This window comes from Gavia stellata, chromosome 5, assembly GCF_030936135.1.
Source record: "Gavia stellata isolate bGavSte3 chromosome 5, bGavSte3.hap2, whole genome shotgun sequence".
Classification (NCBI taxonomy): Eukaryota; Metazoa; Chordata; class Aves; order Gaviiformes; family Gaviidae; genus Gavia; species Gavia stellata.
This window is the reverse complement of record NC_082598.1, coordinates 57,157,669-57,446,026: the sequence shown is the minus strand read 5'-3', so window position 1 is coordinate 57,446,026 and position 288,358 is coordinate 57,157,669. Positions and strand designations below refer to the sequence as shown.

Genomic DNA, 288,358 nt, shown 5'->3' with positions numbered 1-288,358 from the left:
TCTTACTAAAACAAGACAAAGTTTTTCTGCAGTTTCATATTATTATTAAGGGAAAAAAGGCATGAAGATTGACTGTAAAAATCCTCTCACAAAGGGGATACTGTTGTGGTATACAAGGAATAATCAGGGGGAAAAAATTGTCATTAACAAAGTCATCACAAGAACTCTGGATTCTTGTAGGATATATTACTCCTTTTTACAAGTTCTTCCATGCCCATCTCCTTTCTTAGAGTAAGAAGAGTTCTGTTACTTTCTGGTACTAAAGGGAGGGGGGGAAGAAAAAAAAAAAAAAAAAGAAAAGAGGAGATCCGCAGGAGAGTGCCAAGATCTGGTGAAGTTCATCTAGTACAGGAAGTTTAGAAGGTCAGAGTTCATAGGGACAAATGGTCCCTCTCCTACAGAAAGCACTGTTTCTAGAGAGGGAAATCAACTGACTGCTCCATCAGTTATTCAGGATGACAGATCAAATCTTCCTTCATTTCCTTCCTCTTTCCATTACACTTTGTGTACCTTCTGATATATTGCTATTCTACGTAATAACAGGTGTCCTACCTTACGGTAAACTTGCTAAGGAAGAGCCCAAGGAAAACATCTGACAAACCTGAAGACATAACATTTTTTGGTACCTTTGGGGGGGAATCTTAGGGGAAAACACTTTCAATCTGTGCCTCCCACCTCTCACTTGAGTGGAAAGACTCAAGGAGAAAAGACTTAAAGACAGGCTTCTCCAGGGAGCTGGAATACTGCACCTGCAGCGAGTGCAGAGAGAATGCTTTATGTCAGTGCAGTTATTAAGATCTTTGCAAGCATTCTTATAACCACAGTCCTGGTAGGATTTTCATTGTTTTTATCTGTTGGGGTTTTTTTCCCTGCTTTCCCTTTGCCCTTTATCCTTGAGACTGAATGGGCCATGGGTGCAGTAAAATAATTGGCTTGGTAGTCACTGGATTTAAAGATAGGCTATTAATAGATAATGGGGAGGAGGCTTGGACTAAATACCATACAGCAGGTACTGAAGAGGCGTGTGTTGTTACGGACACAAAGAAGGGGAGGCTCCTTTGAAAAGCATTCCATACTAATAATTTCTCTTACAGTTAAGGAAATGTTACAATCCTGCAAGTTAACCTCTAAACCTAACCAGCAATCATTTATTCCTCTAGTTTCTTTGTCTGACCTTTCAGAAACCCAACTGTATCATATGAACAGTGATGATGCACACTGTCAGAGCCAGGAGCAAGGAATAGTCCCCAGGGTCACTATTATTCTATTCACATGCTATTTAGTAAACTGGTCTCTTGGGGGGAAAAAAAAGAAAAATAATCTTACAATGTCACAGCATTTTCTTGGAAATTTTGTAACATTTTGTTTTCTGAGGTTTTGCGTTAACCATCAACAAAGGCAAATACAGCAAAGTTAGCAAGTAAACACATAAATAGTAAATTTGACCATTATTCCTAGGTTCTGTCTTATGACTGGGTCAGTCTTCAGTCGTTACTTTTGCAGTACATTTTTAAAACACCTCTTCCTGTTAATGTTTCTGACTTCCTTTAAGTAATCCCAGTTAGCTCTTCTTTGTGGAAAACTAATTTATCTTAGGCAAGTCAACATGATCCTCCATTTTCCTCAAGTCTTCAAAGCTTTCCCCCCTCCAAGTCAGATAGAACTACCAGGCCTCCAGATCTGATTTCAGCAAATCGTGGGTTGAATATTTTCTGAACAGGGACTTTAACAGGTTGAACACAGCTGAGGAAAGGAAGTTCTATAGACTAATATTTCAGCTAATGCCTTCTTCATAAGGCATTCAGCCAAAACATTCATGTGCAGAATTTCCTTCCTAGTTATAGTGAGATTTACCCTTGAGTGTTTGTAGTGATAGATATAGCTTTCAAGAGACCAGCTCTCACTAACAGTCTCAAAGGTAGGCAACAAGAACTACAATCAATACATAACCCGCACCACGAACATCTGTACCCGGTGTCTTTGCAGTTTTCATCATTTTGTTTGACTGCTCATCTTTCCAAATCATTTTTTCAGGAACCAGCCACCTTCTGCTAGAGAATTCCCTCTCTTCTGTTCCTTGTGAAGACCTCAGCTACAGATGGCAATGACAACATTTCAGTTCACCTGGGATTTTGATAGTGATTGTTCCCTGTTTTATCAAGCTTGAGGAAAACTTATTTAAGGCTATATTTCATCATCTTTTGGTGTTTATTTTGGGAATAATGACCAAAAAAAAAAAAAAGGTGTGTTTCAGCTCAGCTGACATTTATGACACAGAACAGTTTTCACTTCAAAAAAAGAAGGCACTTAAGCCTTACCTCACCATACATGACTTAAACAAATAACTTCTAAAAAGTGTGTTCTGGTTTTGGATGAAACATCTGAATTTTAAGAGTTAAGGTCCAGTTTGAGTCTTGCACCAAGTTTACACTGATGCAGTTCTACTGATTTTGGAATTATTACTGGAATTATTATATAAGAGATCAGTGTCAGAACATGCAGAGAATTCCTTTTCTTCAGGAATATGGACAAATATCTAGACATTTTTTCTTTCATACAATTAAAGTCCACGTTAATAAACTAATTCCTTATTTTAAAAGTACTTCGCCTAGATTAGACCACAGATGGTGTCTCTGTCTTAAACAGAGTATGCGTTTTGTAAGCAAAACATCTAATAGTGTGGGTAAGGCAGGATTATATTGGAGACGCTGTTAATTTAAGTGTCGAATGCTTTTAAGAGTTGAAAGTGTTCACTCGTAACTGTTATGAATTCAGCATATGTTATAAATTACATGCATATAATGTAAAAAACAGATGAATTCTGTGTAACGTCTTTTTTTCAATTAAGAGATTAATTGGCCAGCATGTTAAAAAAAGTCAAGATTAGGATAGGTGAGGCTGCTCTCTGGTTAAAAACAAAAAAATGATTTAAAGGAATCAACCAAAGAGTTCCTTGATAAAATCAATAACTGTATTGGGAGAGGTGGGGATGTGTATTGTTCAATGCTTCAAAGACATTTATAAATTACACTTGCACTGTGTGGTTTGTTTTTTTTTTTTTACAAATGCATAAGCATTGACATTCTTGATGGTCTATAGTAGCTGAAAATCTCATGTTCAGATGGAAAGCCACAATATTTCCTTCATGGAAGGGCTGGATAGCAACTGGGTATTTTGCCTTAAGACTTTTTACTATCTTGATATCTTAACACTTTTTACTATCCCATGTGGACTCTAAAGCATTCAAAAGCCCATATAAAAGGGCAATGAATTTGTAAGGTCTCCATTCTGCACCCATTTCTTACTCAAAAAAACCAAACCCCAACTAGTTAAGAATATCAGCTGTATCAATTTTAAATATTTTTAGTTCCCGGGGGGGAAAAAAAAAAAAAAAAAAAATCAAAAAACCTCCATGCACACACAAAAAAAAAATCCCACCCAAGTTTATAACAGAGAACCCTCCAACTGACCCAAGCAGCTTCTCTGCAGCTACCAGGGTTTGGCAAAGACTGTTCAGGAATGATGTTTCCTGGCAAAAGAAAAACCGGGCAAGAAGAACTGAACAATGGTGAGTAGTCCTTTATGATTCAGACTGAGATAAATTGAACTACAAGTCTGGAACACCAAATAACAAGGAGCTGTAAATAAAGGTCATAAACATTTCACATCAAGATATACACAAAGGAGCTGTAAAGCATCACCATGTATGCACTCTATTCAAGCATACATCGAATGAGCACTAAGTCTTGTCAAAGTGCTTTCCAAGGTGTTAAAAATAATAAACAAATAAAAAAATTATAGACCAATCAGCCAAAACGAGCAAGTAGGATAAAGACTCTTCATCTAGTGACAAAACAAAATCCAAGGTATCTCCCTCTTCATTCTCCTAACCCTCCAGACGTCAAAGCAGCTTGTTCATCTTTTCTGGCTATTTTCAAGTGTTCATGGATTACTGTTTTCCCCCAGATCTTGAAGTATAAATAAAATCACAAAAAAGACTTCCCCTTGTGTTATTGTTGAGTTTAGGGAAACAAGGAAGTGCTGAAATATTCACACTATGGCTTGGTCTCTTAAGATTTAGAACTCCACAAAGCACCTAAAACTATTACCACCTCCTGTGGTCTGAATGTCCCTACGAACGCACACTTCAACAACCATTAGCAATGAAACATCTTCTGGGAGTTGAGATTAGGCCTGAGAGTCTTGCTAAATGCTTTATAAGGATTTGACCTTGAAAAGAGCCAAGCGACCTTTCCTACAGAGGAGATCACAACAAAAATAAATCATCAGGGAGAAAGGAAATGCCATCAAAACAATACTTGGTGTAATAAGGTTAATGCTCACCTTATGATGTTTACAGGAGAGAAAACAAACTGAAGTGAACTTCTCTACAGGTCTAAAACAAGCAGCAAAACCTAAAACCAAAGCCCAGGTCTTCCAATTCTCACTCCCTTATCCAAACTACTAGGTCTCAGTTACTTTAATTAGCTGCATCAAGGAAAGGTCAGAAGTACAGACTGCTTTTCAATTTAATATACACTAAAAAAGAGCTGAAGCAAATGTCAGCCTTAGCACAAACAGCATAATCAGTTGATGAATGAACTGAGGTTTTTGGACCCATATTTAATTGACCAGACCAAAAATCTCTTTCAATGGGCTTTGAATGAAATCCTTAGGGAGAAATCTTGGTTCTGCTGAAGTGAGTAGGAGCTTTGAGTTCCTTAAGAAGCGAAGCAAACAATCCAGAGTTTACCACAGAAAATATTCAGGGCTTCTCACCTCCAAGCTCAACTTTCACATTTAAATTCTACTGAGGATAACTACAGTAGACTGCCAATTTCAATCTGCAAAAAAGCAAGCAGAGCCAGCCAGACTCCTTCTGTGCAATCTACTGGAGACAGTATCACAAACCTTCTGTGCCTCACTTCACATCTTCTGAAGTGGCAGACCACCACATCTGACTCACAGGCACAGCACGGGAATCACTCCAGTCACATTGATGGAGGTGCTCAGACTGCTATGGTAAGGACCACAAAAGAAACCTTATAAACAGTGAGGAGAAAAAAACCTCCACGCTTCATGTAAACAGGAGACACTATCCTGCTCCCAGAGAAGCCAATGATAAAACACTCGCTGACGTCAATGGGAGCACATTCAAGCCTCAACTTAGGTTAAATTTGAGGAGAAGTGTTCAAGCAGTAGTTGTCTTCTTTTTTACCCTCTCAATAAAAGTGAACAACTCCATCCTCACTAAATCATTCTCATGTTTGTCAGCTTCCTGCCTCTCCCTGCGTGGTGGGATCCAAGCAGCCAAGCTGTTTATAGATACACACAGACTTGTGCATGATTTTAATTTTACTCTACTCTAGAGAAGAGTAAGTCTTGCCAGGGGTGGTTTCTGACGCTACAGGATTCACTCATTTTCTTCATTCCCCTCATATTTGCAAAAGCAGTGGTAACACATTCAAACTGTAAGCCTCCTGTGGGTGTGGCAGGAGATATAGTTCATAAATATTTGTGAGATCTCCTATAAGCACTCCTTACAGTTTTAAGGACTTGATTCAAAGACACTAAGATACCCACAGATACAGGAAGCGATCTTGTCAGATCCTCAAAAAGCATTAAAGGATGTGGCTACATAATCCCGCACTGATTTCAGAAGCAATTAGGCACATAACCTCCTTGGGTAGAATTACAGAACTCTAAGTCCTGATAGCATCTCTTTGCATCAATACCTATTAATCGCACTGAAAATGTGGATTGAGGATCTTTGCTCCCATTGACTTCTGCTGAAGCACAGGTGGGCTCTTAAAAGTTTGTATCAGTGGTGCCTAATGGCCCAAAAGGGATGATTTGGAACGGATTGATGCTACTGAGATACTGACACTGATACCAGAGTTAAGCGTGAGTGCTCACCTTTAACGTTCAATTTCAGTTCAACAGTCACAGCTTCAGAAATTTGTTTCCCAAATGCCTCAGTCCCCAGAGATTTCCAACCACTCAGCAAGGTTCCACTGAGCATCTTATTTCCTTTGCTTTATGAGTCTCTCCAATAGGCAAGAGTTGAGGCAAAGCCTGAACATCTAGGAGAAAGTCAGAGGGATATCGTAAATATGCTTGCGTTTGTTTCAGTATGTGGTGTTTGCTGCTTGTTGAGTGAGTGAAAGTCTCGAGGACTACAGTAACTGGAAAATGAACAAAGGAAGCATACAGGGAACAAGGGAACTATGAGCATATTGACCAAATATCCCTTCTTTTTTCTCACACATATGCAGGTTTGAGAATAATCAAAGAAAGAGATAGGTTTTACGCATTAAAGGGAATTGAGTCTCTCTACCCAGTTTGTCTTTGTTGTAGAGTCATCTTTCAGATCAGGGCGACGCGGCTCTTTCAGAAGTTGCTTATTGAAAATTTCAGTATTGTTTGAGCTTAATATTGAGACTAAGTTGTCCAAAATATATGACTTCCTGAATAGCTGCACATAGTTCTTTGACAGCATTTTTTCCTCACAGAGATGTTACAGGGGTGGGCACTTCCCCCCCTTCCCAAATATTTCCTTTTTTGTGATCTGAACTTCAGAGAAAGATCCAGGAGAGTAGCTGTGCATCAGTCAGGCCCCACACTGGCTCTCCTCAGGGGTGGGGAGCAGGCACTCCAAAGCCATCCTGCATGGCAAGTGGGGTCTGTCCTAATTACTAACAGGCTGATATAGCAGTCACCAAGCTATGTGGGGATCTGAAGATGATTAAGTCTCCCCTGACATCACTCCAGAAGACAGTTACTCACCCTCCTCCAGCTTTCCCCTTCTTTTATAGGTGAAGAAAGGCCACAGCTAACATCACTGCTTCTGCAGTAAGGCCAAAAACTAGAGGAGAAAGTGATGGCTAACCGCACAACTTCATGGTATAAACTTTGTTCATGAATATAAAGCATTCCTAAAGTACAATTAACAGCCGCTGCTCCTGAAACTGCCAACATCTGATGATTTATCATTTAGTTTACTTACCACCATTTCAAAGCCTTATCTTCAAGAAAACAGGGCAGATGAGCACATTGTCTGTTGTCTCAGTTTAGTACTTAGCTTTGGATGCTTTTAGCTTATTCTCTATTAAAATAAAATGTGCCATGTAAAACAACACTGAATTCAGTTTACATTTTGGGTGAGCTGGCTTGGTTTGCCGAGGTTCCCTGTACAGACAATACTGCAGAAAGAGAGCAAGCTGGAAGCCTCCAAACATTGCAGTCTTCTCAGATATATTAGTTCAGCTTTGTTCATAGTTCAGCGAAATGAACGGGTCTGATTATGGGTAGACGACCAGCGAGACATCTAGGAGAAGACACCTGTCCAGCAGAAAAAAAACTAGCGGAAGTTGACCATGGAGAAGGCTTTGGCACACTGAATAAATTCTGTACAGTCACATCAAAGAATATTCGCAGGCAACCCAAAGGAAGTCAGCAGAAACTCCAGTAACTTAAAGAGTGGGAGACCACAATATAAATTGTTGGCATTTACGGAAATTGCAAACATAAATCAAATACAGAAAATAGCACTTTTAAAAAGAATTTTATTTATTTATTAATAAACCATACTTCCATAATCTAGACCATATACAGGCACAGACAGAAACCTATCAATTTTCACCTTCTCATTCAGGACTATTTATGATGTCAAATTAAAAGAACATGAAATTAAGATAAGTGTCTAGCAAGTGGAGCATTTTCTTTAAAGAAATAAATACCAATAGGTAAGTCTTAATAAAAATAGTTAAGCAGAAGGCAATGCAGAGAGGTTTGTCAGAGGTCCATAACATTGTCAGTGAATTGCTGGTTCTCAAACTTTACTGAACATTTTCCAGCAATGTACTTAGCATGTGACCTTTCTGTGGCTCCACAGTTTCCCCAACTGTTTTCATAGCTCATAAAATGTTTAGGAAGTGTTTATAAAAACTGCTTGAGGAAACCGTGCCACAAAGAACTTGAGCTTCACGTCTCAGCAGTCCAGCTTTGATTTAGTTCTCTTCGATGGGATTTCATTTTGCAAATGCCCCACTAACATCTGCATCCAGGTTCTCTCGGGATAGCACTAAGACATAGTCCAGTTTTATGTATATTACTTGGCCAAGTTCCTCCAGCATGTGATGGTTGACTTGCCTCCCTCATGAAATCACACATGCAAGCGTTCCCCACACATACACTTACTGATGGCCACTTTCAGTGATGTGACTGTGTTGGGAAGAAATATTATGTCATAAACACCATCGCAACATCTGCAATGGATCCTTTTGGAACCCGACAGATGAACCGCCAAACCCAGAGAGCACTCTCACATCAGAAGTCCACGACTGACGGTGCTTGACCTACTGCCCTGCAAGCTCACCCTGGCTTTTTTATGCATGCTCAAGCAGCCTCTTTGGAAACACACAGCCAGAGAAGTGTCACAGACAAGCTCTCAGTATATAGCTCTCTGGAGAACATTTGGAGAGTGCAACAATGAAACATGATCATGCAAGAACAATGATGTTTAAAACTAACATTTTACTATGCCTAATTAGCTAAAACCAACATTCACAGCATTCTGGTGGAACTCCAGTCTTCAGCCACAGACTCATGACTTCCTGAGTCGCGGATATTAATTGCCAATTATCAGTAGCTTGTGCATATGCTCAGGATAAGGAGCCTCGGCCCCACAGAGAGACCCTCATTGATTTCCTATACAGCAGCTTTCAAGTTAAACATCACCAAAACATTCTACCAAATAAAATAAGAAGTTGTTCAGTAATAATGTATTTTACCCATAAATTAAGACAACAATCCTGCTGGTAAACAATAAATGCTCTAGTACACACATTTTAAATACAGCCATCTTTAACCTCTTGTAAGTACAAAGGGAACGTCACCTTGCAAAACTGACAGCCCTGTCCACTTGGCTAAAGAGTCATATGCTGCACCAAGATCTTCTTACAAGAGTTAGTTAAACAAAAGGCACTTAAAACCTCTTCATGTACCTACCTCTATGCACCTAAACTAGTTACGAAGACAGCTCATGAAAAAACACCAATACTATGCAATAAAGTGCCACCAATAACTATGGCAAAGATTTTATTCTATTTTACTGGTAGATATTCAATACCCTTCTTAACAAAGTAAGAGAAACACTATTTGTAATAAAAATAAATTACGGCATACACATAAAACCTTTAGCACATACGTTTGACAATAGAACTTTTCCAGTTCAAGGCTGTTTTATGACACTAAAAAAAAATAATGTTATTCAATCCCAGGAATCACCTATGTGATTTTTGAGTGTCTAGTCAAGCGTGCACATTCTCACCCCTGTTAATTAATTATCCTCTCCTAAGCAGTAAATAAGAAGCAGTCATTACCCTTGAGGAAAAAGCATGACATACATATCAGGTGTTAGACATAAAAAACAGCTTCAACTGGTTACTTGGTTCCCAGGCTTAGCTCGGGAATTCAAATGAAGCAGTCAGTGGAAAACAGCTACCCCGTTCCTACCTCTGAGGACCGCAGGACTCTCTAGGAGTTGCCAGACAACATAACAGCGCATCTTTCTTTAGACTTCAAGTTACCATTAAGCTTGAGCTGTTTGGGTTTTGACTCCATCTAGACAGCTGTGGGAGGGACAGGGGAAAAGTGAGTGCCCCTTCTACATAGTCTTGACATCATTTCAGAGTCATAAACAAACCGCGCTTATGACATTGAGAAGAAATTATAGCATGCCCTGTGAATCTTTTTTTAAAGTCAGTTCCAATAAAGTTTTCAGAAACCCATTATTGGCTAACTTTTATCAACAAAGACCTCTGTAGTGCACACACACCACATTCCATCACCTGCTTTACTTAATTTTTCTTCCCCACTGAAAAAAGAAAGCCTGCAATAATGCTCTCACTCCCCTCCACCTTAACCGGATGACCCAATCCAAGTATTTTTTAAAATCTTGATGGCAAAACAGAAAAACAAAAGGCACAAGCACTGCAGATCTGAGAAATAAGGTGAAATGAAAGAGGTCTGAATTGTGGCAAAGTGTGACTTTTATTACGTATGATGGTTTGTAACTTCTTTCTCTGAGCAATTAGCCACATACTGTGCTACAGGTGGTTACAGTCTATATATTTAAGTACATCCCACAAATAACTTATTTAACTTCACAGCTATGGCTTTTGTACTTGAGTGGCCAGCACACCCTGTAACAGCTGCAACACTCAAGTTATAGGTTCGAAAAATCCATTTTTGTGTGTGCTTTGCTGCTGATAAGGTTAACCATAAAAGCATAATTGAGAAGGCTTATTTTGCAAGCATCGAGGAAAACAAAAAATACCATTATACAACGATGAAAGCAGGCTTCAAGATATTATCAAAGCCCTGCTTATGGAAACCATGGAACGAAAATAAGAGCTGACACATTAGTATGTAAAAATATACATAGCTCATGTTCTCCGTGCCTAAAATCCCTACTTCACAGCAACCCAGTCTCAAGAGCCTTATTTCCTAATGGGAAAAAAACAGGCAAGAATCACATCTGCCTTGTTCAATGGGATAGACTGGAAAGACCCAGTATTTTCCAATAATTGAAGGCCTCAGGCACAATTTCTCTGGAGCAAAAGTCAACCTAGAAACTTAAAAAAACCCAAAAAACCACACAAAACAACAAACCACAAAACACCCCCACCCCCCCCAATGTCCCATAACTTCAAACAGGTATGGACAAAACCATTCAGCAGACTCCTGTGTTTATAGTAACAATACAAAACAGCACAAGCAATGTTTCCCAATAAGAAGGAGGACAGTCTCATTTGAGGTGATTACCCAGTCTGCTCAAGATCCATTACATAGCCATTTCCTTTGCTGCCCTCCTGTTTCCAGAGGATAGTATAGTCAAGACGTGCGCACACTCATGCTCTGAAAGTCTGTGCTCACCACTTGCCTTGAAAATGAATGCATTTTCTGCTATTTAAAACTCACATAATTAGATCGTAGGTGAAAACAATATAATACTAGTATTAAAGAGGACACTTATCAAAGTTGCATAGCCTAATTCCTCATTTCTTAATTAAGAAAACATCTATTGATGTCACTACTGTTCTCCCCCTATTATCCACCTCTGTGCTTGCAACCGCAGGGGTAGACTGAACATTACCAATTCTACATCACCATCACATCACTGTTTATTCATTGTACTAAGAACTATAAAGCTATAATAAGATAGAAATAAATATCACCTTCAAGAACCTTCCATTCAAACGTATGCTTGCTTGCAGTTGTTTATCTAGATACTTGAAATCTATCTTTGTGCTTCCTCAGAAGACACATAGCTTCATCAAAATATAAGCCAACCTAAAACTGCTGGAAGGGAGAAGATACATGAAGTCCGTGATTTAAATTTACTCTGCTCAAGGCAGGTAATTCCCTCTTTGCTGAGTTAAGCTGCAGTCCTTCAATCATCATCGTTAAGCAGGAATGAAAAAGGCAGTTAGCAAGAAACATTGCTAGATCTGGAGAGCAATTCACAAGAGGAAATGCTCTGGGAAGGCTCTTTGCTATTAGACATGACACTTTATGGTCATAGTGAGATCTTCTTCACACTGCTCAGAAACTTCCTCACCACACTAGGACAGATTGCTGATATTGACTTTTTTTTTTCTTGTATGAGAGAACTCAGGTCTATTTAAGAAATTCCCCCTTTAGTTAGCTTCACAACACATTTGCTTTATTACTGTGCAGTTAATGCTGTAGACATACACTCACACATCTATAAAATTAATTCACTGTCATGCTGTAGCTACACTAATGAGCTGTAGCTGAATAGCTTAGATGGAAGAGTATTTATTTAAGCAAATCAAGTATGCAGATTATAAGTAAAAAGCTTCTAAATGGATCTTTTTACAGGGGGTTAAAATAGTATAGTTAAACAAAGATGGGAGAATGAACACTTGGGCATAACCGAGGCTGTCCAGGGTACCACTCACCAACCAACATTTCTGCAGAGCCTGCAGGATGACCATGAACTCTGCTCACAGGAGCACATCCAGTCCCGCAGCCCTTCCACTCCACACTAGCGGGGGACCTGCATTGCCCAGAAGCAACTCCTCTAAAGCACGTACAATTTCCTCCACCTAATAGAACTGGCAAGCAGAGCTGTCCAAGTTACTTGCTTGTGATGTGCCCAATCCACGACAGTGGATCCTTGGCAGTAATTGCAAGAAAGGCATTTTGTGTCTTAACAAGACCAAAACACCTTCCTACCTCCTGAGCTGACAAAAGGACTGATATGCAATTGTGCGGCACTCAAAGAATTTTTTTTTTTAAACATGCCATTTCTCAGCTATGATGCATTTCTGTCATTAACTCGGGAATTGTCTTACAATTTTCTATCCCATAAAAGTATGACATTTTCAATTGATGTAGAACAGGGTTACGTCTTTAACTGGATGGCAGCCCACTACTTAAAAGGCACCTTGCTTGGTTGATGCAGTTATGTTTCTGCCAGCCTTGGAGCACAGGCAGCCTGGTCTCATGTGGTTTTACTTGTGCGTTTGTTTCCCCCTTTATTGCAGATTCCACACCTGAATATGTAATCTTCACTGGTATTGTGCGTGCTTGGCCAGAACTAAAAAATTTTATGCTCCAGCCTTGTATTTCCCAACACATAGATGAATATGAAGGATTTACACACACGGAGTACTTCTGACCTCCTGCTGCGAGTGGTATTTCAGAAAGACGTCCTTTTTTGGCAGGAGTGGGGGAGAAGGGAAAGAGGGAATTCCCACCTTTTTGCAATGGGTCTAGGACCTCAGTAATTTAAGGTAAGGTGATCAAATGACCAACAGAAGTGTCCCATATCTCATACTTTTGCAAGGCTAGATCATTTTATCTCACTCTTCGTGCTACAGCTTCCATACTTTTCATTGTATAATATCATCATGAAAGGATATCCAATTTTTAAAAAATGACCATGTTTGTTTCCTAGGCTTAGAAAGCACTTATCTAGCGTTTAAGAAAAACAACTTGAGATGTCAGTGAAACTAGACGTGCTATGCATACTATCAAATCTAATACAGCATCTAGCATCTCATTGTCTCTTTTCACCAGAACACATTTTTGCCCAAATAATTATTGACAGCTTTATATTTATTAAAAAAATAATTATAAGACAAGTCCAGATCCTGTTCACGATTACAATAGTATCAAAACAGATCAAACCTAACTTCAGTAAGTACTCAGTAATTAGACTAACAAAAGCAAAATGCCACTCAAATATTCTCTTTCTACATTCCTCTGAGTTACTAACACATCTGATCTTTTGATTACACCATCATATAATCAAAGAAACATCATGAAAACAATTTCAGTATTGTTAGCCCTAATTAATTTACATTATCAGTTATTTCATTTCTGAGGGACTGTAGGCCAAGATAAAACTCTACTTACACTTATTTGTATCCCTATCATTCTATGTAGCAACTCTAAAAGCAAAACTTCACAGGATTTTATGACCTGACTGTATGTTACACATAGAAAACTTAAGTCATCTTTTATGAGTCCTCTGCCTGTAGAGGAGAAATGCTGAGCGGTACTGGCTTACCATTGCTGGAGCAAAAGTCATTAACTCAAACCAAAAGCCAAAAAAAGCCAGGACAAACTACAAGAGCTTTGAGAGAAGCTTCTCCCCAGTACAAAGAAGCGTTTTCTGATAAAATCTTCCTTTGTCCCAAATAATAGAACAATGCTACGCCCACAACGATTTACAGCACAAGCTTCAGTGTGAATACGGACAAGAAGTCCCAGTCCTGCAGTTACTAGTAAGCCTTCAAAAACATGATCCCACAGAGGAAGCTTGTTCAGGTACAGCCAGAAATTTGAGTGGTACACAACAGCCAACGCTTTGAACACCTGATCTCAGCATATTTGTGCATTCCAAACGTAGCAAGTTATTGCTTCCTGGCTGATCGCTAATACATCTGTATGTTTGCATTATGTCTGGGGGCAGTTATAGGTCTCCAGCAGCATTTTAATTCACCTGAATTCTATCAAGAAATTTACCATGCAAGACACCCCCAGGAAATTACAGAGGGCGGAAATAAAACCCCAAGCAAACCAAAACAAAAAACCCACAAGTGCACCCCAGCCTCCTACTGTCAATGCAGCATTAAGGTTACATTAGATTAGATCACACTCAGGAAGGCTGAAACCTGCACAGTGATGATGATTTGGTCACCTTACAGAGTTTTCTATAAGAGTAAAAGCCCCTTCAAGAATTAGAAGCCGTGGAAAGCTGAGACAGTGAAGCAGTCACATTTTTTTCCACAACTAGAGTTTGGCTGTTGTTCCAAACGGCCCAGTTTGTTATTTTCTAGGATCAGATATACAATATGGCATCAATACACTCAACTACTGCTCCACTACTCCTGAATATTAGAGTCCTACTGGCCCAAAGGTACCTGTAGATTACAGTCAGGAGACCCTCATTTGCTAGGGAGAATTGTTCTTCTGCATTAACATGTGCTCGCAGTGCCTATACTTTACTGACTCAAGCACATGTGCCTCATGAAAGGAAGAGAATAAATAATTACCAGGGATTTATGTATTAAAGGCTGATTAGATTATTCTTTTATTTTAATAACTCTAACAAAAATTTTAAAAACCTACTACAAGAGATAAGAAACCCATTTATTTCCAAAGAAGTGACAGTCCACCAAATGTCTAAAGACAAAAAGCTATGCAAAAAAGGGCTGTCACATCTGTCAGTGTTGATATTCAGGTACTGCTTATTGCCTTGTGACAACTATCTTGGGAGTCAAAAACTGCTCATACTTCATGCGAGCCAATAGGAGGTTTTAAGTTGAAGGAAAATGGAAACCAGACATTCCTGAGCTCTTCTGGAAGACCATGGATATATCTTCACCTCTATCTCCACCCTGAGCTCACTTGCAACATGCCAAACACATGGCCACATCAGACATTTTACACGTCAAGCCTGTCTCTGCCGTTACAGCTTCACCTGCAAGGGAGTAGGCGAGGACCAACTGGATGTCCACAAACTGAACCCAGCCTTCTCACCTAAAGACGTGCTAATTCCCATGTGGATGCAAGACTTGTCAGGGAAGCAGGGAGGCAATACAGAACCGATGTTTGGGTTTTCTTCCGGGTTCCTCCTCCCATCCCCAACAGAAACTTGGTGGTTGGAGTAAGGAATTAATTTGGGGCTTTAGCACAAAGATAACTATCTTGTTTATTGACCAAAGTGCAGGATGTTTTCTTCATGCACTCAGAACTGTTTGGTTGCAGTGACATGTACAGGAGTACACAGTAGTTAAATAAACGTGACTTGCCTGATGAGAAACAGTGCTCTCATTGAGGAGAGACAGCAGTGTTTCTAGATACACAATTTCTTTACATGTTTTAGAGCCAGGACAATCTAAAAGTCACATACTCGTGCGGAAAATGGCATGTTTGTTATTGGGGAGGGGTTTCAGGTCCTTAAACTCAATTCAGAATTGCTTCTACTTAGAAAAAAGATTAAGTGAGGAAAAACCCAACAGCACAGTTTCAAATTATTGAAGAGGGCGCTACAAACATTAAGAAAAAGACTAAAATTCATTCTAGGAATCTAACAATTCATCTGAGAAGATTGCAGTATTTTGAATTTGGCAAGGTTTACCAATTCCAGAAACTAATGATTTATAAAAAAAAAAAAACAACCAAAACACCAAAAAACACCAAACCACACAGAGCTCTAAATGGTAATGAAATTATCATAATTTCCCTAAGGAATTTCAGCTAACTTTTTTTTTTCAGGATCATGTTGAGCACACAACACTTCTGAATAGCTTCCAGTTATCGAAAGCCAGCCTTTAAAATAAGCAATTTTTAGCCCTTTCCTTTGCACATGGAGTACAAAACCAGAAAACCTAACCTGTGACTCCCATTCCTTTTCTATCCTGCTCACCTCTCCTCTAGTCCTTACCCTTCCTGAGGTCTTTCGTTATACTGTTTTATTCCTTAAAGAATCAAAGTAAAAACCAAGTGGGGTGGGTAACTGGACAGTTTACTGGGTAAGATCTTTTGTTTTAAGTTACACAGTCTGGTTTCATGCCCACCCAAGGGTCTGAAGTAATGGAAACCCGGTGGTCTAACCTAAGTCCCATGGCAGAGATGTGCTGTATCACCAAAGCAAAATACGTGATCCCACAGAATCTGAAACATATCTGCTGCCTCTTTGCAGAGAAATGAAAGTTGACATGAATGGAAATTAAATTATCTCCTTCCCCCAGAGGCGGTCATCTTCCCAGGTCAGAGGTATGCAAAGAAAAAATGAAAGAGTTCACGTTTCATGGCTTGCACCATAGCTGTGACTAGACAGACAATATCGCCTATTTTTTTCTCCCGCCCCCCTGCCTTCCTGAGATTTTCCAAACGTTCCTCATAATAGAACTATCAGAATACAGTAGGGAAAAAAATAGGCAGATTTAAGCAAAGCATTAGTTGTGGAAATGTGCTGAAATTGAAAATTGTGTGGTTTTGTATAAAGGAAGAGAATACTGTCACATAACCTCAATGAAACATATGGTTTGCATTGATTCTCAAAAACCATAAATAAACACTAGGAAAATCATTATGAAATTTTTAAGAGATTGTTGGTGGGAACTGGAAGAGAAAAGACATGGCAAAAGAAAACAGACTGTCAGATTTGCAATTGCAAGCTAGCTGAGAATAGATACTTTTAAAAACAAGCTTATGTTTCACAAATATTTACAGTAGATGAAAAGCCTAAAGGCATTTAAGAAAAAAAGCAGGAAGACAGCACAGTTACATCATTAAGGCCACCATGAAAATTTCTGGACTTTAATGAATTAGCAAGCCCCGCATAGGCCCCTTTCAGTGATTTAATCAGAATTCAAGTTTAGTATTAACACAGATGAGTTCTACCACACGTGTAATATGTTAACATACATACAAACCTACAAATGTAACACACAAACATTTTAATGCTTGGGATATTTACAGAAGTTGATTTTTTTTTTTTTTCTAATGCTGTAAACAAGTTATCTTCCAGATGACCAGTAATTTGTCTTGAAAATTTATCCTGTTTCATAAGCATTCAGAAGCAGGAAAAATTCCATGACATTCCCTGTTACTTCTTTAAGTTGCACTTCTTCAGTTCACTAAAATTGCAGAATTAAACATGTTGGCCTAAGACACTATGAATATGAATCCCTTAATTAATAGAATCATAGAATCACTGATGTTGGAAAGGACCTTTAAGATCATCGAGTCCAACAGTAATTAATATTGGTTTGTTTTCACACTAGCCAAGGAATAAGTACACAGTGAAAAAAAAAAAAAGATCTGCTGAGTAGTAGTAACTCATGAAGGGACAGTAACACAATCACTTTTGATTGTCTATACATACCCTTCAGCCCTCAACTAGCTTGCACTATAATGAAATGTTTTTATCCATAGAGATGTGAACAGATTCATTAAATCATGTTTGTTTTGCTGACTTGACCAAGGCGGGTTATCCATATAAAATAAGACACCGATAAGGCATCAGTATAGGGTAATTGAATTTCTCGTCTTTCACAACATTTAAGAAACAGCCCTATATTTAACCCATTCAGCTGTATTTCGTATAGATGCAGCACTGAGATCCATCTCCTTTCCTTTTTGTTGCTTTAAATCTTGCCACCAATCTTAAAAATACAGGAGTCTCAGAGGGTTTTATAGTAACCCTCACTGATGTTGCTAGGACTGCCACTGAGTGGGACTGGCAACCCAGTCTCTAGCTCCGTTCTGCATGTTCATGCTTCTGTCCTATTATTTAGGAGAGAAGTTTTGTGTATCCTTATCCAAGATCATTTCCACTGTACGTCCTGAAACTCTGTTACCGGTTAGCCCAACACTTGACTGCAATATGTAAGCACATTTTTGTAGGAGTTGAGTATTAAAGACTTCGAAGTCAACAGGAAAACAAAAATGTGAATATGGTAAAAGAAACACTTCCCAGGAAAAAGACACAACAAGTTTTTTTTAAAAGCTTCTTTCCCTGCATCCCTTATGAAGTGTTTTTGATAGAAGCAGTCAAACAGAATTTGATTTTACTTTTCCTTTTCTGAAGGAGTGTTGGGGTGAGAAGATGGACGTGCTGCCCTTAACACTGAGCTCTGTTGCATGACAACCTGCAGTAGGTTTATGATTGTATATGCAAACAGAGCCTGTCTAACCACATCTGCCTTGTCTTTGGGGTCTTCTACGGAAAGAAGCTGATGACAGCTCAGACAAACACATGACATTTCACTACGGACAAATCCCTTTGCGGTACACATTTCTGCCATTATAAAACTAGCAGTAACAATAATGCTCAACCCAACTGGAGCATTCCTAGGGAAAATAAATAAGTAAACCTGCTCCTCCCTCCCTCCCCAAACAACCCCAAAACATGTCCAGGGAGTACCTAGATCCTCCACCGCTGCAGCAGTATGGCTGTTGGTCATCATGATAGGTAGAGCTTATCCATCTTATCCTGAATTTACTCTCTGGCATGGGATTGTTGATCCCGTGAGACTGGTTTTATGTTCAAAGCATTCTCAAAGCTTTGTTTCCTTTGTGGCACATTCTGTATCCATCAACATCAAGCCACAAGCTCCATTTTTTCCTTGTTAATTATGCCTATGCTGCTCTGCTCTGGCTTTGTTCATTGCAGAGCTTTGATAAATGAGCTTTCTGCCCTCATCATTCTGAGGACACAGAGAGAAGTCCCATCCAGTTCCAAATTAAATGATGAAAATAAGGAAATGGTTTGGTTTACATATTAGAAATTGATGAAGTGTGCAGGGGGGAGTTAAAAAAAAAGAGAAATTCCAGAATTGACCAGACTGGACCAGCAGCTCTGACTTCCTGGAGCCACTGGGTCAGCCAGCTCTGGATACATTTCCAACTATAAAACAACTTTTCACTTGATTTTTGCACCAGTGCAGCTTTCCAGTTTGAAAAACAACAAAGCTCCTCTTATTTGGGTAACTTTTCTTGTGAGTGCACCTTGTTTCCTCTGTTTAGTAACTGCACAATCACTGCCTTAGTGCCAAAAGACCACTAGGAGATGACCTGGCTTTGTGACCAAGTGACCCGTTCACATTTAAAATTAACTTTCTGCTCAGTACTGTGCTTAATGTTACAGCTAGTCTATATCAACTCACTTCTACCTCTATGGAGCTCAAGAGAAAAAAGCAGGCTACAGCTTAGTTTTGCATGAATGGTACAGTGCCTTCTCCCACCAACCCCAGTGAAGGAGTAATACCAAAGGGGACGGGCAGGGAGGTAGAGAAAAAAAAAACAAAACAACAGTCCTAAAAGCACAAGCCCATGGCTGCTCAGTTATAAACTAATGACAAGGTCTTTGTAAGGGTGTCAGCACATGCTTCTCATGGAAGAAGAAAACTGCATACTGTACTGGTACTAATTAGTCAAATTACTGTGGCCTGCACAGATCGATTAGAGGACAGGAAAGCAACAATACCATAAAGAAAAGTGATTTCAAATTGCTTTGCATAATCAGCTAAGATTTCTGTCTTAAACAGGTTTAACATGATGACAAAACACGTTTAAACAGCAGTAGTCACCTGGCCACTCTTCATACCCCGTCCTCTGTCAGGGAGGCAGCAGTTACCACCAAAACTCCAGGCTCAAAGGTCAGTTGTAGGACAGCTCACTTCAAGACAGTACCAAAAAGCCTGTTCCAGCTCTCTGCCCATCAGAAGTGGCATTTGTGAAGCAGTGGTTTTCTGTGCTCTCCGCCCAGGGCATACTCGGAACAGGGAACATTACATGCTGCAATAGTCACGTCCAGAGTGCAGTAGCCCAATACCATGGCTAAGAGGGAGCACATTTCTTTCACTTATGATGTTAATTCCCTCTTTTTGTCTGTCTTCTATCAAACAAAATATCCTTCACTTTTTAGTAATAAATGACACTGAAATGTATCCAATGGTACCTAGAGGGATAACCAGCTGTATTTAAATTCGCTTAATTTCTTTGTTCTCATGAAAACTTGCAAGTTTCAGGCATGGTATGAATAAGAAAACAAAACACTTGATTCAGAACCAGAATCTCAGTGTTCTCATGATCTGGCTCCTTTGCCCTTCTCTTGTTTCTCCGTTTGCATCTGATTTTTCTGAAGCTCCCAACAGCAGGATGGCACAGCTTTTTTTTCTTTCCTAACTGCAAGACATCATTGTACTGGGTGAAACAAATGCAGTTTTCCTCTGTACTCTTAAGTTGCCAAGCACTTTTACCGGCTGGCTTCGGACTTGGATATCCATTGCAAACAAGGCAGCAATATCTTAAAAGTCTGAAATAGATATGTTAGAAATAAACCTCATTGGACAAATTCTGCACTGAATTAAATATTGTGCAATGTCCCAAATAACTAAATAACTAAGAGGAAGATGAAGATTTCTGAGGTGACCAAAACTGCTACATCTACAAGCATCACTCCTGCCTGACCAGGTCATACAGCCCCTTCTGTGAATGGAACAATTCAGATTGTAGGGGCTATAGCCACTCTCTGCCCCTTCAGCACACACATCAGTGTCCTCTGCATACGTGGACTTCTTCTCTGACCTTATGCTTCACACGCCTGATGTATGTTTCTCCTGTTCTCATGAAAAGCCCTTCTCACTCTACATTTCAGTCACTTGGACTAGCCATCATTTTGGGATACTCTTATTTCACATTCACCGGTCAAGTTTTACTAACCAAACGCTTCTTTTCATGTTGGTGCCACTTGGCTGCTCTCAGAACTTCTCTTGAGCCACCATGAATGGGATACCTGAATGTCTAACTTTATGGAGAATTAGCTAAGTTAGTTAAATTTTAAAAAACCAACAAAACAGGCAGTAACAGACCAAGCTGATAAACATGGCATCAGCTCAGCAATTACCCAGTTGCATAGCATATCATAGTCCATTTTGTCCCATCAGTTTTCTTCATTAGCTTATTAGATGCACCTACTAGATGCCTATATCAGCTACCTATGTATTTGCACGCACATGGAAAGGATCTTATTTTTTCGGTGCTAAGTTCTCTTACTGGTAGGAAGGAAGTGGGGAAGCAAAGCTGAATAGCCCTACCAAGTCATTACCTGCACTACTGTTAAATTCTTCAAATTCTCTATTTTTAGAGGCAGTGGATAACTTTGATTAAAGTCTTACACTTATTTTTAAAGGCAAATAAATATGCTGATTTTTCAAATACTTATTTGGATCTATGACATTTCACTTGAGTTTTGACTTTACTGTATTGGAGACAACTTAACAGTTGAGCAGTCCCTTACAGAAACCATATTCTTATATCTCCATAGTATAAAATCAGCTAACCAGTCAGTACACCTAACCCCAGAAACATGGGAAGCCACATGAAAAGTCAGGGTATTCAGGTGTCTTTCCTGGTGTCTATGTCTTCTTTTCATACAGTTACCTCAGGAAAAGCCCTGAATTCACCCTATGCTTAAGAAAGAAAAGAGAGTGGAAAAAGTTGAAGGGAGGGCTTTTCCAAAATAAAAATAGAGTTTGCAAAGTGTGGTGACTTGTGTAACATGCATTCTGTTTCAGTGACATGCAAGCCAGGCACATCTGATATTCAGCTGGGTTTGGGTTTTTTTTTTCCCCCCTCACACAAGATAGTAGGCTTATATCAAACACTGTCTCGCCATAGCAGAAAGGGAGGTGTGCCATGTGAGCTTCATTTCACCAATGTGAATAAACATGTCACTAAAAGCTTTCTTAAGAAACATAGTCATCTTGGAATAAAAAAACCCCGTATTTTGAAAGAGACCCCACAACAGAAGTCATGGAATCTTTGGCCTTTGCGTAACATGGAACATTTTCTGGGATAACCATCATGGTGCAACAGTCCTCAGGACTGCCTGGTTGTTGGCCTTCAAGTAACAACACACATGGGTTTCAGATACTCCACGTTTGGCAGCTGGAATAAGGCACCTTGAAATATCAAGGAAACTGAAGTCCAGATACAGTGACTAGCTATTAGTTTTTGTGGTGGCAGCGGGCCAAATTGTGTTCATTTTACTCACAGGAGCCATCCAGCTGAGGTCAATGTAATGACTCACATGAGCAGAGTGCACAGGACTTGGCACAACGTGTTGCAGAAGTGCAGATGTGGAAACTGCTCTACAGCGAGAGACAAACGACGAGATTCGCAAGGCAAGAAAGGATTTGAAGTTGTTTCTGCTGACCTGTTCATGCACTGAGACCCAACCAGACAATCATAACTCCCTAACGGTAGAGTTTATTGCTAGTATGTTATTTATGGTTTCAATAACCTCTGTCTCAAGAAGAACTCACCAGTTCAACAGGACCCACTGACATTTTTCTGAGCGCCTACTGCAAGCTAGATCCAAATACTAGGCCTTGAAGAGAGAATGTAATTACAGATTCACATTTCCCACAAGAGCACCTTAAGATATTAGCATTTCCCTACACCAAAAGTACAGGAAAATAATTTTCCCAAGACATAATGTGGAATCTCAGCAGTTTTGTTACTCAAGACTAACCTTCCAATGCTATTCCTGGTACATTCCCCCCCATACTAGAAATTAGATCTTAGATTTTTTTTTTTTTTTTTAAGTTTTATTTATTTATTTTAAGAAGCCAAATTGTGGATGCATTGAGCAGCTGTAGTAGTTTCCAGTACATTTTTCTCAAATTCATGAATCTGTTCACTTTGAGTAGATACTCTCGGACGGCTCACTTCACCTGTAGTATGAAGGACCTGGAATAACTAACTGTGTGTGAAAAAAATCTAAACAACTGCCATCTTATATGAATTTGCATTCCGTTTGGAATAACTCAGACAGCAGGTTGGAAACTCTACCAATTTTCACTCGTGGAGTGTTCCTGTGATTCTTCTCTCTCCGAGGTCACATTTGTCTCTCCCCAAAAAGACCAGGAGTTCCATCCTGCAATTCCAGATGGATCACTAGATACAAAGGTCACCTGCACTATAGCTTGCTACATCTGCTACCCCCACAAGCATACACTCTGCTTAAGTACTGTTTCCAGATTCTTCCTTGACTGTGGTTTTTTCCAGAACATCCCTTCAAGGGGAACTTCCAACCATGGAAAAGGAAAATGTTACAAGCTACTGCTGACTGCACTATCAGTCCAGCAGAGAGAACAAAAGAGAGAGAGAGGAGAAAAAGGGAAAGAGAGGAAGAGAATTTGGCAGAGGTCCATTCCCAATTTCTACACCATCCAAACTCTGGATATAAAATATGGAAAAGGAGCACAGCAGTAGATCTGGGGAGACTGCATAGGGCATTTTTGGTATGAGGGGAAAGCCTGTTAACTAAACAAGACGACTCAGCTGTAAATTAGGTCAACCACATCTCATCCACATATTCTGACTGACCACAGAAGTGATATTTTATTCCACTTGGGGTTGCTGTTAAATTTCATCCATACAGACATAATATTGTCCTTGCTTTAGCAGGGGTGTGGTTATCAGCATCAGGATAAACAAAACAGAAATATTTTGGGAAATGTGTTAGAATTTCCTTACAACTAGACCAACTCAGTGCAAGATCTGGGCTTTCTTCACAGTATTTAAGTTCTAGACCATTTTGGGAAAGAGATTGGTTGCATTGCTGACTTTGCACGCGCAGCCCTGATTTCATTAGTTTGGCCATTAGTTCTTTACAGTCATAGCAGCAACATTAGCTGGCTTATACCATTATGCACACCACAGTGATGGGTTTGATATCTGAGGCACTGACACTTAAATGTTTCACTGTAAACCAGTAAACTAAGCAGAAGCAATAATCTTTTCAGCAATCCAAGATACACATACGATATGAATACGTGCTTTTGAGTATGTCTCCATTCTCATTTCCCCTTGCTCCCCATTTCCCCTTTCAACTCTCTCCCAGCTTCAGCAGGATCAGAACTGGGTTCCCAGCCTTCCTGCTTGACGCTTCAAACAGGTCAGTTCTTAGTCTGTCCCTATACGTGGAGCATCTACAATCAGCTTATACACAACTCTCTCGTATGTACACGCACACATATCATCATCTCGCTCTCTTGCCCGAAAAATTAGTGGTGTTACAGGTGGAGACGAACCTCTCTGGAGACTGCAGCTAGTATGCCAAACCCAGCTCATCCTGCCCAGGCTCTCAGGGGACAGTTTGTCACTGTATAAAGGCTGTTTGTCATCTCAAGTGAAATGCCCCAGAGTTTCCCATTAGCACCACGCAGTACTAGTAATTCTTTCACATGCTATGCTACAATGGTGCAGCCTTTCCATCCCCAACCCACTGGGGCTGCAGTTGTAGGTGGCACAGGCCACCTGCTTCGACATACAGCAAGGGGCTACTTTGTGTGCTAATTGAAGTTAAAAGGAGACAAGAGTTCATGCATTAAGCATGGCTAGAAGCATTTCTACTTGACCATTTTGAATGTGGATCACAGGTTTCCCACCTTAACAATACGTTCAGGTATATAAAATCAGAAGGGAAAATGGTTACGGCATGTTCCTGAAAAAAGGATAATGAATAAAATACTCCTCATCCACCAAATAAATACCTATGCATGTACACACGCTTTTATTTTAAATAGATATTAATCTAAATTAATTTTAAATAGCTATTTTAAACAGCAGAGCACAGACTCCCCCCTGCCCATACACACGCATGGAGAAATTCAGCATCTCAACCAAGAAAGAGCTAGTAGATATTGCTTGAATTTGGCTGCATTACACGTACCTGAGAAAATTCTTTGTGTCTATGCAGCATTATCGAGACCGGGCTATCATCTTTTCCCATTAATTTATGTTACTTGGTATGGAAGTTAACTACTGCAAACTATTTGCAGAATGCATTTGCATTACCTGGGTAACTCTGGGTAAACCTAGTAAGTCCTTGAATTTAAGGGGACTTCTCAAATGCATGTTGAACGAGTTCTGCACATGCCAAGTTAGTCAGAGCTTTGCATCAGTGGGTGTAAGCTGACTACAGGGTAATAGAATATAACACTAGCATCAGACATCTTGCTTGTTTGATGGTTCAGCTCTTTTTTCGCAGCTGTAAAATAACTAAAGCATATCCTACTAGATTTGTTACAGGCCTCCCACTTGCCATGTGAAGTCTGAGGAAGAGCCTTGAGCTAATCCCAAAGAGCACTCTCATAACCTAGCCCTAAGCAAAACTTACACTGATTCTTCACACTGCAATCAATCCTTGTTTAGTTTTGTAGTCTAAGTACAACAGCATCTGCCTTCCGTCAGCTACAGAAAGCCATATGTGACACTGGGCACTGGAAAGCAGACAAGTTTTGTGTTTTTGTAAGAAGTTACACCAAGTACTTCAGGACATCACAACTAAAGAGACAGGTTTGCTTAATGTTAATCAGGGGTGGGTCTGCATTCAGTTACACCAGAAGTTTCAAGACTTGATTTAAACCAGTCACTACAACACTGTCTCTTAACGACTGACTCAACTCCTGCAGCAACAGCGCTTCTATTCAAGTGCTAATGACAAGAAAGTATATTTTGAACGCACACAAGAATCTACCAAGAGTGACTTATGTTTTTACTATTCTGTTTTAGCTTCTCTGTGAACCCTAGCTTTCCTAGATCTTTCCCTTTGTGCATCTATGAAAGAAGGAGACAGCAAACACTTCTGTTACAACGGCAACATTATTAGCCATTCAACCACATCTGCAGAGCTGGCAAAGAGTTTATAAAGAAATAAAGCATTTTGGAAAGTCTGCAGGGCCAAAGTCCTGCCAGTGACCATGCTAACATTTAACAGCATGAGTGCTCTCCTGTCAGCACTCCGGTGATCCTGCTTAGCATTGCTGTTGCCTCCATTTCTCCAGGAAAGTGCAGTTTCGGTAAGACACCTTGTCAGCTTTTGCAAGCTAGTTCAAAAGTAGTTTAGGGAGAGCGTTTCCAGCTAAGTTCAGCATGATCAAGTCAACTCTGCTTCTTGGCATAATTAGCTCACTCAGACAACCCTTCCACCCTCATGCAGCTTTAGCTACATCGTTTCCAATACCCATGCAACTCTATATGGGCACAATACCTCCTTACATGACACTGCCCTTCCTAGTGCAGCCATACCTGTAACACTTTTTTTTCTGATCTAAAAATGTGACTATGCTTGCTATTTTTTATTTGCATGTAAAAATGCATCATTGCTTCTTCCACTAACTGTTCTAGCAGCTTGGAAAGTTCTTCTCTCCCCCGCCCGGGGCATCTACATCCTCTAAGGCAATTTACAAGAACAAATGCTTGTAAATGTGGCCTTTCATATTTATTGTGCTGTCCTAATTATCACAAATATTCTTCCCAATATTTCAGACACCCTGTATACCTTGCCTAACAGCTACATGCTGTTGCTGACATCAGCATAAATTAAGTCTTTCTTGGTGGAAAATGATGCTATTTAGAAATAGAAGGCAACAATAACAAATTCAAGGAAAAAAATGCAAAAATTCTCCATGACCTTCCTGACAAACTGCTGTAATGGTCCGAAAACTGCAGATGTTTTTCCACTAAGATTTTACAATGTTTATTTTGAAATGATTTTTTTTTTAAATCATGTTGTTTTCCTGTTGTAATTTCTGTAAAGCAGATGTGACATCTTGGGCTTAAGGGCTTTAAGCTGATTTTGATGGCTCAGTCTTGATGCTATTCATGCAGCACAGAAAGGCCTCTTGCAGTGGAAAAGGATCCGCTCTGTAAAGAACAAAGGATCACCTGGGAGGAAAGGGGTTGTCCTCACTGTGTCAGTGACAGGACTTGGCCCTTGGATTTAGGAAAGGGGTCCATCTACTGCCTAGTCCCACGTGGCTAATTCTCAGCAACTGGAAGAACACAAGGGGCTGTATCAAATGGCCTCACACATCTCTATTTCAAGCAGCCTAAGGCCACTTATATGCACACACTAGTGTTACAGCAAAATTGGGTCTGCGAATGCCAGTAGCATGGATTCCATCCTTGAAAGCATTTAAGAGCTAATTCTTTCTCCTAAAATTAAAAAGTCTGCAGAAGACTTATGAACTGGACCAGCTAGATTAACCTCTTACATAGCCAAATTACAGTCAATGCAGAACTAAAGCTTTTCCCCCTCAGAACAACAGGACAAGAAAAGCTGTTGTCCAAATATCCAGCTGGTGAGAGTGATCAATGATCTTAAATGCCTTGTCTGCCTGCCAGTTAAGCTGGAAATGGTTTCAGTGAGGTGCTGAACAAACTCTTGTATTTTTTTTTTTTTCCATTCTGCATTCCCAGGTTTCACCGATGCCTACAAAACAGGCATGTCACACAAAACACCAGGTGGGTCTTATGCAGTGCTATAAGAATAATAAAATAGCTGATTTTTCTCCCTTCCTCATGGCCCTGCTCCCCTCCTCTTCCTCAAGGCCCTCTCACAGACCTCCCACCCTTCAGAGTAGCTCTCCCTGGACAGGGAATTCTACTTGTGGCTGCTGTTCAAAACCTTTTGTGATGGGTATGGGTGTTATTCTAGAGTTAGCCACAGAGGTTCTAGCTAGTACGTAAAAAGTTTAACAACATTTATCCGCATCTTCCCGCCATCTCACTGGCCTCATCCATGGCCCTTCAGATTGCACAACAGCACCACACAAACCCACCCCCAATGACACCCTTACTTACGTCAAGAGCATTCAATAGCTACATACTGTTGACTTGCTCAGGTGCTGGGAAATTTCTCATTTATCTGCAATCAAGTGAGGAAACCTCCCCGTTTTCTCAGGAACTTGAATCCCTGGACAAATGATGATCAAATATTTTTCTCCTGATTTCCAATAGCATCAGACCTTTTTGGGAAAATTCACCTTCCACCTTAATGATTCCCTGCAAGCCTACACATCCACAGAAAGTTTGTGTTCAGAAGTCCCAAGGAGGGAAAACAATGCTGTATGCTATGCATTCATGTATTCACATTACTATGCTGCTAGAAGATCGACAGAAAAACCAAGGTAAATACTTCAGAGCTCAGGAGTAAATACTGCGAGACCTTTTAAGGGAAGGACAACAACCATTTAGTGCCAGTCAGATACTCATAAAGTGAAATACATTTAAAAACACTCATTAATCATTCCCAGCATGCTGGGAATCTCAAAACAGACGTTCATTGTAGGACAGATCATGTGGTTCAGATGTCTCTCGAACAGTTGTCTGCCTTGGCCTCGTAAGGGACAAGGTGTTGTTTTATAGCATTACCTCAGAGAACTTGGGAAAGCAGAGCTAACATTACCACAGATTAAACACAGTTCCAGAAACAGAGCAACATACCTTATGTAGGCAAAATGAAACACAAATAATGATGGTTATCTGTCTATAGGCCCTCACGCACTCATCACTACAGCATCTTATCACAACTAAGATAATGAATAGTGCAGAAACATTAAGAATGGGGATTTCAGAGCTGCCTGGATGATTTAGATACCCATTAATTTTCAAATATGTTTGACAGGTCAAATGCTGCCCATAAATTCCTAGTAATGGATCAAGAGCCATATAGCTAAAACCTATAGCAAACTGTTGTCATAAGTAGACAGTAGGAACTGAAATGGTAAGCTAACCTAGGGTGGCAGGCAATGAACGCTTATTTGATTTTTTCAGTATAAAACTAGTGTTCAGTCTTTTACTCCTCTCATTACACATGCTCTTAAGGAAGCCGCACAATGTGGAACAGTGAGACCATGCCTTCTGCGGTGGACATGGCTAAACACTACTCATCAAGTCCACTCTTAAACAAAATAATCTTACTTGTGTTCAGCTACTTTAACTTAAATCTTTATGTCAGTATTTTATTTCTTTTGCACCTCAAATCAAACAGAGAGAAGCCAGCAAACAATGTAGTCCCACAAGGCATAAATAAGGCAGCTCTATAATCAAACTGAGCCCTCCACCTCCCTGAAGATTGTTCTTTCCAAGCTGTTCAAATATTGAATAACTCCAGAATATAATTACCCCTTGTATTCGATCATGTGCCAAAGTTAAACTAACCAAGCATTGTAATATAATATAGTTCCTTGAACCAGCTAAACTTTCACATTGTTTATCTCTCTGCCATATGTAAAAGGACCACCCAAACAGACTATCAGGTAAAGGTTAATGTCCCTGCTCAGTGAAATGGAAGATGCTAGAGAAGATGCTATAGATGACACAGCAGTACGGTGGTTTAGTGACACACAAAAGAGTTGGGACATTTCTGCTTTATTCCTGATTTTAGCCTCTGACAGCTGTAAGAAAAGCAGTCACATAACTTGTTTGGCCATGACTCAGTACTTTCTTTGTAAACTGGAGGCAACTCCATTAAAATGTATCTGTTGTCTAAAGATTTTCTGAGACAGAAAAGCAGTGCAACCCTTTATTAAAATAAAACTAGATTTTACTTTCAGAAACCAGACTTTTTTCCTCAGTGTCGAACATGACAAAAGGAGAATACTCTAATTCCAAATAATCACAGAAACTTCATTTGTCCAGAATATAACATTACGGTTTATATTTAAAAAGGAAAACATTCCATTCACTAAATCTGACACTGGTAAATATCCTTCTATTTTACATCACTGAATAAAGTTTCAAATCAAGAGATGTTATTTGAACCTGGGAATACCACCTGCTATTAAAGATTTTTTCCTTTCCAGATAAACATCCAACTTTGAGACATGTAAAAGTAAGAAAACATTAAATAATCTGTTGAAACAAAAAAAAAAGGTCCATTCATAGATACCTTTTTGGAAAGTGTTTTAAGACCATGTGGGGAACAGCTGATGAATTTAACAGGATATTTTTTTAATATGGGTCATATTAAGGACTAAGGGTCTCTTAAAAAAAAAAATTGTCGGCACCCACTAAGCTTAGAATATGGTATTTCCTGACTGTTTCAGTTCAGGTCAGTATCATAGTCCAATTTTCCTGCATTTTCCACTCTGAAGTCTTTCCCCAGCCATTGTCTGGAATACAAGGTAAGACAAAGCATGAAATGGGTTTTCCATATGGAGTGAAAAAGACACCACCACCATTCAGTTTAAGTGAGGGGAGAGATGTTATCATTTACTGTCGAGAGACAAGGGTGAACCAGAATCTCCCAACTTCTGACCCTGGTGCTATAGCAACACCATCTTGAGCCAGGTCACTCACGTCATGATCCTCAAAAGGTGGCTAAGTACCAAACTTACACTGGAGTTAAGGGTTCACATCTCAATCCAGATAAGCACTTTATAGTATTATGTGGTTTGCCTGACCAGGATTTTAACTTACCTGCTTTAGTTTTAGTCTGTGAAACTTGGACAGAAACATGTAACAAGAGGGCAAAAGAAACTCCTACAAGATTGGGAATAGGATTTCCCAAAAATCTCTTTTGGGTGTCTTAACTGAGGTTCCTAAATACTTTCTATGCTACTCCAGCCTTAGTTTCTTTTTAAGCTGATGGAGATGGAGCTTCAAAAGTGTGGCTCTAACATATCATTGGCTTCTTTTCTGGCTATTCACACTATGGCACTGAAAAATATAATTATGAGGCTTTTTAGAGATACTTGAACTATTAAAAGTAGGACAGAGGACCAAACGTTAAACCAAAATGACATGTGAACCAGCAGCAAAAATCACCTGTAGAGGATGGGGGTGATTGAGTCTCTGCACGTGGCTCAAAGAAGAACAGTACACTTGGTACTTCTGTGCTGTACATGTCAGCAGATCATGCGTTTGAAAAGCCTGTAAAGTGGTATGACAAAATTGAGAGAGAAAGGAGGAGAATTCACGTACAGGTGCGTACACTCAAATGGCTTTATCACATCAGTACTACCAGGTAAGCCTCAAAAAGATCCTACAAATTCTTATGATTTCAGCCTTCTAGAGCAAAGAGTAAGATGAAAAATAAGATACATTTGTCAGAACAAGCCTCAACCTATCTACAAGCCTGAATACATCCACAGTGGAGAAGACATATTACTACAATAAGGAGCCATCCCACTAGGACAGCTGATGAAGGACTTTAACCGGACTGAGTTAAAGACAGGGAGGGATTATCCTACACTTTGCGGGCTTTTAAGTCGCTTAAAGCACTTTATAAATTCCTCTGGCACCAGGAGCTACATAAGGAAAACATAAGTTGCTCTATATGAACATAAGGTTTTTTTAAAGCTTTCAAGGAAAGCTCAAACTCAGTGCTTATAATACGTTTTCAATAAAAGAAGAGATAAAAAGAGGAAAAGAGATTTTTGTATGCAACAGCCCATACAACAATCCTCTCTAACAGCTCATTTCAAGCCAGCTGCACCCTCTGAAAGGATTTACTATACTTACACAGACTATTTTTCACATGCCACGTAACCAAGTTGCAGGTGATCGGATTGTCAGTTGGTGCAATTTCACATCAATGCATTAAAACAACTCCAACAAATCAAAAAAGCAACCAACCAAAAATAATAAAAAGATCCATGCTCATCTTTGCCCACTTACTTAGTGGTACTCAAATCGAGCATACGCAACAAAGAACCTCAGTTTTTGATTCTACTTTCTATACAGCCCCCTCAGCTGACTGCACAACCTTGAACACCACATGCCATCAGAGAGCTGACATATGCATTTCTGAAGAGGAGAGTTTGTAAAAAAATTACCAAATAAAAATAAACTAGTTCGGGTTTCTGCAGGACAGTTCTAATCTGACATTCAGTTTGTCTGCTTTTTGTCATACAAAAAAACCTCAGCTGCCACCACTGACTGCATCTAACAAAGAGAGGCTGCATTTTGCTTTGTTTAAACACAGTTACACCAAACTGCTTTAAGCCATTGTAGAACTTAATGGCATTTATTCTTTCTGTGCCTCTTGGAAACACATTAACGCCATAATTAGGGCTGGCAAATCGCTTGCTACTCATTAGCTAAGAGAAACAGAAGCAAATGTGAATTGTATTTAAATTGACTGCTTGTTGTCTATTGAAGGTAAGCCAGCTATTCTCACCAGTGGGAGACAATCAAAGTCTACAGACTTAAATAAATATGCATAGACATGTTTATTTATGAACAAACGCATGGACCTCAAAACAAAGATACCTCGGAGAACATCGCTGACAGACGCCACATACCTTTCTAACCCTGAAAGAATCAAATGCTGTGGCCACAATGCTATTTTTAATTCTTAAAAATCCATCTTCAACATTGACCCCAATTAGTATGCGTCTGTATAGATGTGATTAAGAAAGAAGATTGGTATCCATCAGAGTGAAAGCCTAAAAGATTCTTAAGCAAAAATTGAAGGTGACCCAAGACAATATGGCTCTTCGAAACAATGGGAAGTGTATATAACCAGCAGTAACTAAGTAGCAGTGCTGGACACATCAGTCAATTGCTTTAATATAAACATATTCTACTTAAAGTGTTACTTCATTTCTACTTGGAAAAGAGCTATTTGTGGTACAAAGAACTTTTAGACAACATGCGATTAAATTAATCAACTACTAAACTGGAACATCCTCACTAAGAACACAGAAAAAAATTAAGATGCAAGTAGGTCACCCTTCACTCCTTTTATAAATTTCTCCAGCTGTCATCCAAACAGCACACAATCAGGGGTGCTCCGTTTCAGAAAAATAGACTCCAAGAGAGAGGACATTCTAGCATTTAGGAAACTGGCCAAGACTTGCAAACATGGGTTTGATTTCTTGCTCTTGCAAGGGTTTCCAGTGTATCTTGGCTTACATTATCAAAGGGATTCAAAAAATCTAAAAATCAAACTTGGTAAGAAATTTAGCATCAAATTTTCGTCAAAGAATAGTTGCTTAACTTGGAAGCATCGAAGCCCATCTGCATGTATGCTTTCTACCTTCCAGCTAATGACATAAGAAACTCTCTGTTTTGGAGGACAACAATAGCATCTTAGCCTTACCATTGATGAACAACTCTCTTCTAGTGAGGTCCCCAAGGGACACCCTCAGGGAGCCTGGGTAGCAGACTCCAGCTGCCAACTTCCATTACCCGCTCCAAATGGTGCTCAAGTTCCTGCTCTACTTCCGTATGTTGGGGATAGGACATGCAGAGAATAGACTTGCTGTAGATGTGTAACGAAACCAAACTGTATCTATGTTTAGGTTACAGTTGTCACACAGCCCTACAGTGTCTGTCCCTAACTTTCGCACTATTGTCTTTGAGAAAGCAGAAATGGTCCAGGTGAGATGCTTAGGCACGGCAGTAATAGGGCCATGCTACACTGACAGAAAAATATCCCCATTTGGGACTGTACATAGGCATGAAAAGGAATGGAGTGGTGGGTCTTGCGCAGCAAGTGTTTAAAAACTTCTCTAGGTCATGGTCCAAGGGGAGAACAAGCCCTAGGGACTGCAGCATTTTCTAGCAAAGGAAAATCAGTCAGTTGTATAAAAATGTCCTGACAGTTTGGCACACCTGTACTTACAATCTTTAGTGAATAACACCACCACACAGTAAAATGTGTTTTCTATTGTGTTACACGAGGCCAATACTTAGATTAATTTTACTTGACATTTTCCACTCCATATCATTACTTTTTTTCATCAAAACAGGAAAAAAAAAGTAATAAGATAGATTCCCCTGAGAAACACTTTTCCAGTGTGAAGAATTTGTATCAGGGATTCTGGCCAACGTACAAATTTAGTATAAAACAATAAAACAATCAAATGCAATTTTACCTGTGGCTTTTTACCCTCCCCCCACACTCAGTCTGCTGAAGGTAGTCCTGGTTTTCCATTTTCTTCTGCTCTGTCCTATTTGGGGTACTACTGTGACCCACTGTGTTATGAAAACAAATGAGCTCCTGGTTTGTTTGGTTTTCCTTTATCTGCCCTTCAGCTTTTATGGGGTTTTAACCGCAGCTCACATTAACAGAGAAAATAAATCCCTATTCACTACCATATTCCAGTTTTACAGTTGAAGCACAAAATGAGTAAAGAAGAAGCTGAAGAACTATAATGAAAAATAGATTCTTATCTTCATCTTTTACCTCTTATTTTAGGAGTCCCTAATTTTATTGTAGTGTCTCCCCTGCTTCACTGCCAGATGGACTGTTGGAGCCTTTGTAGGACAACCAGTAGCCAACAGATTTTTCTTTAAAGGAAATGGCCCTTTCTAATCTTGCCCTGCTACCTGACAACCATGCAAGGAAGAACCGATTTGCTGGATTATTTTGAAGGTCCTAACATTGACGTGCAATAGTAGCCAGGGACTCTAACAAGCTAGCAACAGAAGTGCTGATTAGAAACTGGCATTATTTTCTGAATTGCTAAAAGTTCAGTGCAACTGGCTTTCTTATTTAGTTGGTTACTGATGATCACAAATACCATTTCATGGAAAAAGATACTGATTTTTTTTTTTCTCTGACTTAGGCTAAATCTGGACATACTTTGTATGCCTCAAATCTGACCCATATGCCTGGACTCCTTTTGATGCAAAGGAGGGAGGAGTGATGGTACCATACCCCATTCTACCCCAAATGGACTTAAAATCAGCCAACTACACACTACGGCATGGTAGTTTGAAGGCACTCCAAAGACCTGCATTTTAGATGAACATTTAGCACTGTAGAAGGATAATTTCATCAAGGAATAAACTGTGCAGCTATAACCAGACACGTCCAGGAGTGGCTATAGATGCTACAGGTACCATTCTTCCTCAGCTGTTCATCCAGAGAGGAGAAAAAAACGTAGGTAAAAGCCAATAAAATGATCGACTCAGTGCTTTGACACTTCAAGTGAAGTGCTGCCAGCAGTTCCTCACTTACACATTTAGTTCCCACTGTTTTTAACCTATTAAGTTTTGTTCCTTGAGACAAGTTGGTTTAATTTTTCCTAATAAAATGGTGACACATCCTTGTGCAAAATACCTGTATTACATCACGAAATAACATTTATTTATAATAAATTATTATTATAATTTATTTAGAATAATAATATTTAGAATAGGTTTTGAGAAAAGGACTTACAGTTATTACAGGAATTGGAAACTGCCTCACTTTAACATACACTAGAATTTTGTGCATCTCCCTCTCAGTTCAGTATTAGTCACAAATGAAGACAGAATATCAGACTAAAGAGATCCAAGGTCTATTTCTAAGTCAGGTGGCCATTTCTAAGCGCTTCCGTGTGACAACTTTTGACAGGGGAAAAAGGCATTTGGTCGTAGTTTTGTACATACACAAATCATTAAGATTTTTACTTACACTTTATACATACTAATCAGCCACAAACAGTGCCTCACAAGCCATGATCAAGAACAGAATACTCACACTTAAAAAAAAGCTTCTCCTTTGAGCTATCAGCAACTCAAGGACATACCAGGAAGTGGTTATTTAAAGAGTTTTCTGATCTTCACCAAGTAGTTTGCTGCTAAATGAAAAAGAATGTACAAGCACAAAAGCAGCAGTGCTTTGTGTTACGGTTGCTGCGGAAAAACAGACTTTCCCATTCCTTCCTTTTCAGTCAAGCATTGTCTACATTACGTGCAGTCCAGGAACATCTCTGGCACTGGCATTTTAATGATCCTTTCCCACAAATTATTCCCTTACCTGATCAACCTTATTGTTGTAACACAATTGCGCTAATCTAATTTCACTTCTAATTTGGGGCAATTTTTCCACCTCCCAAGAGCACTCATCACTTTGCAGCACTACTTGAAACTCAGCCCCAACAATACAAAGAGGGTTCCCAAAATAGTCCATGAACTGTTGCAAGTTAATGCCAGAATGAAATCAGGTATTTGCCTGTGCTCTTCCAGCTCCTCTATCTGATCTCTGCTGAGAACCACCCAAAAGCTGTATTTTTGCTTACTATACTTCATATAATGCCTAGCTGTAGAGAGATGGGCTTGATGTATGCATCTGTGTTAATCTTACCTCTGAATTCACAGAGGACCAGATTATGAGTGTTCATTCATTTGAATGCTACTTTTTTGAATTGCTTACCAACAGATTAGCTCACAGGAGTGAATGCTACATAACATGAGAAAGTAAACACACACTGTGATGAAGATGAATAAAATAAAATCCAATGGTTTAAAGCACAGTATCCACAGTTGCACAGAAAACATCTAAAAAGACCTGTTCTTTTTTGGAAAGAGATGCTGGATCAGACTCTGCTGTTATGACTGTAGGCATGTCAGCTCTTACACCAGCAGGTAGCTAGCACAGGAGAATCCTTTCAGCTGTGGACCCCCACAGGGAGCAAAAAGAAGTTATTCCCTTTTAACTGAATTATATCAGAAGGTTTTTTTTGTTTGGTTTGTTTTTTAAGCTGTGAAGATGTTCTGAAGCAAAGGACTTGGGAAGCAATCAGAATTAGTTATGCATTAATTCACATTTTACTCAGTTTAAAGTCTATGTTTCAAAGAAGTTTACATGAACAAAGCTTTAGTAGGGTACATTTTCACAGCATTACTAGAATTTGGCAATACTGAACAATGAATAAGTAAAATGCAAGCAAAGAAATGTCTGATGAGGAAACTGTGATTTATCATCAGTAGGTATGACGCTAATCACAACTTTTTAAACAACTCATACAACCACAAAAGGGATTCAGAAAACGTGAATTTTTGAAAGATGCAACATCTGGTATAATTTTTTGAAGCCACAAGGTCCCCCCAACGTCTAGAATAACATGTAGGACAAATAAAGCCAGAAGTATAAAAGCTGGGGTGAAGAAATGAGTTCAGCTATTCAAAAGTCTTTATTATTAGATGTTAAGTTTGGACAACTTTCATTTCTTCAAATCAAAACTTTCGGAAATCTTGCTAAAGATACATTTTGGTAAAATGGCAATACTCTATCCACCACATCATTACATTACTAAATGAAAATAAGCTACATAATGTCAAGTTCAAGCTAACTGCTTTACCAAAATTTTGCAAAGCTACCTTTTAAAACTAATGAGGAATTCCTTTTAAGGTCTTCACTTGAACTCTTGCTGCCTTTTTATTTCTCAAGATTTAAGAAAGGGGGACTGGGGGTGGAAGATGCAGGTAAAACTAATAGTGATACAGTAATACATTTTCTCCTAGCTAGGAAGGCTGCACGGTGAATCTTGCAGAAATAGAGGAATATTGGCAAAAGTCCTTCCTGTCCCCTGAGAGAGTCATCTGGATTACATCCTCTCTAGCAGTGGGATTAAACCACTTACAAAGAAAGAGATCTCTTTTCATTAGGTTTTGTTATTATTTAAAAACAACTTAAAAACTAGCTCCGTTAAAAAAGAGGAACATTTGTGTGGGTTTCTCAAGACTCTGACTGAACTTCCCAAGATCTTCAGAAAGAGTAACTAGTTTGGTTTGTGTTTTCAACGTGTTGAAAGAGTCCTACTTATCCATGGGTCTGATCATGACATTCCTGTGGGATGAAATCAGAATAGGGTGACAGCACTGATAATTTTGCAAGTACGAGGACAGGAATAGGAGGCCTAACATGTACAGACAGAAATCTCTGGTCTCCCAAAAAGTTCTTCAGTCAAATGCACTGAAAAAGGGTCTTAGCTGTAAATCAATATTTCCCCAGCACAAGAATTTTGAAGAAAGATGCTAAACCAAGTAAGTAAATCACTACATTGTAGATTTCTTCAACACTGACCCATTAACAATATCAAGGGAAAGGTTTTTTTCCACCTCTGCAACTCCAACTGAAAAGCGATGATTTAGGCTACAGTTTAAGCACACCTTTGAGTAGGCTTTGGGATGTCTATAACCATGGAAGACAGAAGTTTATTGCTCCTGGTCTGGTCTTAATGTTGGCTTTCACAAGGCCTGTGGGAGATCCTCTGACAGCAAGCAGGTTTGAAAGCAGCTGTGATTACAGTCACTCTGAGGCTGCCAAATATTGCATATGGGGTTAGACAATGCCCCATTCAAATTTTCAGCATGTTTCCTGCCACCAGAGGTTTTACATTTTGATAAAGAAATAAGACAGGATTAAGACATCAGACAATATGAGCATGGCAGGAGGGGGGATGTCAAGAAAAAAACCAACCCAAGGTTGTTTCATCAGCAGCATGGTATAAACCGAGGGCATATATACTGAACAGCCATATGAAACGATACAAGACGCTTCAGATACACAAAATGTCCAGTTACGGTGATGGCTGGGAACCTAATAGTTATACAGGGATTCAAATTTGCAGAGTATTTTAACTCTGAGTGTTACAGCAGACTGTCCAGAGAGGTTCAAATACCCATGCTATCCAAACTGACTTTTCACATCTCTCCCTCCTCTGGTAGATACGTCACTGCACACCTCCTCTACCAGCATCATTCACAGATACTAGTGCTCTGAAAGAAGTATACCACCTCATACCAAGACCATCCACTCACCCACCTCTCCAGATCTGACACACATCACTTACAGTGTAGCCATCAGGGCACTCTAAAATCAGCTCAGCCCTTTGCTCTCCACAGAGGCATTTATAAACTACATTTGGCACAGTTCTCCGAGTACAGGCAAACCATCTTCCCCACTGCTCTAGACCGTATCCTGACATATGATTAATTCATAACACAATCGTCTGTTTCATTAATCTCTTCTGTCATTATTTTACAGTCATCACATATCTGCATGTCAGATAATTCAACACTTTTTTATGAGTTCCTTGTGGACTTTTCTCCAAAATTATTTCCTCTCATTTGAGCACATTCCATTTGCTTATATTGAGTGGGTCAGTGAAATATTTTACATCAGTGTCAATGAGTTAACAGAGGATGTTCAAATGGAAGGGTAGTTGTTTTGATTTGCTGCTTATTTATCGAGACTGCATTTTGTTTGTCAAAGGATGTTGAGTCAGTTTGGAAATCCTGAAGTAGTATGGCACATGCAAAATGTTAGAAGAACAACAAATCATCCCCCGTTTAGTATTATTTTTAGTTTACCTTGAAGTTTTAGGAAGGAATTTATGGTAATTTATGAGAAATTAGTTGCAAGAATGAACACTATCAAGGCAAGGAATGAATCCAGAGATTCTATACTGAAAATTAGGTTGCTGGGCCCAGTTTTAGATGTACTCTAAGTCCATGTCAGATCCATTAAACCCTTTACTTTGTTCTCAGGTGTCAGTTACCCTGCAGCCTCTACTATCAAGACAATACTATTTTAAGTCTTATAGAGGTAAGGACAACAGCAGAAAGGAGGGAGGAAGACATGCCTCCCTCAGATCCAGCAAAGGCTGCTTTGGATGACAAGTTCTCTTGTTAAAAGTTTGTGGTGACATGTATAATCACAATTTTTTCAATGAACTTGTGAAGTACACAGGAAAGAAATTCTGCATTCCCCATAGATGTCAAGCTTGCCTGCTTGACAAAGTAACCTAGCAGAAGGGGAATAAGAGCTTATAATGCCACAGAATCACCTCATCTCCTTCATGAAAAAACCCCTCAGCACTGTTTGCTCATCATACACAATTCACTAAACCTAATGGAGCTTAAGGACTTTGTGCAGGTGAAGAATTAGTTATGATGGGTTTTGGAAGCAAGTAAAAGGAAGCAGCGTTCTGACGTTTTGTTGGAATAGTACAGCTACTATTCTCCACCAAAACAGAGCTCACTTCTTGTATTTGTCACAGTGCGCAAAGCTGGATTTTCAATTGGCAAGTCAGTAGTCTTAAACTATGTGTTTAGTGCATTCCTAATGACTTTTAAATAAGCAGAACACCTACGTTCAGGGAACAAGGCCTCCTTCCTTTGAGAAAAGGAGAAATTCCTCTTTTGCCAAGGCCTAGGTGGAGGCTCTACTCTGTCTGCCCACTCTCACGTATTAGGCTTCAGCCTTTGTACAGCTGACTACATTTTTACCTTAATGCTATTCTACGCTACCTTTGCTACAAATTTAGAAGCATGCATAAAACGGATAAGACTACTTAACTCGGAGAGAAAGCTCTTTGCTCATCACTGCATCTCTCACTATCTCCCCCATTATCAATATAATATACTGGATCATAATGAATTAGACTACCTTGGAGTAAGGTGACTAGTGGCTACATTCAAGGTGTTACATATACTTGCGTCAAATTATCATACGTCGTTTCTTAAACAATGAATATAGTGTGTGACCAGCTAATCAAAAAAGCATTTATAATAATGCAAATACACTTTAAATAAAAATAAAATACAATACCAAAGCTAAAGTGTAACCATGCTACCTAAACATGTCTTTAATATAGTCTTCATCTGGAACAACAATGAACATGGATAGTCTTTCATTTTTTACTATTTGTTTGGCAAAATCCTTCATTCTTTTACCTTAGCCATGAATGCTTTTGACAACAGATACTTGGCTGAGAAGCTGGAAATCAAACTGTAAGTACTGCTGTAAGAGGTAACAGACAGCATCTTAATCTTTCAACGAAAGAGGATTCCAGCTTTACAATGCAATAGTGGACCTGCCTCTCATATCACATCTCATCCTTTGTGCTGGTCACTGTATTATACTGTTTCAGGACCGCGCATTCCCTCCTGAAGCCAAATTGTCTACAGATAAAACAGAACTATAGCCTGTAAAGTAAAACCAGGGGAGATCTCGGTCCTTTGTCTTTCAGTGTAACAGAAACATCCACTTAAGTCATCAGGACAGACCTTACTTTTCCTTTACGGTTAAAAGGTTGCACTCTACTTGGTGGTTAGGTTGCAAACGCCCATTTGAGCATGCACACATGTAGGAAAGTGAAAAAGAGGCTAGAGGAATCCCAGATCAGATTTCTAATGTTGCCAAATAAAGCTGTATTTTATACTGGTCAACTTCACATGAAAGCAGAAAGAACAAAACAGTCATCCACATTACGTGCCAAATAAAAATTCTGTTAGTCAAATTACTGCCTTTCTTCTAGTTCCACTTTCAAAGCTGTTACCAGAATTCATCCTGTTGCACAAAAGTGAATGAGCAGATTTTGTGACAATCGCCACTGATATACAGTCAAGAAGCTGCTTCTTGCCATCTTGGGAATGTCAGTTCTCTAGTGTTTGCAAGCATTTTCTAAGAAGTAGTTAAAACACTAACATTTTTGTCACTGAAGCAATCAGATCTAAGTACAGATTAAAAGCAAAGTCTCCATGATGTGCCAGGATTGCTATTAAAACAGCTGAATTTTAGAAGCCCTGAACACGCAAAGATCTGCTGAACTCAGGGGCAGAAACAGTGACGCCTTTGTCTCTGCTTCCCCCTTCAGGCAAGCTCCGAAGAAATCTTTCTAAGCACCTTTCATGACTACCCCAGGTTCACCAGTGACAGCAGTCTCTGATGCACAAATGTCCGCAGTCATCCCGAGATCAGGTGGCTATGTAATAAACTCAAAGTTCATTACTACTGCCCGCTGATGTTTAACTTTGTTAGCAAAACACTGGTTGAGGCACCCATCACAGCAACATATGCCTGAAAGAAGCTCTTGAAGTAGTAGTAAAGCACTTGTTTAACATTCATTTCACAGCAATCTTCACTTTTCCACATAGCAAGATACAGCAAGAAAAGTAGCCAGCTGTAATGTAATAATTAGGGTGTCTAACAATCTCTGTTCATGGCATGTTTGTCTAACGAGTTCTCCAGTTAGTCTTAGATCTAATTACAAGTTGCATACAGAGGTTTGTAGATGAATGCAATAAATCTCCCAAGTCTGACAATAAGTAAAACATTTTATTTTGGAAGGTGCAAGAACACCCAGGCAAGTATGCACACTATACAGAAAAGTAACATAACCTTTATTCTTTGCTATAATCTGAGAATGAAAGTGCTCTAATTCTTTTTAGATATCACAGGGACTTAATACCTTCTTCAGAAATAAAAAACAAGTCAATTCATAACTATGGAGCCATAATCAGCACTTTTGTAACAACTTTGCTTGAACTTTGCAGTTACTCCTGACATCCTTACTTCACTTTTCTCTTGATATAAAATGCATACTTCTGTTTCAGGCTGTCATGCTGTGTTGGCTCTGCGAGTCCTGTATATATTGTATACTGCCAGCTATGAAGTCATGCTAAGATTGTGAAATACATCAAAGCAAGGACATTTAAAGTTTCTTCAGGCATTCTCATCTCATTTCCTCTTTCTCTGCCTCAGCTGCAGTTTATGTTGCACTAAATTCAGGCATGAGCCTGAGATTCTGGTAATCCATCAAAAGAATAAGATGCAGACTTTAAAGACATTTTTCAGAAGTACTGTTAGTGGGTGAACCTCAAAGGCATTGCTGAAAAGACCCAGTATATTCGCTAAACCTCAAGTCTTTGTGACAGTCTTTTTGGAATCAGCTGGCATCTTGCTTTTTCTTCTCCAAAGTAATATGAAATATTTCATGTTTTTGGAAATTAAAATGCAGTTTTAGTAGTGGTTTTGTTTGATTGGGGTTTTTTTTAACCTTAGATGAAACTCCAAGTGGCTACATCTGCCTTGATTAACATTACTTGTGACACACATTTCTTGTGAGACTTGGATATGAGTAGATATGCCAATGCAGTTAAGAGTAATTTTCAGAATTGGTAAAACCTCTTCAGCTTTTTTCACCTACAGGTCATACACTGCTAAAGCAGATCTTTCGGTCATACCACTGAACAGCCCAAGCAAGAGCTGTGGTTAAAGCTGTCCGCCCAACACTGTTAAATTCTGTATTATTTTTTTAAACCTGTCTTGTTATCAGCATAAAGAAAAAGTATTATTCCCAATCATGATGATAATTATTTTTAATAGTTAACATTTAAGATTACATTAAGTTGTTTTCAACTGCATTATAAATTGCATTGATTTTCCTAACTAATCAGCTTGTCATAGCATCAGAGGAAGATGAGAGGTCCCAGAGATCTGGTATTTACAGTGGAGTTCATCTATGTGCTCCTACTTGATCAGTTTGCTGAAATAGCTTTGTTCATTGTCTCTATTTGTACAGTAACTCTTCCTCACAGGCTGCTATCCTTTTCTTCTAGAAGCTACTCAATAGCAGCTTGGATACTTCAAAATCTGTTGCATTTCCTTTCTTTCTAATGGAGTGGATCTATTCCATGAACACACAAATCCATCAAGAAGGCACACCTGCAGCTAGGACACAGTCTATGAAAACTAACAGGGTTGATCAGCACTGAAGCTTTGACTATTCTGCTTTTGATCTCACTATTGTCACAAGCAAGGTTTTGTTCAGCTCACATGCAATGACATGAATAGCTTGCTAGTGGCAATGGCCAAGAATTTAGTGGAAGCTCAGGAATTATTCCTGTCATATAGCAACACAACTCTCCTCTAGCTTTTAGATAGATCAAGCAGCAACCGTTCCACTGCAGCAACCGTTCCACTGCACGCTGCTATACAAGACAATGATACTGGGAGACCTCATCCATTTGTTCTTCTGAGGTTTTCAAATGAAAGAGACATTAAAATACAAGCCATATCTGTACTTGCTGTGGGCTAGCAAACTGATTCCTATTTCAACCTAGCTAAACGACCACTAGCTATATGGGATGCTGCTTTCTACCACCTGCAACTTCCCTGATCAGCTTGCTCCACTAAAAGTTGGCTCATTGGCTGATACTGCTTTCACTCATTGGTGAACCAACAAACACCAGTTAAAGGCATCTCATTTACTTAACAGAACAATTAAAATGAAACTGAAGAGCATCTTTGATTCTGATGAAAATCCAATTAATTGTGTTCCTTATGAAGCCATCATTGTATACCAGAGCTACCAGAAAAAGTTTACAGACATGTTTCCCCCAGAAGGCACTGGCAGACAGCCCAATGTATCCACGCTAAAAACATACTCTCACAACACTCTTCCATTACTTTAAAAATATATATGCAGTTACCTAAGATATTTCAGATTAGCAGTCATACTGGTAAGACAATTTTATACTGCATCTGGCATAGTTTAAATGATCATTTTACATTTAAAATTCAGTGACTTAAAAGAAAGAGCACAACAGTGGCCAGCCTTTTATTGACCTAATTGCTTGTCAAATTTAAGAACGACAAGCCTCTTTTTCTTGCAATTATATTACATTTTCCAGGAATTCAGCTTTCAGGAACTGGATGCATGTAAGTTACTGGGGGTGGAGTTCAGCTGGTTTAATGATTCCACTAATAAAATACAAAGGGAAGAACTGTGTATGGGTTTTGGGATTCCCCCCCAAATTGCTATTAAACAAGTGTAATTTGTGGTCTTTATAAAGAGATGAAGTTGATAGAACCGTTACCCACACTCCCATTCAGATAGGCTAACACTTCTGCTGATGCATTTTTGTCTGAGGGGACTTTCCAAGAAATCATCAAGGCAAAATGCAAGTACAGTTAATATTTCATTTTTCTCAGTATTATTTTGTCTTCTCTGTCTTTCTGTTCCCCAAGGAACAAGACAGTCAGAAGTGTCTCCAAGGCTCTGTACACAGCTCCAAGATACCCTCATGCATTATGGCCAACACCAAGCTCTCTTCAAGGTTCACTGTTGGTCTCTACAACCCACTTAACTGGAATATTCTTGTTGCTATCTTCTGGGTGGTCAAAATGGACAATATTCTGTTCAAAAATATTAATCTACCACATATTAATAACCAAAGCGCTCTGGAGCCAGCCTAGCCAGCAGCAAATCACAGTCCCCCTCCTATGACTCTTGTTCATGGCAATATCAGCTCTATAACACTCGGTCTCACATTGCACTCAGGAGGCTGTCGCAGCCCTACTCCCCTTCCCAGCTATATGGACCCCCGCTCTTTAGTGAATCCAGGATTTACAACAATCCTAGCTCTCCATCGTTCAGCAACTGACTACATTGGTTCTCTGCAGCAAGAGGGGACAGATCTTTTGTTTGTTTTCCAAGAGTAACATTGTTTCTCGCCCATTCTTAGGGCATTTCTCAACATGTCCTAAAGCAATTTATCATATTATGCATTGATTGCTTTCCTAATTTCCTATAAAAAGCCAACATACAGTTTAATTATGTAACACAAACAAAGGCATGGGCATTTCAGAAGAGTATTGAGGGTGTGTGTTTGGTGTTTTTTTTTTTTTTACTTTCTTCTTCTTTCCCCCCACCAATTTTTAGTAAGATAACTAGACAGATTTCTTATGAATTCTCCTGCATATATTTAGAAATTAAAAAATTTAACAGAATTTGTTACTCTAAAAGACAGAAGAGCATAAGGAAAATGCTATTGTGCAGTCCACTGGAACGCAAAAGAGCCTTTGCAGAGTTGGGACAAACGTTTGAACTCCAGCTTTTCTGAACACTAAAGTCATGTTAACTTTTCCCATTATTTTTTCCCCTCTCTAAACACCTATGTGTCTATTTGGATGACTATACAACAACTTAAAAACAATGTAAAACAATGTCAAATGGAGAACAAAGCCAATCCAGTTAACATCAGATTTTGACATGTTTTTCTAGCATTCTTTAAGCCAATTTAGAAAGCCACTGAAGTTGTTTGAACTATTCACGGAGCAGGGAACTGCATGAACCAAGCATTAGCAGATAGCTCACAGACAACTGTCCCTGATTTGAGCTACTCTATTCCTGTATACCTAAGCTAGTAACAGCAGCAACAATTTCCAACAAGTACCCCACCATACAGAGCACTTAGCACAAAAAAGTGCAAGAAGAAATACATTCTCTAGCATTTTACAAATGCTGTAAGTCATCCTAAATCCCAATTGATAAATAATGTCAATAAACAATAACTGACACAATTCAGTGTGTCATAACACAAATTTTTACTTTGTAAGGGACAAAGGCAGCCAAAGCTATAATCTAGCAGCACATCCTTTGCAGAGATTCAGAAGGAATGTGTTCTCTACTGATAAAGGTATCCTTCAGCTTGTATCCTAACTATGAAGTATCTGTATAGTTGTCTCGTTCATAAAGAGTCAGAATACATTTTTGGTTTTACTATGAAGAAGCCTTCAATACAAGCAAAATCGCCTTCTATTGATATGTGTTTAACCATGGAGCTAAACCGTCCCTTCTTCCACAAGTGCCAGCAGTAGGATTGTTTGATGTGTCTCACCAAGTCAAAAGCACCTAGACAAAAACTTGGGATTGGAGGGGAAAAGAAGAGAGGAAGAACAGTTTTTGGAAGTTAGTACTAGATCCATATACAGAGAGGACTGACAGTCAAGAATTACCTTTGATAAATACACTTTAATAAATACTTGAGAACCAGGAAATTACAGGGCCTATGATTTTATCATACCTGTGTCTTCTCTGAAGCCTTGAAAGGAGCCAATTTTGTGATGCTTTTTACTTTTCTATCGAAAAAGTCCTTAAGGGTGTCAGTTTTGCATATGCATCATGTCTATTGCCAGAGATTATTTCTATTTGTTTTAAACAGCAGGTGGAATTACCCTGAAACCAATTAAAGAACTGAAGGAGACGCTGCTTCAGTGGCACAAACTGAAGACTAAAGCTCATAAGCTGTCCTCAACGCTACAAAACAAGGGAAGTGCCTAACAGAAAAGAAAGCATTTTTGCAACTTTGATTCTCATTTCAAAGGAATTGAATGTGATCAAGCACCAATTCACAGGCAGAAGGTTCCTGTAAACAACTGTGAGCCCCCTACCACCTCAATTGTAAGACCACTTGCTTGCAGTCACAGTCTAAAATCTAAATGAAGAATGTAGAATATACCCAAGGGGGGGAGGGAAAAAAAAACCTGTAACAAAGCAAGCCTGAACATAAGAAGTTTGAAATCTCAGAAATTCTTACATACAAAACCAAATGGTATCATAGTCTACTTGAAATTGATAAATACTTCTACAAACTGAAGTCCCAAGAATATGCCAAAACATAAATATTTTGATGATTTTTTTTGGGAAGAATACATAGATCACTCACTGCTACAGGTTTAGAAAATGGCTTCACCACTTGTAGGCTGACAGTCCAAAACTTGTACTGAGAGAAAGACCAGCCCCAGGCATGCACAAATAGTGAACTTACTTCCAAAAACAGAGTGAAAATGTAGAGTTATTAAAAAGGAAAAAACCCAAGTGACAAAACCCAAACAACTTTAAGTTCCACATTTCATTAAATTAATAGCGCTGGACAATTAGCTTACACCTGTACCTCAGCATCAAGAGCTAGTCAAGCAATACATACTAGAATTTGCACTAAAGATATCCCTGAAAGAGACAGGACCAGAAAATAGCAGGTTTTGTACCCTGTAGCAACACAAAGTGTGAAGTTAATGGTATATAGTATAGTATTCTCTATATATATAGAATAGTTCATAGTATATAGTATAGCATTATATATGTAAGTATATAGAATAACTAGTATTTCACTATTAGCCTGTGTTCTGAGTCTAGGTTTGTATTCAGATTAATCAAGCTCTTATTTATTTACTACTCAGTACAAGCATGTCTCCTTTCACGATCAGTTTTGGTGAGTCATGCTGTATTCAAATGAAAACTTGAACTGTGTTAGTTAAGATACAGAGAAACCCATAACGATGAGTCTCAGGAAAATTACAGTAAAATAGAAACATAAAACCAAATGGTAGGGTAAAAAGCTTCTAAACAAGTCCAAACACCTCACTGTGTGATATTACTTTAGCAGGGTTACTCCTGATCAAGAAGAGCTTTACATGGAAAACTTCTGAGAAAAATGTTGTTACTACTGAAAATAGCACTGGAGACACCAGCAAACTGTATCTTGCACCTAAGCATTGCACTTCTCTAGTGGCCTTTTTTTTTTAAGGCTTCAGAGCACTCCCCAACATTATCTGGATTTTCTTCATGTTTTCTCAGGTCTAGACTATACAGCCATTGCTTCTGACCCAAAAAAGCAATCCTTTCGGTGGTGGAACATGGCAACTTTCTAACCAGTATGCAGCAGCAATCCGATACAGCCAATTACAATAGGAAAAAGATAGACTATTAATGCAAATCACAGATCAGCTGGGGGAATGAGAGCAGGACTTTTGTCTCTCAAGCAACCTAGTTCTCCTCTTACAAGGAAATTGCTGTACAGGGCCTAGAGTGGGCACTGAGTGAGTGGCTAGCGGCTCCACTGCAAAGACTCTGGGGTCCCAGTGGACAGGAGGTTAAACATTAGTGACCCACATGACCTGGCAACAACGAAGGCTATGCAGCTGTAGCAACCAGAGCATCACCAGTTTTTCTAGGGAAATGATTATGCTTCCTTAATTAAGGAACTTTAGACTGGCTCCAAATTCAGCGTTGGGCAACCTCCTAAGGTCCCTTCCAACCTGACTGATTTTTATTAGTGTCACCAGATTGCGAGGATCACAATGATAATTACAGAGACCACTTCTAGCAGTGCAGCATCTCCCAAAATAAAAAGCATCTGCTTCTGCAACCTACTGCACCTCAGGAGGTTCCACGTCCAAGATCCAGTCTCACTTGGCCCTACCTTGCTTCGAGATCAGACAGTATCTCCATATTATCAGCAGGTATGTTTCTAAAGAATAGCACCTATCACACTAGCCAAGTCAGTCGGTCTTAACAAAATCCATGCCAGCATATTTGAAAGATTACATGTATGATTCACTCCTTTAATGCAATTACTATGATGTTTTTATTGGAAAACTCTTGCATTCCTCAGATTCTCAGCACTATTCCTTGCAAAGAGACCTACAAGCAGGAACATTGTTTCTTTTGTTTCACATCACCAAAATGAGTACAATCAACCGAGGGAGATTTCAAGATGTTTATCAAGAGTCAAGCCAGAGCTATACAAGTTGTCTGGTAAAAAGCAATGGTCACTATGTTTATCATACATTTCGTGGAAGAAAAAAAAAAGAAAAATAATTTACCCCTCCTTTAGTATTGCTTTCTCAAAAATCTACCAGCTGAACAGAGGAGAAAGTTACACACTATATCAGACTATCGCATTGCCCAAACATACACGTTCAGCTAAAACATTCTATTCAACCACCATTCACCACCAACTCGGTTATATGCGATACAGCTGTATCCATGCCAGAGTTGCTACAGAAACGGTAATATCTCCACCCCCGGCAGGGGCAGGGGGAGAGTGGAATGGGGAGGAAAAATGACACTCAAATATTTAATAGCAGTTCAAAAATTTGTTGAGTGTGATTAGTACATTCCAGGTAATAGATTAAAATGACTTCATACTTCAGGCATCTCAGAATGTTTAAAGGATTACAATAGGTAAGTATTACTTTAAGGAAGCACCACATGGGATCACTTATTATGAAGTCAGACCTCAAATTAAACACATGGAAAAGAGAAATGCTTTGGTAATTTACTCTACGCCTACCTCTAAAATTCCCTGTTTCATCTTCTGTGCTGCCTGCTCGGTTCTGTGTCAAATTGTCTCCTAATGTACTCATAAGTCCCGCCTGTCTCTTGTTACTGCACAGGCATGTGCCAGGCAGCAAGCCAGCTGGAGGCATACATCTTGATGGCTAACCGATACCAGCTGATTCTCTGCCTCCTATAGTTAGTGTGATCCACTGAGGCAGCAGAACCAGGCTTCACATCCATACTCTAATCACGAGCACACCTGCCTTACACCACTGTCAGGCACTGGTCTTCAAGCTGGTGCAATTTCAGCTGGAATAAAGACCCTTTCAATAGTTGGACTAATTCACTCCAACCTAAAGTTTTCCATACAAACTTCTCCTTTTCTTTTAAATGTGGAGAAATTCTTTCTTCCTTCTGAGAAGGAGCAAAAAAATAAAACTACTTATGGGGCTGACCTTTTTGCATAAATTAAAAAAACTGAATATAGGAGTTAAAAAATACAGTACTTAAATCATTTGCCATTCATATGTGGTATTTTAAGATTGGCATGAACAGACAAGGAGGAATTCTTTGACAAGCACTAACTTACACACCCACCCCTGTACAAATTTCCTTTTTGTTTTTGAGCTCCTTCACCTCCATCTCCCCAGATGCCCACCACAGACTAAGACCAATATAAACTACAATGACAGACATTAACTACTTTCCTCTAAACAACTCAACCACAGCATCACCAGCTTTCTTTTCCCTACACATCAGCAGACACAAAACGCACTGCAGAGCTGCATATACTTGTGACCACAAAGCCCTCTCCACTCAGTACCTCCAGGACTGTATTCATCTCTGGGTTACTAAAACTCAAGGCAAGGCATTAAACTATATTGGGAAGGTTACCTGCAGTCCACATACCAAAATGCATGTATGACTTAAAGCCACACAGCACGTACAACCTACCTCAGAGAGTTGTAGGGCCTGAGGAATAAATCACTATTCCTCATGCAAACCTAAATCTGTCTCTCTGCCAGGTCTCAGTTCAATATATGGCAGCCAGGCTCTCAGATAGACTAGCTTTTCCAGAAAGCATCAACCTCTCTGCTTCTTGTGCCTTTCTTCTCCAGCTTTCCCCTAGAAGGCTGACCACATATACATTGGCTGCGGATCCAAATGACTTGCCTCTCTCCATAGCAGCCCAACTGAAAACTGAATTAACAATTGCTTCCCCAGAAAGCTCACAAGTTAGGACAAATCTCTAGAGACTAAAGCTATTTGGTAGCAATCAGAGAGTGGATGAGTTTCTTGGACATGCACAGAAACAGCTTCATTGAAATGCTCCCAAACCTAGATGAAAACTAGCTTTGCTAATCAGATTTAGAGCCTCAGACACTCCTGAAAAAGGCAGCAAGCCCTCTGAATCCCAACTCATTCAACAGAGAAGCAAAAGAGCACAGACACATTGAAATAAACAGGGACAAATGCCTCCTCCACAGGCAACAAGTACCAGGAAATACTGAGATAGCTATGGGGATACAGAGCTACCCAGATCCTTCTGTGCACCTATAAGCAGGGAACAAGATTTCATCCACATATCCTCCTCTTAACCTGTCAAGCACCACCTTTTCTCCACCATTCCAATCCATCTCCTCTTTTTCCCCAGCCTACATTTGAAGACTCCTTCTTTCTGTACCTTAATAATTAACTCGCACACCTCAACAAACACTTCACTTCAGCAGTCACTCACCTCCATTGCTCAATGCAGAAAACCAGAGGCTGCTGCTCATCAGAGGTCAGCTTCTCTTTTAGCTTTGAAGTGTAAAAGAACTAAAATAACTAACTGTAAATCAACAACTACTACACTTCTTTAGAGAAAAAAAATCCCACACAGAGCAGTCCTATGCTCACTCACACACATCCTCAAATAAGGCAGCAAAGCCTTCCCATGGCATGCCAGTGGCTCACAGGTGCACCCCCTTTGGATACCACCACCTGTGTAGCACAGGTGGTAGGAATCAAAGCCTAAATCACCACTCAGCCACATTTTTGCTGGTTCAAAAAGATAACAGCATCATATCAACAATGCTTTACAGCTGTAATGTTTCTGTGCATGTCTCAAAACAAACCACATATTTTCTTTCTACTGTTTCATTTGCAAGAGTATTAACAAAACCATTTATTTTAAAAGTGAAGAGAGGGGGGCTTTCCTCCCAGGGTTCTAAAAGTCTCCAACCTTCCCTTGAATCTTCTTGGTGCATGATCTAAAGAAAAAAATTGCAAGGCGGCTATAGTTTTCCTTGTGGGAATCCGGTTCCCTTCTCTGCCAAATCTTCTTTTCTTTGTCTCTCCACTGTTTGGTCTTCAGGATTAGCCCAAGAGAGTAAAGCTAATTAGCCCTCTTCTTCCTGCACTCTAATTCCTATCCAACGTACTCAGTCTCAGACACTTCCCTTATACTTTTCCATGCTTTCTGACGTGGAAAACTATGGTAACGTAAGAATTTGATATTTCCTTAAAATGTGTGTTTTGTTAGCATTGACGCTTTTAACAACATGGTGAAGATACCACATCAGCTATAATTAATATTCATTTCCGCTCTACGATGAGTGTGAAAACACTGACAAAGCAGCAGCACTAGAGAAGGCAGTGAGTGCCACGGAGCAGCACGTGCCCATTTCTCTGCAGTTCTCATCACATTAGAGAGGCTGGGCACTTCTTGCCTACAAGTACACAGGTGTGTACACTGTGTTAGGGCTTGATGGATTTTTCGCTGGAAATTGTCTCCTGGAGTGACTGAGAAGGGGCATCTTTAAGATGTTTGGGAACAGCCAGTGTTTTACAACTCTGAAAGAAATCAACACAGTCTATCAGGAGTCAGCAGAGAGATTTCCATTGGCAATCAGGAATGCCATTAAAAACATTTTGAAAAGCATGAGTAGAATCCCATTTTCATTACCTCAGTAATCCTGGAAGGAGGAGAAGCCAAGAAACTTGTATGTTTAAGATTTCAGTTACATAATTTCCTTCATGTTTCACAAGAGACAATTCTGCTTGCTTTTTTCCATGTAGTATGAGAGCCAAAGTTTTCCCATGCATTTCATTCCAAGTTTCTTCTCTATTTTATACCTTCATTAGTATATGACCTTTGTGGTTATATGTGGTTGTACACTACGGTCCATTGCACTGTACTATGTATTCTCACTTTTAAGACTACCATATGAAAAAAGGTCATGGATCTGTTTTAAAAGAAATTGTAGAGTGAGCTGCAGATACAGACACGCGATACGCAGTTTGAATAGCAGGCATCCTATGCGTTGTTAGCAAAACTTATCTTCAGTAGCAGTTCTGCTCCTTCAAACAAAAAACTGAGTTTCTGAAGTTACCTCTTACCACCTACTTCTCTTCTCTTACTATCTATATGCTTATCTCATTAATATAGAGGTTATATGGTTGTACACGTGTTCTGCTGTTTCTACTTTAAAAAAAAAAATAAATTTTGGATATGTGACATAGTAGGAAACATGGTAGAAAGTACCTGTGGTTAGGCTGAAAACCAGCAGTGTTTGGACTGGCTTCATTTTTATGCAGAGCACGGTGGAAAGGCACTCAGGAAAGTGCCTCAGGAGCTGAAGCCTCTCAAGGCCTCTCTTCTCCAAAGACTCTTGTAGTGTTACTCCTTATATAAAAGGAATAGGTCTATATCTGAAATACAGCCACCTACAGAGGGAACAAGGGCAACAGCTAGAATACAGCAATTCCTGATAAGAAAACATTGGCAGAACAAACCCTTCTGTATTAGTGGTTTGTACATGTTAAAGTTCAGCAAAATAGATTTCATGCAGACATCTTTCAATTGTACTTGATAAATTGTTACATAGACCTTGACTAGCATTCACAATTATTTTGTCCTTCAACTTCTTTGATATTGACTCACACCTTTCTGCTTTACCTTGTTTTCTCTACTGTTTTCAGTACCAATGCCCAACAGAGCTCAGGGTCTCTTTGTTTCTCCTGTGTATCCTTTTGTTCCACACGTCAAGGATCACCACAAACTACATCAGTGTCCTTTAACAAGTAACCTGTTGCTCACCATCTTGTGGTTTGAAATTCTGAAAGTGAGAGATGACTGTTGTCATGCCTGTACCACTTCCTTTCCGAACTTGCCTCACTCTTGAGGAATCCTTTTATTCTGGGAGCAGAAACAGGAACTTGTTCAATTACAAGAAATTTCTCCACCATCAAATTAAATGTAAGTCTTCTACCACCACCAATACAAGTATTTACATTCTTTTAAAAACCACTGCTACACTGAGGTATGTCCACCCCATTAGTGGCTTCCAGTTGTCCCTGAATTATGGTTTGACCTAATGTATTTACTTGACTTTTTTTTTTTTTTTTAAAGCACTGCACCAGAACAGGATGTCCTACAAGAACTGGCAGTGAAACCTGCGATCATTAAAAATCCAGTGCTACATTTTGCAACATTTTTAATGAATCACTGGATAAATATTTGGCCTGAGCATGATTTCTGCAAGCTTGAATTGACTTTTCTCACCCTATTTTCTTGTTCCTTGATGCTTTGATCTTCTGTAAGAGGAAGAATGGACCATAAAAACACTTAGACAGATATTCTGGCTTCACAGAACATGTTTTTTCCATTTTGACAGTTTTAGTAAGGTTTCTGATTTCTTGAAGAACTGTAAAAAGAGAAACTGTGATTTCCCAAAAAAGAAAAAAGAAAAACAAAAGAAAGATATCCAAAAGAGTTATAAAAGAGATTTGAGGGTATTCCAGTTAAAGTTCACCATAACAAGTATCTCAAGATATATGTTATGAAATAGACATAGGCTCTATAAAGAATAGCTGTAATTGTACACTGAAAATGAAGGCTTTTTATACTGTCATAAAATTACAGCTAAAAAGATCTACAATGAATGCAGAAAGGTTTGCTGAGGGTGGAGAGGGAAAATATGAAATATATGAAACAGATATTAAATAAGATAAACCCAGAAATTAATCTTAAAGTTAGAAAAATGGAAAGACAGCTCAAACTGAGAGGAAAAGCACTGTGCTGCTTACAAATCCTACAACTGTGAGTTTAGTTTTCTACTAATACCAAATACCATTTATTCTTATTTTTCTCTGTAGAGTGCCAAAATTGTCACTAGTTTTTATTGTTGACTAAGCTATCAAAGACTATATAGAAGCATAGAATCATTTAGGTTGGAGAAGACCTTTAAGATCATCAAGTCCAACCATAAACCTAACACTGCCAAGTCCACCACTAAACCATATCCCTAAGCACCTCATCCACGTGTCTTTTAAATACCTCCAGGGATGGTGACTCCACCACCTCCCTGGGCAGCCTGTTCCAATGTCTGACAACCCTTTCAGTGAAGAAGTTTTTCCTAATATCCAGCCTAAACCTCCCCTGGCACAACTTGAGGCCATTTCCTCTCGTCCTATCACTTGTCACTTGGGAGAAGAGACCAGCACCCACCTCGCTACAACCTCCTTTCAGGTAACTGTAAAGAGCGATAAGGTCTCCCCTCAGCATCCTCTTCTCCAGACTGAACAACCCCAGTTCCTTCAGCCGCTCCTCATCAGACTTGTGCTCCAGACCCCTCACCAGCTTCGTCGCCCTTCTCTGGACACACTCCAGTACCTCAATGTCTTTCTTGTAGCGAGGGGCCCAAAACTGAACACAGTATTCAAGAAGCCGTATCACAACTAAACTATCCGCTGTGCGCTAGGAAGAAAACAACTACGATGATAAAAATAAATGTCTATCATACGTATGAGAAATGTACATATACTTTTTAAAAAAACCAAACTTCCCTACAGATATTCCAAGTTTTCTGATTGCCAAGGTAATAGCTTTGATGAGGACCAGCAAGGCAGTGAAGAAAATGTGGTTTAAGGTTTCTTCAGTTATTTCTTTTCTTACTGAGACACATTAAAAGGCACATTTCTAAACCAACGTCTTACAAACTGCTCACACATTCGTACACTTTTCTGTAATGTAATTTGATATAGCCAAACGATCATTATAGTCTCAGAAAAAGTTAATACCCAACACTTGCATGCAGTTTTAGTTTTCAGTTTCACAGCTTAACTTTGTCAAGAGGTTTTCAGTTTCTTGATTAAATAGTTTGGCCTCCAAGTTATGTCTGAGGGTCTTGCTTTTAATACATGCCTTTGCAAAAGAATCTTTAGAGAGAAGAATCAGACACACACAGTGACCCAAGGTTTTTAAAAAAGCAGCAACTTTTCTCTTGATACCTACACATAACTAAAAGATCGTACATCTTAAAAGCTGTACAGGTACAACCCCAAAACTAAAACCATCAGGATAAGTGTTCATATCTAGCAACTGCTGATCCCCTGTCCTGGCAGGTAAGAATCCATGGATTTCATGGAACTGTCTGTCAAGCATACCCAGCAAGGCCAGCGCCTTTACCCATTGCATATCCAACACGAATTTTCTGTGATATGAACCATTTCCTCTGGACCTCAAGGTGCAACATCTAAAGTTGTTCCAACAAAGACCAAATGATCATTTGCAGCAAGGAGTAACTCAACCTCATAAATTGCATTAGTCTTAATGAGATATGAGGTAGGGTTTGGAGGGGTCAGTAGAAGATGGAAGCAACTTAAAATTGCAGTGAGACAAACATCAGTATTCATCAACACACAGAGGTCTCATGACATGAACAGCAGTGCTTGATTTTGTTTAATGTTGACTGCAACTCTCAGATAAATAAAGTAGGAACATAAAGCTGTGAAATTTATCTATCTTGTCTGCTACTCTCAGTTAGAGAATACCAACACTCCTTGTTCTTTTGTAGAAAGAATGTATGACCTAAGAGGAATGAGTACCAGGGGGAAAAAAAGGCACTTAAAGATAGTGTCTTTTTATCAGTGACAAAATATTTGTCTCCCCTTTCTTGAGAAGTTTAGAAAAGTGCTGTTTTTTATCCTTTCAATAAATATTTTTCTCTCTCTCCATTCAGACTATTAAAAATGATAAGAGGAATATAATACAACTTTAAATGAGAGTTTATAGATCACATGCTTTATGACAGCTGCTTTTATTTCACTTTAGATTAACAAAGCCTTTATGTAGAGACTTTGGAGCTGACCTTACAAAGCAGCAATACCATTAGCCCTGAAGCACATGTTTCCCATTTAATGTTTCTGAGGTAACGTTCTTTGTGAAAGTGAGAGAAATGAGAACGCAAACTTGCAGGAAAAATAAAAGTCTGAGCGTCCTCCTTTTGAACAGAATTAAAGTCAGTTTGGACACTTGAAAATATGAAGTGAGAGGCCATGGCCTTACAAAGAGTTTCTCAATGTGATCCCAAGAGTTCCAATGTTCAGCTTTCCTTTAGTATGCCATAGCTCATTGTCATTTCCTCTCAAGAGGCTGAACATATTTTGCCATCTCAATTTGAAGTGAAAGGTCTCGCTTACATCAATGTTATTTCAGTTTTAACCAGCATTACTCAAACGATTTATAAGCATACCCAAGCAAAAGAGCACTGTTGTAGTTACAGCGAATGAACCCAACAGAGTTATTCTGGGGTACGGCAGAAAGGAATTTGATCTGCCATATTTGCAAGAGCCATGAGTTACTATTATGCATGAAAATGGAACTGATCTTAATGACATTTTACCATTGTCATGTTCTAGTGGCTCAATGCAAGAAGAGGAATGTACTTGCTTTTTTCTCTATAAGCTTAGCAGTGTCTACACACAAGTCCTCCATCCTGCTTTTGTTCATTACCTCCATGCATTAAAGCCTGTTCAGTATTCTTCAGCTACTGTCACAGTTACAATCTTATGCTTAAAACTCTTTCTACACTCTTATCAGTTGGTGAATCTGAATAGCTGCAGACTAGAGTTTACAAAGGTTCAAGGTGAACTCAAAAGAGACTGACAAACACAGCAAAGAGCTGGACAACGGCACATTTTGGTAGCCAGTGGATGCTTTGTATATATGGGACCTCGCCAAAGAAAAGAAAAATTGAATGCACAAGAAAAGGACAAAAACTGTATGATTTGGAGAGGAAGTTGACAGATTCAGTGCCAAAATTCCTGTCTATGCCAGTGGAAGTTGGATCAAGGTTCCTGTAAACATATGGCCTTTCACTCAAAGCAAGTCTCCCCTTTGAAACACACTTCTGCAAAGCCTTCCAACAGTAACGATGCAGGATTTGCTGGAGCTGCAGCCAGGTTCCAAAGCCCAGAGATCACCCGTGAACTGTTATCTGGGATCAGCTTAGAATGAAGACAAGGGACTTTCTTTTCTATTTTCTTATTTTTTTTAAAAAGAAAGCAGACAAAGAGTTTGTTTGTTACATCCACGTTTAAGCACTTAAATTCATAATTCTAATTCAAAACTGCAACATTTGTCCCTTCCTACTGACTCAAATAAGAATTCTTGGATGCTGAGCACTTCTGGAAATTTGAGATGTTATTTAGGGGGCAAGGCAACAAAGGAGCAGACTACTTGGAGCATCCCTCTGTGACACTCTTGTACTAAGCCTCAGAAGTTCCAGCTGCTTTTCGTCTTGGGACCAATGTTAATTTTCAGAAAGACTCACCAGCAGCTGCACAGTACCTTTTCCTAATCTTGCAGATAGTCTGAATTTACATTCCTGATATCAGATCCAAATAGACACAGAGGTTTTCTAAGGCTCCCAAAAAAGAAGCATGTTTATTTTAAACTTACACTAAGCAAAGCTGTACAGTCTTACTATTTGTTTCACCAAGTCCATTTCCTCACACTTACATATACTTGAGATTCAGGTTAGACTCCTCCAACCAATAAACCAGCCAACAAACAAACCAGAGTCCTTCTCCTACATCACCCAGTCTAATAATGTCTTTCAGTTCATAACTTCTGCCTTACTTTGTGGTGCCTTTTCCTCACTAGTGCAACACATGGTCCTGTTCTTCTGGGCCTGCAGACATACAGCACTCCCTCATGTAAAAGGACGACATATGCTTGCACTCTTGCCTTTCAGTTTGGGCACGATTTTTTTCCCCTTTCTTTTTTGCTTGTTTTGGGGTGTGGTGTTTTTGGTGGGTTTTTTTTTTTTAGTTTTTTTTTTTTTATACTGTGTAAACCCAGTATTGGGGAAGAAGGAATAACAAAATCATGCTCATATGACATTTTTGCCAACAGATAGCTGGTATTCCTTGGCAATATTCCATGTAAGAAATTACCCTCTGCCTGTACAACCCTCAGTTTCCTCTGACATATTTAACTTCTTACTCTAAACTGTTGGCTTGCTGTGTTTCACTGTTGACATAGCTGCAGTGAAACAACTCCAATGTCTAAATTTGTGTTTCAGTAAAGTTAGGTACGTTCAGATCCACGAAATCTGGAAGGTTAAACACTAGGAATAAAAGTCACTCATGTGCAAGGGCAGACTTAAGTACCCAATATGTCTTATTCAAATTACACTCTGAATTACCACATCATCCTTGTACCAAGGTCCAAAAAGGCCATTTTCAGCACATTACAGTCCAACACACAATTTTTCTACCCACTTTTTGTCCATGATTAAATACAAACTGTGGGCAAATCCCCTCTTCCCTTTCTTTTTCTTCCCTTTGTTTTCTTTAATAGCTGGTCTTGTTATCATTAAATGGCATAAAACAGGCCAATATTTAGATTTCTGCTCAGTTTTCTGTATTTGAATTGTTCATTTTGACTTCATTCTCTTTGATGTCTAGAAAGTAATCTTTCTTCATGCTGTTTGTATTCAAAGGCAAAAAAAAAATCTGTGATTCTTTTGGTGTGCTATGAATAAGCATGGACATGTTGGGACAGGAAATGCATACATGCCACTACAATTAAAAAAGACTAATTTGTTAGCAATTCCGTAATACACCCCAAATGCAGAAATTCTAAACAGTGTGAAGTCATCTGCATAACTCATCTTCTCTTTTCAGCTGCCAGGGTCCACAAGCTGAGTCTTCCATAACAGTGATTATCATGGAGAGTGAGCACGCCAAATTTTGTGGACTCATTGAACAATGCAGCACTAGGCAGCACAATATAACACATTTCATACAACCACTGAATCTCCCATCTATTAAAGCAGACTCTTTTTTTGTTATCTCCTTCCATATTATGATTTCTCATGCTTTCTTAGCATGCTCTGGTAGATGTCTGCCTTTCCTGACACATCCAGTTGCAAAGCCTGTCAGCTCGACGTGCTGCCTGCAGAACTCTGGTGCTAATGGTAGGTTAAGACTTGCAGCTTTAAGAAGCTACTTCTTACCATTTTTGAGAAAGTGCCTCTTTTATTTACTCCTACAGTGAAGTTATGTGTTCAAAGGATGGCAACATGGCAAAAACACTGCGCTTAGAGCTCTTACAGAATGACTCAATTCTTTATCACGCTCCCCCAGCCTCCAGTGAACTCTCTCACATCCTACCAGAAGACATCCTATTTTATATCCAAACAGCTTAAGTGATGGTATCAAAGATGTACCAAAACCACTATGCACAGACACATCTTCATTAAAAGCAAGATTTCTCCTCTACCATCTGTTTCAGGCTGCCTCTCTATAGCAACTTATTTAACATCCATTTCGCAGGGCTTCACTATGGGCCTTCAGAGCCCCTCAGGAAGCACCAAAACTCAGCTAACTATTGAATTTTGTCACTAGTTTGTCTTTTCTAAGGAAACTGATAATTTAGCCACTGAATCCTAATTGTATACATGCTAAAGAGAAAGTACTTTCTTGAATCAGGATTTATCCTTTTGCTAGAACAAGAATTCTCAAAAACAGTTTAAAGTCCCAAACTTGCCAGAAAGTAACACCCAAAAGATGATCACGGGAAAGAATTTAAGATGCAGCTCTCTGACAGATGTTAAAACCAACACATCTTCTGCACAAATGCAGTAAATTTATATATAATCATCCAGTTATTCAAATCTGAAACAGGAAAAACAAAAACATGTTTTCTCTTTATACCACGATTATAAATTAAGACTTGAAAATTGGGTCTTGTGAGGTAACAGAAATGCTGACAGCCGAAAGTTTTTGTTCCTGCATTAGTTTGCATCTTTTTTTTTTTTTTTTTAAACAAATCCATTCTCTCATTTGAGACAAATACCATTTATAAAGAAAGAGTTGTGGGCGTAGACTGAAAAAAATTAGTACTCTTGTTTGTCCTTATGGCCCATCGATGATTCTCTGCTGAATCTAGAAAAAGGTTTTGCAAAATCTTAGCTAATGACAATGGGCAAGCACTGTCTGAGCTATAGGGAAGCTAGTGTAAAAACATAAACTTACTGCATAAGTTCATTTTTTCCCTGATTCAAAACTAAACTTCACTTGAAGCCCTGAATTATTCCTGCTGGTTCACTTAACTGGGAGACAGAAAACATCATTAACTTAGTGGGAGTCACCATTTGGTCTCTGCTATACAGCTGTTCCCTGTACACCTCTGTTCTGAGAAAAGGCCTATTGAACGTTGCATGACAATAATTTATATTGAATTTCCACCAGCAGTGCTGCATTTGTATTGCACTACAGATGGAATACTCTCTTCTCTCCCACAGAAGTTCTTCACAGCATTATACCACGTTTCAAACTCGTCTCATGGTTTAGTGCATGGTATTGTAAAATACGTCAGGGATTTAACTATTTGGACAAAAAACCATAGCTGACTACATGAAGGAGAGACAATACTTTAACTTACTTAATCAGAGTCCATGAACATGATAGTGGGTTAGTGAGACCACATAATCATCAGCCTTCCCTTCTGTCACGTTATCCCCCTCCATACAGGGAGCCCAGGCTTGTATTAGAACTGGAAGCACTAGCAAGAAACAATTTTTTCCAGGATGCCAGATGTCTGATGGGGGGGGAGGAGGGGGGCGGAACCCACCCCAAAAACTTTCTTTGGGGTACAGAGGCTGCTATCAACCAAGTAACTGAATGGATGGAAGTTGTACCCAGCTCTTCCTGGCTGGAAAGATAGTCACATGGGGAAGGAAACAAACAAAGCCTAGATGGCAAGGGAAGAGGTCACCTCATCAAGACTTTGATGACCTGAAGGAGCAGAGTGCATTCATTGAATTTGCAGTGGCAAACTGGTTTGCGGACCTCAAGGGAAAAAAAAAAAAACCAAAACCAAAACACGATGTAAACTGACTTCTGAAAACTTTCTTCTGGTTCCTATTTGTTTCTTTGTGTATCATTAATACCCTTAAAATTTCCAGCCTTTAGATTTTGGTGACTTAACTAGGTAAGGTGTATGACATTAGAAGGAACTGGGTTCACATACTCTGTGTGCCATGTGGAGTGCTAGGCCTGGGGCAGTTTTATCTGAAGATACTCAGCAGAAGGCTTCCACGGTGTGCAGATGATGAAGTCTGCCCAAGCAGTGACATAACAACCGTGGAGGAACCCAGGGAAAAATGCGATTAACCTGCAACTTCTCAGCCCTCTGCTGTACCTGAAGCTCAAGTGTGACTTCCATTGCTCCTAGTTATGTCAGTGCTCACTGGAATGAGGCTTCAGGTCTGCAGTGTTTGCACACACTTTTATTTTTCTTGTCTATACCTACAAAACTTAAATTTCAGGTGAGCAAGCAGTGACGCAGCTCTATATTTTGCATCAACAACAGGCAGATTTCCAGCCACTGAATAAGGTAACAGTCCATCACACTTCAAGCCTTGAAAGATCCTAGACACATTCCACAATTCATAGAGGTACCACATTCCTGAACGCAGCACATACACAGCATTGAAGAGAGAAAGCATTCCAATCTCTTAAATCCTTTCCACTGTGAAAGGCAGGTGGGGATTTTTGCCCCTTTTGTGCTCTCATGGAGAAAGGACACCAATTTAAAAAGCTCCAACTTCACAGTATTTTGTGACAGCTGATACTGGAAAGTTACAAGCATTAAGGTTAATTACTGAGTGTGGGGCTCACAGTCCCAAACCACACACCAACTTTGTAACTGTATACTTTGCACCCTTTCCTTATACACACTATTCCAAATTTTAATAAACCATCTACAGCAATTCCACTTTCCTAAACAATTACATTACCAAAGCAAGCCACACTGGCTTATAAGAGATAATTCTGACATTGCATGTTCAATGGCTTGACATCATTAAATATATTGGAAGATGTCCTCAGATTCAGCCTGTTTGGAATGTTTTAAAAGCATCTGTTCAGGCATCTGTTCAGGCTTGATGTCCATAAGCTATCACAATTCTCAAAATCAAGAAAGTGTAGTATTTCTAATTAGCATTCCAGATTCTTAAACTTGTATTTTTAAGAAATGCTCTTTGCAACTGAGCATATTGCCTCTGAAGTGTAGGTGTACAAAGAGAAGACAGGAAAGATTAATAATCAGAATTAAATATGAAAAACATCAAGTTGTTAGTTATGGGGTATTTTAAGAGAAGTCCTCAACATGTGTTGTATCCATAGAAATACAAACACCCTGCAAAACCTAGAAAATAAAAAAATTAAGGAACTGAGTACTAAATCTGTCCTGAATATACATGGACAGCCATGTTATTGAGTAGAATGGTGTCATTTTTACACATCCTTGAGTTGAAACTTTATATGCTCTGTATTCCTGATGTTCTATGAAACATCTCGTAAGGATTAGAGTGCATAAGAGTAGCAGTGTGACCAGTCCAACCCTGTATATAAGTGCAACTTCTGTGATTATTAGTGTTACAATGGTTATACCCTTTCCAGCCATCATGGGAATATTTTTGGAAAGTATGTCTTAAGTTATTTGGGTCCCTATGGAGCATTTTACAATATGATAAAAATAAGTTTTTTGGTTTGGTTTTTTTTTTTAAATGCAATCAATGCAGTTATTGCTCTACAGAAATCTGTTCCCTCCTGCTAAATCAATCCCACTACACATCCTCAAAAGAGGTGAATGCTCTCCATACTATTTAGATAAGGAAACTGAGAAATTGTGCAGCTTCTCAGAATAAGGGAATGAGTGTTACAGAAATAGTAGCCAGATCTGCGTCTCCTGAGCTTCCAGATATGTTCTCCATTCACAGGACTTTTGCCACAGTGGCAAAATGTTTTTGTTTATTTTTTTGGGGTTTTTTTGTTTTGTTTTGTTTTTTGGAGGGTTTTTTGTTCACAAGAAGGTGAATGAGTGTGGTACCCTGACTCCTGTTGTCACAACAGTAAGATGTATGGCGCCAGTCACAGAGTTCATCCAGTTAAGTATGTGTAAGGGAAAAAAGGATTCTTCCGTAAGTCTCTATTTTCATACTTCCTGATTATTGTTTCTTTCCCAAACATATGCCTTTGAAATCAACAGTTTACGATTTTGGGGGTGTTTTGTTTTGTTTGTTTGGTTTTTAAACTATTATTTATATATGCATAGTCTTCCTTGCAAGATCACTTTTATTTCTTCAGATATTTTGCATATTTCACACGAAGCAGTGAACAGACACAAACATGTCAGCCTTGCGGCATAGTCCTATGGCCAAACCTGTGCACTAGTGATTTATGTCCAACCTTTATACTAGAGAAAACATATCCTGGCAACATGGGTGTAAACAAGACAGTTTAAACACCTCTAATCTCCTCAAGAGACAGTATAGCACAATATGGTATATTAAAAACATTCATTGCCTATTATAAAAAAATTATATGGTGCCATGGGCAAAATCATTAGTTAAACTGGAGAAGGTGGGGATTAGTAAGATAATTAAGAAACCGGTAGCCAGCGACAGCAAGTGCGACGTTTTACAATGCATCCCCCAGCATTTTGAAAAGCCATGTCACACCAAACCATAGTAACCGGAAACAAGAAGAGACTGCGCTCCTGTGGCTTGTTACAATGCTCTGTTCTCAGTGCACTGAGAAGCAGAGTGCTTGGAAGAATATAATTCCTGCCAACTGAAGAGACACAATACTTCCATAGCACAGACTTACCAGATCAGAATGTCAAAGATACCTGTTTCTAATTTGAGGTTGTCTATTATTTGCAGAGGATAAAGGAAAAGGCTATCTTGTGGATCTTGGTGATTCAGTAGGAGACTAGGAAGCGGCCGGGGGGGCGGGGGGGGAAGTCTGGCTGATGTTCTCACTGTGCTGATAGTTCTGCTCAATCTCCTTTTAAACACAAGGCAGGTCCTTGATCTGCCTTTCTGCCAGCAGTATTTGCCCTGAACCCATAACCCACTGTAAGAAATACAGTGGCAACCGGAGAAGCTGGTTCCACAATTGTACAAAACAGACATTATCTGAAAGCTGGTGCAATTGCAGCATTAGTCTGCAGCTATACCCCACCTCCTTTCCCCTTAGCAATGCCAATGTAGTAGCACATAACCTATAAAATCACCTATACTGCAAAGGGAAACACGTTCTTGTAGATTGCTGATAATTGCTTACTTTTGTTCAAAATTACTAAGGATACCAAGGATTGGATTAAGCAAAGGAAAAAAAAAAATCTGTTTTAAGGAAACATTAGTGTGTTTTATGTGTGTGTTTCTTTAGGATCAGCACAGTTTTTGTTGTGAATGCAGTCCAAAAGGAGTAGAGCATCACTAGATCTGTCCTATCTCTCTCGGCAGTGAAGTGCCTGGTGTTTCTTAGAAATTACACATTTAACAGAACTGAAGCCACACTGACTACATGGACTGCATACCTTCCTGGATTTCTCATGGTGTTTGGGAAGGCTAAGAGCCCGCCTCCGTGTGTGGCAATCCATAAAATGGCCTCACTGGGTTTTCTCTAAGTAAGAGAAATTCATCAAAGCACATCTTAAATTACTTATTATGGCATCATCTTGGGCTAAAATGAGAGCCCACATCAGGAAAGAAGCTGTAAGGGGTGGGAAGGCGTGGGAACTGAAAGATGACACATGGGAAGAGATGCCATGCGCCTCAAGAGAAACTATGCTGTTTCAGTTTACAAGATCTAGCCTGCTTGGTACACCCTAACAAGCATCGTGGAAAGCTTGTTTAGGGTGCATGCAAACCAACTGCGTGATCACAGGGACTACAATAGAACAGCAGCTGACATGGTAATGTGACTAAGATGCATTGCAACTCTAGTTAACTCTGTAGATATATACAAATGCAACGGTTATTTGCAAATTATTTTAGCCTTGGTTTTTCAAAGAAAACTAAAGCAGCTGTATACCCAAATGCCACTTACTTTCAACTAGATTAGGGCCCTTACTTCCTTAGATTCTTGACAATTCCTCATTAGATTTCCTTGGTGTGTCTATGGAAGCAGTACAAGGCTTCCTTTATCAGTTACAGGAAGCTTTTCTGCCTGCCAATCTGTAATTGGCAAAGAGAAAACCAAAACTGAGCCTTTTCAAAAATAATGTTATACAAAAACAAAGAAAACAAGAAAATAGCTTACCCACTAGCAAGGAACAGTGCTAAAAAGCATCCAAGGCAATTTTGTTGTATTCTGTACCTGTTCTTTGCAAATTCATACTCTGACAGTAGATTTTAAGATCTCACATCCAAAGCCCCATAATAAATGTCACCAACTCAACTCAAAAGCTAGTGAAAACGAAGGTCTTGATTAGAAAAAGAATCATATAAAGGCCAGTAAATAGCACTTCCAGTTTCTTAACTACTACCTTTCTATTACTGCTGTTCACATTCATTAAGGTGCTACGCTGTCTGCATTATATATGTAAAGGAAAAAGTGTTTCTTATGACAAAGGAGAGACAAACACTTTTCACATTTCCTATTTCAGGAGACTCTTGAAGACTCCTGTAATTATTCTGTATTTTCTAATGCTTTAGCTCATTTCTGCCCTGGTATTTTATTCCAGCATAGGACTGCAGAGCAAGGGGACCCCAGCTGAGTGTTACGGTACCTGTGGAGCAGGCTGATACTGCCACCTTGGGGAGGACTCCTTCCACGTACTTTGAGGAGGCTAAGCAAGTGTCATATAAATCAGTTTGATTTTTTCTCTGTCATATCCTCCCAGGAAAACAACTTCTTAAAATCCTCTGCCCGTGCTGTTGTAAGACCTTCCAGATGTGTCCCAACTTGGACTGTATTACATTCATAATAATACTGGAAAGAAATGCCTTTTCTTGTGGCAAAGTTTGCTTAGCCAAGTTTTATGAGACTGACCTACCCTTTTGCTTTGCAGTGCCTCATTTACACTACTTTTAATTTTACATCCATCTTGCCAGCATAAAAGCCCTCTTCTGTATCCAGCTGGGAAAGCTGTACTTCATATACAATGCTCCTCTGCTTCTGGGATTCTAGCTTTCTTGGTAGTCAAAACCCTCATCCATGCACAGCTTAAATTATCTCCCTGGCAGGCTACTGGCTCAGCTGGATGCGACTGCTAGGACATGTACTGCCTCAGATGCCACGAAACGCATTACTGTCCATAGGAACAGTCTGATGAAAAGTACAGAGCTAGGCTGTGACAATTTAACCAAAGTCAAGACTTCTAGGTAAATTAAAGGAAGCACCTGGATTTTATCTTCACAATGTCCATAGCTTTATGAGACTGACCTACCCTTTTGCTTTGCAAATGAGTCACCCCCATCCAGTCTTCAAGTTCGTATCAACTAGCAAATGAAGGAAACTTGCTATACACTTTATATATAAACATGCCTTGAGACACAAAGGCTGTGCACAGCGTTGGGCTGCAAGGCTTCTCACAGTGGAAACTATCAATAGTTGCCTCGGCTACACATACAATACAGGAAAAGATTTAATGTCTCACCTCTCACCAGAATAGGCAAGCTCACGAGCAGGGAGCTGTCTGAAAGCAACTAACTTGTCTATGTGCTCTTAAAAACATACAGCAACAAAATTATTACACAGCCATCTACAGCCAAGTAACACGTTCATGATGAATGATCTGAATTTATGCAAGGAGGCTGTGAAGGCACCATCAGCTCCTATCTTCTGCCAAAGCACTGGTTGTGCTTGTGGCACCTTAGCAGGAGACAACATGCTTCTAGAGGAGCTGAAGTCTCACTTCACTGCTGTGGCAGGCAGGAACAGCCCTGGTACTGCAGTAAACCAATACTTACAAGGCTCCCACATAGAGCTACATTTTGATGACAATGTCCCCAGCAGGGCTGGGCTCTGGAAAGCACCTTCCTCTTTTCCTCCCACCACAGACAGCCTACGTGCTGGATTCTTGTTCTCACTGTAACGACTTATACACCTTAATACCATTGGAGTAAACACGTACCTCCACCCGCCTGGGATTTACAGTCAGAGAGGTGGCTTATCTAAACCTTTCCTCGTGAACAGACAAGCAGGGCTCACTCCACTCTTCTGTTGTATTACTATAACCCAGTCATTAAGGCACAAATCTGTATTTATTTTCCACTAAGGCACAGGAGTTCAAATCAGTTACTTTCCCACTTGTGGGAAATTGTCTAAAAAGCAAGTGATAGGTCCTTTCTGGACAATGTTTTTATCCCTGGTTTTAATGCTACTAGAGCATGGCAAAGAATGATGCTTGCAAGAGAAATGTATCGAGCTATCGAGCCAACAGCTAATAATGCACACGACTGGCAGTGGTGCAAGCCTTCAGTTTTCTTCCCGATTCACAAATATTTTCTGTATTTTAAGCCATTTTTTGATTATTTTAATCCATCTTTGTTAGGAAAAACAGCTTTACATCTGTATATGGTTTACATTGTGCTTTGAAAATACTGCAATTATTATTCATTGCAATAAGAGGAGAAAGTGCATATGCTCTTCACATGCATATACGAACACACATTCAAGAACATGCAACACAAAGTAATCCCAGTACCTCCATGATCACTCTCACATTTATCTGCTGGTAGAACTCAAGTAACTCAAAAACATCAACTTCATGCAATCACTTTGGTGGTTGCAAAAACTGTATCTGCAGCTAAGTTGCAAAAATTCAACAGTGCCAATTATTGACCAAACATAGCCAACTGAATGAGGTTCTATCAGTAATAGATTAACCAGATTAATGTGTACGTTACAGTCTCAGCATGGTACTTTGCCACTTTTAGTTCCAAAGTTCACATATGAACTTCTTTTTACGCTGCACGTGTGGTTTATGAATGAAGTCTGAATGAAAGAGAAATTTAAGGGAAAATAAGGTAAGTGACACAATATGAAATTAATCTAAGTATTTAAGCATAGACTGCTTACAGGAAAAAAGAACAAATCCTTGATCGCGATTTAAAAAAAACAGGAGTGCATAAATGCATGTCCACCATGTCATATTATTATGCTACATAAGAATACAATGCACATCTGGACTGATGAATAACTGATGACAACCATTTCATAAGGTGTCTTTTTTAAAAGGTATTCTTAAGAAAAAAAAGGGGGGGCGGAAATTGATCATTGGAAAATCCACAAAAACCTCACTGTGAATTCAGTAAGGAAGATCATGTACAGTATTCAATGTTGCCTGTAAAAAAATTACTATGTAAATAGCTCTTGCATGTTTGGCTTTGTACTGAAGTTATTTCAAAAGATTGATTTGGGCATGGATTTAATATGTGGGAGAAAGCTTGAGCTGCACGTGCATGAATCTAAATAAATTAATCACAGGAAATCCCATTCTAAAATTATCCCATCTGTCTGTAAGTACCTAAACATAGTATCGGGGGGGGGGGGGGGGGGGGGGGGGATCAAATCTATCTGAAGTTCAGGTGTCACTGATAACTTAAAATCAACTACTTCTTTGCCAATATGGTTTTCCATCTAAAACATCTCTGAATTTAATCAGCCAGTATTCCTGTTACATGAGTAACGTGCTCCAAAACCCCTTCAGAAACTGAATTACAGAAAAGCACAAAGAGAGTAAGAGGGCTTACTTATGAACAATTATAGTAACTGGAAATGATACTTACCCATCTCCCCTCTCCATTCACAAGTCTATGCTTTTCTTTTCCACTAACTGTGCCGTAAGTCTAGAAGTTTGTACAGTATACATTTCCAAGGTCTCAATTTCGTATGGGGTTAGAACCTGCAGCATTGGCTATTTCAGCTCGTCTTTTTTTCATTAAGACATAGTTATATATTTACCTGTATCAGAAACCCCTTTTGGATTACTGTCTATTTCAGCTTCAGTAGCAGCTGATGAAAAGTGCATTCTAAGCTGTTCTCTGCTCTGAACAAGTGCTCTTTTAAAAGCTACTTCTACCCGACTATCCATTTTTTCCCCCAAAACAAGTAGAGATTTACTTCCTGAAACATGGCCACTTAATAACAGCAGCAGGTATTTGTCACCATTCTCTTCTTCCTCCCCTAGTTTTCCTGCTTTTCATAACCTACTCTACCTGCATGCCAATGCTGTTTTCCACGGTTGTTTCTCAACTCCTCCCTTCCCTCCCTTCGCTGTTGCTTCTCCTTAGCTTTATCTGCTTTGCTTGTTCCATAAACACTTCTCGCATCTGATTCTTTCCCAGCTCTTCAGTTTCTGCCAGTGTAGGAGTGCAGCCTGTTAGGTTGCTCTTGAACCTGTGACACTTTCCGCGGGGGCTTGTTATTTCTAAGCAGCAGACTGGGAAGGACAGCAAAGATCCGTCCTTGGATCAGAGAGAGGTATCTACACCGCACACACCTTAAAACATTTCAGGCTGGGATGGACACTCAAAAGACATTGAATTTTGTAGTTTCTCCTGGATTTCTTTTTTAATCTGAAACGGCTCATGTTATTTGTTCTTCACTTAGTGACAGGTTTGTGGATAAAAGCTTTGACAATGGCAGACAGCAATGAGATGACCATCAACCTTGTTGTCCTTGGAAGAACTCAGACTGGCAAAAGCGCTGCTGGGAACAGCCTGCTGGGCAGCTCAGACTTTAAGAGTCATCGCTCCCCAAGCTCTGTGACTACATGCTGCAGCCTTGGACGCAGCTGCCGCATTTCAGGGATTATACGAAAAAATGGCTGTGAGCTAGCTCTCCGTGTTCAAGTACTTGACACTCCAAGCTACCCTCACAGTGATCTGAGCAAAGACCAGGTGAGAGACACAGTGAGATCAGCCCTGGCTCACCACTTTGGGGAGGAAGGCCTGCATCTAGCTCTCTTAGTCCTGAGGGCTGACTTGCCTCTGTGTCCGGATGAAAGAGACGACACAATTCAGTTCATCCAGGTAACAAATAAATAATAGAAGTCTCTGCCCTTTTTTCAGAGTTGACTGAAAAAGTGAAATAGCGAAGTGCAGCTGAAAACTGCAACACTTCCCAAACCAGCAGTTGAGAAACACGCTATTCACAACTCCAGCACCAGACTCCACAGCTACTCTTAGCACACTGAACTTGAGAAGAGAGAGGCAAGAACTGCTCTCTTTTGTACGTGGGCACAAAGGAATTTAGGAACCAAATTTACCTATCAAAGTAAGCTTTTCTCTCAGAAATTACAGTTAATGCTTTATCATGACAGATCTAGCTTGTTGAAGAGAAATGCTATTTAAAGCAAGAAGTCAGGTTACTTGACTCTCCTGCACTCTGTATAGGACCAAAGCAAGAGCAATAGCTCCAAAATCACACAGAAAATCTGACTGACCTCTGACAAGGATGCTCACCTCTGTCCTGCACTGTCACTACTGCTGTACCTGTTCAAGAGAAAATAACTAGAAAGTTACCATAAATTTACTCTGGCTAAGGAAAATTTCCAGCATAACTAACTTGAAGCAAGTATTTTGAAGCTCCTAGGGGAATTTTTTTTTATGTAAGTAGGTAAGATATGTGGGGAGAGACACTTTTCAGTTGGAGATTTCTCATTACCATTCTCATTACATATCTTTGGAGAAAGGGAAAAAAAAAAAAGAGGCCAACAAACAGATATTGCTCAGTTTATCTATCTGATCAGATGAACCAGGTTTGTATGACTTATGAAGAAACAAAGGGTTTCAGTTGTTGCACATTACACTTTCCATCTGTCTTACACTAATGAACTTTCTAAAAATCTTTAGGACTGGAAGGGACTTCCTGGTCCATCAAGTTTTATCACATGCTGAAACTGATATTATTTAAATATATAATACATACATAGATAAAAATATACCAATATATAAATAGAAAAATAGCTTTCAAGACATGTTTGATTTGCTCTCCTTTTCCTTCTGATTACCCTCTATTGGTAGATTACTCCCCACTTTTCTGGTAGTTTGAGAGTTGTAACTTCAACACACTCTGACTCATTGTCAGTTTACATGTCTTTGTTTTCAGTGTTACCCTTTTTCCATATACAGTTCTCCATCTCTCTATATTTCATGGTATTTAAGAGAAAGCAGTATTTACTCAAAATTTTTTTATTCTAAGCCAATGAAAAATGATCATGCTTCTAGTTTGAGACTTTTTTGGATCAAGTCCATGTGGGCATTAAAAGCTTAAGAGATGCCACCATGTCTTTTCTCTTTAAACAGAGCTTTAAAACCCCTACTGGAAATGAAATAAAGCATGTTTAAAAATAATGAGAAAGCAACACTTACTTCTGTTTCATGATTACAACTGCCTCTCAGCTTATATAATGGTTGGCTTTTTAGTTATTTTCCCCTTAAAAGACCAGATGCTGTGATTTCATCAGCCACAAATAGGGTAGGACAGCTGCCTGGGTGCCAGGAAAATGAACAGTAATGGTTATACTTCAGTATGTCACTCCAAGAAAACATTAGCATGAAGACTACCTTTAGCAATCAGGCATTTTCACTATGTTCCTCTGCAAATTTGGGATGGCATATCAATGAAGATGGCACATCAGCAGAAGACTACTGGCATTTAAATATCTCTGGATTTTTTTATTTCAGTAACATAGCCTAACGAATTGAGAGAGTGGCAGATACTGACTTCAGAACTAACATTAGCATTGCCTTTGAGTCCTCAGCAAATCAAGGTACTATCCTCTCTCTCCAAAACTGTTAACCCAACACTTCCTTAGACAGCTTGTGCCAAAATTTTATATGGGTTTAGGGTTTTTTTTATCCTTAGTGTCTAAACCAGATTAATCACTATCAATACACCAGGTTTTTCTAACTCCCTGCTTATCTTGGAAGTAGAAAGATATCCTTTAAAGCAGTTTTATACACCTCGGTATTTAGGTTACAGAGTTAAGATCATTGCAAAGTGGACTTTATTACCAAAGTAGGCTTCTTGTCACACACAGGAGTTAGCAGCATTGCACTGAAGTTGTAACTTCATTTACAGATGTAAATGAAAACCCAATCTCTTATTTGTATTAAAATTTTCTTTACCCATTGACAAAAAACCAGCTTGTTTTCTCCATTCCCCTCCATCAGATGAACCACAGCAGTTAAAGACAAATTCTCTGGCCCATCACTTAGGTTGATGAATTTGATTTGTGTTTTTCCTGAATTGCTAAGAATAGTTCAGTTTCATGGGATACAGCTGGAATTGCAATTGGTGTTACATAGAAATTAATCATTATTTTTTTTCAACACAAGGTGATTTGGTAATTTTTAAAATAAAATTTCAAAGAGCTGTGAAAAGTGTAGAAATATGGATATGTGGAAACTACTGATGTAAACTAATGTGTGACATCGCTAAACAACCATTTTTCCTTATTTACATAGACTTTTTTTAACTGGAGAAATTCTATTAACATCTGTAGTAAGAGAACAGAGAACTCCTAGTACTGCACGACCACATATTTCCACTGAAAGTGGATGTCATTGTCTTGGGAAGGTGAAAAACCCCAGAAATTTCAGCAACTCAGATAGCATAAACTGGATGACTGCCAGGAAAAGAACATATAGCTGGTCTGTTAATGCATAAGTATATGAGGTGGGAGTGGGGAAAAGGAACAAGAGATAACTATTTCAGATTTGTTTTTCATTACAGGAACTTCTGGGTCCCACATGGAAGGATTTCACTGCAGTTCTACTTACTCATGCAGACAAGGCAGAAGAGGCTGGATTCAGTGAGGAAGCATACTTGCACAGTGCCTCAAGTACCCTGTCGTCACTTTTGAGCTCAGTGCAGCATAAATACATTTTCCTAGACAACCAGAAGAGCATAATTAAAGAGGAAAGAGCTATTGTCTTAAGAAAGCTCTTGAATTTTATAAGACAAAACAATTATCAAGTGCTTCTACTTAAACACAGCAAGGAGTAAAATTAGCTTTCAGGTGCTTATTTGTCTATTTTCTATGGTAGGTAACATTTAATAGAAATAAAAGACTAGAGACCATCAACTGGAAAATTCCACATCCATACCAAATGCCTTTGAACACAGAGTTGGAAATATCTCTTTAGATTACGAAACTACTTGCCTCTCATAGAGTACCTCACACTACTGCATCCAGAATGCTAGCTTCAACCACAAAATCAGAACAAATTAATGCTCTAAATCACACTCCTAATACATATGTAGTCCCAAATGAGATTTTATGCTACACCAGACTGTATATTGCAGTTTGTACAGAACACAGATCTGGAAGGAAAAAAAAAAGTAGAAAATGCACATGAGTTCAGTCTGTAAGGGAGCCTCTTTGCTGAATTCTTCAAGATTTCAGAAGTTCCTCTGAATTCCAAAGTTTGTAAAGAGCCTTCCCGTATTAAAAATATAATTTATTTCCTGTAAAAGTATTTCCTTACCTTGATTCAGGATTAGTTAGAATTAAGATTTTGAACTTCAAGAATTTTGTTTAATAAGACATTATTGGATATGTAGTTTACAAGGCAGATAAAATAGCTCCCATGTGCTTAATGCTATTCAGCACATTTAAAAGAACTAATTACTATTGCTTATTCCCAGATGCATGAAAAATTAACACAGTTTATAGGCACATACAAAACTAATTCGAAAAAGAAATCTGTTCTTGCGCCTGTTCCTTTTAATTTTGTATCATTGTCATTTTGTTTTCTCTCCCAGTTTACTGGATGAAGTTCAAAGCCTGCAAAATTCAGAGTGGCCAAGTTTTTTTTATTGCAGTGGTTAAAAAAGCACTTACTGTTTCAGTGGTTAGACAGTAACCAGTTAATTAAATATTATATGCCCAAATATCTGAAGTATCTCTAAATAGTTACTTTAAAGGTTTATTGTAAATTGATCTAAAGTAGTTATTTTTCAGATAATTAAAAGGCAGGAATTAAAAAGTAATTTGAGGCTATTATCACAGCAACCATGACTACTTGTACTACATTACTATGGAATAATTCTAATTGTAAAAACTGAAGAAGCTATTTCTGTTAAAACCAAAGCATCTTTTGTATAAAATATCATTGTGTAAAAATACTTTAAAACAAAAAAATAAATTCATTTTATACCTGTTTGGGCATTGGAAACAGATTTGATTTTTTTTTGGTAGTATTTGACTAGCTCTGGCAATCTATTTGCTATTCATTCTTACTACTATCTATCATTTGGAAGTAAATATCTAGGTGGACTGGCTAAAGAACTATTTTAGCAAAGCTTTGATCTTTTTGACATTATAACACTTTCATGTCCCACAGTTAAGCTATGTCCATTTGTGTATCTTAGGGCATAAAGGGCCATAGTTAAACATTCCCGTTACAATTGTCTGCAGACTACTGAGACAACATAGCCAAGACCAAAGTTGCAGAGGCTTCTAATGTATCTGAAAACTGCTTGGAAGAAGAGGAGAAAACATATTAAAAGGTGGCTAGAAGAATGAAGACAATTGTGGTCTTCCCTGACCAACTGCTAGCCCTGCACCTCTTGAAAAGCAGTTAGCACACGAGGAACATGGCAAAAATTTTTCCTTATTGAGATGCTCTTGCTCCATAGATCCTCTAAACCTTTTAGCTGTCCAGAAAATACGCTTGCCTGTCTACGAACATAGTTCTACTATGAACAAGCCTTGGCAATTAAGTCTTGAGCACTGAGTGGTTAATGACTATTGGCAACACTTAACCTCAAGGACAGTAAGAATGGTGAATGAGTGAATTGTGAAAATGTTGGAGGCATAACACATTCTGTACCTCTGGAAGAGGAGTCAAACAAAAAAGGTATTAGCCATGCATTTCAGAGGGGTAATATACTCATGTTTTTTATTGCGCCTGCATTACTTTCCATTTCAACATCTGAAAAAGCTCCTAATAATCATTTATTTATTTAATTCCGCTGTTTGCCATGGTCTCTGCCCTGCAGACTCCTTTCCCTTTCACTTCAAATGGAACTCCTTTGTACGTAGCAACACACTGGTCATTGGTATGAAGATCAGGTTGGATTTGCTCCCAAATCTTCTTCTTGGGATTAAGTTCCTTCTCAGGATCTCCTGTTTCAAAACAAAGAATAACCTAATAGCACACAACACAAAAGGCAGAGCAAGAGCTCTATGCATGTACACATTCGTGACAGTCCACATAGCATCACCGCACACACTTTCAAGGGGAAAAAAACCCATTACCTGCAATTCCCAAAATGAAAACTTTAATCGGAATTAGGGATTGTCTAGGAAATGTCTCCAGAACCTCTCTCAAAATGCTGATCTTTCAGGGGAAAAAAGGTTGTAAGTAACAGATCACAGATACTGTCAAAAGGAAGAAATCAAGCCATTGCTAGTTGTTGGTTTACAAAATTTACTAGATACCAAAAGGATTCCTAAGAATTAAGTAGATGTGGATCACAGAAATACACTACTCACCAAGACACAGGTTTGTCCGCAACTTAAGTTTAGGATTTAATGAATTTTTATAAGCAATTAATATTAAGTGAATTTGGCAGGACGGTGCCCTTACAGTTGAGAAATACTGAACTTAGACAACAATAGTCCAAAATTAGAATACTGACATAATTTTCAACACTGTTCTGCTACTTTTTGTACTATTTGATGACAAGCTCTGGTGCCTAAAATAACAGAAGCATTAGAGGTCAGTTTGTATTTCAGCAATTATGGCCTCAGTCCCTATAAGTCTCAGTTTCCTGTTTCTGTGTGTACACCATAAGCTACCTACACCCTAGAGGTACTGCCAGTCTAACTACATTAGCAAGTCTGACTATTTGAGGATCTCTAATGACCGCAAAATGCGGGTTTCTTCTACTAAAGTTTTGAAATGCTGTTAACAAATTACATAGCATAGTGAAGTACTTCAGAGTCGTAGTTCTCCTATTTTTGAATAGGCATGAAATGCAAAGTATAGAAACAAAACAACTAAGCTAAAAAAGCTCTCTTGCCTGCTGATATAATCTAGATAAAGCAAGACAACCAATTTGCTGCACAATTATTTTCTGTTCAAAGGTCAAGTAACTTTAATCTCTTAATTCTAATACAATACAGATTCTCTTAAAGAAAAAAAGAGATTTCATTTAAAAAGTTATTTAATCATAATGCTGCCGGGTGCTCTTGACCTCTTGTGTTGTAACACAGGTAGGACAAATAAAAAAACCCCACAAGACTTGTTTTAAATATAATTAGAGCACATTTAAATGCTGAAAGGGATCCCATGCTATTTCATTGTTGATACACTATATATATATTTTTTTTTTTTACTTTCTTGGAGTGCCATACTGGCACCATTCTGCCCAAACAATTAAAATCTTAAGTTCCGGAACAAGCAAGAATCAAAAAACAGATCCTAGTAAACAGATCCTCCATGAGATCCTCTCAGAGGATTTTCATAAAGGAAAATCAGCAGTTCTCCAAGTGAGCAGAATGTCAAGTACTCTCCTCTTCCACTACTCAGTGTCCCCAAAGGTTCAGGAAGAAAAACTATAGGGCTATTGGGATTTTAACATACATGTTTCTAGTAACCGGTTGAAATTCATTATTGCTCGATGTACTCTGGCTGGCCAACAGGTGGTTAAATGAACTATTCTCATTCCAGCCTGCCTTATTGTTTTTCTTCTTTAAATGTTTTCAACGGTTCAATCTACTCACATTCTCAATGCTTGCAAAAAGTAAGTTACTTCTGCCTGTAGACGGGTCTAACTTCTGTAGCTTCTGTATCTGTAACTGTGTAAAAGAAGCAGACCAGGCCAGATTTCTCTATTAAGTAGCCTAGCCTTGCCAGAGCAAGATTCAATAATGCAGTCAAGTTATTTCACAACCACAGCGCACTTAATATTTAAAAGAAAAATCAGTGATACCATTAATAAATTAAACATTTAGAGCTAATTGTACATTTTCACAAAAATAAAAATCCTGCTCAATGCTCAAATTCATGAACAAAGACAGACTTGGATTTAGACCAAAGTGAATGCATATGTACTAATAAAAATCATTAAACAGAATGTTAAATGATGCATTGTGCATTTCCTTCCCCATACTCAGATATAAAAAGCAAGTGAAATTTTTCAGTAAGAAAAAAACCCTGACTTTTATTGTAAAAAACACGCTTTGGATGTTAATAAGTTTCTTTGGAATCCCGCGTCAAGCTCCCTTGGGATCTGTGGTGAGCTCATATTAGATTAGCACAGGCACCGATTTTAAATACTACCAGAGCTTTAGGCTGTGCATTTTCCTATGAATTCTCTCATTGCATTCCTTCTTCCCAGAAAATATTCTTTAGAAGGGATTCTATAAATAAAATAAATTTAAACTTGTAATGGTGTAATGAGCTTCTCACTCTTTTTACATAAAAAGAACCAAATAAGAGGTCCCAAATTTTGTTAAACATATCACTCAGTTTAGCTGTTTAAATATTACTAAAGAAATTCTCATAATAAGCAAGAAGACTCTCAACTTTGTAACAGCTCAGTAACTATTGAAAGAATGTATCTCAGTGCAAGAAGGGACAAATGATGTGGTGATGTGCGGCCTTACAAAAAGTTAATACCACTTAGCCCACTGTGGATTATAACTACACAATTGAAGGAAAGCATCCGTACACCAAAGCTTTGATTAAAGAAACCTGTTAAATACAGACTAACCACTGTGCTTCAGTTTTACCACCTTTTTTTTTTTTTAAGAGATACTTATTAACTACATTGCAAGGGATAACTTAAATAAGAGATTTGTGGTTCCTGCGGCATTTTTGCATTGAAGAATTTTGTCCAAGTGTCAATTATACTGCTCTTAGAAAGAAGATTTCACAGTTAGCTGTGAAAACTCCACAAATTATTGCTGTCTTAGGGCAATTACTGTAGGAGGGTATAGTATTTACAGACATGCAATGGAATAATTTTTCTATGGCTTATAAATAGGACCTCTTCCACTGAAGGCAGATAGAAATTTGATAAAGTTCTTAAAACAAAAAAGGCCCAACAGATCTTGAAGATTCACGTATTGGAGTATCAAACGGTGTTAAAGTTCCCCTAAGGGCAATAACATCAAATAAACAAATGAAAAAGAACAGTCCTCCAGACAACAGCATTCCTTATCAAATCACTCCTCTACAACACTCAAGATGGTTCTAGGAAAACTCTCAAGTTTCTGCAGAAAAAAGTTCAATTGCTTTGAATCAAGATACCATTTGTTTACTTCTACTAAAATGAACAAGGAAAATTAGCCTGTATCTCATTAATATTTTGCATGGTGGAGAGAGAAGGCTTAAAAATAACTTGATTCCAAGCTGCTTGATAGACAGCTGTGTGCATTTTAGAGTTGCTTTATTGTTGCTGCTGCTTCTGTTGCTTCACAGGCTTTCATACTTCAAACTAAAATAAGACCCAGCTGTCCTTTCTATTCTAATTTCAAGGACTCAAACTGAATCTTTACACTTTAAAATTACTCTTTTAAAAAAAAAATATTGATCAGACTACAAATGGTTACAATTAAGCTTTGAAATTAAATGACATCTGACATAGCAAGGATACTACCCTCCTGATAACAGTATCAGTGAAGCGCCAGATTGCCTTTGAGGAGCTAAAAAGCACATGAGATTTTAACACAAAAAAGGTGAGTAGAAGATGCAGACATACAACCCCATTAAAAATTGAGAAACGGTTTTCGAGTCTCCCAATGAGTTTCCCCCCCTCAGGAATAAAAAAAAAAAGAAACCCAAACAGCTGTTTAAAAAGGAGAAAAAGGAAAAAAAAAAACCCAAACCTGAGAAAGGAATCGGGTGGGGAGGAGAGGGGAAGCAAACCCATCAAAAGTTGTTAATCACATGGACAAGAAGGTAAGTGGCAACAATCTTTGTCTCTAGCTAAAATAAATTAAAAAACCCTAAAGCAAGCCAAACCTACCAATGAATAGTATTAACATCTTAGTTTACAAAGGCAATATGCAAAAGACAAGTATGCAAGAAATTAAGTTACAGAGCAGATGTCAGAATGATTTTGTAAGTCTCCATCCATCAATGCTTCTTTTCTTGCTTTTTCCTACTCGCTTCAGGGAAGTCTTAAAATTCTTTAAAATAAGTTTTATGTGACTAGGAGATACACCACTCTACTTTGCACTATTAAGCATTAGGTATATTTTCAAAGTCAATTATTAGCTTTAATATCATAGCTACCAGTTTTTCTGAGCAGCTATTTATGAAACATTAGGAAACAGCTGCCATATTTCAGACTACAATCTATAGCCCTGGATATATATCCTTTTCAAAGGCATGGTAAAAGCCTTCATTTGGCACTTATCAGACCTCCATGTCTTTGGCTCCCTGTCAGAAGGAAACTGATACAAATGTACAAACCCTTGTATCACAGGCTGCATGTCATAACTTTAGAACTAGTACAACTTCTACACTACCTTCAGCTTATTCCATGTCCCTTAAGAATCAAAATGTCGACAGAATACCTTAACACCTGGGAATAATTTTAAAACAAATGTTTCTATAACTGATTTGCTCTAGGAAAAGCTTTTTACAACGGTAAAAAAACCTGAAGTCAAATAGTTTAATTATTTTGATAAAACTTACCTCAATAGTCATGTGCAAGAATAGATATACTGGCTAACAGAATACCACTACTACCAGCTCTCACGTTATTTTCAAATGCCAAGTATACAAAGTTACTTGAGATATTAATTTGGAGTAAGGTTATGTCTTAGACAAAAAAAACCACAAAAAAGATGCTCCACCCCTCAAAAAAGCCACATGCCCAGGCTGACTTGCACATCATTTTGCAGGGCTTATGCGCTAGAAGGGTTTACTATACAGCTTGATGCTATCTCTTGCACATCCACTTCCACAGCAACAGAAAGCAGTCTGAGTGTATTCTTGCATGGAACAGAGGTCACACATCCAACATTTAATCTACCTTTACTCATGGATATGTGATAAATACTAGAGTTATGAGTGAGTATTCCTACAATTTAGTCAATGCAATTGCTGAGGCCTTTCAGATTTCAGTACAGCTTACCAATTCTGCATCTCAACTAGCAAGCTTGGTATATTTTTAATACAGAAAACCAAAAAGAAAAAAAATGCTGCAGGACTTATTTCCTTCTTAAACACAGTATTATTTTAAAGTGTTTTCAGAGTATTAAATCACAGCAAGCTGAGCTTTCCTCCTGTTTCAAAAACACAGACAGACCATTGCTTCCTTGATCATATGCCAACCATAACATATATTTTTTTAGTGCATCGCAGTTTCAATTGTGAGAACTATAAAAATATCTATATACATATATATGCATATATATTTATGTAAACATGTTTAAGCACAGAGCTTGCCATGAGATTCATAAATAAAAACACTGCTGTACAGCTAGAAATTGTCAGAGGTGCAACCGCTTAAAAAGGTTAACATGTTTCTATGTAGAAAACAGAAAGGTACATGATCTTCTCACATGTGAAAGCCAACTTTTGAGCAACAAATTCATCCTGAAGATAAATACTTTGTTGATAAAGGCACACACATACAACTCCACCCAATATGGGAAGTACAGGGAGTTAGACCACTTAAATGATGCAGTGATCCTGACCAGAAGACCACTGTTCATCAAGAACTCAGTGATGCACGTAACAGTTGATGTGACCAGGTCTGGGCTTGTGCTGTGCTGCACAGACTCCTGGGGTGCAGGACAAACCTAGCCAGCTGATTGTAACAGAGGAGCCTGCAGGCAGCTCCCATGTCGTACCAGCAACTGAGCCACCTGCCTGCCCTCGCCTCTATGGAACAGTGCAGCATCAAGTTCTCATGTGAACTTCCTTTCTGTTTGACAGTCGAAATGAATAAGAAAATACAACAACAGCTTGAATGACCAAAAGGGGGGAATCTCTCCTACGGACAGGGACTGCACAGCATGCTGCTGGTGGATCAGAAGCCTGTTTGATGCTGCACCAACTCAGGGTTCCCATCATCTGTGCGATGTAAGATTATTTATACTATTCTCTCTTTTCAGTATCAGCTCTAATAAATAGCATTTGAAATGATACTTCAGAGTCTGAGTGCCTTTCTTACTGGGATCATAATGGACCAGCACCTCCTCATGAAAAACACTTAAAACCATGATAGAGATAACAAAATAACAGTGCTAACAAAGCCAGCAGCAAGAGAAGCTGAATCTGACCATATCCCTTTCAGCCTGTGAGAATAATGAACTGGCATTTCAGTAGAAGGGAAGCATTCACCAACACGCTACATCTGTGATGCTTATTTGAGTTCCCAATATGCAGGGTCAGAATCTAATCGTTTTCATAGATGAGTGGGAGGTGGAAGAAGTGGGAAAATGGATTAAAATAATCTTTTGAGAAAGTTTAAATTTTATTATTTTCTTATTTATATTCTGAAAAAAAAATACAGATTTTTTGATTTAATTATGGGGGAGGAAGTCCGACGTCTGTCTTTTGAGATCCAAGAAGTTGCTTCCTCCCAGACAAACAAAAAACCCCCTGGTGTTTTGAATATTATAGGTTCCTCACATAAACAGGAGATTTCCACCCCCCTCCAATTCTCTCCATCCCTTCCTCCTCAAAAAAAAAAAAAAGCCTACCTCAAGTTCTGGCACTTTCACTAGTGGGAGGAACTGGAATCAGGAACTTACTACTTCATCACACTGAGACACTGTGCAAGATGCTTTATATTTGCTTATTGTAACTTGCAAAGTGCAAATATGTTTGTCTATACATTTCAAAAGCAGAAATATTTACTGGGACTCAAAGTGGGTAATTTAATATTGAAGTACTATACAACTTTTTCAAGTTACAATTATTTCCCTGTATTTTCCAATTTATGGCAGGTGATTAAGTATTTCCAATCCTTTATTTACGTAATCTTAGCATGCTAATAATAAAAAAGTTTGAATACAACTAATTTGGAGAATTTCAACAAAAAATGCAGCCAACTTCAAAATACTGTTTTATCTGCTTCAACACTGAGGTCACCTTGGCATACCAATTTCCTTCAATTTCCCAAATACCTACTTACCAGGAAAACCTTCAAAAGTGATTCTATCCCCGGGTACTGCCCCGGGCGGGGGAGCCAGAATTTCCACTTTTTCTGGGGAGCTGGCACACATCACCATTGCTTGAGATAGTACTCCTCTCATCTTTGCAGGCTTCAAGTTACAGAGTAGTACTGCCATCCGATTCTGCATCTTGGGGGAGGAAAACAGAAGGATGTGAGTACTTAAATGCCACATGCTTTTCGGGACTAATTATTTCATTATAACAAAAGAATTACAATGAAGAGACCTTAACACGGATGAGAGGAGCGTACAGCCACAGATGCACAATTGTAATGCCTGCACACCAGTAACAAATAACATTTAAACCACTTAAGAGCTGGCCAGAGAATAATGGAGTAAATGCTGAATTGTGACACACTTATCATGGAAATAGAAAACGTGCAATTCAGAAATCCAAAAACCAGGTGATGCATTTCACCTGCATTCCATCTCCACTCATTCTAGATCACCACTTCGGTCCACTTTCAATATAGCACTATTAACCAAACAATTTCCATTTATCCTCACCACCACACCCACCACTCTACAAACTAGGCTAGCTGATACATAAAAATTTCAAACTGTGTACTGGAAGCATTCAGTTGTTTTACATAATTAGCTCACTTGAATCTTAAATTTTATCTTATTTAACCCAAATGTTCTGAATATTTTTTAATCACTGAAAATAGTTGTATATGCTCTGCACTGCAATTTGTTAGAGCAAAACTGTAAAACTAGGTTTCTTCATTTGTTGTTTTCTTTTAATAAAAATGATAATAGTAAACCAGAGAAAACATACTTTGTTAGGCTAAAGTGTGGCAGTTTCCCCTAGAAAACAAACTACGCTTTCAAACTGAATAAAAATTAAACCCAGAACATTCTTAAGAGACAGACTGAAAGTAAGGAAGCCTTAATTCCCATGCTCCTAGTGCACATACATATATATACTTATTTATAGATTTCAGTCTTTGTGCATTACAATATAAACTTTAAACAAAACTGCAGGATTAATACTTAATAAAACTCATATGATCAAGTATTCTGAATACTGCATATTTTCCGAGTACAACATTTTAAAAAGCAAAAATATAAATCTCCAAAATGAAGCAGTTAAAATGAAAAATTGAACTTGCATAAGTTTCAAGGCAGCCCATTGACTGAAAATTTCTTAAGTTATTGCTATGGACATAAATCGCCCAAAATACAAGAAATGGCTGTTAAGATGTCAGTGACTCTAAAATGCAATTTGTAGACATTATCTAGCACTGAATAACAATTAGCAAATGGATATACAGAATAAAATAAACAAGATTTCTGCCTTTGGTACTCAACTTTAGTTTTGACTAACTGGAAAGAATTCTAGACTTCAGAGCATTCATTGCTTTTTTATTACAGATTATATAATTGACAAAACCGGACTGCATTACTACAGAAATGGAGATCATCATCTTCAAACTAACAAGAAAGAAAACCAAACTAGCATCACATCATTCTTTTCTCTCCAATCACAGTGGTCCAAATGTTTATATATGTATATATTGCATAAGATTTCTGTATGAGAAGCTGGTTACTATTACAAAATTAAGAAGTATTTATCAACATTTCAAACATATCCATTATCCCATCACTTTTACTATGAAATATCTTTAAATGCTTTTGAAAAACTGCTCTAATACTAAGATATGTGCATTGATTTCACAAATAAATGGTAAGAAACCTCACAAGGCTACATAAATATTTTTATAAAACAAAATGAACAACCCACTCCAAGACGGTCAGTCAAAACCAGAACACTACTATTTCCAGGGCTTTTTTTCCCTTTTTATTATAAATGGCTCAATTTTTAAACTGTCTTCAGATAAATGACAATTCCCTAAGTATAGGGTAAAAAAAGAAACTAGACCTAAATAAATGCTTCTGAACCATGTAAAAGTTTTTTAGTTGTTTCTTTTGTGGGTTGGTTTTTTTTTTCTTTAAACCTAGTTGTGCTAATTTTTATAGAAGAGTCTTACTGCAATGTTTCCAGACAGTAAATGATAAATAAAACCCTGAAGTATGTCAGCTACAAAGACTCAGATCAGATTCTACTGATGGCCTCTCCCTCTAGCCCCATAGATCAGAGGAGCAAAAGAAACAAACTAGTTTTTCAAAAGTAACTGTAAAAATAAATTGGGGAGTTTCCTGACAGATAGATAAGATTGGGCAGAAATAAAATAATTAAAAAAAAAATAAAGAGAGAAAGAAACGTGACTCCCTTTCCCAGTACGTGAAAAGTTCTATCAGAAATACAGGATGTTACTGAAAAGCATCTGAAGGTGACACAGATAGACAGTAAGTATATGTTTCCTTCTGCGTATGTGTTATTATCCAGTAAAGCAAATTCTTGTTAAGAACAATAGGGCAAATCTCTACACTTAAAAGGACACAAACAGAAGCAAGTCTATGTCTACAGGGAACTGATAAGGCTTTGGCATCTCAGGAGGTGTTTGCTACATAAATAAGCTGAGAATAAGCAAAGGAAATTCAAATGTTATCTCCTTGAAACAGTAACAACCTCTGTTGGCCTTCCAAAGAGCCAATCCTTTTGTTTCAGAAATCCAGGATCTTTAAAACTGACAACTAGTGAGAAACTGATTTAGTTTCAGCAAAAATGGTAGTTGTTACGGCTTCTATGGTTGGATGCACAGCTACTTCACATTCAGAATAAAACAATGCATTTTCCCACCATGCTGATAGAATGAAGCATGCTTGGGGGAAGAAATAAAGCAAAGAAACTAAAACGAGGCAAAGTTAATCCTGAAGTTTACCACACAGAAAAAACCCAAGACCTTATCCTTGAAGCTCAAGTGTTAAATTGCTCTTTTTCTTAGGTAATCCTTGAACTGATTATCAACTATCCATCGCCCTATATCTCAAAATGAGATACCGTGACAGACTGCAATGGAAGTGAATATGAGTTAAAGCCAACACACTGATTGCTTTAAAACCAGAGTGAGTTGCAATGCCAACAACAACAAAAAGCCCTCCTCAATTTATTAGATGCTTGTCTGGATCTTAAGTTTGCCAGCAAACATAATTTACAAGTCACAAGCTTGGTTACATAGATATTTCTATTTTTTTTCATACCTGAAAAAAAACACAGTAGCATTTAATATAGCCTTGAAGTGTAATGCTACAAAAGCAACAGGAGAAAACTGGTTTGCTTTAAGAAAGCTGTCTTATATTACACAGAATGGGTCAATAAGTTTACAGTCATGCTGTAGTCACTGTTCTTTATGATTTATAGAAACATGTTTTCCCTGCAGACTAGACAAAGAAAATTAGAAGATCACAAATATGCATAAAGAATATAATTACCATTCTATCTAAGGAAAAGAAATATAAATTCCAGTACCATTTGCTAATTCCTGGGTGGACAACACTAACCCTTAAACAATGATGTAGAAAGAAAAAAAGATTAAGCCATCTAAGCAGGAAGTTTCTGCTATAAAAATGAGACTGTATTAGTTCATAACAGATCTAGCTGTAATGCATCCTCTCACAAAGAATGGTTGTAGAATAGCATTTCTGGAGCCTGATGGTGGCCTCTCCTCTTCTTGCTAAGTTTAAGATACATGCCCTGCATTCTTGTCCTTCACTTCTGATCACTGACATGAGGATCTCTTAGGTTAAAGTGGATATCAGGAGGTAAAAAAAAACCCATACACTTGAGAATTGTCTGAATTTCAAGAATGATTGCCTGAGACAGGTATTGCTGCTAGGAGCACACAGAGATCCATTTCAAAAACCCAAACACAGTGGCAGAAAAGTTGTCAATTTCCGCTGACATTTCAGAATGTTCTCCAATTGTCCCCAGCTGCTGCTGAAAGAGCTCAGCATTGGCATGGTCCACCTCATGCTTCTGTTCCATATCCCTGTCACTGATGACACATGTATCTTCCACACATGATAGTTGAGGGTGCAACTTCTGACTTGGCTTCACCGCCATCAGCGGTGCACAATACCATGATGTACCACATATAAAGTGGGCATGCAAGAAATTTTCACACCCATAAGTAACTTGCACTGCATACTGAAATGTTAATGAAGATACACATTGTGCTTCCTAACCAAAAGTAAAATCAGCTGATACAAATACTATAGCCTCATACACTGCTGAATTACCACATCAAGCACTGCAATCATAAATGGCTGATTTTTTTTGTGAATTATGTCTATAGTACTTGATCTGATGTATAAATTTTTATTTAAATATATGGCAGTAGTCACCCGTCAGGTCTTTACATTTTTGAACTCTTCAAAAACACATAAAGATGGAAGCTTGTCCCTACAAATTTACTGTCTAATAGACACTTGCCAAAACCAAAACCAGACACACAAACTAACCAATCCCAAAGAATGTGCAAGAATGATCCCTAATTCTCTGTTAATGAGTACTTTGGATTATTTTTTCCAGACAGAAAGCAGGTGTTACTGCTGCTGCATTCTATACACTTCACGTTCGTAAGTTGATTCAGAAAGGCTTTTAAGATGTTTTTTCTACACACTTTCTTGAGAGCAGACTGCTAATGAGCAATTTGAATTTTTGCCCACTGCAAATCTAGTAACTGGACACTATGGGGTGATCAGAGCAGAGCAGTTTTCTTATTCAGTCATTTTTTTCAGTTCAATAACTTTCTGTATCACAAAAAAAACAATCACACTTTTAATTGTCTCCTACGTTTGTAGTCTTACCATGGGGACAGGGCATGAATAGGGATTGAAAAGGCATTTGAGAAAATGTAGCTTTTCTACACTAAGATCAACTCCTTCATGACCCGTTTTGCAGTTGCTCTATACAACATTGCTTTAATTGCCAAGCTTGCATTTGAATTTAGAAGCAGCCTTCAGTCAATTCCTCCCTTCCACTAACCCTCTAGAAGAGGTGTGAAAGGAAAACGCAATCTTTAAGTCTTAAGTTGTTCCCAAGACGTACATAAACCATGTATGTCAAACACAGAATGTATCAACTGAAAAGTGTAGAGGCACACTCTATTCCAGACAAGGAAGTAAAAATATGCATTTTGTATTCCATTGTTGTTTAAGCCACTCGCTACCAGCTAAGTTAAATTTACATGCTCTTTGCTTTACTCCATGCCAAACACTTCAAGGGCCTATAAAGAGAGTTGGAAGGCAAAGGTTTCAAAAGTTTGGATGACAGCAAAAAAGTTATTATGGGTTCTCTACTACATACTAGAAAACCTAAAGGGAGAGTCACATCTGTTTGGTTTAGGAGTCCACTGTGTACCAATGGCATCACAGAGGAGTCAGAATAAGATCCCAGGATAGAAGTACCGCAAGCAGAAAGGAACTGATTTGGGGTAAGGGTACTTCTCCATTTTCTGGCAAATTTTGTTAGGTGTTACTTCTATTTGCATTTTATTTTTGTTTTCATGACTGTAAAAATCTTTCAGCAGAATGAAAACACATCATATAAACAGATGAAGATCTTAAGATACTTTAGGAAAGGAAAAGCTATCAGTAGGTAATTTAATCAATACCTGATCCAGAGGAACGTGTTTCACTAAACCGCTGACAACAGTCCTTGGGCTTGCTTCACCAACATCCACTTCTTCAACATACAGGGTGTCTGCATCCGGATGCTTTTCAGCAGTAATAATGCAGCCAACACGAAGATCCAGACGAGAAACATCTACAGGTTTTGCATCACTACTTCCAGCAGCTGGCTGCTGTTTCTTCTCCTTCTTTTCACCTATTAAAGAAAGTATATGTTCATGAAATAAACATTTAAAAAAGCATAAACAATGTATATGACTGTTGCAAGGGAAAAGCAAGCTACAACCTCAGAAGTGTAAATCCAGTGTAAAACACAAACGAAGAGTAAAGAGTTAGCACCTCTACTAGTAGTTTCCAGTGGAGAATCATCACACACGCTCCAGTTTAGATTGTTACTACAAGTAATTACCAGCTTAGGACAGAGGTATTTTCTTGCTTGTAAAGTGAAGTTATCCTGAACTTTAAGCGTAGCTAACATGTAAGTCACGTATACACTCTGCCAAAGGCCACATCAACAAGCCTAATAGTACTGTTTTATTAATTAGCAATTAGCAGTAAGTCTTGCCATGATGTTTCACCAGCAAAGGGAAACTAGACAATCACAAGTCATCAAGTTGCCAGTGCTTAACAACAGCTCCTGACTGCGGACAATGCTAAGTCACCGCAACTGCACTGTTACAGTTGCAAAGCAACCCTTCAAGATGACTTTGGCTTTCCCAAACATACTAGTGTGTGAAAATGTCCGTGGCTTATGAGGTTCCACTGGTGCAGAGTCCTTACCCCATGGCAACGCAAGGGTTTATCATCACCCATACATACTGTATAGTATAAAACAGCAGTGAAGCAACACTCCCCATACTCAGCTCCTTATTTAGATATTCCTTTTGAGATGAGCAAGTTACATCCAATTTGTATATACGACTGTCCTGTTTAGAAGACATTCAAGATTTGTTTAACAACTGTAATCTCTGGGGGATTAAGAAATGTCTAAGAACTGCTTACTTAAAATAAGCATATTCTGTTATTCTTTCATCCAAGAGAGCTTACATACTAATGTAAACTAAACTCCCTTCTTTAGGGAGCAAGAAAGGAAAAGTGGACACAGCACACGATTTGATTCATTTATCATTGCTCTAAGTACAGGGTTGAAATTAAGTAATACATTCAATAATAAAAAGGCAGTATTTTTAACATAAGCAATAGCTCTTCAAATGTATTTCAGCTCATATATGATGAATAAAAAGCTCTAGTGTTCATGACTGGGTTTTATTAATCTAATAGTAATCTAATTATATATACAATAATTGAAGAGAAACTGAAAAAATACTTAATATTTAACACCTAAGATCATTTCAAAGACCTGCCATCTTTATCCTCAGTATCATTCCTCACTGTTCTCCACTTCATGACATTTCTCTGCAATAGTCTAGAGCCAAAAAAATCAGCTTCTAGCACCCTATTTATCTCACTTTAGAGAAATGGAAGCCTGTCACCAACTACGGAAAAGAGAACACAGCATACGTACAGATGCATGGAAAACATCCGTCTCAATGCTGCAGGTTAAGGAGAGAACTGCACACCTCTGGCCAGTGTCAGAGTCAGCCCAGAATCAATATACAGAGAAGCCTCACAGATGAGGTTTGCAAGAAGTGGAACAAAGAATACAGGAATAACCAGAGAGGAAACAGATGAGATTGGTGACAGAAAGCAAAAGGATTTGAGATATTCCATAATTTTGTCCATTTCAAGACCAAACCACAGATTTTTATATATTGGTTACTTTGATTGTTAAATACTATACCTACAAAAGATGTTGAACTCCACAGAAATAGCCTGTTCAGGGCTTCTATTTAATGTTCATGCTATATTTCACCTTTTTCCAAATACAGTCACTGGAAGGAAAAAGGCAAATAGATTGCTTTCCAAATTTAAGCCACTTACACAAGATGAAGGGAAATACAATACAAGAAAGTTCTATTTTTCCTTACCAACTGAATACTTGCTCTGTAGCCACTGAATACTTTAAGAAAACAGTTAACTGCCTGATATGACATGCGGCCTCTGCTTTTATATTTAAGCTCTGTGGAACACAGATATGTCAAAGGCTGCAGTACATCAAAAAATATTAAGTAGCTTATAAGCCTGCATACAGCTCACCAGAAAAATCAGAGATAATTTGCGTACGAGAATGATTGTAAGACACGAATTTAAATTACAAGATAGACACCTGTACTTTTGTGCAAGTGTAACAGACACATCTTTTCTTCTATTAAGAGAGTTTGTTAAACAAAAGTCAACACAGACAGCTAAGAAAAAAAAGGAGGAAAGGTGTTAGGGAACCTATATACCCTTCTACATTTCCTCCGAGTTGCCAAAATCAGATTATGCTATCTGCCTACATCCTTTACCCAGTACTTCCTCTTAGCCACACAATTTCACCGGTGTTGACATAGATGTATTTGATCAATTCTGACAGAACTTTACTGCCTGTAAGAATTTTCCAGGAAAAAAAAAAAAAGCAGCATACATAGAGGATGCAGAAAACTGCAATTTAGCACTCTTTCTTTAGTATTATGTTATGCTGCTATTGCTTGCAAGGTATTTTGCTGAGCTGGTCTTTGCCTTTTGCTTGCACTGTTTCCATGGCAGGGGGGGAAAAAAAAAAAAAAAAAATCTAACAGCCTCAGAACAGAAAGCCATCCAGTCTGCCAAAAACTTCTCTAAACTTTGTGTCCTCCTCTTCCTCCCCTGCCTGCGGCCTGCCCCCACCCCCCTGCTTTTTTTCTTTCCTCCATTGTTCGTGTTTATTTTGGTTTTGCTTTTTTCTGTTGTGGGGCTTTGGGGGGCTTGCTTGTTTTTTTTGTTTGCTTGTTTAAAATAAGGGAGTTCAGTCACACTAAAAGGAATTTGGCATGTACCCCATTTAAGTAAGAATCTGTAGCTTACTTGATGGTCTTCATTAGCTTCAAGTGCTTCCAAGATTTTAAAAGCTAGCACATGACTCTTCCTACTATGGCTGTACGAACTGGTTTTTTTCTGTGCTCAAAATGATGTAAAAGCACTTGCATAAATTAAATGCCTTAACTGTCTATGACAGGTAAGAAAACTGAAGTACCTTTTTTTTCTATTTTTTCCTTCTTTTTCTTTTCTTCATCTTCACCTTTAATTTGATCTTTGGAACCAGGAGGTGATGTAAGTGCTGTAGATTGTGGAACATCATCTGAAAACGAAGCTGTAGAAATGGCTGTACCAGGAGGAACTGCGATCTGTTTTACTAAAATCAAAATCACGGAAGTTAGAAGGGGGTACCAGAACTCTGAACACTACAAGGTTTTAAGTTTCCAACATAAATGAAAAAGTAGAGAGAACTGAAAATTTTTCTTAATATACCTAAACCACAACTGCCGAGTAGTGAAGCACAGCATTACAAAATGCATTTCAGAACTCAGTCTATATATGATTATTCTGATCAGTTAAGAACAATGCCTTTGACTACACATTTTTTAAAGGGGAAAAAGTGCTAAATACAAGAAAACATATAAGCAAACACCACCTCTTTTTGTAGTTTATTTCAACATGTAGTTATCTGTATTACTAACTCCTTATTTCTCTTTTGTGGTTGTCTAGTTTCAGTCTCTAGCTATTAGCCCTTGTCATACTGGAGACTATTCCATAATTTGCTATGCATAAAATAATTTTTATATTGTAGTCAGATCATTTCTCAACTCTTTTTTCTGATTAACTAAAGAAACTGAGCCCGAATAATTACATTCTAAGAAATTACCTGCAGTCTTAAAATGATCTGTTGATTCCTCATTTCCCTTCCCTAAATTCTCCATGATACCACCACATTTATTTTTAAACTGCTGATACAGAAATTCTGGACATAATCTCACTATCAATCTTACTAGATGAAAGCTTAAGAATCACCTCCCATTCTACATTCTGCTCTTCAAGAATCTCATTAAGGGTTTTTACCAAATCATTTTACTGGGTAAGCATCATCAGTGCGCTAGACAATATAGTCTAGGCTCCCTCTCCCAAGAAAGGTTAGACCAGATAATCTTGCAAAGTCCCTTTCAACCTGGGCTGTTCTATGATTAATTACTGCTTGACAAATCCTTCTAGTGTCACTATTATACAGTTCTCCATTCTGCATACATGCCTCTTTTTACACTTCAGACATTTATTAACTTCCCTGAAGAACTGCACTGTGTTTGCTGATACCTGCTCTCTTCAACACTAAAGTGATTTGCATGAATTATGTTCTTATAAACAATCTTTTACGAACATTTGTATCTGAGATTTGTTGTACCAAGAACCACTCGCTTTGTGTTTTGATTGCTAGTTGTGGAAAGACTTCTGGTTTCTCAGATTTTTGAAAAAATACCACAAGTGATATTTTTGATGTTCTGTGTCCATCTAATTTCTGTGCTCAACTACTTAATACTGTCAAAGCTAACATACACTAATTTACTTCCAAGAAAAGATCTTAATTTAGTCATACTACCTTTTAGATAAACTAGCTAAATAAAGGAAGATGCATGTCAAGCCAAATATTAATTTCCTATTCCTTTCCCATCTTGGAAAAAAAATCATATACCTTGAGACTTCTCTCTCAAGCATAACAGAGATTCTGTGAAGTATCCTCTACCTGTCAGGAATTGCTGCAGACCAACAGACAATGGAGAAATATAAACTAATAAACTAAAGACTGAATGTGTAGTTTAACCAGTGGAACATTCAGTACGGTTGAACGCTAGCATCCAGGTACACTGGATACTCTCTCACCCAATTTACAACACTGACTCATGGGTAAAAATAGGAATAGCTGTTGAGGGCAGAAGAGGTTTTCTTTGGAAATAATTTTAAAGAAGGCATGCTGGATCTAAAACACTTCAGTTTTGTTTTTTCGCCTTTCTTTTTTAATATGAATTATATAATGATGGTGCGAGCTCAACAGAGCTACACAGAAGAGTGCAAAGAAGGAAAAACAGTGCAATGAAAGGCTGGTGTTACTAAAGCATGGAATGAAAAATTCAAAACACATTGTTTCTAGTTTTACACTACCACAGATTTTGTAATAGGTCACTGCCCACCTGTACTTTGAACTACGGCTTGATTTTCCATAGGGATTTTTCAGTCACGCTAGATTAAATACTCAGAGTATCAAGAAGTGCTAGACATGCAGCAATTTCTAAGGTATTATAAGGAGTCATTGTCATCAGTCAAATTTGGGGCTTATTATGAAAGGCACTGTACAAAAACATACAAAGAACCAGTTCCATGTCTGATTAAGATTTAGCATATGTACCTGTTCAGCTTGCAGCTTACTAAAATGCTGGAATTAAGTAACTTGTCACAGGCATGGAACCTAGGAAAATCCAGAATTTCTAAGAAATGTCATAAGAGTCACATACAGAAAGATAAAAATCAAGAAGAATTAAGATAGAGCTAGTTAGCACAAAATATGGTCAAAACTATGTTGTATGACGATAGGACTTTTTTCCCCACCTCCATTTCGAATTTCTGCCTGAATCAGCTCCTGTTTCAGCCCTTCAATCTCTTTCTTCAGTTTAGCATTTTCCACACGGAGCTTCTTCTCTTCTCGAAGAGATGCCTGCAAGACTAGAGTTGACACTATATTAAAAATGACAAGTTTCAATACTTAGCATTCATCATTGGGCAAACAGAGGTTTTGTTTTTAAAGAAAAGTGAAACATGGTGCGCCAAACACCAAAAGAGTGGAAACTTTCAAGGAGTATATCATCAGAAATATTTTGGATTTTTTTTTTTGTTGAAATAGCCATTTTTTACAATACTTCCATACTCAAGTTGCCTCTCAATCCCTTACACAGACTCACAAGAAAAAAATCCAAGAAACCTACTAGAAAAAGCTTGAACATGTTTGTAATATGGAACACCTTAATTCACTGATACTGACATGTACAAAATATCAAAGTTGAACGTATAATACTCTTGAGAGAATCCCATAGTGGTGAAAAAGCGGTAACACATTTAGGCAAATGCATAGTCTCTTATTCTTCCCGACTCCCTTTCTCCCCCCAAATGGAATCATGTCCTATAAAATTTCCATAATCTGTTTGTGTCATTAATCCTTCCTCATTCTGCCTCTATTTCAGAATAAGCAGCCTCAAAAAAACGCACAAACCACAAGACAGTGAAGCAGTGCTACCATTACAAGCTTTATCTTGGAGAATTTGAAACACACTTAAAAGGCTGACAGCACCAATGAGGTTGTCCATGTTCTCATTTTTTCCTATCAAGTTTATCATAAGATAGGTAATTCCTTACTAGCTTTCTCCTTGAGCAGAGCAACTTGTTGCTTGAGGTATTGAATAACTTGATCGGCCTCTGCACCCTTCTGCTCCAGTCTGTTCAGCACTGCATTGTTGGCTGCCATCTTTACCAAGAAACGGGCTAAAAACCTAGACAAACAACAGACAGTCTAAAATTAATGACTTCGTAATGTAATAATGCTACCGCCTCTTACCACATAAAGCAGTTCTAAAATCAGTTGCTGAATAAGAAAGTTTGCTAAGTGAACAAGCTGGGCTCCCACCTCCTAATGCAAAGCCCAAACAGAAAGCAACGTTAAACGGAATCTGATGTTTGACAGCTGCTTTCAAGTATTTTGGAAGAAAAGCTACTTTTCTTCCCAGCTGCAGAAAACATGTTCTTCCTTCATGAAACAGAAAAAATTCCACCTTCTCAGAAAGAAAGGTCTGAATAAATCGGGAAAAAAAAAAGGAAAAACAGAAGGGAAAAGGTTGGACAGGAGTACACTGTATCCTGATTTTAGCTGTAAAATTTATTAAGTGTATGCAGAATTTTTTTGAGACTAAGAAAACAGAAACATCCCATGAAAATTTCCAAACTTTTCTAATAAATTTATTCAGAATATACTGAATAATTCATACGTTGTGGTTGAGCATACATTAAGAATTTACTGTTATTTTACTTTTAAGCAGAATTCTTCAGTATTTTTACTCATCTCTGATTAATACAACTTTTATTGTAGGTTTACATCTTCAGAGTTGTTTTAGCACTGATTTTGATTGTCTTATTTTGTTTCCAGTGAAATGGAAGGTCAGGCACCCAAGTAACAAATTAAAGAAGCAGGAAACACAAAAGATCAGTAAAGGCAAGAACACAAATAAATTCTGTCTAACCTCCTTTTACTGGGTTTCTCTAATGTTCCACAAACTAGCTATACCTTGTGTACAGCCCTTATTTCTTAAAAGCTACCAAATTTGGCCTACCTCCTTCCCTGCAACATTTGTGTCTAACCATAAAACTCAAAATAGTAGCAAAAGAATGATGAAATACAGTTACAGTCACTCGTATCTGCAGCAGATAGTGCTTTTACCCTCCCACTCAGTATCTAGAAGAAAGAATCTGTACTAACAGCTGCCTCATCTGTAAATCAAGAAAACTGATTAAAGGTGGGAAGAAAAGATGCCTTGCAGATCTTCACAAGCAATGGTGACGTAATTCTTATGAATTTGCCCATCAACTGCAACAAAGCAAAGAACTGGTAAGAAAATGGCAATCCAAATGCATGCATTGGCTCCTCGGCTTTATCAGAGCCCAAAAATGCCTTTATCTGATATCAAATTTGTAGAAAACTTCCCATTTTATTGCAAGATTATTCTGACACTATGACCTAAATCTGTTCTTAACATACAAATATTCTCTGTTGGGACAAATTCTCTGTTGCAACAAAGGCCACGCTGAAGACAAAACAGGTTTAGAAATAACTGAAAGGTGAACCAGATACAATCACGCTCATGCCAGTGTCAACATATCACTGCTGCTGCACTTACAGTATCAACTTACATTTGATATCTGATCTTCTATTACAAAGAACTCAATTCTCCACAGTTATATATCTTTAAAAAAAAAAAGGGCAAAACGCAATGAAACAGGAATAGTGTAATTACAAGTTCTCAAAGTAAAATTCACAAGGCCAGAGAGAGATACAGTAGTCAGATGATGCATGGGGTATACTACTCTTGCAAAAGTGATGAATGAACCAACATCTTGCCTTCTTTGCAATCTGATACAATCAAAGTCTGGTTTACACACATTGTTTCGCTTAAAGATGCAAGAGTATTACTGCCATCACACCTTCCACTCATCCAGAACAGATTTTCCTTTTAAAAGAAAGAAACTCTCATGGAGAGAAGAGCAGTAAAATCATCTCTCCAGGACAACTAAAGTAATTTTAGTATTCAAATTAATCTCTGCTAATAAGGAAATAATTTTGTTTTCACGTGCAGTCTGAAAACAGAGGGTTTTAAAAAGGAAAACAGTGGTTCCAATAAGTTACTGATTTAGATGTCAAATGGAAATAGACATAAAACTATTATGACACAACACAGCATAATACAAAGCCTTGGGTATTACTGTCTGCATACCAATAAGATTTCTTGCAAGCTACATATTCTCTCAGGGGAACACAATACTAACAGTGTAAACTTTGCCAACAACAACAGAAATGTTACTAAAACTTCAAAGTGAATAGAACTGGTACATTTTATAGGTTTTAGCCAAGTTGGATAATGAACTGAAGATCTGGAAATGAAGTTACACGATTACAATGGGTAGACATTTTCCCACTTGTCAAATAAATTTCTGTAAACCTAGTATTATAACAATAACACAAAGGAATAGGTATTTCCGATAGTAAAATAAAGAGCCAACATGCTGAAATGAACCGCTGCACAGGCACAGAAACCCATACAGCAGAGTGATAAAACTGTATACCTAAATAGGGCACATAAAAAAAAAGTTAAGATCCGCCCTTTATTATAAATCACAACACACATTAAAAACATTAGCACTGCAACAATCAAAGGTTACAGTCAATGATTTTTCTTTGGAATTTTTTTTAACCCTTCCCCTATTTCCTTTGCCCTCTATTACCCTGACACCCCCCCACTCCACACAAAAAAAACCCTCAACCAAACAACTCCTATTGGTGATAGACAAACTAAAAATAGGAAAGAAAACCAGGAATAATATAGCTTAAAAACCAGAACTGTGTCTTATTACAGATACATTCTGACCTGTTTTGCAGGAAATGTTCCAGAGGCCAACTGAAAATAAAGTCACTTCATACAATTGTGCCTACCGAGCTGCTTTCCCTTCAAACAAGACAGAGTTCTGAAAAACAAGTAAGGAGTAGCTATATTCAGACCTTCTGAAAAGGGTAACCTCCTGAAGTTGCCTGGTTGCTCAGCTAAGGGAAGCTGTTTAATCTCAGACCTCTGAGGACTACTTTTTTACCTGCAAGACATTCAGAACTGCTCCAAAACCCACTTGCTCCACTATAATGGAACTCTATCTTCAAATGAAAGACTCAAGTCCTGCAGTTATTCATGAAGTTACATATCAACACATAAAAGTTGTTTAATTACTCATCATTCTACTTGCTGATCACAAGAGTTGCCTATCTTTTTTTAAACAGAAAGCACTGCCTCCTGCAGTCTTGTAAGTAGCTGTAGTTCCCTCACAGGAGAAAACAGGCATTATTCTACTTTGTTTCTCAAGAACATGTAAGGTAGAAGGGTCCCCTAAGTGGAGAGAACTCATAACATAGAGACTTCTCATATAGTACGAATTACCCCAAAATTTCAATGTTTTACAAATACTGGTTTATCAACATTGGCCTTGACCTTAGAATATATCCAGATCAAAAAGTGAACACACCAAGATGCCAAAACCATAAACCTTGTTGTAGCTTACTCTTCAATATTAATATTCTGTTTTTAAAGCAAGAAAAAGCAACCCCCCCCCCCAAAAATTAATGACAAGATTTAAAACTTAAACTCTAAAAATTGTTTTTGGAATCTATCCATAGTCCGAACATGGAACCAATTACTTTTCACTATTGGAAAAGCAATCATTTAACAAAAAAAAAAAACCCAACCAGAAATTGGAAGCCAATTGATTCCCAAAACCTAAAATAATTACCTCTAAGCATTCCTTTTTCCAGCTGGAGGTTTAAAAAAGCTCAGTACTTCGAAGTTCCCAGCTTTTTCTTGCGATGCTTTGTTAATGTCAACACACAAAGTAAGATTACTAACTGTACGAGATCTAACCTGCAGGCTACTTAGTAAGACTTACTGCCTACAGGTCATCATGTTTTCCATGTATGCATCAAGTACACCTGTGACAGTGATGCAGCTTTATTTCAGCATTTTCAATTCAGTAAAGTTTTATGCTGCTCTCTTAGGTGACAGGCATCTTATTCTTGTTCTCTTCCTTTCCCACAGGCCTTAATGCAACACAACCAAACGCCGTGCGCGTTTCAGTTGGTCACCCTGAGCATGTGTTGAGACAAAAAGTTGCCAAATTTTGTCTCAAATGACGTAAAACCAAGCAAAATCACCAAAACTGCCTGCTTCTCCTCTCATCCTCTCCCACATATACACCAGCTCCTCCACAACACGAGGGTAAACTTTCACAGTTCACCACACCTAGGCAGTGTTCTTCATTGCACAGTGCTTCGCTCCGATCCATCACTGCTCTTCGCTTTGTGCTAGCTATGGATGAATCAAGTATTTCTACAGCAAAGCCAATCCTACTGATCTTTAGCAAAGAGCAGATAGCAATCACAAGATGGCCCAGATAGCATAAACATATGCCTTACAAAGAATGCCATGTTTATGAATAGCTGCCAACCAAGACCTAAGAACAGGCAAGGAGCCACTACAAGAGAAAATAAAAGTCTGCAAAATTAAATGTTTGCTTTTCAATTGAGATGCTCTGTCCAAATTAAGTTTGTCATTACAAAGCAGAACCAGTGGAATTAGCTTTATTATAAAAGTTATCGACAACACAAAGGTAGTTTCTCCAACGCTAAATAAAGTTCATTAATTTAAAATATAGAAAAATATTTAATGGCAATTCCTGTTCCTCAGCTTTTGGTCTTAAGTCTCAAGCAGCTCTCAAATTAAACTTCTTTTCTTCTTCCATGAGATGTCTCAAGACACTTTATTGTTCCCAACTTTATAGCAAAGTATTCTACTTTCTGTAAAAGAAAGTATCAACAATCACTTTGTTTTTGCAAGAAGTGTGTTCAAAGACTTCTTTCTGAGCATCTTTTTTGAGTATGGTCATTTCTGGCAGACAATCTTACAAAACCCCATAAATATAACAGAACGTGCCAGCTGTTTGCCAGATTCTGCTTTCCTATGGTTTGCATTTCTACGAACTGTCAGGACACAATGAATCAGATTTAAGAATCTCACATCACACCTTTTTATTCTACGAAGTAAGGAACAGTAGTGAACAGATCAAAACAGAAGGAAAAAAAGAGTGGAACTATGTTATCTTTTGCTAAACCAAAGTATCAGTGCAACTCTGAAATTGTTGTAACTTGACCCATGTTCTCCTGTCTCAGAGAATCAGGATTCATGCTTTAAAAGTCAATTCTCTCTTACAGGTTTCTCCTAACTTCTGATAAAGTATTCTAGACCTGATGTCGTAAACATCTTTGGCTTAGATTTACAGCATCTGATATGATTTCACATTTTTGGTAGAAAAACTTTGGTTTTCAAAACTATGAAAATTTAAGCTATAAATAAAACTGAGGAAAGCTACCACCGATTAGTTTTGAGATAAAATCTTAGTTTTGACTTGATCATCTCCCTACTTCACTCTAAATAAAGCACATAAGATCAGCAGCACCTCTCCATTTGTCATTAGGGAGGCAATGGTCTATAACACTTAATTACAAAATTGCAGTGATATAATTCTATTGCTAGGACATTTTGGAAATTGGCTATATTCAGTAAGTTTCGTGCAATTACCTATCACCACCACAAAAGGTTGGGTGTTTCACTGGTTTTATACCTGTTACACACTGTAAAATGCAATCATGGCTTTTACACCCAAAAGATTCCTTCTCCAGAAATGCAATTCTAAAAGATTAAATGTTTCTAGGCTTCAAAAGACAGAGAAGAATCAGATTTACTTGCTAGAAACACAGGTTTTCCACAGTTTTATCTGTAGTAAAATATAATTCCTCAACTGCAACATGAAGCTGTTCACAAACAGGTTTCAAAAAACATGCCTTTTAAACCCATATACAAACAGGCTAAGGTATCAGTAAGCAGCAATGTAATGCTGAGAAAGAAAAGAGAAGTATCTTAGCTATTAGATACAACTTTTGCATTGCTTGAGACTACTTAATCACAATCAAAGCCCTAGTTTCCTTGTTGTAATAGAGAAGAAAGACATAGTGCACCCCATTACACTTAAATATCATTTTACCCACACTGAAAAGACAGGCACATATCAGTTAAGATTTAACTACCAGCTCATCTGTCTTTCAGAATTAAGTATATTGTTAGCTCTGCAAGGGAAGAATGTAGGTTCCCTGAATCTCACAATGTCAAAGTAAGTTTATACAACTAAAAATGGGGTCTCAGACCCTATGCAAATATGTGTAAATGATTAAAACATAGACACTCACCTAGGTCCTTCTCCGCCTACAGCAAGAGACCTACCAAAATATTTTTGGCAGAACAATGGCAAACGCTTCAAAAGCAACAGCACAATTAAGAAAAAAAAACACCAAACCAAAACCAAAAACCACCACTGTATTTTTTGTTAATATTTTGAGCACTATCAATAAATTGCAGTGTAAAAACTCAAAATCTAGAAGTTATCAAATAAATCATCATGAAACCTCATTTTTGACTCTTGGTACTAGATCAGTCATCCCCCAGCAGGTACTAGAAATGTGGCACTACAAAAGCTCAAATGAAATTTGAGCTATTGTCCTTGTATTTTGCTAAAGAAAGAATGCTCCTTTAATATGAACAAAATGGAATTACAGCCTAAAATGTAAGAGAGTATTGTGAAGTACGGCAATACAGTTTTGCAGACTTATAACTGCAAAAAGACCTAAGAATTGTATCCTCCTCATTGTCCCCAAACAAGTGATTGCTATAACTGAGGCTTTAAACAGTTAAAGAACCTGATTTGGTTTTTTTTTTTTTGAGCATTTAAATACAATTTTTTAAGTATTCATAAACTATAAACTCCTGTGTAGTCAGTATTGAAAGCAATTTGCCAAGCAGCAAATTATTAGGCAAAGTTGTACATTTCTGCCATATGTTATTTCAACTCACATCTTTTGCACTGAGAGAGCCAGAATAATTGCTTTGCAGATTTCCAAACAACTAACATGTCTAACACAGTCCATCCAAGAAGCAATGCCAGCCCTAAGGAATGATTTGCTAGCTCTGGAGACTACAGTCCAACCCTTCTGGCTGCCAGATAAATCAGGCTCAGTCCCAGCTGCAGACAGGTCTTTTAGTAGTCCTAAGAGCCTACCCCTCCCTATTTTAAAAGGGCTGTAAATAGTAAAAACACACACAACCAAACTTTTTCATATTGAAAAACACTGCAGCATGAAAGAGTTTTTTTAAAAAATGTCATGGAACATTGCACAAAAAAGGCCCATCCACTGGTACCAGTTTTGAGGCAAAACAAGTTACTCAGTAAAGATTTTTTTTTTAAACATGAAGACATGTCTATCTTGAAAAGGAATTGTGTACAAAAGTCACAAGCAAGTCACAGCGTTAATGAGACAGGCAAAAAGCAAATCTATGAGAAGCAATGTATGAAGTAAGACAGGCATATGCTAGAACAAATAAAAGTAGGAGCATGAAACTTTTTACCTGAAGAGTATTATGGCAGGCTTAATTTATGGTAGAGATCATTAGAAACTGAGTTGTCAGAAGTAAAAATTATTTTAGTATTTTGTTCAAGTTTGCATTTCAGGATTTAGTAGATGCCACAACATATTAATTAACTGCATCATATCTTAACACACTACAGCTGCAAAATTCAAAAGGTTAAGTTAAGAATACCCTAATTTCATTCACATCCTAGTTGTAAGCTTGTGCTAAATTTGTATTCAGGGAGAAGTTTCTACTAATGCTTGTCTCAGTCCAATTCTGAATTAACCTTGTACTCTTTCCTACCTCTGAGCAGACACCCCAAGGACTAAACAAAGCAGAGACATGACTACAAGGAGTTCTCTCCAGGTTAAGACAAAAGACAAGTGATTTGGGTGTGGCTTGTAACAAAATTTTTGCCTTCAGAGCTACCAAAAATTTTCAGTAACAAAGACCGCATATGAAGTTATATGTTACTTAATTTATTAATTTGAGAAGACTGCACAGTAATTCAATAGACATGGATGGCTTACAACATGGCTCAGGAAAAGCAACTTCTTTTCACTGCTTTAAGCCTCAACAGGTTACACACCCACTACGTGTGCCAGGTCCCCTGGAAGTTCAGCAGAGATTCATCTGGTAGTGCTTTATAGTGCAGTCTGAAATTTAAGTAGCAGCTCATATGCCAGAACAGTTGGACAGCCTTATGTATTTTTTCAGCAATGTGTATCTTTTGGATCCTGATGCATTAATATTTTAATAGTACTATCAGAATCTTACAGTAAACGATCACCACGTGCAGAAGGAATTCTCACATAAATCCCATGATGGAAAAGATGCAACACCCACAACATGCTACCTTGTTTCTTTGACCCTAAGCACTGGTTTCCAAACCAAAATACAACCAATTCTTTGGAACAGAAAGCTTACGTCAAAAATGAACAGTTTGGCGCTTTTTTTTTAAATATATAAAAGCTTAATTTTCCAAACCACGGTGTATCCAGTGGCTATCACTGAATATAAAAGTAGCTGCTACTCATGCCTCAAAGTATCCTCATAAAACTTCCTCGACAGGTGATGGACTTTACAATTACAGACACACACATATGCCTATAAATTCAGAAATATAAGCGGACTCAGCTGCATCTGGACAAGTCTGCAAGGTCAGCATATGCCACAGGAACTTGAAGAATGCGTACTGTGGTTCACCCTCTAGGGTTCTACTGGCAAGTGAAAGCTTTAGATTACTCTTACAACTACAGAGTAAACTACCCATAAATCAGATGGCAAAAGAATAATCAGAACTGCACTGAAATCTACCTGTTGATACCAAGTAGAACACTGTTTCTTAGGTATTTTATTGATTTTTGTAACTTTATCCAAAAAAAGTCAGCATTCACACCACCTCCTTAATTAAGAACAGGCACAGTAGTTATAAAAAGGTAAAGAAGAAAGAAGTTTTTACCCCCTCTCCCTAAGACAGGTCTCACTTGATAATAAAAATATATTTTCAAAGTATCTCTCAAAAGCCAATCTTTTTCTTTTGGGTCTGCCAGAGCAGTAAGGATAATAACCCTTGTCAAAAACCCTAGCTGCTAAAAATACATTTTAAAGATAGCTTCTCCTCAGAAACTTGAAGAGTTCAAGAAATAAAAATACATTGCTTAATGGTATTCTATGTCAGCAATAGTCTGCAAAATAATGGTATTGATCAGGTAGTTCACAGGAACATTGATCCCCCTTTTCAATTTTAATTCACATTTTATGTCTGAAACCTGCCTACTAGTTTTCTTACATAGTTCAACTGTGGTAAAAAAGAATCTTGAAATTTATTACTTTTACATTAATATTGTCTTTTCTACATGTAAAAGTAGTATCTTGTAGCACAGCTGAAGAAAAACAGGATTTAACCATTCAGTTAAAGCAGGTGCTAAGGTTAAAAATAACCACTATGTATTCATGAAAGCATTCAGCAGACATCATGCAGATGTACAGCAAAAGAATCAGTGTTCTCTAACTACAATTGCATTAACAATTGCTGGTATTTACTGAGGCAGAAACTTTAGGTATTTTTATGCGGGCCAAATAAAAGCTGAAGAAAATTAAACCTGAAAATGTGCGTGTTTGTGTGCACGTGTGTCTGCGTGTCATCAATGCAAGAATAATGGCAAACATCTCTTAATGGGGAGCAACAAAGCTTTAAGGAGAAAAGCAGTCTGTGCCAAACTTTGAGCCTGCAGTTGCAGTATCTTATTTACATAGGCAAAACCCTCCCACACACATTCAACGACCCAGTTTCACTCATCACATAAATAATTGTACTTTCTAGTGTTGAATTTACTTACATAACACAGGAGGTTGATATTTTAATGTAAATCTTCTATAAAGATACTAACTTACCCTGCACAGAGAAAATAATTTATTCAGCCATGGAGTGAAAAGTCTAAATTAACTTTTAAATCTAAAATGAGTTGACAACAACTAATCCTCAGCAGCCAGAAGCAGTTACATGTCACTTCAAAACCACGTGCCAGCAGTATCTACCTCTGCATATGCCTGGCATCAGCCTCAAAGCACAGGTCTTTCCTTTCATCAGGTACAGTGAAGAGACTTAAAATTCCTAGCAAGCATCTCATCTACTTAGAAATATCTCCCGATATAACTATTGTGACTAACTACCTTTTGGATCGATGATTTTAACTTACAGAATATTTTTTCCCTTTTGGAGATAAGAGAAAGGAACTCTGAAGAAAAAAGTTTTCAGTAGATTTACAATTCCGCAGATGAAGACTTTGCTATTCTCAGCAGGAAAACAAACCAACCAACTTCTGAAGCAACGACTGTACAGCAACTACCTGCCAATCATTTCTAAATAAAGTGCACAAAGTAACAATTCAAAGGCTACTTGAAATCAAAATGCCAGCTTTCCTTCTGCATAGATATGAACATCCACCAAAGGATTATATTATTACATAGCTATTTCAGATCTTCTACTAACGTGAAACAAAGTAAATTGTTACAGAATGATGTCCTTTGTATACAAAAACCCCACCACTTTTTCTGTACATCAAATGTTGCTTGTACTTACCAGGTTTTTTTCTTTTAAAAATGAGAATCATTTAATTCTTATTAACAGAGAACCACCGCTCAGATTTTATATGCTTATTTCACATTTTGAAAACGAAATCAGTTTGCCAAGACTGCTAAATCAAATGTAAACCCCATGCAAACAAGAGACACTTTTGACTATTGCAGTTATTCTAGCTGACACAGAGCAACAACCTTCCCAAGCCAAAGAGGGCTATCTTGAAAGGGTTATTTTTGGCCTGTGTTTTTTTCTATATTCTAAACTAGAGGAGAACATCAAGAGTTTTTCAGGTTACCTCTTGAAATCCTTTGCAAAAATCTAGATGTTACAGGACAGTGCCCCCACCTTCTTTTCCCCCTCTGTTAATTTAACATTGCATACATTCATGAATAACTTCTCACAAAAATGTTCATACACTGAAAACAACTAAGTCAGGAACTGCACTGTTACTAAATATCTGGTTTCATGAGCACTTGACAACCCAATTTCAAAGTAAGTATACTCAGTAGTCCTTTGGGCACAGCCCAGAACAGCAACATGGTTACCGAGTTAATAGTATGTTAGTCTAGGTGAACTTCTAGACCACATCTTCTATAAATACTTAAGCACTGCTTGAGCAAAAGCACAGCAATATTGTATCTTTTAATGGTACCAAAAAAGTAAGCAGTCCTGTAATGGCCTTTCAAAACCTTCTTTATAGTTGTATGTAGTGAGAAGCCTTTGAGGTTTACAGCTTTTAAAACTCCTAGGATGAAAATTATTTTCCCCTCTTTTAATACTAGATCTCATCAGAGAGAAAAAAACAACACAAAAATACTGAACAAAACCCTTCTGCACTCATCTTGGACTTTGAGAGGGCTGATGTCAGCTATTAAGACTGATGGTATCTAACAGAAAAATCCTCCAAGCAGCTTTCAGGGAGTAGACATATTTCATCTATGGATTCAAAGCTTCTTTGGTTTCCATAGTTTAAGATAAATTGAGCTACATTATAATGTTGCTGTGTTCCAAATTATATTAAAAATCCAACCATTTAAAACCAATTATTTTCAATTAGAATATCTTGGTTTAGCATCTTCAAAAAGTGCAAATTTGCAAGTAAGTTCTCAGTAAAATTTAATTATAAGCTATATGTAAAGGAACAAAAAAAAATGTGCCTAGTTCTTATCATTAGCATTATTTCATAGATGGTCATATGGATGTGAAATTACTTACCCACTGTGATGTAGCACGGTAATTCAACCCCTAAGAAAAGATTAATTTCCCTGGTGTACTATTCAGTGTCATATCCTAGTTGGCAACGGTGACTTCCTTAGTGTGTGACTGTTACCGATTACTAGAGCACTTCACACAGGTTTCAAACCTTACAGTAGGACAAGCACGAATGTGAACTTACAGCCTTCACTCCAGAGCAGCTGCTACCAAGCCAAATGTAGTGCCTCTTGCATGCCACATGCAAGCCCGTGCACTCTTGTGGGAACAGCAGTCCCTATCTGCCCTGGCCAACTGAGCTGCTGAAATGATTTGCTCACTTATCTTCAGAGTCTGAAACAAGATGCCACTACAAAGCTGTATATTAAACTGTAATTTAGAAACACTCTGGGATAGAAACCAGATCCAATAGCCATGGATCGTTTCTGAGAGAGGGTCCTGAAGTCAGAGACTAATCTTTAAACTATTAATTCATACTCAGTTGAAGTTATGTTGGGAAAGCTCCTGATGAGAAGGAAATGGAAATAAAAGTCTTCTATAATGGGTAGTTTTATGCCAAAAGATTGTACCAAATGATCTCAAGAAGAGATTTGCTAACTCCAGGCAATTTTTGATGATGTTTTATGCATTGCCAGCTGCTTTCAAATGTAAAAAGCATCTCAGAATCTGTCTGCTTTCAGATAATTAGGATATGAGAAAACACACCAGGGAAGCACTTGTGAAAAGAATTCAATTTTTCTCTAATCCAGCATAAAATCTCTGTCAGGTTTTTTCCACCATTCTGCATTATGAAGAATGGGTTCTTCTACATAAATTGTGTTTAACAGATGATGGTTATAATACAGTATACATTGCTTTTTAATATGAATGCTAGTTTAAGCTTCCCTCTCTACAGCTTTTGAAGTCAAGGAACAGTTTCTAGGCCGTTAGTTTACATAAAGTGGCACAAGAACTTAAGAATTGTATACAAAGTTGTGGAGTGTAACAAAAATTGTAAAAGCTAGGTCAGCAAAAGGTATCTCTTCTCTGGAATTTCTCTCTGAAAACTGTATGAGCAAAGAGGAATTTATCCAATTCCCATTTCGGTAAGGTATCAAAGTCATTTTCTTTAGACACAGCGAGTGTCAACAAGTGATTACAGCTGCTGTCACAGACCCCCATTGATCAATTTTCATGATTAAATGCATCAGTTTCAGGCTATCATGACTCTAGCTCATGATATAATTTAAGAAAAACCTTATCTTTAATGTCAGTAGGCAGAGATGATTCCCTCACTTACCCCTTTAAAAGTAATTCATACCTTTATTAATAACATTCACACTCCGTATGGACAACAAAGGTTTTTTGGACAAACATCCTCTCCTCATTTTCTATGGACAGAAGGGGTGACCTACCCTTACTTACCCTTAGGCCACTGACCAACTGACAAAACTGACAGAACAGAATGACGCAAAACAAACCACAAATGTGCAAGCTAACAACAACTGGAAGGTACTCTGCTCCAAGACTTCAAAGAAAAGATTATTCAGATGCTGACTTATTTTCCCAGTTACTTTTATGCCTCCATTCCTGCCCCGATCCCACGGTAGGAGACGAGACTTGTTGAGTAACAGAAGAGGAACAGAGTCAAGAACATTCAAGAGAAAGAATATACATGATGATCCAGAAACAAATTCTTCGGTGGTCACACACTACTGCTAATGCAGCTCCGTGTTAGCCTGCAAGCAGCAGCATTAGAATTATTGGAGTAGATTAATTCCTGTAGCAAAATAAATAGCATACAAAGGAACAAATGAGTGACTGGATGGTTCCTCTTTTTTTCATTTGAGTCAACCAGTTATTTAAAACATAATATTGAAAACTGAAATTGCAAACTATTTTACAAGCTAGCAATAAGAAAGTAAGAGGACGCTAAGATCTGAAACAGCCACTATCTGCCAGTCCTGAAAGGCATGCCATTTTTAAGATGGTTTCTTTAGAAGAACAACAAACACATCAACACTGGCATTTAGGAAAAATCCTATAAATGAAACAGATTTCTTTTTGTGTTAGCCAATCACCTGGTGTTAAGAGTATCACCCAAGAGCAGGCCATGACTTGCATCATAAGCAACTGTCCCCTAGAAAACTGAACAGGGATCTGGCACACTGAATTTTGTCATCAGGAATGCCAGTGGTTGCCATGCCTAAAACCACAGTTATAATTGATTACAAATTTCTAACCTTACTGAATTTATAAGCATTTGTCAGAAGCACAGAGCATGCTCAGACAAGGAACTTTTCTTATTTAAATATAAACATATATGCTTGGACAGTTTCGGAATACAGTTTACGAATATGGTGACAATCTCAAAACATTTGGAGCTGTCATGCTACCCAAGCAAACCAGCACATTTTTATTAAGCTGAAAAAGTGCTTTCCCTTGTTCTGTCTATCAAATCTGTTCAACTGACTGGAACCACAGGGGCTACATTTTCAGAAGGGAAATACCTGCTCGCGAAGTGTTTCATGCTTGTTCTGGACTTCCCCATTAGAAGACTTCATGGCTCAAAAAGCGTAAAGGCAACTAACTAATGAATTAATCAATTAACACAACACCACACCACAAACATTATACAGAAGAACAACTTCTCACCTGGGAATCTATTCCCTTGCCATGCCTCTCCCCTCCAATTGAAAAAAAAAAAAATCAGCTCAAACTTGTAATTTCTCTAGAAAAGAAGTGTGAGGGAGACAGGAGGAAATAAAGGAGAGGCAAGTCAGGAAAGGCCTGACTAGCCACATTTCATTATAAGCAAACTGTCTCAGCTGTTCAAGAGGCTTCCCAAGCAATATTCACATTGCACTCATGCATACTCAAGACCGCCCAATTGCCACAGAGATTTGCCTTTGTTCAAAAAGCAAATTTGTTCATTCTCCTTTCCTGTCTCTCAACTTTTTAAAGATACTTCAAAGAAGATCAAAAAGCTTGAAAGAAGTGTAGTTGTTTAGTCTATAGAAGAGAAGATAAATGGGAGACTTGGTCTCGTTCTTCAAATGCAAAGGAAGTTGGTATGCGAATGGGACTAAACTGTTCACCAGGTCTACTGCAGACAGGAAAAAGCAAGGAAGATTTAAGTTAGACATTTGGAAAACTTTCAAGTAAGAGTAAAGGACTGAACAGGCTGCCTATGGCGGTTGTGGAATATCCATCACCGGAAGGTTTTAAAAACAGGTTAGGCAAACATCTGTCAGAAGTGATTAAGGTATAATAGATGAGAATGAACTTCAGATCTTTTGCTCCTCTTCTGCTAAGGTCTTTTTATTATACCCAGCGTTACAAAACCAATAATATTTCCCTCTTTTATATCCCTGCATTTTATTTAACTTCAGAAAACATGTAGTAAAACCTACCCTTCTAATTGTGATATTTCCACATATTCAAGTGTGATTATTTGGGAGAACAAAACACATTAAAGATTTGATAACTGTGAAAGCAGGACAAATAAACAACCTGTGAACAGGTGGTTTATTTATTTAATTTTAAACACCAATGTATTAATTTTACACTCACTCTGAAGAAATTGACCTCTACCATCATAACACAGACAGTACTATATTTTCTTGTTCTCCAAGAGAAAAGAAAATTGGGAGAACTTTAACTGATGACTTACTGATCTGTGGTCACCCAGCCTAATCAGTAAACCATTTTTCAGTTTTTGCTTAAAGGAATTTTTTTCAAAGGAAAGTACTTTTTCCCCGAGCACAAAAAATACATATGAAAAAAATCAAAACAATGAAAGCAGTTTTGTTCAGAAGGCTGCTTTGAAAAGTAACCAAATCTTTTTGAAACCATATTAAATTATGAGTAAGGACAGCTTCCACCACACCGGGGGGGGAAAAAAGCCATCAGAGACTTTTTTCTGCCTACTGTTTAATACTAATGTAACCATGGAAAAGGTTTTTTTCCCCCTACTGTTTAATACCATTGTAACCATGGAAATGAAAACTAAACATCTATTTCCCTCTCACCCCCAGTATGACAGGAAATCTAACAAGGGAAATGTTTCTTGGTGACAGTAATAAGAACCATACAGGTAACTGTTTAGGAGGAGAATAAACAGGGGTTTCTGGGGGTCTCTGCTGGACTGACATCATAAAATTCATATCACTACAAGAAACAAGAGATACTATTCACTTTGCTCACATCTGATGTTCCTAGCAGCTGCCCTCTATGCCGAACCCTCAGTTTTATCTGCATTGTCTAGCATTTGACATTCTTTAGGTTTTAGAGAACACTTCCTTAGAAGAGACAAACGCGTATGAATTCATTCAAATGGCAGCTGTGACCTACAGCAATCAAATTATAATCAGAAAAGTTCAAAAATATTATGGTAGATAACAGATTTGTCTTCCTGCACACTTGATCAATCCTTCTTACGACAACTGCTTTATGTTATTTTTTATTCTATAGATATTTCCCCAGTATGGTTATGGGGACTTGTAAAGTAGGTGGGATTTGCAGGCACCCGAGAGATCAATTTTTCTTTTCACTCTTGGTCTAGACAGGTCTTGGATAACACTTATCTCCTATTTTACATCTCAATACATTTTTTTTCTTGCCAAATCAAGATCCACTCTGATGCCACTACTTGAGTTCTTGCCCTCCATAATGTACAAGCTACCTCTGCTACTTCTTAGGGCTTTTTCATAAATGAACACAGTAATATGACATCCATAAAATTATTTATTCTACTTTAATGTTGGGGGGGAGGGAAAAAAAAGCTGAGAAACTGGTACTTTTCTAATTTGATTTTACTGCTATTTAGTAAATTTACATAGAGCAGCAGTTTTAGAAGTGGTCTGTTGATTCCAAAACAAAACACACAAATCACTACAGCTGATTATTACCTTATGTTATCTCTTACTATAACACAAACTAGCACAGTTCTATAGTATAAAATGTGCTGTATAATATGATTACAGAAATATCTTGAGACATTTTTACAATTTTTCCAGAAACTGTTTTTAAAGCTTCATGCCAACTGAGTGTACTGGATCTCAACATATTACAGACTAATATAAAACCAAAGCTTTTTACTTTCTACTTTAGTTCTAGCTTAAGAAACAACAACACACCACCCTCAACCCCCAAAGTCACAAACAACCAGGTCTCTATGGAGTTTATGGAAGAAAAAACAAACAAAAGATTAAGAGATAATTTGGAAACATCGATTAAATTATTGTGATGACATGTCACTTAAATTAGGAATTCAGTGTGTCAAGCATATAGCATGAAATTTCAGTAATAAACATTACAGTTAAATATATATATTTCAACATTCTCTAAATTAGGACTGTGTTCTTCAAAAATGTGATTCTACCAAGGATTTTAAGCAGGCAACTTTAGAAAGAACAAGAGCAGGAAAAAGGAGGAATGTCACCAATACGCCTTGCATGAAGGAGCATTACTCACATGACACTTTATAGTTCTCTTTTCAGGGAAACATAATATTGTGAAACTTCCAGGTCAGCAGAAAGTCAAAGACTCTAGTAGACCAGAATCCCTTGACTGATTTTCAGAAACAATTTTAAGAAAATGCCATGAATTGATTTAAAGGATTTTGCAAAAGCATAAGAAGTCCTACAGGGTTGCTTGCTTCCCCCATCATGGCATACAATTAACTTTATCACTAGTCTTCTTGGATAACATATATAATTGAAATAACAATAACGTATTAAACAGACTTCAGTCAAATTTATTTAGGACAAAAGACATTACAGAGAACATCTCCTAAATCAAACGGATGAAGAAATATCCATGGGCTGTTTGGCCCTCCTTCGATAAAGAGGCCCTAGTTAGCCCGCCATTGTTAAATTCATACTAAATTAGGGTTAGAATTATGTCAAAGCAACTTCATCATACCTTTCTGCATTAAACTTCTATTTTTCAGATTGCTTTCCCACTCACATATGCTTCGTTATCAGAAGCATCAAGTCTTCAAGGCTCTAGACAATTCAAGAGTCCTATTATTTCTAACCCGATGAACTATTTTCACATTTGCACAAATGTCCTTTTTTTAGCAAATATCCTTTTTCATTTGATACCATTCTCTCCAGACTATCCACCACTTTCAGTCTGGGGAATGAGAAGTTGTTTCCTTCTCTATTTACATTTAAAGGTGTAACTGAAACAAATACACCTATAGCAATATATGGAAAATATGCACAAGCTTCATATTACAACTGGAAAAAGACATTCCAAAGCCCAGATTTGCTGAAAATAGTTTTAAGAATCATTTTGATTTAAATCACTCTGCCTTCACTATCTTGCACCTTCAGCATTCAGTGCTGTTAAAACATCAAAGCAACTCACCAATATATTTCTTAAAACTCTTTAAAGTCAAAATTACCATAACAAGACTATATTGCTAATTTGCAACAGGGTGGGGAGAATATATGATGATGATATATATTACCATGAAGCCACACTGACAAGCAAAGATCCTTGAAGCTAGCTAAAGAAAAAAACCAAAACCAAGCCAACAAAAAACCCCAAAATACCCTACTTTACTGACTATTTGGTAAGATTTGTCGAAGTTCTATCTGTTACTCCTTCCTAAGGCCTTATCCCTTTTAATAATATCCAGTATCAAAAATTCAGTTTTAGGACTTCGGTATTATTTTACAGATTTTGGCCTTACTTTCCAACAGGTCTGCCAAATAATGTATTATTATTTAAACATAACTGGAGAATAATATAGTAAGTGAACAATTAGGGCATACAAAAATGGGATACTATATTTAATTACTACTGCCTCACCTTACTACAGATTTCATATAAGTATCCTGAATTGCAAAACTATTTGTGAAAAGCAATAACTGTATTAAAAAAATAAATATCTGAGTTAAAGAAACAGAAAAAGCAGGAAACACAAGGATTACTTATTTTGCAGTAGTATTTTCTTCATTTTGCCAGCTGCTAAACCCAGCATAAAAACACTTATTCATTAGCTCAAGGTATACAATACCTCGGTAACATTGCCATATGCTGGTTAGCTACAGACTCGTAAAGTAACCTAACAAGCAACAAATCATAAACCCATCCCTGTTATCCAATCCATGCACCCCTGTACAGAATGTGCTGCATGTTAAATCTTGCAAGTATCTCTACTGAGAATGGACCAAATACTTAGTTATACTCTGTTTTTCACTCACTGAAGTCTATGCAAAAGCATAACGAACATATATACCATTTACCAAAACAGAAAAAGCATCTAGTTTTCCATTAGTAACAGCCATTCCTATGCAAAGCTCAGTAGGTACTCCATGCCTGTACTTTCCCGGCTATTAGAGCATTTTCTTCAAGAGCCCACCACTACGCCACTTCCAGACTGTCATTTCAGTCGATGAGCTGAATAAAGGAACACAACTGATTTCAAAAGAACCACTTCATGTACATGCTTTCTCCCCGCAAAGTGCGGTATCTGTATTTGCAATGCCACCCTACAACTACAGCGCACATTAAGCCCCAAGATTAAATCCCTTATATAAATTAAACAACAACGAGCATAACGCCGCTTCTTTTAACTCAAGGCGTTCATCCTACCCCTCCGCTACAGGGGAATTACCCCTCAGAGGGACGGCAGCGGCCTCCCTACGACCACCACCGTAGCACACAGCCCGCAGGAAGCCCCCGCACTGCGCCAGCGGCTCGAAGTAAACCGAACAGGGCCTTCCCGCCCGCCCGCCCGCCCCAGAGAGCTCGGCTCGGCCCACGGGGGAGCCCCGGGGCACCGGACCGCCGTGACGCAGCCCCCCGCCCCCAACCGCGAGAGACGACCGAACTAAGACACCCACGGGCGCGCTGAGAGCACACTGAGGGGGTAAAGCCGCCCCCCGTGTGAGAACTCGGCCGGGCCCCCACGGGCCCGCCAAGAGGCACTCACATGAACCGAGCCGCCACCACACACCTTCCTCCGCTGAGGGAAAAAGGACCCTCTCCTCCGGGCTGCCCAAGCGAGCGCCTGAGGTTTATAAGAAGGAGCTGAGGAAGGCCTCACTACCCCCAGTGACCACTGTTTTTACGGCCAGGGCGCTCAACACGTCTTTTTCAGAGTACTAGCAGCGTACACACACACGGCGGGGGGAAGCGTGTTAAACTTTTTTTTTTTTTTTAAGGCCTAAACAAACAGAAAGCTCAGGCATCGCGCAAGACACCCCTATACCAGGGTCCTGCCGGCGGCCGGCGGGGTGGAGTGACGCCGCGGAGCAGTGAGGGTGCAGGTGCTGCGCTCGGGGGCGGGGCGCGCAGCGGGGACGGCGGCCCTGGCGCAGGTACCCCCGGCACCAGCCCTGGCCCTCTCCCGCGAGGCCGTGCCCAGGCCGGCTCCCCCGCCGGTGGCCGTCGGGTAATAGAGGGGCTGAGGAAGCGGCCGGCCCGGCGGGTGTGGCGGGAGCGAGGCGGGGCGGGGGCGCAGGGCGAGCGCTCCCCAGCAGCGCCGTGAGGTGCGCGGGGCCGGCTGGGGGGGCAGCGCCGGTTCGCGCCTTTTTGGGCTGCGAGCGCCGGCCTGGGTGTAGTGCCTCAGGGCTGGGGGGGCTCTGGCTGGCGGGCTTACAGAGCCGTAGAGGTTACCAGGGCTGCCCGGCGTCACCAGCATTTCTAGCAGTCATTTAGCAGCCTGGTTAAAACTAATTTCTCTTTAACTAGATTTAATTCCTGAAGAGCTGCGTATAATGTGTAAATCAAATGGTAACGAACCCCATCTTTATGTGCATAGGGACAGTGATGTAGCAGAACAGGCAGCCAGGCTGTAACCAAAAGACACTGATAAACAGGTAAAAGAAAAGAAATAACAGGTTTATAAAATAGATGTGACTAAAAGTCTACCCTGATCTATCAAAATTAGGTTACACGTTTTCTTCATGCTATCCAAGCGTTGTTATTTTTTCCCGCTAGCTAAATGTTGTAGCTGCAGATATGAAACTTGAGATGTCCCTAAGTCTCACTAACTCTTGTGCGTGGCTTTCAAAGCAGCAACATCTTAATCTATGTAGTAACGTTGTAAATGTGCCAAGCAACACCAGTAACTCTTCTTACGCAAATACCTACACAGAATACGGAAGCTTTCATGTATGTGCGTCAAAATTCTGCAATTACGACTAAGATAAAACATTTTTTAATCTTTGCTGATGGCTTATATTTCACTTGAGTGAAATGGTGTTTTAATATCCCTACAAGAGTAGGGAAAGGAATTATTATTTAGCATTTTCATGAAATAACTCCTCAAATATTTGTCAGTTACCCGTGCCAAAAACACCACGATACCAAAATTTGTGTATTCATTGAAGACAAAATAATGACATTGGAGCCCTGTCAAAATCTGGTTTGCGTTTTCTGTTTATCTCAAGTAACAATATTGAAAATTTTGGCACGCTTATTTATTTTATCTATCTATTGCTGAATTGGTGTAGCTGGAATCTGAAGCAAAGTGTTTCTTTCTGCACTGAATTTATTAGTTTGGACAGAATAACAATGTTAAAAAAATATTTTTTTTAAGTATGCCGAATGTGTGTGTGGTCTGTAATTATTTGTCCATGACTCCATGGTTATTCTTTATTTATAGGTAGAATACTTCTTACTTCAATGAATGTTAGAGAAATTATAAAATTCTGTAAAAGAAGACATTTTGATGTTATGCCGCAGGGGAAAACAGTTGGTTAAACACAGTACTGCTTACATGTAGATTTTTAAGCAATCTTATGAAATCTCTGTTGTACAAGTGGTGTTTGTAGTAGATGTTTATAGTGCAGATGGAAAAGAGATTTGTGAGGTGAACTAAATTTAATCCACAGTCCCCCTACCCCCTGCAAAAATTAAGCTGATAAGTTAATATTTTTTTATTACTATTATGAAGTGAACGTGTCCCAGCTCATTGTGATCATCCTAACAAACTCCTGCTTATTTCCTGTGCTCCCTTCCCCAGGAATCTGAATTCAACTTTTCTTCAATATCTGTTATGCATTTTAATAAACTTCGTGAATAGCTGCGTGGTGGTGGACAGTGGGAGGCAAATAACACAGGTTTGGTTTTTTTGTGAAGTTTAATGGGCATGGTGGTGTTGGTTGATGATTGGACTTGATCTTACAGGTCTTTTCCAACCTTAGTGATTCTGTGAACACTGTAGCTAAAATTGCGTATTTTATTTCAGTTACTTTATCAAATTAGTAATTACTGTAGTTGCAACAGGAATGTTTTGAGACTTAAGAGCAGAAGAAAAGGTATTTGCTGACAGAATTTCTTCCTATGAAATGGCCTACTTTGTTGAAAATACTGTGATTTAATGAAAAACAGTGTAACCATAGGATGTTCACACCACCTGCTCTCCTGAAATTGTTCTCAGTTGCTTTAAAGATAATTCAGTAGCGATACTGATTATAATTATGTTTTAATTCTGAAAAGCTGCCTTCATTAAGCAAGGGACATTTACACCTGGTTACTCAGGAGGCATTTAAGTAAGTAGCCATTTCAAATTACTAACAGGTATTAGTACGTGGCTAGTTGTCTTTATTTCTGCATGTGGACACTTTAGAAACCATAGATGTATTTCACATGATGCATCACTCATTCAGGTTGGTCTGTTTGTATGCGTAATATTTGCTTCTGAGAGTCAAATGTATATGTTTTGTTTCCTTTTTTTTAAGGCAAAAGTTCTTAGTGTCTATTGACTCAATTGTCTTAGCACGGCTGCAGTGAAGAAGTTGTCAATGATGGCTAGAAAATGCTAAATTCTGAAGAAAAAATATTTGTTCTCTGAGAGCAGTAGGTATTCAGAAGAGCAAATAAGTTGCTCAGTAGATGAGGGGCTACCTTTTATTTTATTTCTCAGTGTGGGCACAGAAAAGCTATCAAATGAAACATTATCAAAATAGTGCTAATCTGAATATTAAATAGGAGTTTGTAAAGGTCTTCTGTTAGTGGTGGATTTTGTTGAGGGCGGTGGTTAGTGATTTTGTGTACTGTAAATGTTTCTAAGGGAGATTTGGATGGAGGTGGTGGGCTAGGGAAGGTCATTCACAGGTGGGATGCAAAACAGGCCACTTCTAGACTTCTGATCTTTATGCCAGACCTATTTCGCAGATGTGATAGACTGTCTCTCATATATGGAATAAAAAGTGCTTTGGAAACAACGACTCGGTAATTTCAGATGACGCTAATAACACAAGTCTTTGCTTACTCTTCCATCCTCAATGTTTTGGATTATCAGAATTGAATTTCCAGAAATCAATCCCAAAATTGAATTTGCCTTAACTGTTTCTGGTGTCAGTTGAAGATAACAAATCTTTCTTTTTCTCTTCCTCTTTTTATTTCAAACTAATAGGGAAGTTCTGCAGAACATAATTCATTCCTCCAAATCATAAAATTAATGCAGTATGTGTCTTTTCTATATAGAAAAGGTGAGTTTGAGGTGTAAAATCATATCTCTTGAACATGAGGAGGATGTGTAGCACTCTCTATGTTTATAGTTGTGCCAGACTTGGGTGTGGTTTTAAAAAAACAACAACCAAGCAAACAAAAAAAACCCAAACAAAAAACCAACGCTATTTAAAAATAGTTAGATAAGCTCTTTTTTTCAGATGAATTTTTAAAATATGTATAATGCTTCTGTTTGAATTTAGAAACGTCAGTAAGTTACTAGAGAAATTACTAGACTGAAATAATTTAGTTAAAAAACCCCTTTCACTTCAGCTGTAATATGTGTCCCTTTTTAAAGGCAGTGGAAGGATTAAGTTTTTAGTTTTGGGGTTCCTTGGTTTATTTTTTCAACTCAGTCGCTGGAATTTATGGAAGTTGAGAGTTAAGGCCAGAGATCAGAATTTAATTGTGAAAGTACCTATTGACAGAACTAGCTCTTTTTGATCATCAGAGATAATTTTTTTCATTGCTGTAGTGGATTCCACAAAATTATAAGAAGAGAACTTGTTTTAATGCATACCTTTTAAAATTCTTTATTGATTCCTTTAGGTGGCTGAAAGAAAAGGTTGTTTGCTTTTCTCGTTTCTTCCTTTTTGTCTGTGTGCTTCCTAACCAAAGGAAGTGAGTGATAAATCTGCAGTTATCTAGTTGAAAGCATTGCAGGTGGGTCTAATTGATCCTTGTAAGCCAAGTGATCTAGAGTACAAGAAAAGTTTAATCTCTTAAAATGGTTATTGAATTGATGATATTTAACAATTCTTGTTATTAAAATGCCTTTCTAAATGTCAGCTGAATGTAGATACAATGTGTTACAGAAGTATTACCTAGCATATTATTTTTCTACGGTAAAAATAAAAACGTTTCTTACCTGCGTAAATATATTGTATACTACGTATTTAACTTTTTAGAGATACAATGCATCTTGCTGTTTAGCATAATTTTATTCTTCCTCTCCTCAACTATGATCATATTAACTTTTTTTTTAATTTTAGAGCAGTTAGTAGAGGACTGTTGTGCCAAGCGAGATTATAGTTCATTCTCTAAATCAAGATTTTTTTTCTTCATGGTTAATACATATTTTCTTTCTGAAGCCGTGTAGCTCATTTCGCAGACATGATGTTTTTACAGGAATGTGGGTCTTATTACAAATACACAGTTAAAACTTTCCAATTGGAACTTGCTGCATGCCAATAAATCTTCGTGCTTGCACTGAGTCCAATTTATGTCTTTCCAATGGAATATTCTAACTGTAAATTGCATTGTTGGCATCCTAAAATCACTTCCAAAATTAAATATTCATGAGAGATGAAAGCATTGTATCTTTAAAATAAAACTTTTAATACAAAAATACTACTATAAAAACTCTAATGCTCAATTCTGTTTCAGATTTATTTTCTTCCTTTTAAGTTTGATTCCTTAATGCTACGCATTCATATTTAATATGATGATGTATATTAGAATTCAAGTGTACATATCTTATGTCTGTATTTCTTCAGGAGAAAAAAAAACTCCACAAATGAGAGCAGTGTTATATTTGCTTTGTATCTTAAATTGGACTGTGTTAGTTAAAACAGAAGGTACATTCCATAATTTCCATTTGTATGGACTTAGTAAATGTGCCTTGTATATAAGGATCTCTCTGCAACCTGTTGTGGGGTCACTCTCTCGATTAAGATTCACAAAAGAAACTAGGATTTTACTGGGAATTTTATGCTGGGAACAAGGTTATTCCCTTAGAGAAAAAATAACTTTGAGACACTAAAGTATTAAACGATCTGTTTCTACTGTGTGACTTTCTCATGAGAGAATAGCTTTTCCTGAAAGCAGCAGGTCACTGTTGGCTGAAAGAATAATTAAAAAGTAGCACTTAGCTTTGTTAGTGCTCTGCATAAGCTTATTCTACTTGTTTTTTGTTTCACGAAGCCACTAAGATGATAAAAAATTATCACATCTGCTTTGAAAGAATTATGTTGGTTTTATACTTCAAGCTTTTCATATTTTTTCTCTTATGGTCTTCAAATCCTGAGGGTTCTTCCTCCTCTTTTCCTGGAGCAACTGCATATCTGTTTCTACTCTTTAGAGCTTATAATTACTATTCTCTAGCTGACAAGAGAGTTGGATGTGCTTTCCACATCAGTGGGCTATTTCTGTTGATTGTATACACAGATGCCTCCAGACTCTGCCATAATGTCTCTGGAGTTGAAGTGAGCTGGATGGTACTCTTCTGCATAGGCTTGTTAATGAAGCTTTTTTTATTCTGTGGCCTCTTGTCCCATGTTGTGTGGAAGTGCCATCTACTTCACTGTCACAGCTTCCAGACCAGAGCTCATAAGCTTGGCCTTTTTATCTCTGTTTGTATATGTATCCTTATACAGAAGTATGTATGTGCTATGGAAGTTAATTTGTACAGGGGGTTAATACTGCTTAATGACAGCTTGTAGTGTCTGGAGTGACCATCTGGGTAATCCAGAAATGAGCTGAGCAGCGGCTTGATTCAGTTTTTGGATTTTGGAGCTTGGTTCCTCATATTAAATTCTTAGTTTGCTAGTAAAAAGAGGTCAAGCAGTTTTATTTTGAGTCCTAGCTGACTGTAGAAGTGTCTGTTACTTGTGCATGTTTTAGATTTTCATATTCTTGAATGGCATAATGCCTGGTAATGGAAAAGTGCAGAGAAAATGTTTAGTTTGCACTGATTTGAAATGCATAGTTCAGAGTAGAGAGAAAAATGGTCATGAAACTAAATGCTCCTGGAACTGAATTGCGAGCTAACTTATTTCGCTTGACTGTCCCACAAAACCATTTAATGTAGATTACTTCCTTAATTTGTTATTGAGTCAGTGTGTGAGCTAGCAGTTTACCTATGAGTAGGGAAAGAAATGGTGGTAGGACAGAAGACTGTTACTTCATAGCTTTAAATATTAGGAAAGCTATAGTATATAGATGCTGGATTATTACTAAATCTGTGGTAATCTGGATTTGTGGCCTGCTGATACAAGGTGGTATCGTAGAAGAGGATTTTTTTTTGGTGCCTTTACTTTTTTTTGAATAAATAACCTACTATATTGCAGTAGTCATCTGAAGATTGCTTGCATTAAAGCATTTATCTGCTCCTAGAAATAGTTTTATTTGATTCTTAAACCTGTGTTTAAAACTATCACTATGTTTTCATCTTTAAATGTAGTGTTTATGATGCAGCACCACTGTATTATTATTATTGTATTCATTATGCAAAAATGTCCCATTCCCCCAAAACAGAGAAAAGAAGAGTTTTAATTGCATTATTTAGTAAGCAAGTAGTAAGTTGAGTCAAGAGAATCTGTATCTTTTGCAGATAAATTTTTACTTCTCTTTTTAAGGAACACAAATTGCTCTGAAGGGCTTAAGATTGCGTGAAAAAGATGTTTCCTTTAAAAGACACTGAGATGGGTGCCTCCACCTTCTTTGCCTCAGCTCTGCCACATGATGTTTGTGGAAGTAATGGCCTTCCTCTGACACCTAACTCCATCAAAATTTTGGGGAGATTTCAAATCCTTAAAACAATCACCCATCCCAGGCTTTGCCAGTATGTTGACATTACCAGAGGTAAACATGGTGAGTATCTGTTTAATAAGGAAATTTTATGTATGGTTACAGTTATATTTTTGTGACAATATATCTGAAGGTGACTGAGCAGAATATTGCCTGTATAGCACCAGAAAATGGCTGGTTTTCAGTCTCAAAATTACTGTATGCCTTTGCTGTGACTGGCACTACTGGGGCTTTTGTTTCTTCTCTGCAGAGTCAAGGCAGGGGTTAGTTGTCTGACCTCTTTTGTTATATGTTATGCTAACTGATAAAAGCTGAGAACTTTCTTCTTTTTATACCTCACTGTAAAATTCTTGTAATCAATTGCTGTGCCATGTCTTTGTGGGGAACATTGAGATACATGTGTATTTGATGCTGAGCTTCTACACCCATGTTCTAATCTGGTGAACATTTTCATGTGGTGGTTAGGTTTCTTGTACTTGATTTGCAGCTGTTCTTCTTGTCTCAGTCATCTCGTGTCTTGGCTGCAAGCTTCCCTTATTATTTTCTTTTTATTCTACCTTTTTAAGATCTCTCCCACTAACAATTACTTTATTCCAGTACAGATTTTTTTTTTTTCAGTAACTGTATCACACTTACTGTTAGCTCAAATAAGGCTTCAGTTGTTTTTTTTCCGCTCCAGATGACCCTATTCTGTTGCAGGCTCAGCAGGAGTACAGCACTTAATTTCCACAAAAAGGCTGCAACACCTGTGACAACTTAAGTGGTTGCCACCTTTAACTTTTAAATAAACAATGTTCCCATCTAGAAGTGCATTGTATGTATTTGTTTGATTAGCTACAGGGTCTCATAAAGTAGGGCAAGTAATTTTTTCCCCTTTATAATGCAGTATGATAGGATGTTTCAGATTTTTAAGAAAATTAGGATATTGCCAATTCCAAACACTGAAGTATTCCATGGGGTGGGGGGTTCTTTGTGTGTTTTCATTTGCTCTCAAACTTGTAAATTTTTCATTTTCTGTGGTCAGAAGGTCTAGAAAGTTTATTCATTTTCATCTTGTTTTTGCTAGTACCTCTTGAAATGGAAACCGGGTTTTTCTTACAATACTGTTTGAGATGAAAACTTAAGAAATATTAGCTAACATAACATTTAGTAAGTAAAAGATGGTTAAATAGGAAAACGTGGACTTTTTGACGATGAAGAGTCAATGACGTGAAGGTGTATGAGTGTGTATAAATATGAAGGAGAAAATACCAGGAGACTGTTCTGTTCCTAGTGGTTAGAATATCAGTTAATCACTTTCAAATAATATGGCAAATTTGGTGGCAAATTTTGTTATTCTGATACTGACAACATTTTTCACTTGTCAATCCTATGCATAGTGATTTAATGTTATTTTTCTTGCAAATGTCATTTTCTACCCTTACAGAGAAATACGAAAGCAGACTAGGAAAATAATGCAAAAAAAAAAAAAAAATTATTAGAGGTATGCATACCCCCCCAAAGACTCTGAAAAGGTGAATATAAAAGTAATAGAAAAACATTGAAACTGAAATATTTTTCTTTTAAATTAATCTACTTGTAAGTCTTTGCTAGCATTGTAGAAGGCAATCCCAGAATTTTTTCTTCCAGAGAAAGCTTAAATGGTTCTTTGATTTCAAAAAGGAGAAACAAAGAGTTAAGTAATAAGCATTCCAGCTTCAGTGTGATGGCTTGTGTTCCTCAAAGTATTTTCTATCTTTATCTTACTGTAACAGTTGTCTTATAAAAATATGTTTGCAGTAGATTAGTTTGATTTGGTTTTGAATCTGAACATTTGCTACTAGCTACGAGTAGGGGAAGCAGCAAACCCTAGCTTCTTTAGGAGTTATCTCACACTCCCATGTAATATCTTACACCATCGTCTTCTCCTGCTTTATAACCGCTGTCTTCGGTGCAACAATTGTTTTGTCTTTTCCTCTGTATTCAGAGACAGCCCATCAATCTTCAGAACATGTGGGACCTTGCAAGTCCTGTAGCTGTTGTTGGGCAAGAGGTACTAGAGCCGGTAATGTGCTAGCTGGCCCATCAGGACTGAAACTCCTGTGCTCACTCTGAGACCCTTTTCTCAAAGCTGGCATTACTTTGAGTCTCTCATCAACCTAGCAAATTTGTAGATGCTTATCTTTTTTGAGACCTCTATTCTTATGTCAAATCTGACTGATATTGGCTGAGGCTTTCAACATTTATTAGGAGGTTACTGGATAGATGGATGGATTGACGGTGCTTTGCATGAGGAAACAGGAAAGATAATCTGCTGTATCTCGTAAGTGAAAGTGGTGGTGATATCCACAAGTTGTACATCTTTAACATGTAATTATGTGTAATTGTCCATACTATGTATGTCAAAATACTTTAACATCTGCCAAGTCTGTACTCCCATTGTCTCATTTGGATTCTAGTCCTCTTACACTTTTTTTTTTTTCCAATTAGAGAGATTGGTTGTGGCGGCTGAACACTGTGAAAAGAGTCTGGAAGATCTGCTACGAGAAAGAAAGCCAGTCAGGTAAGGTGTCAAACTAAACTCAAATTCACTCACCATAATTTCGCATATCATCTGTGGCAAAGTCCCGGACCTTTTTTTAACTTTTACTGGTTTATATAAATTTTACTCTGTTACTTAACCTAAAGACATTGTTTATCCGATAAACGCATGCCTGAAAGAGGGAGTACTTATTTCCATACGACTCTAAAAGCTTGAAGAGTTATGGGGAACTTGCTTACAACTGAAATGCTTTGTAACTCAAAATCCTGTCTGTCTTGTAATAGTAGTTTTGGGGTTTCTTTTTAAAAATAAAATCAGGCAGGATAAGTGTCTTCCTAAGAATTAATATGAAGATTGTATGTCTGCCAGATGATGAAATGCAATTTTCACTGGAAAGGACAGAATTTGGTCTGTGTTTTTCACATGCACAAATGTATTCATTTATTAACTAGAAAGTGGACAGGGTGTCAGATACATATGCCAGGGTGCTAATAAGTGATTTGAATTTGGGTTAATGTAGTCACTTCAGCAAGGCTTTTGTCAAAACCAAGTCCAAAGGCTGGATGTCAAGAATATTTGCTTTCATACTAGCATGTATAGAATAGTTGAGCTGTATCTTTAAAGAAGCAAACAAACAAATAAAATCCCTATCGGACTTGTTGCTATAAATGTTAACTGTAATTTTAAAGTCTATCACTATTACCTTTGGAGAAAAGAAGTGGTCTCTTGTCCTAAAGAATATGTAACACAGAAAATGTGGAGAGTGGAAGAAGAGTAACATTATTTCCATTTGGGATAGAAAGGCATTGTAGGCTAACTGGGTATTTCCAGAACACACGGATGTATAAATATAAAACACATTTAGAGAAAACCAAAGTCTCTTCATTCTAGTTTCTGAAAAGTTTATAGCAAGCATTAGATTTCATCTTTCTTGATATTCATGCAAGCACAGAGATGATTGATTACTCAGTAAAATAATCAACAGTTTTATGTGTCTTCCCAGTTAATGTTAGGCATCTCAGGTGGGCTGTGTTTGATAAGGTACTTTCCAGATAGACTTCCTGTGACTCATCCCAAATTAGATTTGTATAAAGGGAGTAATACTGGATCTGTAGCCTTTTGAGCCTTGCGACCCCTAAATAGGATGCTAACAATGTTGTCTGGCAGAGATAAATCTAAATGCAAAATGCCCTGTGCCTTTCTTTCAGCTTTTTGTGAACTTAAGCTTGTATGACAGTATGTGTTGCAGAGGACTATAGCTTGAGGAATGTTAGGCAAATATGGCTTCCATTTTTTCTTGAAATAGAGAGGAGTTTAGGTGTAAAGGGCTTTTCATCTGTGATATATATTACAGCCCTTCACACAGTTTTGCATCAGGTTTCTATTGTGCAAAGTTCCAGAAATAGAGCATCAGAAGCTCTTTGCTTTCCTGTTTAGTTCATTTCTCACACTGTTCTTTGAACGCGTGTATCTTGGTGTCAGATGAGAAACAGTCCAGACTGTCTGCTGCCTCTTGACTGTTTTTGAAAACGCATGCATGTAGCTATATTAATTTGCTTTGAATTGCTTGATACAGTATACTTATGCAGATTCTCTGACAATTTCTGTTGCAATTGAATCCTGCAGCCTTAGAATTGCAAGGGGCAAGATGTCCTTTTTTGAGAGGGGAAAAAAAATACGTAATTCTATAAACAAAACTTTCTCAAGTAACAGTTGTGGTCTGTATGCACATCCATTATGCTCTTCTATACTAGCATGTGTTTTGTGGCACCCAAAAAGTTTTTTGAGACCTTTTTAGACAGTTTGCTAAGGTATGCAACTTTGGTTTTTTTGACATGCTGAGAGATGTTACTTGGTTTGTGACAATTACCTCAGCTATTTGGGCTGTGACTCTGTTGAGAGTAGATGCATAAAGCCTGGCTTGATTTTTTCCTCTTGGCTTGAGAGAGATTTTACTGAAATAAATTATTCTACTATCTGATCTTTCTTTTAATGAGCCAATTGGGATTTCTTCAGGAAGTAACACCCAAGGCATAGGGCTAAAATATAGCCAGTATGTGTGTTCATAGCTTTAAGAGACACTAGTGATTCATCGACTGTAAATTACCGCTTTTGCAGTGGTAGCTAAAAGATAAATTCCGTTCACTTCAAATGAAGCTTCTTGCAAGACTGACATTTTCCCTCTACTGCTTTTTTTTTTTTAACGGAAACAGACATTTTTGGTTCTTCTGTGAGACCCATAAATTTCCAGAAATAACTTGGATGGACCAATTCCCAGTTATTGGTTATGGGATCTGTCTATATCAATTACCTTTGGAGGGAAATGTTTGGCTTTTTCCATGTATTCTGATTGTATTGGTCAATGATAGCATAGCTGGTTACACATCCGGAGTTGATGTGTATGCTATTGCAATTAATTTTATAAACTGTTTATGGAATGCGAGAAGCTGCTCTTCTGGTTTCTAGATTAATTTTCCTTACGCTTGCCAGTAACTTAAGTCCTTTGCACCTGTACCACAAGCTGATGTAAAATCAGCAGGAAATCTTCTATTATGTTAGTGCTGAAATTCAAGACGTTACATTATGGACTGTCTGTCTTTCCATACATACTGCAAAAACAGGCCATACAGCTGTCTGGTAGTTATTTGCAGTTAATCTTTCCTGAAGTCATGCATCAAGTGTAGCATACATTCTTTAATATATGAATTATATTTAAAAAAAAAAAAAAAGAAATGCAGCAGAGTTCTTTATTCAGTTAAACTTCACCAAGTTTTCCAATTCTAATGAATCAGTTGCACATAGGGGCTACATACTGGAAGTTAGAGCTCTAACCATTTACCTTATCTGCTCTGTCACAGTGCAGTAAGTCATTTTACTGAGCATACCAAATTTTATAGAACTTGGATTTGTGATATATTCAAGAATTCATTCATTATCTAACAATACTGTGACAGCAGTCCCCAGGAATTACAAAGATGGTTTGCCATTTTCTTCAAAGTTAACATGCTCAACTTCACGTTCAAAGGGCAGTGCAAGTAAGTGTTCGGTAATTTATGGCCAGATTATTTTCTCTTTTGAGTGATGCATATTTGGGATCCTAGAAGGAGCATGTGCTGCTGTTAGAACTCTATCAGGTAAATTTCAAGAACTTTCAAATGGATTAAATGAGTCAGCTCTTTGCAATTCTTACCGCAGGTAATCAGATGCAGAAGAGGAATTTAATACAGCTTTTTATTGTTTTCTGTGTTTTATTCAGAGGATAGCCATGTGGACATTGTAACTACAATTAATGCTTCTAAAAGTGACATTAATTCCAATTTTCTTTGCTGTGCTTCCACAGGGCATCATAATAACAGCAGGGGGGCTGTTTTGGAGTTGTGTGCCACAGGGAACTCAGGCTGCAACTATGGATAAGTTAGGGTAGGATAAGAATTTTAGGCATTGAAGTCCCATTTTTTTATCACACCAGTATCCATTTTCCTCTGTGTGAGAGATTGTAGTCTGGGTCATTGTTTCCTGTTTGTTTATTCCCGATTTGTCGTCCTTTCTGTTGTTACTCTGAATTGGAAAAAGCATGCACTTAATTTTAGGTTATAACAGTCACATTAGTGCAAAATCAGCTCTCTGAAGTATGTTCAGAAGTCAGTTAAATTTTTAAAAGGCTAGGAATTTATGTACATAGTGAAGCAAAAATAGTAAATACCTGATTTAAGCTCATAATAGTTTACTGCTGCTAAGAGCTTTGAAAATGTGTCTCGGTCTGACTGGCTTCCTCTGTGTCTTCTTGCGCATGCAAGGTTTTTTTTCGTGTGAATTAATTGAAAATAAGTCACAAAAAATTATGGTAGGTAGAAGTTTTGTACTTCAACAGTCTCACTAAGGGTAGTTTTCATGTTTGTGGCAGTCAAGATTTTACTAGATTTTCAAAGTTGCTAGTTATTTTAGCACTGTTGATACCGCAGACCAGAATGTAAGATGTGAGTTTATTTTTAAGGTTCTCCATCTTTTAAACACATTTACAACTACTCCTTTGGGATACCTTTTCCAGACAGTGTTAAAAGAGTTATTTTCTCTGCTCCTGTGCTGTTACAATAGGAGTTGTGAGGTTTTCCTTTTCTGTCACGCTTGAAGTGTGTTTCTTCTTTGAAGAAGTTGGTCTGCACTTGTATTCATAATAATAAAAATGCCAGCAAATACTGACATTCAGCAGACTTTTGGTACCTACAATATTGTTTCTGGATTGGTCTTCAATTTGTGGCTTGGGCAGTCTAAGCTTATTCCTTTCTTCAATAAAATATAGTTGTCATATGTTTTGAAAGTCATGGTTTTGAAAAATTACTAGTGAACCATCAGAGATACAAGGTATAGTTTGTTATACACGGAACATTTGATGGGAAGCAGACTGTGTCTGCAGCTGTTTACTAGTTTGGAGAAAACATGATCTGACTGATTCGGATGAGTACATTTTATTTGGCTATATTAAACAGTTGTCTGCTCGTTGATTGGATTAGATTTCTCTATGCCATCCTTGCTGTTAATGTGCTTTTGGCAAACTTGAAGTGAAACTATGTTACAGAAGAGATTATTAGACGGGGGGGAAGCAATTTCTGAGTAGCCAGGGATTCTTCAAAAATATTGTAAGACAGGTGCAAGTCATCAAAAGGCTGAAGGTTTTACATGATTTGACTTGAAGAGCTGCATATGAGCAGAACTTCAAGGGCTGAGCATATTCTGCTTTGAATCAAGTCTGTGTTGGAATTTCACATGAGAAATCCATATGTCATAATGAGGCTGCATTTAGTAAGGATAAATGATGAAGTAGTAAAATGAAGTAGCATTAATAAACAAACTTAAAATTATTTTTTTCCGAAGCATGTGTGAGAGTCTATAGTTTGGGCATTTTGTGTCTGTAGAGTTTTCCTTTAGTTTCTTGCCAATGCTTTACTTCCAAAGCTGTGCTGAAAGATTAGCCATTAGTCCAGACTCATTTATATATCGTCCAATGATGCTTTTCTTCATATAGGAGTATTTTTTATTTCTGTAAGTAATTTGAAGTCTGACTGCAAATCTTACTGTAGCATTCCTTTTAGCATAGATTGTCTCCTGTGACTGCCTTTCCCCTCACAACGAGAAAATGATTGTTTGGAATGGAAAAGGGGTATAGCTTTCATGAGGTAGTCAAGGTGAACATTATTGCTCTTGATGTCTGAGTGACCTTTTTGGGTATGGAACCAAATTCTTCATATAGTTGGCTGCAATGTTTGATGCCAGCACGAAGACATCCCAGAACATGTGTCCATGTCTCCCTTACATGTGAAGTGTAACAGTGAGTGCATGCTTGTTTCTTATCTTCCTTTCTTCCAGGAAGAAAGAAAACAGAAGAATCCTACTCTTTGAGATGATGATCATCTCTGCTTCTTGCTGTTAAAAAGTAGATATGATGGCTGCATACAACATGAAGTCTGTAGATGTGGAAAAAGTGTGTAATTGTATTTCAACCTTTTGCTCTACTATGCTTCTTCTGTAGTTGCTTGTAGACACTTCATACAGATTTCCGTGCTAAAAGCAGTATTAAAGATCTTGAGCGGAAGATGAGTTATGCTGAGTTAATTGAGAACAAAAGTAGCGGAGAGTTTTGAGTCTTCAGTATCTAGTGAAAGAGGATGTTGAGTTTCTCTCAAACAGACCAAACGCCATCCTCGGCAGGAGGGTGGCTTCATCCTGCAGAGATTATTTCTGCAAGGAATTGTGTAAGGATCAGTGTTAAAACTCCATTCTGCATAAATGAGCAAAGTACTACTAATGATCTAATGGCTGCAAAACCAAATGTCAAATTTGTACCATGCAAATCTTACTGGATTTAAGCCACGTTATTAATCTTAATGTTGATTTATGATAGTTGTGTTTAGAATAAAAATTGCCTGTCGACTTGCGAGAATACGATGTGGTTAGTATATGGTTATTCTAACTTAATACAGTGTTTGACACTTCCACCCTGCTTTTGGGAAGGAAAAGAAGGAAGAGCTAACACTCATTAAACTTGCAATACAGTGCATACTTCTAGAAAGGGATTATATTTTTAAAGTGCAAGTTCTTGCATTTGGAACTACTGAGCAATGTCTTCAGGGGAGCATTTGTCACTAATTAGGGATCAGACAGCTGGTTTATTTAGATGCATTGATATGCTTGCAAACATTTCTAACGTCATTGTGGTTTGAGATGATAATTTCTTCTGTGCATATGGATGTTCTCTCCCTGGGTTCATGCTCCTCTATTTTACAGTGCAAATAGACCCAGACTTGTGCCTTCATTCCAAGCTAGCTGCTTTCCTACCTAGAAGCTGCATTAGTCCCATACCGTCCCTGCATCAGTGTTGTGCCAGACTTGAAATTACAGATTTACAGAACATAATGTTCTGGGAAACATCATATAGCCCCTTTTTACCCACCCTGCAATTTTATGGGCACCATATCATGAGCACAGTACTATGTTAACTGAATTACTTGGCTCTTGAACCAACAGGACCTTCAGATGGACATACATGTGCAGACAGAAGGAACTTGTATTGGGACTAAATATATGCATTTGCACGTATGTTTAAAACTAGATAGATACCAGGGAATTGGAGATTGCTGTGATAGGAGTATTTAGAAGGCTGGCAGATCAGGCTAGTTTTAATGTTTAAAACTGTTAATTTCATTCATTAACAGCACACATCTTGCTAAAGGTTAACTCATGCATGTTATTAATCATCACTGTGTACACAATACTGTTAGTCTTTAACACATATTGTAAATTAGCTGTGAGTATACAATACCACGGAGCTGGTGCTGTACAGTTAATGGTGGTTCTTGGAAGTCAAGGTGATCAGGCTTGAGAGCTCTTTGAGTGAAGTAAGAACCAGCGTGGGCTGATCTTTCTTCTACTATTATCTAGTACCTGATATTTTTATTTTATCACCACTCTTCAGTCTGGAGAAGAGGAGGCTGAGGGGAGACCTTATCGCTCTCTACAACTACCTGAAAGGGGGTTGCAGAGAGGTGGGTGCTGGTCTCTTCTCCCAAGTGACAAGCGACAGAACAAGAGGAAATGGCCTCAAGTTGTGCCAGGGGAGGTTCAGGATGGATATTAGGAAAAATTTCTTTACTGAGAGAGTAGTGAAACATTGGAAGAGGCTGCCCAGGGAGGTGGTGGAGTCACCGTCACTGGAGGTGTTCAAGGAACGTGTGGACGTGGCATTATGGGGCATGGTTTAGTGGGCATGGTGGTGTTGGGTTGATGGTTGGACTTGATGATCTTGCAGGTCTTTTCCAACCGTAGTGATTCTGTGATTCTCTCCAACCTCCGCAAGAGGTGGTCTCCTGTACTCCCAGTACTGCTTGTTTTGTCTTATGTTTTGCCAGTCATCCTTTTTATGTATTTGGGAGTATGTCCTGTGTATTTACAGTCTACTGTGCTTCTCTTGTTCTTTTGTCTGGCAACTCTTGTGTGGATTTCTCCTACATGCAACTATATCCTTCTCTATTTGCACCTTTGGTGATCACACTTCTCGTATTATTTTCAAGGAAATCGAATATTAATTATATGCTGATTAATACATTTCTAATTTATAGCCACAGGCATCTGCTTTGGCTACAGTTAAGTTTATTGTTACCTCTCTAGATGGGAGTTTCCTGCCTGTTGTGATGGCGTGTACTGGGATATAGATCAAAGTGATGTACTTCTAATGCCTTTTGGAATATTAGTTGTTAGCTATGAAATTCCTAACAGCACCATTGTTTATTGGCCTAGTTGCAAAGTCCCTTTGATCACCTGCATTTGCAGACTGTTCTTCTCTTGGAACTTTCTGTCCTGTTTCACTTTTGAGTAGCATCTGTACCATTGATATAGGGATCCAGATTTTTTGAGCTAAGTACTAAAACGTACCTAGGTATGGCTTTTAACCTTAGATATTTAGATTTATTTTTTAAAAGTATGGTATATCCAAATTGTTTGTTAAAAGAACACTGTTGCAGAGGCTACTGATTTACAGGAAATGCCTGGCTTTAGAAGAGCTGTGCACTGTTGCAATTTTTGTTCATAGCTTTAAAAATTCTGTTGCACTTTTATAAAATGGGGGGGCGAAGGCAGCGGGTTAATTAGGAATTAGTGATTAATTTTCTTATGCAGAGATGCCTAAAATGCTGAGAAATTTGTAGAGAGATTGCTTTAGTGCAGTTTTACGAAGTTCTAGGTGCTTTTCCTGCTATCCAGTAACTTGTAAAAAAGAACGCATGCTCAGTTATCATTCCTACTAATATCTGTACTTACTGGAGTTAGTAGTTATATTTGTTTCTTTGAAATTACTTTCCCTTTTTTTAAGTGTAATTTATTTTTTTAGAAGTTAATTATCTTCTAGTGTGTTAGATCTGCAGCTACTCTATCAAGAAGTAGCCAACAGGCCTGCCCCGCTCCCTTTTTTCCTTTTTTTTTTTTAAATTGGCAGTGCTTCACAGAACTGCAGAAATGAATAACAAAAAATCGATCCTGTCTGGCTGCAAGGACAGCATTATTTATTGTTAGCTAGTCACGATTTCTAGAGCTGTCAGTTCAGTTCATACTGCCACATAGTTGCAATAATGTTAACTGCATTAATAACTACACTTCATTTTCAGCTTTTATTTTAAAAATTTTCATTGATCAGATTCTTAATGAGATTTTTCTGATCCACCTGCGGCACCACAGAAAGAATGAGAGAATCCATCTCCTTGTGTAATGAAGTTAGGGATCCATCACTTCTGTTGCAGTGGGAAGGAGAAAGTCAGCATGGCTAACATTAAGCAAAACTCTATTCTCATGCCATAGATACCGGCCTTCCTTAAAAATTAAGTAAAATATGCAGTTGTCCATTGTAACCTTGAATGGGAGAAAGTACCTCTATGATCTTAAAGTGTCTGCTCAATACTTGGCCCTCAGTTGCAGTAGGGCAAGAGTCTTCCACCCGGAGAGGCTAACCACATACGCTCCCTGCCTGCCGTGGAAGAAGCTGTGGACAGCTGCAACTCATAATTTTGCCCCTGCTTGTGCCCTCCTGGTGCTGCAGGTAGGAGTTCATACAGGAACTGGCTGAGGCTGACAGCTGGCTCAGTCGTGGGGACGGCCTGGAGGCTGGCTGTACTCCCTTTGGCCCACAGTGCTAGAGTGTCTTTGTGGAAACCAGGAGCATAGGTTACTACAGGACAAGATGAGGTAAAAAAGCCTTGGATGATCTGTACTAAAAAAAGGGACCTTTCTCAGGCTATTTCTTTATTAGCAAGTAACGTGATCCAGTAGGAACAGATGTGTAAAGCAAAATGTGCTATATATCTTTTAGGGGTGCTGATTCCATATTGCTCCAGTCTGCTCTGGACCAAATGCTCGTTAGCAGCTGCAGGGCAATAGGCAGGTTCTCGATCCTACCTTCTGGTTCGTCTAAAAGGAATCCAATTTGTGTGCTCTGAAACCACTCTGAATCAAGCGTGGTAGGAGTGGCTGATCAGGAGGGTATACTTTAAAAGTATGCTCTGATCCGAGCTCAGGTCTTAATGTAGAGCTCCTTAAGTTGCCTTGAACTCTCTGCTGCAAACACAAAACTGAACGTTGCTGTTCTCATTTGTTTGACTTAAATAAAGCTCCGTTTTGCATAAGCTGCAGAAAAGCTGTGAGGTGGCCCTACATAAGTAGCTTATGTATCCCCTTTGCTGATTATCAAAGTAACCTGTAAGTAAAGTCAAATCTCGCCTCTTTTCGTCTTAGTTTCTCAGAATTCCTGACAGATAGAATTAATTGTCAAAGATGGGATAATTACTGTTTCAGTGCAGAGCGAAACAAGGGAAGCTAGTTGTGGGACATAGTTCTTGCTTTACTTAATATTTGTAGAATTACAGGTAAGATGCTGAAAGTAGATGATGATAGTTGGTTCTTGTATGAGTTTGAATGTGTTTGTGTGTACTTCTTGGTGGGGGGGGGAGAATTATTTTTCCCTGTATGTCCTCAGCAATGTCTACACATTCTTTAGTTTTAAATATAGTACCTGTGAGGTTGCTCGCTTTTGTGTTCTGAGCCACTGTAGTGAGATGGTATAACTTTTATAGCCCTCATGCAAATTCTTAAAATTCTGAACGCTTGTTCTTGTGTTATTTTCTTGACCGTTTGCTACCACAGAAAACTTTTTTGTGTGTTTGAGTTTGATTGGGGTTTTTTTAACAGAATGATAATGCCCACTTTCAATGCAGACTTCCTTCTTGCCATGTGAGGATTCTTGTGTGATAGTCACAAGATCATCTTTAATCTCTGCAGGAGATTATTCCTTGGCTGCTTCTTGCACTAAATTATGTGTGCAAGAAGACCGTTCTGCTCAGAGAAGCTGAATTCTTAAAAGGGAGCTCAGTTCTTCAGCTTTTAGGTCTTTGAGGAAGAGGAGCACTCTGTTTTTTTCATGGTCTGAGTGTTTTGAGAATTCTTTTAGCTTTTTGTGTGCTGGAGAGTGATTTGGGACTTTTTTTTTAATCCCCAAAGGGAAAAAAATCTTGGATTTATTCAGGAGCAGAAGATGTGGTGTTGATAATCCCGTTGTTACTAACATGTTCTTTCTTAACCATGTTACGCAGTAATTCATAATACATGATCTCTGAATTCAGGCAGTATTTTAATGGTTGGGACCCCCTTGCTTTGGGTGCCTGAGTATGAAAGGTGGATTTCCAGGACCTCATCTGTTCTGTTCTTTTCCAGCATAGTGAAAAGTGGCACATCTGTCCAAGCTGGGAGAGGTTCAAAGATAAGGAAAACACTGGATTGTGCAGTACCTGCTTGCTCTGCGATTAATTTATGTTTGGCTTCCAGACATAACTGAAGTTTGTGCAAGTTTATGATAAAATATAAAGGCAGACGTGAATTCTTTCCTGTCTGCTATCAGTAATATTTTGTAGTCTCCAGAAGAAGTCATTCACGTTTAAAACTCACTAAAGGAAATCTAGGCATTGGGTGTTTGGGGTTTTTTATTTTTACTCTTCAGACACTTTGATCTTCAGAGGTCTGCAGACTTAATACGATGACAATGAAAAATGAGATGAGCATTGGAGACGTTTCTTTCCTATACTTAGGCTATGGCTAGCCATTTGGTGACTCTCTGTACAAAATTTCCATCAAATCCTGAGCAGACAACCTTATCTTGGTTTTATTTTCTAGTGATTTCTGAAATCTCATTTTTCTTCTGCTCTTGTAATTTTATCCAAGATGATAAACAACTGGTACAAGCCAACTTCAGCTGTTTTAAAGTGCGGCATTTACAAAAGTAATAAAACATTGGGTTTGCTTTTCTTTATGGGGAAAAAAATGTTTAGCACTGTAAAACCACTGTTACAGTCTTCTGTGTATGCTGTGCATATGCATGTTCTTATAAGCAGAGAAGCTAATATGCAAACAAATTGGCTTAAGGGCAATACTAATTTTTTTATAGAGAATGCTTAAAGCAGACTTGAAATTCTGTGGATATTCCCCAATTCATTTATTTTAATGCATACGTTTGCTGTAAACTAAGAACTATATAATATAGGAATGAAATCCCTTGCTGAAAGACTCAACCAAAAGCATTGTTTCCAAATAAAATATCTTTAACTTTTTCTTGTGAATAATGTCACTCTAAGCAAAAACTTCTTAGAAAGCTTCCTTTTAGTAATGATATCTCAAAATAATTCCTCTGCTCGCAGTTGAAGGTATTACAAGACCTTTAGTCTTGTAATGACAAGGTTGCAGACTTTTCCTAAGAGCAAAAGTAGACTACGACCCACTACCCACCAGAATGAAAACTTGAAAAATGTTGCTGTCTTGGTGTTTGTTTCTGAAGGAATGTTGCCGTGACACTGATCTTTGTAGCAGAGAATCCTCGGCCCTAGTAAAACCACAGTTATCTTTATAAAGTGGATGTAAGGTTACAGCTTCCGGTTTATGAGACTTGAGTTCTGTCTGGATAAAGACAGCGGTGGCAGGAGAAGAATCTTCTGTCATCCTGTTGAGCTAAGCCTGAATGGCATAGTGGTTCAGGGTGAAAAGAGGCTACTTCAGTATCTGATAATAACGTACCTCAAGCATATGAACATTTGTTTTATTAAGACAGTGTCTCAAACGTACAGTCTAAGGTGGCCCACTGATACTATTCTTTCATAAGTACATGGCAGTGCCTTTGATGAAGAAAATGTTTTCCTTCTGGCCTTGGTGTATACAGGGAAGCTGCAGTAAGTTAACTGTAGCACAGTAAGGCAGTTCTGGTAATATCCTCCCACTCACCCCACTTCCCTTTTTTCATGGCAAAGATGATACTAGCAAACTCTGTTCAATATTACCTCTTTTCTTAATGGGAGGAGGCACAAAAGCAGTGATGAAATTAATCAGCAGTATCCTGTCAGCAAATCTTTGAAAAACAGTAATTTTGAGTGACTAATGCAAATAGTACTGAGACTTGCTGACTTTACGGAGTTGCTGCTGACCAAGCACATGGTAGTGTCCATTTTAAGTGTAGTATTGAAAGTGTTGAGTAACTTTTGGATATTTCTTGGGTGTATTAACAACACAGGATGCGCAGTTTTGGTTAATTACTATAATTTCTGATAACTGTAGGTTTGATGAGAAATTAACGCCTGGGCACTAAACACTTTTTGTTTCTCAGTGTGGATTCAGCAATCATTACAGATATCATCTGACTATAAACAGGGAGAGTGGAAATCATATTTTTTAAAACCTTTATAGTGAATGATTGTGGTGGCTATAAAAAATTATTATGTTCTTTCCCTTAAAAGAACACTTTAAACATGCTTGAGGTCAACGTAGTGTTGCTATAATTGACATTAGGACAACACTTACACTTAAAAATTCTACTTTAAAAAAAAAACAACTTACATTACACTATGTAATTGACAATACATAATGTAAGCTTTTTTTAAGTATAATTTTTTCTTAAATCTTTAATATATTTTTGAGGGAAAAATGTGGAAGAAGTGTGTTCTGTAAATTTAGTCTAATTGAAGTCATCATTTTATGTTAGTAATAGTCTCAAAACATCTACAGTGGTAGAAAAGAATAATAGGCCAAATTATGTTCTGTTAGCAGAATGCTGGGTAGACATCTCCAGCTCAAAATAGGATTTTTGTATCAAGAGTGCATTGCCTGATAACTGGATTTGGTAGTCTAACGTGCCAGCTTCAGCCATTGGAAAAAATGTCTTCATAGCATGTGCAGACCAAGGAGAACTTCCCCTTTTGATCGTTGGTTTGAAGAGGGGTTGCAAGGATTTGACCCTTTAAAATAACTGTGCTCTCAGATATGAAGGTATTCCAGATCCATACAACCAGAAGGCTGTGGAGAAGTTGCTAATGTGTGTTAACCAAATCCTAACTTTTCTGATGTAGAAGTGATATCAAAACAAGAAGAATACTTCTTGGTCTTCATCTATGCTGTTTATGTTCCTCAGAGTTTTTTTGTAGGAAAGGGAGATAGATTTCCTCCACTTCTTCAACTTTCCTACATTACGAAAATCCTGCATCTGTTGAGTTGTGCATCAGCAAAATTTCTCAGCAGTGCGATGCTGCCATGAGCTAGGTGAAGGGTAGCTGGTTCAGGGATAATGAAAATGTTTCGTGGAGCACCTTGCTTTTGTGTGTAATACCCACTTTCCCAAGTCCGTAACCACCTTTTATACTGCCATATATGCTGAAAGGATGTGCTGTCACTAGTGAGTTACAGGGATCGCATGGACTTTGAAATACATAGTATTCTTTTTCTGTAATTTTTTACTGCAAAGTCGGTGTTGCCAACTCTTGCCATTGTAATGTAACTATCATTTTGTGGTTTTTTAAAATGCCGGGTTAGTACAGTTTGATCACTTAGATGTGATTACTTTGACAGAAAAATCTTACCTATGTCGCTGTAACCATGAGCTTTTGTAGTCCTTCCCACCCCCTCCTTGTGGTAGTAGAAATATTCTTTTTTGAAGTCAGCCTCATGAATGTGTCGACCTGGTGGCTTCTTTTTATTATTATTTATGTATTAGTCATTCTGAATCAGGCATCTACCTTTTCTAATGGTTCCCATGGTATGAAGTTATTGGCTTTGTTTTCTTAACAAAGGTTATGGTGAAAAATTCAAACCCATGATTTTGTTTTACCCTCAAGTCTCCAAATTCTAGTACGTTTTCTGTCACTTATTTTCTATTTAAACATGTAATATTATGTGTTTAAGTCTGAAAAGATTCTTAGTATGTAAGAATTGTGACAGGACAGGATTTGGGAAGCAAGCAAAGTTTGCTTGCTACAAAAGTCACTTTCAGACTTCTTATGAATTTAGGTGTCTTCAAAAAGCATAGGGTCTGAGCCAGATGCTATCCGTAGTTGCCAGCTGGCATTTCAGCATGCAAACAGCAATTGTTTTTCAAATAGATTTTTTATGTTAATGCGGAGGAAGGTAAGGAAATAGGCACTGCCTACTGTGTGACCATTCATCATGCATCTTTAAAAGTCACTTTTCTTTAAACGATTGCGTGGGTTAAGGCTCTGTTAATACCGCTACTTGTACCATTTACTGCACAGTGAATGTTTAATAGACAAATGTCAAGGCCTCTATACTTTGGAAGGCTGAAACTTAACATACCCTGTGCCTAGAAATTTAGATGTTGGCTCATTCACATACAAAGGAATGGTAGTCCTTGCCTAGAGCATGGGATTTGATGCCTGGTTTGGAACTAACTTAACAAGACACCCCCAGGCAGCTGAAGATCTGATTTCGTGCCTTTGACTGTAAAGGAAGAGTATCCTAGCTGCAGTTAATTCCCTTATTTGCTTTTTATATGTTGTCTGATTGGTTTCCTGAGTCTGCCAGATTGTGACAGACCTTGCCAGGATTGTTGATCACAAAATGTGCGGCCTTTTAAAGGTGCATGTATTTGTTCAGATGAAGTCCAAAAGAAAACAAAATAAAGATTTTTGGAGATCTGACTTCAATTGATCTTAATTCTACTCTTACCTTTTACCAGTTCACTCCTTTTGGAAAAGGAGACGAGAATGCGAGATGTGTTGTTTCCTTTAATGAAATGCTGGCAATGTGACGTATGATATATGTATATAATGCTATTGAAGTTAAGTTCTTTATTGTGTATTTTGAGGTCATTGTCTTGGTTTTCATCCCATTAGCTCTTGTTCTCTTATTGTCACCTGTGCATCTAGTTCTATTGTGTTAGTTATCTCAGAATGTATAGTCTGTGGTAAGAATGCAGAGTCTGTGATCTGGTTTAAAATGAGGGCTGCTTTACCTAATCTGTACATGTGGTGATTGAAATTTTGTTTATTTCATTGTACTTTTTGGTCCAATGAAAAGTATCGTTATTATACTCCTTACATATGAGCCAGCTGGAGCTAAGATGCAAAAAATGACTTCTGAGAAGTTAATCAGCAGCAAGATCAAAAACTGGGAATGTGGATGTGTCTTTCCCCTTCTGTGCATTAAACCAGATGGCATTAGAGGTTTCATTAAGATGGTGCTTTATAAGGTGTGTTTACTTTTCAAAAGGACTTTGTTCATTTGCTCCCCCAATTTATGGAATGAATGCTGGATGTCTTAAAGGAATTCAAGGTGCGATGTTTTAAAATTTTTGCTGTATGAGGAGCAGATACACTTAAATCATTCAGAGTGATAATGATCTGAAAAATCACCTGTCTATTGAAAAAAATCTTTGTGTGCAATCTGCTCTCTATATGAAGTTGTTCTTTATCTGTGCCTTCATCCATTGTTTTATGGACTTTTTTATCATAAATTACAACTTGAGACCTTCATAAAAATGTAACATCATTTGTGTTGCTTTTAAAGTCATGCTTGCAGCTTAGAACTTTAAGGAAGGAATGAAAGGACTTTTTGAGTTTCCTCAGATGAGCAATATGAACTTGTTGAAGATATCCTGTGTGAAATACCTCTGTGCGTGAATTAGACTTCCTGAGGACTCTCCCTATAAAATTGATTTTTTTTGTCTTGTATTCTCTGCATGTTGCATTCCCTTCCAGTTCATTTCATTCTGATAATGTGAATGCATTTCCAAGTAAATTGGCAGTGTTTACAATCTCGGTCCCTAGTGCCATTTTTTAATCAAACACATAATAAAGTGCCAAATAAACCATTCCCACCTGCATCAAACTCTTTTTGTTCTGCATAGGGTATTTTGTAATTTATTTACCCAGGAAGACCCAATTTATCTGCACATCTGGTTTTCAACCCAGTCCTGCTTTTTATCCAGTTTTCCAGCTGGTTGATTTGAGGCATAAGGAGGTCAGATGGCTTTCTTGAGGTCAGTGTAGTGATTGTCTCAGCTGGGATTATACCCAAACTTTATCCTTTGCTGTAACCACTTGGCCACACCACTCCTAAGCAGTCTATCTGCATTGTTGGCTGTAATGGAACTAACTGCAAATGTCATTTTCTTTGTTTTATAGTTTTGCTTATATTGAAATATTGTCATTTTTATGAGTTCAGAAACATTACATCTGTTCACAACCTGGTTCCGTTCCACTTTGAACAGACAGAATTTGTTGTGATGAATCTCCTTCCTGAATTCCAAATGCATGTTAGCCTCACAGGGTCTGGGGTACTGATTGATGACATTGCTGGTTTGTGTCGCTCTGGTGTGCTTCCTCAGGGCAGACCCTGTCTGACACTCCTCTTTGGAAGAGGAACCTGTGGTTTTGCTCTTGTGTATCACTGCCATAAGCTTCTTAAGACTCCTGGTTGCTGAGATTCTTTTCCTCTAGAGTTTACTTGTTTACAGCAATAATACAAAGTTAGAACAAGACACACAGATTTGATAAAGGACTTCCTTAAGCATGCGTTTCTGTGTATGTACCCATGAGTTGTAAGTCTGAGGAAAGAGAAACTCTGGAACATGGTATCACCACCATCATCTTACACCGCTTGGTCTTGCTCTGCCTTCCTGAGGAAAGTCAATGTAGTTCTAGTTACAGTTTTTGTTACCAATTTCCTCTTGCCTTGAGTTGCCACTGCATTGAAGAAGCATGACTTAACACTAATCCGTATGTACATCTCCAGTAGGTACAAAAATTACAGGGCTCTCTGCCATTAAGTAGATGATGAGGCTTGCTTTCTGGTGCCAGTCCTGTGTGTTCTGAGATTCCAGTGGGGCCTCTGTTCATCTCACTAGATGAAACACTCTTATTCAAAATAGTCGATTAAGTGTTGATTGCACAATCAGTACTCTCCAGGCACAGCTTTCTTCCTCCTACAAAATGGATTAGGTCCTCCATGTTGACTGTTACAATAGCATAAAAGCAAGTGAAATTTACAGCTCATGATAACCAGTTAAAAATACCACATGTGCATTTGTAACAACCAGAAGTATTTTTCCTCTCCCGAAGATGTTGCTGCTGCCTCCGCTTTTCTTCCAGCCCCAGTTATCTTTGCTCCTGTACTGCTGTCCAGGTACATCTATGTGTTGTGGTTAACTACACTGTAATAGCTACAGCTGCCTGGGTCAAAGTCATCAAAAGGGGAGATTGCTTTGTCTAGGAGAGGGTAGGACTGCAGACAGTAAGCAGGCAGGAAGATCTTCTTAGATACTCGATTACCCTTTCATGTTAAACTATTTTCTTGCAGCACCAAAAAAGGATGGAGAAGATTTTATTTCCATTTAATGCCACGAATGCGCTTCTGTTAAAGATGATGAATACAGTGAATTCATGTGCAGATTGGCATTAATTTTCCTTTAAACTAGAGGAAAAGAAACTTGTGTGAACTTATAACTTCCATGATACTGACATGAATGTTGAAATTTTATCTCTTCTTTTTATTGTTTCTTTTCTCATGTTGGAATTCTTTTATTCCAACAGTTTAATAGGTCAAGTCTCCTGACCCCACCCATCTCCAATTTCCAACTATATGATCTACAGTCCTCTTGTTCTTAAGTATTCAAGATGTTATCCATCAAGTAGTTTTTATTTTCCCATCAGCAATCTGTTGTATATGTAGGGACTACTGCTGCTGGCTGTCAAATGCATTTTTCCAAAATCACTTTTCCTACTCTGGAGTTAAGCAATTGCTTTCTTTGCTTGAAGCTGAAACTTAAAATTGGCTTTCTGGAAGTTAGAGCAACAGAGCAGCATGAAGAGAACCTCATGATAAAATAAACAGCAAGGAGATTTCACCAACAGAATACTCGGGGGCTGTGAATTTCTGCGTTAACTCGTGGGCAGTATTCTGTGAACATGGATGAAAGTCTTTCTTTGAATAATGAGTATCCTGTTACGAGAGCTGTTGAGGCTTGTAGGGGTTACTTTACGTTCTGACATTATCAGATGTGATGCTCAGGAGGCAAACTTTTTTTTTTTAACCCAGAAGCAATCTTGAATTAAAGAGGTTGGAAGCCAGGAAAACATGAGGGAACATTTCATATATGCTTGCTGTGTATTCCCTCTCTCCTAGGCATCTGCCTATCATCTTTTTTGGAAACAGGATACTGGTCTCAAAGAGTTTTTGGTCTGACCTAGTATGACCGTTTGTAGGGTTTGGAAGACCACTAATTTTACCAAAAATAGAAATAATCAGTTGCAGAAAGTTGTTTGTTCCTAGAGCATCCTATCTTGGAGTCCAGCTTCCTGCTTTTACAAGCAGCTGCATTAGTGTTGCCATTAAAAATCAGAAATAATAAGCTAATAAATAACCATTTGAACTGAATAATACATAGGTAATATTGTTGGGTTGTGTGTGCAAGAATTCAGAATCCCGCCTTTGTGTCATAAACTTATTAATTTCTAAATGTGTTTCCAACCTTTTTTGTTTGATCTTGTGCTCATCTTGACCTATGGCCTGGGCAGTTCTCCCTAGATGTTTGTTCCCAGGTACTGCTCTGTCATTACTGGGTAAGTACGCTCACTCTTAGCTTTCCATTCCACTATTTTAGGGGCTTATTGTCTTTACTTGGTTCCTTACAAATCCTTCTTTCCCTCTCTCTCTCTATTTGTTAATATCTGATCCTTTTGAAGAATGGTAAGACTCTCAGTATGCCAGTTTCTTCTAGTACAACTTTTCCCTTTCATCCTGGCCCAGAAGCTGTTCTCAGTCAGATGGAAGATTGTAGTGGGCCCACTAAGAAGAATCTGGGTTTGTTTTTTTTCTCCCCTCTGTCTGAATCTAAAAAATGACAGAAGTGTCCTAAGCAATCAGATTATTTCATCAGCGGGCTTGCAGCACCACAAGAGATTGAAACTCTGCTAAAACATCTGTTTCCTGACAGGTTAGGTTCATTATTCCTGAAGTAAACTTCCAGAAAACGGGTTTGTGTCCTTAACAGTAAGAATTCAACAGGCTGGAGATCAGTCTGACTGCTAAGTGGAAAAGTTAATGTTTTTTGTGAAGGCACAGTGCAGCCACCTGTGTACTATTACAGTGTGGAAATTAGTCATTTGTCTGGTATAGCTTTTGGTCTGACAAATTCTGGAGGTAATAAAACAATCCTCATTTTTGTGGGTTTTTAAGTCGTCTTCCCTTCTCTCTCCACCCACAAATGCCATGCACATGCCTCTCTTAACCATGCTGGTTTTGTATTGTTGGCTGAACTTGCTCATATCAACTTGTAGCGATTGGGGTTTTTTCTTTTTTTTTCCCTACTTACAAAATGAATTTCTGAGGGAGGAATTCAGTTATCCTTTGTGCTTCCTTTGCTATGGTTCCATACATTCAAGTTACAGACCTAAACCTGGTATTGGATTTAATCCTTATATTCTTTATTTCTAGAATAAAGAAACTCACAATGGCCCCTTTTCATGGCTACATTTCTTCTTCTCCAAACCAGGAAAAAAGCAAGCAGTGATTAGATCCAACCAGTTTGATTTTACATCGGTGTGCAATCCTTTCACTTGAAGAGAACCCCTTTTCAAAAGCCTCCCTGAGCAGGCTTCGGCTGAGTAAATTTGTTGGTATCCAGACTAAGGATTAAAATGAAGCCTACTCCTTCAAAATGTGCTGGTAGTTGTAGAGAGATCATGCCTTTTTTTCTGTCTGTGAAGTGTTCCTTTTGCAGAGGAACTCCTGTTTCTTCTCTCTTTCTCCTGTTGGTGGAGAGGAAAAGAACCTTAAAAGAAGTCTTGTTAGGAGAGCTGGGAAACTGAAGATAACTAGTGCCCCTTCAGATCTGCCAGTTGTTGACGTGCATCTCACACTTCCATACTTTTAACTTACTGCCTCCTACCAAATCTGCCTTGAGCAGTGGAATGATTTGCTTCCCAACAATTTAAAGTCACAACCATGATTATCAGCTGCTGAAATGAACAGGGTGTTTCATGCTATGCAACTGTCATTATGGCTCTCATTAGGTCAGTGGTGTAGCATGGTTGGTGTTGAACCTGCCATGCCACCATTTTGCCACCTTTTCTCCTGTGTTGTTTCTAGTGCTTTTGCTGCTGTTTTTTTCTCCCACCTCCTGTTAAAGGAAGGTGCTGAAATCTCTGCAGTTCAAGCCCCAGTGGCTAAACCACTCTTATAGATATATCTCAGTTCTACGCTAGCTAGTCTATTGAAAAACAGGCTTCCAGATAATCAAGGGAAAAGTTTCTGAATCTGCTCAGACCTCGCCACCAACATTGGGTATTGTAAACGTCCTTCTCACTTAGGACTGTGTTTTCTTTTTCTATTTATGGTGGTTTTTTAAAGGTCAACTTAACCTGAAGCCTGGAAGCGGCTTCATGAGCGTACCTTCTGCACTTGGCAGAACCCCGTTGCAATGCTTGCACAGTGTTGACAGTGGCTGTAGCAATTGTGAGAGAGCAGAGTCCCACTGAGGCAAGGGGATAGCCTTGGTAGTCATCTCCAGTGAGGCTAGGGACTGCCATTGGGCTTGGCAGAGAGATCAGAGAGCAGAGAGATCTCTTGTGCTCGATAACAGCGATGGGTGTTCTTAAATTATCATCTCATGGGTAATAACCACAAACGGTGTGTTTTACCTAATAAGTAAGACTAGATAATGTGCAACAGCACTGTGAAGAGCTTGTTATAGAGAGTTCCCTCTCTCCTGGGGAGGTGGTGTACGTGCTTCAGGTTGAGGGTGAGGTACTTGGCTGAATGCTTCTGCGCAGCAGGGTGGTTGGACTTGATGATCTTGCAGGTCTTTTCCAACCTTCGTGATTCTGTGGTGGCATCAAGAGCTTAAGCACGCTGAGAATTATGTGCAATGAAAAATACTTATCATTCACGTGTTGCTGGTTGTTGTAACGCCATGGAGGATTTACCTTAAAGAGCAAAGAATCCAAAAGCAGTATTTTCAGGCCTTTCCCCGGATTCTGTTCTCAGGAATTCCAAGAGCACAGGGAGAATAAGCGGGTGGCTGAGGCCCCCTGGTGCCACCAGAGCACACTGCACGCCTCAGCCACCACGGCCGCAAAGTGGCACTTCGTATTTACTTCTATTTTTTAATACAAAGAAACACTTTTTAGGCTAAAATACCTCATGGTGTACCTCATTGTTCACATGCAGTTGTTTACTTACTGGAAACATGAATTCTCCATCATTTATTTTTCATGTCTTGTTTTGCAAAGCTGTGCAAAAAGTGAGAGAGAGGATTCTGTTTGCAACCATTATTGTTAACATTTGCGTTGCAGGCAAAAAAACTATACAGGGAAGCTGGAGGCTTGTAAGGTAAATTTTTTTTTTTTTTAACCACAGTTATATCTGTGCCCAAGAAAGACTGGGAGGCAACACTGCACAACTTAGTGGTGTCTGATGCTGTGGTGTATTATATTACTTGGGGGTGGGAGGGATGGGGAAGAAAAAGTGCCAGTGAGGGAGGAGCGAGATAGTTGTGGAGTTTTGTTTTGGTTTTGTGGTTATTAGCCATGTGGTTTTGGTTGAATTGCTAAGACCTTAAGAATCACTTCCAAATGCTGTGATCTAAGATACAGCACTGTGGCGACATATGTTAGAATAGATTCCCTTTGTGCTTAAAATTTAACTTAAAAGTGTATATCCACAACTAATGTGAAGTAGTACAGAGCACTCCTTCTAGGAAAAAGGTTAGAGGCTAGAGAACGGCTCCATGTAAGGTACCTTAATGGTGGCCTATTATTAAAACAGCTCTTTTTAGTATTTCTGTGTTGCCCTAGTCTCAGAATTTGTTGGAAATTGTGGCTTTTGTCAAAATCTAGCTATTTAGTCTTGTGACAAAGTTTTGGCGTTTAAACAGGTATGAATAGCAGCTAATGAAGCTTTAATAAAGAAATTAATTTTGGTGTTTAATCAGCTAGTTGGCTTGTCATTCTTGCCAGTCTGTAATGCTCCCCCTCATTTTGCTGTTGCACAAATTTTTAATAAGCAAGAGAAAGTGGTGAGCCTTGTCCAGAATGCTATTGTATGTTATCCTTATCAATGAAATAAAAAAATGGGGATGTAAAGTTAGGCCTTTATAAATAGATATGCTTTGTTTTCTGGACATTTTGTAAACCAGTGTCTTCAGAGAGAAAGTTGCAAAATAGACCTGAAATGTGCTCTGAGGGGGAGTGGGTGGGAAATGAGGAGTTAAAAGGAATCTCTCTGGGTGACATTAGATCTGTGCCTTTTGTTCTTATTTTGGGTGCACTTTGGAAGCCTAATGCTGGTGGTCTCAGTACAAATTCTTGTTCACTGGTTCACAGAAACTCCTCTTTAGGGCTATCAGTTCGTAAAGTAAATGGTAACTTCTGTCAAAATACTTAGTTATGTCAAAGTGGTTTGGATGGTAAACTTCATCATTTCTTTACAAAGAAGGTAAGGTTGATGCTTCCAAGGTTGTAAAGAAAATGTGCTGAAAATGAAGTTTTCTGCCCTTTTTTGGTTTCTTGTTTTAGATGTTGAGATGACCGAAGACTATAGGTGCGATCGAGCTGTGCCTCTACACTATCTTCTAGATAAGCTCCAGTTAACATCTGAGTTTCAAAAACCTTGGTTCAGTTGAACTTTTCTATGAACATCAATAGCAGACTTAGGAAGAACAAAAAAAAAAAAGGCAGATTGGGAATTTTTTTTTCCTCGAGTAGTTGAGGTATATCTGATAGTTTCTATTGCAGAGAATATGTTATAATTTGTCACAGTTTTCTGCTGTTTTTAAGGACCAGTTCAGGGTGAAGAAACCTAGTTGTGGGATATTGAGGAGTTGTGTATGGCGCTGAATATATCCTACCATATTCAGTGTTGATCCCTTAAACTGTTCTGGAATTGTAAATGTCTCACTTCTGTTTGGAATAGCTGTGGAACACTCTACATTTTTACAAATTAAAAGGGGAAACATTTAGTATAACATGTTATTTTATCTTTTTTTTTTTTTGCAGTTCTTCAAGGATCTTATGCATAGCATATGAGGTTTTGCAAGGTTTGCAATATATGAACAAACATGGAATGGTCCACCGAGCACTCTCCCCTTGCAATATTCTTTTGGATCGAAAGGTACAGCTACAGGAATAAATCTATTGTTTTGTTTGGTTTTTGTTTTTTCCTTTAGCTGCCAACAAGTAGCATGCTATGTCATATATGGAGATTGGGCATTCACAGTCCTTCTGATGGGGGAAGTACTGCATATCAGAAAAGGTGTTGTTTTTGTTTGGGTTTTTGTTTTTTTGTTTGGTTGGGGGGGGTGTTTTGGTTTTTTTTTAACTACAGTTTTCCCCCATTTCCTAAATTTCAAATGTATTTCAGATTTTGTTTTTCTCTTTTCCCATTTTCTTCTGACCCAAACCGCTTTTTTCACCCTTTTCTTAAGAGGGTAATCTAAGTCTACTTGTCATCATTGTAATTAGTTACAAGACTTTCCCAGTTGTTTGAATAGGAAAATACTTCTTCTGGCTAATTAGCTGTTAATAATATCTCCTGTGTTTCACGGTGATCTGATACTTGACTTTTGAGATATCAACATATTTCTTTGTTCATGTTAAGTTATTAAAATTCCAGTGTCTGTCAAGTCTTTTGTCACAGACTATTGAGTTGGCGGTGTGGAATACAGGTTCTGCTCATAAAAGCTGAGAGAAATTAATAGCTGGTGTTGTACTCGGAGCAGTTGCTTCATCTGACAACTAAAGAGCTTAGCCTGTGTGCATAACCCTTCTCTCCTTCCTCTTCTTACTCAGTTTAGATAGAATAGCTAGATCCTCCCCTTGGAAGGCAGAAAGAAAAGAGGAAGAAGGAAGGAACAATATTTTTGATATACTTGTAAAAAAATGAAAATCATAATAATGATGATCTAACAAGCAAAAGTACTTTAGGATTTTAAGATACTCCTAAAATCAATAAAAGAACAAAGGGGGCGTGAGACCATAAACTTCTAAACTTTTCCCCTGCACTTTGAATAGCTTGCTGATGTAGCTTTCACTGTTGCACCATCTGCAGGCTGGCTGGTTATAATTCAATATCCAGCAGAATCAGTGCCTCAGTTTAGCTTCTATGCCTATTTTTTGTTGTTTTGGTGTTAACTTTCTGCCTCCACAGAATAAAAGCAAGCACCTGGAAAACTTGTTTGTTTGAAGTATGTGTTGATACAGTTAAGGAGAGCAAGATAGTAGTGAGTTGATGGGAAAGAGTGGAGGAGCAAAGCTGAGTAAATGGAAAAGGTGAGGGAGTTCTAGGATTCATACAGGATTTTGAACAGTTTTCAAACAGGAAAAATGTTCAATAGGGTGTTTAAGCCTTTTTTAATTTACTGAAAATACACTGTAACTTACAAAGTTCTGGTTTTCTTGTGTGTTCTAAACAGGGTGATTACTTAATGCTCTTGGAAAGTAAAAGCATTAGAAATAAGCACCTTATTAACTTGCAGTGGAGTTCTGCATAATAGATGAGACAGAAATGTAAGAGGGTAACTTTTTTAATAGGTATCTGTCTCCTGACAGCTAATGCAACTTGAAATGACTTTTTTTAGCTTAAACACAGATTCTTCCAATGTTGTATTCTGCTACTTGATCATTTATTTTTTCCTTTTCAGGGACATGTGAAGTTGGCTAAATTTGGCCTCTACCATATGACTGCTCAAGGTGTTGATGTTGATTTTCCTATAGGGTAAGGATGTAGCTACACAATACAAATATATTGGGGATGTATTTTTTCAGGAAATATATTTATGTTTTGAGGAATCATCTTCAAAAATGTGTTGTGTGCACAGGGCTCTTATAGACTGATGTTTTAATTCCTATCTGTTGCATACACCCCTTACACAGAAGCTTCTGATAATGTCACTGAAGAGGTGGTCATCTGACCAGGTGAAGTTAAGGAAAGACAGAGAATGGCAACCATGCAAGCATGTTACTGTAACTATGTGATGTCATTCCTTATTGCCTAGATTTGCCTTCAAATGCTAGTAGTTGCCTGTGACTCAGATTCTGGAGGTACAATCTAATCTCAAATTGAGGAAAAAGCACAATCAGTGCTTCGCTGTTGCACACCGCTGTAGGCCTCTTGTCTCTTTATCATTTTGTGATTTATTTTCAAGTGATCTTACACTCTAGCTAAAGTGACATGCTTTTGCAGTGTTTCCTGGCCACTTTTTGGTTTTTTGAGGTGTCATGTTATTTACAATTGAAATGCTGAGCTGATTCTTAAAGACATGCCCAAAAGAAGTAAAGATGTTTCCCTTCAAAAGGTGATTTCAGATTATTTTCTTTTAAAGTATTATTATGAATTGTTACAGAAAAAGTGATAATGTTATTTTAAAATGATCTAGCAGGAGGTAGAGTATGTTCTCAACGCCTTTTGTTACTTTTCTAACAAATTCAAAAGTTATTTGATGGGAACACTGTCAATGGAGGGGAATACTGCCACCTCCCCCAAATATGGGTCTAGGATACATTTATTTAATATACTAGTGCTGAAATTCAATATATATTTTCTTTGAGATACGTAGACATACTATTTTGAAAGCTGCTTTTATTTCCTCTCACAAAAAGACAGAGCTAGTGATTAAGATTTGTCCTTTTATGTGGTAGGCGCTATATATTTTGCAATTGGAGTGAAACTTTGCTGTGATGTGTAGATTTTGACTGAATAAAATAGAACAATCGACATTGCTATGAATTTTAGTTTCTCAGAATGCAAAATTATTTTGATTACTGTAACTGAAAGGTAGGGGTTTTTTGGACAGACAGGATATTACTTAATGTTACTGCATCTTTCTAGGTACCCATCATATCTGGCACCTGAAGTAATTGCACAGGGAATAGTCAAACCGAGTGATCATACTCAGTGTGAGAAGCCTCTGCCTTCTGGCCCTAAATCAGATCTGTGGTCTCTTGGTATAATATTATTTGAGCTTTGCATGGTATGTAAGAGGATAATTCTGACTCCTGGGGACTATTACATTAACTTGATGGCTCTTGAGTATGGGGTTAATGACACTTTGCCCATCACCCTAGTCCAAATACCAGAATATGTTAGCATTCCTACCTGGACAGTATTGGTGGTGGTTCAAGGAGCAGGATGCATATTGGCTTGGTATAAGTGTGCGTGTTAACCATGAAGGGCAGCTGCCCGTTAAGCCACAATGATGTGATTGCATGATTGAATTCTTAGCGAAGAATAGCTTCTGAACCAAGAAGTCTCTCTAGATAACTTGTTCTTTTAATTGTGCTTTTAAGCATGAAATAACCATTGCTGTCATGCTCTCATTCTCCTTGGAAAGGATAAAAAACTAATAAAGTTTCCCAGAGAGGAAGAGAAAGGAGAATCTCCCTTATCGCCAGAATTTAAAGAGCTTCTCTACAGAATTAAGGGTTTATTTGGAAAATGCTTATTTGACTCTCGAAGTTGAAATAAATTATGACAGCATAATCTTTACTATTTGTATATGTTAAACTGGACTTCTTTCATTCAAAGATAGCGACACTCTGTAGGGAGGTATGATCTAGCAAATCCCTCAGTATTGATATTTAGTCTCATTATATATCTAAATTGCAAGACAATTGCATGGTCAAGAACCTGTTTTATATAGTGATTAGATCGGGACATTGGAAATAGTCGTCTTTTGCATATTCTGCTCTTCTGTAAATTTGCATAGTGTTCATAGATCATTATTTATTCTTTTGAATACGTACATTTTCTTAAAAATGCGAGAATGATCTTTTTTTAAACACCTTTAAAGGGATTTTCAGATGACTTCAAAAGCACTGTGCAATAATACAAGCTATGATGATTGCCATGTTTAGTAATTTAATTACCTTTGTCATGCTCACATTGGAAAAAATACAATTTTTGAAAGCCTTTTACTGAATTAATAGTAAACCACCAGGTTTGCTAAGGCAGCTTGGGGCTTTGTTTTGCGGGTTTTTTTTTTCGTTTTGCATTTGTTCTCGTTAAGAGGTGTTATAAATGATAGATTTTTTTCTTTATGATGGCATGAAACTGCTTCTGCTGTAGTTGGGGTAAATAATGTTTTCTGTTGTAACAGACAGTTTTCCAAAATCTGAAATGCATGTGTAGAAGCTTATTTCACTGCCTTTGTATATAGATGGGTGCGTATGCTATCTAAATATTTTTATGTAGTAGCATTCAACTGTTGATTTGATTTTGTTATTCATTTAGGGGAGAAAATTATTCCAGAGTTTGGAAATAGCAGAAAGATTGAAATTTATAATTATGTTAGGTAAGTAGCACAAAATCAATTTTTTAAGTTTCCAAACAGTTCTATAGTTAGAGCTTTACAGACTGGTCAGCTTGTGATGCTCAGACCTAAGGCACTTTACCTTTGTCAGCTTTCACTTCCAGAATTAAATAGGCATTTGAAGCATGGTTGCTTGTCTAGGGAAGGTACAGAGGTGGGTGCCAGGAAAAATAACTTTGCGAAAGAGCTATGAGTATGTTAGAGTAAGGGCAAACTATAAAAAAACATACTCAGGAAAGGTTGCCATTTTGATGGTTATTTGTTGTCTTGTGTTGCAGAAGGTTTCTGAAATGAGTTAGGAATTGTATGACACTAAAGAAAACTGTCCCTGCACTAGCAGTGCTTGTGTACCAGATCCCAAGCAGGGAGAAGCAGGACTCAAATAGGAAGACAGAAAATAAAAAGAGGGCTGAGAAGCGTATTACTGGATCCAGGCTTTTGTTTCTGGCTTCACCTACAAACTATAAAACATTACTGTAGACATGGCATTTTTGCTTAATGTAAATGAGTCTGGAAGTGGGACTACTGTGGGTTTTAAAACTTGATTTCGTGTGGGGTTTATGTATAAACCACGGGGAGGGGAAGGGCATGAATTTGCAATTTGAAGCTTTATCAGTAAGTTAGTATTATCCAGAGGAAATAGTAATACTGTTAAAGTTAGTTACTGTCAGTAGAAACATCTTTTTCATTCAGCAGTTAGTGCTTGGGTGCTGAAATTCTGACTGTTCTGGTAGTGATTTGTTAAGAAAGCTTCCTGAAGCATTTCATTCCCCTTCAAGTTGAATGCAAGTTATTGGTAACCTTTATCCCCTGAAAAACATTCATGTCCTGACTTGGGAATTATTTTCTCAAGAACATGTTGAAAACAAGTTATAAAATACTGCTAGTGTTATCTGTAAGTAGCAACAAAATGAAAATCACTGAGCTTCTATATGCAGGTATTTTTAAGTTCTTTCAGGGATTTTATTTTATTTTTTGTAAGTGGAAAGACTGTTTTAATTTATTTGGCAGAGACTGACACTCTGGATTTACTAAGCCTGCAAAAAGATTTTCACTTTTAAATTAGATGTACTACTTAACTTTCTTAGGCTTCAATTTTCTGTCTGCAGGGGTGATAATAATAACTTTCATTTCTATTCTTGAGAATTCATTTTCAGGTGATGTGACAATGTCAATAAAAAGCCAAGGTTAAGTGCTTTTTATTGGGGTGGGGTTTTGTCTGATATCCTGTTTAATTGCTATCACTTTTTTATAGTCTTTAACTTTTTATTGTTCTGTTTTTATTTTTCAAAGGCTGTGTAGATGATATTGTAACTGTATTGGCTGAAGAACATGGTTGCCTGGATATTATTAAGGTTTGTGGAACTAGTGTGCTCTTCCGTGCCGTCTTATCCAAAACATTTTATTATTGTTGCATATTATTTCACATACATATATTTTTAACTTATTGGGTCATTTGATGTATTGCAGTGTGAGGTAGAATTTTGAAGTCTAAACACATATCTAAGAACGTTTCCAATAGCCAGTACTGGTAATAGTCATTCTTTCCTAAAATTACTGTTGATTTCAGTAAATGTTAATGCTCTTTGGATAGTTTAATAAGTTATAATTTTTCTTTAAGTGTTGGGGGCTAAGTATTTTATTTCTAGAAATTTAGTCTTCTACCTGGTCCACTTTACACATTCTGATAGTGTAGGTTTATACAGTTCAACTCCTCCCCACCCCCAAAATTATTCACTGAATTTTAGTGTGTGTATATTTTAAGACATTGTGTAAAAGGATTCTGACTATTAGCAGAAGGGAGTTCCCAGGTACTGCATTGTTTCAAGCTGGGTACAGAATATCTAAATTAAAAAATAAAAATAAAAAGCTGCATACATTACAAATTTTTTCAGTTCCCCCCCCCCAAAGCAAATGCAGGGTTGGAGGGGGTGAGAAGAATTACTTCCCTGGCATTTTGGTCTGATACAGCCAACCTCATATGTATAGGTGTGAAATTTTATTGCCCTCAAAGGAATAGCCTAAATGTTAAAAGTTAAATATGAGCTAAGTGGCTTGCTGAATTAGGGCAGTAATAAACAGACCTCCTCCATATTTTTCTTATGTTCCAGGACCTTTCTGAAAATATTGTAGCTCTGCTGAAGAAATGCCTTACATTCCAACCTTCTAAGAGGCAAGTATTCAGTCCAAACGCCTAGTAAACTCTTTGGGGATACTATGAAATTAGAAGACCTGTTGCTGAACCTTTTTTGGAATACTGACGATTTGTGCTACCTATAAGAAATTCTTGGGGTTGTTGCTTTTCAGTGTTTAAATAAAAAGAATTGGGGGGGTGACAGAAATCAAGTGTGCAAAACCTAGAGATTGAATCTGAGGTTTTTGGGGGGAAAATTACTCAGGCATTTGTAGTTCTAAGTTCACAGCTTTTACTGATTCCATGTCTGGAAGTTGGTGGTGGTTACTATAGCTCTGTTGTAGCCAGAATTAGGGCTGCTTTCTTCAAATCTCTTCTTTCAAAGTACTTTTTCATTATGTCAGTTCACCACAACGTTCTTCTGAAAACTGAAGTATGCTTTTGTTCTTTAATCAAGGCTTTGCATTTGCATTTTTTTCCATCTCTGCTTAAAGGAGTTAAAGGGGAATTAATAAAATAGTTGCTATGTACATTAAATGAAGGTGAGATCTGAACTTGGGCTTATGCATCATGAATTGAACAAAACTTAGACATTTTTGCTACTAAAATTCCTGAAATCCAATAATAATTTAAAATAACTTGCTAATATTTGTTACTGGGGACGTTTCTTGCTGAAATGTAATGTTTTTGGAAGCACTTTACTCTTAGTATTTTATTCTCTTTTCTTAATTCAAGGCCAACTCCAGAGGAATTGCTGCATGACAGTTTGTTCAGTGAAGTATCCTCAGTATATCCTCCCTTCCACAAACCTGCTGGTCTGTTCTCATCTTCTCCAAGGTGTGCTAATTTAACGCTTCCTGAAGACATAAGTCAATTATGTAAAGGTAAAAGCAGGTAGTGGGATAAATGTCATTGGAGGGGGAAGGAAAATAAAATGTTTTCGCATTTTCTTTGAACATTTTGTTGGAGAAAAACTATTAAATGTTACAATACTACCGTCTTGTACGAGCAAATACGAGCAAACATGTTTTGAGGGATGTGTGCGAGTCAAAGGAGGGCGTCCTGATTTTGTCCTTCAGCCTCAGGGAATAAGTAGTTGTCATTAGTATTCAAGTCCAGCTTGGAATATCAGTATCATCTTTTGCCTTTAGAATTTGGACATGTGCGTGTACAAGGTAGTTTTTTCAACTAAATTGTGTTGTGTGTTGGTAATTGGATTCTGCTGAATCATAGCATGAGATGATTTTTGGAAGTGTTGGAAAACTAAATCCTTGTGAAAGAAGTCATATTCTAGAATAAAAGATGACATTTCTAAGTTTAAAACTACAGTATGCTGAAAGCGTTACCACTCTTAAGTCCTCCTTAACTTTTTCTGATGAACTGAGAGATTTCTACATGTTTAGAAAATCTCATTATACAATTTTTGGAGACTAAGATTTTATACCTTGTATAAAGATAGATTACAACTACTCAGTATGAAACACTAGTTTCTTATTTTTATTCTTAGCGCTGTGTTGTGTTGGTTTTTTTAAGAGATGCAGGAAGAACAAGTCCACACTTCAGTGTATTTATCGACTTGGTTATATTTTCTGCCACCAAGGCAAACTGCAGAAATATTTGCTTTTTTCATACTTCTGCCCATCTGCTCTTTCCTTAAATCTTCCTAAAGGGCACTTGCAAAGGGAAGATCGCTTTTCCTCTAACTTCACATTAAGGTCTAGGACCTTTCAAGCATAATTTTTTTTTTTTTTTTCAACAATATGTGTTTAGAGTGGTAGGAAGAAATACAAGCTGCCTAAAAAGCTGTAATTAATTTTTACGTGGTTTCTCCTAATAGATGAAGATAGTGATTACCTAGCAGAAAGATCAATTGAAGAGGTTTATTATCTCTGGTGTTTGGCTGGAGGAGACTTGGAGAAAGAACTTGTCAACAAGGAAATCATTCGATCAAAGCCACCTGTCTGCACGCTTCCCAAGTAAGAAAGAAGGACTTTAAGGGAAAGGAGGACGGATGGAGAAAGCCAGTGATTCTGAGAGAATATTTTGGTTTGGTTTTTAGTTTCAAGACCTGTATGTGTGAAAAATATTGAAAGTAGCATTCTTGAACAACAGGAAATCATGTCACTTCACCTATTACCCAAATTAAGGCATTATTTGAATGCCTTATATCTGTTGCCTGCCTGCACTCATATTGCTTTCTGAAATATGAAGAAATATAGGTGAAGTGTGAAATACTGAACTGGAACTCCCTAAATTTGACACGCTTTCCAGTAACATTAAGTTTTAGTAAAAATGGCTCACTGTGCTTCAACAGCGTATTTGTAAACTGTAATTTAATTTAATAATTTCTGTAGCAAATTCTCACATTCTGAATTCCCTTTTGCAGAGCAGCAGTGCTGAATGGTCAACCCAATTATTCAGCAGATCCACTGATTACTTTTTTAAATGCTTAGTTTTATGACTTACAATTCTGTAACAGCATTTTAGTCATTACTACTTTTATCTTACTGCTGCACCCACTGCAATTTTATGTAGTATATTCAAGTTTTAATCCTACAATCTGATCTTAATAAGCATTATAATGTGTCCATATAGATCAATTTGCTCATTCTGGGTTTTAAAAACACATGAAGTCAGTGTACAGCCAAGATGCAATATCTTGGGGGGGGAAAAAAAAGGTGGAGCTGGATTTTAAGTGATATTTTGGTGGCAAAATTTTGCCTATTTCTGTACCCATAGGTGAATGCATGTGCTTTTGAATTATGAGGGGAAAACATTTTTCAGCATACTATCTATCTTGAAGATGAGGTGTTAATTTCAAAAATGCAATCTAACTCCATCTTTTAAGTGATACTGAGAATGTTAGCTTAATTTCTGGAAATCAATTTCATGTTGTCTGCTTTAAAAATATCACCAAACAGACAATTTGTGTATACTCTTTCTTGGATGCATTTGTACCCTTAGATGGACTGCAACAGAAAAGGTCTGGGTCAGACTTCTGCTTGGTTTTTGTCGTGGTGGGAAATGGCTTTCATGTGACAATATTTTTTGCTTTTTACAATAAATGGCAGTCCTGGGCTGTGCCACATCAAGGAATAAAAGGGAATATTAATCCCATATCTCATTACTCTTCCTTTCTGTGCAAACCAAAGTTACAGAAAAACTGAAATGTGCCTTTTTACAGCAAAAACTGTTTGAATAATTTAAGGTGATTGTATGTTCCCTCGATAGCAGGTTTCACGCCATGCAGAGTCAATACAGTATACTTCTAAGAGCTAGTATTTTGTTTTAAAGAGGAAACTGATAGATGTAAGAATTTTCTATTTTTTTCTAATTTAAGTCTTGTTATAAAATGACCTGATTTTTTTTTTTTTTCCTCCTCCCTTTTGAAGCTTTTTATTGGAAGATGGTGAGAGCTTTGGGCAAGGACGAGATAGAAGTTCCCTCCTAGATGACACAACTGTGACTTTGTCTCTGTGCCAACTCCGAAACGTGAGAAAAATATTGTGCACTTGTTCTTATGTCTTCACTGCAGAAACATTTGTTTAAAGGGAATATGGAACAGCAGCTCCTACTGCTGTTCCTACAAATGACAGTGTTATTGATTCCAAGAGAACGCTTCTTGGTGGCCGAGTCAGGTTCTGATTTATGCTATTAAATCACTTCGTCTGCAAAAGCTTACTAAATTTATCTTCTGTTCCTCCATCCCTCTTTTGTGTCCCTTCCTTTCCTTATTTCTGTTACCTGCTTTGTTCTGGTGTAGCCCAAATAGTTCTGTAGTGCCTGATATTCTCCACGATTGCTAAATTAATTGGACAGTGAGTGTCTTCTTTCATTCTTTAAGTCCTGTCTGGAGGTGGCTCACAATATTCAAAGGAAAGATCAACTCAATTCAGTTGTAGCTCATTAAAGTCTTAAAGCTGGATGCCAACTTTCCAGTAGTTAATTAAAAATCTTTGGAATATATAGCTATGAAACAACTAGTTCAAAAGATCACTTAAAGCATTTTGCCAAAATGCAGTAATGCAGTTTTCTTCCATTTTCGATGGAAAAATCAACAAGTGATAACTCATAATTTTGCCTGATACAATGATCAGTTACAAATTTACTTCATATATCACTGAAATGTTTTAATTGTTCGCACGTCTTTGTACATGTAGAGCTTTATTGCTGTAGAATTAAAAATTCATGCTGCACTGTTTGCAGCTTGCTTTTTATAGTAGTGAATGCAATTCTTTCAAAGTCTTTATAAAAAACGTTTCCATATGATTACAGGGGTTAATACAGAAAGGAAGTCTTGATCTCTGCCACCATTACTTTAATTTTGTGGGCAATATGGCAAATACTATGTAAACATATTTCTTCAGTAGAACTTTGCATTATTTCACACAAATGCATGAAAACAGACCAAAGAATGTTTTATTTTGTTTGCTTGGTTGATGGGATTTGGGGAGTGGTGGGGAGGTTAAGAATATGCAACAACTATTTTAAAGGTAATACGCACTGCAGCTCCTATTGTTGTTCCTACAAAAGGGCAGCTTTTAAGGCTTTTTTTTTTTTTAACTTTTTAATCTGTAATTTTGGATATTGCTACCTACTTCTATAAATACAGCAACAGATAAGTATATACTGAAGTTTCATTTTTAGGAAAGATACAAGCTTGAATCTTGCAGTGTTAGTTGAAATAAATTTTTGAACTTATGCAATTCTTCAAACACCTTTCATAGAGCAGAGCATGATGCTTATAATCAAAAGAGAATCAGTACTGAATGAACTGAGAATGAACTGTTCTGTCAGTCCCAGGAGGAACAGGCTGTGTGCCGTATGCCTTTAAGTTAGAGATTGAACTGCAAAACAGAGCACTGCAGGGAGGATGGTATTAAACATTAATCACAATGCACCAAAGATGTCTGAAAACTTCAGGCAAAAGTCCAGGCATGCTTGTCTGTCACCTTTCCAGAGAGTGTCTGTATTTCTGTGTAGCTTTCAGATGGTGCCACTATAAAAGGAACTCAAATTTGCATAACTCTTGAAGTGATTAAAAACATAAAACAAAGTTCTGCAGTTGCTTTGCAGCTACTTGGATTGGAAGTCCATGTAGAAAAACAAGGGAAAGAAAAAGATCTATGTAATACTATTGATTTGTTAATCCATGGCCCATAGAAGCTATCTTTTGCGTGGAAATAGGTTTATCAATGAAATGAGTGTTATCTTCAGGCAGAAGAACTTCCATCAACTCAAAAAGCCTGCATTAGCAAAAGTTTTTAGCGTTAAAGGCTGTATGTTTCTTTGCTGATGGAGGATTGAGCTGATGCTTAGGTCTCAAGGCAAGCTGCTAAATTTGGCAAATGAATTGCTAATTAATAGTTTTCCACTAAATATTTCCACTTGAATTCTGAGCAGCATTCTGATAATGAATTATTTTCATTCTTCATTTCAGAGACTGAAAGATGTTGGTGGGGAAGCATTTTATCCATTGCTTGAAGATGAGTAAGTGTGTGTGTAAGTTTGTACATATATAAGGGACTGAATTTTGAGTTACTAGTTTTATTTCAGTGGTACACTGCACAGCTGGACACAACTGTCTTCCAAAAGCAAACCTAACATGTCCTTGTTTGGCTCTTAAAGTCAACGGGAGCTGATAAGCACTCTGCACTGGGGGACTTTGGGCCCTGACACCAAACTGAGGGTCCTAGCCTGTTTCTCTGTTCTGAAATGAATGAACTGTTCGTGCTGGATATTCAAAATTATTCATTTATACTTGTTTCTGATTCAGAAATGCATCACAGAATATTAATTTTTTTCACAGTGATTTGTATTTCTTGCTGTTCACTACTACTGTCCTAACTCTTTTTCCAGGCAGTCAACTTTACCTCATTCAAACAGTAGTAATGAGCTGTCTGCAGCTGCTAGTCTTCCTCTGATCATTCGGGAGAGGGACACAGAATACCAGCTAAATAGAATTGTCCTGTTTGACAGGCTGTTGAAGGTATGGAATCTTTCTGATGCTGGATAATTGGATTTGGTCTGTTAATTAGAGGATTTTAAAGGACTGAATAATTGAAAAAGGAAGCAGAGATACAAGAGACCACAGTGGGAAAGGGGGAAGAAAACCCTACAGAAGCGTAAGAAGGTTGAAAATAAAAATATGAGAAATAGGTCTTTTCAGTAGTGATGAATATAAAAGTGGATTTTCATGTATGCACATGAAAATGGAGCTGCTGCAAATACCTGTTATTTACTGAAGAAATGGTTTGTTTCATAACAGACTAAGCTATTATAGGTATAGATGTTCCTGTAACCTTTCTGCATTTCCAAGCAGTAAGGTACTTGAAAACAATACCAGTCTTTACTGTATCAGTGCCATGTTAGAAATACGGGGTTTATACTGAGGGGGGGAAATACCAGTCCCTAATTTACATATATGCAGAGAGATGGGTTCTTGCTTAAGAACGAGAGAGAGCTGATGCGCATCAAGTGCAGTACTTAGGAAGGTATAATCTAGAAATGTTTAATAAAACAACGTTGGAGACATAGTATGAAAAGAAACATAATGAAGAAAAAACTTATAATAAAAATTTATTTCGTGTTAGTAAATTTATATAACCAGTATATACCAAAGCACAGGAATACATTTATGAGGAGTGGGTGTTTTTACCATCGAACAGTAGTCTTTCCTATAGGCTTTCCAGTTAGGAATGAAATTTACTTGTAAAACTTGCATTCACTGTTCAGGCTGACAGCATTTGTCCTTTGGGGGAAAGTCCGTCCCAGGATTGGGGTTTGAATTGTTTCAGTTACATGGTATAATTTTTTGCTGTTAATCTCTTCTCTTTGAAGGCCTACCCATATAAGAAAAATCAAATTTGGAAAGAAGCCCGGGTTGACATCCCTCCTCTTCTGAGAGGCATAACCTGGGCAGCCCTGTTGGGTGTTGAGGTAAGGGTAATGGGAGGGCATTTGAAGAAGTTCCAGTACTGACTGGGGTGGGAAGGGGATAGGAATGGGATTGACAGGGAAGCTGGAATGGATTTGAGTATTTGGCAGATAGAATTACTGAAATTTCAAACAAAATGAGTCATGAAATTGTGTGAGCAAAGACAGTGTTCAGAGAAACTTGCTTCTTGTCTCTAATATTATCTGATTTCAAAGAATGTATGTAAACTTGACTGCCTTTAATTTTGATTGTGGGATGGAAAAATACTACCCATACAGCCAAATTTTGCTAGATTGTTTAAATACAATTGGTAGTTAACAGGTTTTTCTTGTTTTGATTTTCAATATTTTTGACAAATGCAGTTAGAATCCTTCTCCAGTCAGCAATAGTTGGGCAAAACAGGGTAAAACATATCAAATGTATTTTTCTCACCTACCAATCGATGTACTTCCTCCAAAGACTGGAGAATAAGTAAATTAAATTTAACCCTTTCGGACAAAGGACTAGAAAGGAACGTCTCAGAAATGAGGACTCCTCACAAAGATTGCTTGACTACCCAGCTGTTGCCTCTACCCTGCTTGCAATCTGCAGTAGTGCAGCAGAGAGGTTCCTATAGATAACAGATCTTTAGCTTAGGACGTGATCTGCTGAGTGCTGTATAATAGAACCAAAAAAAACGCTGTAAAGGTAAAGAACAACTGCTGGGCAGGGTTGTAGCCTGGGTCTTGGGAGATGAGTTGGTTCTCGCGCTTCATCAGCTTACCATCTGTACAATGCAGGTGGTGTTCCCCTGTCCCATAACATTAAGATGTCTTGGAATTCATGCAAGGACAGGCTACTTAAGAATAGTGTATGCTGGTAATATCAATATTAATTAACAGGCAGCTGGATTCAATGCCTTTATAGAGATGATGCTGAAAGCCACTTGCTTGTGGCTGAGGTAAGTACTGAACTTAAATTGAGAGCATCTCTTAACTTGATAATGGCAAGCTCTATCAAGTACATAGCTTTCTGCATAAACAACTAAAAATCACTGAAGATCATACTGTATGTCCTGAATTATAACAGAATAAAGATAGTTTTCGTAAAATTCAGCTGTCAGAATTTTCTGTACTTTGGGAAATTTTTATAGGAACAAAAAAGTTCCTAACTAAAGCACCTAACAAAAATAGTCAGCTTCTGTGTATCAGTGTGTACATTGTAATATGCATTTATGTTAGTACGGGCTTTCTAAATTCAAATATGCTTCTTCCACATTTAGGGTGCCATACAAGCAAAATATGATGCCATTGATAAAGACACACCAATTCCTACAGACAGACAAGTAAGACTTCCAGTGTTATCAAATATTGTCGCTTCAAGTAGTGCGAATATCTTTTTCACCAGTCGCAGTCATTTGCCCATTACAGCAGATATGGCTGATAATACTAAAAGGGTTCTCCCTCTTCCCTAACCTTATTCAGGCTGTAGCAAGAATCTTGGCAAAATAGGGTCAGAAAAAACTATAGCTGTAATCTGCTTTCTGCCTTTTTCAAGGATTAGAACCCTTTTAAATATGTGAATCTGGAAAAAGAAAAAAATCTCTATTTTTAGTCTTTGACAGGGCTGTTAAGAGTCCCCTGTCCCCTTGCAGTTTTGGTTTCAAGAGTGATGGAGGAAGCAGATTGTGTTTATGATGGTGGTCTGACCTACATTCTTTGGCTGACTTCCACCTTTAGTGTTGCAAGATTGCTGTAGTACTACCCCACTTATCCTGATTTCTCTTTATATTATATGCTCGGTTGTGGTGCAGATTGAAGTTGATATTCCTCGTTGCCATCAGTATGATGAATTGTTGTCATCACCAGAGGGTCATGCAAAGTTCAGACGTGTATTGAAGGCCTGGGTTGTTTCCCATCCTGATTTGGTGTACTGGCAAGGTGAGTTTGACTAGTTGGCAAGGGCAGATAATTAACTGGAAAGCTATGGCTGACTTAAAAATACCTCCCCCTCTTGCCCCCACAATGTAAGCTTTTTTTGAGTGCTTTCCTTTCTGTGTCTTTTGAAGAATGAATCTGTGGGTTATTGCAAATTTAGATCCTAATAATTTATATTTAATTTGTAATGCAAAATTGCCCCACTCTTTCTTATATACTCTCCTTAAGTTTCAGTCACTTTATTTCAAAAAAAAAAAAAAAAAGTCTGTTGCTTACTGTTCAGTTCTAAGGTAAAACTGTAGAAGTTACTGAGTGAGTTCTTGGGATGGTAAATTGCATTTCTTGAAAGCCTTGGCACAATAATCAATTCAGCATTATAGTTCAACGATTTGAAATCCTCCCTATTTTCATGCATTGATTTCACAGTTGTTCTCAGCATTACATGTGAAGCCTGACATAGCAGAATTATAATCAGTATCAAGTGTGCAAATTTTCATGATAAGTTAATGAATTTACCTTGTGCATTACAATAAATGAGGTCTTTATGCTGTTTCTTCATGGCTGTTCTCTCTCTAGGTCTTGACTCTCTCTGTGCACCATTTCTGTACTTGAATTTTAACAATGAAGGTGAGTACCTTTTTCTGCTGGGGGTGAAGGGGAAGCACAGCCTGTCATCTGTATCTAGTTGTAGACGATGTGTGTGCACCCACTTAGAGATGGAAACTTTCTGTAGCTGCAAATGAATTTTAAAGCTCTTGTTGCCACAGGTCAAAAGAAATGATTGTTTTTTTTAAAAGTGTATGTGGTCTACTGCTGTTCAAGCAGGGGTTCAAACCCTGTCTTTATTGCCAAGTGCAATAATGGATATATAATAAAAAGCACAAATAACCTTGATTATAGAAAAGCAAGAAATGCTTCTCTAGTACTTGTCTTTTTCAGTGAAGCTGTCGTTCAGCCTTGTTTAATGTGAATGCATTATTTGTTAACCTGTTAACCTGTCAGACTAGCTTTATTCAGAAAAGCTGATGATGGTTTTAAATGCCTAAAAGCTTATCAGACCAGCTTTGGATATGTGGCCTTTATCTTCTTAGAATGTGATTTGTTCAGAATAGGTCTAGTCCAATCTTCTGTTCTCTTGCACCTGGCTTTCTTTATGTAAGTTGTGTATGTGGGAAAACTAGTTTCTTAGAACAATGACTCCTTTTATGCCTACTGTGCATACTAATTTAAATATTTCAATAGATTTTTCTTGCTCTTGGACGTGTTCCTATACAGTTTGATAGAACCTGGTTTCCTTCCCATGGAAGCAAAATATAATAGTAGTGAATTACGTAAAATTTTGTGTTCTGGTTTACAAACTTAATTGTACACATTTGGCTCAGATACTGAAAAAGCGGTTTCAAGGCTAGAAAAGTTGTAACACAGAATTCATTTATAATATGATCCTATGTCATATTTGCTATGAATTTGATGTTTTCTTAGAAAATTCCAAAATTATATTTCTTGTCTTTGGACAATTTACAACAAATGTGTACTTCTTTTTTGTATCTGTGGTCTAGCACCATGGCTAAGAATCGCTAAGAATTGTGTTACAATAGATTGTCTCTCGGTCAAGTTCCCAGGAATTAATCAAGGGGATAAACACTTAAGTTTCTACCCTCTAATCTCTATTTGGTATGTATGTGATGAGCCGTTGAGAAATTTAAGATGTTTTTGTCCATCTTTTTGAGAGTATTTTTAATTATATTCCACTCTGTGTTTTTTCTTCTGAATTCTATCGTCTTTAGTCTCTGACCTGAAGTAAGAGATGAGGTGCGAGTCTGACGGGGCATAAACTGGGTTTAAGTTCTATAGGAGAAAACCCAGAAGACTGCAACAATGCAGTTGTCTGAAACTATGTCTTCTAAAATTTTATTCATCCAGGGATGTTCACTTTTTGATACAAACATCACCATGACTTTCCAAACATCACCTCGTTGCTTTATCACTGAGAAGTATGGAAATAAGCTGGGAGCAGGTCAGGTCCAGCCAGCTTCATATTGATTAGTCAGTGACAGAAGGAGACTTTTTTAGGAGCTTTTAAAATTCTTTAATGAGGAATGTGCCCATTTTATGTGTTTTACAGTAATTTTTATACATAGATTAATTTAAGTATTTATGCTTATTATCTGCTTAATAATGAACTTTTTTAGGTGTACTTATGTTTCTGCCTCTGTAGTTGCATCCATTTTTCTAATTCTTTCAGCTCTGGCATATGCCTGCATGTCTGCTTTTATCCCCAAGTATTTGTATAACTTCTTTCTGAAGGATAATTCTCATGTTATTCAAGGTAAGTAAGTCACTTTATTTTTTTTTAGTTCTAAGAGAAGTAGAATTATTTCTGGATATAGAAATACACTTTTTTCAAGTGGTTGTAAAATTGGAACACAATTAGAATCACATTGTAGGAATACCCACCTATTTCTTTCAAAAGCTTTATTTTAAATAAGAGCAACAGTTGTGCGAGAAAAATAGGAACAAAATAAGTGGGTAAAGATTCAGGCAGGAGAAAAAACCCAACCGCACACAAAAACCCAAACCCAAAAATACAAGGTAAGAGTCAGTTGATCATGCAACGTGGTAAAATGAGGAAATAGTCTTTCTAGTGTTAGATTGTAAAGGCCTACCCTTCAGGTGATCAAAATCATACTGTTACAGGAGCTATTTTGACAGTGAGGGAAAATAAAGAGGAACAGTACAAACTAGGGACTCCTCAGAAAATGGAAGTTACGGTATTCATAGAGTAGGGATTCGAAGGGAATTTCTTACTGAACAGGAGATAATGTCATTCCATACAGGACAGGAGTTGGAGAACCCTGAGGAATAATGTTCCATAGTTCAGTCTTCAACAACTGTATAGGTAACTCAGGGAAATTAAAACAATAGCTGGGAGGTAAAAGTCTGTTCTACTTGAAAATTAATTGTAAATTTCATGGAAACATGAAGAAGGAATTGTTTAGACCTAGAAAGCCCTTTTGGTGCAGTCTGTGTTGGAAAGATAATTTGTCTTGCAGACAGTTTTTGAAAACCAAAAGAAGCTGTTTGAAAAGCCATCAGTAGTTTAAAAAAAACAGGTGGTAACGAATGCTTTTAATTGCAAGCAGTTGTGAGTGTTTATTGAATACTGGGTTTCAGCATGGCTTGCTGTCGTTGTATTTCTTTTAAAGAAATTCTTTTGTATATAACTTGTGAAACTCCTCAACTTAGAAATGGTGTCTATCATTTTTTGTCTTCAAAAAATGAAAGGAAATTAAGAACTGATCAATAAAAAAAAATTAGAAAAGCAGTTACGTATTGAATGATAGGGAGAGAGCTAACGTAAGGAGAGAACACAGTGGTTAGGACACTTTACATATGAAAGACAATGGGTAAGAGGTGTTATGAACTGAATATGTAAAATAACAGTTTGGAAAAACGATTCAGAGAACTTGTTTGCATCCTTTTTGTCTGTAAAGAAAGAGTGCTTGCTTGCTGGAAAAAAAGGGGCAGTAAAGATCTAAAGATGAAAAAAGTAGTATATTATACTAGATGCTCCTGTGGAGGCAACTGATTTAGACTTAAAGATTAATAGCTTGGTAAAGACTTTTCTCAAGGGGGTATGCTTTTCCATAAAATAATACTTTTGCTCTCTAGAGTTCCTGATGTTACTTCTAAGGGGCTTTACAAAAATATGTATCAGCCAAAGTTAGAAACAGAGGTTAATAGGATTCTGTGGACCAAAGTAGTGTAGGCGTTCCTGAGTTCCTGTGCAACATCTGGCATCATCAAGGACTCGGGGAGACTGAGCCTTTCAGGATTTTTCAGGATTCTGACTTAATCCTTTCTAGGGTCATGTGTCAAACAGCAATGTGTAAATACAGTTTTAAAGGAAAATTCTGTCTAACTTCCCTGCTTTACTGGGTTGAAAGGAAGTGTTAAGAATGTGTCATTTAACTGTCTGCTGCAATTTTAGCTTCTTAGCTTCTTTGTGTTTTCCATGTAGGGGTGGACAAGAGGAATCTTTCAAACTGCAGAGTTCAACATACCTCATTTCTGAGCTTGTCCTATACAATGGAGACAGGTGTTTTTTCCTAAGTTTATCAGATGTATTTCCTTCCATGAAATAGGAAGCAAGAGCAGTTAAAGCAGTTTGGGTATGGAATGCCCAATTATGTAAGACTAATAAAATCTAATAAAATTCCAACCAACAGCAATTGGCTGGATCTAAGCAATACATTTTGTGAAGATTTGTGTGTTTTCAATAGACCCTTAATTAACCATGTAATCCCACACAATAATTATATTTCATGAGACTGGCTAGTCAAATAAAGATGGTATTTATCATCCTGTAGTATATCTGTAGAGAACCATCATGGGCAGAAATATTAATTTTTAAAATAAATGTGCTTCAGGGAAGCTAATTGTGCAATTGTTTTCATCAGCATACGGAGGAATGTGTAGGATTACTGGTTTGCTATACCTGACTTGTGATTACTGGCTGTTTCGTGAAATAAAACTGATGTAAGATGCACCTTAGAGATGCACTTTTTCTAAATTATTATCATGTAGTGTGGTAGGAATTTAAGGCATGATTCAGTTACGTCCCGAACTTATATGGATGTGAATAAGAGTAACTTTGGCTTGAAACTGAGAAAACGTGAGATATGTGAGTAGCTCCGAAGCAATCTGGCCTTGGTGACACAGAACTGAGCATGGGTCTGTTTACCCACTTAACCCTGCAGCTGAGTCCTGCCAGGGCATCTGTGGCATAACAGAGATGCAGTATCCGAGGGGAGAGGCTGGCACTCCTAAGATGCCAGAAACCTCCTAAGAGGTTTAGTGTGTTGTGGCTTTGTCTTTGCAAGCTTGAAGCAAAAGTTGTGAAATTCTGAAGTAGGCTCAAGAGGTCTTAATTTTTATTGCAACTTACCTTGGAGAATTAGGCATCCTTTCAAATATAATTTGCAGTAGGACTGTGGCTTGTTTCCCTTGTGTTCTTATAGTGAGAGAGCATGTTTATCAGTCCTCCTGAGGCAGAATCAGCTTTTAAAATTTCTAGTCCAAATAGAATTATTTTACAGAGTGGTCATTCTTAACTTGCTGGCTTAACCTGAGAGGAGCTAACCTGAGTGTAGATAATCAAGATTTAAGTAAGGTAGGAGTTTATAAACAACTGTTTAGACCCACTTCTATTCTTAAATAGCGGTGTCTATGCGTGGAATTATCCCAGCAGAGCCACATCTGTGCTGCTTAGCAGTGGAATTGGAATTTAGTTTTGCCACTTCAGGGAGGAAGACAAACTGAGTAATAGGGAGTTATTTGCTCTTCCCAAGAGAGACAGTAGTAGGCATCTAGTCCTTACAATAGACTTTAAAGTATGCAGTGGCAGCTCTGGATGGCTAGTTTGTGGATCTGTGTGGACTTGGTGTTTGGGGGCAGTAGTCTGTGGAGCATTGAGATGTCAGCATGTTCTGATCTGGGAGACATTTCTCTGTCTCTCTTCCTCCCCTTAACTAGCTGTCTAGGCCCTAATTGCTCTCTTCTTGGGAGCATGGAGGAAAAGGAATTGCCATCTGTTACAAAATTGCAATGTTACTGCCTCTTCATCTTCCTTCTAACAAAGCATATTACAGTGTGGACAAAATTCTGAGGGGGACAAAACAAAGAGAGAGAAGTCTGTCAGTGTCTGTGTTCTCCTGTCTGCTTCTTTTCCGATTAAAAGCAAGTTTTATTTGGACAACTTAATGAAATTGTACCCGTCAGCCTAATGTGCCATGCTGAAGATGTAATAAATTTTTATCTTTTACAAGTATTTATAAGTATTTTTCCTTATCTGTTCCAAAAAATACAAATTAAGATGTTACTGATCATAGAAACGGTAACCTTAAAGCCCAGTTGCCTTAAAACCTCAGCTTCCAGATTACAAAATTTAACTTTGTAGAAAAGAAACCACACAATATAATTTAAAGACTATAAACTTTGTGTATCTCTAAAACAGTTTGGATCTTAAAAATCCTTGGAACAGTCTTGTCCTAATTTGCTTCCATCAGTATCTTTGGCTTATACTGAAAAGTCTTTAACATGGCATGTCAAACACACACCACAGCCCAAGTATGAACCAAGTAAACCATTGTTGAAAATCCAAATTGAGAAGTACTAAGGAAGAGAAATTAAACGTTTCGTCCTCTGTATTGAATGTAATAGTGACAAGGAGGACAGTAGTGGTGTTCACTAGAGGTTTTATTGTAGGTTTTAAAAAAAATGAAAAAAATTAGTGTTCTTCCTTTTCTACAGCTCTATTGTGATCTAGCAGCATGTGGTGGCTTGTGTTTTTGACAATGATCTTGAATTTGCTTGTCATTTCAGAATACCTGACGGTGTTTTCCCAGATGATTGCATTCCATGATCCAGAGCTGAGTAACCACCTTAATGAAATTGGTTTTATTCCGGATGTAAGTGCTAAGGGTTTTTATAAGCATTGTTCAAAGGAAGTAAAAAAAAAAACCAGAAACTGAGGGCAACTAGGATGAGATGCCTTTCCAGACTGTTTCAGTAGCAATTTGACATAAGTGAAACTTTCATATTAATGGACCTTTCTGAGTACGCTGATAAAATGGTGAAGTTTTGATTGTTGTTTTACATACTGCAGTCATTCCCGTTCTGTTGGTGTGGTAAATACAACAAAAATACAACTAGTCCATTATTATAACTCACAGATTCATCTTTAAAGATGTATATATAATTTTATTTTTAAAGTGTGGATTAATATATAAAAACTAATGTGGCCATAAATGACTAATAGCAACATTTTTGCAAACTAATTAAATGCCGTTGATTAACACAAAAGACACATCAATTTGCAAGTAATACAAAAAATATGTGCAAGTGATGGTTAATCTGTAGATATGAGACCTTGGAAAATGCTTAGCAGTAATTTGTTGGAGTCTGTCAGAAACATTGGACAAGTGCATAACTTGTGTCTAAGTTTTATGCTTTCATTGGAAGAAGACTGTAAGATGGAGGAAAATGAAAACTGAGAACACAGCCAAAATGTAGTAGACACGGAGGGCTATGTTGGAAAACGCAAAACAAGGCTGCCTTTAGAGCCTCCCTTTTAGCTATCACTGTAAATAGTGAAGATTTCCTCCTTCATTTAGAGAGGTGGGTATAGTCCAGAAAGCCAAGATAATACTCTATAAAAATGTTTGTCTTCCTACTATAGCATTATCAAAGTTTATGGCTGATGTTTCTGAAAAGTAGATTTAGGCAAGGCTATAGAGAGAACATTGTTAATTGATACGGTCTATATCATGATATATTTGACATTTAGAAATTTGGTAATAACAGGTTGGTTGTAAGAACAGATGATGACTGAGAGGTCAAAATGGAAGAAGGAAACTGAAGTCAGGAGATGTTGATGTAGAAATACAAATTTCATAAATAAGAAATTTATATGCATTTTTTTCTATAAGCAATATAAAGCTTATTTTATCAGAAAAGCCTTATGCTTATTAGGAAATGCTTTAAGTTGAAGCAGCGAGGCCAAGTCTCTGAAAGTCATTTATTGTACACAATTCCTGGGTGGAATTTGTGTGTCGTTGGGACTGGCATTATCACTGTTTACAAAGTGATACTCATTATCACTGTTTACAAAGACTGCAACGGAAAAGCAAATATATGCTTTCATTTGTAGAGGTGTTTTTAATGTAGTAATGTTGTTTAGGAATGACACAAATTTAAAAGATACTGTGGCATTAAAATGAGCAGAAGAGAAAGCCAATGTATTGCATTACGAACAGAGGTGTTTGTGAAGGCCACACGTATTGCTGATGACGCACATCTGAAGAGGGCTGGTGGGAGGAAGATGAAGGGAAGGTGGGGAGAAAGGAGAACATTAATCTGTAGAAAGCCTAAATATTTGGGGGGTGAAGGCCATGGGTAACAGCAACATTTAAGTTCCTGAGGAAGAATAAATTTTGCAGCATCGCTATGTAAATGCATTTGATACTTATTTGTTAAAAGCTGTGGATGACCACGGCAATCCTCTGTGTATTTTGTCCAGGATGCTAGTTGCGCTGAAGAGGTAGAGGTGTGATTTCCCTGACCATCTTACAGGTCCCCATTTCTGCTAATAACCTTCATGAGAGCTCCGTAGCAACCCATCTTGGGTGTTAGCTGATCTTTCAGCAGCTGCTAGTGTCTGTTTATACAGTTGTAACTCTCCACTGAGAACTTTCAAGGTGCAAGTCAGATGGAATAGTTTAAAATCACCTGTTTTGTTATATTTTAGGTTTTGTGTTGTGCTAGTTGTTGGACAGCACACAGTCAAATGTGAGCCTTGTCTCTAAGTGTTAGTCTAGAGATGATTAGGTGATGTAGTAAATAATGACAAAACAGAGGTTTATTTTTAAAAAAAACCCTTGCATTGAATACAAATGATAGTTCTAAAATTAACACTAACCTCTGAAGAGAGGTGGTCCTTTCTAAATCATCTTTTTTTTTTCTTTATGTAAATAAAAGTTGTTCTGCCTTTTAGAATAGTGAGAGAGGTGATTTTTGAACCTGTAACAAGACAGTACAGGATCCATCAAGGTGAAGGATATGCACTGTAGTAATGAGATCTGAACCAGAGCTTCGTGCTAATTAATCCTATCAAAGTAAACACTGATTAATCTTTCATCATTGAAACGCAGGCTTCACTGCAGGAAAGATAGTGTTTCCTGGCACACTTCCCAATTGCTTCGCATCACGTAGCCCTCAGAATATTGAACACTGCTGAAGCTTGAATAGTTGTGAATATTGTTAGCTGATGTGGTGTCTGGATTAAGTACATTGCTGTGGCTATGTGATTTACATGTAAATAGAGGGATATATATGGTGAATCTTACAGTTTTTTGCTTACGCTCCCAAAGTTTATAATCTCCCGCACCCTATATAATGCTTTATAACACGTTCTATATTTTACTGAACAATTCTGACATCAGCAGCAGACCATCTAGAGCCGAAGAAAAACAAGGAAGTGTGCTACATTACTAAAAGGGTAACTATAGCTGTAAATTATTGTAAAGAGCTTTCCTTTGCAAATTATGGAAGCTGGAAACAGTTGTCAGCTGGCTATTAACAGAGATGACAAAGTCTGGCTGCAGTTACTTCATATCATAGTGCTGGAGCTGCTGTCATGGGTAGATAGCTTAGCTTGGTTTTGGTGATACGCAGGAGGTGATAGTAATAGGGCCTCATTTAACTGCGAATTAAAAATCCTGCAATTGAAGTACTTTATCTCTGTTTGTTTTGTTACATGACTACCTAGTGGTGAATCTGGGGGAGAGGTTTCTTGCAGGTATTTTTGTCTTGTGAGGAAAGTGATCATTATTCAAATTTTGTTTGTGTAGGTGCATATAGGTGGGTAGACTCTAATATTAAAAATTGGACTCAATCTGCATTCTCTTTGCATCCCCAGCCATCAAAACATTTTTGTACCTTTCTGTAGCATTTGAATATATGATTAATTGTCTAGGCACCATATAGGCTTGAAGCTAAGTATGTGTGTATGTATTTCAAAGACAGAACATGAAGGTGCAAGGCCAAGGTTTTATAGAATAGACTGTTTCAGTTGGAAGGGGCCTACAATGATCATCTAGTCCAACTGCCTGACCAATTCAGGGCTGACCAAGTTAAAGCACGTTGTTAAGGACATTGTCCAAATGTCTCTTAACCACTGACAGGCTTGGGGCATCAACCACCTCCCTAGGAAGCCTGTTCCAGTGTCTGACCACCCTCTCGGTAAAGAAATGCTTCCTAATGTCCAGTCTGAGCCTTCCCTGGTGCAGCTTTGAACCATTCCCACACGTCCTATCACTGGATACCAGGGAGAAGAGATCAGCACCTCCCTCTCCATGTCCCCTCCTCAGGAAGCTGTAGAGAGCAAAAAAAATTTTTTCTTAACAAATGAAAGTTAAAACAAAAAGCAGCAGTTGGGAGGCAGCCTTGTTAGGACAACTCAGCAAAATAAAATTCCGGTTTATTTTTGGACAACATTGTTTCACACATACATCAAACAGGCCAAAAAAAAAAAAAAAACCAAAACAAAAAAAACCCAAAACAACAAACCAAAAAAACCCCAGCAACTTCTTAGACAGAAAAAACTGAAACAGAACAAAAACCCATTTATCTTTGGCTTTGCCACCTCAAACCACGATATGTGGTACAACTGCATTACCTACACAAAAAAACTACTGGAATGCTCAGAATAAGATTGTAATTTTTTTTTTTTTTTGCATTTTTGTCTGTCTTTTTTTAAATTTTTTTACAAGGTTTTGTTTTATTCTCCTTTGAGATAATGGTTTGGGCCTGGTCACATCACAAGTAAAGTCAGAGATAAGTAACAAGAGAGATATACATTTCAAAGCCCCCCCTTTTGGTCAATCAGAGATCACTTTAAAATGGCAGACCTCCTACCAATGTGTACAAAACATAAAATGTAAATAAACACAAACAAATTGTCCTTTAAAGTACTTTTAAGAAGGGGGGGGGGGGGGGGGTCCCAAGGGTGAAGAGGATTCCTTTTAGCTGAGGATCATTGTCTCATTCTTTGACCACCTTTCTGTGTAGCTATGTCAAACAGTCTTTTAGTTTAGTAAGCTTGGAAAGAAAGACTGGATTACTTAACAGATCTTCAATATCTGGGATTGTTGCTGGACAATTCAATAAGAAAAGATATGATACCTTTTCTGCATCCTTTCTGTTGTCACTTAAGCTAGTGCCTGCCTAAAGTATGTAGAAAGCAGGGTAGCATGGCAGACAAACTGTCTTACAACTGTCCACTGCAGGGTTTTTAGCATATTCTCCCAAAGCAAATGAGCTACTCATTGTTGGAGGCAGAATAAATACTTGCCCATGTTGCTGTTGATTGTGGTAGTTCCTGTGTTCCTGTGTGACTTCAGCTTTGAGAAGGAAAGGCTCCAACATTAAAAAGTCTTGAACACTGAAAATAGTGTGAAAAAGATGTGCTGTAGCATTTTTTTGTTGTTGTTATCCATCTATAAATTATTTTTATAATGGTGAGTACATGACAGTTTACCAGTTTAAAATAACACACTGCATTGAATGACAGATGGTCAGGAGAGGATTCTTCTATAAAAGATTGCAGGAATAATGATTACTCCTAGTGTGTTTGTTATCTTTAAAACTGTAGGTATTTAACCTTGATCTCAGCTCTGTAATTCTGTGAAGTGTGGAGAGTGAGCTTAGAGATTTTTGAATTTTCTTAGAGGTTTTTGGTAAACTTAAGTATTACATATGTGCATAACAAACAAGAACTTGTGAAGAATGTTGGCATTTTTGATGTTTTGAAAACTCAGACCTTCAAGTTTAAATAATTCATGTTCATTATCCTGCAACCAGGTGCATAGCTTCACTGTAGCTGCCTTATGATGTTCCTAAGGTGCACCTGGATCATACAGGACAGCCACTTGATTCTTAAAGACTTGTCTCAGGGCAAGAAGCTTGTGTATGCCTTTTAATACTCCCTGCCATCCTCACTAACAAGCATTAACACTCATTTTCACCTTGCTATCCCTTCTAAAATAACTTTAGAATCAAAATCCCCTGAGCCTAAGTATCTTTAAAGCTATTGTCTTTACAACTGACATCTCAATCTTCTGTAGACACAGGTGTGTAAAGCTCGCATCTTCTGGAGGAACAGTCAAATGAAACAATCCAGACAGTAATAACAGGCAATAATAAAATGCTTGTGGAAAAGGCTTTCTTCAAGATCTGAGCCGATGTCTTTAAAAGCTTTGAATGTGTAATGGGAGATGCACTCTTCTCAAAACATGCCCATCTAACTATGGGTAAATAAACATCTTCACCCTGTTGAAAAACAATGAATGGCACCTCCAAGCTCAGGTACTGAGTAGAATTTGTCATAGCAGAGCAGTATTGGAGAGGAAGCTTCAGCTAGGGGTAATGGAAAGACAGACAATGAAACTATGTCTAAGGACAAGAGATTTAAATTTTAACTAAAAAAAAAATTGTGGTTTGATTCAGACTGTTTGAACAGGAACTGATGTTAGGGGACTACTGTCTTCATATATAAGAAATGTCCAAGTCCTTACTTAAAAGCACCAAAGAGCTTATATTTTACTAGTAAAGCAAAATGATAATTATGGCATTGCTGATCTCAAACTCACTCTAAAAAATGAAGTATTGGTTTTACAGGCTCTTATTTTAATGTGACTTATTCCCAGGCTATTCCAGCAGTTCAAATGCTACTTTGATTAAACATTAGGTATGCTTCCCAGCTACAGAGAATTAAGTGTGAATAAAAAACACAACCCCATTATATTTCGGGGCTCAGTAGTAAAGGGTTGAAAATCTCTTTACCAGCAGCAGCCTGTTAGTAGAGAAGCATGGCACAATGCTGTTCCAGCCCGTGATTGCTAGAGGGCAGTATTTACTAATAATATGTTAAAAGGCCAGTCATTTAACTATAAGAACTTGGTAGCCTATTTATTTGAGGACTTCAAGTCAGTACAGTTCTTTTTTTTTTGCCTGTGTTTTTCAATTTGACTTGCATGGTGGAATAATACCACCAGTGTTGTGGCTTTTCTTTGTCTGCTTATTAATAGTAATCATAACCTCTTCAGGTTTACTGAGACCTCCTTGTCTTAGGACATTGTATTTATGAAAATTGGAGAGAAAAATCCCTTCAATAGAAACTTACCTGATACCTTCTACTTAAATAGTTTGACCTACTTTTCGTGTCACTATTGATAGGTTTGGTGATAATTGTTTAGAGCGAAGTGGTGCTTTGCCTTGTGGTTACCTTTTAATAATCTGTTTAATGTTTCAAATTTTGTGTATTTTCTTGTATATTTCTATGTAGATGCATACAAGATAGAGGTGTTTGTGTGTGAAATTAGGAAAAAGTGTGGATCTGCTTTGGTAAAACATCTTAGTCAAATATATGAAAAGGAGGAAATAATTGCTTTTAAATACCAAGGAAGTAATGTAGTTCAAAATGATGTCCACATAATACGTACTCCGAGCAAAGAGGAGCCTCAGGCTATTGGGAATGCTTGTTTTCCTACTGCATAGAAAGCAAGATATTGCATACAGGCAAGCAGGTAAACAGGTATTAGCTGATCACAACCACTATTTCAGGAAACAGGGTGTGTTATTATTCAGTAGAGAGATATCTATTGAAGGCTCGACAAAGATACACTGGGGGAAATACTGTGAATGTATTATAAGACAAAAACAGTGATAGAAATGGATTTGTTTGGATTTTTGAGCCCTTAAAATCAATTGATAGGTTGGAGGCCAAGCTTTATAAAAGCCTCCTGAATATTGAAATTGTTGAACAGTCTGGTCATCACAGCTTTTTTAGTTTTATGGCTAATATGGTTCAGATACTGTCAGATGCTCAGGTGAAGATGTAGGAATAAAATTTAGAGAGCGCTATGCTAAAGAGCTTTTCAGCAAATGTGTGCATCATTTAATCAGTGCCATAACCCAGTTACAAGTTTATGGAATAAGTAGTAATTTATTAACGTAATATCGATTATGCTTTCTGCTTGTCATTTGCTTGCTTCCAGGGAAAGCTTAATAGGAGGACTAATTTGCACTTTTTATGAGCTAAAAAGTAATATAATAAGCTTTATGTCTAACTGTAAATCTTCAGAAGTGGAAAACAGAGCACATGAGCTGTGTGACTGAGTAAAATTTAACAATGGTCGTTTTGCTCTTGCATTCCTAATTTGTGGGGACTTTCTGTGCAGTTCAATGTTTCAAGACAATAGATCCTGTTGCCTTCAACACGCTAAATACTTCAGTGGAAATTAAGAAACTCTTAAGGCGTCATAAATGCTTAGCTCTTCTAATGCATACTGAATTTTCTCTATATGATGTCACAAGCGTGAAAGTTTGCAGAAACTAACGGTTTTCTGTAGCTATTGCAGCAGCCCAAGTTCTTAGACAGTCTCATAGTAGTGTGAATGCTGAAGCAGCCTTGAATTCTTCAGATGATGCCTACCTTTAAAGGTCACAGTAGAACAACATAAATGCTTAAGGTGTTAGTAACTGACACTATGCTTTTCAGAACGAAACCATTCTTACTGCCTTTCACTGACAAGTATACGTTTTCATAAATACCTACATAGGAGTAAAAGATAGATACGGTTAATTTTGCTGTTGGAAATGGTGATTTTTCACTTAAATGATTTATATAGAACCAGTTTTTTTTCTGTAGTGAAAAAAATATATTGAATCAAGTTGTTTTATGCTTGTTCAGGCATCCTTTGCTAATTTTCACTTAGCGGTATATATATGTAAGGTGAGAACCGTGATGGTTTAATAGAGCAGGTTTTTGAGTTCTTTAAGACTTCGGGGGTTATTTTTTGCAAATGTAAGCCTAGTGAGGGTGGTGGTTGCTTTTGTTGTTTTCAATACAGTATCGCAAACTAGTGATTTGAAGGAGATGACAATGGGGGCCTGGGGGAGGAAAAAGCTTCTCTGAAGGGCTAAAAGTAGTGTGATAGTGGTTCTGCCACTGCAGTTCTTTCCCATTTTAAATACATTCATGCCAAGCTAGGCAATTTTTAATGCAGTAAACAATTGTAACAAACAAATTAAGCTCTTAATAAAACTTTTTTTTGTACTCTTCCCTCCCCCATCACCTTTTGCAGCTTTATGCTATTCCTTGGTTTCTTACAATGTTTACACGTGAGTATGCATTCTTTTTCTCTGATTAAATGTTCTTGTATTTCTTAAGCGTAATTTTTCTCACTTTTTTCAGCTAAAGCCTTCATAATTGGTGTGATGTGTCTGTCGTTTAGTAGGTCGCTTGTAATTTGCAAGGATGCGTTGTGATTTGAGTCTCAACAGCGCCCGTCACATACTTTCTGCCCTGATTTGACAATCGTTACCATTATCTTACTTTTTTCAAGTATTATATTAAATTTGATACTGGATTATTTTATGCATGCGGTATTTAGGGAGTGTGCAAAGGAAAATGTTGTCTGCTAGAAAAAGATATAATAGTTAAAAAAAAAAAAACAAACAAAACCAAACCTCACCACCTTCCCCTGCCCTCACACAGATAATCTAAGAAAGAGTGTAACTTTGTTTATGAAGGCCAGCAAAACAAGCTTTTTTTTTAATCACACTTTGACACATTGTTATGCTACTAGCACTAGTTTACTATGGTATTTGCGCATGTATGTTAGGAACAAAAAGAGCTTTATAATTTGGTAAGCTTTTAATGAAAGAGGACAAAGTTAATAAAGCAAGTCTAGAAAGCAATTCAAAATCTTCTTTTCTTGAAGATCTTTGTGATTTTTTTCATTTCGTGTCAACATTGGCAGACTTTAATTTTAAAAAAAAAGTGTCAGGATGAAAAGAGCTGATGGATTATTTCTCTGGTGAAGTAGCAAAGAATTTAATGTGAGCTTCTTGATTGCAATTTCTAAAGATATTGACTGTAAAACGCAGTGGTTCTTGCAGTTGTCCATTCTTCTAAAACTTCCATGAGAATCACCACCTTTGGAAAACCAAGGAGATGGTTTCTTTGGCAATGAATTGCAATAAAATGTTAGAATTATTTAGTTGAAGGGTAGCTTATTTTAGGAGAGCCACCTCCAGCTTTATATGTAAAATGTTGCTATATTTAACAGGCATAATTGCACCATACCAGAAGAAAAATAAATTGCCTAATTTTGTGTGTGTTTGAAATCAGAAACATGCAGGTTTTCAAAGTGTTTAATAATGAAAGAAGACAGTGATGATTTCCAGAATAATCAAACTGCATATGAATACAAACCTGTTTCTAAACAGGTTGAGTCCTTTTTGGCTCCCAAATGAAAAAAGAAATAACCCTAAGACGGGAGAGGAAGAAAAAAGTATATAGGCAACTCCTTACGAGTGTGTGTGTGTGTATGTTTTTATGAACTTGTATGCTTATAGCTTTTTTTTTGTGCTTGTTCATCATGCAGATGTCTTTCCTTTGCACAAAATTTTTCACTTGTGGGATACGTTACTGCTTGGAAATTCCTCCTTCCCGTTCTGTATTGGAGTTGCAATACTTCAACAACTGAGGGATCGTCTTCTAGCTAATGGATTCAATGAATGCATTCTCCTTTTTTCAGACTTGCCAGGTACAGAAAAAACCTATTTCTTCCCTCTTTCTCTGTCTTACCCAGTGTGTTGCTGAAGAAAGTATGTGTTTGCATGTGAATATATACTACAAGTCTTACATGTGTTTTGAAACCATGGTACATTTAGGCAAGCTCACTGTCAGAGTGTGTAGGTCTTAACTACAGCTTGATAAAGTTGGTAGAAGTCTTTTTGCTGTCATCAGCAAGAATTGGGTGAGCTTGTTATTATTTCCAGGTGAAGGTTGGAGTACTTTCTTGTGAAATTTAGAATGATTTTAAATAATTCATAAGCAACTGTGCGTAGACATGCCACATATAGAAATAATCCAGTTGATAGGGAATTCGTAGTGAAAAAACTTAGTGCTGTTCTGAACAGTGCTTTTCCACTTTGATGCTGGTACTAGCCTGTTTTCCTTTCAAAAATAATTAAACTTCTGCTGTGGAAGCAATTAATGTGAAAGAATTAGGGAAAGATGTAAAGAAGCCATTGGAATTGCTCTGTGTTCTATCCGTTTCCATTTGAAATGTGAAGCTTTCAAAAGAACCCTCAAAATCAGATCACAGGCTGCACAATTGTGCAGAAGTTCTGTCATCTTCTTCAGTGGGAGGTTGTTGACCTATCCATACAAGCAAATAAAATTGCAGCTAACCATGAGCAAGTTTCTAGTGAGACAGTAGAATGCATTTGAACTGAGTAAGCCCTGTTAACTGAAAGATGTGTTTCCATTTGTGATGGGCTAATATTTACATAACACCTGAATTGGAAGGCTACTGCACCCAGAAGATACTTATATTCTTGTATTAATTTGCTCTCTCCAACCCGGGATCTTACTGTTGCAAATCCTGATTTAGGATCCTGCCAACTATGCCAATTTGTTGCAAATGAGTAGTTTAGGCCCCTTAAAGAATCACTGTCAAGAGTATTGGCAAAAGTGATTTTAATAGAAATTTATAAAAATGCGACTTAACAGAGTTCAATGGCAAGGTTCACTCTTACTAAAACATACAAAAGAAAATCAAATTAGAATCTAATTGGAATGATTTACACAGAGAGAGAGTACGGAGAAACAAAAGAGTTAAAGAATAGGGAAGACCCTCCCATTGAGTCACGAGGTTCAGAATGGACTCTCTTACTTTCTAAACTTCTCAAAGAGGAGTTTAGGCAAGGCTGAATCCAGACTTAGTCCCAGACTTGGTCAGCGGTCCATGTCTAAAGGAAAAGAGATAGTAGAAAGAATAAAGAAATCCTCCCGTTGAGTCATGAGGTTCGGAATAGACCCCCCTTGCTTTCTAAACTCCTTCTCAGGGAGGAGTCTAGGTGTGGCTAGGTCTAATCCTAGTCCCAGACTTGGTCAACGGGTTTTATCGAAAGGATTGTGTGTATTTAGCAGCAATTTGAGGTTCATTCACAGTTTGAGGTAAATCATAAGATTTTAACAGCTCTTAATCATGGATTAGTTTAAGATTTACAAAGCAAGCTAATCACAAAAATAGCTAGATTACATACTGATTTACACGCACACATGCACAGACATATAGATATATACAAAGGTATCTGTTAAAAATTCCCCTCGAGTTCTGTGAAAATACTCACTTTAAATGCCTCGGCATTTCTCCATGGGCCAGCGTTGAGTCTTGAGGAGGAGAGGGTTTTAGCCCAGGTCCCATCAATGGCTCGGCGCAGTCCTCCAAAATTTCACAAACTGGAGAGTTTGCAAAACTCTGAGAGGCATCCCAGTCAGAGGGAGATGCTGGTTGCAGCCCACTGCGGTCCAGGAGAGCTCAAAGGGTCTCACTTGGGACCACTGTTTATAGATTCGCGAGATGATTGGCTTTAGTCATTAGTAAAATGATGGAATTTCAGTAACAATGGTGTCGTTCCACTTGGGCTACGATCCAGGTAAGGAATGTCCCAGGGCTGTCAGGGGAATGACTGATTATTCCATTATTCTCGTGCTCATTACCTGCCTTCGTCAGGTACCAGGAGTGCCTGGTATAGTCAGTGGTGTTCCCTGACTTAGCCATGCAAGAGTTGCTGGTATGGTTGAGGGACGCTTAACCACCCAACTGGTTACGCGAAGGCTAGGGCCTAACTGGAATTTCTGAGATTGTAGAGCAGTCCAGGGGAGAGGGCGGGGAAGGAATGTACCACCACACTTACTAACATAATATAGGTCTTGGTTAAGAGGTGACACTTTTAATTGTGTGGGCTTTCTTAAGTTAACTTTAACTTTTGGCTAATTCCTGGGCTAATTATAGATTTAGTGGGCTCTGTTTGAACACCATGTGTGCAATTCCATAATTCGTAATTCATTTAAAAAGCAGTCATTCTTTTTCAGAAGAACTGAATGAGAGAATCAAGTTTGGAAGAGCATTTAAGCTTAAAAGCTCTTGTTAAGTGTGACAGTCTCCACAACTGCAGAGTTTACAGAGGTTAGCAGTAGTCTAGGATATGACAGCAAGCAGGCTGAGGCTAAGTTCATAGTTGCATGAATCAGTCTCTCAGAAGTTCAGTGAGTTCTCACAGGTGAAGCTCTGTGATTTCTCTAATTATTGTCACAAATTCTGTCTCTCACTGTATATTCTTGAACATGTGTCCAGATTTCAGAATTTTGCTTTTCTGCTACCTTTCAGTTTAATATGTACTATGCAATTGCTACTGTATTTTTCAATTTATAAGAAATTTAATTAAGCCATTTCTTATGGTGTGGGTTTTTTCATTTTCAGTCTATATGCTTAGTCATTTCAAATGCCCTTATTAAATTTAACTGGATATCTTTAGATGGTCTGAAAGGTAAGTGCTAAACTAGAAGATTGCCTCTCTCCCCCTTCCGTCCTCCCCAATCTATTAGCTGTATGTCTTAGTTAAATATAGATTCATTAATATTTAACTTTATTTTCTTGCCTAAGGTCATATCTCCCTATTTTTTTCCTTGAGTGGTTCTAAATTACATATTCCAATTTATCTTGAACCAGCTGATTTACTGACAGTTGAAATACTTTATGCTGAGGTCATGTGTAAGAACACATTAGTTTCATAATACATATCTGTTTATATAATAAAACTAAATCACTAAAATTTGTATTGTTATAATGTACATTCTTTCTGCTGTTTATGACAACTTTGCTGATAATCTGATAGGAAACGTTTTGGTAGAATGGTGTTTCTGAAAAGATTTTTTTTTTTGACATTGGTAATGTCTGCAATATTTTCGATATGAATAGTGGCACAATATTAATATTGTGAGATTAATCCAAAGCATATCATAAACTGACTGCTAAGGGAAAAAAGAATGAGGATGGAAGACGATCCTAGTGTGACTTAAAAGTTAAATTTTATTCGTTTAGCTGAGACTTCTGTAATCAGTAACTTCTTTGAACATTTAATTATCATAGCCTTGTGCCTTCTCTTTATTACCTGAGTCTTATTTCTGATTAAGAAGTATTGACTGCTTATGTTTTTTGTCACCTCTGTCTTCCAAACAGGACTTCTGTTATTTTCGTTAAAATAAATTGTGTGCCATGCCTGAGAATTTTCTGAAAGTAATTTATAAACAACCTTCACCTGAAACTGGGTCACCCCAAGGAAGAGATTATGTTGTTCAGAACATCTGCAATAATTTCAATCTGAAATCAATTGTTGCTCAACAGCCTGAAACTCCTGTGGTTGTTTAAGCTTTCTGTGCACTGAAATGGCTTATCTCAGGCTGCCAGTGAAAGCAACTGGCTTTCCAGACTGATAAAGCTATTTTACTGCAATCTTGCAACTTTGTGGAACGCTTTTTAAAGATGCCTTGTTTTTACAGTAGCTATTTCTAAAAATGTCTATTTAAAGTTTAAAAAAAAACCCAAAATGAACGCTGCTTTATTTCCAGTTCACTGCATATAATACAGTTTCAATTACTGTTCAAAGAAGTTAATGAAGTGAGGAAAAAGGAGAGGCACAGTGCCATTATTGATTACTTGATTCTGAAAACCCTTTCCAATACTTGTCTCAAAGCTTTGGCCATATTTTATCTATAAACCCAATACAATTGGGCATTACTTGCTATTTTGGGGAGCTCTGTTGGAAATTTTAATTTGTTTTTATATAGTTTTAACAATCTTCTAGCCTATTAGGAAATCTATTTGAAGTATTTGACAAAATAATTAATTAATTAGGAATACTGAAAAAGCCCTTTGCTGTAGCACGAAGTGTCCTAGTTCATTCCTCGTGGGGCTTTGTAAAGGGGATATATAAGCAACTGCTAAAACTTAAATGGAATTAGATTGTTTAGGAAATTACTACCTCAAGGCGGGCTTTTTTACTTTTGTTCTTTCTCATTTTTTTCCTTGTGTTTAAGGAGCTCCATTAAGTGTAAACTTTATTAAAACAATATAAATATCAGAGAAGATTTAGGAGGAACTATTTGAGACAGACAAACAAAATGAACCCTGGAGTCATTGCTAACTCTTGATGTGTAGTTTTGAGATTTAATAAATTTCATCCTGTTCAGGTGATGCAGAGAGAGCAAACACATTATGCATTACCTCTGTTTTTCCTTTATCTAAGTCTGACATGAAGCAGAAAAATGTGGCAGGAAAATGAGGATGGTGAGGGTGGCACTACTATGATATGATTCCTGAGGTACCAGGACTCAGCTTTCAGACGAGTACTTAGTTGTACTAAGCCAGTTGGATATATGTGCATCTTATGTATCAACAAATTTACAACCCAGAAGGCTCTTTCACACATTGAGGGCCAACTGTGTAAGTAACTTTACTGTAAAACTTGCAGTTTTGCTTATGGCTTAATCTTTAGCATCTTGGTGTGAAGTTTGTGTGATAATGTACATTACGCAACTCAAAAATTATGTTTATTGTAGCTTGACTTGATTACTAAGTTCATTACCCACTGTACAAGTAGTACAAAGTCACCAGCACCTTTTTCTTAGGAAACAAACCCGGGAAGGAGGCATCCAAATGTGTCCAGCTCTTTGCAAACAGTTGAAGGATGCCGTAGGCCAATTCATTCCCACCAGGAATGGGTGCAGTATAGGGCCTGTCAACAGATCTTCCTCCAGAGATCCATGCTGATCTCATCACTGACATACAGAGATTAATTATGGCCTTGAGGATGCCCTATGGGATAGGGCAACTGATGAAAAGATGGGGATGGATGCTGTTAGAGAATAGGAAAACACTAAGCCTAGACATGAGATAAAACATACTTTCAAATAAGCCTTTTAGGTTACTTCACACGATAAGCTCATCTTCTATAATTTTGGAGCAGGAGAAGGGTTCGTTCTTTTAATGCTGTGCACCTTAGGAAGGTGTCTTTTTGTTGACTCCAGGCTAGTCAGTGCTTCCAAAGGAAGAACCTCGGCCTCAGATGGGAAGTCCAGAAAGACTAGCTGTGGAAAAGCAATCCAGTGCAATGAGGAGCTACAGTAAAATAGCTGAAGTGGAAAACGTAGAGGATTCTACTTTGCGAAGCACAGGCGTGTAGTTTTAAGATGAAATGTGTAGTCAAAAATCTAGCTATCATCAAGCCACAAAAATAAACGATTCTCCAATGAACAAAGTTTCTCTAATGTGGGAAAAACAGTTATATCTGTTGCCATTGTAGTGATGTGGCTGAATCCCATGATGGTGAAAGCCATGTAAATGCTTAGAAGGATTACATCCAGCTCAGAAATGGACTAAAGATTAAAAAATAGTGGAAATTCTACAGTAAGATTGTATGGTGCAGTTCCAAATTATGTGCTTCTGCCAACAGCAGCAGTTAGACACACTTCAGAGAACTCTGCTTTAGGTACATATCCGACCCTAGGTAGCTACCACTTTAGTTTCTGTTGGGTTTCTTCCTGAAAATCCTTTGTCTGCCCACATCTGTGATTCATACCCTTTTATTGTGCCAGAATTTCTGGTGGTTCAGCATTTACTTAATTAGGATTTGGTAGGAGGAAGAAATGGCAGTTGGCCACCAAGCCCACGCTGAGTTCGTAGGTGTTTGGTGCCGGTTCCCAGTTGTTTCACCACTTCTCCAGTGAATATGTAAACTCTGAGATCAAAACATCAACTTTGAAGAGACTGAAAGAGATACAGTGGGGTCTTCCATATGCCAGTGAGCAGTAGAAAAACAAAGGTAATACAGTGTTTTGATTAGGGTTTGACTTTTCACTATACAGTTTTGAAAATGTCCTATTGCTTAGATTAAGGCTCTGAGGAATAAACGTCATAATAGCTCTTTTAAAAGGAAACTTTCTTCATAACTACAATTATGAGATTTTGACATTTGCCTTTGTTGTAGCTTGCCCAAGTTCAAAAGTGTTGTCCCTCATGGAAGATGACACTGCAAGGTGATTTATCATGGAGTTAGTGAAACTAGGCTGCTTTTTGAAATTACAGTGTAGCTTACGAAAAACAGCAATTTGGTCACTGTCACATGATGCGCGTGATAATGGCACCATAACTATGACATCAAAAAATGGATTGGAAATATCAAAAGACATCAGAATTAAAAAGGAAGTCGCATTTCTAGTTTTCTTTTCTTGAAAGATGCAGGTCAGGCTGATATTTATGGAAACATCTTTTTCTGAACGTATTCCTTATCTTTGCTGTGTTAGATGACTTTTTGTAGATGCAGGTGTATGTCATAATGCAATTCTTGAAGATTATTGTTGCTTTCCCTTCCCTGTTTGTTGCTTTCCCTTCCCTGTTTGTTGCTTTCCCTTCCCTGTTTGTTGCTTTCCCTTCCCTGTTTGTTGCTTTCCCTTCCCTGTTTGTTGCTTTCCCTTCCCTGTTTGTTGCTTTCCCTTCTTAATGGCTTACAGCTAGCTGTAGGTTGGGAGCTGGCTTTGGTACAGAAGCAGAGCAATTTGTTAGGGCACACCTGCTCACCAAGGCTGTTTGGTAGCGTCAAACTCTGTAAGATTGATGTCATTTTACCTACAGCTGTGAATTCTTTAATTATTCATGTTTTCCACTTGTAGTGACATGAACAAAATGCAGTTCTGTTTATAGATTCTGCCCTCTTGAGACTAAGGAGAAATGCTGTGGTGGGTGACACACTAGGGAAAAAAATACCAAAATCCTTTCTTTTATTCATATTGGTGTTCTAGTCTGTAGTTGTCACTGTCAGAAGAAAATCAAATATATATCCTTTAGCAAAGACCTGTCTGTCTCAAGAGATGGTATTTCATGAAAAGGGTGAAAAGTGAGTTCATCGGTAGAACTTTCCTAGTGCAGGTCTTAAAATCAGTCTGATGCACAGCTTATGCCTCCTGTTTCTTGATAGAACCTGTATGTACTCTTCAGAGCAAAGGGGGACTTCAGAGAGTAGAATAATCCACCTGTTAGTCATGTAGGATTTTGTACATCTTTACACTGGAATAAAATCAAAGTACAAGAAGGTAGACTGTCAAACATACTAGCATTTCTAGGCATGGAAAGACAAAATGCAAGCCACTCTTATCTGAGCTTTCTCCTGGATGTGACGAATTAATATTTTTTTCTCTTTACAAAGGTGTCTTGAAAATATTTCCCTCTCTTTCTTTTTTTTTTTTTTTTGATTAATTAAAATTATGAGCATAACAACTGATCCAGTGCTTAGAAAGCAAGAGTGTGCACTAGATTTTTTTTTTTCCTTTTACAATTACGGAAAATGTTGCTGACAGAGCGAAGTACGTAATAGGGTATCTGCCTATATCTTTGTTACACTGAATGTGTTTGTTTGCCTGTACAGGTATAAATGGTCTTCTCAATAATCTTTCAACTGTTGAATTGTTAATTGAGGAGGATTTTAAAATGAGCTGCACAAATATTGCAGTGTTAAAATTCCTTGGTTAAAATGTGTATTAGCAGCACATCTCTGTATGACTCTAGATATATTTTGGGGGGGTGTATATCCAGTGTTGTTAATAGAGATAAACATAACTACTTAAATACAGAATTGGAAGGGCAGTATAGGCTGAGGGCTAGAAGAATCCTTCTGCCAAAATAAGGACTGAGAAACAAGGTCTGTTTAAGTGAATTCTCAGTGCTCTCATACTTTGGGATAGCTGTCAGTTCCCTTTGGTTTACTTGCCCATTCAAAGAACTTCAACTCTTGCCTTTATAAATCAGCGTGAGGCATTTGATTCTGTCTATCCAAACTCATTTGCTCTTAATATACTAAGAGCTGGAGTTTAGTAGAAATCAACAGAAAGACCAAAACTAAACACGGAGAACTAGAGCAAGGTTTGTACCTAAAGCTAAGACTTTGTTGATATTGCAAGCTCGGAATAAATTTCAGGACTGCGTTGTTAGCATTGAAGGGCAAAGCTTGTTCAGGAAGGACAGGTATCCCAACTGAGAAAAGCTCGCATTGTATGTCAAGAATGTTGTCTGTATTCTGAAAATGGTGATAAATGGGCTAAGTACCCATCAGGGGTGTGTCAGGTGAAACCTCTGTCACTGTAAAAATTTAAAAAGTCTAGACGAGCATCTGTAGGGGATAGGCTAGTCACATACTATTTGGCCTTAGAGCAAAGCAAGGAGCTAGGCAATCTCTTGCTGGTTCTTCAATCCTTATGCTTTAAAAAAAAAAAAAAACCACCACAAAAACCTAAAACCCTCCACTTTTTTCTTTTTTTTTTTTTTTTCCCCCCCTCACCAGCATAGCATAGTTCAAAGGAAACAAATTCAGCAATCGTGTAAGCTGGTGAAAGTATAAACCACAAACTTGCCTGCTGGGAATGTAACCCTGAAATGACATAAACTTAAAAATGTCTTAAAGGAGGTCTTTTGGTTTTGGGGGGTTTTTTGTTGTAAAAATACGATATTTAAGAATGTACTTCTTAAATACTTTCATGTGTAAATTCCAAATGGGGGGTGTTAGAAAGCTTTCTCACAGAATAGGGGAACTTTCTTCCTTGATTTCTGAGTAGGTTAATTATGCAGCAAACTTAAATGATTTAGAAATGTATATCAGGTTGGCCTGATGTTAGATACTTAAAGCTACTAGTCTTGCACTGTGAAACACTAACATAGGCTTGACTAATGATAAATGCTGAAAGTTTTGCATCTCAGTAAGTTATCTACTTTAGTGCCAAACGGCAAGGGCATTTTTTTTAGAAATGAAAGCAGTTTTAAGCATGGGTACATAAGCAAGATAATTATTATCCTTCCTGTTTACAGCTGCTGTATTTGTGGGGAAATTAATAACATTTCAGTATTGAATAATATGTTTCTTGCTTTGTGGTAGTTTGTGGGTGTTACATGGTTCACAATACTTTTTAGGAAGATGTAGATATCTTTTCTATATTAATCTTTACCCAAAGTTTTCCCCTTACTGGTCTAGGAAGGAATGGATCAAATTACAGGCTTTGATCTTTTTCTCATGGCAACAGGTACTCCTTTTCAAGGTTACTTGAATTTTTGTCTTTTTTCAAAACAGAAATTCTAAGTTACTTCATATTATTTCCTTAAAAATATCCTGAAGGCTAGTAAGAGGAGAGGTATCCTAATACAAAGGTCTTCTACTTACGGCTCTTTAGAGATTGATCAGTTTTATAAGCATTTGGTCTGGTCAGAGTTTCTGATTGTCGAGTTTTTTTACAAGTTTGTACCTGTTATGTCTGGGAAACAGCTGAAGTGACCCGTAGTTACCACCCAGATAGAAACTTAAACAGCATGTTCTTTACTAATGCATACTGAGTTTCAGTATTTCCATATTACTACTGTGAAACACAGATTTAGGATAAAGGAGGTAAGTTTCACTTACTTAACTTTGCTAAATGCCTGAGTCAGTTTTATAAAGATTTTAACCATACAACATAGAAAAGCCAAAAAAATGTTTTTCCTTCAGAAATTGAATATTGTTGGATGTTGTGTTGGTGGCACAAGTTCCTCATCTCCATGTATTTCTAACAAGTTTCTCCTCTAAGCTGATCCCTGCAGTTTTGTAAACCTGTGCTTTTATGCATCCTCTGTAGATGGTTATCATCTAGCTATGAAATAACGTTCATTCTTCTGCTGATCTGCTTTATTTCCCCTTATTCTTGTGTGTATCTCGGTTTTTGCATAGTAGCCTCCATCTGACTATTTTCATTATATAGTGTGAATTCCTGTCCTTCTGTCATTGGCCAGTAGCCTACTCTGATGTTAGGGCCAGTCCAGACATCTTAAAACAGTTGGTTAGTTTGCAGAAATGTCTGCTGTTAAATAGCCCTGGCAAACCTCATAAAACTGTTCAAAACACACTTCATTGTTGGCGCTTAGCCGACATTACAGTCTTTGTGTAATCTATTTCGGTCGTCTTTCTCAGTAAGACACAATCTGTGGCATTTGGTGGTTCACTTACAGTAAACCTTTATTCTTTGTACAGTCATTCATCACTCTGTGTCTTCCCTGCTTACCTTTATCAGTGCAGGACAACATCACGTTTCCATACTGGAAGGCATTCTTTATGAAACCTTTTCACCAAAATGCTGAGTTAGAGCAATTTTTACAACCATGAGTAAGAAAAGGATTCACGTTTGTCTTTTATGCAGTATCATGTCTCGGGGAATAACTCACAGTGTTTACTGCTGCTTCTCTCTGTTGCTCACTACTTTGAAGTGTTGCGTGAACTGGTCCAGATGGCTCCATAACTGCAGGTACTATTATAGTTCTACTTTCCATCACTCTTCTCTTGGCTTCTCTTGTTTATACACAGGCTGCAAACATACCTACTCTTGGTCTCAGCAGAAGTGTCGGTATCTCACATATATATGTCATTTCTACCTGAATTATTATCTTCACAACACCCTACAGAACTCTTTATCTTGATACATTCTGAATTTCTCAGTCCTCAAACATCTCCTTTACGGATGAAGGCAAGAGACCAACAAATTCTTTTTCTGCTCTTTGGACATTGCATGTGATTTCATTACATAAAACCAAAAGTCCTTCTTTTCCCAGTTTTCTGAACACTGCTTTCACCAAACAAGGGCCTGGACCATTTCATTTTTGATACACTAACTGCTGCTTGCGGGCGTTCAGGCTCAAGGATAATTTAAATTGTTGTCTTTCGTTTCCAACACCAGGATAACTGTCGCATGTACACTGAAAACAGCAATATCGTCCAGAGGTAGTAAAGTTGACTGTGGAGAACTGTCTAAAGAACCTCTTTTATTCCAAGATGTACTGAAAAGAATTGTAGAGTAATGTGCTCTCAGACAAGGTAGCCTGTCAATGCAGCATTGCAATTATTGATCCTTATTAGAGCTGTGCAACATGCAATCTGTCTGAAGACATAGCACTATAGTTTGTTCCTTTGCTTCTGCATGCAGCCATTCTTCTAGCTGAGTGCAACTTCCGAACACCTGCTGTATTACATAAAAAATATGATGATTTCTTGATTGACAGCACTTGTCTTCCCAGCAGCTCTCAAAAGATGCACACTTTGCATCCATGTAGAAAGAAGAACAAAGACTTCTATCGTATTAGCTGAAGAGTTTTAAAATAAATTGCTGCTATTTATGTTGCCTTTGAAATTTTGTCCCAAGATGCACTGAAAGGGATGCTGATGTGTGTAAGAGCAAATTACTATCCACAAAACAACGGAAGTAACACAACTGTCCTGTAATGTATGACATAAATTATATAAAAAGAATAATTTTGTATTGACCTTTTCATTTATAGTAACCTTCTAGCAGTAATAGACACATAGATGTTGGATAGAAATGTCACTTCCCTTCCTAGATTTGTCTTTTTGAATATCTAGGCTTAGTGTATCTTTTTGTATGTCGTCAGAAAATAAAAGGTTTATGGCCTTTCACCTCTGTTTCTTCTGAGAGCAGGAATCATGAGATCAAACTGACTGACCTATTCAGCTTCCCAGATTTTATAGCACCAGAGGTTTTCTGGCCTATTTATTGTGGCTGTGTGGTGAAAGCTGATGTTGCTGGGCAGGGTAGTAATAAAGTATTTGTGATGGAGAGGTCAAACCAAGCCCGTAATTCTGGGCTGTTCCCAAAATGCAGAAGTGGTTTATTTTGGCCAAATTTCTTAACTGGTGTCTTGTTACCCAAGGACAGGGCTCTGGAATTGATTACTGGCACACAAAGACTTGGTGTGTGTACATTTTCATTAAGAAAGAACCATTCGTGTTATGTTTTTCTCTACTACTTGCTTTCACTTGCTGTGAACAGCATATGCACATCCGGTTTTGCTGTAAAAATAAAAAATTCTATGTGCTTTTGTCACAGGTGTATTGCCTTTAAACTGATGCTTTCTTTTTAACATCTGTTTCAAGTGGTCTACTTCTCTCCTGTTTCTATAACAATAAACACTAAATATATGTTGTTTAAAAAGCGGCTCTATCAGGCTGACCCATCCTTTTCAGTTGAGGCTGTTGTCAGAGGGAGGCAGCAGCTTGGTAGGGAGTGATAATTTAACATGAACAGAGCAAAAGGAGTAACATCTTAGCGCAACCAGGAAGTTTAGTTCAGAAAAGGAGCAAAACATTTCAATAGGCTTAATGTTAGGACGGGGCCAGGGCAAAACCAGGATATTACTGTTAGTTCACTTTTTGTTTACTTCCCCACCCCTGCCTTTTTCAATTCCCATATTATTTGCATATTTAGAAATCTCAGGAAAAGTCTTTTGATGCCAAGTAATGGAGTAATTACCTGGTGCCAAAAAATTGTTTCCTATAAGGCTTGATTGCTGCTTGACTGTGAAATACTTGAGGTAGGTTGAGCCAGAACTCCTAAAGCCAATGTTTTAAAATGAAACTTGTGATTTTTAGTTCCTAGGTAATTGGGTGCCAACTTCGGCTTTTTGAAATGCAGGTGCTCTGCACTTTTTGAAAACCAGATTGCTTGAAGATGTACTAAATTTTGAAGTAAGAACTTTTTTTAATAGTATTTATATTATGTTTAAAGTTAGGCTTAAATTTTTTCAGTGCACACTTCACAGTTAATGACACCATCTTATGTCAGCACGTTTTGGTTACAGATTTTCCAGCAAAATAACTTGTATGAATAAAACCAGAAGGCACGTGCTTATTAAAGTACAAAATACCCCAGTGTTGGGACCTTGGAGAGCACGGAAATGTTATATGTACATCTCCATGCGTAAGCAGGCCCTCCCTGTCCTTTCTAAATGTTTCTGTTTGCTTCTTGCTGGTGCCTTGAGATTTATGCAGAGCCTGCTCTCAGAAGGATGTTCTTCTAAGTTGTTTGCACATGTCAGGTAGCCTGGCATCCTGGCGAGGTACTCTCTGTTTGCTTGTTCATAGTCCTGCTGAAGAATCTAGGCACTGACTTGATATATTTACACTTCTGACATACCAACAGTAAAGTTTACACATTTTTAAAAACATACTGTTTTCTGCCTTGTAGCACAGTTACTTGGAAGCAGGAAGAGTACAGCAGGATTAATACTGTGTGAATGTAAAGTCTTGGTCCGATAACAAAAGATGGACATTTAATTGGAGACTGACTCATTTGTCATGTATTTGAAAGGGCATGGGAAGAAATCAGAACTGAAGTAGCACAGCAGACCCTTACTTATTAGCCAAAGGGAGGAGAAAAGATGTTATCCAGCAAGGCTGCAAAAGATTGCATTGCATTTTAGTTACTGACGGGAAGTGATTTTTCTTAAACCGAGATTTCAAACAAAGGGTGAAGATGGGTTTGAAGGTTACTCAAGTGTGAAGCCTGTTCATGCAATGTGACTAATAAACATTCTGTAAATATTTATACCAGTTTAATGTAGTCTTAAACTCCAGTATCCTGAAACTGATTGTTTTTAAAAAAAAGAATGCAAGTAAAATCTTTCACTACCAATAGTCTTGTCTCCCTTGTGTGTGATAAATGTTGACCATTCCCATATATATGCATACATGTGCCTACGTGCATACATTATTATTATTTGTGGAAACTACAATCTCCTTGTTATATTTTTATTTTGCATTACTTAGAAGCAGATCAATTGATCAGCAGACTGTAAATTGGTGTTAGGTTTTTGATGGCCTCCCTCCCAAACCATTTAAAATTCCCTCTTGTTCCACAGAATTTCATTTTCAGCCATGGCCACTGTCCTCCTGAAATGCTTCTTAGAAGAAATGAGAAATCAAACAGCCAAGAATCACAGAACAAGAGACTCCTACATTTTTAACTTACACCCTGATGTGTGAGAACTGGTTATCATTTTTAGGGAAACCCGTTGCTGCATTTTCCAATTCTCTAAAGGGATTCTTTTTGGAAGTACAGAGCTTGTTTCTAAGAAAAATATTTTGATAGTCTGTCTCAATGCTTAACTCTGTCAATCTCAATTTCTGCTTTCAGCTTTTTTGTACCTTTCTACTGCACATAGCATTCCTATTCAATCCCCCAGCTCTCTGTTTTCAATTTCAGATATTTGTAGACTATTATGCCCTCTCACAACCGAATGTTTCTCATGCTGTTATTGTTGTTCAGATATTTTTTAATTTTTTTTTTACTGGCTAAATTCTGCTTTCATCTCGCTTATTACAAAAGTACTACTAAAGTTTACTTAGCTAAGAATCTCAGGAGACAGGGCTATAACTCACGGTTATAGCAGTCTCTTTTACAGAAAAAACAAAAACCATAAACGTACTACAGTCTTGAACTGAAATTCTCAACTTTTTTTAAATAACATGAGTCTTCAGAAATGTTGAGGAAGTGCGACTGTAATGGCCATGCTTCAGAGTGTATTCTGAGCTCTAGGAATAATAGCCAGTGAAAAGCATCTGCTGTCTTTACCTGGATTTAGAAATTGTGTAAAATTCTCCGGTTGCATGGATTTTCCTTGGAAATGATACTAAACAACATTACAGTATATTCAAAAGGAAAAATCTAATACGTTTTCATCACAGAATGAAAAATTGTTGGTTACTGTTGATACACAACATTGTCCTTTCATCTCTGGCAAGTGTTATCCCAAGTAGCTAGGGAACCTGGTATGGTTAACAAAAATTGTGATTTACTTTCACATCCGCAAAAAGGTTTTGGAGCTAGAATAAAAATTTGGTAAATGACAGCTTTAGTCCCAGATTTTTCGGAATTTCAGAAGCAAGATAGCACCTAAGCATATTGTCTTCAATGGAATTAAAGCATATGGTGCAGGTTGTATTCTACCTGAATAAAGACAGCTTTTTGAATGGGAGATTAATAGATCAGATCATTCATTCAGATTTTAAACAAAGTAAATAATCTCAACCAACTGGAATATTCTGCCCCAAGCGTCAGTTTGAGCTTCTTTCGCTCGCCACCCTGGTAATGAGTGAGGTTTCTGGAGTAACTCCCTGATTGATGGCAAGGCATCAAATCTATTGATGGCAAGGCATCAAATCTGTTGGAGATAAATAGATAAAGCTTGGCTACAGTGCCTCTATTGTCTTCATAGAAGCTGATGCTTCAGTCTTCTAAATTGTGAGTGCTGTAATGAATCTTCCAAGATGCTTGGGACAAACACAAGAAAGAAGTGCGAATATACCCGTTGTTTGTCTAATGCACTACACTAGGTTTGTCATAAAATGCAAGCTAGGATAATTTTTCTCTTCATGAGACTGCAGGCAGGAGATGCAAAACTAACCAGCCTTTTTATAGTGATAGAAAAGTAAATGGGTTTTATGTTATATCTTGTTAGAAGATAGATACATGCGGGATGCTTAGTGTTGCAAAAATTGTATCTGTAATAGGTTTACTTTTTTTTTCTTTTGCATATGTTTTTCATTATACTTTGGTAATTTTTATTTGACCACAGCTTATTTTAGGATGCTTCCCATTTGATGGGTATCTACTTTTCTCCCAAGTTGAGTAATATTTTGTCACACATGGCACTTCACACCTTCAGCCAGAAGGTTTCACTGTGTATGTCTGGTTGGGTTTTGGACTGTATTGGGGGGGGGGGGGGGGAGGGGCGGGGAAGCTCTGAAACAAATCCACTGTGTTTGCTATCAAGCATTAATTAGTGTTGAGAACTCCTGTTTTCCACCAAACAGATAAGATGTAGCTTTGTCAAAATGGCAGGCCACACACAGTTCGACAACTGAAAGCTTTCAGTCTGGCTTGTAGTGGTATTTAATGGACAAATAAGACACTCGGTTAATCCAAAAATCCTGATGTCCATACACTGCATGAAATGTACTTTTCATGTACTTACATTTAAGGGTCAATAGTCTGACTTGCAAAGACAGTTAATGAAGATGCTTTACAATGACTAGGCTTTGATTATATTCCTGTCTTTGCATTGGTTAAAGTTCTGTTACACTTCTCTTAAACAGATTTCCATACATAACTAGGCATAAAATTAATGCTTAAAATGTGTTCGCTAGTTTTTCATAAAAAATTTATAAGTGGGGTTTTTTAATGGGAAGATGGTTTTGAAAACTATGTGCCCTTTAAGGGGATGAGAGAGAGACAGAGGTATAGATGGATATATGTATATTTAGCAGTGTCATAGTTAGGTTAATTGGCTTTACTGGTTTTTCATGCTTGCATTTCTTGTTTTTTCTTTAAATCCCTGATCAGAGATTGATATTGAGCGTTGTGTTCGTGAGTCAATCAACTTGTTTCGCTGGACCCCGAAGAGTGCTACATACAGGCAATATGCACAGCCTCCACGGCAAGCCAGTGAGAGCAATGGCACAAGAAGTTCAACGTCCTGCTTTTCAGCAGACTATCAGGAAGCACCTCGAAGTGACCTAGTAAGTGACCTGGGAATTGGAGGGGGGAGGATTGGTCAGATTGCGTGTTTCTCCTGCCCCAGGTAGGTTTTTTTTCTCTTTAAAATTTGGACAGGAAGAAAATACCCACCAAACCTCTGTTACTGGCATTTATGTTGTCACTTCCAAAGCACAGGGGTTTGACACATTCATCAGATGTTCTGATTTGCTTGTCAGCTAGTGCATTGTATTAAAGCCTATGCCATATTATTAATTTTGATGAACAATCCAATGCAGTAAATGAGAATTAAAAGGTTGTTGGGTTTTGTGTTTTTTTAACTTCACTGCTTTGAACTTCAGCTTCTTTGATGTACATGCCAATAAATTTATTTCTTCTTGTGCCATATTTCTGCCTCTCCCAACTCCTGCTCCTTCGGTTCGGTGGTGTTTGTTACCACAACAGACCAATGTCCAGGACTCACCTGCAGAACTACAAACAGGCTTTATCTTAGGAGAAAAACAGTAAAAATAACAGTTTGCTAGTGAGAAATAGGTAACTGGAAAGTGATGCAGACAGCCAGGGCTGCTTTTTCCATTTTGGCGTGTCAAGTTAAAGGTATGGTCAAGTTATTTTGAGAGGTAGTATGTGAGTTATGCCTATGTTTGTCTTGGCAAAGAATAACTAGTGGCTAACAGTGTATCTGCATTAAATAGATACTCAGTTTAACGAAAATATTTTTCCCTTCTCGCTCCAGTAAAACCTGATGATGGTTTCTCTTGTCAAATACACCATCTGAAGAATGGCGATTTGAAAAGATTCCTTTCCTTCCTCTCAGCAGTATAAATCTAGTCAGTCTCTTAAAAATTAAACAGTTGGTTTTTTTTTCCTTCCACATTCTCCTACAATCAGTATTCATTCATGAGTACATTACAATAATAGGGGAAGGTTATATAGACCTGCCATATCTAGGTTTTAGTCTTTCCATCTGTTTTTCCAAACCACTAAGAAACAAAGAAGTGTGTTGTCACTCAAGTATATCTTACTTTTTAAGTAGTCCTTAAACCTGAATCTGACATTCAGTCATTTTCTTGTTTTTTACTTTAGTTTTGGTTTTTTTTCTGTTGCTGTATTTTCTGGAAGTGTTACCCACAAATCCAGGACTCCAAGTGCTAGACATGCAAATGCAGAACAAAAGGAAACTCCAAAGAGCTAACAGGATTTAAGAAATAATAGGTGGATGTAGAAAGACAATTGGGAAGAAAAATGAAATGACAGGAGAATACTGGTGGCTGTCATACAGGAATTGTAGCCAACACAACTGCTGCTGTGCTGTTCTAGAGAGATGTAGAGAGACTTTCTGAAGGAGCTAAGGACTGGACCTTCATAGAATAATTCAGATAGGACCTTAGGAAGTCATCTGGTACAAATTCCTGCAGAAAACAGGCCCAACACTGAATTCAGATGGGGTTGCCCTGGGCTTTGTTCCGTCAGGTCATGAAGAATTCCAAGGAAAGAGATTATGCAGTGTCTCTTGGCAGCCTGGTTCGATGCCTGACAGTGCTGATAGTGAAAATGGTTTTTGTATATGTGCTAGCTTTTCTTACTGTTATGATGACAAAAGAATAAAAAGACAAGTCCCCTCAGTCCTGAGGATGTGCTTGTGCCTTTCTGTGTCCAAGCAAGAGTGAAGGGACTTGGAAGATAGTAAGGATGGAGATGGGAGAAAACAGCAATTGTCTACTGAATTGGTAAATAGAACAAAGATTTATATTTCTAGCAGAGATAAAAATCCTTTATTTTGGGTCAAGCAAAGTTTCTTTCAGTGTTACTCTATTTCCTGATAGATTTTTTGGGTGTTTTTTTACTTCTTTATTTTCATACCAGGAGTTGTGTTTGTTTATAATGCCAGTAACTAGGCTCATCCATTCCCACAATTTCCAAGAAATTAAGCTAATGTTTTTCATGTGTTATAGGGAAGAAAAATAAATACTGTAACTTTTATTGCCTTCTCTTATTCTACTTCTTTCTACTTAACAGCAAAGCACTTTTCATTTACTGCTGTGTAACTGATGGTTTAACTTCTTTTGAAGCTCAGGTGCATTGGATCTTTTGGGTACTGCTGTAGGGTTTTTTTTTTTTAGCTCATCATATGGAGCAGCACTCTGTGATTTATACATAAATATGTGAACATATTCAGGCTTTTTCTGTAGCAAAGAGGAAACTCATCTCATGGACACCTGAATGACAAGGAAGCAGATTCATATGTTAAGTTATAGTCTACAAATGTGTTCGTGCTCATGTGCTGTATTTTTGTGTGTCAGATTTTGAGACATATATACAAGCCAAATATGCTATGGTTCTGTCAGGAGCCGTAGTTCAGACTTCAAAAATCCTGTGTAACGTGAGCCACTAATGAGCTACCTCTCTGTGACCAGTTCTGCACTTCTGGCTATTTGTCTTTATAAGATGACACTTCTCAGGGGTTTGAGCAACATCGCTAAAAAAAAATTTGAAATTATTAGTGAAACACACTGTTTACACCCAAAGGTGTTCGGGGTTTTTTTTGTTAAGCTTAATCCTAGAACTACCTACCTCTTTCTTCAGACATGTCCTCTACTGGTGTTTGCTGCCATGGGGAAACTTTTTTCTGCTTGAAAGCAGTGGAATCTGAGTTCAATCTTCAGTATACATGGTAGCCTTTAATGGATTTTCTAAAATATCGTTGTGTCCTTGCTGGTCAGTCTAGCTCTCAAAAAAATTACTTTGCTGTTTCCCCACCTGTTTAGTTGGTCGTTATTTGGGTAAGTGCTTTGCACTACATTTGTATCTCCAATTATATATTTTTGGGTCACCTCTGTATTTGAGGGTGAGTAGGGCAGGAAACAATTCCTTTGTAAACAAAGCTTCGGGTTTGCTTCTGAACGTAATTTATGACTTCTTGAAACCTTAAGTGTATAGTGTATTTAATTCTAAACACCAGCTGTCTCCTACTTCTGTATTTGTATTTTCATTCTAAGCTGCTTCAGTTTGTTTCTTAAGTGCTTTTTATTGGTTACTCAAATATTTGTGTATATCTTAATGTTACAGTGCTTTGGTTAATAACAACATGAGAAGTATTTACCCCGGGTGAGCACTTTTGTCCCTAAATCAGCAACTGAAACAAAACTGTTTTGACTCTCTTTATCACTAGCGTTTCTTAGTTTGCATTTTCGTGGCATCTATTTGCAACTTCATAAATAGATTTGGGTGCTCTCTTTCCTCCTGGACTTGTGTGTTGCTTAATCTTTTACTCTTTCAGCCAGTAAGCATATTTTTACTGAGATAAAATCTCAAGGAGGAAATAGTTTCAGAGAGAGTGAATGTACATCTTAAGTGGTTTTGCATGTTTATTTTGAGAAAGATAAAATGTCAAAAATAAGAAAGGAAAAACCCTCTAAATTAATTACTGAATTTTAGTAGCAGTCTACTCAAATCTGTGTCTGTAATTTTTTCTTGACCAGTACACTGAAGATTTTGTTTCATACTCTTTCTGAAACTTAACTTTCATCTCCTGGAAACTCCAAAAGTGTTTTCGTGAATGTCCAGGGGTCACAGAGACAAATAACACTTGTCATGTAACAATTTTGTGCTATGCTTGTATCTCCCTTATTATGGTGGATGTATGCTCCCTCCAGCTACTGTGTACTTCTAAATAAAAGCAAGAGAATGATGCATTTTTGTTATCTTTGTGAATGTCTGCTCAGGTGTGGCAGGTGGACTCCCAGAAATCCCAAGGCTGATACAATTATGCTTTCATCTTGATCTTTTACCACCCATACTCGTTTCAAGGGTGGGAGTTCCTGATGAGTGTTGGGGAGTGAAAGCATTGAACTGGAGAAAAGTCGACCAGATTATTATTGATCCTTTGATATATTTGGATATATTTGTCCATGTGAAATGTATTGGCTAGCTTTATATTAAGCCCTTGAATAACTGGTGTGTAAAATCCATCTATTCTTCTAAAAGAAGCATGATGAGTAGTGTATACCAACATTTTGGTTTCAGTGTACAAGCTAGGAAATGTCCAAGTGCAATGGTGCGATGTCCATGCCGTTCGTAACAGCTGTTGTATATATTCTGCTTCAAGGGTCTTCTGACTGCCTTGACCCATTTCAGGTTTGTTTTGTGTTCTGTTTTTGTAGGGAACTTGGTTTTGTTTTCTTCTTTCATTGTTCTACTACTTCACAGAAAGCTGTTCCTCAAATTTGTCTTTCGTTCACATGGTGTAAAGCATTAACTGATCAAGATCTGAGTTAATGTTTCTAATTTATTTTGCATGTGCCTTTGATGCTTCTGTTTTTCTGACTGTAGCTGCCAACAGCTTGAGTGAGAAGTTGGGTTTATTTGTAATATTTGAGATGAGTTGGTTAAAATACACTTTTTATGTCGCTCTCCTGTGAGTGAATAAACAATTGTTTAATTAGGCATGTCGTAAGCTCATCACGTTCTGGCAAACATTTTTAGGAATTGTTGAAAGCTTCAAAACTTTCTTTGTGTACTCGTTAGCTTTTCAAAGTTTTTTTGATACTCAGAAGCCAGGTAGCCAGCAACCAAAAAGTGGGGACTGTAAGGAAAACTCTGCTTCCAGTGCTTTGGTTCTGCAGATTAAATTAGCTGAAGGAAGCCTATTTTAGCACTTTCTTTACTCTGCTTGGTTTTAAAAATATGGATGTATTTTATTATGTTTTAGGACTTTTTCTGATAGATGTTAAGACATTAAATGAATTACCAGAATAGATAAAACAAGGAATGTATTGGCTTAGGAAATAATTGATGTTAAAAGTTAATTTAAGAGTCTCTAATGAATGTTGTGGTTGTTTTTTAAGTTGTAATATAAGTAGCAATTATTTTAATTTAATATAGACTCATTGGAACAAATGTGCTGTGTTTTTTCTTAGTTGAGGCAGAATTAAAGGAATATGTTTATAGTAATCTAAATATTATTTAGATGAGACTTTAATAGTTTGTTAGACAGTCACTTAGATCGTATTTAAGGATTGTAAACACATTTTGTACAGACTTGGTTTCCGAGTCTCCCTGGGATGTTTGCCTGCTGTGAATGTAAACGGGGCAGTTAGGGCAGCCAGAGCACTCTCTGCTGCAGCCTTAGGCTCAGGGTCTGGATTCACTGATTGTCCGTCTAGTCCTTCCTCACAAACCTTTGCGATTATACCCGCTTTGAAGTTGAAAGCTGGGTGTATTTGACCTTTTTGACCTCCCACAATTGGGATTCCGTGACTGATTAACAAATGTGCTGGGGGTAGGGGGTAATTATACATGTAAAATTTAATTTAAAAAAAAAAAAGTCTAACCCCTTATCTCTGCATCTTGTGGTAATGTTCTTTTTATTTTTTTTTTCTGATTTGGAAATTGTTTTAAAATCAGATTTTGGGTTTGATAGCCTTTGATCAATTAAATATTAGGAGTTTCATTTTTCTCATTTTTTTCAGTGTTGCCATATTACTGGGGAAAAGGAATTTACTTTAAAAAATCATAAGCAGTAGCCACTGTATGGCAGGATAAGCAATATGGCAGCTATCATCACCACCATTTAAGGTGTAGAAGTTATTGACAAATGAGCTGTTTACAAGATAAAGAAAGGATCGGACCCATAATAAAGTAGTAAACACAACAGAACAGTGCATTCAAGTTTGCTACAGCTGTTAAATAGTTCGGATTTGAGCCAACTCAGTGTTTCCCTTCTATGCCCAATCTTAGCCCCTGTGGAGTGTATCCTGTGAGAAGACACTGTCTGAAATGCCTATGGTAGCACTGGTAACATAGTCTGAGGTCAGTCCTTGCCAAAGTAAGTTATTGGAATATTGAAATGAACAATGGATGAAAACCGGAATTTCCAAAGTCTCCCTGGCCAGTGTTACCTCTGCCCAGCCATACTCGATACTCAGCTGTAGCTGGCAATCCGAATCTGAGCTCTGCAAAGTGGCACTGTGTTTTTGACCTGTGCTTTTTCCATCTGCATTGACTGATGCCAGTTTTCCTCACTGATTATTGGTGGGTGATCTCTGTGATACGTGGGGTGGTACAGTTCCGTTCTTGAAAACTTCCCAACACCTCTTTTTTGGTTTTTTATGCACATCCAATGCATGGAGAATGTTAGGAAATAGTTACACGCCTCAGTGTTGTAGTAATTTCACTGGTAATTATTTATTGGGTTGCTGACAATATGATGTAAAGTTAACATTTTGTGAGGGATGCTTTAGAATTTTTCCCTGAGAAATATGCAAGATCAGCTCGCGAGCTTCTAAGGAGAGCACAATTTCAGGCTGTAGTGGTCCTGAGTTGCAAGCTGGCTGGCTGAAAACACAGTTAATTTGTTTGTTTTCACATGTTTTAGCACTAACTCTGGCCCTCTTTGAGAGGGAGGACTATAGTGGAAATAAGTCTTTTTGGCAACCAATATAAATACTTGGTGTGGTTTCCTGGGTGACAGTTTTATTTCATACTTGTTAAATAATCCATATTTTATTAAAAAAAAAAGTATAGCAGCCTGCATCTAAAAAAAGTAAAATGAAAAAGCAATGCAGTGTGTATTGTAATTTACTTTAGGAGAGAAGTGACACTCAGAATAACCCACTGAGTGTGCTAAAAATATGCTTTAGGACCAGCGTGGATCTAAAAAGCTTAATGTTTTATTCAGCTTCTGATAAGCACAATTAGATTGTGCAGAGAGAAATGGTCCACTTAGTATTACTTTTTTTTATGTGTGTGCTTGTAGCATTAGAAGGCAATGGAGTTTGGGGGAAATTTTTGAAGTTAGGTTTTGGAGGAGAAATAAACTCAAGGATCTTAGTAGTTTATCTCACACACAAATATGCTCAGGTGCACAGACACAGCTACGCCCTGCCACTCACAGCAATTCTAATTCCGGCATGCACTAACTCCTGTGTATGCCGTATATTGCTGCTGTGAAAGTTATGTCTTGGAGCACAGTACTGTGTAACAGTGCTATTGAGAAAATGTAATAAAAATGAATTTTCATGACATGGGGAGGGGGTGTATTATGTTGGAGATATTTATTTCTATCAAAGGCCTAAGGTATTTTTCCCTTTAATTCCCCAGTCCTCTGTCCTAGCCTTTTCTTTTTCTCTATATAGGTCTCTACAGGAGCCCGCCTTAGCTCCCATCGCATCCCCCTCTCAATGCACCTCAGGCCAGGCTAAGTGCTGGGCGTTTTCTCAATTGAATTAGGATGCAGTGTTGTTATGATCTAACTTTATTAGGAAGTGCAGTGAGAGGATGAAAACGACTTTCCTGAATGCAGCTCTCTTGCTTGGTGCTGTTGCTGCGTTCTTGCAGTTGGTAGCCTAGTACAAATTGGCTGGTGGCCTATGTGATCATGTCAACATCATCTTAATCTACTAGTAAAATTGTTACAGCTATGAATATATATTTTCTCATCTACCATTGTTACCAGTGGAAGATCTGATTTTCAAATACGTGTGACGCCATAACTAGCAGAAAGAGTGCATACCGATTGCGAAGTTGAACCTGCAGCAAAACGTAATCGTGGAGCCCATCCTGCAAACGTGAACAAACACATTTTTAGGTTGATGGGCATAAATGTTTCTGTTGATGCTGAAATGATGACTTATATCTCACCAAAGCTTGGGCCCAGGTTTCTAAAATGAGCAGAGCAGTACAGAAATCCAAGGAGATTGATGTGAAAAGCACTTACAGGATAACTATTTGGCTAACCATATTTTCAAACTTTTTGACAGTTACTCAGATTCAGCACTCGTCTTAATATTTACCAGTTAAGGTAGAGCCTTAATGGTATATTTTGCTCTTTGGCAGGCTTCACAGTGGTAGACAACTGAAAATGTCCCAGAGCTGTGCTGCTGTTGTTAATGCCAGTCAGAAAACAGGAATCATGGATAAATAGCAACTACAGTTGAATTCTGAAAAGAGATGGATTGTCTAAATCCAAGGTCTCTGACACCAAGTGATATACATGATCACATTGTGAAGGAAAGGAAATTCCTTTTCCAGTTGCAGTTTGCATTGAGATATTAAATCCCTGTTGGTTTTGTTTTAAAAGAGGGTGAGGGAATCTCTGACAGTTCGTATTCTTAAGATTCTGTAATATTTTTTTCTCAAAGCAAAGTAATACAATTTCTTGTCAAGGAGAGAGTATCTATCAAGAAGAAAAAAGAGGCACCGATGGAAAGTGGGGAAGGCTGGCAAGATCATTCTTGCTGCTTCTTCTAGTTTTATTTTATGTTAAGGCATCTTGTGGGTATTTTCAAGCACGACTGGATTATGGCTCAGCTTTTATTTTTAACTGGTTCCCTGCAGTGGTGAGAAGTGTTTACCTGTTTTATCATATCAGAGGCGATAACCAATGCGAGTTTGCAGCATGCCTGCCTAGCTGAGTGCAGGGAATAACTTGTCTTTCTGCTTTGCTAACTCAGCTTATTCACTCAATTATGTTATTCCAAGGAGAAAGAGAGAGAGTTTTTGTTAATAACGAGCTACTTCGGCAAGTAGAGCTCACTTGCATTTTGTAGACTGCCTACAATGATGTATGAAGACATTTGGAGGATGTGTATGAATGACAATTGGCTAAAAGTTGCTGATTGTGCACTTCTTAAGGTGTGGGTTCTGGAGCAGGGAGCTCTCGGGGGGGAGTCAGGGCGGTGGAGGAAGAGTACAGCTTGCAAAAATGTCCTTGCAAAATGAAATGTAGCAAACTTAAGAAATAGGAGGTAGGGGGAAATAGCATCGAGAAGGTAGGCACCAATATCTTGACTGGGAAATACGAGAAGCAGAATATGATGGCAAGGGAGGACTGAACCTGAAGTGTAAGAATGAGTTTGCTAGAGAGGTTGTGTAGAGAACAGTGGCTCTCAAGTGTTTGAAAAATTTTAGAAAACAGTTCCTAAAATCTGGAAGTTTGGCTGCTCCTCCTTTGGAAGTAGTCCTGACTGAACATTAAAAAACATTGAAGCCTTTTTGTGTGACCCTTTGCTAATAAAGGTCATAAAAAATGGGGGGGGGGGGGGGGGGGGCCATTATGGAGTGTGTCAAGACATGTGTTCCTTTTTATTTATTTATGATCATTAGGATACTTTCCTGCCTGTATAGGCCTCTTTCTGTCGGTAACCATGGATTTAAGCATCATTCTTTCTCAGTTGGTACCAGGAGTTAAGTACTTCTTGCTTATCAGGCCATCAGAATTCAACGGAGCAATATTTGTTTAAAAACAAACAAACAAAAACACCCCAACAAAAATAAACGTGCAAAGGACAATGTTCCTAGGGGATTAAGTACTGCCTTCATCTACTCCAATTATGAATGATAGAAACAAAAAGATTTGCATGGAAAGTACTAAGTGCAAACACACTGATAATGATTAGTTTCAGTCATAAAATTCTTTTAGATGATGCAGCTAAAATCCCGTGTTCTTATTTGGTCTTGTTTTCAGATAATTTCCTGTCATGAAAACTGCTTTTTTGATAAAAACACAGTAGCAGTGGCTTTGCCTACAGATTTGTCCTGAGGTGTCCTGGTCTTCTTGCTATTCTTCTTCTTTTCTACCAGTTGTTTTCATCTGACTGCTGTATTTTAATTGGTATAAAATAGTGCTACTCTGTACAAATATATTTATCCCAAAGCTTATATGATGGCACCATGACATTGAGTACTATATTTAAGTGGAATTCACTGTAAAAAATACATTAGCTTTCTTCCATTACGGTTATTTAAAGTAAAAACAAGCACAAACAGCAATGTCTTTGCTACAAACTAGTGTGACCCTTGATTGGGAGTTGCATCTGTTTGTGGTTACTGTGTGGATCTGCTTTGTCTTTTTCTCTGTTTGATTGATTCTTCAGAAATCTTTTAAAACCATTATCTTCTAAGCTGATTTTAAAATGTTTTTGTCGTCTTATTCCTAGATACGCATGCATACATTGATTTCAGAAACAAAACATTATGTTCCAAAAATATGGAATGGCATCTTCCATGAAGCATGCTTCTTTATGAAGGACTTGGATACTTTGAGTAGATTATTTTACTTGAACCCCAGATTTTAATTATACTGACTTTCAGACTGAACCTCCTTCTGCATTAAATTTGCTGCAATAAGTTTTGCCAACTTCAAAGACAAAAGGGGCGAAACCCTGCTTCTACTCAGATAAAGCTATCCTTTCCGTGGATAAGAAGTTGCTTTGTAGCTTTTGTGTTTATCAGATGGGACTGTTAATTTCAGGTTCAGCAGAACTAAAGATACTTGCTTATTTTCTCAAAAAAAAAATTATATCTTCATTTAATAGCCAGGATTAAATGCCTGTAAGAGATCACAGGCTAATGGAAAAATAGATAGGAGCTATGATTGTGCCAGCCTTGTGTTCTGGAGTGCTTTAATCTTTCTGAAGCTTGATTTCTAATTTGAGAATGCTTAAGCAGCTTTAATTCCTAATACTAAAAAAAAAAAAAAATTCTTAATGCCTATTTCTTCTTATTAAAAGCAGTAAATGCATATGGCTTAGCAATTCCCAGGCCTATTTGAAAATTAATGGGGTGAAAAGAATAAGTACTTTGAAAGTAAAGAATTTAGGGTGTTGCCAGAGAAACTTCTGGGAGGCAAGTAGACCTCAGACTTCAGCTTAAGTACTCTTTTTCCTATTGCCAGCCTGCTGATTAAGCAGTCTTCCCTGATGAACAACTTCTTATAGCTGACTAGTCTAAAGAAAGATTCATGCTTGAAGTTAGCATATGCTAAAATAAGTCTCTTTTCTTTGCAGGAAAAGAGGTGAAGTAACTTAAGTAGTAAGCTCAGTATCTTAGCGTGTATAGACTTGTGTGTACCTGTGTGTGTGAAAATGTGTGTGTATCTTTCTGATAAATCTTAACCTTTTCTAAGTAATGACAGGTAGTTCATCTGTGTATATGAACACAGTTCTCTATTTCAGTGCTGTAGTCAGTATACAATTTCTTAACACTACCTCTAAAACCTTGAGTATGTTGACTAAACTGTTGGAGCGCTACACAAGTGTGTAACTGGACTTTTAACTATCCTTGGCACTGTGCTTAAAGTAGAGCTTTTGCCTTTTTTAAGAAAGAGTAAGGGGTTCTTTTTAGAAATTATGTACCATGTCTGCATTGGAAAAGAGTAAATGGATCACATCAGAAAGATAACTGAAGGGAAGAAACAAGCATCTTATTTGTGCTATGCTATTTGGACATAAGCTTTTCACAGTGGTTATCCTGGCTATTTTTTTTTTAATTGCCCTGTTTGTACCCTCCATAGAGTAGTAAGTATTACTAGCATGGACATTCTGGTTTGTGGGATAATCCTTACACTCCCTTCATGGTTTAAAACAAATGGAAAATTGCAGATGGCAAATTGAACAAGATAATGTAAGCAGCCGTCCTTGAGATGTGAGTACCTGCAACTTAATTTTGCTGGAATCAAAATCTCAGATGGATGCTACTACCTGTTCACAACTTGTTAAATATTAGTAAATAATTACTAAGAGACTATCAGTGCCATAAACTTTTTCTGAGAGCAGCTAACCTTACTCAAAGGATTTGGTTTAAAGTGGGCCCTCTCCCTTCCTTCACCTACTGTTCCTTCTGGTTCATCACAGCTGGAAACCAATGCCTGCAATGACACAACAAAGCCTAAAAAGGGAATTGAAGCCAACAGTTAGGAGAAATGTTAAGCCTCCTGTCTAAAATGTCAGCCTGCATCTTGTGCATCTCCTCTTAGTGGGCCAGGCTGAGGCAAAGAGAGTAGTCACTGAGGAGAGTAGTCACTGAGGTGGTAGACAACAGCTGGAACACTGCTGTGGAGAGGAGTAGGACGGGTGTTAAAGGTTCAGAAGAATCTGCAAAATTTGGGTGCTCGGGGGCCATGACAGCCTCAAGAGCTGTCTGAACTCAAGTCATCAAGGATGGTGATGTGAAGAGGAGGTGTGAGGACGACTGGGTAGAAGGATTGACAGCTTAGTGTTAGCTGTGTTTAGCTTGTGCTGAATGACAGTTCATTAGGAAATTCCTGTGAGAAAACATCTGACATGAAATATAGTTGTTACCAGAGACAGCAGATAAAGTCAAATCTTACAAATGTAAGTAGGAAAGATGATCTTACAAGTGCATGCACATATTTCACTTCGCAATTTAAAGAAAATAAATTAGTCTGATAAACCAGTTGTTTTAAGTGATGACAGAATTGATTCAGCACTTCTGTTTCCCACAAGTCTGTTGAGGAGCTTTAGGCTGCAGCTTTGTTCAAAGCCTATATGGAGATGTTGTATCACTAAGTATACCATTTAGGCTGATCTGGACATACTAGGGCAAAGCAAAGCAAAGATGGTTGTAAAATTCACAGTTGAATGTGTTTCTCCTTATTTTCAACACAGTTAAAGGAAAAAAAATGCTTGTCCTGGTTATTAAAACCTATTCACAGGACAGATAGTGTCTACCTGTGGAGCACTTCTTGTGGCTTTATACTTATAGATAAGGAGAAAATGTTTTTCTATCAGTATAGGTGAATTTTGACAGGTATGTTTTGTGCTGTAGACTTCATGCTTTCATCTTAAACTTTTATTCTTTCCTGAGGCATTCATCCCATCTGCTGAATTAGACAAGAACTGTATAAATAAAAGTATGAAGTGGTTGTGTAAGTAGAGTCGATCATAATGTAAATGTTTCTCCAAAAGACTTAATTCAGGTCATCTCAACCAGCTTCATTGGCATAGTCCACATTTATAATGCCTGACTTTGCTACCTGAGTGTTGATTGTTACCTGTAATCGTCTGACCGTGCTTCAAGGATTAAAGTCTTTTTGTAGCGGACTTGCTTCCCTTCCCTCCTCGGTGTCGCTCCACAAACATTCTCCTGAGGGAGAAGCTGTTGCTTAAGTAGGGTGAAGTGATGTCTGACAGCTTTAGTCATCAGGCAAATTAACCTGTCTCAGCCAAATGTGTATTTATGTAATCACTACTCTTTCTACGTTACTACCTTTCTTAAATATTGCAAACTTGTGTCAGCTGTGAATCCCCTAGACATGGACTGCTGAATTCATTTGGCAAGTCTGAAGTTTGTGAGTAGAGTTTGATTTCATTCTTCCTCCTCCTTCTCCTCCTTGCCTTTGATGCAGTTCATTTCCTTGGACCCCTCTTGGGGAAATCCAGCTACTCAACTGGAAGGTGGCTTTACACAGCAACTGGGAGTTGGCTGTGTTCTGTGTCACACTGTAATTTTTATAGAAACAGGTCTCCCTTGAGTATTGGCTATTCTGTTGAAACAATAATATGTTGTCCAGAAAACCAAGCATTTTTCTGATTATAAAGCATCGTGACCTCTATTATTCTGAACTTGGGAGGAAATTATGTGCTAAGACTAGCAATTTGTAAGTTCTTTTGTTTTGAATACTATCATATACAATGGAAAAGGCAGTTTGGTGAGCTAATACATTCTCTGAAGTACAGTTGCCAATTTTGTTTGTAATTTTAAGTGCTTTTTGATAACCTGCTTTACAGAGAAGGTATTCCTAACTGCAGAGGGACTGTCTAAGAAGTCTTTTTTCTGGGACATAACTCAGGAAAATATGTGTATGCCTCTCTGTTCTCTCTAGCATTTTCTTTAAACTTGGAGTAGTCCTCAGATTAAATGAGAAAATAGTATGTTTAGAAACTGAAACAGAAGCTAGAGCTAAGAACAGTCAGTTGGGCTAATACTAATTAGTAATGCCTCCATTTCCTTCAGTGTGTTACTCCTGTTCTCATGAATTTTTTTCATGGGTTATAAGCACATAGTGTCTTGAATCAGTGTGATCACTTCAATCTAAAACAAGATGACAGAAATTGAATATTTTTTCAAAGCAGAAAATTTGCTACTGTGATACTCTTAGAAAGACCTGTATTTTGACTGCACTGTATAGACTTGTTCTCAAAGGCAGTACACGATAATGTTCAATTTGTGCTTTCTTTTTATTTTTCCACTTTCTGTAGTCCATCTCTGTATGCCTGCGCTCTTGTTCTGAACAACAGCAGAGTGCGCAAGTAAATCTTCGTGATGAAATGGTTGGCTATTTCATTAATATAGGTCATCTTCCTCAAGAGTAAGACATCAAAACAGTCTGAAGATCTTTCAGAAGATGCTCCCTGTAACGAATCCGAGTTATTCTGTTTGTTCCTGTCTCCTGACAAGCCAGAATAACTCACTAGAAACAGCTGTGGACTTAGCTATAAACAACTTCTGCCTCTATTTGACCTCCTGCTCACAAAGAGCACAATGGTTACACAAGACAAACTAGTTCTGTTGTAAGATGACCAATCTCCGTAAGTGTGTCTTTGATGTACATAACTCTTGGAGTAGGTTGAGTTCCATAATGTGAGGGGAGTTCTGCCTGTGTAACCAACCTGTTAACTCTGTATCTGCTGGATTAAAGCATGATGAAAACAAGCCGGTTTAAAATTTACCTGTGATTTCTCAGATTGAGGCAATGGCAGCAACAGAAAAAAAATGTTCTTGCTGCAGGAGACTATAAGTGTAACTTACTAACTCCTTAACACCATGGTGCATGCTAATGTATTTTTAATTACATAGTGTATGGAAGTTTTAAATAAGCACTTTCAACATTTAATTGAAGTGATATGAGGACGTTTTAGTGCAGATACAGTTCTGGAAGTTCCACCAGAGTAGCTGAGAGATTAAGGAAAAAAGTCTCATGTTTGCATATGTAATAGTAGGAAAAGTGACTGTAGCAGTCCTTTAACTTTTAGATCTTCAAATAGGTTTTGCAAACCTCGTGTTCCCAAGGTCAAAAGCGTAGGGCACGCTGCAGATTTTTTTACCTATTGCTTGTAAAGAATCCTAGTTTGACCCTCTTGAGCAAGCTGGAGGTTTCCCTCATGCTTTATTTTGAGTGAGTCAAGCTAATTCTTTTTGGGTGAAATTGTAGTTGTAATGGCACTTAAAAGTTTCAGCAGTGCGAAACAATCTCTGAAGGAAGGTGGAGACATGGCTTCAAACATTTCACAGCTCTTTTATGATGACCATATTTTATTTTTCCTGCTGCAGTTCAGAGATTTGTATGTGTTGGTAATTAGTGAAAATACAGGATTTCTGCATTCTCTGTTATTCACAAAAGTAAGGAGCGTGAATTTTTTTTTTTTTTTGCTTAATTCAGATATGCATGAGCTTTTAAGAATGTAAAGTGAAGAAATGCTAGCGCTTAGGAATATTTCTGAGATAGTTCACAATAAAGGCTCTCTTATAAAAACTATTGAAGTACTATCAAAAAAGTTGCTTGAGTACTACCAGGTGTGTGGTGTAGTGTCGTCATCTGTCCTGTCCCCCGAGTCCCCATCCCCCAAAACTAAGGAACAAATTTTCTGGGTTATAATACAGGACTATTTCTCACATTTCTGCTGTCCTGATTTGTGCCTAGTCTTTGGGCTGGGGTAATACCTGGTGTTTAGATAGCTCTGTCTTACAAAGGTGTCCCTGCAGTTTCTGTGCCATGTCTCCAATTGCTACCCTTCTTTCCAGCTCCAAGCATGAGCCCTTTCAGCTCCTCTGTTCAGAGAGTGTTTTCTAGCCAATTTGCTGAATTTCTGATGCTGAGAAACGTTCTGAGTTTTGTGAGCCCCTCAGCCACAGTGAATAATTCATTAACAAATCACAAGCTAAAATAGTTTGCACAGATTGTCAAACAATTTTATTTTTTAACAATGTCAACAGAAATAGGGCTATAATAGGCAGATAGGCATTTGGCACTGCTCTGGAGCTTTTTGGTATGGATCATTTAACGTAGACTAGCTCAGTGTTACAAGGAAAAGATCTGTTTCCATCCAACTGGGTTGTTACACTTAGAGGTTGTCAAATAAGCAGAAGTTTCAAAGAACACCATGTCTTTAATTCTATCACCTCTAATATTAATTTTCTTCTTTTCAAGTCTAGGGATTCCATCAAGTTGGATGACCTGAAGGCAGAGGTGTCACCACGAATTTCAGCGGAAGATCTGATTGATTTGTGTGAGTTGACAGGACCTAGTCATTCCAAAACACCTGTAAAGAAAACAAAGTCTAGCAAGCCAAAGCTGCTGGTGGTGGACATTCGTAATGGCGAAGAGTATCCTTCAAATCTGAGTGCCAGCCTTGCCAAATCATGCTTGTCTTCATTGTCTGCAGGCAGTGAGATGTTAGAATGGTAAATAATGGAAAGGGATGTGGTAGAGGTACAGTGGAAGGACTGAAGGCAGATCTTTCTGTCATGGAGAGGCCTGGTTTGCAGAGAAGAGGACCAATGTATTTTTGCCTTCCCATTTTAAGCTGTGAGTAGTGAAACCACTTTGCACCAGTAGCACGAGTGCTTTAATGCTACTTTGTTTTATGACATGTGTTGTCAGCAGACCTTCCCCCTTTAATATGACCAATATTTTGGAAGGGTGTGAGGCTTTCCGATTAAGTGGAAGGGAGATTAAGAAGAGTTGATAGCTCATGAGCTTTGCCAATCCCTCAGTGGAAAATCAGTTCCTATTGAGTGCTTTCTTGCTACTGTCGGGTAATGAAGCCATATGGTTGCCCTAACTTATGTCCTCTAGTTAGCTTATAATCAGAAAAGTCTTAAAGGTATCTTGAAACTATATTTTTATCAGGGTTGCCACCCTGTCTATACCTTACTCGTTTGTTCTTTTTCAAATACATAGTTCTTTGCACGTGGAGTATTTTGTTTATGGTTTTTCTGAAGTAGTGTAGTTACGGGGCTGGGTTTGTTTGGGTTTTGGAAGGGGGAGTCCTTCTGTCGTGGTTTAAGCCCAGCTGGCAACTAAGCACCACACAGCCGCTCACTCACTCCCCCCAGGTGGGGTGGGGGAGAGAACCAGAAGAGTAAAAGTGAGAAAACTCGTGAGCTGAGATAAAAACAGTTTAATAGGTAGAGCAAAAGAACACTGCGCGGAGAAGCAAAGCGAAAGAAGGAATTAATTCACCACTTCCCGTCGGCAGGCAGGTGTTCAGCTATCTGCAGGGAAGCAGGGCTCTATCACGCGTAGCGGTTGCTCGGGAAGACAAACGCCATTACTCCGAATGTCCCCACCTTCCTTCTTCCTCCCCCAGCTTTATATACTGAGCATGATGTCATATGGTATGGAATATCCCTTTGGTCAGTTGGGGTCAGCTGTCCCGGCTGTGTTCCCTCCCAACTTCCCGTGCACCCCCAGCCCACTCACTGGCGGGGTGGGGTGAGGAGCAGAAAAGGCCTTGGTGCTGTGTGAGCCCTGCTCAGCAGTAACTAAAACATTCCTGCTTTATCAACATTGTTTCCAGCCCAAATCCAAAACACAGCCCCATACAATCCAAAACACAGCCCCATACTAGCTGCTATGAAGAAAGTTAACCCCATCCCAGCCAAAACCAGCACACCCTCTTAAACATGTGCTTTGCCAGGAACGCACAACTTCATCAACATCCATCTAAAAGTGGAATAATTACAAGATTTTATTAGAGGTAACTCTTAACGGTATACCGAGTATTTGGGAATATACTTGTTACTGGTTTGTATAATTTTTTTAAGTATTGCTCCTTTTATAATAGCAAAGGTGATGTAGATAGTTGGTTTTGCACTAGATGTACTCTTAGCTTGTTGTGTCAGAAGCTATAATTCTTAATGGGCAAACAATACTCAATAGAAAAATAACAAAAGAATCATGAGTTTTAGTCAACCTTTTACTTTGAGAAAGGAGGATCATTCCTTTTTTGTATGTCTGGCTTGTTCTTAAAGATCTCCAACGACAGAGATTCAACAGGCTCCCAATATCTTTACCATGAGAAAAGATCTTCCCGTGTCTAACAAATGCTACTAACATTCTGCGTGCATATTAGAAAAGTGTAAATTCTAGGCAATGAAGTGAATGGGGGGTCAATGCCAATTGGGCTAAAATATGAAGTAAAAAATAAATAAATAATGTTCCAACTTTTCATCTAGTTTGTTAAAATACCACTTTAAAGAATTGTGTATGCAGAAATCACTGCCACTAACATTTTTCTCTATTAAATATTTAGCAATATTTATGACAAAATATGGTGAAGTAGAAAAATATTTGGACTATGTAGAGGTAAATTTATTATTTACATAGTAAACAGAATAGTATAATTGGACTATTCTAAATTAAAACTGTTATTTTCAAGGAATTACAATTTTATTGTATGCCAAACTTGAACCTGTAATATGATCTGCTGTGTAGATAAAACAGAACGGTCAAAGGAACACAAAAAAGTAATTTTACTTTTGCTTGCATGTATTAATTTCATGCCATCAGTTAAGGATTCCAATTAAGTAGAGATTCACATGTCTGAGTAGTTTGACTCTTTCTTTTCTAGACTTCTTTACTCCTAGAATCTAGATTGTTGAAAATGTGGTCCTCTTTATTCAGAAAACAGTAAAAATGCAGACTGTTTTCTGAGAGATAATTTCTTCATCAAGAGGTAATACTTTTTAGACTCCAGTTTAAAAGAGAAGTCCCTGGAATTAAAAACTATAAAAGCTTTGATACTACCGTGTTAAATAATGTTTCTCTTTCTACATGCATCATTCTGTTATTTATTATTTAAGATACTCCCTAGAAATCATCAAGGAGAATGCAGAAGGAGAGCAAGTAATGTAAAATGCCTAGACTACAGTGATTGCACTGAAAGGCTGTCATCTGTGTACAGTAATGGGTTTATTTATATTATAATCAGGATCAAAGGCAAGGTGTTTGCTTAAATGTTTCTGTAGCTTTCCTAATAGTTTGATAATAGGTTCTACTCTACTGTTGTACTAATCCTGTTCTACTCTAGCAGAGTGGATTCAAAGTTCAATTATTTTAAAATTACTTGACTGCTCTGAAGTGGTTTTATGAGGCTGTCTTTCATATTACAAACTTTTAATCAGACTTCCCATTTATGTTTCTTGAATGAGGAGGCATGCTGGAGAGAGAAAATCTCCATAGCTTGAACAGTGCACTGTAATCCCTGCTGCTGCTGTTTTGGTCTGGCTAGAATGTATGGTAGACTGAAATGTCCTGCCCTTTAAATAATGGGTGGACTTAAATCCTAATACCCATCCGGTATTAGGACGTAGGGAATATCACTTTTAAAAAGGCAGCCTGGTAGGTAGTAAAATTACCCCTTGAGTGAGTTGATTTGTATGTCAGTTGTAGAAGAAAACTTATGGTGTATAGAAAGGTATTAAACTGTCAACAGTTCTGAATATACATGGGAAACCATAGGAATACTGTGTTCAGTGTCCTGTTCGTTCTCGCAATAAGGAAACAGTCGTTGTCACAAAATTTCAACACACTGTACGATAGGATCAGGCAGTCTGTATGTTACTGTGGCGCGCGTTTTAAAATGTGACAGACCACTGTGAGGTGTTTCCAAAATATGATCATTTCTTATGTTTTGTTGTTAGTCTTCCTCATCGTCTATGCCTGTCATGCTAAACTTCACTCTCGCTTTGTTTTCAGTGCGATTTGAAAAAAGCATGAGAGGACTTTCAACTGGTATCAAACATGCTTCATATTTCATACTTAGGATGCACTTGAAAGCTAAGGCATTGTTTTGTAATGAAGCTCATGTTGCAAGGCCAAGAGCTACTAGCCCTCTTTCCCAGCAGACAGCTTTGTGACAGAAGGCTTTCTGATGGAAAGGTAATATACTCAAAGCAGTGTCTCTGTTGGCCAGCAATTCGGCTAAGGCTCATTTCATTAAGCATGTTAGCAGAAATACTGGCAGCTTTCCATTCCTGTTACGAACGTTATAGCTGCGTACTTACGGCCTCTGTTGTAGCACAAAATCTTGGCCTTTCTGTTAATTGTCTTCGTACTGGAATGCTCAAGATGGTCACTTAAGATTAGAGAGAATGTGAATGATAGCAAATACAGTTTGTATCTGTCTAGTTTGGTACTAATGTTGATACCAAACGTATTTCTTTTTTTAAAAAATTAGGTCAAGTTTCTCTGAGCAGTTAAACATACTCAGTGGCATAAGTGTGAGCAACTAAATCTGTCCAAAGCCATTTTCTGTCTAAATGAAGATCGTTTCAGAACTTTTACTCTGGTTAGTAGCAATGAGAGTGATGTGGTTACAAATGGGGTTGGGGAGAGCAGGTTGGCACAGATTAGTGAGGGAGGGGTGTCGTAATTTTCCCCTTCAAAATAGAAATAAACTGACAACATTAATGAATGGTACGTGATCGTCTTTTGTTCTTTCAAATGCTTTTACGTAGCCATGTTTTTCCCACACTATAACAATGATGATCATAAAGCTAAAACTTACATAAATCGTGAGAAATGAATGCTAATATTAACCAAAGTCAGTTAAATCTTACCTCCAGTTAAGGCAGCTCCTTTCTTAAAAAGGATTCTGGGATTTAATTATAAATTAAACTAGCTTTCTGCAAGTACAGTAATAAAGAGTGACTAATCTGGATATTTGACATTGTGTATATTTTTGCAGAACTTCTCTGTTTCCCATCTCTTCAAAGCTGTTCTTGTTTACTGTTGGGGAAGGGGAGTGTTCCAGGCATGTGTGTACAGTCTATAAAAGTAATTCAGAGGTTTGTCAAGGTTATGGACCATTTTCAAATTCATAAAAAAGCTAGGTAGTAGTTTTCCAACTTAATTTTTATTGAAGAGACTTTCACATTCAATATTTGTTCATAAAATCTCATTGAATGATCATCCTTTGAAAGTGAAGCGCAACTAACTATATCTCAGAGTTGCTGGCACTCGTACGTTCTTTGCTTTTCAATACCCAATACACATTCACTGTTGGTGGGACTGCAGATAATACACGTGATGCTCGTTGTCTCGGAATCTGAGTGCATGTACATTAGGATTTCAGTTTGGATCAAAATTGTAGGGGGCTTGTGGGGGTTGGCAGGAAGTTTAAGGAAATTTTCCAATAATCCCTAATAAGTTTTGGTTCTCATTGTCAGTACTTCATTCCTTTTGCATAAAACTCCTCTGGAAGAGGTGCTTCAGCTGCTTATTGGTATTTGGCTCCTGTTATCAGACTAGAGCTGATATGAAGTAAAATCCATGAAAATATGTATACTGCGTATGTTAGTTCTTTAGCACCAAGTGTTTCATTTAGCAGATCAGTTTTGGTAGTGCTGTGTTATATCCGTTATGAAACAAGCAACTCTTCTCTCGTTTTTTTCTGTGTAGTGTCAAAAGTTGTTTTCTTCATATGAGTAAATAGTAAATGAGGTTTGTCAAAATATACTAGCACAAAAGACCAACGCTGTTGTATCATGAGCGGGTTCATCCTACAGCTCTGTGTGTACCACAGATTTCTCTGCCTTTCAGATGTCCTTAACTGATCTTCCTAAGCTTTAACCGGGGTCACATTTCTGGCAGCATCAATGTCCCATTTGCATCAGCATTTACTGCAGAGGGGGATCTCATCCAGTGCCCATCAACTGCCACACTCCAGAGCTTTAAAGGAAGAGTTGTGGTGATTGTAGGAAATGCAGTGAAGAGCACAGCTGCTGTAAGTATATTGCTATAATATATTTATCTATACTTAGAAATACATCAATGGCATGAATACAGACACTAGTAAATAAATGCTGGGTAATTCAGATTAGTAACTTGGTGTATGATGACAGGATTGGGGTGGTTTTGTTGTTGTTGTTGTTCATTTCTGCTTGTAGACAAAGACATACTTCAAGTGATCAACACCTAAGAAAGTTGATGTTTTGAAATGAAATTATTTAATGTTACCTTTTTCAGCTTTAAAATCTTTATTTTTGGCATGTTATAGAAGTGACATCAGCACTTCTAATGTGCATCAGTAAGACCTAGTTTTCAAAACTGACTTTCATTTACTTTCTGTGGTGTTAGCAAGCACACACAAGGTAAGTAGGGTGGGGACAGGTATGTTATAAAGTCCAAAGAAAATGAGATATAATTCATATTCCTACTAATAAAAAAACAGTGTATTGATTAGTTCTATAGAATCATTTAGCTCATGCAGTTGTGCTCAGTGAAGAGGAGAATGGTTCCTACTGGTACCTTTTGTATGATACTTTTATTGTCAGTGCCTTTAACTAGACAGGGAGAATATTCAGACTTGCTCATTCCTTTTTATAACTAAATATTTGGTGGTGTTGTGAACCAGCAGAATAACATACAGAAGTATTTCTTTTGCCATTCTTCTCTCAGGTCAAGGAAAGTTATCTTTTTTTTTCCTTTTTTTCTTTTTTTTTTCCAAAAAGACGTGCTCTTAAGTATGGTATACCTTTAGTTCACCACAGTTTCTTAAGCCTATTTACTCAAAGGGCATGAACTGTAACCCTGATATGACAAGGAGAGCTGTGGACCTTTAAAAGGTCTTCATGTGATGGACAGCAGAAGCATTGGTACGACACATGTTGGAGTTTTTCATACATATGGGGTGTTGTAAGTAGTGCAAGAAATCCCTTTCATTAACCTGCATTTCGTCATTTAGAAAATTAACTTGTGATATGTATCCTGTCTCTTAAACAGTAACCAAGATGGCATAAAAGAGACCGTAGAGCATATCTCAAATAGTTTCAGTCAGTGAGTATCTAGGTTTGTGCATGAGATCTGGGTAAGTCTATGATAAATATTTCAATATGAAATCAATCAACTTGAATAACCACAATAGCTCACTAAATGCTGAATGCATAAATCCCCCCCTCAAAGGAACAAATGCGAAATGCATAAAATGCTAAGAGCCAAATGGAGATGATTTAAATAATGCTTTACACGTTTGATGGTGGGTTATGCAGCTGCTTTCAACAATTATATTTTAAATCATTAAAAATCCTAATTTATCTCAGTAAGAGCCTAACCATTCACTAACCTCCTGAGGAACAGGAACAGGAAAAAGAAAGTGCTTTGGTATTCGCTAATGAGTTTCTTTATGGGAAATATCCCACATACTACCAAGTCATTTTTGGGGAGTTGTTTTCCAGGACCACTCAGAAATGTTTTCTCTGAAATAAAGGAACACTAAGTATTCTGTCTAAAACAGAACGAGGAAACAACCTGAAACAAGTGTCTGAAGGAAAGAAAGGACAGAGGCTTTACAGTGCTGGTTGTGGGTTACACCATAGCTAAGAAGATAACATTTTCTCGTGTAATATAGTGACACTTATGCAAACTTAAATTTTTTTTAAATGTTTCATTAAATGAAAATTAAATGTTTCCTTTGCAGCGCAGCTAAAGAAATCTTACAGTATGCTTAGTAAGTGCAAGTACTTCAGTCACATGAGAGGGTGCTGCTTATCCTCTAAACCCAGACTTTCTGCAACTGAGACAATGTTGACCCAGTTTACCTGGAATTATCAATATTATAGCTTTCCATAAAAAAGAAGTGTTGCTTTGCCTCTTGATTTGCTTTTGGAGTTCTTGAAAGTGTAACTAAAGAGCGTAGAGTTTTAAATAGCAACAAAATACTGGATTGACCAGTTGGACCGCAAATTAATTAAATACTGGAGCCTAAATACTGGTAGGGACTCACCACCTCTATCACACCCTTAAAGTACATATAAAACCAGCCTCAATTTGACTGTGTTGATAAAACTTAAAACTCCTTTCTTTTGTGGATTATTTTTTTAAGGCCAGTTTCAGTTTTACTCTGTGTGGCTGCATAGAACTGTCTCCCACTATTCATGAACTTAACCAATCCAAAACTATGTAGCTTGAGGCTTGATGAGAACAATAGCTATTACTTTTTAAATTTTACTAGGTAATCCAATCATATGAAAAAATGTAAAAGGGAATGCATGGAAACAAAAACAATTTTGTCCAAAGAAATGTTAGATGATGTTCAGCTTAAAATGTTTTTTTTTTTAGAGAGTTATGTGTTTCCAGTTGAAAAGGGAAGAGCCACAAATTGTACCCTCCACCATAAAGGAGAGTTTTTTTCCAAAGTGTTCACTGATATTTACTCCATTAAAAACATGGAGATTGGCACTGTTAGAAGTTTGGTTTAAATTTATGCAGGACTGAGAGAGGTGGGGCTCAGTGTGAAAAAACGCTGATTGTTTATGGGGCTATCTGTAATTAGAAAGTTGAATCTTTCAAATGTGTTTCATATTAGTAGCCTACTAGGCATCATGTAAATAAATTAAAAATTAAAAAAAACGAAGTTGAGTGTACTGTACAGGCATGGAGAAACAGAAAAGAAGCATGAAAAGGGGAAAAAGGCCTTTTCTATCTTTTGTATTTGATTTGGTGCCAGATGATAAAACATTTACATTGGAAAGAAAATGCTGTCTAGAACTTGATAGGCGAGAGGGAAAACTGAAAACTTCACCACAGCACTGTTCCAGCAGTGCCGCGGATTTCAGTGTAGCTCTGGCTCTAGCTGAACGCTTCCTTAGGACAGAATTAAAACAGGGTAATCCTGCTAGTTAAGCCATGTAATTTACTCACCCTAAAAGTTAAATGAATAGATTGGCTGATGTACAAGAGCCTTACTGAATGTGCCATTAGCCGCATAAAGGTATTGTAAAGAGGAGCTTGCACTGGGCATCATGTGGTGGTGCTTGGCACGAAGTTCTCTGCAGAATACTCCTTCCTTTAGGCTGGTTCTTACTTTGTGCCAGCTTTTCTTCTCCTAGGGGATTCTGGGCACTTGTTAACAGAGCAGATACTCATTTGTCTCTGAAAACAGCAGGAAACCTCTACATAAAAGGCATTATGCTGGAGTTAATCAACCAGACTCTGTCTTGATTTTCAACTTTTAAATATGTTAAGTGGCAGCATCTCTTAAGTGAATTAAATTCCCCTTTCCCACATCCATTGATAGATAGGTACCTTGTAAATTCCAGTATGGGCAAGGGATCATTACAGTTGGGAGTGTAATAGTTAAACAGGCAACAAGTGCTCAACTGTAGCTTCTTTTTTTGTGCATGGCAAATAGCATGTCTCCTGATTTTTATTGCTTTCAAAGTCTGAGATACAGCAAGTGCAAAGGTGGATCACAGTTATGCATATGTAGGATGGGGATTGGTTTGGGTCTTTTTTTGGAAGGGTGATGTTACATCTTCATCTCCCCTCCTTCAGTCAACTTTGAGGTGCTAAGCCATTGTCTGTTTCCGTTGCCAACTTTTTGTCTGTATTACCGCAATGTCGACTGAAACTAGAACAGGAGAAATACCTTACCTGATATTAAATCGTGCTCCAGCAACTCAATTTTGACAGTGACATGCTTCTACTTGTGTGATGTGGTTCGTGTTTAATATATAAGTGTTTCCCCAGTGGTTTAATATATGTATCTTATTGACAGTTAAATGCTATAACAAAATAAAGTATACAGGACACTTTAATCTGTCTAATAATTAGCAACTCATTTATTTCTTTCCTTGGAAAAAGATCGTTAGATAAGCTGTAAGTCAAAGCTTAAAAACCATCTGTCTTTATAGCAGGGAAATATTCTAAATTGTAACTTCTGATTGTTACATCGGTTATTTTTTGTCTAGATAAGTTATGCTGCTATAAATAAGTTGTCTAGATAATTTCTACAAGTTACTGAAGCAAAGTAGTCATTCTTATTGCATCACAGTAGCTAATAGATAAAATATATGAATTATCTCCAAAGCAAAGACAAGCAGTACCGATTTTCCATGAGATCTTTCTGACCCTTTTCAAGGCAAGAAGGAGAAGGTCAAGTTCAAGATTCTTTTTGTATAACATACTCCCAGCCTGAAAAAAAAATATTTTTTCCTATGTGAAAGTAACATTTTCTCTCTCTCAGCACACTATGAAAAATGCATTTCTTCTTTTATGAAGACTGAGGCACATAGGTTAAAGTGTCCAGTTACCACTGAATTGGTGTGATTTTTGTTGTCATCTTCCTCAGGCCTTTTAAAAAGGCCTTGCCAGAGAAGCAAGTCCCTGCATGCTGAAGCTGGTTTCTTGTTAAAAACCTGTCTTAAAAACACAAATGGATACTCATGAAACTTCATAGGGTGATCTGATGATTAGGTGTTGCATAGAATACTAAAGGGCAGGTGCATTCATGCTTCTAAAGACAGATAGATTTAGTTAGAAGGGCCTAATGAAACTTCTGGAGTGAAAGTAAATAGAAATTAGGCAATAAACTTCTGGAGATGTTTCCACTATACATCTTTTAGATTCTACATTTCCTTGTAAATATTATCTGCAGAAGTGTGATTGAACCAGTGGAATGAAAACTGAAGATATTTTCTCTTTGCAGGGGTGAAGGGGCTCCTTATGATTCCCAGAATGGCTCCTTTTCACGCTTGTTTTGTTAAGGCATCACCCTCCCTTCTGCATTCAGACTCGGAGCCTATTGGAATCATCAGGTGCCATTTTGTTGCCTTTAAAGAGGAAGAGGTTACGCTTGTATTTTGAAGAGACTGGAAGGCTTAGTTAATCAGCAGCAATCCTGCTCGTTGTAACATTACCCAAGACATGGTTAAGTCTTCATTATTTTATTCTGTAAAGTCTGTATTATTTTTATTATCGTAATGTGTATGCATGTTTTCCTTCATCGACAGAAAGTAGCCCAGCTGCTGTTGCTCTTCACGCTTGGGCTGCCAGCCAGGCGTTATGTTATGCTGTTGTAATTCTGCCCCTGTCAGAGGCTTTTGTTAGTTGGCACTGAATGCCTCAGGTACAGCAGAGATGACCTAAATATTCCGCCTTTCCAGCTAGGTATGAAAGAGGAAAAGGGCAAAATGAAAGGTAGAGGCTCAGGAGCAGAATTTGAGTGTTCCTTTTCCTTTTCTGAAGTAGGTGCCAAGGAAAGCAGGCTATTTCTAAAACTCCAAATAGGTTCTCTTTTTTAATCTTCACTGAGACCAACGGTTACAGTTACTGGAAATTCTGGTTGGTTGTTTGATGTAGACATTGTTCGGCCCATCTGTGTGCCTTACTACACAGAGGTCTGGGTGTTTCTGAGACGAGGAATTGTGGAGTCCTCAGCTTTGCCTATGAAAACGTATCTGACTTCTAAGAGATGCTGGCAAGCAAGATCTCAGCTCTTCTCAATCATCTGGGAGATCTGTAAGGACAGGAAAGATGGGAGATGGTGAACCTGAATCCTGGAGTGGTGCTGTCAGGCTCCGGAGTTTCCTTTAGGCATGTCAGTCTTGGCTGTAGTTACACTGTCTTTGTGGGGTGCATCTCTGAAAGAGCACCCTTGTCCTTGCATGAGCTTGCATGGATGAGGTTGTATTCATATCACTCAGGGCTACTGCATTACAACGTAGAATTACCACTTTCTGGGGCTCTTCTTCAGCTCTGAGGCAATGTTTCATATTTCCTGGTGTTCTGGTTCTGAGACGCTGAAATAGTGATAACTGAAACAGACATGGTAATGCACTAATAAATGTGTGTTACAGGTCCAGGAGACTTGTGTAAGGATATTGCCTGCTAGAATAATATCGGTGAATTTGGCAATGCCAGTATCCATACTGCTTGTCTGGGGCAATGTTGTTTTGCTTTTCTGTAAACTGTATTTGAATCAGCTTTTGAAGAGGACTGACTGACTGCTTCGGGAGGGAATGTGTCTATTGTGTGGGAGGTCCAAAGACTTTTGTCCTGCAGTTTAAGAAGAAACGGGAGAAAACTGGCAGTTTGGGTAGTGTCAGTAAAAAGTACTGCAAATCACAAAGAAAGGCTTTTCACTATCAAGTATTTCTTTGGACATTTTTCAACATCTAGGGCAATCTTTAGACTTGGAGGGGGGTAGAATCTTTCAGAAAGACTTCTGCTTTCTTTTGTATATTAAAGCCAACTGTTATGCATCTTTTTAAAAATACATATTTCTGTTCACTAACAACTTTTTTTTCATTTTCTGTTGAATCAAAAATAGAATACGTTTGCTCTCTGCATTTTAATTTTACAATCCGTTCAGCTGTATTGGGTGCACTGAATATATTTTGGCCAGTATAAATTACCTGTGTTACAACAGCTAAATCTCTGCAATTGAGTTTTCATTTTCAAGTGCTTGCTCTCAGCTGTTTTTTTTTTTTTATATATATGTATATATAATTTCTAAGTGGAAAGTTAAAAATGCAGGTGTTTAAAATGTATTGCTTGGAGAAATTTGATTGTTTACTCTTGCTTTCATTCTCAGTAAAATTTATTCTGAAACCAGCTATTAAATACCTGTTTGTGTAGGCTTATTTTCAAATCTTTGCATGCAAGTCCTTTAAGTTACTGCTGCTTTTTTGTACTGATGGAATGGAAAGTGCTTCTTTTTGGCCAGGTCTGCATGTAAAGAATTTTTCCTTGACCTTGTTAGAGTAGTAAGTTCTGCGCTTTTTTCCCTTTTTTTTTTTTTTTTTACATAGTATGTGTTCGCATAAAGGTGTGCTTCTTGGGTTTTGTACTTCCATTCAGTTTATGCTAATACTGTAACCATTAACTAGGCACTGTTTTGTTGATATGGGAGGCTTTAGGTGCCTATCTTTCCCTTGGTGTTAACTATGGTGTGCTTTCAGAGTGGTGAACTCCTGACTGAAATCATACAGCAAAACAGACTGCAGTCCCTGAGAGGTTTGTGTAGAATGTGTTTACAAATGAAAAGCTAGTAATAATCTTGTGGCAATAGATGAGTACTAGAAAATTTGGTTGATGTTTCTCCTCCAGCTTCTAATGTATCTCTTTTTTTTTCTAACTCTTTCAGAGTACGATATTAACGTTTGTACCCTGGTAACATTTGTCATAGCAGTCTTTTTTTGGTATTCTGGTAGAGTATGTTACTCCTCCTTCCCTCCCAACTTGCCCTTTAATTACAACCTGTCACAAGAATGTCTGTGAAAGTGAATAATGCGTACATAGCAACCCTGATGGCTAGCCTGAAGGGCGCTGGGAACGATGCTGCTCAAGCTGTTGTGTTATTAGACTCTTCCCTGTAGACAGTCTAAAAATGTGACGTGCCTGGTGTAATACTTGAAAGCTGTGATTTTACTGCTTGGAACACGGTAGTAGAAACATTTTGATAAATGCTCTAATGTGTAGATTATTAAGGTTCTTGATGGTACTTAAAGGAGCAGTCCTGTTATGCTGTTTGTATTGAGAGCAACACCAATACAGGATAAAATGTTTAATATTTGCCCGAATTTTGATAGGAATTTGCTGTGATCTTGTCTGTCTTTGAAAGTCTGTCTTCTTGTATCTGCATGAAAGAGTCTTAGCTGACTGCTTTCAAATGCAAATTACAATTTTCTGTCTCAGTTATTCACCAGGAAGGGTGTTTTATGTGGAATTGATTGATGCATTACTTAGAGGAACAGTGCTTCCAAAGTCTTCACCAAAGCCATTGCATAGTAGTCGTTAAACAAGTTGCTCACATACTCATCCTTTCATATGTAGTATTTGCTGTGAAAGTAGCAAGAGGAAGTTCCATTTAAACACTAGATGCAGCCAATAAAACCACAGTAACTGAACTTTCTTGGGAAGTACGTTTTGAGGAAAGGCCACCTGAGGCAGAAAGGAAAAAGCTTAAAGTCTTGTAGCATCCCTTTAATCCTCTACCTCAGATAAGCGTAACTCCGTTTCCCCCAAGTAGTGTTGTTGTCTAAATGAAAACAGAAGCATTACAGAGGACTGTGATCCATTGGTAGTATGAGGAAACAGATGTATCTCAGAAGTAATGTCAGCACAAGGACTTGATAAATTTGAGAAAGTATAATCACCTTATAAATGACAGAGGTTCATTTCTATTTAATATCAACCTGTATAACAGAAATTTAATTGTGCACTACTTTATCTCTCTTTAAAATGTAGGTGGTTTACAGGCTACTAAGGATGATGTAACCCATTTGGTTATCTCCTCACCATGTTATTGTCTGTCTTAAAAGCACCTCTGTAAATTAGGCTATTTAGTGGACTACAAATTATGTATTCAGGTGCCTGTTCTAGTTGACACTTTATGATAGCATTTATAAAGGAAATAGAGCCCATGTGTGAAGTCCGAGGTGGCAGTTTCTGCTGTAGAAAGTCTGTGACTTTAATTCAGAAGAGCACCTTGGGCTTTTTTTGACGCACAAAATTTTGCTCTTTTTGGATCACTGATTTTTTTTCAAATTTTTAGGAAACATTAATTTTTTTTTATCTTTCTAAATTTCTTGGATTTAAGTTACTGATATTTGAACATAAATGAAGGTCATGTTGGGGAGGAAGTCTATGTAGCTAGTCCTTCCTCTCATGCCCCTCCATCAGTGCACGTGCCAGAAATAACACTTTCACGTGTTTGAAAATACTAGCTTCATACAGTATATTTTGGCAGGGAAGGACACCAGGTGGTGTTGGAACATTTCAGAAACATGGTGAACAAGTTCCTGTTCTTATCTGTGACAGGCGGAATCCTCTGTCTGGGAGAGGAAGGCACAAACATATACTGAGGAACAGAACTGGAAAAAGCCAAAGCTTTAATTAGGAAGACTGCAAGGCTAGTAAGAGACTACTTCTAAATCTACTCTTTACCAAAAGTTGGTGTTTCTACTTTCAGTGACACAATGTGGGAAGGCAGAAGGTAAAGCTAGGAATGTCTTTAATCAGATCAAATCCTATTACCCTATGAGTTAAACCTTGACTCTTTTCTTCTTTGCAGTGTGGAGACAGGTGGATGTGCAAAGCTCTTGGAGGCTGATAGTCGGAGTTTGATGGCAGCTCTCAGCTTATGGCAATGTATATGCTTCTGGGCCACTGCCTTGTAGCTAATTCCCACAGTAGTTAGGTACCAATAGAGTACATTCCCTGCTCACTGGATTTTCCCTGGCTGGATGTTCAGATGCAATATTTTGAGCTGAGAAAGGCTGCAAATAGCCTTTCTCACTGAAGCTATGTAGACAACTGCAGACAGTTCTGTGACAACTTTAAAAAAAAAAAAAAAAAAAAAGGCAGTTCCTCGTCATGCTCTTGTGCTTTCTGCCTCTCATTAGGTAATATCCACAGATTCTGCAGTGCTTGCTTCGCAGAGACCCTGCAAGAAGTGAGAGATTCCTCATCGTAAGGTTATAAAGGAACCTCTTGTCATTTGCAGTGAAGAAAATCTATTTCCAGCCATACCTTGGTCACTAAAGCACTTCTAAAATACAGTGGGACACAGGCCTTAATGCTCAAACCCTCAATGCAAAGCATTTGTTTGCATATTTTCTTTTCAGATTACATGGAATGGTATATTTTGGCTAGGGCATCCAAAAACTTGGAGCAGAGTTTCCAGTTTATCATCGGAAGTGTCAAATTATCGGTAGACAGAGAGCGGAACCTCTCTGCTGACACATGGGACATTGCGCTCAGCAAATAACATACTGCTTCCTGTCAGTCTGAACACTTGTTGCTGTTTTTCATTTTTGCCAGCTATGAGCAGCATTGGTGTCCAAGACAGAGCACTATCCGTTAGTCACAGGTGGAGAGCACCGTGAGGTGACAGATATGTACATATGAAGTAGAGATGTCTGGTAGGAGTATTTCACTAGGAATATATACTATTTTTGTTGCTCATGGTATGCACAGCTGAGCGCTATTTTTGACAAAGAGAAATATCCTTGTCTCTGTTTTACTATATACCACATCTTTATGGACTATGATTATAGTGAGAGGTAGCTGGACTCTCCTCATGATATCTCTGTGCATATTACACCACCTCTGCATCAGACAGCCTCTCTACAAGCATGGCGTTTACTTTTCTCATGAAGACTGGCATCCACATATAGTCTAACTTTACTATGAGCTGTTTTGATTGTTTGATTGTGGGGATTTTTTCATTTGATCCTTTGAATCTTGTACTGACTGACCCAAACTAATGGGGGAACAGATGACTGAACTTTCTTTTGGTCCTCCTTAGGCAAGTACCTGAAACAAACGTAACAGTCAAAATGTCCTGACTGATCTACTGTGTCTTCTTACTCTGCCTCAACAAGTCCTCATGGGTTACAGATCACATACTAGTTGCTAACGCCCTGATTAAATCCATCCTGAAACATAGAGAAAGGAAAGCAGTAGCTATGTTTGACACATAAGTAGACAGAAATAAATTCCTTGCGTATATAAAATACCTTCAGTGTGACGCAAAAGTTCTGGCTATGGAAGGAGTTTAAAACTCTGCTACTATGAACTCTTACCTGTTAAAGAGATTATTTCAGGACTTGTACTTGATCAGGTAATCATGTAGTACATCTTGTACTGCCTTAGTATCTGTTACACTATCACAGGTAATTAGAATGTAAAAGTAAAAAGAAATCCCATGTACTATTGTTCCTTTGGTTTTGGATTTTGATATTTTGATACATAATTTTTGTTATTTTGATTTTTTACCATTATTATTATTTTGATATACAAAATATTGTTCCTTCATCAGTGTAGCAACTTTTCATGAAGTTGCTATATGGAAACTGGCAACTGCTGTGTTTGGTTTATGGAATTAATTAATTGAGGAGAGAGGCTTTCAAGGACGGGGGCAGGGGGAGGTGTATGTGCTTGCACTATGTAACCTGCCTATGGGCAGACTGGAGCGGGGGGGGAAGAGAACAGCTGCTAGACCCCAAATTCATATCTGACATCTGTGAAATCAAGTCACGTTGGACAAGTTTGACAGGTAAGCAAATGACTATACCATCAAACTGTGATGCTTTTATACGTGGGAACCTACAGAAAACAGCTGGGAGTTAGATTAATGCGAGAAAAATATCTGTTATTTCATGCTTTGAGAGGCGTTCCAGTGATTACTCTGAGATTAAATAATACTTACAATTAGGTAAAATCCTGCCTAAACAGAGATAAATAAAGTTCAGGGTTATCAGTGTGACACTTCCATGACCACCAAATTCATCCCAGCTGTTTCAACAGACAGGCCTGGGTTCCTGTGTTGGACTAGTTGGTGCGAAGAAAGAACTTCTAGGGTCCAATAATTTTTCCTTTTGTTTAACTTGCCTGCCTTAAAGTTATTTCGATTTAAGGACTATAATATGCAGTGTGCTAATGATATATTTGTTTCAGTTTGCAGCTCATCTAGTGAAAAACAAGTACCCAAGGGTCTGCATCCTAGATGGAGGAATCAACAAGATCAAGCCAACTGGTCTCCTCACTGTTCCTTCTCCACAAATTTAAGTGACTGTAAACATTCAGGACAATCTGAATAGGGAAGTCTTACTTACAACATGGATATCCTGAACCCAAAGGGCATTATGGCATCTTCACTATACAAGCTATCATGATGATCAGTGTCTTATCCTGCAGATCTAGAGCATGGGAGCTTTGCGTTTATTCTTTGATTTAGAGCTTCAGTTGGAACAGATGAAAACCGAGAAGCTTCAAGCTTTCCAAGAAACCTCTTTCAGCGTTGATGTAGTGCACAACTGGTTGAGCAAGTCTAAACACAAAAAGAGTAACTCAGCTGGCATTTGGTATCTTACAAATATCTCTGCAGAACAAAATAAACTGGCACTTGATGGCTCTAAGCTGCACTTCAATAGATTATTTTTCAAAAGTGTTTTACTTTGAATATTGAAAGTAACAAGCTGAAACTGTACCCTGTGTGTATCCTGTGAAAAAGTGTGTTCTCTAATATTTTAAAGAGTAATTGCTGTATCTTGTGATCTACTTTCTTTTTGAGAAAGCATTTTTTCATCTGGATTGGAAATAAAGATGTGTCCCAGATCGGAAGTCCCTGTAAGAGCTGGTGCTGAGTCAATCCAGGCTGTATCATATCCTGCAGAACTGGACAAGGCCTACTCCACTGCGGAGAATTTAACATGCTATTTCTGTAAACACAGCAAACGCAACAATTTCTGAAACAATTACATTTACCAGAAAGGTAGGCTTTTGACAATACTGTGTCTTATAACTATAGATCAGTTATTCAGCAAATAATAGTGCTTTTCAATTTTAGAAGCTCGTGCCTTAAAAAGAAACAACGCAATTGTAATTTTCATATGAAAACATTCTAGAGTAATCGCTCTTGTATGAATTCGAGGTGCAAAGTTCTCTTTGGTTCTCTACTCTTTCAGCTAGGGGTGTCAATTTTTTTTTAAGTCCTGTTTCTTAAACATGAACTTTAAAACAGACAGATCAAGACAGCAACCTGTTTCTAAACTAAACTGGATGCAAGTGCTGTAGATGAGTGAAAGCAGGCTTCCACAAAGGGCATAAGGTGACTGCGCACTAGAGATGTGGAAACTATTTTGCAATAAGAAGCCAAAAGTATTGAAAGCACCAACAGAAACAGGAATTGGCATCTCTCTGTTGCCAAGAAGCTAAAAATAAATTTGACTCAGACAAGTATCAACTTTCAGGAGATGTGGAGGAAAAAAAACAACCCACCACCCTAATTTCTTCCCCTCAAAATCCCAGGTTAGCTTTGCTAGCATGTCAGGTCCATTATTTTAAAAATACTGTGGGGGGGAAAAAAGGCTAGAAAAAGGAAAGAATCTGTCTTCAAAAATACTACTTGAAAATAGTACCTTTAATCCAGCAAAACCAGTTGTGATAATGTAAGACTGACAGTATGGCTCTGAAATTAAATGGGAATTTGGAAGAATTTATTTTACAAGACAAGAAACTTTTAGATTTCTCTTTCTACATTTTTAAAGTTTAGAAAACACTGGTGTACATGAGGCTTAATAATCACTGAAATGCAGGGCTTAAAATGTATTTTGTAAAATGAACAAAATGACACCAAAGATCTGTGCACCTGGTTACAGTCACATATTAGTGTGCATTGTGAATTTGACACCATGCTCTTTATCAGAGCATCGTCTGGGACACAGCAGTTTACATGATACAAGCTCACCTTTAGGGTAAGAAGGATTTGCTCTGGAAGATATGGTTCTCATACACCTTAGTTGAGGATTTTATATCATGAATAGTTTTTACTTTGGCAAACAGAATGTTGCAGCAGCTGACTTTATTTCATTTTTCTTCTGTCACAAGAGATTTCCAAAACTGAGACAGTTGTGAGAGGAGATAGGGGGTCAATGAGAAGGCTGTGAACAGTCTCTATAAATCACAGGCAAAATGATCACTTGTTCTGTGGGGTTTTTTAGTGTTGGTGGTGGGTTTTGTTGTTTTGGAAGGGTTTTTTTGAACTGAAACCATGGAAGATGAGACCTTCTGGAAGGTGCTGAAAGAGGAAGTCTTTGTTCTCACTTCTGCGATGAGCAGAAGATTTTATCCTGAACCTTCAGAAGCTAGTAGCTAGCACTATGTCCTGTCTCTAGGGAGGTTTAGTCTTGCCACAGCTGTGGTTTTGAGAACCCTATTGGAAAAGTATGATGGGTGAAAAGAATATGCGGGAAGAAAGGCACCTTTTAGCTCCCTTTATCCCAGCTGTGATTTTTCAAAAAAAAAAAAAAAAATCAAACTGTGGAATTACATATAGATATGGGCTTCCTTTGGTCTAGGTCAGCATAATACACTGAAGCTTTCAAGAAGTTTTTGACTTCAGCAATCCAAGATGCCTGGCAGAATGACTGAGTAAGGGATCAAAAATGAAATGTAGGGACAGATCATCAGGTTCCTCTGATAGCAGAGGGTTTCTACAACACTCTAAGAAGCCTCCTGACACTACAAAATCATCCAGCGTCATCCAAGCTTTGCCTGGCTGCATGGAGAATGAGAAAGACATAGTGTCAGAGAGATTCACTACGAAGAGGTACACATGGGGCCCTGGAGAACAGCAGTTTTAACCGTATTCAACAGTGAATTCGTTGACAGATAAAACTTCCTTGTAAATGCCTAACAGCAGCCAGAAAGCCACACAGAATATTGGTGATTGTAAGGAAGGAAATTAACAAAATGAGTTATGCCATCAGAGAATTAACCCATATGGTATATTTTGAACACAGCATAGATGCTTTATAATACAAAAAAAAGATACACGCGATTAGAATGGACACAACAGAGTCAGAATAAGATGATGTTAGTTATGTTGACTGAAACTCTTCAGTATGGAAAAAGAGGCAACCAAAATAGAACGTCCCACCTTTTGCCGGAAGTATATCCTTAAAATGTGGAATTTGTCACCAGAAGAGGCCAACAGCTTATAAAAATACTCATAAAGAAGGATTAGACAGCTTTGTGGAAGAGCTCTGTCTCTGACCATTAACCACAATGGTTGAGAAACAGTATTGAACTCAGGGCTTTCGTGATCTGTTCGATTAAGAGAGGCTGGAGAATACACCAGAGAAAGATTTCACCCTGTTTCTTGCACTCCCTTTTCAAGTATTTGCATTTCAGAAGTGGATATTGGGCTATACCCAATACAGCAGTTCAGGTGATACTATATATTTAATCCCAGCTTGATATTTCCTTCTCCTTTATACAGGTACTCGGAAAAGGACTGTAAGCACAAAGAATAGAATGCCTTTGAGAAAATACGATTTAATGTGTACCCGGCTACTTGTTCCTTTGGTAGGAAGAGTAGAAAGTATTCTCTATCTCCTACAGATATTTTCATTCTTAGATAAGCCAAGTTAACTTTTGAGTGAAAAATACCTAATATTTAACGGCTTCAACAAATCCTTTTTGAAAAATACAATTGTTTTTAGTATTTAAATGTTGAATACCTATAGATTTCAGCTATAATGCAGTTCAGTCTGCATTTTCAATTTAGCTGAGTAAGATTCAAAGCCTATGTATTCCATTTGTGTATGGATATGGTTTTGACAGAAAACTTAAAAGCTGCCATTAAGAAAAAGTTTACATTATAAAGTAATGTTTACATGTATATTTCAGGAGATGTTGTGAGAGAGGATGTGTGTACAAGTAGGAAGTGTCAAGAACTGCTAAACAGTATTGAATTTTTTTTCCGTGTAAACAGAACTACCTGGACAGTTCTGTGGCTAACTGCTGGTTATGGCTGCTAGTTGCTGATGTGCCTGCACCTACTACTTTAGTCAGGGGTTTTTAAACTGTGCCTATAAATACTATGCCTACTTGTTTTAATTTAGTTATGTAGGAGAAGAGCTCGCTCACAAAATTAGCTTCTGATCTCCTTTTCCATAGACAAAGAAAATTCTTGCATTTTGTGGTAATTTCTCATTAAAGAATTTTATCTAGTTTTTACAGCGTTTGCCCAGTTTAAGAGCATCAAAATGTATTTGCTCTGTTACCCCACCAATTTTGGCACTGCTGTGGTAGAGCAAGCAGTTGTCAGGTTTCATAGAGCTCTTGAAAGATTTCTGGAGGCCAGGTTTTCCGAACATGTACATTTCTAGCACCATGGTTTGTCCAGCTGTACCATGGTCATTCTCTGTTTTAGACTGCAACTGGATACTATAAAGATCTAGTAGGAGAAAAAAATTACTAATCTTCTAAGCTGATGTCTTCTACTGCTAGCAGAAAAATGGCACAACTAAGTATTTCCCACTGTTTGGTCTGGAAAAGGCAGCCTCTCCCAGTCTGTTTTTTCCTACCATTTTAAAAACATGCTGAATCTGCCCCAGCCACCTGTGCCTATAGCTTCCTGCCAGGACAGCCCGATTTCCCTGCAGGGTACCCGAGTGGGCATCTAAAGAGAGCAGAGCAAAGGAGTTAAACCCTCTTTCGGCAGTCTCAGACCTACTGATCATTGCTGTTGAACTATAGAGCGTCTTTCTTTAGACCAGACATAGTCCTTTGAGATTTTTATTATGCTTTGTGTCTAGGTTGGTTGTTTGTTGAGTTGTTTTTTACAAGTAGATATTTTTCCTATTTGACCCACTTTTTTGAGCAAAGACAGAGATTTGTTGTCCTTATCCTAGGAACCTCCCCTCCCAGACCCATCTCGCCTCCCTTTGTCATCCTGGTTTTTCTAAGTCTAGGTCCTCTGCAGCTATGGTACCTTGCTAGTTCACGATGGGAACAACTCACCTTGTGTAGCAGAAAGCAGGGAAGTTGTGATGTTTACTTCACTTTAGCTTTCATTAATCTTGTTCCCTTCAGGTACTTCTAGTTAGTTTTTGGGTTTTTTTTAATTTAGCATGAGTTTTCCCTTTAGGTTTATGTTCTCCCCACTGGTAGTCTAGGGTCTTTGGTAGACGGTCTTTCTGATATTTCTGAAGTAGAAACAGTAACCATAGCAGCTCGGCAGAGACAGGTGCATATTCTTATACCTAGCTGATTTATTTTTCTGATCTCCTGAATAATCTCTAGAAGTGTAGAGGGCTAAATAATTTGTCAGAGTGGGTAAAGGGTTAAATTTTAACACCATCCTTTCCTTGTTTCTTTTTCTAGGCTTTAATCTATCCTTAGGCTAACTTGACAAGACCACTACATTTCAGTTCGTTGCCATCCCTCTGTGCCTTTGTGTATATACATAATCTGCGTAGGTATAATACAGTAGTGCAATGTTATTTCTGTGACCTCTGGATATCAGTATCTAGACTTCCCTTGCTATTCTAGCCACCTAAGGAAGATGCTTATTGGAGTATCACTTAGCTGGACTTCGGAGCGGCATCACACACAACTCAACAAAACAAAAGCCCCGAAAATCACATGAGCTCTTCAACAGCTGCATCATACATAATAACTCATGTTGTTATTCAGAGGTACTGTGAGAGCCTGTTAGTTTTGTGGGCTGAGACATACATACTCGCTGTTCCTGTTTGCAGGGCGTGAATGTTGTCCAGAATATCCATTCTGGAGTTTTCATTTACATTTTCAGTTTGGGTAGCTTATTAAGCTTCTTCAGTTAAGATAAAAATTAGCTGTATCTTTATTTAGCTTTCATGGTGCTCAGATTGAGTTACTAGGAGGTCTGGGAATTGTGTGGGAATGAGTGTGGCCTTTTAATCTCCCATTTCCAGTTATCTTTTCTTTGCTGATGAGTCAGACTGGCCTCTCCCACTGTTATTTTAGAAACTTAACTACTGTCATCAGTCTTATCTTGCTATTTTTAATTCCTTCTCCTGGGCCCAACTTGCGAACATTGCTTGAAAGAATTATTATTCCTCCCAAAAGAGTGCTTCTTTCCAGGGCAAGTAATGAAGCTTGATCGGTGCTGACTGAGCTAACATCAGATTTGTATATTTGACTAGCAAAAGTACAGATTTTGCTTTTTCTTTGAATCCCAAGCTATAATGCCAGTGCTCTCATTCTTTTAGATTTCTAGCCTCAGTCGAGTGCTGATGCCAGAAACTGCATTCTGTTTCAGAAATAGTGTTTCACTTGCCTTTCAAGTAACCGTGAGGCTTGAAGTTTGCTGCTGGTGGTGCCTTTTAAATAGTAACACCAAAATACCCGTTGCACAACAGTTTATGTTCTATGACAACAGAGTCTGTATTCCATCAATTTAGGTTGACAAATTCCTCTTGTACTACTATAAGCATGTGGTTGAACATAATTCAATATTGCAGTGTGGCTGTCTTAATCATATCAGCATTTAATAAACCTGTGTTACACAGTTTAAAGAAACTGGTCCAGAAAAATAGGATCAGTAAAGTATTATTACCGCTGAATCAATTTGTTAAGTATTTCTTGTAAAGCTTTTTCCCAAAACATGTTTAACCATAATGGAAATCCATCTTCAGATGAACCTCTGGTAGTGGTTTTGCATGTGACAGTAGAGTGACCCCAGTGCATGCACTGTTGTAATCCACATATTTTACTTCCGCAGTGATAGATCAGTATGTGCTTTAGGAGCTATATTCTATAATGCACAGACACCAAATGAGTTTCCAGACACAGTAATCTGTGTGAAAGAACAGATACAGTAGAGTGACTCAGAGATCAATGTGGTAATCGTTATATTCAATGGGAACAATCCAGAGAAAAGTTGTAGATCACTGTTTTAATTAATACTGCTCCAGTTAGGAAATACTAAATTTGTCTCTTCTTTGTCTATCTAGGTTTATCTGGCATTATGTCATTTTAGAGAGTCATAGCATCTGATGGTATCAGCTCTTGCCAGCTGAGCTGGCCAAAGGAGTAAAAGTCCTGTGAGTACAGAACAGGTACACGGGATAATTGTGGGTTTTTAAGAGATCCAGTTATTATGGCAGTAGCTTGCGTTATCAGGCTGTTATTACCTGCTGTGCTACAAACTTTTGCTATGTTCTGCATAATCAGGGTGGCTCAGTTCCCCTCACTAAAATGAGGCTAATAACACTTCCTAATTTTACTCAGTGTAGAAAAAAGAAATATAGTGAGTACTGTGACTATTAAAATGTGTGAGCATGAGGACAATGCAGACACTAAAGACTAAATACTTCTTTCCTAGGAACAAGCTGTTTCCTGGGGAAGCCAAAGATAGATGACAACATGAGTTCTCCATTGCTAATTTTGTAAACAATCCTTTCACTAGTAAGTACTGTTAAGGAATTAATTTCAGCATTCCCACAAACAATTCACAGCATCTATCAGGAATATAGTATTAGTGATGAAGAAGCCCTCGTATTACACAGCTTGTTACAAATTTTGGTTAGCTACATCCACCAATCATGTTGTTAATGTATAATAAACACTCTTGTGCAGTTAGGCCATAATAAAATATGATGTATTTTCAATGACTACAATACTTAGATTTTTCTTTAATGTTGATCAAGATTGACATCTTCTGTAAAATTAATCAAATACCAGGCTTTACAAGCCTAGAATACCAGAAATAAAACCATAGCCTCCCTTGTAAAGCAGACGTCAGAGCATAAAAAGAAAGTTGGGTTTTTTTTGATTTTCAGGTCTTTTTTTCTCTTCTAGCAATTCAAGTGAGTTGGTGTTACGTGCACGGAAGTTATGTGTAGAAGAGATCAGTTTGCATAGTACTTTTTTGTCCTGCTATGGCTTGTTAAGGCATAAAAACTCTGCCTGCCTCAGCAGTAGTAAAATGTCAGATTCTTTTCACCAACAGGTTTCTCACAGCTTCTCAATGGGGAAATACAGGCACTGAGGCATGCATGAAGGGATAGCAGGGGGGTCTAATCTCATTGACGTGCTTATATGCTCCACTAAAATACCATAAACTAGGAAGTGTCAGGCTTTTTGGATGGATCTGTCTTCTCTTATCCAATCCACTTCAGATCTCTTTTTAAAAGACTCAATAAGGAACAAATCATTTGTGTTAACAAAGATAAATCTAGACCAGAATTTTAGAACTAAATGTCATGGAGTTGGTCACGTGATGTTTAGCCTTTGCTAGTAGTAATTGTTTTAGATAAATTAGCATGTGACATCCTGCTATTACTCAGTTTTCCAGAGTTTCAGACTGTCAGTGTTCTTACACAAATTGCACACGTTCATCCTCTGGGTATTCCTGACATGTTCTAACAGCTGTTGAAAGACAGGTTTTTAGCCTTAATCTTTTCTCACTTGGCATTCTCACAGCAAGCTGACTCAAAACAAGTCAGAGCTGTATTTTTATTTTTTTTTTTCAATCGCATCCATAGAGAGAACTTTATCTTGTTTGGGAGCTTAGTGCATAGTTCTGGCACCAGTGAGCATAAGAGTACCACAGTCTATCTTCTGCTATGTAATTATAATTATTACTTTTAAAGTACTGTACAAACCTGGAGTTTCAGAAGCATACTGAGCACACAACGTTCAGCTTCCACAAAAGAGTTAACTTTCTTGCCATTACGTCAATTAATTTGATTTGCCTCGGTTCAGTTCCTACCCTAAATGCAATTTTTCTCAAACTCTTCAAAACTTGAATGAGCTGATATCTCAGTTTTTAAATCTTTATTTCAAGTAAAGCTGTTTTTTCAAAGCAATGTTGTTACCCAGCCTCAAAGAAATAGGTGACATCAGATGTAGGATGATGTCCCCAAGAGAGGAACTTAGTGGCTCTCTCAAGTATTACATGTCCTCAGTGTAGGATCAATTCAGTGCTCTCTGACGGCAGCTCTTCAGCAACTGGGACACTCCTACCCCAGGTCTGGAAAGATGCCCCATTTACAATATGTACCTGGAAGAATGAACATGGAGAGTTTAGTTCAGCATATAACTATATGCTGTATATATGTATAATATATGTATAACTGTAACAATATAGTTAGCAAACAGCTTTCTTTAAACTGACAAGGCTGTTAAAAACTTCCAGCTCTTTTTGGAGGATCATCTGAACCTAGCTAGAATAGCTAGGTTCCAATAGGAACTGGAATAATGAAAATTCCTCCTTTGCAATATTTGTATAGACATGTAGTACATGCACATACACGAGTCTGAGTGCTTTACTAAAATAGGTAAGTCTTCTTGCCATTTCATGCAGAGAGAAATCTTGCAATTACTTTTGAAGGAGAAACCAGCAAAATGGGCAGAATTAGAACCCAGTGCTGTTGCAATGTATCTGAGCTCAGTCATTCCAAATATTCTCACTGCTTTTGAAATGTTGCATGCCTCTGGGTACTATATGTGCAAATACATATTTGCCTGACATTTCTTCTTAAAGTCCCACAGGTAAACAGTATTTGCCCAGGCTTCTTTGGCCTCTTTCATCCTGCCTGATAGTGCTTTTACTGTGTACTTTACAGGCCCTCCCTCCCTCCAGGATTTCTTTCAGCTTTTCACAGGCCATTACCTTTTGCTCACCTTCTCTATCGGAAACGTGATGGGTTTTCTTTCTCGGAAGAGTTTTTTAATGCACTTATTGTGTCTCCTGTTCCTGGAAACTGCTTGTTGCTTATTAGCAGATGCCTGAAGCCACTGACATGAGGATCTTGGGCTTGTAATGAAATGAGATTGCAGCTATGCAGAGGGGAAGGGAGGGAGACGTGGAAAATTCCTCTCAGTACCTCCCTTGGAAAAGCAGCCCTCTCATAATGAATCACTGAAAGAAGTCTTCATGATGATGGATGAGGACCAGTGGGGGTGGCAGGAGAGAGTCGAAGGCAACAGGGAGTTATTCTCTAATTACTCTTTCCTAACAAGGCAGAATAACTGACACCTAGGGCTGTGCTTCAAACTACTCCCTCTTGCTCACTGCTCATTACAGGAGCACCACTGTCCCTCATGGACTGGGTCTGCTCTTGGGTTATCACATCCCGAGACAGTGTCATGGACTGTCACCTCCCATTGTGGCAAAGATAAAGTGGCTGCCTTCCCCCCCCCCGGCCCCTTGTTTTTTGTGAAGTACTGGTGAAAAAAACATGCAGTGAAAAAAGTCAAGCAGCCCTACTACATGTGCTGCACATAAAAGTTGTGCAATAAACAGTCACAGTAGCAAGTAATCTAAACACATGGGTATTAGGAGTTTACTATACTGAACTTGAAGATACCCTGTGTTTATGGTGGTCATCAGATGAAAAAGGAATCTCAGACTTCCTTCACTTTCCACTTTATTCAAGCTTTTTCTCATTTTGTTTCATGTCTTCTCTGTGATAGCCCTCTATGTGAATCCAGATCTGGATGAATCACCTTAAGCTTGCAGTAGGACAGACCTCCTGTGCTCAGCAAAGTTGCTGAGCATTTGAAGTACTTATGGCTGAATAAATACTGTACTCTGGCTGTGACAGATGATGCCATGATGCCATGTTAGAAAATGGAATTTTAGTATTTTGGCAAATGGAAATTTTGTTGGTTACAGAGCCTTAAATTTTTTTTGCCTTTGGGTCTTGTGCAAATACAAATAGGTATGCAAACTGAGTACTCCTCATTTTTATACCTTACCTGTATGTATGTGTGTGTGTGTCCAAGGGAGAGGGCTTGCCAAAGTGTAGAAGGAGAAGCAGTTGTCCAGGAAAACTCACCCCATCCCCACTGCCAGTCTTGGAAAGCCAGGACTGCCCTTTCTCCCAGGGATGGAGAGGTCCTCCTAGAAGCAGTGTTGGGTATCTCTGGTCCCCTGAGGAAGTGGGGAGGGCAAGCCTGGCTATCCTGGAGCCTTTCTGAAGTCAGCTTTCCATTGCAGCTCCAACCCTTCTTCTCCAATTTCCATGACAAGTGGCCCCCAACCAGTCTTTTCATCCTCCAAGGTGACAGGACTAAATTTGCCAAGAGCATTGAGAAACCTTTAGCTGATACATGTAGTGCAGCGCATGTATCTATCTCTTTCTCTGTAAATAAAATTATATGCATGCACATAGAAAAGGGGGAGTCCCTAAGAAGGAGGTGAGGTCAGGCTAAGAAAATGGGAAGAGACATTAGTTCTTTAGATTGCAGCCCTTTAACTTTTTCTTTGTTTTAAGTGTTTATAAGGAACTGACGACTGAACCCAGAATAAATGCAGGAACTGGAGATTAAATCTGTTGTTAAACATGCCGTAAAAGGTAAGAGTTTCTGAACTTTTAAGAACTACTGTTAACTTCAGTCAGGAGCTTAGAGAGATCACTGCAGAACCATGATGGGGGGGTGACAGACTGCTAAGAAGCTCTTCTCTACGAATAACACTGTTAGTGTGTACCCTCCCTGACCTTCTGCCACTAGCACACAGGACCCTAATTTCTTTTTTTGACCTTCAACTACTACTGTAGTTGAAACAATAAAAACATTGAATAGTTCTGGTTTACAAATTACAAAAGAATATGCCCAGCAATTTTTCTCAGATTTTGGCTTGGTGTTTTCAGGATTTTGGGTTTTTGGCACAGAGGAACATGTATTGTGAGAACAAAATTATGCTGGAGAAGCCCCTAAGCATTAGTTCCTGCACAGTTTTCGAGGGTGGTTGGTCACCTATAGCAAGCAACTTAGATGAAAATGCAGCAGTGGACAGGTCACCAATCTGAATCGGAAGCTGGGCAGGAGGGACTGGGAATTTTGACTTGGTGTGAGGAAGTTCGAGGTGTGTTTTATTCCCTGTGTAAATTCACATCTAAAACTTGTGTCAAGCAGACTTTCCCAAGGATCAGAAAGTAATGATTCCCGGGCTCTTACGCTGAGCTAGGCTTAAGCCTATATTTGCTTGAGGTGCATGGAGAACTTCACCATATTGTAAATTTTTGCATAGCTGGCTGTCATTGCTGATGCAGGGAGCAGATGAAAAGGACTGAATGCTCACCCCAGCCTGTTGGTGGGCATAATTGCATGTGTACTGCATTGTTCTGCTACATTAAGGGTTAGGGTAATCTCCACTGTACACCTGCTCACTTGCTGTAACGTTGTGTTGTCCTGTTGCAAAGCCTCACCTGTTCATGATGTACAACATCTTCATAGATCAGTACAGCATTGGACTCTTGCAATTTTGTGCAGAAACATATCAGAGTTCTGTCTGTGCTACTAGGTATGAATCAAGTTAAATAAATGTTCCATGCAACAGAAACTGCTTCTTGTAACACATAGCCAATTTTCAGAAGTCTTCAGTTACTTACACAAAGGACTTGCAAAAATCTGAACCCTTTGTTAAATGTCTAAATGGGACCCAAGTTCCTGAAAATCTGACCTCCACACTCGCTGCTAAACACTTAAAAATTTGGACTTGAGCTTGGAAAATTTGTCCTCATAATGGTCAGGATTTACATACAGTCTGTAAATGGTTTCAGTGGGCAATGCTGGCAGAGCCATCCCTGTAGTGTTAATTGCTAACCTGTTTTGCAGACCACCCATTCTGCCTGTGCAATACAACAAACCTAAGTGGGGCATTCATTGCCAAGATTCATCCTTACTGATTTCATTTAGTTGATTTAAAAAAAAAAGAAATTGTTTCCTGCATCTGTTTTCCTCATGAAATCTTAGGCTGACCACAAAATCCTCTTAAAGTCTCTGCTGACCCTGGTTCAGATTTCATTTTCAGGGGAGTACTTTTTAATAAGAAACCTTAAGAAGTTCAAGTATTAGCAGGCATGAGGGTTGTTTTCCTGCACTGTTTTACTGATTCAGCAAGATACTTATGCAGATGATCAGAGGCACCGTCAGGTTGAAGATAATGTCATGACTCCTAGCTTTAAGTTAGGCGTAGGCTTAAATACCTTAAATACTTTATTCAGATCTGGCTAGAAACCATTAGCAGGGATGATCAAAACGTCAAGCTTTGCCTGAATCCACTCAAAGACCTGAGGGTTCTCTGCTGTGTTGTTGTTTTGTTTTATTAAACCAAAATTAAAAATACCTCCTATAGCCAGAGAGCCTTAATCAGGTTAAGGAATAGCAGTTAGAATAATAATGATAGCACTTTGAGGGAAAGAGGAGGGGGTAGAAACAATCAAAAACAAAACGGAGAAAGGCTACCCACCAAAGGCATGTTGAAGGGATGTAAACAGCCTAGAGAGTATGCACGCAGATCCTGGAGCTTCTCACGTTCCAATAACACATCCCACTTGCGAGCAGTTACTGTCAGAGAGAGGAGGAGCCTTTCTTGGCTGTAGTTGTTGAGTTGCAGCCTACAGTTAGGTAATGTTTTGTTTCAGGGCCTGCTCTATGGGAGGTACTGCTTATGCAAAGGCTGCCTTGGATTTAGCAGTGGCATAGCCTCCAAGGAGAAAAATTATCTCATTAACTCTTGGCAAGGAGACGGTGTGCAGCGAGAATGCTCCACATGTGCACAGCATGGTATTCGTCACACAATACAATTTGTAATTGCTGACTACTTTTTGGCTGATGTTGAAAGCCTGCCCGTCAATCCCCACCTAGAGTGCAAAACAGTAAATAATCATCCTCCCCCACCTCCAGTCTAGTTTAGCGTGAGCTTCACAGAAGAGGCAGGAAGGTCGTGCTGCAAGAGAGGCTCATAACCTTTGGTCATATACAACTCTCCAAAACTATAAATTAAATTCCTGAAGGATCATACTGTAGGTAGGTTTTGTGCGTGAGTGCACATGTACTTAATGCATTTCAGAAGTGTTTTTTCCCTCCCTCTTTCTTTTATTTTTTTACCACCTATTTGAGTGGCTGGGGGTTTTTTTGGTTTTTTTTTGAATGATAACCATGGAGCTTGGGAAACTGTGGGATTTCTCATACATTGGTACATCTGGTATAGGGTTGCTCTTGCTTGCAGTCAAGCAGTAACAGTTATCCCAGCACATTTTGGAATATTTAGAAGAAAACCATAATTGGACCAAAAGCCATTTTTTATTGTAGCTTTTAAAAGTGAAGTATTAAGGAAGTTGAAATGCTGTTGTTTTCATCAAGATGATTAAAAGTTTGGAAAGCTCATGTCAGTGAAAACAAATCAGTATGCAGAAGATGGAGATACTAAGTATAGTAGATGTTCCTCCCAGATTTGTCAATCTGTCAGTCAAAATCTTGAGACCTGGAAAAGAATAATCATTCACCAAGTGCTCAGCCTCTAACCCTGGTTCCTTCTCAGGCCTGTTCTGCATGCCCCCAGTTTTCTCTTTATATATGAACATAAGCTGTCTTTTTGTGCCTGCTTCCCCTGCCTCGCTTCCCAGGTGCACGTATGTGCCTGAAAGCAGGGATGGTGCTTTTAGAAAGTCTACATAGTACATTATGTTATCTATTATTCCAAGTGGAATTGAATTTATTTATTCCAAGTGGAACTGAATTTATTTTTTTTTTAAGTAGATACTTCCAGATATAATGACCTAACAAGTAGCTATAAATGGTAGATTCTCAAATCAAAGGACAATTTGAAACTCTCATGCAGGAGAAGGAGAATCTGAACTTCATATTCCCTGCGTTTCTTCAGGATTGTTCCCTCAATGCTGGAACTTCATTTGCTGGAGGAACTGATACGCTGGTGTCCTCTGCAAACCAGGTAACGATGTGTAAGACTATTTCTGTACATGTCCTAATGCAGCTGACCCTGTGATACAGCAGTATGGTTGTGGATGACAGGCTGTTGCCCTTCTCTAAAAGCAATGAGCCTTACAGACACAGTCCTGCCAAAAGATGCTCTCACCTGTACAAATGGCAGCTGGTAAGAGTAAATAATGACCAAATTGACAGCAATTCCTATGCTTTTTTGGAGCACAAATTGCCACAGGGAATAGTTATTTCATTATGCTGCTGTGCCCTGTAAGATAGACCAAACTTATTTTGCGGGAAGATGGTATAGCGTTATCCAGAACTCGTGACTGATTAGTCAGGAGGCAAGAACAAAGAAGCATTTCAGCACAAACCAAAGTCTATTTCTGTTTATCCAACATTTTTCTGGAGGTGTCTGTCCAGTCCACAGCTCACACTGACTAGCTGCTGGGGAAACATTGCTTGTGACACTGTGCAAGGCTGTAACTGTGTCTTGTGTGCATGTGCCCTGCTTTGACAGTAGGGTAGAGATGACCTAAAAATGCACAAATGTATGATGCCCCAGCAGGGACTCAAGGCCTGAGATATCTTCTTCCTTTCGATTTTAACTATTTCCTTCTGAATTGTCCTCCCTCTCTGGTGCAAGTGTTCTCAACACAGCAGCAGGACTGGGAGGGCTGGTGAAGGCTGTTGGTGCTGCATGAAATGAATCCCCAAGTTGCTCTCACAGTGGAGTACTTCTTCCCTCCTCCAAGGTGAATTAACAAAGCTGGTGCTCAAGGTGGGCATCTCTGCATACACTGCACTGCATGTCTCAAGTGCACCAGGCAAAATCCTGCACAGCCTTAATAGAAGTGGAAGACAGCCTTGATTTTAATAGATAAGAACAGGACTTCAGGGAACAGTTTTCCAAATGGGGCAAGTCTGGGAAACTAGACTGCCTAGTCACTAGGGTTGTGGTTGAGTTGGCTCGTACTGATGATTTCTCAGTTGCTGACACATGTGAAACACCAGAGCTGTGAATGGAGAGAGCCTCGGTGATGCTGACAGATTGGCTCTACAGAGTGTCTTGTGGCAGGATTTGTTTTTGCTGAAGGCTGGAATTTGTGTGCATGCTGTATATGGCAGTATTTCTGTTTTGATTAGAATGAGTGTGTGGGAAGCTCTTTGTACTTGCAGACTGTGTTATTAAGGTACACTGATTTATAACGATAGATGTGGGGATCATCTGAACTGTAAAGTTTTTCTCTAGGGAAACCTGAGATAGCAAGGTAAATTAATGCTTTCTGTGCAGATTAATTATACAAAATTATGCTTAATTAAATGGAATATGTTACTGTAGCTTAATCCAAAAGATCCAGAGTCTTCAGGCTCCCAGTGAGAGATACCAGCCTCTTGAGATATCAGTGGGGCTGGAGAATATTGGCAGTGGCGGTGGGAGTTACAGTCAGGTATTACTGGAAGAGTTTGAACTTCAGACCCATTCAGAGGGGAAAGAAGGGCTATGGGAAACGTGGAAGACCTGCAAAGTCGAATAAACTGTGTAGGCATTCAGAATGTACTATCAGCACGGAAGGTTTTTTACTGTTAAAAAAAAGGAGAAATTCTGCTCTTTCTTCAGTATTCAGAGTACTTGCAGGTAACAGACAGGTCCCCTGTCTGTTAACTACAGAAAACATATGGGAGCAACTTCATATGTACAGAGAACAAAGGATTCATGTCAAGTGTTGCTGAACAAATTTGTTATCCAGAAACTCTCAACTGAGTGCAAGTCTGGAATGCATCCGTTCTCCCAGTATTGCGCTAGTGTAATTATTTGTTTAAGAGGTATTCACGTGTTTACTGCCTTTACTGAAGCTGGTGTTTGCTTTGCAGAGACCCACAGGTAGGTCTGGCCTCTGTGAAATCTCAGGCACAGTCATGCGTGAATGAGGTGCACTTTTCATTCAGGGAGCCAACAGTTCAGATTCTCGGAAGACATACAAAACACGACATGCAGAACATTTCATGCAAAAGAAAAGATTACAAGATATACACTTATGTCTTGTGGACAGTCATTTAATGTGACAAGTGTACCATAACACACTCATGACATATGGATATCCTATTTTATATGATATAGCAGATTCTCTCTTCCAATTTCTTTGTCCCCCTTTTTGCAACCATCGGCTGTTTCAGCTATTGTTTACCAGATGTATCACTGATGGCATCATTGTGTTGTTTTTTCATGCCTAGGGTTTTTGGGTTTAGCCAGCTTACATATCCTGCTGTTTCCCTTACTGTCTTTGGGATTTGTATATGACTACTGAGCAAGACTTCAGTATCTTCCAGTGGCAGTGCATTCAGCTTGGAGCTGAAAGGCAGCGTGCTAACTAGAAACGTGGGGGATGCAAGTCTCCAGTTTTCCCCTGTGACACAGATTCTGTTTCATGCCAGTTATTGTCTCTCTTCTCTTTTATTTTACCACCTCTGAGGATACAAATGTTATTCTCACTCAGCCTGTGATGAGGCCTGATGATTTCTTTACAGTTAAAATTGAGCACAGGAAATCTGCTGACATTAATGCAGCAAGCTTGATTAGTGAATAGCTGCAAAAATTTATTACATCTACAGTAGTATCTCAGTCTGCTGTTGAAACAGTGGAGCAAATCTGATAGTCCTATTCAGTGAAGATCATTATGCATTTTTAGCTGAGAAACAAGCTGGTCACTGTCTTCTGTTGGTAAACGCATCTGCCACGAGCAGCAATGTAGATTTGGACCCAGAAGGAGAAAAGTAAAATGAAGCAATTCAGACTGGGTTTTTTCTGGATGTGTCTCATTCCCTGGGTCTCTTATTAGGATTCATGGTGAGTAAAAAATTGTCAGTTAGAAAGGAAACCATTTGAATCTGATCTGCCCCTGAATGAACACTGAGGTGAGATACTGAAGCTGGAAGTAAATAACATTGTTTTGGCCAGAAACTTCCATACTGAACTGTAGGAGGAAACTTGACTATGTGCTCCAGTGTTGATTTGTCTGTCTTTCCTGCTCTTTAATACAATGATAGCAGTCATGTTTGTTCTGCATGACTTCTGTACGTTGTTAGGACTTGATTTTCTGTCATTGTTCTGATATGTTGCTGCTCCTGCAATGAATTCTGTTATTGTTACCTCCTTTTTTTGTTTCCTGGGGTTATTATTTTTTCAACTTCTGGGCGTGTGCATTTATGATGTTTCTTGAATGCATTTCAGGGAGTGTATTCCAGTGCAAGTCAATGGGATGATATGATAGTTTGTCATTTGATACCATGATTTTGGCAGAGCTATCTGAGCGTGAAACTCTAATAGACTGAGCATTAAAGAGCAATGTTGAAGTCTCCTCATGTGCTATGAACTGATGTTTGTGTGAGCTTTTGAAAATCCTATTTCTCAGGCTGTGCAGAGCTGTGGATGGTATGCTTCACCACCATTTCTTTTAACCACCAGTGAGTCAACATGAACACGTGGATAGAAAACTGGTTTGGGAAGACTGAAAGTTTATTCCTGCCTCTGCTACTGAGTTGAGGCTGCTCATTAACTTCATTAGAACTTTGTTTCTTTTTCCAGTGTGTGCCTGATTTGACTGACTCTTTAGAGTATATGCCATTCGGGCAATGGATGTGTTTTCGTGTATGCTTATGCGAGGTACAGCTGTGGTTGGTTTTCTGGATGCTACTGTAGTTCAAATGATGAATATATTACAGTTTCAAGCTATTTTATACCAATATTTGAAAAGCCTTTACTGAATTATTTTTTCTGGGATAAACCTGTGCCTAATATCGACAGCAAATGGAGACTATGAGGATTGTCTGCCTTAGTACTGCATCAGTATCATGGTTTGTATACAGAGAAATAGAGTATTGCTAATTAAATCATCCTGTGGTTTGTATGGGGATCCAGAGATAAACATTTACCTGTTCGTTACAATACTTAAAAATATAAACCCAGTAGCTGCCATTGTAATGGTCACAGCATTAGTTCCTGTGTGTGTATCTAGCATCAGAGCTGTTAGACCCTGTTGGTACTCTGCAACCTAAAGGACTCCTACACAGTAGCCTGGAGAGTTCCTTGAGGTGGGGCTTCCAAAAGTGACACTAAAATTTGTTGCAGATCACTGGTTCTGGTGTGACATTTGGCTCGTCTGGCTTGAGAAGCATTTTTCAACTCTCAGATGCCCACGTGCAGTGTTGCTGGTACTGCTAACAGGTATCTTCTACACCAGTGGTCCCCCTGGAGTGACTTCCTTCAAGGCTCAGGGATGAAAGGCGTAGACAAAGCATAGCTCTTCATCTAACAGTGCTAACCCCTGCTAACCTGGATTTCTGGGAGGAAGATTTTACTTGTGTTCACCAGGTGTTCAAGTTTTTAACCTTCTTTCATGTTCATGTTACAGAAGGAGTCCTGTAGGTCTATTTTTAAAAAGAACCATGTCTGAAGTCTGTTGGACAGTTTTTTGGTAATCTGAGAACATTATAAGGTACTTCCAAAAAGCAACCACCTTTTTAAAGTAGTTTGGGGACGAGGAGATGCTGCCACTGAGCTGAGTAAATGCATGAGGTGGAGAGGTTGGTTGTTGTGTGCTACAAGCATTGCACAGTCAAGAGGACAGATAGCTTGCACGTTGTATCAGCGGCAGGTCTGTGATGAGCTCATATATTCAAAGAACAGAAGCTGGGAAATTGTATACAATGACTGACAGGCTTTTTAGTTGTCTTTTGTCTGTTTTTAAATATTAATTAAATTAACATCTTCTGAATGGAGACTGTAGCGCCATGCTGACAGAACAGCATTCAGCGAGCGGCCGTGCATCCCACTGGCAAGTGGCAGCAATGTCAAATGATGTTCGGATGGGAGAGAGCTGGTGCTGACCACCTGATTTCCCAAACATGAAAATAACTAATTTTATTCAGCTTTTGCTTTAATCGGGCATTAGGGTGGAAGCGTGATGGTAAGTACATTTCCTCTGTGGTTGTGCCAGTACTTTCTTGTGGAAAAAATACACCCGCTCTGATTGTAACAAGGAGGCATCATAAAGCTGAATTACAGTTAGAGCAAAACTGAATTTAATTTGGCTGAGAGACAGGATGCAGTGGTTTTAATCAAATGGAAAGCTCTCCTGTGAGAGATTGAGTTACTCCACACTAGAAAACATCTTGATTTATTCTTTTGTTTTTTGATGTGGATGGTCGAGAAGTGGAGCTTAGCCAGCTGTACCACTGCTGTGTCAGGTCCATGGATTTAGTTTCCTTTAAGAATTGCCTCTTGCTCCTTTAAAACATGCTTGTTTTCTGTTTTGTTGTTTTCTCTTGAAAGGAGAATTATCAAAGGTGACAGCTTTTCATCATTTATGAAATATTTTCTATGTAGGGTTTAACATCCCTGTGAAATGTTTTTGGGGAAAAAGCCTTCATCAATTACAGCAAAACAAAAAACCTGCATCTCTCTCTCAATTGAAGGAGGTAAAGTGGACACCCAAGTCCATGAACGCAGGGACGAGCTCTCTCAAAACTGAAAAAATGTAGCTGGTTTATATTTTGCCAGAAACATGCAGTCAGAAGAGTGCCAAGTGGGCCCACTGCCGGGGGGGGGAATGCTGTAACCTCCTCTGTGATGTTAGATCAGCACCTGATGCCCTGCCATTGCATTGCCCTTGTCTGCTGGAGGTGTGGAATAACTGTCTGAGCAGAAGAATGGAAATTAATAGGTGATGAATTTATTTTGACACGGATGAGCTGTGTGATTCAGAGGGGGAAAATTGAGGGCATAACGCATTCAGGAAATACAGTGAAGCAGTCAAAACTCAAAAGTTCGTGAAGCATATTTAGATGTCGGCATCTCTGACAAGTCTCAATAGCACATACTGTTGCTGAAAATGAAAATGGGCAAGTTTTTCCTCAACTGTCTGGAGGTTTGTGGGACACATTGGGGGCAGGATTCAGAGTTAACTAGACTTAATTAGTCTGTTCTACCTTGGTAGTGCAGACAGCAGTAGCTGTATTGACGGTGAAACTCTGCAGATTGACACAAACCAAGGTAAACTCGCATCGTCTTTTCACGCATGTGTTGGTGTGTGTCCGCAGGTACGAATTTTCTGCCCTGGGCTTAACTGAGTTTTTCTATGAATGGCTTCTCTTTCATTATAGACTTAATTAAGTAACCAAGGAGTATGTAGACTTCTGAATTATAAACAATTTCCAGAAGGAGATTTGACCTTTTTACCAAATAAAAGGAACAGTAGTTACATTTCAGCAAAATGTCATTGCACTTTATCAGGGCAGATAGTCATTGCAGCCTAGCCACTATGAAAACTTACGGGTTCGTTTGGAGAAACAATTAACTATTAAAAGTGGCCCAGAGTTTCACTGGCAAAGTGGTAACAAAAATAAATACTGATAATGTTGTTGTTAAAGATATATCCATTTTTAAGGGGAAGAAAGTGATTCTTAGGGAAGGTATCCTGAGGGAGAAAATTATTAAAATGGATCTGTTTCTGGTTTGGGGTGGGGGTGGTATTCTCTCTCTCTGTCTCCCCCCCCCTCCCCTCCTTTTCCTCAGTTGCTGGCACTTTTGTTCAGCTAAAGCTCCGCTCACAGAGTAAGCTGAAGTAAAATCCTGCTTGCATTCTGAAGTCTGACATAATTTAGCGTATAAGATGTTGATTGTCATGTTTCCCTAGGTATTGTAGAGCAACCTTGAGGTGCTTAAGAGAGCTCCCACGAGGCCATTAGTGAGGAGAGTGTTTCCTGCATATTAGCCTTGGCAGGACCTGAAATGAAACTCTTACACTCAGGAGACAAACAATTTTATAATGCTGAATGAAGAGAGCAATGCCTTAAGTGCTGTCAGCAGGCTATGCTGAATTCATCGGAGAGGCACGTTTCTTTTGGATGATTGCACTGTAGTGCTGTCAGGAGGGTATTGCAAGGGTTAAGTCATTCTTTTATGGAACACTGTTTCTCTGAAAGGAATCTGTTCATATGAAAAATATCCTAAAGAAGAGATGAAAACACCATTTCGGGGTTTTTGTCTGTTTAAGCAAATGACATAAGAGGTGGGATTCCCCTGAATAGAAATCTCCCTGTTCGTTCAGCATCTCGTTTTAAGATCTCTCACTATGGCACAATATAAAAGTTTAATAATTATTATAGCATCACCTATTTGGGTACTGTTGACTCTCCAAAAGCAATCTTTTTATTACAGTGGCACAGGATTTTCTCCACCAGTTGTTTAGATGTTTTCTAGTCTGAAAGCCCGACGTCTCCTCTCCTGCTGCTTTGTGGCATCACTTTTGCATCGACACAAAGATAGCGTGACACACACCCTCACCCAAAACTTGGCGTTGGCATTCAGAGCGTGCTGATCCTAACAGTAGGACAGTGATGAACTGTGTGGTAGGAAGAGCAGCCCAGAGGCATTGCTAAGAGGCAGTAATCCAGGGCTGCTGTCAGGCTTTGGCACGGTGTCGAAATACCGCAGAACTGTCATGCAGGAAGCCTCATTGCCTGGCTGCTCACTGCACTGGCTGTAACCTGCTGTTATTTTACACAGTAGGATTGGTGATATAGTTTACATTATTTTTTAATATAAAGTGGCACTGTGTAACTGTTCAGTGTTAGGGGAAATTTGGGACATGTGGAATTTGCCCACCAAAGAGCCAGAATACTGGTGGTGGTGGTTTACCTGCATTACCTGGATGTTGTTATTTGTCCTTTGTTTCTTGATCATTTTTTCTTCTCTTTGTAGCAGTCCCCGCCTCTGATTCCCCCAGGCTGTGGGAAATAGATCGATCACAGACCGAAAGGGGAGGAAGGGCTGTAACTGAGTGGCTCGGCAGTGGGCTTTGGGTGCACTTAAGTCCTCTTAAAGTTGCCGGCGAAACAGTTGCAGGGGGATGTTGTCAGTGGCATGAACAAAGCAGGCAGACGACTGTGAATTGACGTTTGGGAATGGACTGGGTAATAAAACGGTGCGACCACGCTGCAACACGGTGCAGAGAGACCTTATCTTACTGCCGTTTCAAAAGCAGTCTAGTCATAGCAACAGGGAGCTCAGCCCAGGCTCCTGTGCTCTGCCGGTGAGTCCCGTCTGAGCGTTGTGCTGGTCTTAATAGTGTCAGCTGTGGGAATGCGCTGCTGTCTGCAATTATCACGCTGCCTGGTGCTCTGCAGCTGTCTGAAGTAGGAGGCGATCGCTATGTGAGAGGAATCCCGAGAGCGGCATCAAAAATGGCAAAGCGACCAAGGAGTTTGATTAACCGGGAAGGATCAAAAGAGCTGCAGGACTTTGGTTTGGCCAAGTGATTAAGACACAACCTGAACTGTACAAAGATGTTCTGCGTAGTCTCCCAAGAGGAGGAGTTTCAAATTAGCCAAAGCAAAAATTCTGGTTGAAGGTCAGGAAAAGTACTGCAGCGTGAGCTCTCCAGCATCTCTTCACAGCGGGTACCACCTGGAGGTGCCCAGCTCGGCTCAGAGCCTTTTTGTGCCGGGCACACCACTATGGGCGTACACAGGGGTACAGTCTGCATGCCTGCTGTGAGCAGGGGGTCACCTGGGGCTTTCAAAGCACACCGGGCAAGGCAACAGAGCAGATACTGTTTTGGAGGAGGGGAGAGGGGATAGGCAGGATGAGCTATTAGGCTGTACAAACTTTGCTTTCTGTGATTTTGGCTTGGAGTGGGATGGGTGTGTATACACACTCCACATGGTATTTTTAACTAGCTCATGTTATGTTTCTTTGAACCCTTTTAAAATGTCAGGAGACTGAAGGCTTTTGTTATAATAAGCAGAGCATTTGCACCTGTGAAATGGGGAAAAACTGGCACTGGGGGAGGTTGTTCCTTCTTAGGTAGTGCCTGCTCCCCCAGGGAGAGGTTCGGGAGGTCCTGCCTTCCTACCACTGACCAGCCTTGGCAGCACTTCTCGAGCAACCTTGTTACATTTTTTACCTGAGTGCATGAATAGGCATATATTTTTTAACACATATATGTGAGCTATATATATATATAAAAAATATCTCTATATATGTGTTGTTCCTCAGATGTAAGTAAAGGTGCGGTATTGGAATTGGCCACCTGCTAGAGGCAGGTTCAGCTTATCATCTGATGCACTTCACTGTAGCTTGTTCAGAGGGGAGCGAAAGTTGGTTTTATTTTTTATTTCCAATGCCTGGGAGAACAAATAAAGAGTCTAGAAATGTAGATAGACCACTGGAATTATTGTAAGCAATATTTACTGGAGGAAAAAATGCTTACTTTTTTCTCTTGGGATTCTGCTCTTTTCTTATTGAATGAAGTCCTTCCCTTTTGCCCCTCTGAAATTAGCCAGAAGTTGTTGATAACTTTTTATTTGTTGTTTTCTGATCCAGCAATTATTAGTGTTCAGCTTTAGACAGCTCTGCAACCCATCACCTATTTTTTCCTTAAGTTTGATGTGGAAGAAGCATTGTAAATTTTGTGATTCTGACATACATGGGAATTAAATATTATTTCTGACTCAATGAATTACGCTGGAATTCATGGGCTGGAAAATCAGCTGATGAGAAAAAACAGCATAACACCATTTGAACTAAAAACTTTATTATAACTTTGCTATCAGTGTAATTTATGTGAATATACTTTCCTAGCATAGTGGTAACACTAAGCTTAGTCCTGTTATCTCTGAAGTCAGTAGCTGAGCTCCAGGTGGGAGGCAGCACAGACGGGCTGTGCCAGGGAGCGAAGCTGTGACCTGCACGTATCTCACCATATCTTATTTTCAACACTTCTCTAGGACAGAGTTTGAAGATGGACTCATCAAAACGAGGGAAAAGAGCATTAACATGCAGGGTAAATTATTTAAATTTCAGAATCCACCGTTACCAGCTGCTAGACTCACTGTGTGTCAGTAAGTTAGGTTTTTACTTGAAAGAGGCTTTTGGCTCAGGGTGCACCTGCAGTAGCAGGCAGAATGTGACAAGATGGAAACCAGAGCTACGAGAGCCTGCTCCGGGTCTTGCCACATCTTGTGGCCTTACAACCGTTTCTGAGGGCAGCAGCAACAGAACGGGTTAGGGCGAGGAGGACAGACAGCTGCAGACTTGCTCTGGAAGGTAGAAAACATGGCAAGAGGCAATTCCTTCTTCATAAGGGCATGTTGCCACTTCCTCTTCTCTTGGCTCAGACAGCAAAAAGCTGATTTCACCACGAGCAGATGGCCAGAAGGCTGGAAAATATAAGAGGATGGGAGAAAAGGAATGGGGTCAGGAGCTGGGAGAGAAAGGTTGATTGCTTGGGAGTACTCTCCCCAGGCACAGACTGTGGGCAAGCAGAAATAAATTGTGTGTATGAATAGAAAATAGATGGGGTCTGACCTTGCTTACTGAGGAGTTTAATGAGGGTTCAGACAATGAAATCGAGGGAAGGAGATATTTGCCCTAATTTTAATCTTCATTTATCTTTACGTAGTCTTAGAAAAAAATGATGTTCTGTATTTTAAACCAGGGAACAAGTACGGAGGAGAGAGAACAGCTAGCTACTCTGCCTCTGAATGCTATTTTAACAAGAGGTCCCCAAGCTGATACGGGCACAAGTCCCAAGCAAATCATAATTTGCTATGGACTTCATGCTTTTATTAGAATTACTAGCAAAGTCACAATCTCAATTTCCCTGTCATCTCCTGAGATGAAGGGAACTGTACCATTGTTGGAATGGCTGATATTGGTGCCCCTTGGTCATTTTAAGTTACTAGTGTTATTTTTTCAGGTATAGAAAGTGTCATTATTACATGGATGGGCAACAGTACTTCACTTGGGTTTTGGTTCACTGTTGTTGCTTGTTGAAACATTGGCAAGAGGTACAAGTTTCTCTTTTCTTTTTTTAGTATGCAGAAGGTCCAAGTTGCAACATTCAGGACTTGGACACTTCCAAGATGTGATGGAGTCTTAGGGAAGGAACAAAAAGATGGTTTTCTGCCAGGTCTGAGCTGCTGCCCAGGGAAAACAAATGACAGAGAAAAGGTTACAAAGAGAAGATTTATTTTTTTTTTCTTTTGACAGCTGGCTAATCTTTCTGAATTTGGAAGGTCATAGTCACGAGGCATAGATGGAGTAATAATAGCAAAGTGTGTCTGAGAGAATGCCCTGCTGCTTTATGGCTATTAGGAAAATACCACAGGAATTAATTTTTTAAAAATAGCTCAGAGTTGCAGGCACAAGGGGTGTGACTGTGGCTGCAGGAAAAAAGTTCTAGCTTCTTAGTTCCTAAAGTCAAAAAATTCCTGTTTGCTTAATATTTATCTCGAGGAGTAAATTGGCCTCTCGTGCCAGAGAAAACAATCTTCAGGTTCAGCAGGTCCTGAGGCAAAGAAACTTTATTATTGTTTGGGCAGGATCTGGCAAACACTGCCAGGTGCAGTGCTTTATACCTAATGTGAATCTTCCTGGTAGACGGGGGCCTAAACTTAAAAGTATGCAGCTGAGGATAAAGGCTTTGATAGCCTGTTTTTCATCAAAAGCTCAAGACCACAGCAGCAACTCAGAGCTGGAAAATGGAGAGAAAGAAGTTGGGTCGTGGAATAAATTGGAGGGTAAGAGAAAAAGTGCAGTTGGGAAACTTTGAGAGCTGTGTGAGGAGGAGGAAAAGACAAGGGGGCAGAGGGAGAAATCTGTGCAGAAGACGGGGAGCTGTACCCCCACATGGTGTGCTGCGGTGAGCGCATCCAACTCCAAGGCGCACACATACACTTACCATGGGCAAAATAAATAACTCCAGTTCTGAATTTACAGCCTTAGCTACTTGCTGCTTAATCGAAGACTTGGTTATGCTTACAAGCAACACCAGTGCCCGCTCTCCTGCTGTCGGTCGAGGGTGCCCGTCAGGATCCTGGCTGCTAGGACTGCCTCGGCACTGTGGGGTGGGTAGTGCAGGCTTGAGAGGCTGTCTAAATTAAGGTAGGTGTTCTTTCTGGACTGACCAACCATGAAGGCTCAGAGGCAAATGGGGCTTCTTCCAGTTTGATTTCTAGAGACTTGGTTTGAATCTGTTCAGACCAGGGGCCCCAACCCTATCTGAAGCCAGGGGCAGCAGGATTGGGTCCTGCCATGAGTTACAAACCCCGCTGTGGCAAGGCGTGCGGGTGTTGCGATGCCCATGGCTGCCTGTCTTCATGCTGCGCGGAGACACCCAAGCGAGGCAGCATGTGTGCACGGGGCAGCAGAGCTAGGTTAATGCAGGCTGTGCCCATGCTGGTTTATCCCACTGGAGACCTCGGCTCCCACTGGGGGCGGGGGGAACGGCACATCTAGGGCCCATCCGGAGTGGTGTTGCCTTGGCACTGGTGCAGGAGCGCTGCAGGGGCTGCAGCTAGGCAGTGGGCATTGCCTTTGCACCCTGCCCGGGGGTTAGAGCCCTCAGCTGGGACTAATTGCAAGCAGCACAACCTCTCCACCAGCCCAAAGGGTTGTAATGACTGCAACGAGAGGAGGCGGCTTGAGGGTTTGCATTTTGCAGGTGAGAGTGCCAGTATTTCAAGTATAGTGCTTATAAAATTGCTGGTAGGTCTGTTGAAGAGCTTTTGACAGGTTGGTGTCACTGTGGGCTAGGCGGGAAGCTCTGCAGCAAAACTGTAATGTTCTGAAACGTGAGGCTGCAAGAGCTCTCCCTTTGTCTCACCCTGATGCTGCCCTGGTTTAGTGTAAATTCACTTTGTAAAAGACTTTGAATGTTAGTAGCTGCTGTTCAGTTAAAGAATCTACTTTGGAGCCTTGTAGAGCACCCTGTGTAGGAAACAGGAATGACATGTTGTACCTACATAGGAAGAAGAAAAGCTGTAGCACAAAGCAGAATATGGTGGAGAAGGGAGTCATGTTGCATTTCAGTTCTTTGACGTAGGCAAAAGAGTTTGCTTGTTTTCAGGTACATGAGAAACAGGATTTTAAACAACAGTTCTTGGAGTAAGAACTCCATTTACTACATCCACTCTGAAACGCTGCTTGGATGTTTGTTACTGGCGCACATGCGGCTCTTCTGCGGTAAGTTTGCCAACTGCTTGGCAAGGGATAGGGGAAATGCCTGTTAAAAATTAACTAGCAGCTGAGATAAATCACGTATGAACAGCTCAGAGAGCATGGTGATTTCATCAGTGTCTGATCTACTTGCTTGTCTCATGGCTGCCCAACTTCCTTTGTAACATGTTTTTGGTTTCCTTGGCTTTCTGTACAGCAGCCTTCTAGATGCCCTGTTCAGCAGTTCCTTCAGGGAGAGAAAGTCAGATGCGTTTCTCTGAGCAGCTAAGAGGATTCATTTTAATCAGAAGAAAGGTGTTTTGTATGGTATTAACAAAGGACCTGATCTTGTGCCACAGAAGCCAATGGCAGCTGGGTCCCAAGTGTCTTCAGCATGCCTCGCCTGACTGTGGCGGTGGCAAAAGGGCTGAGTCAGAGGTTTGGGCTTCTGGAAGTTACAGGCAAATTAAACTTGTTTGTAAGCTTCCCCCAGTCTGTAATGCTGGATAATGGTGCTGCTGCTTTTAACTATCTGCTGTTGCAGGTTAGGCTAGTTGACCTGTCTCTGTGTATCGGGGGAGAGTGTGTAGCAGTAGGATTTGTGAGTAAGTTCAAGTAAATGGCGTTTACCTACCTATGGGTGCGTGATACAAGCATTTGCCCACTTCTCTTATCTGCCACGTGGGTGAGTTTACTCACCTTACAGCAGTATAAATAGGGGTGTGGAGAGGTGCACAGAGAAAATTCCTACCAGTCCCTCGAACGTGTTCGGGGGAGCTCCTGGGCAGCCTCACCCCTCAGCGGAAAGGCCGGTGGGCAAAACCTGAGACCACTGGAGCAGCCTGTGCCTGTTCTGCTGCAGCTCCGTACAGTTCCTTTACGGGTGCAAGACGTTTGTCTTCCCAAAGGCGTGGTCATCAAAGGGTAGAGTTCGTTTGTGCAGTCCGTACACACCCCTGAAGGGACTTGTTGCCCCATCACTGAGACGTGAAGCATGTGTTGTCCATGTTGAGTGTCGGGATGCAGCCATCATTCCAAGGATGTTTTTAATAGTGAGGTTTGAAAATCCACCTCGTGTATTATTTTGCATGCTGCAAGATTACCTTCTAGTCTCTGCTGGCAGCCTCGTGTGGTTTGGAGATGCTGTGTTCCTGGGCTGTCCCAGGCAGGCCGGCCATTGGAAAACTCACCAGCTAAAGCGTGTGTCAGTGCATTTCAGGGCCAGAAATGGAGTCCAGTTGTTCCATAGTCCCATACTGGTGAGTGCAGCTGCAGGATTGCTTGCATTCCCCATTTGTGCCTCCTGTGGTTTCACCCGTCATTGCCTCTTGAAGGGTCATAGTTCAGGTCTGTTTGCCACATGCTCAGGATATTGCCCTGTTTGGGTTTTTTTGTGCAGTTTGCTACCTGCACGCTAGGACCTAGTTGCAGTACGCAGGGGATTTCAGTTGGAGCCGATAGTGCAGAGGGTGGAACTGAATGGGTCTCCTCTGTTGAGGGTCCCTCATTAGGGAGGAAGCAGACTTGCATGTCAGGGGAGGAAAATCTCCTTACCTTCATCAGGGAACATGAAAGTTTGAATTTGCCCAGTGTCTTTAGTAGCACAGCTCATACTGCTGACAAAGCTTGAGAGAAAAATGAAGAGAGTTGCACACATTGGGGACCACCCGGTCCCAGCCAGCCGCGGAGGGTCAGCCATCGGTTGCGTGTTTGCTGTGATGCCAAACGCACTCTTTGGAGTAGGTGGTGTCCTGAGAGGGGATGGCTTAATAGAAGATGAGTAACAATGTTAGGAAGAGCCTGAGTGAGAGGCCTGTGGACTGGAGCTCTGTGACCGAGCCATATTTGAACCCTTAACAATTTTTGTCTAGCCCTCTAACCACCTACGTAAGTGAATCAACAGCTGTAAGGCGATGACAGCATCCCTTGATGTACCATGTGCTTTCTCTGCCTGTTTTTCATATTAATGAAATAGTTTTTTCAAGCCCCAGTCACATATCTTTATTTGGCAAACAAATTACTCCAATAAAGGCTGGCGGAGTAGCTCACAGCAAGCATGTGAGTGCCAGGGCTGCTTGCTAATACACCGCCGAGCTGCCAGAGTGCCGAGGTCTCCTAACACCCCGCAAAACTGCCTGATGTACCTTGTAGGTAATTAAACATCACTTGCTTTTAGCAGCCAGCCTTCGGTAATGGAGTTCAGCCAATTAAAATATCTTTTTATAAGCAGGATAAAACCAGTGGCATACGACAAGAGGATAACTGAATTGCTCACAGTTTAATGACACCTCTAACTACGCAATAAAGGTGCCTGGTTTCTGTGTAAATTGTTGTACGCTATAGAGTTGTGGGGTTTAACATTAGTGAGCGGTTTCAATGTCTTCGAGCCCTGTTTATACGCTCCAAGGCACAATGACTAAAGGGATCCCCTAGACTATAACGAGAATCGTGTATTTGATATCTGAGAATGCTAAACATCCCATCTGGGCATGGAAACCTTGAAGAGCCCTATGGGATCACAACTTCTGTCCTCCAGCTGGTCCAAGAAACTGAGGTAAGATGACAACATTTCCTGAGCTAACTCAGAACTTGAGAGGGATGGAAGTCGAAGGGTCTCTCTTGGATGCCCCTCTGAATCCTACTATCAATTTTTTTGCCTTAGACAGTCTTCAAGTTATTTTACTCATTTAAAAGTGTAACTGGCACTGCTCAGTGCTTATTTGGGTTTAGTTCTCTACTGACATCGGGCTGGGCATCAAGATGGTCTTTGCTGAGAACTCTGGTGGTGTTGTCACCAGCTGAGGTGGCACACATCGCTTGAGCTGCCAGATGAGGAGCTCTTGCTCTTGTGCTAGACCTGAAGCCAGGGATGTGAGAGTGCATTTCACAGTGCCACTCTCAGGATTTATATCTAGATGGAAGGGTCTGGAAAAAGGGGAGAAAGCTGGCTTGCACTTGGCATCCCAAAATACTGGTATTAAGATCCAGTGAGTAACTTCCAACATTGGCTGGAGGGAGATAATAGGCAAGAGACTCGTTCTTAATTTAAAATGTGGATGTTGCCTTTGATCTGTTACCAATCACATATCAAGGTATACTTTTGGGTGCTTATCTTTTTTCTCTGGGCACTTGTGCTACACAGGTATTATTGTGCTCATCTGGGAATAAAATCATATAAAAACATACTTTAAATTGGCAGTGGTTCCTTCTTTTTTTTTTGGCAGAACCGCTGTGGAGCAGCTGTGTGATAACCTGAGACACAGGATCTGAGGACAATGTGGTTTAGGAGTGGACTGTGCAGCTTTTCCAGTGGGAGTGTCCGTGGGGCTTCCCATTGTGCTTCCTCTGTGGATGGGGAAGGTGCCGTAAGGGGGAAGACTGACACGGCCCTGTTCGAGGGCCGCAGCAGGAGCGGGACCAAGGGCAACTCTTCCTTCTCCTTCCACATCAGACTGCTGCGTGGGCCAAGAGCACCTTGAGGTACAGCCAAGAAACACAGCGCACCGTCCCCCGGTTCATTTCACTAGCTTGCAGGACCTGAGGGTTGTAGCCACCGTCAGTGTTTTTTCCCAGGGGTACAAGAAGGTGTGATCATGTCTGAGGACACCAGTCACAACCCTTGCCAGGGACCGGACCTTGGTGTGGGGGTGGCGGACATGAGCATCCTTGGGATTTTATTCATAGGGATTTTTGTGAGACTGTCCCACAGCTGCATCTCAGCATCAGTGGTGTCTGTGTAGAAAGAGGTAGTGCATGGGGCAGGGGTAGGCAGCAGTGTCTCCCCCTCCCCTGTCCTCACTCCTCTTGCTTTGATGCCACCTGCCCTGGCTCTGGCTTTTGATGACTGGTTTCTTGTTTGCTGGCTCTGGTGTATATGTAGGTCCGCGAACTACTTTTTGCAAAGCAGCCGTGCTAAGAGCACGCCACTTGTGCAAACTGAGAGGCAAACTGCATGCATTTGCGTCAGGGGGTTGGCAGAGCATTTCTGATGGAAGGGATGTGTTTTACTGTTCATGTCACACCGCTGTGTCCTCAGAGAGCCCTCTCTTCACCTGCCTACAGTATGCAGGGCACACCTCTCATGTCTCAGATCAGGACTTGCGAGATGGGGCTGTGGCGGGGTGGGTTCGGGGCTGTTTCTGCAGGTGCCGTTCTGGGGATTCAGGACCTGCAGTGACATTGAGCCCCGCGGGCTCCAGCTTTCCCAGAAAACACTGGCACGGTGTCAGCCCTCACCAGCCAGCTCTGCTCCAAACAGCTCCTGGTACGGCTGGCAGTCAGCTCACCCCGGGGTCAGCTCTCCACGGATAGACTGCACATCGACACGCCAGTGGGGAGAAGGGGATTTAGTAGTATAGATGCATGGGTATAGATTTAATAGTATGGATACAGGTATTATGTGCTATGTAGCCTCAGGGACAGAGGACAGTCCCAAGCACGTTTAATTGACTGATAAAGGGGTGGCCTCTGTGGGGTTCATGAAGACTTAATTTCTGTTAAGCTGATACTATTACGAACTGAGCCATTTTGAATAAAGAATCTTTCTTAAACCAAGTGGACTATTACATGACTATGCTACCAGACCCGAGAGGTTTTGCATTGTCTATGGAAGCTTAACGTTACCAGCCTCCTTGCAGAGGAGAAAGATGGGGACTCACTAAGATACACATCCAGTCCTTTTGTTGTTTCAAAGCCAATTTTCTTTGAAAGGCTTTTTTTGTTGTTTGCAGTAAGAAGCCACAGGTACTGAACCGGAGAGTATGCATGCCGAGTAATCCTGCTTCATACATAGGGGAATTCTGTCTTGAACCATCCTGACAAGGGGAAAAATCTGGTGAGTCCATTTCTTCAAGTTTTTGACCTAAAGGGGAAGGGCAGGGGCAAAAGACAAGGGAAGAGGTGACGTGGTTCCCCCCCTTCTGCTGGGGCACCAGTGGTATCAGAGCAATGATGGTGTCTCCCTGAAAACCCATGTAAGTGGCAATCCCCAACTTAGTGCTGGTGTTGCATGCAAATGTAGTAAAATCATCCTCTGAGTACACACTGTACCTTGTCTTTCCAGGAGTTTGCCAAACTCAGAATGAGTATCAGGATTCTGGATGAGAGTCTGTAATGAGAGCATGGGCTGTTGAAATGCACGGCGAGGGAAAATCTGGGAGAAGAGTGTGAAAGAGAACTTATTCCTAGCCTGAACAGAAGGTAAAATGTCACAAAGTAGGTGGTTAACAAAAATTACTGGAAAAGTGCTGGAAAAGAGGAAGGCAGGATTTAGCTGTACCACAGAGAGGGGCTCCTTACTCCGTGTGCTAGGTAAGTACTTGGCTTCCTTCCTCAAACACTTAATGCTAGCCTCAGCCTGTTGGGCACATGTGTGTGCGTGCACAGGGTATAGGCAATTATACGTAACGTTTCTTGGTACAGAGTACAGAGATGCTCTAGAGATGGCCCGTTTGCTCTAGGGATTGGTGTCTGCAATACCTGTAGAAGAGTGTTTCGATGGCAATGGAGTCTTGTTCCTGGGTCTTGGGGACGCCTTTAATAGCTGGATTACAGGAAAACAGGAAAGGGGCAAAAATCTGCCCGTGTTCTACAGAATGAGGTTAAATATTACTAAAAGTAAAGAAAGAATTGATCAGTTCTCAACAGCTCTTGGGAAGCAACCTGAGGGAAAATAATGATGGAGAGTACCTGCTCTACAGAGCAGGGAATTGTTTCTGGCTTTATCCAGAAAATTCAGGTCCACTTGGCTTCGTTGTTTGACATGTTATGAAGAAAATGAGGGATGGATCTGTACTTTTGACATGTATCAAGCATGTGTAAGCATGATACCCCATCTGGCTCTCCGGGAGTTAAATTAGAGATTTCTTAGGAGGAAAAAGGCAACCTAACATGAACAGTCCAGTGAGCACGCAGATCCAGTAACTGGGCTATTTATTTGCTATGAAAAGAAACTGCTCTCCTGATCTCAGTAGTGTTACCCAGGCTGTTTGTCAAGTTTAAGAAGAGAGATAGAGAAAAAATAAACCATTTGTTTTTCCAAAAATAGACTATCTCAGCCCAAAGCAACCAGCCAGAGCACTGTCTAGAGGACAATTTGTTTCAAAGCATGAGGAGGTTTCTGTGCCCTTTCAAACCGGTACTGGAAGTTACCACCATAATGTTTAGTCTTTCTTTCTAAAGGTGCAGGTTTACACCAATGCATTGCTCATCTTGGTTTTATTTTTTTTTTTATTGGTGTGGAAATTCTGAAATCATGAAACCTGGTGTGACTACAGGACGTCAGGATAAAACAGCAGGTAAGAAAGTGTTCTAACTACCAGGAAAACTTTGATAATTTGGTGTTTGAGATATAGATCTGTATAAATAAAAATTGCGTATGATTTAACTGGGCCTCAGCTGACAATTAATGACTATCTTTCTAACATTCACAGATAAATTTTTGAAGACAGACAGACAGCTATAGTTTATCTTGTTGTCTATCTTTAAATGCAGAGTGACCAGGTTTCAAGGTGGCTGTCACAATGCATGATCTGGTTTTAGTAGTCTTTGAGACCATTACTGTGCCTCATTTGCAGGGAGGAACACCCTGTCACCGGGCATATACAGAGAGACCTAGCGCTTGGGTTGGAAGCAGGTGCTACTGTTGCGTCTTTGCTCCATGAGCTCAGGGTTCTCTTCTCATGACTAATCTGACTCATATTAGGGTGGTTACTGTAATCTCCAGTCTTGCATAGTTAGGAGCTCAATTTCTATTTTAACCAGGAGTCTCAATCTCAGAAAGCTGTAGTAGTATGTGGTAAAGACCATCTTCATCCACTGTAGATGAACCAGACCAAAATGTGTTAATCATGTTAGATGCTGAAGAACAGAACAGTTTGTGCAGGTTCAGTAGTGTGTGCAACTGTGGTAGCTGCTGCTGCTTGTAAAATGGACACTTTCTATTGCAGAAGCTCTTAAGTTACCTGTGAAACTGTTCTTAAAAAAAGCTAGGCTGAAAATTGTCATCCTTCCTTTTGAATAATACATATAATGTTCTTGACATATCACAGTGAAATGTGCTTTTATTTTTAAATCTGACAAGAGCTACTTCACTGTGGTTGAATTGTCATCTTTTTGTTCATTTCACTGCAATGAAAATGAGACTTTTGATCCAGAAATGAAAACAAGATTTCCAATTAATAGCAAGTAACAGCCTCCTTTACTGATTGCTTTAAAATAAGGACAAGGTATTTCAACTATTCACAAACATTTCTGACATATTACAAAGTAATGTAAGAGAGGAAGATCATGATCATATTTGAAGCAAAATAGTTTAAAAATGCTTACAAATGCATTGTTTATTCCCTTTCAAAATGTTTCTTTATACAGTTTTGCAGGAGACTATCTGTTTGGTCAAATAAACTTCTGCTGTACATACTGTGCTTTGTCCTGGGGGACAAATTGGGCAAATGTTTTCAAAACAGTGCTTTGTCAGAAACAGTGGTTTGGAATATGACCTCTCATGGTCTTGCAATTTTGTCTCTGTGGACTTTGTGAAAGGCTTAACATGAATTTTTTTTGATGATGGTTTTAGAATATGGTATTTTACATCGTATTAGGTATTTAAAAGATCTGAGACCTATTTATTCTATATATACATTTTTGAAGCTTACAGGCTGTGCCACTAACAAGATTTTATCAATCTTTTGTCATTTTCTTAAATGTTACAATTACTTTGTCGAATTTAGAATTGTTAGTAGCAATGATGCTGTTCCTCATTTAAAAAATCCCAAACCAAACAGAAGAATTCCCTGGGAAACTGCACACCACATGCGTGATACGCAAGTAAAAAATTAGTCCAAAGTTCTGATAAATATTTAGTTCCAGCTAGAGCTAATAGTTGTTCTAGTTCTAAAGAATAAAATGTTTACTATACACAGAAGAGTTGGATGGCATATGGACATTTGACGAAGATCACTCAAGGCATTTCACGGTCTGAACTGTTCATACAGCATTAATGCAGCTGCCCTTTTTGCTTACGCATAGGCTTGTACCACCTCTGGGACCGGAACATTCCTGGTAGTGTCAACGGGCTCAAGGTTACAAGATGCAAGTTATCTTCTCCAGGCTGCTCAGTCTTCAACTGCACCAGGAGTTTCTTGCAGAACTGAGAGGCCTTTTGGACTTGCTCCTGAGCTAAATGCAAACTCATACAGCACTATCAGATGCCAGTTTACATCAGGTAAGGGTTTGGTCTTTTGCCTGCCGCATATTACAACATGAAAAACTGCACCAGCGTTTTTCAGTGAGCACCATTAACTGACTTTGGTAACGTATCTATTGGCACGACCAGCGGGATCAGAGAATACACTGAACTCCTGTCTTGTACAATACGGAAGCACAGCTGCCAATTACCTTGCAAATAGAGTCTGTAAATATTAAAAACATAAATATGTTAATAACCACACAGATATACACAGAACACAGCAGTGGCAATATTACAGGACGCAGCACCTACTCTATATAACTGCTTTTTGTTAATACAGATGCAACACCAAAATAATATGAAGCAAACCCTTCTTCAAAGGCCAATGCCAGTAAGCCAAAGTTCAGGTCCAGGCTTCTGCTAATCGGACGTGACTCTGAAGCTAGACCAACCCCACTGTCTATCAAATCTAATCAATGAAAGCGTAGCACTATGGGAAGATAATAAGTATCAGTTAACGCTAAAACTTTCTGAGTGGGAGCTTTCTTTTGCCACCTTTTGTAATTAATTCTCCCTTTTTCATAAGTGCTCTCCGTGTGAGCAGTCACCAGGCTTAACAGAGGATAGAAGTTATTACATACAAAATATGATTTAGGAGTAAGGATTAATAGAAACAACCAGTACAAGATTGGAGTTCCTGAATCCTGCGAGGTGCTCTCCATGTTTTTAAGTGACTTTTCGGTGAGACTGCACTTAGGAGACCACTAAGACATCGTCAGTCTCCAACTTTTTCTTCTTTTTCGTGCAGTTCTGTTTCAAAGCTTGGTTGGAATAGCTCGAGAAGGGCTAGAGGAGATGACTGTGCTGGTCCATTGTCTTTGCTAATGCTCTTCAGAGCAGCGTCCTCTCCTCAAGATCACGTCATCTAGTCCAATATCCCCAGTTCTTCCTTTCCCTTTCTCCCCTTTGAAAATAACCTGGGAAGAGAAACAGAACAATTGGAGTGCAAAAATAAAATAAAATGAAAGTTTTGTTTAAGAGAGGTCTCAACAGTAAGAACAAAAGCGTAAGAAAGCTCAGGCAATCGTAACTGACTCACAAGAGCCCATTTATTCTCCTCAGAATTATGGCTGGTTTTTCTATTTCTGATCCTCTCCCTTCTTCACCTTGGCAGGATCTTTGTGAAGAGGCAGCAGTTCAGGACAGAGTTGCTCCAGCTGCACCATCTGCTGAGGTGAGATGAACTTCCACATAAGAGAATCTCGGCCACTTTCTACACATCAACCCTGCACTGTTTTCATTATCCCTCAGGGCAAACACATAAAATCCTTCGTATTCTCAAAAATGTTGTCTAACAGAGAAGCTTTCCATTTTTAAAGCACCTTGCAGCTGCCTTAGGGGAACTAGAAACATTTATTTAACCAATTCTGGCTCCTGCAGACTCATGGTAACCTACAGAAGCGCTGGCTTCTCGCAAAATGGTGGCGGAACTTTGGGCATGGATTTAAGCAGATCATTAGCAGTCCAGATTTAGCCTGAGTAGGAGAAATTCAACAAACGTAAAGCTTGACTAGAAGGACTGGAGCATCAATCAGAGATGACAGACAGAATGGCCATAAATCAGTATTGCTGACCTGTGATTCAGAAGCCTGAACTGTTTAATACAGTCAGAGTTTTTGACCAGGGCTTAAAAATTATTTGAAGCCTACAGCAAAACTTTGTAAGAGTCTGCTGTTATCATAAAGCTGGAAAGAGTTAATACAGATTCATAGATCAGAAATTCAGCTGTGTAGTTAAAAATAGTTTGGATGCTTGCTGAAAGCACGCTTTCAAAGAAGGAGTAGGAACAGAGCAGGTCAGAGAAACTCTGTGTTGAATATACTGAATTATTTTTTTAGAAATAAAAGAATTTAGAAATTACTTTTCTATTCAACTCTATGTTGAATAAATTAATTATTTTTTAGAAATGAGTAATTTTGGGTGTACTTTAGAAATAATTTACACAGAGCTAATTCCTTAGAGAGTGTGATGAAGGATTCCGGTCTCCATTCATATTTTCCTCGGGTTTTCAGTAGGCCCCCCTAAAATCACTAGTGTTTAGTTGCCTTTGGTTTTTATTTAGCTAGCAAATAAAGCTTCCATATTTCTTCCTGATTTCTCTGGCAGAGGCCTTCCCTGCTTAACCTAGAGTTTCCTCTCATTCCTTGATCCTTGGAATAAACGTCACAGTGGTTCAGGCCAGCAGCCCCGGCTCCCCATGCTGGCTGGAAAAGATCCCAAACTCTAAAACTCATTTGCTTTTCTGCCAGACGCTGTTAGTAATACACACTTATTTAATGAACTGTTCTATAAGGTGAGACAGACCTAAGGATTGCGAGAAGTGTTAAACTTGGCAGAAAAGGGTAAGAATGGGGCAAATATATTGTTCACCTGCTATAAACTTCCACATTCTCAGCCTGAAACTCATTTACAGCTAACAGAAGGTCAGGTGTCTTTGTTACTTTTGCTGAGGTAAAGGTTTCAGAAAATTAACTGCAGTAATTACAGCCTTAGTATTAATTTTAGAACCATATACTGTGTGTGTGTTGTAGCCTGCTCCCACCATGAACACAGTCTTTTAGACCACCTGTATAAGTCAGAGCAAAACAGGGCCTGAAGCACCCAAGCCCCTTCTTCAGATCTGAAATAGAAACTATCTTCAAAGCTAAGCAGAGGTTGAAGAAAAATGCTGAGCTTTTGATATATCAGTTTATCACCCAATGTTTCTGAGATTTCCAGGTATTAAAAGATTCTCCGTGGCACTTCAGATAGCTTCTTTTGATTGCGCTAAACCATTTTGTGTTATTGGCATAGTTAGGTCATCATTTACCTCCTTGTCCAGATGGGCTGCAGGTATGCTAAAGAGCATAAAACCATGTGAGATTGCACATGTAACCTCCCTGCATTATCAGAAATTACTTATTTTCAGTATCTTTACCCTGGTTTAGCCAGTTATTAATCCACAGGGGATGATTCTTCCTATTTCAGGGCACTGTATTATTTAAAGATTGTTCATGAGGAATCTCGATCCAGGCTATTTGGAAATCTGTGTACAGTATTGCCATTGTTCATGAGACTGCTCTTTCCTACGTGGTGATTCCCTGAAAACAGGCTCCTCGTGGTAGCTCAGTACAGGCTATTTTGTCATTTCCTACATGTCTGTTGCTGTAGGTGAGGGTTTTAGCAAAACACTAATTTGACAAACTGCACAATGACTCTCTTATCCTTAATATGATTGCATTGGCAGGGATCAAAGAAGTAAAACACAGGCTGAAATTGGACCCAGAAGACAAACAGTCCAGTGCTACACCATCTAAGTGTCTCCAGCTTCTCATGCAAAAAACCAGCAGGCACCACGTGCATCGGTACTTACACTCTTGATGCCTAGTCCTCGCAAAGTTATCTGTGTCTGTCTCCAGCCATGGCCACCATTTCGTCCCCAAACGGCTGGTCCGTGAGCACCGTTTGTCCGTACGAAGACTTGGAGGGCACCAGAATGCAGGCCGGGCACCTTATGCCTAAACGACAGGCACAAGTCACTGGCCTGAGCCCTGTGGCCCAGCGGCAGGACAAGATGCGCTACTCTTCCGTCTTTGCCTTTGGCATCGGAGATGGTAAGATACTGTCCCCCTGCAAAAGAAAACGCAGTTAAGTTTGCTTGTTTGGTTTTTTTTAATTCTACTATGTTGCAGGACCAAATGCACAAGAGTCATTATGAAAGTCAAAAAATCAAGAAGGGTTCCACAAGGCCCAGTGAGTCTTAAATAAGGCATATGGCTGCTGGAACGTGCACCAGAACTGACACATCTGCCTCCTGCAGGGTAGGATTTACAGTGCTGGTCTTCTGCTTACCTTAGCACCAGGTTAGGTCTTGCCCCTCTCATTTCTTCTTTACAAAGCAAATAATGCCTCTTTCAAAAAATGAAAATTTCATGTATTCCTTCATTTCTGACAACCCCTTGGTGACTGCATGATTTTAAACCCACGGTGTCATTAAAGCTACCGTGTACATTTATGCACCTTGTGAGCTGTGTTTTTTTGCCATTGGATAGATGCGTGAGAAGGCCAGCATAAATGGTATCGGGTCATTGAGCTACGGTCTGTCCCTTTCCTTTTATTTGGGAACTGCGTTAACAGGTTAAGTCTCAAAGCATATCCATGTGCAAACAAACACGGATAGCCTTTTCATTTATTTAACCATAATTTAAACTCTTAACCTGGATGAGATACAGAAAGCTAGAAACAGTAATGACTTCCACGCTCCCTGAAGTCTTCTCTAACAGTAGTAAGTTGTCAGTGAACATCATACATACTATTTTTATCTCTGATCATGTATGAATTAAAGGTGCCTTCATAAAAACACCCAGCACTTGAAAAGTAGAGGATCTCAGGGTATGGCAACATCCATTAAACCTAAAAATAAAAAAGGCATATACTCTGTAATTCCTATGCACCCTTTCACAGGGGCACTCAAAACTACAATAAATGAGACTTCACCTCTGGGAGAAAACCCTCACCTTTATTTTTTCTTTATGATTTTCATTAAAACTTTTGCAAGGTGGATGGTAACTTTAAAATTTGAAATTACCAAAGAGAGGAGGGTTCACTTCTAAAAACAAAAATTTAAAAAAATTCTTCTCTTACTCTGAACCTAAGAATCTTTGGTTTTAATTGAGATAGTATTTTTTTAATCTTTTTTTAATAAAAAAAATCCAAGTTTAATGAACTTAAGGTAAAGATGGCATTTAGATGAAACCAATGATGTAGAAATGTTGGGGGGTTGTAATATTGTTGATGTACACGGTCTTTACTTAATTATAGAATAGAAAAATATTTTTCATTTAAATTGTTGCCCTGCTACTACTCAACCAGAGGTTTATTTTGTGAAAGCTTCTTTTTGAAAGCCACAATTATTTCCCTCGAAAGCTGTGAGATCTAATGACAACAACATACCAGGGCTTGTCACACACTGAAAAGGAAAGCCAGCCTCCAATTCGCTGCTTCTACACAGGTTTCTACGTTCTTTGGTCTCAATGAGATTTAACAAAACAAAGTAGTATGCTGCTGTCTGGGGCCCCAGATCTGCATTTGGGCATGAAGTGGGATCCATTTGTCCATGGATCTTTTAAAGTTTTTTGGGGTTGGTTTGTTTTATTTAATGCATTGTTTTTGCATCAAGGTCACTAGCTGCTAAAATAAGCATATCAGAGTTTAAATAACTACACCTGTTTGTTGTCGATACAAGTATATCACTGTAAAAGTACTGACTTGACTCATTAACTGCATCTGTTTCAGTTACAGTGACTGAATCCAATCAATAGGAAACGGATTTAGGTAAGCACAAAGCCAGCGGAGCGGTAGGCAAGCCACTGCAGGAAAAGGTCCCCTCAAATCACCATTTTCTGCATGCAAGATAAGCTTATAAGGCTTCAGCATGGCACCTTTCAAAATGCAGATTCTGATAAACCAATAAATAGCAAACTTTGAAAGGTGAAAGCAAACACTCAGGAACAAGCTGTGAAAATAAATCCTTGCAACAAGGTATTCCAGACAGGAGGGAGTGGGTGGGTGACTTCAAGGGACTAGTTTTAACAGGTTGTGTCAACAGCAGCAGAACATACACAGGAAACAAAAAGCTGTGATTGTCCCTGCCTGGAAAGCACCACAGCAGAAAAAAAAAAAGTCTAAAAAAAAAAAACAAACAAACCCAAAAAGCCGCTTAAAAATCATAGTTCTGGAACTTAACAGGTATTAACAACAATTTTTGAGTACAGGTCACGAATATGCTTTGAGTGACTGACTGTCTCAGAAACAAAGCGTTTTTAAATCCATTGTTTCAAAAAGATGTTCGAATGACATGCGATCTTTTTTAAAACGCCAGTCAGCAAGCAGGCGACAGCTACCTGGTTCCTCATCTGCAGGGGGAAGAAGCTCTGCTCTCCGAGACATTCAAAAGACTTTTTAAGCGTCGTAAGGCGCATACGAAATACTAGAGCATGCCTGTGGGTGGGGAAGGGGCCTGCCCGGTAAGTGAAGACAGCACTTCCACTTGGCCAGCTGAACAGCCTGCAAAAGGTGCCAGGTCACCCGCTGCGGTGGCAAATGGCCGTCTCATCAATGCCACTGTAAGGACAGACATCTGTGATGAGGTGGTGCATAAGGAAAATGGCTCTCAGTGCCCTCACCCTCCCTCAACTTAACCTGGAACATTTTACCCGCCTGAGAGCACGTTTCCTTCCGCAGTCTGCCATCCCCTCACATAATTGAAGCATTGTGCACTTCAAAGGCTGCTCTTCTGGGTATGAAGTAATCCCATCATTACGGGAGCCAGAGACGTGTGTCTAATCCCCAGCGCTGTGGGGCAAGCGCTGCTGGGGGAAGGGGACAGGGGCAAGGACAGCCACCCTCTCAGTGCCACGCAGTGAAACCAACAGGGGACAGACTCCAACCAAGTGCCAGCAGCGCAGATGGGCGGTTGTTCTGCTGGGGCTACGCCGGCAGAGGTGTGCGAGCGGGAGTGGTTGCTGCTTGTCATCCTTCCACTTGCTTAACGGTTTTCCTGTATATAGGTTGCTGTAACTTAGAGTAGAATTCAGTAAAAATCAAACTGAGAGGTTTAAACTAGAACACTGTATTTGGCAGCAGAACAAAGACTATTTCCAGCACTTTCTGTAATTTTGCTAGTAATACAGAAATAATTATGTTTGCGTGGTGGTTTGAAAAATAAGCTTTGTTGCCCCATAAATAAAAGCTGTTCTCTAGTCCACGTTTTTGTTCTTTCTGATTCTTTTAAGACAGATAATCTTACTGGATACATTTACTACTCCTTCAGAGACATTCCTATTGTAAAGACGCCAGCTACGATAAAAGCGCAAATTCTCAATTGCTTTTTTATGTTGGCAATCCTCAGTTTTGAGTTTTATACACAGAAGAGGTGCGGGTGTGAAATGTATCCTGGAACCAAAGCCGCGTAAATTCGTAACGCGAGAACTGTCACCAACCTCAAGCCAGGGTGGTTCTTCAACTACAGGATGCGATCGTACACCAGTATCTTACCTGACGCATCTCTCACTGGTTCCCAGTGCAAGTCATCATCTTTGTCCTTGATCCACCCGCACAGTCCACTGTCAAAATTACAGCTGTGTACCAGCACGCCTGGGCAGAACAGAGCACAGGGTCAAAAAAAAAAAAGGAAGTGATTTGGATTGTTTTGCCTGGGGAACTACAGCAATTTCCCTTGTGGCTGACACTAGCAAGTAAATATGAAAATTAAATGCAGCAGAAGGAGCACAAGGAAAAGAGTCTACAAAACCACTAAAACAATAAAAAGGATGCTAGTGTTATTATTAACAATTCACACTATTTTTGTGCTAAATCTGTTAGGAAATATAAAGGTTCACTTAGGTGGTGGGTTTTTTTCTTTTTACAAAGCATAGTTTAAACAAGGGACATAAGATGTAGGAGTCCTGTAAAAATGTATAAAACCCCAAGAAATCTCAAAAAATCCTAAACCCTAGGCCCTGAACAGGAGACATGATCTTTACCTGGATCATCGTTTGCTTCAAATTCATCGGCGGTAATCCCTCTTTCAATTTCAAGTATTTCAAACAGATTATTGCTCACTCCAGGCTGGCGTGGAACTATGAGAAAAGTAGTTTTACAGAAATGAATGAGATAAAGGTAGTTAGTGACCTACTTCCTTATCTTTAATAAAAACCAGCAGAGCAGCTCTGGGCATTGTGCTTTCTTGGAGAATTCAATATATTTAATTATATTTGACATGAAGATTCATAAACTTTCTGCCTATGTGATTTATGATTTGTGTTGTAACATTTATCTGAGCACTGTAAAAGGTGATTCCAAATCTGCTAAAGGCTCTTCAAATGAAAGCTCCTTTTTAAGCAGAGGGGGAATAAAAAAAAGAAAAAAGCTTTAACCTTGAAGCACACTATTCCCCTCCAAACGCACTTTTAAAGATAGTGGTTTCTCACTAAAATAAAGCCACATTAAAGCCCTTGCTCAAACCTGATCCACTCACCTTCCACAGATGTTTATAGGAGCATCTCAACAGGAGGCAGCGGTACTTGGCAGAGGCCCCACTCGCACCTAACCTTCGAAACAGAGCTGAAGGTACATCCACCTGTCTGCAAAGTATTAGAGCTCCCTAGGCAATTACCGGGATTGGACTGAGAGCTGAGAAGGAGGAGCTCTAGTGGAAGCTGGAATTCAGCTGCAATTACGCTTTTTTGCTTTCCAACACAGTCTGTCCTTCAGCTGCAAGGAGAAAGACAGCAGCCAGGACAACCTGAAATTTAAGAGGGCTTTGTGGGAACGATGGCTGCCAAAGTCAGGTGGCTGCCAAGACTTCCACTTACTTCTGAAGACGCTGTGCCAGTCTGTGTAAGTCTCCAGAAATAACACGCCGATGTCATGCCTGATGGACAGCTGTCAACTAGAGATAAACAGATCGCACTGGATAGAGCTGTCTTAGAAATTCCTCTTGTAGAGGCAGGTCTGGTGCATAATTAATAACAGTAGTAATGTGTTTCAGACATGTCCGTAGGTGTTATAGACACCTCTGACACCTATGGTATTTGTAAGGGCCTTATCTATTAAAAACTTGACATGTTTTCCATTTGCAGTGCTAAAATATCTTAATGTCTCTATAGGCTTCTTAGGCAAGTGAGAACAAGAAGAGTTGAGATGTTTTACAATTCTAAACTGAAATAGAGGACTGTTGTTTTCAGGAAATCAAAGGTAAGAAGAAACTTCCTTTGCACATGTAAATAGCACTGCTGCAAGAGCTCCTCTACAGCCAGAAGACAGAGGAACATGAAAAACAAGAATGAAGTAGCTTCCTGCTTTTTGGAGTTATGATAAAATAAGCAGCCTGATAAAAGGTCGACCAAACGCTAATGTATTTTAAAAGTAATATTACAGGCTGCAGCTCTTGGATGGAAATTTTGTATAACAAAAATAAATAAATAAAAAGATTGAAATCTGTAGGAAACAATTGATTAACTCCTTAATATTACAGTCATTTTTGGAATCACTGTGTCTCCTTTTTCTTTTTTTTTTAATCCTTTGTAGATTTTGGCTTATGTCTAGTTGCAGTCTAGGGTATTAATGCCCAAACAGCCTCAAGGACTTTAGGTTGGCTTGGGGAGAAAAGGACTGTTAATTTTTAAGGATACATTGTTTGTAATAGTATTTTTGCTGCTTTGTTTAATCTGTTTTTTTGCTTCCATGATTAGAATTTTGAGATTTACCATAAAAGAAACCTTACAAATGTGCACAGCCCATACCACCTAGGCCAATCATCACCCTGCAGTACATTTATGCACAAATACTATATTCAAATATATAAAGAAAAAAACCCCGTTTACCTCAGGCAGCAAAAAATCGAAACAGGAATGCCCTGAAACCATCGCTCACCCTTAATCCCTCCCAGCAGAGCTCTAGCTAACATGTCGGCGGGACAGCTGAACAAGCACAGCGTACAGCTATAGTCGCACCCGCGCAGAGGTGCTTACGGCAGTACAAGCTGTTCTGACACCTAACAGTGCACACACTCTTACACTGCTCTAACTGCGTTAGTCATGGACAGCCATGAGCAGCAGCTTACGGAGTAGATACGAGTGTGAACTGTGTGCGTGCCTAGACCATCGCCACCGTGCTACACACAGCAGCTAGCAGCACCATTTAAACGCACCTGCAGTGGGTTTGCTCGGGGATGTTAAAAACTGGTAATTGAATTTCTTGGGCTTACCGTGGCCAGCCACCTGGGAAAGCAAATTTTGCAGGAGTATTTACTTACAAAGCCTGCGAAACTAACAGTGTGCTGTAAGTTGGTTACTGTCATTTCTGGCAGGACAGTGCGCTGACTGCAATTTCACCTTAGGTAAGCCCTCACAGTGGAGTTTCACCTCGCGTTACAACCACGCTGCAGGCTGCTGCTCCCCGTGGCATGTCTCCACGCATGAGATGCATCTGTGCTGCGCCCCCAGGGACTGTCACCTTGCCTTTCCTCTTCTCAGACTGCGCTAAGGACAAAAGATACTGTTCATTTCTTACGCTACGAAGAACAAGTCAGCAATTCGCTTCAAAACTGCTGAGCACAGCACATATATGTACTGTAGCTGCTAGTCTGGGATGGACACGCAGCCTTTTCTTGAAGTGTCTACATCTGCCACATCCACAGGGATGGAAAGAGGCCAGCCCACGGGAGCAGACGGAAAAGCAAGCTGCCCTCTCCCTGAGCAGCAGGACACCAGCCTGCGAGGAACCTCACAGTGCCATCACCCTCGGGCCCCCACGCACCCACCAGCGACAGGATGCCCACACCCTCTTCTCATCTAGGTTAACACTGAACCTAACACTCTGCACCTCCGCATCATATCCATATCATGCGCCTTAAATTAAGTTTTTCCTAGGGACCAGAGGCTCAGACCACAGACTCGCAGACAGGTAGTTATAGGGCTCTGAATGCACACTGTGGCAGAGAGCACTGAAGAAACCCACTGCCGTGCTCCAGGATTTGTAGGATACTCAGGGGTCACAGTCTGCCCTGTGGATCCCCATCCCAGTCCCCCTTAGCTCGTTTATGGAAAATACTGCAGGAAATATTAGGGATTTATTTTCCAAACTACTTCAGTTTACTTACTAAAATACCATTTCTAATGCACTGCTATTTTATACAAATTTGACTTAGATCTGTGCACACATACAAGCATTCTCCAAATTAAAGTTGATACATTTGCCTATAATTAAAGCTCTACAATAAAATATTTCTTCAAAACTTTTCTCTGAAGTCCTCTCTAAACACTGTTATTATGAACTTCTAGAAGAACATGTTGCAGAGCTTTCAACTTCAGTGCTCAGACCTAATTAGAGGAATGTGCACTTGATATGAAACGAGAGACACAGGACTCTAAATCTGATCCATGTGTACACTTCTTTTTGCTACGACAACTAATATGTTGAGTGGCGATCGTGGGAGAAAGTACTTGGCACAATTATTTTCTGCAAGCTTTCCAAGCCCTTTCTGTGTACTTTATATGGCGTATCAGTGTGCTTTTCACTTAACTTCAACGGTTTGATAAAGCTTGTTAAATATAAACTTGGCTTCTTTTTCTTCGAGAATTTTATAAACTCCAAGTGAGCCAATACATCAACAGTACCATATTCTCAAAGTTCATGAGCTAAGTTCTTCATGGATGCATGAACGTGGGGGGGAACATTTAATAATTGCTTAAGACTGATTTCTTTTCAGCTTTTTAATCCTCTGAGAAAACAGTAGGACTTTTTTTCATTTACTTGCTAATTGCTGAGTTTGGGAGTATAAGAGGTGGTGTGTATGTATGTCAGGTTATTCGTAATTACAGAATAATCACTGTTTTGGTGTTACAAAACCAAAACAAAACATGAACTGCAGCTTCATGTTATTAGTAATCGTTATTACTATTAATAATGCAGTGTTCTGCCTTACAACAAACACTGCGTTCTTATGCAATTCCATTCCACACAATACTCATGACCAAGCTTCCCATTTGTTAAAACGAACAACAAAAAAAGAACAAAGATTTTTTTGACTGAATAGTTATGATTGAAAGTTGTTAGATTCCACTTCCAGAAAAACCCCACAAGTGATGAGATCTCACGCAGAACTAATAGCAAACAGCTAAAAGGAAGGGTAGTCCAGAAGTCAGTTAGACTTTGTAAACAAGAATACGTCCTGTTTTCCTCCAGGGAAGACTTAATATATGCTGGGCTAAAAAGATGGGGCAACGGAGAGGTACGCTTCACCCTTTTATCTGGATACCCACAGCGTCCAGGATATGTTGCCTAAAACTCCGCAGATTCAAATGCTGCAGTGAGAATTATTTCAGGAAGGGCTTTCATGGACTGTCCCACCCTCCTCAGTACTGTTTGTGTAAGAGGGGAGAGATGGCGCTAGCATGCGACCGCTCTGAAGTCCAACCTTGCATTTCCCGGGCAGTTACAAGGCTCATTAACTCTGACCTAAATCAAATACCTTATTATATATATTTCCAGAAGTTTTTCTGAAAAGTAACCTGCCCGCTTTTCTATGAGCAGCTATTCAGGAGGTGCAGAGAGCTAACTGAGCTTCAGGGAAACACAGCTGAAGTAAGTAGTCTACAGAAGCTTGATGATCACATCCGGGGATAAAACTAGCTGGAAGATTGATGGAGGGTGTGATTTCTAAGACTCCTAGATCTTATGATTTAGCCTCAGAGTACAAACAGGAACAAAGTGCCTATCTTAAATGCTTAAATATTAAGACATATACTTCTTAATAGATGCCAGAACAGTGAAGACAAATGAACTGCTATTGTAAAATGATGCCACTCTAATGATATCAAGGAATAACAAAAACCACATTCTTCGCTTTTAGCATTTCCCTTTTTTCAACAGTTTCAAGGATCATAGAACTGCATTTACTGCACTAAGGACTTTTCAGTCATTGAAAGGGGGAGCAGAAAGAATCAAATTTTCATCCAATCTTTAAATTTTTTTAATAGCTGTAATGAGAAAAGTCTCCTAATTCCAATCTTTTCAGCTCAACTAAGGGCTAAGAAGGAAAATTGCTGAACTATCTTTTAATACAGATAAGGGGTTTTGTTCTTGCTCTGCTGATATCTAGTATTACGCTTTGTCTTTGAGGTTATGCTTTTAAGGCTTATCACCCAGATCCCAATGGTAACAGAAATTCATAGTCTTATTGAGAAGTTCATTCTATTTGTTACAGATTTTATCCATCTAACTAACCAGAAGAGACTCCTCTGTACTTCACTATAGTTTGTGTCAGTCCTGAAATAGTTAAATATTAAGCCATTGCTGCATTCCTCCCTCACTGCCATTCCCCCCATACCCATATCAGGAGAAGATTATCCTTGGTGCCAGATTCCACTGTCTGCATCTGACTAAGGGGTTCAAAGGCCAAGTGTAGGAATTCCATTTTAAAAAATACTCATTTTTTTGTTCTCTGAAAAAGCAGCTCCCAAAGTCACTGCAGGCATTTTTAGAAAAGGAGCAAAGCATCTAAAGAAATGCAACAACCCAATACCTTTCGAAAATTGCAAAGATATTTAAATAACGTGATCAGCAGTATTATCATTTGTGCTCTGTCACCACTGAAGAGACCAATTTCACTGGTCCTCAGTTGATTTCAAGCTGAGCAGCATATTCAAGAGTGTTCTGAAGTGAAAGCTTAGGACAAGTTTACTCAGCGTGTGGGACTGCAGGTCGAGTAACAGCAAAGGGAGAAAATAGGGAGCAACGAGTCACCAAGGGTAAGCTCAGGAAAAGGTTAAATAATGAAAAATTAAAATTTGAGAGATGCTTGCAGAAAACAAATACACTTGCCCAGGCATGTTTCCTCTCCTGATCTGGACCAACCCAAGACCACCAGCATGTTTGCATGATTTGGTCTAGTGCCCTAGGACATCTATCAGCATACAGCACACCAACTACGCCTTTGCCATGGATTGCCTAGCAGAAGTACCACCTATTCGGATGGCTAAGCAAAGCAGCATTTACCGTCATGCTGCTTTGTCAAAGTCTGGCTAAGGCTTCAGAGCCTGAGGGGGGAAAAAAAAAGGCAGGAAAAAGTCCATGCATCACAACATAACCCAGTTTAAAAACACAACTTTAAATATTGAGGTCTTCAGCAGATGCTAAGGGCTGGAAGATCAGCATTGCCAGCGGTTGCTGGCTACAGTGTTCTCTCTGCTGTGTTTTGCCCATCCTTGTGTGATGAAGCACTACCTTTTGTGACTCTTTGGGATACAACAGCCCTTGGTGACACACGAGGAAGCAGCCATCTAAGAAGACACTGTAAGTCTTCTGACAACTTTACCGAAGTTAAGTCCTACTTCATGATCTGAGTGGATCTAACATCAGTTTCCTCCTCCATTTTCCAAGACAATGAGTGTTGTAAGATGACTGAATTGCTGCCTGCATTCTCCCATGGGAAACAAATAAAGAAGGCACGAGTGAGGCTTTCTCTTCTCTTTCCAGGTGGCTGATGTAGGTGAGATTAAAACAGCAACAGTTTTAAAGAGGCTGAAGGAATTAGCTGAAAAAGCCCCTTCCCTGAGGAAATACAGAGGCAAGTGAAAAATCTACGAATGTTTTTGGAGGGGGGGTGCGTTTGGCACATCTACATGGCAGATGCGAATCATGTCAGAGGTTAGCTAAATGTTAGTAGTTATTTCAGTTTAAAATTTTGTATTGTCTTAACAGGGTCAGGCACTGCTCTCCCACTGGCCTGGAGCAGGGGCAGGGCTGGTCTGCAACACGCCAGCAGGAACCTGAAGCTTAAACCACCCGACAAATGCCATCTGTAAGCTAACATGAAAGGCTTTTGAGCTAATGCACTTTATTTTGCATTTGCCGCTGGCCAAGAGCACGCACACAGCCAGTTCTGCAGCCCAGCTAATGCCCAGGAACTCAGCGCCTGGCAGTAACGCTCCCATGTTGCTGAACCCCTGGCGTGATGGCGTTTGGGGATGACTGAGTATCTCTGCATTATCCTCAGAAGTGCAGGTCTCAGAGCAGGCAAGGACAAGCTGAATCATGCCCTGCACATCCCACTGTAGTAATGCATGTGGCTATAACTTTTCTACCTGCTTTTCTAGATGTCCCACATGAAGAAATGCAACTTCTCCCCTTCCCCACAAACTCCTACAGGAACAGGATTCAATAGGTAAAGTAGCACCTTACGCTACAAGCAATGCTTTCCTTCACAAGGTAGCGTATTCTTCTGGAAGAGAACTGTTTTGCACCCGACTGTAGTTTTCAAATCGTAAACAAATGCTTTTGTGCACTCACTACATAAACGCCTCTGGACAGAGAGAAGGTGGGAGGGGACACCAGTGACCACTACCCTAGATGATACTTTCAAAGTAGTTGTGAAAGAAAGACAAGAAGAAAGACAGAAAGAAAAAAGAGACAATACCAGCTTGCTTAAGGATTACACCATTAGCACCGTGCAAATTCCTACCATCTAGAGCACAGGTGGAGTGTCTGCCTTCAGTCACATAGTTATGTCACACACGTTATGTGTATCAAGTATGTCTTTAGCAGGGGATAGAAGAAGAGATAATATGGGATTAAAGACATGTATCTATTGACTTGATCTGAGGAGCTATCTGTTCCTGTACTACCTACTGAAGCCAGTAACAGTTGCTGGTGCTTGATCTGTTGGAATCCTGCTGTACTGTGCACTGAAGCCTTTGAAGCTATATATGTATATCACAAACCTCAAAGGGTGGCAGCTGACCTAAATCATTGATAAACACTTAGCAGAGATCAACTTTTCCTGTGGTTGTTGTAATGTAAGCTTAGTCAGAAAACAATCTTTAACACTTTTACTTTCTTACTTTCCAAACCCCTACATCTGAAGCATACATATTGAAAGCATCAGCTTCAAAATCGAGCCTCTAAGGACAACACAGAAAGACTAATTGTAAATAATAAGCTTTATACAGATGATTGTTAAGACTTCATGAAAATAGCTGAAAACTATCCCTCTGCTTTAGAATTCCAGAGAACACTTGCAACATGAGACAGCCTGGGAAGCGCAATGCTAGAGTCTAAAGTAATTCCCATAGAATTCTGTATTTTTAACTATTGGTTCCCATTACATTAAGTTTTGGGAGTCTTTACTATATTTCTTTTTAGAATTTTACATTAAAATGTTTTTCTATTTTAACTAAATATAGATTGTTTAAAAAATAACCTTGAAAAAGCCAAAAGCACACTACTCTGAGTAATACCAGGATTTACCTTCCCAAATACTAAGTCAGCTTTTGTCCCCATTTTAAATTTATCTAACTGTCTACAACAGATAAAATGTCAACAGGGAAAACAAATCGTTTTTACAAGGAACAAAATATTTCACCGTGTAATGACCTAAGAGAACACAGCCAAGAAGTTACCACACAGATGCCAAAGCAACCGGAAAAAAACTCCCACGTTGCTTTACACTTGCTCTGAGACAGCAAACTTTTCCTCCTACTACATTGCTTCAGCAGCTTTATTGTACATTAAGCTGAAGGGGAAGGGCTGATCCAGCACACCCTCTGCATATCTAAAATTAGCAGCACAACTAAAGATGAAATCGGGTGTTGAGTATTTCTTGGCAGATATGTATAACTCTGCATGTGCCAGTGATGTCTTCTGTGGTATGCACTAAAGCTGGCATAGAAATGGTCCTGTAGCTTTCAGAGCAGCTCTTAAGATGACATGTGTTCATGCTACAAGAATCTTTATTATCTTCAGCTTTTCCTGTATCCATTTTCATAAATGCAGTCCAGAAAATTAGCATCTCTGTTATTTTTATGCAATTTTGCCATTGCTTGGTCATAAATATCCAAGACTCTGAATTCATACAGTAAGGTGACACAACAGAGTCTTTAGGTAATCAGATATGGTCCCATTTCTTATCACTCTTAAAGCTAAGGAAATATGCTGTCTGAGACTCTCAACTCCCTGCATTTGAATCCATGAACTATTTATGAGTTATGTTGCATTTCAATGTTTTTTCAATAAAATGTCTTTTGTTCTCCAAAACTTTCATCTGAAAGCATAATTAGGTTAAGCACTTATACAGGATGATATACTCAGATATAATTTCAGGAAGAAACACTGAAATTTTTGGTTGAATTGATCCAGAACTTCCTCCCCACATTTTTGTTAGGTCATAAAATCAATTATTTGAGCAGCTTTACCATATGAGCACTTTCAGTTTCATGTCTTTGTTCTCACTGACAAAGTGTACCAAAAAACCCAAACAGTACAGCTCATGCTTTCACCTCGCTGCATCTACAATTCTGATAAATGAAAGGATATGTAAAACTACTCACTGAACACATCTCCTCGGGGTTTCTGAGGATCTATCTGGATCCTGTTGTCATCTGTAATTCCTTGGGAAGACGTAGTTTCAATGGGAACATGTAGAGGTTCTTCAGTTGTTGTCAGGGGAGTTCTTTGTGGTGGTAGCGTAGGTCTTAACGTTGTAGGCTGAGGTGGTGTTGGAGGTGGAGGCCTCGTCACCGGCTTCGTTACTGGCCTTGTTGTTACCGGCACATACCTAGTGGTTGGCTTTGGTGTCAGTCGAGTTGTCGGCCTGGGTGTAGGACGAGCCGTTGGCCCGGGTGTAGGTCGAGTTGTTGGCCTGGTCACTGGCCTTTCTGTAACAATAGCAGGTACATATGGTGGTCTGAGGGGTTGCCTTGTGCCTCCAACATCAGGAATCCTATTGGTTATACCACTGCCTCCCTTAGGGATTGTGCTGTTGCCCTTGAATATATAATATGGGCCAGGTGGTTCAATCATAACATTAGGAATAACTGCAAAGAGAATCAAAATGGGACCAAAAGGGACATCTGAGTCTCTCGCTCCAGAAACGTAACAATATATTTCTTTATGACACGAAGAGTCTTTGCTGAAATAATTTCTCTTCTTCTGAATGTTTCCACTAATTAGAAACATACTTCAGCATCAGCACTGTTGAATTATCACATCCCTTTATATAGCACTTCTCATGACAGCAGTTTAGAGATGATTTAGAATGACTGAAGGCCAAGAGACTTCCTCACCTCCTCCCAAGCATCAACTCTCTTTCAGAGATGGTAAAACTTACCCCAAAGCTCTGTTAGTCAAAAACCATGGAAAGGAAGATGTGTGTTAGCAGCTCTCTAAACCGGACAAGTTTGTACTCAGGAGCGGAGATGAGTTTAGTAAGACTCCAACGTTACAACCATTTTGGTCATGGATGGGCAGATACCTTTGGCTTAAGAAACTTACCTTTCAGACCTCTCCACTTCTTCTAAACTTTTCTCCTTGTCAATAAGCATTAATCATTTTACAGAGATTGAACCTAAGCCAATAGCCTTCATTTAGAGCTCTACTTTTGCTAAACACCAGGAAACTAAGTAAATGGCATTTTTTCAGCCTCCACAAAACCACACCACAGTGACAGTGCCTACAGTACCATCTCCCCCAAGATTTCATAAAGAAAGGACAACAAATTTTAACTTAGTTTCACAAGGGGAGTTTCTGCAGACATGAAACACAAGAACATCTGTTTTGTTATTTATAATTTTCTATTTGTTAATAAGCCTTTTATATCTCACTGGAGATCTTAAAAGCCCCAATAAGAACTCTAGTCACATATTTTGTGTACAAGTATTTCAAGTATAACACACAGTTAAAATGAAGAACTTCTGTTTGTTAAACAATGAATTGTTTGATGACAGCAGTTAAAAAAGTTTTCTCTCTGGCCATCTGTTTATTACTATTCTGTTGAATACCCCACAGTTTTTACATGATGGTATATTAAAATATAAAATGCACTTTAGGACTATGTCCCAATAACACATTTGAAGTGTGTCCACATATAATTGCAAGCACTCAGGTTGTGAAAGATCACCTTAGCCAGATCATATTACTGTGACAGCTACAGCCAAAGGAAACAGGTCTGCAATGGTGCTGATTTTTAAAGAAGTCAGTGGGTCACCAAAGACCAGAACCCACGTGTGAACACAGGGTCCTTGAAAAGATTCAGCAGATGTCATAGAGCTGCACAGTCCTGAGGGATGTCAAATGGGGGGGAGCTCCAATGGCCTATTTTGTACCAAGAGGATGGCAGCTTCTCCCAGGAGAGAAGTGAGGAAGGGAACTCTCCAACAGGGAATTCTTCCAGAGAAATCCTCCCCCTCGGCTCTGTTCACATCTGGGGAGCAGTGGGGCGTGGATGGGGTGAGCTGCTAAAATGGGCCAGTGGCAGAGTGTACATAATAACAGGGTATGAGTAATACGTACAGTTTGATCAGACCTACCCTGCTTACTCAGTTGTTCTCATCCTGAAGCAATCTCTAGAATGAAACTGTAAATAGGGAGAGGTGAATTTCTTTCTAATTATGAACACGTCTCAGGGAAAGGTATTTTTACCAAGGTATGCTAAGACTCAGAAAACTCTGACTACATTCCCTGGCCTCTTAATAAATATTAAAAATAGTTCAGAGAAACCAAGCCTCAGTGCTGTATCTCAAAATTCACAACGTGGGACACATTTACTTTCAGGATTCCTTTTTTAAAAGGAGCATTACATACGTATGCAGTTTGTTCCATTGTCTCTGTACCCTTCTTTACACTTGCATTTGTAGGATCCTGGTGTATTGTAACATCGTGAAAAACTACCACACTGGTGGTGGCCAAGGGAACATTCATCTATATCTGCAACAGAAAGTTACATAAAAAAAATCATTTACATCAAAGAAACTTGACTGCAAAAACACCAACAATAGTATGGTCATTAGAAAAATATTATTAATTTTGAAAAATTCAATAAAACTGAATTGCCAGTAGGAAAAGGAAGATAGACAGTCACAAATCAATGTGGTGATACAAACATTAGGGTGAAAGGGACTATTGTGCAACTCTGGTATTGCTCAGCTTATACCTTAGCATCAGCTTCAATGATGTGCTGTGGGTAGATTGCAACTGAGATCATGAAGATCATGATTTTAATAACCGCTTCTTAAAGGTGACATGATAAGAAAAGAAAATCTGAGTGTAGGAATATGCATGTTCTTAATCACACAGGTATTAAACTGTTTTTTCATAAAATGCTTCCTCTATTATACATCTGTATAGATGTTTCTACATCAAGTAGAAACTGCTTGACACATCTTATGTGGCATCTCCATGTTTGTTGTTAGTGATGCAAGCAAAAATCTCTGAATTTCAGTGCTCTTCATAGAGATTTCTCTCCAAAAAATATACTTTAACAAACATAAAGCAATGCCTCATTATCTCCACATTACCCTTTTTTCAGTGAAAGGATCATAACCAGTTGAGGCCCTGGAAAAGTAAGACAGTGGGACCTGGGAACATCTTTGTTGAAGGGCATACACCAGCTGCCTTCCAGTCTCATGTCCGGACAAAGACAGGTTATTTCCCAACCCCTGCCTTTTCCCCACCTGTCTTCAGGGGAAGGAAAGTTGAGCAGCCTGGGTTGGAAGGACCTGGGGTGTGCTCTAGCCACATTTTCTTATCTTGCATCTCGGGGCATGCTACAGAACACACCTGCGTTACCGCTCAGACATAGCCTAAGCTCATACGCTGCTCCAAACCTACAACTGCCTGTGCACAGTGAAACCTGTGGGGACAAAGGCTTTGGAAAGGAATTCCTGGGGTCATCAGCTCTGCTCTCCCACTAACTTCCACAGGAGAATCTGTTACATGAATGGGGGCCAAATATATGCTTTCTTTTTCACAGTCTATTTCTATAATCTACCCTTTGCTAAAATACAGATGCAGTGCAACCTAAAACAACCTGCTTCAACATTTCAGCCATAATAAATAAACATTCCTCCTTAAACCATTAATTTCATTTTAGAATATGCAGCTCTATTACATGCACATAAGAAATAAGTTGTTATTACCATGGCATTGGTATTTGCCTCCTATGTACATTAGATCAAAGCCTTTATGACACCTGCAAATGTAGCTTCCAAAAGTATTGATGCAGTGCCTAAATCGTGGACAGATAACTCTCCCAGTAGCACATTCATCAATATCTGTGGAAACAAAGGAACTGTATTATTCTTAATAGCAGTTAAAACACAATCTATACTATCTAAATTAAACTGGTTTCACATAATGAAAAACTAAAGAAGAATAGCCAAAGTATTTTTGATAAGGTCCTTTTGGCTACAAGCTGGTCATCCAGCAGTAATACCTGAGCGCTTCTGGCTGTGCATCTCAGTTCAGCTCTCGGTCACATGCCCCAGTTTTTATGCCTCCTGTGCCGGAAGCCTTTACAAATACTGTGAGTGACAAGAGATGCACTGGCATAACAAGCACTGCTACTGAATTTGGAATGGTTGCTCTAGCTCTATGCTTTTGCCATTGTGGTACCCTTCCCCTTGGAGAGGAGACGTTCCCTAATTCCACACAGAATGCACGACAGCTTCTTCAAGGCCTCAAAACACTCATCCTTAAAACTGCAATGGTATTTGTCTGAAAAAAATCTATTTCGTGTTATTTGTACAACTTTCTTTTGTCCCACTAAGTCCTGACTGGTTATAAAAACAGCACCTGAATTTACAGGCAAAGAACAATAATAAAAACTATCCCAGTAATTCTTTTTCTGAAACATGCCTGAAATACTGTTCCTGTAGCACAGGTCATATGAGCACATTCAAAGTACATCACCCTGCAGTAGGAAGCGGTTTGCTTTTAAAAAATCTCGGGTGTCCCTAATCCATGACCTGCCCGTTGAGCCTCTCAGGAAATCTTCATCTGTTCAGGACTTGCTCTAAACAAAGAGAGTTCAAGCTAATGCCAGGGGTGCAGTACCAGTTAGTCTGGGTCTCCTACCAGTTAGTTACCACAGGCCAAATGCTTTTTGAGTACCTGCTCTTTGCAGTCTCTTACCCTGCACACTGCCTGCGCTGTAGCTGACCCCTCTTTCAGAGAGAAGTTGGTTACCTAAGTGACCTTAAAATGTCTCTGAGGTGCAGAGATACACGGCTCCCATTTACCCTGCCAGAGGCTCCCAGCAGGACCTGAAGCAGTGCTTCAGCAAGCGACGTCCAGGCAAGGACGGTGATGCTCAGTAAACGTCTGATGCCCCTCCTCTCCCAGAAGCTGCTGTTCATGCTGACTAACACGCCAGGCAGAGACCCAGGGAGCAGCCGATGCTCAGCCAGCCCTGCTTTCTCTGTCTGGGAAACTCTCGGATGAGGTCAGGCTGATACACAAAAGCTGCTTGCACTACCACTTGCTTTGTAGCCCTTGGACACCGAGCTGAAGCCTGCCGAGTGCTTGAACCCTAATCCTTCATTGAGGCAGAGACCTGCCATGCACGGCTGCCTCTGACGCACGCCACTCCTGACGTTTGTTGGTTATCTACAGGGCACAGTTCAAGCCTTTCTCTGCAGCTCTATCAGGCTCTTGATCTATGGGAAAGCAAGATTTTGCTCTCCAGGCAATTCTTTTCCCAAAAGGAGCACTTCAGCTGCAGGTGTCAAGAGTGCAAAACAAAGCCACACGATTGATGCCCTGCTGCTTGTGAAAGAGGCCTGAACCAGGCAGAGAGAAGCCCCAGTCTCTTGCACAGCACAGAAAAAATGTTACCACAAAACTGCTGGTGAGTTAGGGCAGCTACCTGAGGCAGGGGAGATGCAGCTTCAAATTCTCCAAGCTGTGTTTCCCACAGCCAAAAGAGGTGACCTAAAGCTGTGAATTGCTGGCTGGCTGGGCTCTCCCAGTAGCTCCTGCTGGCACCGTCCCACTCTGCATGGAGAATTACTGAGGATAGCAAGGATCCAACCCCTCAGCTCCCACACTCCTGGCCCATCAGACCGCTCCAGAATAACAGCTCTCCTTTACTCTCAGACGGGAGCACTTCTACAATGCCATGGTAAAGGCCTGAATGAGAAAGAAAACGAGGCCAATACTGGGCACCTCTCCACACGCCTGAATCCCCCTATAAATCTGCCTCTTGGTTTGAATCTATTACTAATGTTTTAGGCTTTGAGGACATTATTAACAGTTTTACAAATTCTACCGTGTTCCTTACAGTCATTTAATTTACAAGCCACAATTGTCTACTCTCTATTAAAATTTTATTTCAAGGCTGCAAATTTCAGACTCTTGATTACTGTGAGTTATTTCTGTTCTTTTTTTATCTTTAAACCACAACTTCAAAAAGGAATTCAGTAAGAAAAAAAATCAGCTACTGAATATACCTCATCATGGTGTGAATTATGTTCTTTGAAACCTAATGTAGCTTGTCCTGCCTTTCCCTCTGTACATGCTCATGTTTTTGCAAATTCCCATAAGGCAAGAAGTATGTTAAACAAGGACAGCACTGTAGTGGTATTGTTTAATTTTCTAGGCAGTTCTACATCCTAAAGATACAGGACTGAACTGCTAATCAATACACTGTTGAAAAGTGACACAAAAATAATGGGAAAAAGTAACAGTCTACTGCTTGCAGTTAATATGAGAGGTGGGCAGATGCCCGTTACTGGAGGAAAACCACTTTTTGATCATTAGCTAGAAGATGGCATGCAAGTGCTTATTACGATTAGTTTCCTGCAGTTCTCAAATAGTACACTGACTGTGTCTTCTTCCAAGTCCATGGACCCATGCCAATTCACACCTGGGTCCAAACGGTGTAAGGCCGTTCCCTTTGCCTGCTGCAACATGCTGCAGCTCACGCCTGCTTCCAATGAAAACCAGGGCACGAAGGGGTGATTTGTGTTCTGCTCTCAGCCTGGTCTGCCACGGAGGTGCATGCCCAGACTTAGCACCAGAGCGCTGCTCTGAAGGCACATAATACAGACAGCACCTAATGCGTGTGATGGTCAGTGTTCAACAGAGAAGCAGAATTACAAAGTCTTGCTGGTCTCCTGCTGTGAGTGTGGCCATATTACCAACTCAAGCACCAAACAACTATGAGATTGATTTAAAAATAGTATGATTTTTAAGTTTACAAGGCCATATTTTCAAGTTTCTATACACAACCAAAACAACTAGAAAGAATTTATTTTGCAGTAAAAGTAATTATTTTCATTCCTCGAATAATTTCAGATCTTCTGAAGCCGAAATGTGTATACTGCTAATTTCATTAAATGAAAATCCCAATCCAAAAAGCTGGCAACACCAAATGATTTATTAATTCAAGAGTCATTAATCAATTAATTAGTCAATCCGTATTTTCACTGAATACTTTGCTTTGATTCACCTTCATAGCCAAATTGTTTGGTGGCTCTTTACTGATTGTCTGGAAGAAACATTTTAACAAAGGAATGGTCAGCATGGGTTAAACTAAGAATAGAATAATGCCTGGAGGAATTTCCACCTGTGCTAAAAATAAGCATTACATTCCCAGCTGTCTTTCAAACTCTCCTCAAACAAGGATTTCATGAGCTGCAGCCAATGCACACTACAACTTTTTTACCATCATCTACACTTCTGTTTGTACTGCAGCAATAGCCAGACCCTTGCGCGAGCTGACAACCTCCCCGACAGTGATGGGCTTGTACACATGTGAGGAAAATGCACAGTCTTAGCCCCAAATAGCTTCAATTCTTGGAGGTATTTACTGGGTTTAGTACAGCTCAAACTTGATAGAGAAATAACACAAAAAGGGTGCATGTCACAATCACTTCTTACCAAAACAGGGGAGTAGATCATGTTATGACCCATGAAGGACAGACATCTCTTGCTGTGACTACTTTCTCTGTACTGTATAAGACTGCTCTGAAATTTTTGTGGAAAATTTTAAAAATAGATTATTAGATCAATCTGAATGATGCACACAACTGAAATGTGGGTACACAGTTCTTCACCTTTCTGAGAAAAAAAGTGGTTTTTTTAAAACTACACTGAAGAACTAAAAGAGCTTCATACACCTGGTTTGAGTGCTAGTCTTTGGCATTAAAAGTACACTTCGTTTATTTCAAAGTATGAAGTTTGCCTGAATATAAAAATGCACACTAGGAGAATCTTGCAAGTATTTTTCCAGGAAATTTC

General features: G+C 38.7%; 4 protein-coding genes across 13 annotated transcripts in view; 2 read left to right on the top strand and 2 right to left on the bottom strand.

The window, feature by feature from the left end:
• Positions 1-69,967: 69,967 nt before the first annotated feature.
• GIMD1 (GIMAP family P-loop NTPase domain containing 1) lies at positions 69,968-73,691 on the top strand. The gene is made up of 2 exons (XM_009819675.2): positions 69,968-70,360; positions 73,068-73,691. The coding sequence occupies exons 1-2, from the start codon at positions 69,968-69,970 to the stop codon at positions 73,338-73,340; spliced, it is 666 nt and encodes a 221-aa protein (XP_009817977.1). The 3' UTR covers positions 73,341-73,691.
• Positions 73,692-75,144: 1,453 nt separating this feature from the next.
• On the bottom strand, positions 75,145-114,012 carry AIMP1 (aminoacyl tRNA synthetase complex interacting multifunctional protein 1). 4 transcript variants are annotated; one of them, XM_059817788.1, is made up of 7 exons: positions 113,987-114,012; positions 94,333-94,466; positions 93,532-93,657; positions 91,133-91,291; positions 88,002-88,213; positions 82,443-82,611; positions 75,145-75,465 (listed from the first exon to the last, which is right to left on the bottom strand). In XM_059817788.1, exons 2-7 carry the CDS (start codon positions 94,439-94,441, stop codon positions 75,299-75,301), a joined length of 942 nt encoding a protein of 313 aa, XP_059673771.1. In that variant the 5' UTR covers positions 94,442-94,466; positions 113,987-114,012; the 3' UTR covers positions 75,145-75,298. The 4 variants fall into 4 exon arrangements, with proteins under 4 accessions (XP_059673771.1, XP_059673768.1, XP_059673769.1 ...); XM_059817785.1 differs by lacking the exon at positions 113,987-114,012 and adding an exon at positions 113,963-113,985; XM_059817786.1 differs by lacking the exon at positions 113,987-114,012 and adding an exon at positions 113,963-113,985 and having other exon boundaries at positions 93,532-93,645.
• A 6,875-nt stretch (positions 114,013-120,887) lies between these two features.
• TBCK (TBC1 domain containing kinase) lies at positions 120,888-228,477 on the top strand. 3 transcript variants are annotated; one of them, XM_009816854.2, is made up of 25 exons: positions 120,888-121,080; positions 123,487-123,559; positions 146,896-147,010; positions 148,539-148,612; positions 149,726-149,750; positions 151,127-151,187; positions 152,499-152,560; positions 153,317-153,378; positions 154,075-154,223; positions 155,177-155,315; positions 156,732-156,831; positions 158,780-158,829; positions 159,199-159,328; positions 160,180-160,278; positions 161,538-161,600; positions 162,069-162,195; positions 162,769-162,819; positions 164,438-164,521; positions 168,577-168,662; positions 176,898-176,934; positions 178,203-178,364; positions 194,870-195,045; positions 210,972-211,147; positions 216,393-216,552; positions 228,009-228,477. In XM_009816854.2, the coding sequence occupies exons 1-25, from the start codon at positions 120,888-120,890 to the stop codon at positions 228,117-228,119; spliced, it is 2,565 nt and encodes an 854-aa protein (XP_009815156.2). In that variant the 3' UTR covers positions 228,120-228,477. The 3 variants fall into 3 exon arrangements, with proteins under 3 accessions (XP_009815156.2, XP_009815155.2, XP_009815157.2); XM_009816853.2 differs by having other exon boundaries at positions 149,726-149,867; XM_009816855.2 differs by lacking the exons at positions 146,896-147,010; positions 148,539-148,612 and having other exon boundaries at positions 149,726-149,867.
• Positions 228,478-262,757: 34,280 nt separating this feature from the next.
• The window catches only part of NPNT (nephronectin), a 52,803-nt gene continuing 27,202 nt past the window's right edge, over positions 262,758-288,358 (bottom strand). For 3 of the 5 annotated variants that reach the window (XM_059817508.1, XM_059817507.1, XM_059817509.1), the window contains 8 exons: positions 284,257-284,391; positions 282,923-283,045; positions 280,952-281,157; positions 280,672-280,864; positions 271,327-271,422; positions 270,839-270,937; positions 267,156-267,412; positions 262,758-264,720 (listed from right to left, as the gene is read on the bottom strand). In XM_059817508.1, the coding sequence (XP_059673491.1) occupies positions 264,625-264,720; positions 267,156-267,412; positions 270,839-270,937; positions 271,327-271,422; positions 280,672-280,864; positions 280,952-281,157; positions 282,923-283,045; positions 284,257-284,391 (1,205 nt within the window). In that variant the 3' untranslated portion in view covers positions 262,758-264,624. The remainder of the gene's footprint in view (positions 264,721-267,155; positions 267,413-270,838; positions 270,938-271,326; positions 271,423-280,671; positions 280,865-280,951; positions 281,158-282,922; positions 283,046-284,256; positions 284,392-288,358) is intronic. The other 2 variants (XM_059817510.1, XM_059817511.1) reach the window with 1 other exon arrangement.

Excerpts from the sequence above, each read along its gene's own strand:
- GIMD1 (XM_009819675.2), top strand. The coding sequence starts at position 69,968 with ATGGCAGACAGCAATGAGATGACCATCAACCTTGTTGTCCTTGGAAGA. Across the intron at positions 70,361-73,067 it reads ACACAATTCAGTTCATCCAG|GAACTTCTGGGTCCCACATG; the intron begins GTAACAAATAAA and ends TTTTCATTACAG.
- AIMP1 (XM_059817785.1), bottom strand. Across the intron at positions 82,612-88,001 it reads AACACGTTCCTCTGGATCAG|ATGCAGAATCGGATGGCAGT; the intron begins GTATTGATTAAA and ends TCCTCCCCCAAG. Across the intron at positions 75,466-82,442 it reads CACTTTTGAAGGTTTTCCTG|GAGATCCTGAGAAGGAACTT; the intron begins GTAAGTAGGTAT and ends GTTTTGAAACAG.
- TBCK (XM_009816853.2), top strand. The coding sequence starts at position 120,888 with ATGTTTCCTTTAAAAGACACTGAGATGGGTGCCTCCACCTTCTTTGCC. Across the intron at positions 162,820-164,437 it reads CTTGAATTTTAACAATGAAG|CTCTGGCATATGCCTGCATG; the intron begins GTGAGTACCTTT and ends TAATTCTTTCAG. Across the intron at positions 195,046-210,971 it reads AAGCACCTCGAAGTGACCTA|TCTAGGGATTCCATCAAGTT; the intron begins GTAAGTGACCTG and ends CTTCTTTTCAAG.